The sequence below is a fragment of the Heterodontus francisci genome, chromosome 9, assembly GCF_036365525.1.
Source record: "Heterodontus francisci isolate sHetFra1 chromosome 9, sHetFra1.hap1, whole genome shotgun sequence".
In the NCBI taxonomy this organism is placed as follows: Eukaryota; Metazoa; Chordata; class Chondrichthyes; order Heterodontiformes; family Heterodontidae; genus Heterodontus; species Heterodontus francisci.
Genome location: NC_090379.1, coordinates 119,157,275 through 119,445,632, shown reverse-complemented (window position 1 = coordinate 119,445,632; position 288,358 = coordinate 119,157,275). Strand labels below are relative to the sequence as shown.

The 288,358-nt window shown below is 45.6% G+C and overlaps 1 protein-coding gene across 2 annotated transcripts; it reads right to left on the bottom strand.

Annotated features, from left to right (window-relative positions):
- Positions 1–132,817: 132,817 nt before the first annotated feature.
- Positions 132,818–264,340, bottom strand: LOC137374021 (RNA-binding protein 25-like). 2 transcript variants are annotated; one of them, XM_068039794.1, is made up of 19 exons: positions 264,233–264,340; positions 231,726–231,846; positions 230,487–230,536; positions 227,550–227,597; positions 219,878–220,060; positions 219,183–219,240; positions 211,445–211,605; positions 210,152–210,328; positions 195,286–195,369; positions 192,369–192,727; positions 191,721–191,835; positions 191,200–191,289; positions 182,302–182,375; positions 182,055–182,205; positions 177,378–177,696; positions 176,446–176,720; positions 167,363–167,461; positions 154,130–154,177; positions 132,818–133,797 (listed from the first exon to the last, which is right to left on the bottom strand). In XM_068039794.1, exons 2-19 carry the CDS (start codon positions 231,829–231,831, stop codon positions 133,705–133,707), a joined length of 2,490 nt encoding a protein of 829 aa, XP_067895895.1. In that variant the 5' UTR covers positions 231,832–231,846; positions 264,233–264,340; the 3' UTR covers positions 132,818–133,704. The 2 variants fall into 2 exon arrangements, with proteins under 2 accessions (XP_067895895.1, XP_067895896.1); XM_068039795.1 differs by having other exon boundaries at positions 219,878–220,048.
- Between the last annotated feature and the right edge of the window lie 24,018 nt (positions 264,341–288,358).

Here is a 288,358-nt window from a genome sequence, read left to right as displayed (position 1 = left end):
TGCGGGAGTGCTGCACTGTCTGATGGTCAGTACTGAGGGAGTGCTGCACTGTCCGATGGTCATTACTGCGGGAGAGCTGCACTGTCTGATGGTCATTACTGCGGGAGTGCTGCACTGTCCGATGGTCATTACTGAGGGAGTGCTGCACTGTCTGATGGTCATTACTGCGGGAGTGCTGCACTGTCCGATGGTCATTACTGAGGGAGTGCTGCACTGTCTGATGGTCATTACCGAGGGAGTGCTGCACTCTCCGATGGTCATTACTGCGGGAGTGCTGCACTGTCCGATGGTCATTAATGCGGGAGTGCTGCACTGTCCGATGGTCAGTACTGCGGGAGTGCTGCACTGTCTGATGGTCATTACTGCGGGAGTGCTGCACTGTCCGATGGTCAGTACTGCGGGAGTGCTGCACTGTCTGATGGTCATTACTGCGGGAGTGCTGCGCTGTCCGATGGTCAGTACTGAGGGAGAGCTGCACTGTCTGATGGTCATTACTGTGGGAGTGCTGCACCGTCTGATGGTCATTACTGCGGGAGAGCTGCACTGTCCGATGGTCATTAATGCGGGAGTGCTGCACTGTCTGATGGTCATTACTGAGGGAGTGCTGCACTGTCTGATGGTCATTACCGAAAAAGTGCAGCACTGTCCGATGGTCATTACTGCGGGAGTGCTGCACTGTCCGATGGTCAGTACTGCGGGAGTGCTGCACTGTCTGATGGTCATTACTGCGGGAGTGCTGCACTGTCCGATGGTCAGTACTGCGGGAGTGCTGCACTGTCTGATGGTCATTACTGCGGGAGTGCTGCACTGTCCGATGGTCAGTACTGAGGGAGAGCTGCACTGTCTGATGGTCATTACTGTGGGAGTGCTGCACTGTCTGATGGTCATTACTGCGGGAGTGCTGCACTGTCTGATGGTCATTACTGTGGGAGTCCTGCACTGTCCGATGGTCATTACTGTGGGAGTGCTGCACTGTCCGATGGTCATTACTGTGGGAGTGCTGCACTGTCCGATGGTCATTAATGCGGGAGTGCTGCACTGTCTGATGGGCATTAATGCGGGAGTGCTGCACTGTCCGATGGTCATTACTGAGGGAGTGCTGCACTGTCCGATGGTCATTAATGCGGGAGTGCTGCACTGTCCGATGGTCAGTACTGTGGGAGTGCTGCACTGTCCGATGGTCATTACTGTGGGAGTGCTGCACTGTCCGATGGTCATTAATGCGGGAGTGCTGCACTGTCCGATGGTCAGTACTGAGGGAGTGCTGCACTGTCTGATGGTCATTACTGTGGGAGTGCTGCACTGTCTGATGGTCATTACTGTGGGAGTGCTGCACTGTCCGATGGTCATTACTGTGGGAGTGCTGCACTGTCCGATGGTCATTACTGTGGGAGTGCTGCACTGTCCGATGGTCAGTACTGTGGGAGAGCTGCACTGTCTGATGGTCATTACTGCGGGAGTGCTGCACTGTCCGATGGTCAGTACTGTGGGAGAGCTGCACTGTCTGATGGTCATTACTGCGGGAGAGCTGCACTGTCTGATGGTCATTACTGTGGGAGTGCTGCACTGTCTGATGGTCATTACTGTGGGAGTGCTGCACTGTCCGATGGTCATTACTGTGGGAGAGCTGCACTGTCTGATGGTCATTACTGTGGGAGAGCTGCACTGTCTGATGGTCATTACTGCGGGAGAGCTGCACTGTCTGATGGTCATTAATGCGGGAGAGCTGCACTGTCTGATGGTCATTACTGCGGGAGAGCTGCACTGTCCGACAGTCAGTACTGAGGGAGTGCTGCACTGTCTGATGGTCATTACTGCGGGAGAGCTGCACTGTCTGATGGTCATTAATGCGGGAGAGCTGCACTGTCCGACGGTCAGTGCTGAGGGAGTGCTGCACTGTCTGATGGTCATTACTGAGGGAGTGCTGCACTGTCCGATGGTTATTACTGAGGGAGTGCTGCACTGTCTGATGGCCATTACTGCGGGAGAGCTGCACTGTCTGATGGTCATTAATGCGGGAGAGCTGCACTGTCCGACGGTCAGTACTGAGGGAGTGCTGCACTGTCTGATGGTCATTACTGCGGGAGAGCTGCACTGTCCGATGGTCAGTACTGCGGGAGTGCTGCACTGTCCGATGGTCATTACTGAGGGAGTGCTGCACTGTCTGATGGTCATTACCGAGGGAGTGCTGCACTGTCCGATGGTCATTACTGAGGGAGTGCTGCACTGTCCGATGGTCATTACCGAGGGAGTGCTGCACTGTCCGATGGTCATTACTGCGGGAGTGCTGCACTGTCCGATGGTCAGTACTGCGGGAGTGCTGCACTGTCTGATGGTCATTACTGCGGGAGTGCTGCACTGTCCGATGGTCAGTACTGAGGGAGTGCTGCACTGTCCGATGGTCATTACTGCGGGAGTGCTGCACTGTCCGATGGTCATTACCGAGGGAGTGCTGCACTGTCCGATGGTCATTACTGCGGGAGTGCTGCACTGTCCGATGGTCATTAATGCGGGAGTGCTGCACTGTCCGATGGTCATTACTGAGGGAGTGCTGCACTGTCTGATGGTCATTACCGAAAAAGTGCAGCACTGTCCGATGGTCATTACTGCGGGAGTGCTGCACTGTCCGATGGTCAGTACTGCGGGAGTGCTGCACTGTCTGATGGTCATTACTGCGGGAGTGCTGCACTGTCCGATGGTCAGTACTGCGGGAGTGCTGCACTGTCTGATGGTCATTACTGCGGGAGTGCTGCACTGTTCGATGGTCAGTACTGAGGGAGAGCTGCACTGTCTGATGGTCATTACTGCGGGAGTGCTGCACTGTCCACTGGTCATTACTGAGGGAGTGCTGCACTGTCTGATGGTCATTACCGAGGGAGTGCTGCACTGTCCGATGGTCATTACTGCGGGAGTGCTGCACTGTCCGATGGTCATTAATGCGGGAGTGCTGCACTGTCCGATGGTCATTACTGTGGGAGTGCTGCACTGTCCGATGGTCATTACTGCGGGAGTGCTGCACTGTCTGATGGTCATTACTGAGGGAGTGCTGCACTGTCTGATGGTCATTACCGAAAAAGTGCAGCACTGTCCGATGGTCATTACTGCGGGAGTGCTGCACTGTCCGATGGTCAGTACTGCGGGAGTGCTGCACTGTCTGATGGTCATTACTGCGGGAGTGCTGCACTGTCCGATGGTCAGTACTGCGGGAGTGCTGCACTGTCTGATGGTCATTACTGCGGGAGTGCTGCACTGTCCGATGGTCATTACCGAGGGAGAGCTGCACTGTCTGATGGTCATTACTGCGGGAGTGCTGCACTGTCCGATGGTCATTACCGAGGGAGTGCTGCACTGTCCGATGGTCATTACCGAGGGAGTGCTGCACTGTCCGATGTTCATTACTGAGGGAGTGCTGCACTGTCTGATGGTCATTACCGAGGGAGTGCTGCACTGTCCGATGGTCAGTACTGAGGGAGAGTTGCACAGTCTGATCGTCAGTACTGAGGGAGTGTTGCACAGTCTGATGGTCAGTACTGAGGGAGTGTTGCACAGTCTGATGGTCGGTACTGAGGGAGTGTTGCACAGTCTGATGGTCAGTACTGAGGGAGAGTTGCACAGTCTGATCGTCAGTACTGAGGGAGTGTTGCACAGTCTGATGGTCAGTACTGAGGGAGTGTTGCACAGTCTGATGGTCAGTACTGAGGGAGAGTTGCACAGTCTGATGGTCAGTACTGAGGGAGTGTTGCACAGTCTGATGGTCAGTACTGAGGGAGTGTTGCACAGTCTGATGGTCAGTACTGAGGGAGAGTTGCACAGTCTGATCGTCAGTACTGAGGGAGTGTTGCACAGTCTGATGGTCAGTACTGAGGGAGTGTTGCACAGTCTGATGGTCGGTACTGAGGGAGTGTTGCACAGTCTGATGGTCAGTACTGAGGGAGTGTTGCACAGTCTGATGGTCAGTACTGAGGGAGTGTTGCACAGTCTGATGGTCAGTACTGAGGGAGTGTTGCACAGTCTGATGGTCGGTACTGTGGGAGTGCTGCACTGTCCGATGGTCATTACTGAGGGAGTGCTGCACTGTCTGATGGTCATTAATGCGGGAGAGCTGCACTGTCCGATGGTCATTACTGTGGGAGTGCTGCACTGTCTGATGGTCATTACTGTGGGAGAGCTGCACTGTCTGATGGTCATTAATGCGGGAGAGCTGCACTGTCTGATGGTCATTACTGTGGGAGAGCTGCACTGTCTGATGGTCATTCATGCGGGAGAGCTGCACTGTCTGATGGTCATTACTGAGGGAGTGCTGCACTGTCCGACGGTCAGTACTGAGGGAGTGCTGCACTGTCTGATGGTCATTACTGAGGGAGTGCTGCACTGTCCGATGGTCAGTACTGCAGGAGTGCTGCACTGTCCGATGGTCATTACTGAGGGAGTGCTGCACTGTCTGATGGTCATTACCGAGGGAGTGCTGCACTGTCCGATGGTCATTACTGCGGGAGTGCTGCACTGTCCGATGGTCAGTACTGCGGGAGTGCTGCACTGTCTGATGGTCATTACTGCGGGAGTGCTGCACTATCTGATGGTCATTACTGCGGGAGTGCTGCACTGTCCGATGGTCTGTACTGAGGGAGTGCTGCACTGTCCGATGGTCATTACTGCGGGAGAGCTGCACTGTCTGATGGTCATTACTGCGGGAGTGCTGCACTGTCCGATGGTCATTACTGAGGGAGTGCTGCACTGTCTGATGGTCATTACTGCGGGAGTGCTGCACTGTCCGATGGTCATTACTGAGGGAGTGCTGCACTGTCTGATGGTCATTGCCGAGGGAGTGCTGCACTCTCCGATGGTCATTACTGCGGGAGTGCTGCACTGTCCGATGGTCATTAATGCGGGAGTGCTGCACTGTCCGATGGTCAGTACTGCGGGAGTGCTGCACTGTCTGATGGTCATTACTGCGGGAGTGCTGCACTGTCCGATGGTCAGTACTGCGGGAGTGCTGCACTGTCTGATGGTCATTACTGCGGGAGTGCTGCACTGTCCGATGGTCAGTACTGAGGGAGAGCTGCACTGTCCGATGGTCATTACTGTGGGAGTGCTGCACCGTCTGATGGTCATTACTGCGGGAGAGCTGCACTGTCCGATGGTCATTAATGCGGGAGTGCTGCACTGTCTGATGGTCATTACTGAGGGAGTGCTGCACTGTCTGATGGTCATTACCGAAAAAGTGCAGCACTGTCCGATGGTCATTACTGCGGGAGTGCTGCACTGTCCGATGGTCAGTACTGCGGGAGTGCTGCACTGTCTGATGGTCATTACTGCGGGAGTGCTGCACTGTCCGATGGTCAGTACTGCGGGAGTGCTGCACTGTCTGATGGTCATTACTGCGGGAGTGCTGCACTGTCCGATGGTCAGTACTGAGGGAGAGCTGCACTGTCTGATGGTCATTACTGTGGGAGTGCTGCACTGTCTGATGGTCATTACTGCGGGAGTGCTGCACTGTCTGATGGTCATTACTGTGGGAGTCCTGCACTGTCCGATGGTCATTACTGTGGGAGTGCTGCACTGTCCGATGGTCATTACTGTGGGAGTGCTGCACTGTCCGATGGTCATTAATGCGGGAGTGCTGCACTGTCTGATGGGCATTAATGCGGGAGTGCTGCACTGTCCGATGGTCATTACTGAGGGAGTGCTGCACTGTCCGATGGTCATTAATGCGGGAGTGCTGCACTGTCCGATGGTCAGTACTGTGGGAGTGCTGCACTGTCCGATGGTCATTACTGTGGGAGTGCTGCACTGTCCGATGGTCATTAATGCGGGAGTGCTGCACTGTCCGATGGTCAGTACTGAGGGAGTGCTGCACTGTCTGATGGTCATTACTGTGGGAGTGCTGCACTGTCTGATGGTCATTACTGTGGGAGTGCTGCACTGTCCGATGGTCATTACTGTGGGAGTGCTGCACTGTCCGATGGTCATTACTGTGGGAGTGCTGCACTGTCCGATGGTCAGTACTGTGGGAGAGCTGCACTGTCTGATGGTCATTACTGCGGGAGTGCTGCACTGTCCGATGGTCAGTACTGTGGGAGAGCTGCACTGTCTGATGGTCATTACTGCGGGAGAGCTGCACTGTCTGATGGTCATTACTGTGGGAGTGCTGCACTGTCTGATGGTCATTACTGTGGGAGTGCTGCACTGTCCGATGGTCATTACTGTGGGAGAGCTGCACTGTCTGATGGTCATTACTGTGGGAGAGCTGCACTGTCTGATGGTCATTACTGCGGGAGAGCTGCACTGTCTGATGGTCATTAATGCGGGAGAGCTGCACTGTCTGATGGTCATTACTGCGGGAGAGCTGCACTGTCCGACAGTCAGTACTGAGGGAGTGCTGCACTGTCTGATGGTCATTACTGCGGGAGAGCTGCACTGTCTGATGGTCATTAATGCGGGAGAGCTGCACTGTCCGACGGTCAGTGCTGAGGGAGTGCTGCACTGTCTGATGGTCATTACTGAGGGAGTGCTGCACTGTCCGATGGTTATTACTGAGGGAGTGCTGCACTGTCTGATGGTCATTACTGCGGGAGAGCTGCACTGTCTGATGGTCATTAATGCGGGAGAGCTGCACTGTCCGACGGTCAGTACTGAGGGAGTGCTGCACTGTCTGATGGTCATTACTGCGGGAGAGCTGCACTGTCTGATGGTCATTAATGCGGGAGAGCTGCACTGTCCGACGGTCAGTACTGAGGGAGTGCTGCACTGTCTGATGGTCATTACTGAGGGAGTGCTGCACTGTCCGATGGTCATTACTGAGGGAGTGCTGCACTGTCTGATGGTCATTACTGCGGGAGAGCTGCACTGTCTGATGGTCATTACTGTGGGAGTGCTGCACTGTCCGATGGTCATTACTGAGGGAGTGCTGCACTGTCTGATGGTCATTACCGAGGGAGTGCTGCACTGTCCGATGGTCATTACTGAGGGAGTGCTGCACTGTCCGATGGTCATTAATGCGGGAGTGCTGCACTGTCCGATGGTCATTACTGAGGGAGTGCTGCACTGTCTGATGGTCATTACCGAAAAAGTGCAGCACTGTCCGATGGTCATTACTGCGGGAGTGCTGCACTGTCCGATGGTCAGTACTGCGGGAGTGCTGCACTGTCTGATGGTCATTACTGTGGGAGAGCTGCACTGTCTGATGGTCATTACTGTGGGAGAGCTGCACTGTCTGATGGTCATTACTGCGGGAGAGCTGCACTGTCCGACAGTCAGTACTGAGGGAGTGCTGCACTGTCTGATGGTCATTACTGCGGGAGAGCTGCACTGTCTGATGGTCATTAATGCGGGAGAGCTGCACTGTCCGACGGTCAGTGCTGAGGGAGTGCTGCACTGTCTGATGGTCATTACTGAGGGAGTGCTGCACTGTCCGATGGTTATTACTGAGGGAGTGCTGCACTGTCTGATGGCCATTACTGCGGGAGAGCTGCACTGTCTGATGGTCATTAATGCGGGAGAGCTGCACTTTCCGACGGTCAGTACTGAGGGAGTGCTGCACTGTCTGATGGTCATTACTGCGGGAGAGCTGCACTGTCCGATGGTCAGTACTGCGGGAGTGCTGCACTGTCCGATGGTCATTACTGAGGGAGTGCTGCACTGTCTGATGGTCATTACCGAGGGAGTGCTGCACTGTCCGATGGTCATTACTGAGGGAGTGCTGCACTGTCCGATGGTCATTACCGAGGGAGTGCTGCACTGTCCGATGGTCATTACTGCGGGAGTGCTGCACTGTCCGATGGTCAGTACTGCGGGAGTGCTGCACTGTCTGATGGTCATTACTGCGGGAGTGCTGCACTGTCCGATGGTCAGTACTGAGGGAGAGCTGCACTGTCCGATGGTCATTACTGTGGGAGTGCTGCACCGTCTGATGGTCATTACTGCGGGAGTGCTGCACTGTCCGATGGTCATTAATGCGGGAGTGCTGCACTGTCTGATGGTCATTACTGAGGGAGTGCTGCACTGTCTGATGGTCATTACCGAAAAAGTGCAGCACTGTCCGATGGTCATTACTGCGGGAGTGCTGCACTGTCCGATGGTCAGTACTGCGGGAGTGCTGCACTGTCTGATGGTCATTACTGCGGGAGTGCTGCACTGTCCGATGGTCAGTACTGCGGGAGTGCTGCACTGTCTGATGGTCATTACTGCGGGAGTGCTGCACTGTCCGATGGTCAGTACTGAGGGAGAGCTGCACTGTCTGATGGTCATTACTGTGGGAGTGCTGCACTGTCTGATGGTCATTACTGCGGGAGTGCTGCACTGTCTGATGGTCATTACTGTGGGAGTCCTGCACTGTCCGATGGTCATTACTGTGGGAGTGCTGCACTGTCCGATGGTCATTACTGTGGGAGTGCTGCACTGTCCGATGGTCATTAATGCGGGAGTGCTGCACTGTCTGATGGGCATTAATGCGGGAGTGCTGCACTGTCCGATGGTCATTACTGAGGGAGTGCTGCACTGTCCGATGGTCATTAATGCGGGAGTGCTGCACTGTCCGATGGTCAGTACTGTGGGAGTGCTGCACTGTCCGATGGTCATTACTGTGGGAGTGCTGCACTGTCCGATGGTCATTAATGCGGGAGTGCTGCACTGTCCGATGGTCAGTACTGAGGGAGTGCTGCACTGTCTGATGGTCATTACTGTGGGAGTGCTGCACTGTCTGATGGTCATTACTGTGGGAGTGCTGCACTGTCCGATGGTCATTACTGTGGGAGTGCTGCACTGTCCGATGGTCATTACTGTGGGAGTGCTGCACTGTCCGATGGTCAGTACTGTGGGAGAGCTGCACTGTCTGATGGTCATTACTGCGGGAGTGCTGCACTGTCCGATGGTCAGTACTGTGGGAGAGCTGCACTGTCTGATGGTCATTACTGCGGGAGAGCTGCACTGTCTGATGGTCATTACTGTGGGAGTGCTGCACTGTCTGATGGTCATTACTGTGGGAGTGCTGCACTGTCCGATGGTCATTACTGTGGGAGAGCTGCACTGTCTGATGGTCATTACTGTGGGAGAGCTGCACTGTCTGATGGTCATTACTGCGGGAGAGCTGCACTGTCTGATGGTCATTAATGCGGGAGAGCTGCACTGTCTGATGGTCATTACTGCGGGAGAGCTGCACTGTCCGACAGTCAGTACTGAGGGAGTGCTGCACTGTCTGATGGTCATTACTGCGGGAGAGCTGCACTGTCTGATGGTCATTAATGCGGGAGAGCTGCACTGTCCGACGGTCAGTGCTGAGGGAGTGCTGCACTGTCTGATGGTCATTACTGAGGGAGTGCTGCACTGTCCGATGGTTATTACTGAGGGAGTGCTGCACTGTCTGATGGTCATTACTGCGGGAGAGCTGCACTGTCTGATGGTCATTAATGCGGGAGAGCTGCACTGTCCGACGGTCAGTACTGAGGGAGTGCTGCACTGTCTGATGGTCATTACTGCGGGAGAGCTGCACTGTCTGATGGTCATTAATGCGGGAGAGCTGCACTGTCCGACGGTCAGTACTGAGGGAGTGCTGCACTGTCTGATGGTCATTACTGAGGGAGTGCTGCACTGTCCGATGGTCATTACTGAGGGAGTGCTGCACTGTCTGATGGTCATTACTGCGGGAGAGCTGCACTGTCTGATGGTCATTACTGTGGGAGTGCTGCACTGTCCGATGGTCATTACTGAGGGAGTGCTGCACTGTCTGATGGTCATTACCGAGGGAGTGCTGCACTGTCCGATGGTCATTACTGAGGGAGTGCTGCACTGTCCGATGGTCATTAATGCGGGAGTGCTGCACTGTCCGATGGTCATTACTGAGGGAGTGCTGCACTGTCTGATGGTCATTACCGAAAAAGTGCAGCACTGTCCGATGGTCATTACTGCGGGAGTGCTGCACTGTCCGATGGTCAGTACTGCGGGAGTGCTGCACTGTCTGATGGTCATTACTGTGGGAGAGCTGCACTGTCTGATGGTCATTACTGTGGGAGAGCTGCACTGTCTGATGGTCATTACTGCGGGAGAGCTGCACTGTCCGACAGTCAGTACTGAGGGAGTGCTGCACTGTCTGATGGTCATTACTGCGGGAGAGCTGCACTGTCTGATGGTCATTAATGCGGGAGAGCTGCACTGTCCGACGGTCAGTGCTGAGGGAGTGCTGCACTGTCTGATGGTCATTACTGAGGGAGTGCTGCACTGTCCGATGGTTATTACTGAGGGAGTGCTGCACTGTCTGATGGCCATTACTGCGGGAGAGCTGCACTGTCTGATGGTCATTAATGCGGGAGAGCTGCACTTTCCGACGGTCAGTACTGAGGGAGTGCTGCACTGTCTGATGGTCATTACTGCGGGAGAGCTGCACTGTCCGATGGTCAGTACTGCGGGAGTGCTGCACTGTCCGATGGTCATTACTGAGGGAGTGCTGCACTGTCTGATGGTCATTACCGAGGGAGTGCTGCACTGTCCGATGGTCATTACTGAGGGAGTGCTGCACTGTCCGATGGTCATTACCGAGGGAGTGCTGCACTGTCCGATGGTCATTACTGCGGGAGTGCTGCACTGTCCGATGGTCAGTACTGCGGGAGTGCTGCACTGTCTGATGGTCATTACTGCGGGAGTGCTGCACTGTCCGATGGTCAGTACTGAGGGAGTGCTGCACTGTCCGATGGTCATTACTGCGGGAGTGCTGCACTGTCCGATGGTCATTACCGAGGGAGTGCTGCACTGTCCGATGGTCATTACTGCGGGAGTGCTGCACTGTCCGATGGTCATTAATGCGGGAGTGCTGCACTGTCCGATGGTCATTACTGAGGGAGTGCTGCACTGTCTGATGGTCATTACCGAAAAAGTGCAGCACTGTCCGATGGTCATTACTGCGGGAGTTCTGCACTGTCCGATGGTCAGTACTGCGGGAGTGCTGCACTGTCTGATGGTCATTACTGCGGGAGTGCTGCACTGTCCGATGGTCAGTACTGCGGGAGTGCTGCACTGTCTGATGGTCATTACTGCGGGAGTGCTGCACTGTTCGATGGTCAGTACTGAGGGAGAGCTGCACTGTCTGATGGTCATTACTGCGGGAGTGCTGCACTGTCCACTGGTCATTACTGAGGGAGTGCTGCACTGTCTGATGGTCATTACCGAGGGAGTGCTGCACTGTCCGATGGTCATTACTGCGGGAGTGCTGCACTGTCCGATGGTCATTACTGTGGGAGTGCTGCACTGTCCGATGGTCATTACTGCGGGAGTGCTGCACTGTCTGATGGTCATTACTGAGGGAGTGCTGCACTGTCTGATGGTCATTACCGAAAAAGTGCAGCACTGTCCGATGGTCATTACTGCGGGAGTGCTGCACTGTCCGATGGTCAGTACTGCGGGAGTGCTGCACTGTCTGATGGTCATTACTGCGGGAGTGCTGCACTGTCCGATGGTCAGTACTGCGGGAGTGCTGCACTGTCTGATGGTCATTACTGCGGGAGTGCTGCACTGTCCGATGGTCATTACCGAGGGACAGCTGCACTGTCTGATGGTCATTACTGCGGGAGTGCTGCACTGTCCGATGGTCATTACCGAGGGAGAGCTGCACTGTCTGATGGTCATTACTGAGGGAGTGCTGCACTGTCCGATGGACATTACCGAGGGAGTGCTGCACTGTCCGATGGACATTACCGAGGGAGTGTTGCACTGTCTGATGGTCATTACTGAGGGAGTGTTGCACTGTCTGATGGTCATTACTGAGGGAGTGTTGCACTGTCCGATGGTCATTACTGAGGGAGTGCTGCACTGTCTGATGGTCATTACCGAGGGAGTGCTGCACTGTCCGATGTTCATTACTGAGGGAGTGCTGCACTGTCTGATGGTCATTACCGAGGGAGTGCTGCACTGTCCGATGGTCAGTACTGAGGGAGAGTTGCACAGTCTGATCGTCAGTACTGAGGGAGTGTTGCACAGTCTGATGGTCAGTACTGAGGGAGTGTTGCACAGTCTGATGGTCGGTACTGAGGGAGTGTTGCACAGTCTGATGGTCAGTACTGAGGGAGAGTTGCACAGTCTGATCGTCAGTACTGAGGGAGTGTTGCACAGTCTGATGGTCAGTACTGAGGGAGTGTTGCACAGTCTGATGGTCAGTACTGAGGGAGAGTTGCACAGTCTGATGGTCAGTACTGAGGGAGTGTTGCACAGTCTGATGGTCAGTACTGAGGGAGTGTTGCACAGTCTGATCGTCAGTACTGAGGGAGTGTTGCACAGTCTGATGGTCAGTACTGAGGGAGTGTTGCACAGTCTGATGGTCGGTACTGAGGGAGTGTTGCACAGTCTGATGGTCAGTACTGAGGGAGTGTTGCACAGTCTGATGGTCAGTACTGAGGGAGTGTTGCACAGTCTGATGGTCAGTACTGAGGGAGTGTTGCACAGTCTGATGGTCGGTACTGTGGGAGTGCTGCACTGTCCGATGGTCATTACTGAGGGAGTGCTGCACTGTCTGATGGTCATTAATGCGGGAGAGCTGCACTGTCCGATGGTCATTACTGTGGGAGTGCTGCACTGTCTGATGGTCATTACTGTGGGAGAGCTGCACTGTCTGATGGTCATTAATGCGGGAGAGCTGCACTGTCTGATGGTCATTACTGTGGGAGAGCTGCACTGTCTGATGGTCATTCATGCGGGAGAGCTGCACTGTCTGATGGTCATTACTGCGGGAGTGCTGCACTGTCCGACGGTCAGTACTGAGGGAGTGCTGCACTGTCTGATGGTCATTACTGAGGGAGTGCTGCACTGTCCGATGGTCAGTACTGCAGGAGTGCTGCACTGTCCGATGGTCATTACTGAGGGAGTGCTGCACTGTCTGATGGTCATTACCGAGGGAGTGCTGCACTGTCCGATGGTCATTACTGCGGGAGTGCTGCACTGTCCGATGGTCAGTACTGCGGGAGTGCTGCACTGTCTGATGGTCATTACTGCGGGAGTGCTGCACTATCTGATGGTCATTACTGCGGGAGTGCTGCACTGTCCGATGGTCTGTACTGAGGGAGTGCTGCACTGTCCGATGGTCATTACTGCGGGAGAGCTGCACTGTCTGATGGTCATTACTGCGGGAGTGCTGCACTGTCCGATGGTCATTACTGAGGGAGTGCTGCACTGTCTGATGGTCATTACTGCGGGAGTGCTGCACTGTCCGATGGTCATTACTGAGGGAGTGCTGCACTGTCTGATGGTCATTACCGAGGGAGTGCTGCACTCTCCGATGGTCATTACTGCGGGAGTGCTGCACTGTCCGATGGTCATTAATGCGGGAGTGCTGCACTGTCCGATGGTCAGTACTGCGGGAGTGCTGCACTGTCTGATGGTCATTACTGCGGGAGTGCTGCACTGTCCGATGGTCAGTACTGCGGGAGTGCTGCACTGTCTGATGGTCATTACTGCGGGAGTGCTGCACTGTCCGATGGTCAGTACTGAGGGAGAGCTGCACTGTCTGATGGTCATTACTGTGGGAGTGCTGCACCGTCTGATGGTCATTACTGCGGGAGAGCTGCACTGTCCGATGGTCATTAATGCGGGAGTGCTGCACTGTCTGATGGTCATTACTGAGGGAGTGCTGCACTGTCTGATGGTCATTACCGAAAAAGTGCAGCACTGTCCGATGGTCATTACTGCGGGAGTGCTGCACTGTCCGATGGTCAGTACTGCGGGAGTGCTGCACTGTCTGATGGTCATTACTGCGGGAGTGCTGCACTGTCCGATGGTCAGTACTGCGGGAGTGCTGCACTGTCTGATGGTCATTACTGCGGGAGTGCTGCACTGTCCGATGGTCAGTACTGAGGGAGAGCTGCACTGTCTGATGGTCATTACTGTGGGAGTGCTGCACTGTCTGATGGTCATTACTGCGGGAGTGCTGCACTGTCTGATGGTCATTACTGTGGGAGTCCTGCACTGTCCGATGGTCATTACTGTGGGAGTGCTGCACTGTCCGATGGTCATTACTGTGGGAGTGCTGCACTGTCCGATGGTCATTAATGCGGGAGTGCTGCACTGTCTGATGGGCATTAATGCGGGAGTGCTGCACTGTCCGATGGTCATTACTGAGGGAGTGCTGCACTGTCCGATGGTCATTAATGCGGGAGTGCTGCACTGTCCGATGGTCAGTACTGTGGGAGTGCTGCACTGTCCGATGGTCATTACTGTGGGAGTGCTGCACTGTCCGATGGTCATTAATGCGGGAGTGCTGCACTGTCCGATGGTCAGTACTGAGGGAGTGCTGCACTGTCTGATGGTCATTACTGTGGGAGTGCTGCACTGTCTGATGGTCATTACTGTGGGAGTGCTGCACTGTCCGATGGTCATTACTGTGGGAGTGCTGCACTGTCCGATGGTCATTACTGTGGGAGTGCTGCACTGTCCGATGGTCAGTACTGTGGGAGAGCTGCACTGTCTGATGGTCATTACTGCGGGAGTGCTGCACTGTCCGATGGTCAGTACTGTGGGAGAGCTGCACTGTCTGATGGTCATTACTGCGGGAGAGCTGCACTGTCTGATGGTCATTACTGTGGGAGTGCTGCACTGTCTGATGGTCATTACTATGGGAGTGCTGCACTGTCCGATGGTCATTACTGTGGGAGAGCTGCACTGTCTGATGGTCATTACTGTGGGAGAGCTGCACTGTCTGATGGTCATTACTGCGGGAGAGCTGCACTGTCTGATGGTCATTAATGCGGGAGAGCTGCACTGTCTGATGGTCATTACTGCGGGAGAGCTGCACTGTCCGACAGTCAGTACTGAGGGAGTGCTGCACTGTCTGATGGTCATTACTGCGGGAGAGCTGCACTGTCTGATGGTCATTAATGCGGGAGAGCTGCACTGTCCGACGGTCAGTGCTGAGGGAGTGCTGCACTGTCTGATGGTCATTACTGAGGGAGTGCTGCACTGTCCGATGGTTATTACTGAGGGAGTGCTGCACTGTCTGATGGTCATTACTGCGGGAGAGCTGCACTGTCTGATGGTCATTAATGCGGGAGAGCTGCACTGTCCGACGGTCAGTACTGAGGGAGTGCTGCACTGTCTGATGGTCATTACTGCGGGAGAGCTGCACTGTCTGATGGTCATTAATGCGGGAGAGCTGCACTGTCCGACGGTCAGTACTGAGGGAGTGCTGCACTGTCTGATGGTCATTACTGAGGGAGTGCTGCACTGTCCGATGGTCATTACTGAGGGAGTGCTGCACTGTCTGATGGTCATTACTGCGGGAGAGCTGCACTGTCTGATGGTCATTACTGTGGGAGTGCTGCACTGTCCGATGGTCATTACTGAGGGAGTGCTGCACTGTCTGATGGTCATTACCGAGGGAGTGCTGCACTGTCCGATGGTCATTACTGCGGGAGTGCTGCACTGTCCGATGGTCATTAATGCGGGAGTGCTGCACTGTCCGATGGTCATTACTGAGGGAGTGCTGCACTGTCTGATGGTCATTACCGAAAAAGTGCAGCACTGTCCGATGGTCATTACTGCGGGAGTGCTGCACTGTCCGATGGTCAGTACTGCGGGAGTGCTGCACTGTCTGATGGTCATTACTGCGGGAGAGCTGCACTGTCCGATGGTCATTACTGTGGGAGTGCTGCACTGTCCAATGGTCATTACTGCGGGAGTGCTGCACTGTCCGATGGTCATTAATGCGGGAGTGCTGCACTGTCCGATGGTCATTACTGAGGGAGTGCTGCACTGTCTGATGGTCATTACCGAAAAAGTGCAGCACTGTCCGATGGTCATTACTGCGGGAGTGCTGCACTGTCCGATGGTCAGTACTGCGGGAGTGCTGCACTGTCTGATGGTCATTACTGCGGGAGTGCTGCACTGTCCGATGGTCAGTACTGCGGGAGTGCTGCACTGTCTGATGGTCATTACTGCGGGAGTGCTGCACTGTTCGATGGTCAGTACTGAGGGAGAGCTGCACTGTCTGATGGTCATTACTGCGGGAGTGCTGCACTGTCCACTGGTCATTACTGAGGGAGTGCTGCACTGTCTGATGGTCATTACCGAGGGAGTGCTGCACTGTCCGATGGTCATTACTGCGGGAGTGCTGCACTGTCCGATGGTCATTAATGCGGGAGTGCTGCACTGTCCGATGGTCATTACTGTGGGAGTGCTGCACTGTCCGATGGTCATTACTGCGGGAGTGCTGCACTGTCTGATGGTCATTACTGAGGGAGTGCTGCACTGTCTGATGGTCAATACCGAAAAAGTGCAGCACTGTCCGATGGTCATTACTGCGGGAGTGCTGCACTGTCCGATGGTCAGTACTGCGGGAGTGCTGCACTGTCTGATGGTCATTACTGCGGGAGTGCTGCACTGTCCGATGGTCAGTACTGCGGGAGTGCTGCACTGTCTGATGGTCATTACTGCGGGAGTGCTGCACTGTCCGATGGTCATTACCGAGGGAGAGCTGCACTGTCTGATGGTCATTACTGCGGGAGTGCTGCACTGTCCGATGGTCATTACCGAGGGAGAGCTGCACTGTCTGATGGTCATTACTGAGGGAGTGCTGCACTGTCCGATGGACATTACCGAGGGAGTGCTGCACTGTCCGATGGACATTACCGAGGGAGTGTTGCACTGTCTGATGGTCATTACTGAGGGAGTGTTGCACTGTCTGATGGTCATTACTGAGGGAGTGTTGCACTGTCCGATGGTCATTACTGAGGGAATGCTGCACTGTCTGATGGTCATTACCGAGGGAGTGCTGCACTGTCCGATGTTCATTACTGAGGGAGTGCTGCACTGTCTGATGGTCATTACCGAGGGAGTGCTGCACTGTCCGATGGTCAGTACTGAGGGAGAGTTGCACAGTCTGATCGTCAGTACTGAGGGAGTGTTGCACAGTCTGATGGTCAGTACTGAGGGAGTGTTGCACAGTCTGATGGTCGGTACTGAGGGAGTGTTGCACAGTCTGATGGTCAGTACTGAGGGAGAGTTGCACAGTCTGATCGTCAGTACTGAGGGAGTGTTGCACAGTCTGATGGTCAGTACTGAGGGAGTGTTGCACAGTCTGATGGTCAGTACTGAGGGAGAGTTGCACAGTCTGATGGTCAGTACTGAGGGAGTGTTGCACAGTCTGATGGTCAGTACTGAGGGAGTGTTGCACAGTCTGATGGTCAGTACTGAGGGAGAGTTGCACAGTCTGATCGTCAGTACTGAGGGAGTGTTGCACAGTCTGATGGTCAGTACTGAGGGAGTGTTGCACAGTCTGATGGTCGGTACTGTGGGAGTGCTGCACTGTCCGATGGTCATTACTGAGGGAGTGCTGCACTGTCTGATGGTCATTAATGCGGGAGAGCTGCACTGTCCGATGGTCATTACTGTGGGAGTGCTGCACTGTCTGATGGTCATTACTGTGGGAGAGCTGCACTGTCTGATGGTCATTAATGCGGGAGAGCTGCACTGTCTGATGGTCATTACTGTGGGAGAGCTGCACTGTCTGATGGTCATTCATGCGGGAGAGCTGCACTGTCTGATGGTCATTACTGAGGGAGTGCTGCACTGTCCGACGGTCAGTACTGAGGGAGTGCTGCACTGTCTGATGGTCATTACTGAGGGAGTGCTGCACTGTCCGATGGTCAGTACTGCAGGAGTGCTGCACTGTCCGATGGTCATTACTGAGGGAGTGCTGCACTGTCTGATGGTCATTACCGAGGGAGTGCTGCACTGTCCGATGGTCATTACTGCGGGAGTGCTGCACTGTCCGATGGTCAGTACTGCGGGAGTGCTGCACTGTCTGATGGTCATTACTGCGGGAGTGCTGCACTATCTGATGGTCATTACTGCGGGAGTGCTGCACTGTCCGATGGTCTGTACTGAGGGAGTGCTGCACTGTCCGATGGTCATTACTGCGGGAGAGCTGCACTGTCTGATGGTCATTACTGCGGGAGTGCTGCACTGTCCGATGGTCATTACTGAGGGAGTGCTGCACTGTCTGATGGTCATTACTGCGGGAGTGCTGCACTGTCCGATGGTCATTACTGAGGGAGTGCTGCACTGTCTGATGGTCATTACCGAGGGAGTGCTGCACTCTCCGATGGTCATTACTGCGGGAGTGCTGCACTGTCCGATGGTCATTAATGCGGGAGTGCTGCACTGTCCGATGGTCAGTACTGCGGGAGTGCTGCACTGTCTGATGGTCATTACTGCGGGAGTGCTGCACTGTCCGATGGTCAGTACTGCGGGAGTGCTGCACTGTCTGATGGTCATTACTGCGGGAGTGCTGCACTGTCCGATGGTCAGTACTGAGGGAGAGCTGCACTGTCTGATGGTCATTACTGTGGGAGTGCTGCACCGTCTGATGGTCATTACTGCGGGAGAGCTGCACTGTCCGATGGTCATTAATGCGGGAGTGCTGCACTGTCTGATGGTCATTACTGAGGGAGTGCTGCACTGTCTGATGGTCATTACCGAAAAAGTGCAGCACTGTCCGATGGTCATTACTGCGGGAGTGCTGCACTGTCCGATGGTCAGTACTGCGGGAGTGCTGCACTGTCTGATGGTCATTACTGCGGGAGTGCTGCACTGTCCGATGGTCAGTACTGCGGGAGTGCTGCACTGTCTGATGGTCATTACTGCGGGAGTGCTGCACTGTCCGATGGTCAGTACTGAGGGAGAGCTGCACTGTCTGATGGTCATTACTGTGGGAGTGCTGCACTGTCTGATGGTCATTACTGCGGGAGTGCTGCACTGTCTGATGGTCATTACTGTGGGAGTCCTGCACTGTCCGATGGTCATTACTGTGGGAGTGCTGCACTGTCCGATGGTCATTACTGTGGGAGTGCTGCACTGTCCGATGGTCATTAATGCGGGAGTGCTGCACTGTCTGATGGGCATTAATGCGGGAGTGCTGCACTGTCCGATGGTCATTACTGAGGGAGTGCTGCACTGTCCGATGGTCATTAATGCGGGAGTGCTGCACTGTCCGATGGTCAGTACTGTGGGAGTGCTGCACTGTCCGATGGTCATTACTGTGGGAGTGCTGCACTGTCCGATGGTCATTAATGCGGGAGTGCTGCACTGTCCGATGGTCAGTACTGAGGGAGTGCTGCACTGTCTGATGGTCATTACTGTGGGAGTGCTGCACTGTCTGATGGTCATTACTGTGGGAGTGCTGCACTGTCCGATGGTCATTACTGTGGGAGTGCTGCACTGTCCGATGGTCATTACTGTGGGAGTGCTGCACTGTCCGATGGTCAGTACTGTGGGAGAGCTGCACTGTCTGATGGTCATTACTGCGGGAGTGCTGCACTGTCCGATGGTCAGTACTGTGGGAGAGCTGCACTGTCTGATGGTCATTACTGCGGGAGAGCTGCACTGTCTGATGGTCATTACTGTGGGAGTGCTGCACTGTCTGATGGTCATTACTGTGGGAGTGCTGCACTGTCCGATGGTCATTACTGTGGGAGAGCTGCACTGTCTGATGGTCATTACTGTGGGAGAGCTGCACTGTCTGATGGTCATTACTGCGGGAGAGCTGCACTGTCTGATGGTCATTAATGCGGGAGAGCTGCACTGTCTGATGGTCATTACTGCGGGAGAGCTGCACTGTCCGACAGTCAGTACTGAGGGAGTGCTGCACTGTCTGATGGTCATTACTGCGGGAGAGCTGCACTGTCTGATGGTCATTAATGCGGGAGAGCTGCACTGTCCGACGGTCAGTGCTGAGGGAGTGCTGCACTGTCTGATGGTCATTACTGAGGGAGTGCTGCACTGTCCGATGGTTATTACTGAGGGAGTGCTGCACTGTCTGATGGTCATTACTGCGGGAGAGCTGCACTGTCTGATGGTCATTAATGCGGGAGAGCTGCACTGTCCGACGGTCAGTACTGAGGGAGTGCTGCACTGTCTGATGGTCATTACTGCGGGAGAGCTGCACTGTCTGATGGTCATTAATGCGGGAGAGCTGCACTGTCCGACGGTCAGTACTGAGGGAGTGCTGCACTGTCTGATGGTCATTACTGAGGGAGTGCTGCACTGTCCGATGGTCATTACTGAGGGAGTGCTGCACTGTCTGATGGTCATTACTGCGGGAGAGCTGCACTGTCTGATGGTCATTACTGTGGGAGTGCTGCACTGTCCGATGGTCATTACTGAGGGAGTGCTGCACTGTCTGATGGTCATTACCGAGGGAGTGCTGCACTGTCCGATGGTCATTACTGCGGGAGTGCTGCACTGTCCGATGGTCATTAATGCGGGAGTGCTGCACTGTCCGATGGTCATTACTGAGGGAGTGCTGCACTGTCTGATGGTCATTACCGAAAAAGTGCAGCACTGTCCGATGGTCATTACTGCGGGAGTGCTGCACTGTCCGATGGTCAGTACTGCGGGAGTGCTGCACTGTCTGATGGTCATTACTGCGGGAGAGCTGCACTGTCCGATGGTCATTACTGTGGGAGTGCTGCACTGTCCAATGGTCATTACTGCGGGAGTGCTGCACTGTCCGATGGTCATTAATGCGGGAGTGCTGCACTGTCCGATGGTCATTACTGAGGGAGTGCTGCACTGTCTGATGGTCATTACCGAAAAAGTGCAGCACTGTCCGATGGTCATTACTGCGGGAGTGCTGCACTGTCCGATGGTCAGTACTGCGGGAGTGCTGCACTGTCTGATGGTCATTACTGCGGGAGTGCTGCACTGTCCGATGGTCAGTACTGCGGGAGTGCTGCACTGTCTGATGGTCATTACTGCGGGAGTGCTGCACTGTTCGATGGTCAGTACTGAGGGAGAGCTGCACTGTCTGATGGTCATTACTGCCGGAGTGCTGCACTGTCCACTGGTCATTACTGAGGGAGTGCTGCACTGTCTGATGGTCATTACCGAGGGAGTACTGCACTGTCCGATGGTCATTACTGCGGGAGTGCTGCACTGTCCGATGGTCATTAATGCGGGAGTGCTGCACTGTCCGATGGTCATTACTGTGGGAGTGCTGCACTGTCCGATGGTCATTACTGCGGGAGTGCTGCACTGTCTGATGGTCATTACTGAGGGAGTGCTGCACTGTCTGATGGTCATTACCGAAAAAGTGCAGCACTGTCCGATGGTCATTACTGCGGGAGTGCTGCACTGTCCGATGGTCAGTACTGCGGGAGTGCTGCACTGTCTGATGGTCATTACTGCGGGAGTGCTGCACTGTCCGATGGTCAGTACTGCGGGAGTGCTGCACTGTCTGATGGTCATTACTGCGGGAGTGCTGCACTGTCCGATGGTCATTACCGCGGGAGAGCTGCACTGTCTGATGGTCATTACTGCGGGAGTGCTGCACTGTCCGATGGTCATTACCGAGGGAGAGCTGCACTGTCTGATGGTCATTACTGAGGGAGTGCTGCACTGTCCGATGGACATTACCGAGGGAGTGCTGCACTGTCCGATGGACATTACCGAGGGAGTGTTGCACTGTCTGATGGTCATTACTGAGGGAGTGTTGCACTGTCTGATGGTCATTACTGAGGGAGTGTTGCACTGTCCGATGGTCATTACTGAGGGAATGCTGCACTGTCTGATGGTCATTACCGAGGGAGTGCTGCACTGTCCGATGTTCATTACTGAGGGAGTGCTGCACTGTCTGATGGTCATTACCGAGGGAGTGCTGCACTGTCCGATGGTCAGTACTGAGGGAGAGTTGCACAGTCTGATCGTCAGTACTGAGGGAGTGTTGCACAGTCTGATGGTCAGTACTGAGGGATTGTTGCACAGTCTGATGGTCGGTACTGAGGGAGTGTTGCACAGTCTGATGGTCAGTACTGAGGGAGAGTTGCACAGTCTGATCGTCAGTACTGAGGGAGTGTTGCACAGTCTGATGGTCAGTACTGAGGGAGTGTTGCACAGTCTGATGGTCAGTACTGAGGGAGAGTTGCACAGTCTGATGGTCAGTACTGAGGGAGTGTTGCACAGTCTGATGGTCAGTACTGAGGGAGTGTTGCACAGTCTGATGGTCAGTACTGAGGGAGAGTTGCACAGTCTGATCGTCAGTACTGAGGGAGTGTTGCACAGTCTGATGGTCAGTACTGAGGGAGTGTTGCACAGTCTGATGGTCGGTACTGAGGGAGTGTTGCACAGTCTGATGGTCAGTACTGAGGGAGTGTTGCACAGTCTGATGGTCAGTACTGAGGGAGTGTTGCACAGTCTGATGGTCAGTACTGAGGGAGTGTTGCACAGTCTGATGGTCGTTACTGAGGGAGTGTTGCACAGTCTGATGGTCAGTACTGAGGGAGTGTTGCACAGTCTGATGGTCGGTACTGAGGGAGTGTTGCACAGTCTGATAGTCAGTACTGAGGGACTGTTGCACAGTCTGATAGTCAGTACTGAGGGAGTGTTGCACAGTCTGATAGTCAGTACTGAGGGAGTGTTGCACAGTATGATGGTCAGTACTGAGGGAGTGTTGCACAGTCTGATAGTCAGTACTGACGGAGTGTTGCACAGTCTGATGGTCGGTACTGAGGGAGTGTTGCACAGTCTGATAGTCAGTACTGAGGGAGTGTTGCACAGTCTGATAGTCAGTACTGAGGGAGTGTTGCACAGTATGATGGTCAGTACTGAGGGAGTGTTGCACAGTCTGATAGTCAGTACTGAGGGAGTGTTGCACAGTCTGATGGTCGGTACTGAGGGAGTGCTGCACTGTCTGATGGTCTGTACTGAGGGACTGTTGCACAGTATGATGGTCGGTACTGAGGGAGTGTTGCACAGTCTGATGGTCAGTACTGAGGGAGTGCTGCACAGTCTGATAGTCAGTACTGAGGGAGTGTTGCACAGTCTGATAGTCAGTACTGAGGGAGTGCTGCACTGTCCAATGGTCATTACTGAGGGAGTGCTGCACTGTCTGATGGTCATTACCGAGGGAGTGCTGCACTGTCCGATGGTCATTACTGAGGGAGTGCTGCACTGTCCGATGGTCATTACTGAGGGAGTGCTGCACTGTCCGATGGTCATTACTGCGGGAGTGCTGCACTGTCTGATGGTCATTACTGCGGGAGTGCTGCACTGTCCGATGGTCAGTACTGAGGGAGTGCTGCACTGTCTGATGGTCATTACTGCGGGAGTGCTGCACTGTCCGATGGTCAGTACTGCGGGAGTGCTGCACTGTCTGATGGTCATTACTGCGGGAGTGCTGCACTGTCCGATGGTCAGTACTGAGGGAGAGCTGCACTGTCTGATGGTCATTACTGTGGGAGTGCTGCACTGTCTGATGGTCATTACTGCGGGAGAGCTGCACTGTCCGATGGTCATTAATGCGGGAGTGCTGCACTGTCCGATGGTCATTACTGTGGGAGTGCTGCACTGTCCACTGGTCATTACTGAGGGAGTGCTGCACTGTCTGATGGTCATTACCGAGGGAGTGCTGCACTGTCCGATGGTCATTACTGCGGGAGAGCTGCACTGTCCGATGGTCATTAATGCGGGAGAGCTGCACTGTCCGATGGTCATTACTGAGGGAGTGCTGCACTGTCTGATGGTCATTACCGAAAAAGTGCAGCACTGTCCGATGGTCATTACTGCGGGAGTGCTGCACTGTCCGATGGTCAGTACTGCGGGAGTGCTGCACTGTCTGATGGTCATTACTGCGGGAGTGCTGCACTGTCCGATGGTCAGTACTGCGGGAGTGCTGCACTGTCTGATGGTCATTACTGCGGGAGTGCTGCACTGTCTGATGGTCATTACTGCGGGAGTGCTGCACTGTCTGATGGTCATTACTGTGGGATTGCTGCACTGTCTGATGGTCATTACTGCGGGAGAGCTGCACTGTCCGATGGTCATTAATGCGGGAGTGCTGCACTGTCCGATGGTCATTACTGTGGGAGTGCTGCACTGTCTGATGGTCATTACTGTGGGAGTGCTGCACTGTCCGATGGTCATTACTGTGGGAGTGCTGCACTGTCCGATGGTCATTACTGCGGGAGTGCTGCACTGTCCGATGGTCATTACTGAGGGAGTGCTGCACTGTCTGATGGTCATTACCGAGGGAGTGCTGCACTGTCCGATGGTCATTACTGAGGGAGTGCTGCACTGTCCGATGGTCATTACTGCGGGAGTGCTGCACTGTCCGATGGTCAGTACTGCGGGAGTGCTGCACTGTCTGATGGTCATTACTGCGGGAGTGCTGCACTGTCCGATGGTCAGTACTGAGGGAGTGCTGCACTGTCCGATGGTCATTACTGCGGGAGTGCTGCACTGTCCGATGGTCATTACTGAGGGAGTGCTGCACTGTCTGATGGTCATTACCGAGGGAGTGCTGCACTGTCCGATGGTCATTACTGCGGGAGTGCTGCACTGTCTGATGGTCATTACCGAGGGACTGCTGCACTGTCTGATGGTCATTACCGAAAAAGTGCAGCACTGTCCGATGGTCATTACTGCGGGAGTGCTGCACTGTCTGATGGTCATTACTGCGGGAGTGCTGCACTGTCTGATGGTCATTACCGAAAAAGTGCAGCACTGTCCGATGGTCATTACTGCGGGAGTGCTGCACTGTCTGATGGTCATTACTGCGGGAGTGCTGCACTGTCCGATGGTCAGTACTGCGGGAGTGCTGCACTGTCTGATGGTCATTACTGCGGGAGTGCTGCACTGTCCGATGGTCAGTACTGAGGGAGAGCTGCACTGTCTGATGGTCATTACTGTGGGAGTGCTGCACTGTCTGATGGTCATTACTGTGGGAGTGCTGCACTGTCTGATGGTCATTACCGAGGGAGTGCTGCACTGTCCGATGGTCATTACTGAGGGAGTGCTGCACTGTCTGATGGTCATTACCGAGGGAGTGCTGCACTGTCCGATGGTCATTACTGCGGGAGTGCTGCACTGTCCGATGGTCATTAATGCGGGAGTGCTGCACTGTCCGATGGTCATTACTGAGGGAGTGCTGCACTGTCCGATGGTCATTACTGCGGGAGTGCTGCACTGTCCGATGGTCAGTACTGCGGGAGTGCTGCACTGTCCGATGGTCATTACTGCGGGAGTGCTGCACTGTCCGATGGTCAGTACTGCGGGAGTGCTGCACTGTCTGATGGTCATTACTGCGGGAGTACTGCACTGTCCGATGGTCAGTACTGCGGGAGTGCTGCACTGTCTGATGGTCATTACCGAGGGAGTGCTGCACTGTCCGATGGTCATTACTGCGGGAGTGCTGCACTGTCCGATGGTCAGTACTGCGGGAGTGCTGCACTGTCTGATGGTCATTACCGAGGGAGTGCTGCACTGTCCGATGGTCATTACTGAGGGAGTGCTGCACTGTCTGATGGTCATTACCGAAAAAGTGCAGCACTGTCCGATGGTCATTACTGCGGGAGTGCTGCATTGTCTGATGGTCATTACCGAGGGAGTGCTGCACTGTCCGATGGTCATTACTGAGGGAGTGCTGCACTGTCCGATGGTCATTACTGCGGGAGTGCTGCATTGTCTGATGGTCATTACTGCGGGAGTGCTGCACTGTCCGATGGTCAGTACTGCGGGAGTGCTGCACTGTCTGATGGTCATTACTGCGGGAGTGCTGCACTCTCCGATGGTCATTACCGAGGGAGTGCTGCACTGTCTGATGGTCATTACTGCGGGAGTGCTGCACTCTCCGATGGTCATTACCGAGGGAGTGCTGCACTGTCCGATGGTCATTACTGAGGGAGTGCTGCACTGTCCGATGGACATTACCGAGGGAGTGCTGCACTGTCCGATGGACATTACCGAGGGAGTGTTGCACTGTCTGATGGTCATTACTGAGGGAGTGTTGCACTGTCTGATGGTCATTACTGAGGGAGTGTTGCACTGTCTGATGCTCATTACTGCGGGAGTGCTGCACTGTCCGATGGTCATTACTGAGGGAGTGCTGCACTGTCTGATGGTCATTACCGAGGGAGTGCTGCACTGTCCGATGGTCATTACTGAGGGAGTGCTGCACTGTCCGATGGTCAGTACTGAGGGAGAGTTGCACAGTCTGATCGTCAGTACTGAGGGAGTGTTGCACAGTCTGATAGTCAGTACTGAGGGAGTGTTGCACAGTCTGATGGTCGGTACTGAGGGAGTGTTGCACAGTCTGATAGTCAGTACTGAGGGAGTGTTGCACAGTCTGATAGTCAGTACTGAGGGAGTGTTGCACAGTCTGATGGTCAGTACTGAGGGTGTGTTGCACAGTCTGATGGTCAGTACTGAGGGAGTGTTGCACAGTCTGATGGTCGGTACTGAGGGAGTGTTGCACACTCTGATGGTCAGTACTGAGGGAGTGTTGCACAGTCTGATGGTCGGTACTGAGGGAGTGTTGCACAGTCTGATAGTCAGTACTGAGGGACTGTTGCACAGTCTGATAGTCAGTACTGAGGGAGTGTTGCACAGTCTGATGGTCAGTACTGAGGGAGTGTTGCACAGTCTGATGGTCGGTACTGAGGGAGTGTTGCACAGTCTGATAGTCAGTACTGAGGGAGTGTTGCACAGTCTGATAGTCAGTACTGAGGGAGTGTTGCACAGTATGATGGTCAGTACTGAGGGAGTGTTGCACAGTCTGATAGTCAGTACTGAGGGAGTGTTGCACAGTCTGATGGTCGGTACTGAGGGAGTGCTGCACTGTCTGATGGTCTGTACTGAGGGACTGTTGCACAGTATGATGGTCGGTACTGAGGGAGTGTTGCACAGTCTGATGGTCAGTACTGAGGGAGTGCTGCACAGTCTGATAGTCAGTACTGAGGGAGTGTTGCACAGTCTGATAGTCAGTACTGAGGGAGTGTTGCACAGTCTGATGGTCGGTACTGAGGGAGTGTTGCACAGTCTGATGATCAGTACTGAGGGAGTGCTGCACTGTCTGATGGTCTGTACTGAGGGACTGTTGCACAGTCTGATGGTCAGTACTGAGGGAGTGTTGCACTGTCTGATGGTCAGTACTGAGGGAGTGCTGCACAGTCTGATGGTCAGTACTGAGTGGCTGTTGCACTGTCAGAGGGTCAGTATTGAGGGAGTGCTGTACAGACAGAGGGTCAGTACTGAGGGAGTGCTGCACTGTCGGAGGGTCAGTATTGAGGGAGTGCAGTACAGACAGTGGGTCAGTACTGAGGGAGTGCTGCAGTGTCAGAGATTCAGTACTGAGCGGGTGTTGCACTGTCAGTGGGTCAGTACTGAGGGAGTATTGCACTGTCAGAGGGGTAGTACTGAGGAAGCACTGCACTGTTAGAGGGGTAGTACTGAGGGAGTGCTGCACTGTCAGAGGGGTAGTATTGAGGAAGCACTGCACTGTCAGAGGGGTAGTACTGAGGAAGCACTGCACTGTTAGAGGGGTAGTACTGAGGGAGTGCTGCACTGTCAGAGGGGTAGTATTGAGGAAGCACTGCACTGTCAGAGGGGTAGTACTGAGGAAGCACTGCACTGTCAGAGGGGTAGTACTGAGGAAGCACTGCACTGTTAGAGGGGTAGCACTGAGGGAGTGCTGCACTGTCAGCGGGGCTGTACTGAGGAAGCACTGCACTGTCAGAGGAGTTGTACTGAGGAAGCACTGCACTGTTAGAGGGGTAGTACTGAGGAAGCACTGCACTGTTAGAGGGGTAGCACTGAGGGAGTGCTGCACTGTCAGCGGGGCTGTACTGAGGAAGCACTGCACTGTCAGAGGGTTAGTTTTGAGAGAAACTGCACTGTCAGAGGGACAGAATCGTAGGAGTGCTGCATTCGGTGCTGGAATCCACAGTTTGCAAGGCCTGTGGAGGAGCATGTACAAGTTGTCTGAACAGATGATTTGTCGAATGTTGATAGGTGCCCTGACCCTGGTTTCAGAGGGTTTTTTTGAGACAAAACCTATCTGAAACCGAAACGAAAACTTCAGGTTTCTGGGGAAACATAAACAGGTTGGATCCATATTAAAAGACAGAGTCCTCCAATCTCAGATTACACAGGGATGGAGTGCAGCCAAGCTGAAGAAAGTGAAGCTTGTGTCAAGGAGCTAGCAATAGGCAGGTGTGAGTTGCTGCAGCTCTTTCTGTTAATTCAGGTAATACTGGTGGATCCATGACATCAAGACTGCCATGAGCATAGCTGAGGAGGTTCTGCAGAAGTGCATCATTTTGGTGAAGACCATACCTGTGGAGTTCGGGTTGAACAGGAACTGCTGTCGGATGAGAATCAGTGGCTGCATCTTGGAAGAAAGGAGCTGGAGATCTACCTGAGGAAGTTCAGAGCTCTGGAGAACTTTGTGCCTGTAATTGGTGCTATATATACTGAATGGACTGCCCAGTAAATTCATGAGCTCTATCTTTGTTGTATCTGATAGTTAATGTGTAATTTGTAATGTACATATATAAAAAGATTGTGATTTGTCGGTTAATTCATGTTAATTCTGTTGATTTTGGTTTGATTGTTAAAGTAAAAGTTATGAAAGTGAAATCTTTGCCATTTTGTTTTTTTAAAATTGGGCTCATTCAGTAAATTCAGCTCTTTTTGTTATCATAACAAAGTTGGGAGCTCGCCTGGGATTGATCCAAATTAGGGTATGAAACGGGTTCATTGGAATTTTCCAGAAATTAAATGAACACAATTTCACACTTACTTTGGCTGTGTTCAGTGGGGAATCAACATTTCATGCTCATGCCTTTGTGGAAAAAGAGGATTTGTCTCTTAGTGCCTTGCAACAGTGGACAACAGATAACTTGACGGCTGCAGCAGGGAACATTGGGACTAGGAAGGCCGACATGACTGAAGTAATGGCTTCTCATTTGAAGCTTGAGAAAGGAAAGGATGCTTCTGCTAGTGTTCAGTAGCACTAACCAAAATCGATTTAAAAGAGAGGATGAAGTTGGAAAGAGAAGAAAAAGAAAAAGAAAAAGAGAAAGGAAAGAAAATGATGTGAAAACTTGAATTAGAAAAAGAGAAATGAAAAAGTCCGTGAACATGCATGGGAGATGAAAGCTGAGGATGACCCAGAGGAAACTCCTGATAGTTTTGATTTGGCAAAGAATATTTACTTGATACCTAAATTTAGTGAAGAGGAAGTAAAAGTGCACTTGGTGTCATTTGAGAAAATTGTCATGAATCTGGAGTGGCATAAATCATCTTGGACAATACTCCTACAGAGGGTTTCATAGGGAAAGCTTTGAAAGTATATTCATCTCTTTCAGAAGATCACTCACAAGACCATGACAAAGTAAAGATTGCTGCTCGCAATGCCTATGAGTTGGTAGCACAGTCCTACAGGATGAATGCGTGGCTTGAGAGATGGTGCAGGAGGGAGGGGTTCAGATTTTTGGGACATTGGGACCGGTTCTGGGGGAGGTGGGACTATTACAAATTGGACGGTCTACACCTGGGCCGGACTGGAACCAATGTCCTTGGGGGTGCTTTTGCTAACGCTGTTGGGGAGGGTTTAAACTAATGTAGCAGGGGGATGGGAACCAAATGAGGTCAGTGGACAGTAAAGAGGTAGTAACTAAAGCCTGTAAGGAACTAGATAATGAAGTCAGCGTGACTAAGGGGAAGAGTAGGCAGGGAGCAGATGATGAACGCAAAGGGACTGGTGGTCTGAGGTGCATTTGTTTTAATGCAAGAAGTGTAGTAGGTAAGGCATATGAACTTAGGGCTTGGATTAGTACCTGGGAGTATGATGTTATTGCTATTACTGAGACTTGGTTGAGGGAAGGGCATGATTGGCAACTAAATATCCCAGGATATCGATGCTTCAGGCGGGATAGAGAGGGAGGTAAAAGGGATGGAGGAGTTGCATTACTAGTCAAAGAGGATATCACAGCTGTGCTGAAGGAGGGCACTATGGAGGACTCGAGCAGTGAGGCAATATGGGCAGAACTCAGAAATAGGAAGGGTGCGGTAACAATGTTGGGGCTGTACTACAGGCCTCCCAACAGCGAGCGTGAGATAGAGGTACAAATATGTAAACAGATTATGGAAAGATGTAGGAGCAACAGGGTGGTGGTGATAGGAGATTTTAATTTTCCCAACATTGACTGGGATTCACTTAGTGTTAGAGGTCTAGATGGAGCAGAATTTGTAAGGAGCTTCCAGGAGGGTTTTCTAGAGCAGTGTGTAAATAGTCCAACTCGGGAAGGGGCCATACTGGACCTGGTGTTGGGAAATGAGCCCGGCCAGGTGGTTGAAGTTTCAGCAGGGGACTACTTTGGGAATAGTGATCACAATTCCGTAAGTTTTAAAATACTCATGGACAAAGACGAGAGTGGTCCTAAAGGAAGAGTGCTAAATTGGGGGAAGGCCAACTATACCAAAATTCGGCAGGAGCTGGGGAATGTAGATTGGGAGCAGCTGTTTGAAGGTAAATCCACATTTGATATGTGGGAGGCTTTGAAAGAGAGGTTGATTAGCGTGCAGGAGAGACATGTTCCTGTGAAAATGAGGGATAGAAATGGCAAGATTAGGGAACCATGGATGACAGGTGAAATTGTGAGACTAGCTAAGAGGAAAAAGGAAGCATACATAAGGTCTAGGAGGCTGAAGAAAGACGAAGCTTTGAAAGAATATCGGGAATGTAGGACCAATCTGAAACGAGGAATTAAGAGGGCTAAAAGGGGTCATGAAATATCTTTAGCAAACAGGGTTAAGGAAAATCCCAAAGCCTTTTATTCATATATAAGGAGCAAGAGGGTAACTAGAGAAAGGATTGGCCCACTCAAGGACAAAGGAGGAAAGTTATGCGTGGAGTCAGAAAAAATGGGTGAGATTCTAAACGAGTACTTTGCATCGGTATTCACCGAGGAGAGGGACATGACGGATGTTAAGGTTAGGGACAGATGTTTGATTACTCTAGGTCAAGTCGGCATAAGGAGGGAGGAAGTGTTGGGTATTCTAAAAGGCATTAAGGTGGACAAGTCCCCAGGTCCGGATGGGATCTATCCCAGGTTACTGAGGGAAGCGAGAGAGGAAATAGCTAGGGCCTTAACAGATATCTTTGCAGCATCCTTAAACACGGGTGAGGTCCCGGAGGACTGGAGAATTGCTAATGTTGTCCCCTTGTTTAAGAAGGGTAGCAGGGAAAATCCAGGTAATTATAGACCGGTGAGCCTGACGTCAGTGGTAGGGAAGCTGCTGGAGAAGATACTGAGGGATAGGATCTATTCCCATTTGGAAGAAAATGGGCTTATCAGTGATAGGCAACATGGTTTTGTGCAGGGAAGGTCATGTCTTACCAACTTAATAGAATTCTTTGAGGAAGTGACAAAGTTGATTGATGAGGGAAGGGCTGTAGATGTCATATACATGGACTTCAGTAAGGCGTTTGATAAGGTTCCCCATGGTAGGCTGATGGAGAAAGTGAAGTCGCATGGGGTCCAGGGTGTACTAGCTAGATGGATAAAGAACTGGCTGGGCAACAGGAGACAGAGAGTAGCAGTGGAAGGAAATTTCTCAAAATGGAGACATGTGACCAGTGGTGTTCCACAGGGATCCGTGCTGGGACCACTGTTGTTTGTGATATACATAAATGATTTGGAGGAAAGTATAGGTGGTCTGATTAGCAAGTTTGCAGATGACACTAAGATTGGTGGAGTAGCAGATAGTGAAGGGGACTGTCAGAGAATACAGCAGAATATAGATAGATTGGAGAGTTGGGCAGAGAAATGGCAGATGGAGTTCAATCAGGGCAAATGCGAGGTGATGCATTTTGTAAGATCCAATTCAAGAGTGAACTATACAGTAAATGGAAAAGTCCTGGGGAAAATTGATGTGCAGAGAGATTTGGGTGTTCAGGTCCATTGTTCCCTGAAGGTGGCAACGCAGGTCAATAGAGTAGTCAAGAAGGCATACAGCATGCTTTCCTTCATCGGACGGGGTATTGAGTACAAGGGTTGGCAGGTCATGTTACAGTTGTATAAGACTTTGGTTCGGCCACATTTGGAATACTGCGTGCAGTTCTGCTCGCCACATTACCAAAAGGATGTAGATGCTTTGGAGAGGGTGCAGAGGAGGTTGCCTGGTATGGAGGGCACTAGCTATGAAGAGAGGATGAGTAGATTAGGATTATTTTCATTAGAAAGACGGAGGTTGAGGTGTACAAAATCATGAGAGGTATAGACAGGGTGGATAGCAAGAAGCTTTTTCCCAGAGTGGGGGATTCAATTACTAGGGGTCACGAGTTCAAAGTGAGAGGGGAAAAGTTTAGGGAGGATATGCGTGGAAAGTTCTTTACGCAGAGGGTGGTGGGTGCCTGGAACGCGTTGCCAGCGGAGGTGGTAGACGCGGGCATGATAGCGTCTTTTAAGATGTATCTAGACAGATACATGAATGGGCAGGAAGCAAAGAGATACAGACCCTTAGAAAATAGGCGACATGTTTAGATAGAGGATCTGGATCGGGCAGGCTTGGAGGGCCGAAGGGCCTGTTCCTGTGCTGTAATTTTCTTTGTTCTTTGACAGAAATACAGAAATTCAAAAAGGAATTTGTTAGAGAGAAGGAAATGGTGTTTGATAGGTCGTATAGACCTGTGAAGGTTGTACAAGTCTTTGAGAGCCTGAGGGAAGTAATTCTGATGGAGGAATTCAAGAATAATAATTCAGAAATAAGTTCTCACTTGGAAGAACATAAAGTTTGTAAAATAAAGGAAGCCACAGTAGTGGCAGATGATTATGAATTGAGTTACAAGGACAGTAGTCACAAGCCCCAATTTGGAAACTTCCAGAGAAATTGGAAAGATAGGAAATTTGATAATGAAAAGAGATCTGATTTGTTTGAGAAAGAATATGGATGGGGATATTAATGTTAGAGGTCCATAGCTAACAATGGTGAATTGTTTAGCAGATCCTCTTTGATTGAGGCACAATAGGCAGACCCCGATTTGAGAAGCTTGTCTCAGATTGAGTTTTTTTTTTAATTCATTCATGGGATGTGGGAGTTGCTGGCCAGGCCAGCATTTATTGCCCATCCCTAATTGCCCTTGAGAAGGTGGTGGTGATCTGCCTTCTTGAACCGCTGCAGTCCATGTGGGGTAGGTACACCAACAGCTTGTGTGCAAAAATGCTCTGCCACATTGTCTGCAGTCTGCTTGAACTCTGCAATCTTGTGATATGGAGATGACACTGGTCAAATTATTCTGTCTCTTATCTGGTTCCAACCAGTTTTGTCTATGCAGAAGCTTGAAGTTTTTAGTTTCATTTTTAAGTTAGGGACTGTCTCAAGAAAAAAAAACAAGCTTTGAAACCAGAGTCAGTCCAGCAAAGAGAATCGAAAAGTCATCTGTTCAGACAAAAGTTTTTTTTTTCCAAAATATACTTTATTCATAAAAATCTGTAAAAATTACATTGCCAAACAGTTTCAAACAGCACCAAAAAATACAAACATTGCAAGGGAGATCAGTTTCCTTCTATACTATCATGAGTTGCCTCACAACCCTTCCATTTCATTTGTCATGCCATTTACATTTTTACATTTTACAGCAAATGAAAATTTATCCGATACAGTTCGAGGGGTTTCCCATGGATCCAGCCCCTCAGTTCAGCTTGGTGGGGGGGACCTTACACTGTGGTCTTTCCCCATTGAGCCTTTGCTGCGGCTGCCTCAAGCATTCGTGCGTCCCTCAGCACGTAGTCCTGGACCTTGGAATGTGCCAGTCTGCAACATTCAGTGGTGGACAACTCTTTGCGCTGGAAGACCAGCAAGTTTCGGGCAGACCAAAGGGCGTCTTTCACCGAATTGATAGTCCTCCAGCAGCAGTTGATGTTTATCTCGGTGTGCGTCCCTGGGAACAGCCCGTAGAGCACAGACTCCTGTGTTACAGAGCTGCTTGGGATGAACCTCAACAAAAACCACTGCATCTCTTTCCACACCTGCTTTGCAAAGACACATTCCAGGAGGAGGTGGGCAACCATCTCATCCCCACCACAGCCACCACGGGGGCATTGGGCGGAGCGGGCGAGACTTCGGGCGTGCAGGAAGGATCTGACGGGGAGGGCTCTTCTCACCACCAGCCAAGCTACGTCTTGGTGCTTGTTTGAAAGTTCTGGTGATGAGGCATTCCGCCAAATGACTTTGACTGTCTGCTCGGGGAACCATCCAACAAGATCCCCCGTGTCCTTTTCCCGTAGGGCCTTGAGGACATTCCGTGCAGACCACTGCCTGATGGATCGGTGGTCAAATGTGTTTTCCCGCAGAAACTGCTCCACAAAGGATAGGTGGTACGGCATGGTCCAACTGCATGGAGCATTCCACGGCAATGTGACCAGGCCCATCCTTCGCAACACCGGGGACAGATAGAACCTCAGCACGTAGTGACACTTGGAGTTTGCATACTGGAGGTCTACACACAGCTTGATGCAGCCGCACACGAAGGTAGTCCTCAGGATGAGGGCCACGTTGGGTACATTTTTTCCACCCTTATCCAGAGGTTTGAACATTGTGTCCCTCCGGACCCGGTCCATTTTAGATCCCCAGATGAAGCGGAAAATGGCTCAGGTGACCGCCATGGTGCAGGAGTGGGGTATGGGCCAGACCTGCGCCACGTACAGCAACAACGTGAGCGCCTCGCACCTGATGACCAGGTTCTTACCCACAATGGAGAGAGATCGCTGCCCCCACATGCCCAACGTTTGTTGTACCTTGGCTACTCGCTCCTCCCAGGTTTTGGTGCATGCCCCGGCCCTTCCGAACCATATCCCCAGCACCTTCAGGTAGTCTGACCTGGCGGTGAAGGGGACAAAGGATCGGTCAGCCCAGTTCCCAAAGAACATGGCCTCGCTCTTGCCGTGGTTGACTTTGGTTCCCGAGGCCAGTTCGAACTGGTCGCAGATGCTCATCAGTCTGCGCACAGACAGCGGATCCGAGCAGAAGACGGCGATGTCATCCATGTACAGGGAGGTTTTAACCTGAGTGCCTCCGCTGCCTGGGATTGTCACCCCTCTTATGCTCGCATCCTTCCTAATAGACTCAGCAAAGCGTTCAATACAGCAAACAAACAAGACCGGGGAGAGAGGACAGCCCTGTCTGACTCCAGATTGGATCGGGAAACTTTCCGATTCCCACCCGTTGATTGAGACTGCGCTACTGATGTTTGTGTAGAGCAGTTTGATCCAATTGCAGATTCCCTCCACAAACCCCATTTTGGAAAGCACATCCATCATGTAGGTGTGTAATATCCTGTCAAAAGCCTTCTCCTGGTCCAGGCTGATGAGGCAGGTGTCCACCCTCCTGTCCCGTACGTAGGCGATCGTATCCCTGAGTAGCGCGAGACTATCAGAGATCTTCCTGCCGGGTACAGTACAGGTCTGATCGGGGTGGATCACCAACTGCAGAGCAGACTTGACCCGACTGGCTATGACTTTGGACAGAATCTTGTAGTCAGCATTAAACAGTGAGATGGGCCGCCAATTTCTGATTTCTGCCCTCTCCCCCTTCTGCTTGTAAATGAGGGTGATGATGCCTTTCCTCATGGATTCTGACATACTGCCGGCCAGGAGCATACTCTCGTATACTTCCAGCAGGTCCGGGCCGACCCAGTCCCACAGGGCCGAGTACAACTCGACCGGTAAGCCGTCGCTCCCGGGAGTTTTACTCATCTCGAAGGACTCGATGGCCTTTGTCAGCTCGTCCAGAGTTAGCGGCTTGTCCAGTCTCTCCCTCCTGCTGTCATCTAAGACCTCTGTGATAGATGACAGGAAGGACTGGGAGGCTCTGCTGTCTGTGGGCTTCGCGTCATACAGCCCAGCATAAAAGGATTTGCTGATCCTTAGTATGTCGGACTGCGAAGACATTACTGAGCCATCCTCTTCCTTCAGGCTGCTGATCACAGAGCTCTCTCTGTGTACCATTTGGAAGAAGTAACGCAAGCACGTCTCATCCTGCTCGATGGAGCGGACTCTGGACCGGAAGATGATCTTGAAGGCCTCCGTGGCACAGAGCGAGGCCTGCTGTCTCTTCACATCTTGGAGGTCCTCCTTGACCTCAACCCCCATTGACTGCAACCAGAGCAGATTTTGCATACTTTTCTGGAGTCGGGACATTTCCCTCTGTCTCTCTCTCGCCCTCTGAACACCTTTGTGGATGAAGAACCTCTTGATGTTCTCCTTGATCGCTTCCCACCAGTGAACTGGAGACTCAAAGAGGGGTTTCACGGTTCTCCAACCTTTGTAATCCCTTTTGAGTTCCTCAACGTTCTCTGGGGTCAGCAGTGTAGCATTGAGCTTCCACGTCCCTCTGCCAACCCGCTGGTCGTCCTGTAAGTGACAGTTGGCCAGTAAGAGGCAGTGGTCGGAGAAGAACACCAGCTTGACGCGGTGGATCTGACTGTGACAGCATGGGACACAAACAGGAAGTCAATCCTGGAACGGGCAGACCCGTCCGATCTTGACCATGTGTATCTGCGCTGCGCTCCGTCTGCAGGTTTGCTGAAGACGTCGTGCAGTTTGGCATCTTTAACTGTTTCTATTAGGAATCTGGACGTAGCGTCCAGTTTGCTGTCGTCACTGCCGGATCGTCCAGCCGCATCGATGATGCAGTTGAAGTCACCGCCTAGGATGACCGGCCTGGACGTCACCAGCAGCAGTGGGAGCTGCTGGAGGACGGTCAGCCGCTCGCTGCGTTGTACCGGGGTGTATACGTTGATCAACCGGAGCGGAGCGTTGTTGTACATCACGTCTGCTACGAGGAGGCGGCCGCCCACCACCACCTTAACTTCGGAGATGGTGAAGTTACCTCCCCGCAGCAGAATACCCAGGCCGGAGGAACGGCAATCATTACCCCCCGACCAGATCGATGGCCCGTGGGACCACCATCGCGACCACTGCCTGTAGGTGCTGAGGTGTGGTATTCCACACTCCTGCAGAAACAGTAGGTCGGCTTTGACCTTGGTGAGGTAATCCAAGGTTGAAACACATCACGTAGGAGATTTAATGCTACGGACATTAATGGAAGCAATCTTTACACCCATTTTTTTGAAGTTTGTTGTTGCTTCCCATACCACTTGTCCTTGCTAGTCCCAGTCCTTCGGGATGTTCCTGCAAACCCATCGTGTGAGCAAGCAGTTTCACATTAGTTGGGCTCAGAAACCCCTCCTGGTTTTTCATGCAGGGTTTGTTCCGCTGGGGTGACATCGGAGGGGTCTTGTAGACAGCAAGGATTGGGCTGTCCTCTGCTGCTTCCCTCTGTTCCTCCTCGAAAACATCACTGCTCCCGGCTTCCTGGAGCTGAGGTGCGCCAGACGTGTCTTTGCTCTCGGTGTCCCGGAGCTGAGACGCGTTGGCCATGTCGTTACGTGTGGCGCTTTGGGTTTGGGGCATGCCGGGCCCATCACAGCTTCCAGTTCCCGGGGGCTGGGGGGCTTTCTCGTCCATCTTCTTGGAGTTCTGCCGCCTCTTTTGAAGGGGCCGTTGTTCCAGCATTTCCCCGTCCAGTGAAGAGGCGCTGTTGTCGTCTGTCTCAGAAGGTAGCCTCCTCTTGCTACTGGTTTGGGTGGTGGCCTGGTCAGCTTTTGGATGTTTTTTCTTTGTGGTTTTCCTTTATACCACTTGCCACTGACCTGTTTGTCCATCTGCTGCCTCCTCCTGCTCAGACAAAAGTCTGCACATGCTCCTCCACTGGTCCTCCAACAAATTCCACCCCCCCGCCTTGGGTAAAAGAAAGCTTTACCACAGTAAAGTTCACTTTACAACAGTTTAGAAATACAGCAAGTTCTTAACATCATAAACATTTTAACCAACAGCTTATTTACATACCTTTCATATTCCACAATTATAACGTATCGTATTTAGAAAATCATAAGGACTCAACCAGTAACAAATCCCAAGGAAGTGTGACAATTAGCATTTGCATAAAATTATCATAACTCAGAACCTTCCTTCTCTCTTAAACCCCTTCTTTAAACTCTGGCCTTGCATCAGCAATTGCATTGTGTTTCCCTGCAGCATGCACAATGTTTAGTGGAACTGCCTACAACATCAAAGTCCAGTGAAACAGCCTGAGGTGCTTTGTTTGGTACCTTTCGAGGAACACAAGTGGGTTGTGGTCTGTCTAAACTAGTACTTCCCCCTAACTATTGGTTACATATACCTCAAATTGTTGAAGAGCCAGTGCAAGACTTAAAGCCTCTTTCTCAATGGCCGAGTACTTCCTTTGATGTTTATTAAGCTTCCCAGAGTAGTAGTTAATGGGCCGTTCCATACCAGCATTATACAAAACATAGAACATAGAAAAATAAAAGCAGGAGTAGGCCATTCGGCCCGTCGAGCCTGCACTGCTATTCAATACGATCATGGCTGATCATCCAAACTCTGTACACTATTCCCGTTTTCTCCCCGTATCCCTTGATCCCATTAGCCCTAAGAACTATATCTAACTCTTTCTTGAATATATTTAATGATTTGGCCTCAACTGCTTTCCGTGGTAGTGAATTCCACAGGTTCACCACTCTCTGGGTGAAGAAATTCCTCCTCATCTCAGTCCTAAATGGCTTACCCCTTATCCTTAGACTGTGACCCCTGGTCCTGGACTCCCCCGCCATCGGGAACATACTTCCTGCATCTAGTCTGTCCAGTCCTGTTAGAATTTTGTAGGTTTCTATGAGATCCCCTCTCATTCTTCTAAACTCGAATCAATACAAGCCTAATCGATCCAATCTCTCTCCATACGTCAGTCCCACCATCCCAGGAATCAGTCTGGTGAACCCTCGCTGCACTCCCTCCATAGCAAGAACATCCTTCCTCAGATAAGGAGACCAAAACTGCACACAATACTCCAGACGTGGTCTCACCAAGACCTTGTATAATTGCAGCAAGCCATCCTTGCTCTTGTACTCGAATCCTCTCGCTATGAAGGCCAACATACCATTTGCCTTCTTAACTGCCTGCTGCACCTACATGCTTACTTTCAGTGACTGGTGTACAAGGACACCCAGGCCTCGCTGCACCTCCCCCTTTTCCCAGTCTATCGCCATTCAGATAATAATCTGCCTTTTTGTTTTTGCCACCAAAATGGATAATCTCACATTTGTCCACATTATCCTGCATCTGCCATGTATTTGCCCACTCACTCAACCTGTCCAAATCACACTGGAGCTTCTCTGCATCCTCCTCACAGCTTCCACTCCCACCCAGCTTTGTATCGTCTGCAAACTTGGATATATTACCTTTAATTCCCGCATCCATATCATTAATGTATATCGTGAATAGCTGGGGTCCTAGTACTGATCCCTGCGGTGCCCCACTAGTCACTTCCTGTCATTCGGAAAAAGACCCGTTTATTCCTACTCTTTGCTTCCTGTCTGCCAACTAGTTCTCTATCCATGTCAGTACCTTACCCCCAATCCCATGTGCTTTAATTTTGCACTGTAATTTCTTATGTGGGAACTTATCGAAAGCCTTCTGAAAGTCCAAATACACCACATCCACTGGTTCTCCCTTATCTATTCTACTAGTTACATCATCAAAAAATTCCAGTAGATTTGTCAAGCATGATTTCCCTTTCGTAAATCCATGTTGACTTTGTCTGATCCTGTCATTGTTTTCCAAGTGCTCTGCTATTACATCTTTTATAATGGACTCTAGCATTTTCCCCACTACTGATGTCAGGCTAACCGGTCTATAATTCCGTTTTCTCTCTACCTCCTTTTTTAAATAGTGGGGTTACATTAGCTACGCTCCAATCTATTGGAACTGTTCCAGAGTCTATAGAATTTTGAAAAATGACCAGCAATGCATCTACTATTTCTAGGGCCACTTCCATAAGTACTCTGGGATGCATACCATCAGGCCCTGGGGATTTATCGGCCTTCAATCCCATCAATTTCCCCAACACCATTTCCTTACGAATACTGATTTCATACAGTTCCTCCTTCTCACTAGACCCTATGTTCCCCAACATTTCTGGGAGGTAATTTGTGTCCTCCTTTGTGAAAACAGAACCAAATTATGTATTTAATTGTTCTGCCATTTCTTTGTTCCCTATTATAAATTCCCCTGTTTCTGGCTGTAATGGACCCACATTTGTCTTCACTAATCTTTTTCTCTTCACATATCTAGAGAAGCTTTTACAGTCAGTTTTTATGTTCTCTGCAAGCTTACTCTCATACTCTATTTTCCCCTTAATCAATCCCTTTGTCCTCCTTTGCTGAATTATAAACTGCTCCCAATCCTCAGATTTACTGCTTGTTCTGGCCATTTTATATTTCTCCTCCTTGGATCTAATACTGTCCCTAATTTCTTTTGTAAACCCCGGTTGAGCCACCCTTCCTGTTTAATTTTTGAGCCAGACAGGAATGAACAATTGTTGTAATTCATCCATGTGCTCTTTAAATGCTAGCCATTGCCTATCCACTGTCAACCCTTTAAGTAACGTTCCCCAATCTATCATAGCCAACTTGCACCTCATACCTTCATAGTTTCCTTTAGTTAGATTATCTTGGAGCAGCACCATGCATACCCCTATGTCACTGGCATTGATAGCCACCCTGAATGACTTACTAAAATATGGGGTGGAAAGAACTGGTTCCTTTATCAAAATGGCCTTGAACTTCTCAAAAGCCATTCGGCATGAATCTGACCATTCGAATTTCACATTTTTCTTTAACAAATTTGTCAATGGGGTGACTACTGTGCTGCAATTAGGGACAAATTTCTTGTAGAACCCATGCATACCCAGAAATCATGACACTTCATTCTTTATCTTGGGTACAGAAATGTCTAATATCGCCTGAACCTTGGTCTCTCATGGGAACACTTGACCTTGAGCTATGATATATCCTAAGTAAGTGGCCTTGGCCTTAGCAAAGCAACTCTTTGCCATGTTTATGACAAGGTTAGCTTTGACCAGCCTGTCAAATAGAGTGCTCAAATGTCTGACATGATCACTCTAAGTCTTGCTGTACACCAAAATATCATCGATGTACACAACACAATTACTCAACCCGGCAATCACGTCGTTTGTTAATCTTTGAGATGCAGCTGGTGCATTTTCCATACCAAATGACATGACTTTACATTGAAACAGTGCCACAAAAGCAGAAATTTCTTTGGCTTGGTCAGTCAAGGGGACTTGCCAATATCCCTTTAGCAGATCAATCTTACAAACAAAGGCCAAGTTCCCCACCCTATTAATGCAATCCTCAGCCTTGGGATCAGATCGGAGTTTGTCTTAGTTACCACATTAACCTTTCGGTAATCAAGGCAGAATCTTTGAGAGCTGTTTGATTTTGGTACAAGAATGACAAGAGAACTCCAACTACTTTGACTGGATTCAATTATGTCATTATTTAACATGTGCTGAACCTCTTCTGACTTTGGCCAATTTACTGGGAATGAGGCTGTAGAGGTTTTGTTTAATTGCGTCAGCTTCCCTTAATCAACATCATGAAGAGCCAGAGAGGTACGACCTGGCTTACCTGCACATACTGATTTATATTCCCTCAATAGGTCAGCCTTGTCTTTCCTCAACTGCTCAAGGAGATGGTGTAGTACCTCATCTAGACCCTCTTAGCACCTCTGCATTCATCAGCTTCTCAGCAGGAGGCTCGATCTGGGAACTTTCAGTCTCAGACTCATCTTCTGGTTCATCATGTGCACGAGTATCGCCATCAATATTCCCTATCACCTGTGCTACATCTACTGGCTAACTATGCTTATGGTCATGGTACCTCATCAGCATATTCACACGACACAGCCCTTGACTCATTCGTCTGTCTGGGATACTAACTACATAGTTCACATCACTGAGTTTCCACTAGGTCCACTAAACCTAGCTTTCAATGGTTTTCCAGGAAAAGGCAGCAAGACAAGCCTTATCTCCAGCTTACAAACTACTTGCCTTAGCTGCTTTATCTGCTTGTGCTTTCATCACCTGCTCAGAAGCCTTGAGATGTTTCCTGGCCATTGTACAAGTGTTTGAGGAACTCTGACACATAATCTAAGAGGGTAGCTTCCTCCTCTTGTGCCAAAAATCTCTCCTTAATGAGCTTATGGGGCCCTCTAACCTCATGCCCATAAACCAATTCAACAGGGCTGAAACTATTAGACTCATATTGCATATCCCTAGCTGTGAATAACAAAAATGATATCCCTTTATTGCAATCCTGGGGATACTCAAATTGATAGGCCCTAATTGTACTCTTTAGGGTTTGCTGATACCTCTCCAAAGCATCTTGTAACTGCGGGTGATACGCAGGCATCTTGACCTGCTTCACTCCTAAATTACACACGACCTCCTGAAATACCCCTGACATGGAACTTGACCCTAGTCAGACTGCATTTCTTTTGGCAACCCATACGGAGTGGAAAACTGGACCAACCCCTCAATCGCAACTGTCGCTGTGATCTTCGTCAATGGTATTGCCTCTGGAAATCAAGTGGACAAATCCACGATGGTCAAGACCTACTGATGACCCAACTTAATCGTAGGTAAGGGTCCAACACAATCCACAAGAACCCTACTAAACGGTTTGTCAAATGCAGATATTGGTATTACTGAGGCTGGCTCAGTCGAAGGCTGTGGCTTCCCACCATCTGACATGTCTTACAGAAGTCAACCGCATCCCTGCGCAGCTTTAGCCAGTAAAAATGTATCATTACCCGAGCCTGTGCCTTCCAAATGGCCTGCTACTGGCATCTCATGGGCAATTCTCAAAATTTCCCTGCTGTAGCAAGGAAAGACAACAATTTGATGGACTACAGCCCAGTCCTCATCAGCAGCCCTCTGGGGAGGTCTCCATTTCCTCATCAAAATGTCATTCTTGACATAATAACCCTCAGAGACCTTTTCAGCCTCTGCCTCAGAACATGCCATCTGAGACAAGCTCCTCAAATCCGGGTCTGCCTGCTGTGCCTCAAGCAAAGATGATCTGCTGAACAATTCACCATTGTTAGCTTTGCAGCCTTTAACACCAACATCCCCATCCACATTCTTGAAAAGGTTTCAGTCAACCAAACATCCAAATTGTCCTCCACAATTAACTCCATCTCAACTTGTTTAACGCAATGAGCCTGGGTCCTCGTCACAACACAATCCGGGAAAATTCCAGGAAATTCTTCCTGCAAAACCTCAGTTTCAGCAGCCTTAGCTGGATTCTCTGAAAATACTTGAGATGTCACTACCTAATCCCCAGCCAAGCCATTTCCTAACAAAAAATCCACACCTTCAATAGTCAAACTAGGAACAGCACTGACAGTGACTAAGTGACATCTTAAATCAACCCTGTATAAGGGAACGGTAAATAATTTCCATCAATAGCCTGAATTAACACCTTCGCATTCAGCGAACTACTGGGGAAGAAATTCATGTCACCTGCCAACATCAGTGACTGTGCTGCCCCTGTATCTCTGAGGATAACAACTGACTTGCCTCTCTCATCAGACAAACATGGGGATACTTCACCCTCAAACAGAAAACTCCTATACTTTTCCGCAACCTAATTCAGTCTATCAGCGAATGTGGAACAAACTACCTGCTTGTGGTGAACATTATCCAGTAGGACAATATTTCCAGGGGGTATACCATGTATGGTACACATACACCGAGCTTGTTTTTCCACTTCCGACACTCAGCCTTCACGTCCTTTTTTATGACAAAAATAACATATCGATCCTCTCGAAACAAACTTGCCCTCCAGACTTTCCTTTTTACATACAAACATATGAATTAGGAGCAAGAGTAGGCCACTCGGCCCTTCGAGCCTGCTCTGCCATTCAATAAGTTCATGGCTGAACTAATTACTTTACATTTCCACCTACCCCCAATAACCTTTCACCCCCTTGCTTATCAAGATCTATCTACTTCTGCTTTAAAAATATTCCAAGTCTCTGCTTCCACTGCCTTTTGAGGAAGAGAATTCCAAAGACTCATGACCCTCGGAGAAAAACGTTTCTTCTCATCTCTGTCTTAAATGGGCGACCCCATATTTTTAAACAGTGACCCCCTAGTTCTAGATTCTCCCACAAGGGGAAACATCCTTTCCATATCCACCCTGTTAAGACCCCTCAGGATCTTATATGCTTCAATCAAGTCGCCTCTTACTATTCTAAATTCCAGCAGATACAAGCCTAGCCTGTCCAATCTTTCCTCATAAGACAGCCTGCCCACTCCAGGTATTAGTCTATTAAACCTTCTTTGTACTGCCTCCAACACATTTACATCCTTCCTTATGTAAGGAGATCAATACTGTGCACAGTACTCCAAATGTGGTCTCACCAATTCCCTGTATAGCTGAAGCATAACCTCCCTATTAGTGTATTCAATTCCCCTCACGATAAACAATAACATTCTGGTAGCTTTCCTAATTACATGTTGAACCTGCATACTAACCTTTTGTGATTCATGCACTAGGACACCCAGATCCCTCTGTATCTCAGAGCTCTGCAATCTCTCACCATTTAGATAATATGCTTCTTTTTTATTCTTCCTGCCAAAGTGGACAATTTCCCACTTTCCCACATTAGACTCCATTTGCCAGGTCTTTGCCCACTCACTTAACCTATCTATATGCTTATGTCCTCTTCACAAGTTACTTTCCTACCTATCTTTGTGTCATCAGGAAATTTAGCAACCATACCTTCGGTCCCTTCTTCTAAGTCATTTATATAAATTGCAAAAAGTTGAGGCCGCAGCACAGTTCCCTGTGACACACCACTCATTACATCTTGCCAACCAAAAAATGACCCATTTATGCCTAGTCTGTTTCCTGTTAGCTAACCAATCTTCTATCCATGCCAAAATGTTACCCCCTATACCATGAGCTTTTATTTTCTGCAATAACCTTTGATGTGGCACCTTATCAAATGCCTTCTGGAAATCTAAGTACAATACATCCACCAGTTCCCCTTTATCCACAGCACATGTAATTGCCTCAAAGAACTAACCTGAGGAGTGTCTGTGTCTTTACCTTTGTCATCTTTCTCAATAGAATCAGATCTCTTTTCATTATCAACTTCCTAACTCTTCAATTTCTCTGAAACTTTCCAAATAGGGGCCTGTGACGACTGCTCTTGTGAATCAATTCATAATCATCTGCTACTAATGCAGCTTCCTTTGTTTTACAAATTTTATTTTCCTCCAAGTGGGACCTTATTCCCAAAAGGACATTATTTTTTAATTCTTCCATCAGAATCACTTCCCTAAGGCTATCAAAGTCTTGTGCAACCTTCATCGATCTATACCACCTACCAAACACTATTTCCTTCTCTCTTGCAAATTCTACATATGTCTGGCCCCATTTCCTTTTTAAATTTCTGAATTTTTGTCACTTTGACAGGCTTTGAACTTTTCCTTTTTCAACAAAAATTCTAATTCAAGTTTGCCCTTTTCACTTTCTTGTTCTACTTCAATTTTATTAATTTCTCTTTCTCTAATTCTAACTCAGATTTGCACAGTTCTCATTCTTTTCTCTTTCTGATGCAATTTTGGACAGTTTTACTTGGGCACTAACAGAAACATTCTTTTCCCTCTTCAGTTTCAAGCAAGGAGTCAATTCTTGGATAATCTCTGCTTTCTTCACCCCTGGGCTTACACTAACCCCCACATGCTCTGCCTTAACAATCAAATCAACTTTTTTCAACTATTGCAATATACTGAGAGACAAATCTTCTCTCTTAACAAAGGTTTGAAAATGAATAGTATTTATGGTGATTTCTCACCAAATGCAGAAAAAGTGAATGTAAAATCTTCTTTGTTTAAATTCTGGGAAATTCCAGTGAACCCATTTCAGAGCCTAATTTGGATCAATTCCAGATGAGTCCTCAGTTTTGTTATGATCCCCATGGAGATCAACAAACAAAAAGAATTGAATGTTCTGGTGGACCTAATAAAAAGAAAAATGGACAAGACTTCACTTTTATAACTGTTACTCCAACAGTAAAACCAAAATGAACATCAGTTAACATGAAATAACAGGTAGCTCACAGTCAATATATATAGTTTACACATTACACATTATTTATCAGATGCAACAAAAGCAGATCTCATAGATTTACTGAGCAGTCCTCTCAGCAAAGATGACAAGGTTTCTCAAAACTATAAAGTTCTTCAGGTAGATTTCCAACTCCTGTCTTCCAAGATGCAGTTACCGATGTATTGTCTTCTCGACAATGTTTTGGTGTTGTCATCTTACGAACATTCTCAGTCCTGCTCACGACATGGTTCGACCAGTAACTCTTTAAGTCACCAAAAACAGCTGCTGGCACTCGTATTTGCCAATGGCCAGCTCCCAGAATCAGTCAGCTGCCTGCTTCAGCTCTGCAATCTCTGAAATCTGAGCATCCCTCTTGTCAAATGACATTTTGCTCATTTTATCTGGTTCCAACAGTTCTGTTTCTTCAGAACCTTGAAATTTTTAATTTCATTTTCAAGTCAGGGTCTGTCTCAAAAGACAACAAGCTTTGAACCCAGAGTCTGTGTACTTAACAGAATTCATCAAGTCACCTTTCAAAAAACAGTCTGTACACGCTCCTCCACTGGTCTCACACCACGGAATCCATCACAAAGGCAGAAGTGGGGATGTTCACTGATGATTACACAGTGTTCAGTACCATTCACAGCTGTTCAGATACTAAGGCAGTCCATGCCTGCATGTAGGAAGACCTGGACAACTTTCAAGCTTGGGCTGATAAGTGGCAAGTAACATTCGCGCCACACACATGCCAGACAATAACCATCTCCAATAAGACAGAATCTATCACCCCTTGACGTTCAACGGCATTACCACTGCTGAATCCCCGACCATCAACATCCTGGGGGTCTCTATTAACCAGAAACATAACTGGACTATCCATAAAATACTGTGGATGCAAGAGCAGGTCAAAAGCTGGGAATTCTGCACTGAGTAATCCACCTCCTGACCCCCCAAAGCCTGTCCACCATCTACAAGGCACATGTTGGGAGTGTGATGGAATACTCTCCAATTACCTGATGAGTGTAGCTCCAACAACACTCAAGATGCTCAACACCATCCAGTAAAAAGCAGGCTTCTTGATTGGCACCCCATCCACCAACTTAAATCCCATCCTTCCACCACTGGCACATAGTGGCAACAGTGTGTACCATCTACAAGAGGCACTGTAGCAACTCACCAAGACTCCTTCAACAGCACCTTCCAAACCTGCAACCTCTACTACCTAGAAGAACAAAGACAACAGAACATAAGAACATAATAACATAAGAACTAGGAGCAGGAGTAGGCAACTCAGCGCCTTGAGCCTGCTCTTCCATTCAATACAATCATGGCTGATCTCATCTTGGCCTCAACTCCACTTTCCTGCCCATTCTCCATAACCCTTCAACCCATTACTAATTAAACATCTGTCTATCTCCTCCTTAAATTTACGCAGACGCATGGGAACACCACCACCTGTAAGTTCCCCACAAAGTCACACACAATCCTAACTTGGAACTATATCACTGTCACTGGACCAAATTCCTGGAATGCCCTTCTGTTACAAACAGGCAGTTTTAATTTTTTTTTCTTCAGTTCAAATTTCCCTGTTTTTCCAACTACGTTGTCTGTAAATCGATTTGTGATTGAATTTCTTTCCCTCCCTTAAACCCTAATAATAAATGACTGCATCAGCAACACGGTTTTTAGAGTCATAGAGTTATACAGCACAGAAACAGGCCCTTCGGCCCATCATGTCAGTGCTGGCCATCAAGCACCGATCTATTCTAATCCCACTTTCCAGCACTTGGCCCATAGCCTTGTATGCTATGGCATTTCAAGTGCTCACCTAAATACTTCTTAAATGTTGCGAGGGTTCCTGCCTCTACCACCACTTCAGGCAGTGTGTTCCAGATTCCAACCACCCTCTGGTGAAAAAAATCTTTCCTCAAATTCCCTTTAATTTAATAAAAATGTAATTTAAAATTAAAATGAAGAAGTGGGGTTTATTAACACACTCTTAAACTCGGAAAGGGGTTTAACTTGGTCACGCAGGTTTACAAACATTCAGGGAAAGGATAAAGGCATAAAGACGGCAAGCACATTTATTAAATAGAAAGATAAACAATCAAGTATTTCAGTTAAAAGTAATGTCCATTAAATTAGCATAAAAAGTCCCGAAAAATTGGTGCCAAATAGGGGAGGAGATGTTGGAGATATCTCTTCTCTTAATAACTTCTTCCTCTTTGCACCCTCATATATAAATGGACGTCGATCTGGCAGTAGTCATCTTTTCCTTAGGTGGAGAGGAAGTTAACACAAGGCAGGTTTCCTTGTTATTTCTGCAGACTGTCTCTTTAATTTTCTTCCTGTTTGAAGTCTGTGGCTTCTTTCGGACTGTCTTAGAGAGAGAGCTGTCAGCAGACTGGCTTCTCTTTTAATTTTTTTCTTGTTGAAAAGCCCTTAAAGAAGTCAGTGCAGCTTGAAGACAGTCCTGCTTTTCGCAGAGAAGTCTCAGGGAAAAGTCCCCATAGCACACCGTAGCTGTGTAAAATCATACAGGCCTTGCCTTAAACTGTTCCAATGTCAAGTCCAGGCAGGGATAAGGGATCTCCTGGGTCCTAAAGCTAGACTGTTTTCAAGTGGCTGTCCCACCTGACCCCTCTCCTCCATTTTGACGATCAGAACACAGGAGTACAAACTTAAAACATACTGTATAAAATGGCTGTTGACATTAATACTCAGATGCACAACATAATTCACAAGGGGGTTCGCATCCATTCGTGACGCTGCCGAACAGCACTGTGGGTGTACCTACACCACACCGATTGCGGTTCGGAAAGGAGGCTCACTGCCACCTTCTCAAGGGCAATTAGGGATGGGCAATAAAGGCTGGCCTGGCCAGCGACACCCACATCCCATGAGCGAATGAAAACAAATCCAGTACATTATCTGAAGATAATCGATGGGACAATGTACAGGAGGTTTTACTCTCTATTCAACTAGTGCTGCACCTGCCCTGGTTTTATTCATTTACTCTGCATGTAATCTGTATTTTCTCTGCATTCGAATGTTTGGATTGTTTAATGGGCCAATGAAGAGTGTGCTTTACTCTCTATCTAATTTGTTTTGTACCGCGCTGGGAGTGTTTGATGCGACAGCGGAAAGGGAACCTTACTCCGTATCTAACCCATTTTTTTTTTTTTTTTTTTCCCGTTTTTTTTTTCACAAGGTGACCTTTATACCCCAGGCCCCTTTTATATTTTTCACATCGAGGGGGCCTTTATCCCTCAGGCCCCCTTTATGTACATTTTTACAGTTTTAAAATAACTTTATTAAAACAGATAAATAAACAAAAAACTCAAATTAAAATGCCATTCTCGGCGTCGATGATGCACTCCAGTCCCTGCGGTGCCCACCGGTCGCGGAAGGCCTCAAGCGTACCGGCGGACACCGCATGCTCCTTTTCCAGGGACACCCGGGCGCGAACGTAACCGCGGAAGAGGGGCAGGCAATCGGGGAGGACGGAACCCCCGACGGCCCGCAACCTGGACCTGTGAATTGCCACCTTGGCCAGGCCCAGGAGCAGACCGGCGAGAAGATCCTCCTCCTGGCCCGAGCCCCTCCGCACCGGGTGCCCAAAGATCAGGAGCGTGGGACTGAAGTGCAGCCAGAATTTGAGGAGCAGCCCCTTCAGATACTCAAATAGGGGCTGCAACCTCGCACACTCCGTATAAATGTGGAACACGGACTCGTCCAGGCCGCAGAAAGTACAGGTGGCCTGGGAGTCCGTGAACCTACTTAAAAGCCTATTGCACGGGACTGCTCTGTGCAGCACCCTCCACCCCAGGTCCCCGATGTAAAGGGGGAAGACTCCCGCGTAGAGAGACCTCCATCGGGGTTTCCCCTCGCCGCCAGATGGCAACGCGGACCGCCAGGGCGTGTCCGGCCGGCTGACGAGGGCGAGGAAGTGGAGAGTGTGCAGGAGCAGCCCGTACAGGAAACCCCTCCGCGCCGATTGGAATGGCACGGAGGGCATTTCCGAGAGGCGGCTCGGGTTGTGCGGGACCGGCTCCCGAGGAGGGTTTCGGGGCCTGGGTCCGATGAGCAGTTCCGGCCGAGCGGGGGTCAGCTCGGCTGGGATCGCTCTGCACTCCCGAGCCCCCTCGCCACCCGCAGTGAGGGGCGTCCCGGGGGTTCCGGCTACTCCTCCGCCCGCCGGACCGTCCCCGGAGTCGGCCGCCCGGACAGCCGAGGCGCTCTCCTCCGCCGGCGGGGGAGCGCCCTGACTGGAGGCGACCATGTTCCAGACTCGGAAAAGATCCCGGTAAAAGACAGGCAACTCCCTCAGAGAGGCGCGGCTAACGGACTCCACCGGGAGCTGCGTGTCGTCTTGAAGGCAGTGACACTGGCGGAAAAAATACGTCGCCAGCGCACACCATCTGGGAGGACGCTCGACGTACAGGTATCTCTGCAGGGTCCGAAGGCGGAGAGTCGCAGCCTGGGTGCGGACGCACACCAGCGACTGACCGCCCTCCTCGATCGGGAGACTCAGGACCGCGGCAGAGACCCAGTGTTTCCTCTTGCCCCAGAAGAAATCGACGAGTTTCTTCTGGATCTTGGTGGCAAATACAGGGGGCGGGGCCAAAGTGACCAACCGGTACCACAGCATGGAGGCCACCAGTTGGTTTATGACCAACGCTCGGCCCCTGTAGGAAAGCACTCGGAGCAGTCCTGTCCAGCGCCCCAGCCGAGCGGTGACTTTCGCCTCCAACTCCTGCCAGTTTGCCGGCCAGGCTTCCTCAGCGGGACTAAGGTGGACTCCCAGATAGAGGAGGTGCGTGGTGCTCCACGCAAAAGGTGTCATCTCCTCCGGCAGGGAGTCCACCCGCCACTGACCAACCAGGAGTCCGGAACATTTCTCCCAATTGATCCTCGCGGAGGACGCGGCAGAAAAGGTCTGCTGGCAGTCGCGCATCCTCCGCAAGTCAACGGGATCTGTGATTGCGAGGAGCACGTCGTCGGCGTAAGCCGAGAGGACGACCCGCATGGCCGGCTCGCGCAGAGCCAATCCCGTCAACCTCCTGCGAAGCAGGCACAGGAAGGGCTCCACGCAGATGGTATACAATTGGCCGGACATGGGGCACCCCTGACGCACTCCTCTCCCAAATCGAAGGGGCGCCGTCAAGGACCCGTTAACTTTGACTAGACACTCTGCGGCGGCGTATAAAAGTCGGACCCGGGACACAAAATGCGGCCCGAGTCCGAAAGCGCGCAGAGTCCCGAAAAGGTAATCGTGATCCACCCTGTCGAACGCCTTCTCCTGATCGAGGGAGAGAAAGGCGACCGACTGACCAGTCCTCTGGGAAAGATGGATCAGGTCCCGGACCAGGTGGATGTTGTCCTGGATGGACCGGCCCGGGACCGTGTAGGACTGGTCGGGGTGGATCATGTGGGCCAGCACGGAGCCCAGGCGGGTAGACATAGCCCGGGCAAAGATCTTATAATCCGTGCTGAGGAGGGAGACCGGACGCCAGTTTTTAAGCAGGCGGAGATCGCCCCTCTTCGGCAGCAGGACGATGACCGCCCTGCGCCACGAGAGGGGCATCTCCCCGGTCGCCAGGCTTTCCCCCAGGACCCGCGCGTAATCGTCCCCCAGGACGTCCCAGAACGCCCTGAGGAACTCCACGGTCAACCCATCCAGCCCTGGGGATTTGCCCCTCGAGAGCTGGTGGAGGGCGCCAGTCAGCTCCGCCAACGTGAGCGGAGCCTCCAATCCTTCGGCGCCCTCCGGGCTGACCTGCGGCAGGTCCTCCCACGAAACTCTGCGCGCATCCTCGCTGGACGGATCCGGAGAGAACAACGCACTGTAATACGTCTGGACCAGGAGGCCCATTCCCTCCGGATCCGTGATGGAGGATCCGTCGTCGGCCAGCAGCTCGACGAGCTGCTTACGGACCCCCCGCCATTTTTCCAGCGAGTAGAAGAAGGGTGAGGCGCGGTCCAAATCTTCCAGGATCTGGATCCGCGACCTCACGTACGCGCCTCGTGACCCTATGAGCTGCAGGTTCCTCAGCGCGCCCTTCTTCTCTTTGTACGCCTGCCACAGGGCCGGGTCCGCGACGGCATGACCGAGGCGGGATTCCAAGTCGAGCACCTCCCTCTCAAGGCGCCCGACCTCGGCTTCCCGCCTCTTGGTCGACCCCTTCGCGTACTCCTGACAGAAGACGCGGATGTGAGTCTTGCCCACATCCCACCATAGCCTCAAGGAGGGGAAGCCCCCCTGCTTCCTTCTCCAGTCGGCCCAGAATCGACAGAACGAGTCCCGAAATCGCACGTCCTCCAGCAGCCGGTTGTTAAAGTGCCAGTACGCAGACCCCGCCCGCGTGCGGAGCGGAGTGAACTCCGCCCACACCAGGCGGTGGTCCGAGCACGGCACCAGCCGCATGGAGGCCGCCGAGACACGGGAGACGTACGCCTGCGAAATGTAGAGGCGGTCGATTCGCGACCCCCCTCCTCCAGACCTCCACGTGAAGGCGCTGGAGTCGGGATGGAGATTCCGCCAGACGTCCACCAAGTTAAGGGAGCTGATCAGTCCCCTCAACTTCTCCACCGACGCTTGGCCGCGCTGGGGACCGGAGCGATCCCCCACCTCGAGGGTGCAGTTAAAATCCCCCCCGAGGATGATGCACTCGCCGCTATCGATGGAGCTCAAGAGAGCGGACACTTCTTCAAAGAAGCGCGCTTGCAAAGCGCCGGGCCTGGGCGCGTACACGTTCACAAAGTGGAGCGGCACGCTACCCAGGCGAACGGCGAGGTGGAGCAAGCGGCCCGGCACTAGCTCCTTGACCCCCAAGATCTCCGGCTGAAAAGTCGGGGCCAACAAGATAGCCACCCCACTAGAAATAGGGGTGAGGTGACTCATGTAGACCCCACCCTGCCACTCCAGGAGCCAGGTGGCTTCGTCTCCCGGAACGGTGTGGGTTTCCTGCAGAAAGCTCACCGCGTATCTCCCTTCCCTAAGGACTGAGAGATTGTGAAATCTGCGGTGAGCCCCTCTGCTGCCGTTGATGTTGAGGCTGGCTATGGTTATCTTCATGTCAAAGGTACTTAAAACCCGTCACCAACACCTCACTGTGAGGAGGGAGTGGAAGTGCACCTGGCCCTCCACTCCCCCAGCAACCCATTGAGGAACACATTAAAACGGCGCCTCTCAACCAGTTTCACGTCCGCGCGCTTGCCCGCTATCTTAAGGGCGGCACGGACGGACTGGATGATCAGCGCCAGATTCGACCAACGGTCGAGGGCCAGCTGAACTTTATTGCGGCAACCTCTGCAAGCCGCGAGGAAATCCCGGAGTTCCGCCGTGGGGATGAGAGGAGATTCGGTGGGAGGCACGAGGGACTCCACCACCTCACTGGCGATGGAATCAAGATCATCCTCCGTGCCCCGCACCGAATCCCCATCCTCCTCCGGGTCGTCACCGCCAGCGGCCGACACATCCACCACACACTGTGGGGCGGACGTCCCGGCCGCGCCAGCTGGTCCCGCCTCCGTCACGATCCCACCCCCAGGATCGATGGCGGAGGAGTCCTCTCTGGGTTCTATTGTGAAACTGGAGCCTGTAGGCACCAGCGGTTCAGGACCCCCCTCCACCTCCATCCCCAGGCCAATGACTGGTCCAGGGGAGACAGAAGTTCCGGACTCCAGGAAACCAGCCGGAGCCGAGACTGGAGGCGGCGAGAGGAGGCCATCTCCCGCTCCGCCAGCACCCACCGGCCCAGCAGATGGGGCAGCATTCTCAGTTATAACTGGGTCGGGTGTCTCCTGGTTGGTGGTGGACTCCGGCTGGGAGGCCCGACCCTCTGGGGCCTCGCCCTCCCCTTCATTCAGGACACCCGACCCAGTAGCAGTGGCGGAATGGGCGGTTTCCCCAGGCTCCCCCACCACAAGCAGGGCCCCACTTACTCCTTCAGGAGGGGCCTCACGTACCGGGGCCATCCCCTCCCCTCCATCCTGAGGAATAGGGAGCACCTGCCCGGACTTTGCAGCCTTGGTGGTGGCGGTAGGGGGCACCTGAGGACCAGAAACAGGAGGCAGCTCCCCTCCAACAGATGGGCCCTGCACCTCAGGGCCCTGTGTTATTTCTGTGGAGGGGTGCCTTCTCCTCTTTTTCGCACTTGGGCGCGGAGACTCAGAGACCTCCATGTCATCAGAGGCCTCCGCCTCCGCACCCTTTTTTCCTTTTTTAGTCACCCTGGGCCTGAGCCCAGCCCTGGGACAGGTGGATTCCATGGGAATGGGCTTTGGGCTGAGCTCAGGCTCGGGTTGAGTCAAAGTGTCCAGGGGACGCGCCTCACGATGTTTCTTTTTTCCCCGCGTCTTCCTTCCGCTCGGACGGACGCTCCCCTCCCCGCCAGAGGCTGTGAAAACCACAGCCTCCGGAACCGACTGAGCGGTGTCTGTTGGATGTGCGGGGGGAGTGGGAGGAGGTGCTGTGGAACCACTCTGGGCCGCCGAGGTGGAGCTGGCGGCCGGGAGGTTGGGGCAGTTCTTCCGAACATGCCCCACCCCCTTGCAGACGTGGCACCGCGCCCCGTCCGAGGTCCAAAAGACGCGGTAGGCCGTCCCCTGGAACTCCACATTAAATTGGCCCTCCGTGTCCTCCTCCCGCGCCAGCTGCATAAATAACTGGCGGCGGAAGGAGTAGACATGTTGGAGGCTGTGCTCCCGAAGACCAAGCCGGACTGGGGTGATCCCCGACCTCACCTCCCCCAGATGGTGCAGGTGGGGGAGGAGGAGCTCACTGGGAATGAAGGGTGGGACGTTGGACAACATTATCCGATGCGCAGTGGCCCCCAGAGGGTCCACTGGCAGGAAGGTCCCCCCCACAGTGAGCCCTTTACTCAGGGCCAGGGACACCGCCCGCTCGGTCTTCAAAAAGAACACAGCCTTCCCATACATCTTTGAGGCCGCAACAATGGCCGAGGGGCCGACAACCACGGCCATTGCCTTAACGCAGGCCTCAATAGACATGTTGGGGTGGGGATAGCTCTTCACCCCATGGCTGCATGTCAATAATTTAAAGGGTGACGGGGCCACGTGGGCAGCCACAGAAGCTGCAGCTGCGTAGGTAGTAGAGGGCCCCGCCACCGGTGATGAAGGGCTTGCCATGGGTCCAAGAGCTAAACCCACCCCAAATTGTGGACTTGCACACTAAATAACAGATTCACAGAAAAATTTGAAAAGACAAACAAACAACAGGTTAGTGGAGAGGCTGAGGTAATAGAGGAGAGGCAAAGGCAGGCTGGAAGGGATGACTTGCTTTCTGGAGGTGGTGCTCACAGTACACTTAAAACAGTCTTTGAAGTTGGTCTTCTGGTTGGGGGAGTCGTCTTCACCTGGGTCAGCTGAAGCTGCCCAGGCACTATCTATCCCCTTCCGTCTGTTTAGCTGGGCAGCTTCAGCTGACCCAGGCTTGGCAATTGGGGTGGGGAGGGAGCTTTCCTGTGTGCTTTTGCAGCAGCACAGATTCCTGTTGAATTGGCAGCCCCACCCCTTGTTGTTCCAGCCACTTGTTCCTCCCCCAACAGTCCAAAGTAAATTACTGGTGTTCAGCACCCACCTCCAGACAAAGCCTTGTTTCCAACAAAAAAAGAATGTCACTTTCTTCTCTTTTAAAGGTGATTGTTGTTGGAGTTTTCCTCTGCTTGTTTGTAGAAGCTCTCCCTTGCTCAGTGTAGCTCCTCTCTCCACCTCTGCAACCTCCAACTGCCACCAGCACTGTCAGCTGCACCTCGTTGATGCACTCAGGCTCCCAAATCAGTGGGCAGCCAACCCTGTGCTGTACCTGCCCTGGAAGTGTTTGAATGGATAGTGTAGAGGAAGCTTTACTCTAATTCTAACCCATGCTGTATCTGCACTGGTAGTGTTTAATGAGACAGTGTAGAGAGACTTTTCCTCTGTATCTAACCTGTGCTGTACCCACCCTCTGACTGTTTCATGGGACAGTGTATAAGGAGATTAACCCTGTATCAAACACATGCTGTTCCTGAACATGGAATTTTGGATAGTACATTGTATCACAGAATAATACAGCGCAGAAGAGGCCCTTCGGCCCATCGAGTCTGCACTGATGCATTAAAGACACCTGACCTGTCTACCTAATCCCATTTGCCAGCACTTGGCCCATAGCCTTGAATGTTATGACGTGCCAAGTGCTTTGGATTAGGATTAGCTTTACTCAGTATCACACGTTCACTGGATATAGCCTTGGTATATTTGATAGGGCAGTGCAGAGAGAGCTTAACTCTCTAACATCTAATGTTCTTGACTAGGGAATGTTTGATGGGACAGTGTAGAAGGAGCTTCACATTGTAGGTGAACTGTGTTGTATCTGTTGTCCTTGAAGTGTTTGATCTGATAATAGAGTGTAGAGTTGTCCAACATACGGCCCGTGGGCCAGGATCCGGCCCATGGCCGTTCCTCATCCTCGCCAGGGCTCCATGAGTGGAGATGGGAAATTTCTCTCATTCTTCCTGCACAGCGGCATTTTTAAAAACATCGTGCTGAGTTTCACAGATGCCAGGTGCTGAAGCAGGAACATGCTTCCCAACTTCAGACAGATTCGGGGTTTTCCAACTTTTTTTAAAAGCCCGCCAGAAAAACCCGAATCGATGTTTGTAAACACACTGACCAGCCACAAAGCTGTTGTGCTAAGCGCTCCAGCTCATTACAACTGTCGGGGGGGTGTGGGGGGAGAGGCGGAGAGAGAAAGAGAGGAGGGGTTGGGGGGACGTAGATAGAGAGAGAGGGTTGGTGGAGAGACAGTGGGGGGGTAGGGGGAGGAGAGAGAGGGAGAGACGGGGGTGCAGGGTGGAGAGAGAGAGAGAGAGAGAGAGAGATGGGGTGGGGGGCAGAGAGAGAGACAGAAACGGGAGTGGGGGATGGGGGGGGCAAACAGAGAGAGAGGGGAACAGACAGAGGGGGAAATAAAGTGGGGGGGAACAAAGGGAGAAAGGGGACAGAGAGAGGAGGCACAGTGAAAAGCGGAAACAAGAGGGGGGAACAGAGAAAGAAAGGGGACAGAGAGTGAGGGGTGGAACAAAGAGAGAGTGGAAACAAAGGGAGAGAGGAGACAGAGAGAGAGAGTGGGGGGGAAACAACGAGAGAGAGAGACTGGGTGAAACAGAGAGGGGGGATGAGAGTGAGAGGAGAAAACAGACAGCGGAAATGAAGAGGGGGGGAACAGAGAGAGAGGGGAAAACAGAGAGGGGGAAAACAGAGAGGGGAACAGAGGGAAAGGGAAGACAGAGAGAGAGGGGGACAGAGAGAGGGGGGGACAGAGAGAGGGGAACAACACAGACAGGGGGGAACACAGGGGGGAGAGAGAGAGAGACAGACAGACAGAGATAGATAGAGAGATCTCACTCCTGACAGATGGACATCTAGTAAGCATACTCTGCATCACATCATCAAGTGTGCAGGCAGAGATTGTTTACTTATGCAAGCAAAAATAATGCCAGGTATGTCACTAAATCAGTTTTCAATATAGTGACGAGAAAGTACGTCAATAAATTAGTCCTCTCATTTAAAGCTTCTTCACAAAAATGCACATTTGTTGTTGTTGTTTTTATTAATAAGATAAATTTTTAATGCCTTTATCCTTCAAAATTTGCTCATTGGCCCCCAGGCTGAGCAAAAATCGTAATGTGGCCCTTCGCCCAAAATGGTTGGACAACCCTTGTGTTGTGGGAGTATTACTCTGTGCCCAACCCTTGCTGTATCTGCCCTGGGAGTGTTTGATGGGACTCTATTTAACCCATGCTGGAACAAGCATTGGTATTTTTGATGACAGGGTGCAGAGTTTAAAGTGGAGTTGAGTTCTTTTTTTGATGGGGAATTTTTTTTAAAGTTATGTAAAGTGATGTATCTGAGAATGTTTTACTCCGTCCCCTTGGAGACAAGCAAAGAAATTAACCCCGCTGTTGTTTTTTCATTTGATCCACCACCCAATGTTTGCATTGCTGAGAGTAAAATTTATAGATTGGATGTTATTAAATTTTAAATTTCTAGATTGACAGATATCATTGGACAAATTAACCCATTGGGCTCAGGGGCAAAGCCACAATGGATTCTTTGTGTTTTTGCTTAAACAGGTGACGATGGTTTCCAAGGCCACATGAGAATTGATGACGCAGCAAGAGATCCAGCAGCTTTATAAATTTAACAACTTATCTGCAGACATCAAATGTCACAGCACAATCACAATTCAGACTAAAGGCTTCGCCTTTTCAAAAACTTCTGTTATTTGTTTCCTTCCGGGACAAAGTGCTGGAGAAGGAGAGATCGTTGAAAGCACTTCTGTCTTTAATGTAAAACACCATGCAGTACCACCAAGCCTGGGCATAAGAAATTGGAAACAATAAACAAAATTAAATTGATATGAGTGGTTATTTCAAGCACTCAAAAGGGGAATTTATTTGACATTTAAGGGGATAGTCAAAATTTCATTCGACAAAAAAAATGATGAAAAAGCAGTCTAGGTGGTTCCTAAGTATAAAAAAAGCAGAAAGTTTCTTTTGGGGAGAAATTGAATGGAACATTAACAAAACCCGTCAGTCCGAGCAACACTGTTATTTGAATTTGGAATAATTTGAGATGTTGAAAATCCAGTGTAATTTAGCAAGTTACTTTTAAGATAGAGACAAAACAGATAAACAAAATATGGTAATGCCTGAATCAACTGGGAATGTTTGATTTCTGTTTTAAAGAATTATGAATATTGAACTGTAAAGTTTCTCCAGGGCTCAAAATGAAATAGAATTATATTAATGGGAATTGGCAATTAGACCTGGCTGATGCAAGAGCAAGAAAAGGAATTTTGGGGATGAACAATGGTGACATTAGAATATAAACCGTAAAATTAATATTGTGTAGAATTTCCAAGAAGTCTAGAACTTTCCAGTGAAAGTCAGGAAAATCTAGATAAGACTGGTAATTTGATAGCTTTTTCTCTTGGAGATACTTGTATCCTTGCCTAAGAATTTTTTTTTTTTAAAGAGAGCTACATTTGATACCCAAGACATCAGAACCATGCAAGGGGAGGTAAGAAAAGATCTCAGACAGACCACCACCAACAACCCCCACCAGCTTTTTGATATTTTGATAAGATCACCTGAGAGTCGGGAATGTGAGGCATGGTTTGGGATACCGGTGTAAGTGTGCAGATGTGATTTGTTACATGTAAAACAACGAACATGCAAAATACATGGTGAAATGCACTGAAGAACGGGTCACGGACATGTTCACCTACTCGACAAATAGCATGGCATGAAATGGTTAATGTGGCTAGGAGAGTGAGACAACATTTTAAATTATCACATACTCCACAGAGAAAATGAGTTACAATAATCTGGATAAATTAAACACATTGGTAATGATCAGAGGGAGTAAAATTAAAGTTCAGAGAGACAGTTGAAGGGCTAGAAAAATAATATTTAGTAAGAACTATCCACAAGATGGATACAAGTAAAGAGAGAGCTGGAGAATCCTTTAAGTCTATGCATGATGGAAGTATTGTGATATTGCAATGAATGGAATATGATGCTTTTGTGACCAGTGTGATTGGGCTATGGATCTATGGATGTTGCCATCACAATTAGGTGGGATAGAATCAAGGAAGTGGAATGGTTGGGTATCGGTACAGCAGGTGGCACTGCAGCCTGGAATAGAAAAGACCATCACCTCACAGAAACACTTAGTAAGAACGGTGCGGAACAATGACTGTAGAATGCAGGAAATACAACGGCTAGGCGACCAACAGTGGATGTAATGTAGGCCAACACCCATGGCTCCAGTCTCTGTCCATGTTTATGATACTAATCAAGGCCATAGTATTAGTAGTAGGACTCTGAAGGCTTTGCTATTTGCTACTTGTGGGACAAGTGTGTGACAAAACACAAAGCTTAGAGCTCGAGCCTTTTCTCGAAAATAGTAAAATAATTAATGAGGGGTCGATAAGGAGATCTCCCCCTCAACCAGGGGAATGTAAGATTATTAGGTTACTAAAAGTTACTAACCAGCATACTAATTGTTAAAATCCAGCTATTATAAACTAACTAACTTATTATCATAAATTAACATTTAGCTTTATTAGAACCCTTCTCTGCAGTATGGTAACGTGGAAAAACTTACGGAAAAGGGCACAGTATGGGCAAGATGTCAAGGCAGAGGGATTCTGGGAGATTATGTCAAGTTTTAAAATGCTTACTTGCAGCAAAAGGGTGAGACCTTGAGAGGAGATAGTGAAAACAGCTTCTGTGTAGATTTGCCTTGTAATGAGATAAGGAACCTCGAAATGTAAAAGCATTGAGATAAAGTAATCAACACACTTGCGTAAATCCGAAAGGTTAGCAACCATCACAAAATGATCTGTAGTTGGTTAAGAAAGGCATCCTTTAATACAAGACCAATCACTGATTGGGAGAGGGGAGGGTTAACTGGAAAGCTGCCAGAATAAAAGGAGTCTTTGCCTATGACACTGTGCGGCAGAGAATCTTTGAACAACAACAAGCGACAAGAGAAACTAAGAGAGAGAAAGAGAGAGACCAACTGAAAAGCTTGAGGACCCAAAGCTGCAAAAGAAACTAGTCGTATGCTCTGTCCAGTCTCTAATACAGGTACTGTCTGTATTAAACTGTTAATTACTGCCTGAGTTCGTGACTATGGTTTATCTGAAAAGTTAAGCTTGTCTTTACCTTTATCTCAATAAAGTCGATTCACAACAAGCTGTTGTGCTGCCAAGTCTGTTCCCACCTTAGAAGGGGATATAAAACACCCCTATCTTATCAAATCTTACATCTGGCACCCCAGATGGGATTTGGCGCATTGTGAACGCTTTTTGGGAAAAAGGAAGGATCTCGAGTTCGAGAGACTGACCATCATGCGTCTTGGGAGGGAAAAGCCCTTTTGGGGAGTGTGGAGACCTTAAAGGACCCACCAGTGATCCAAAGGCACTTAAACAAGAATATATGAAGAGAATAAAGTTGTCTAAAGATGTTAAACAGGTCTTCAAGCAGAAATACAAGGAAATTATAGAGTTCATAGAATTATGTAGCTGGTGTGGAAGGGACGGTTTCAGATATCTGGACCATTGGGCTCTCTTCAGGGACAGATGGGACCTGTACAAAAAGGACGGGTTGCATCTAAACTGGAGGGGCACAAATATCCTGGCTGCAAGGTTTGCCAGCATCACTTGGGAGGGTTTAAACTAGTGTGGCAGGGGGGTGGGAACCAGAGCAGTAGGACAGCTAGTGAAATAAATGAGGAGGACATAGTAAATAAGGCCAGTAGGACTAAGAGGAAGAGCAGGCAGGGAGATGTTGCTGAGCACAGCGGGACTGGTGGTCTGAAGTGCATTTGTTTCAATGCGAGAAGTATAACAGGTAAGGCAGATGAACTTAGAGCTTGGATTAGTACTTGGAACTATGATGTTGTTGCCATTACAGAGACTTGGTTGAGGGAAGGGCAGGATTGGCAGCTCAATGTTCCAGGTTTTAGAAGCTTCAGGCGGGATAGAGGGGAATGTAAAAGGGGTGGAGGGTGGAGGAGTTGCATTACTGGTTAAGGAGAATATCACAGCTGTACTGCGGGAGGACACCTCAGAGAGGTCATGCAGCGAGGCAATATGGGTAGAGCTCAGGAATAGAAAGGGTGCAGTCACGATGTTGGGGGTTTACTACAGGCTTCCCAACAGCCAGCGGGAGATAGAAGAGCAGATATGTAGACAGATTTTGGAAAGATGTAAAGGTAACAGGGTTGTGGTGGTGGGTGATTTTAACTTCCCCTATATTGACTGGGACTCACTTAGTGCTAGGGGCTGAGATGGGGCAGAATTTGTGAGGAGCATCCAGGAGGGCTTCTTGAAACAGTATGTAGATAGTCCAACTAGGGATGGGGCCATTCTGGACCTGGTATTGGGGAATGAGCCCAGCCAGGTGGTCGAAGTTTCAGTGGGGGAGCATTTCGGGAGCAGTGACCATAATTCCATAAGTTTTAAGGTACTTGTGGATAAGGATAAGAGTAGTCCTTGGGTAAAGGTGCTAAATCGGGGGAAGGCTAATTATAACAATATTAGGCAGGAACTGAAGAATTTAGATTGGGGGCGGCTGTTTGAGGGTAAATCAACATCTGACATGTGGGAGTCTTTCAAACGTCAGCTGATTAGAATCTAGGACCAGCATGTTCCTGTGAGGAAGAAAAACAAGTTTGGCAAGTTTCAGGAAGCTTGGATAACGCGGGATATTGTGAGCCTAGTCAAAAAGAAGAAGGAAGCATTTGTAAGGGCTGGAAGGCTAGGAACAGACGAAGCACTTGAGAAATATAAAGACAGTAGGAAGGAACTTAAGCAAGGAGTCAGGAGGGCTAAAAGGGGTCATGAAAAGTCATTGGCAAACAGGATTAAGGAAAATGCCAAGGCTTTTTATACGTATATAAAAAGCAAGAGGGTAACCAGGGAAAGGGTTGGCCCACTCAAGGACAGAGATGGGAATCTATATGTGCAGCCAGAGGAAATGGGCGAGGTGCAAAATGAGTACTTTGCATCAATATTCACCAAGGAGAAGGACATGGTGGATGATGAGCCGAGGGAAGGGAGTGCAGATAGTCTCAGTCATCTCATTATCAAAAAGGAGGAGGTGTTGGAGGTCTTGCAAAGCATTAAGGTAGATAGGTCCCCAGGGCTTGATGGGATCTACCCTAGAATACTGAGGGAGGCAAGGGAAGTAATTGCTGGGGCCTTGAGAGAAATCTTTGCATCCTCATTGGCTACAGGTGAGGTCCCAGAGGACTGGAGAATAGCCAATGTTGTTCCTTTGTTTAAGAAGGGTAGCAAGGATAGTCCAGGAAATTATAGGCCGGTGAGCCTTACGTCAGTGGAAGGGAAACTATTAGAGAGGATTCGTCGGGACAGGATTTACTCCCATTTGGAAACAAACAAACTTATTAGCGAGAGACGGCATGGTTTTGTGAAGGGGAGGTCGTGTCTTACAAATTTGACTGAGTTTTTTGAGGAAGTGACAAAGATGATTGATGAAGGAAGGGCAGTGAATGTTATCTATATGGACTTTAGTAAAGCCTTTGACAAGGTCCCGCATGGAAGACTGGTACAAAAGGTGAAGTCACACGGGATAAGAGGTGAGCTGGCAAGATGGAGGACAGGGTGGAGTAATTGGGTGCATGGAGAAGCAGAGGAGAGTACACCGGGAGGACGGGTAGGGTTTCTGGGTACATGGAGGTGGCAGAGGAGGGGACTCAGGGTGAAGTAACCAGGTCTACATGGAGGAGCAGGGGAGATTACTCAGTGAGGACAGGGTGAGGTTATCGGGTCTACATGGAGGAGCAGGAGAGATTACTCAGTGAGGACAGGGTGAGGTTATCGGGTCTACATGGAGGAGCGAGGGAGATTACTCAGTGAGGACAGGGTGAGGTTATCGGGTCTGCATGGAGGAGCGAGGGAGATTACTCAGTGAGGACAGGGTGAGGTTATCGGGTCTACATGGAGGAGCGAGGGAGATTACTCAGTGGGGGACAGGGTGAGGTTATCGGGTCTACATGGAGGAGCGAGGGAGACTACTCATTGAGGACAGGGTGAGGTTATCGGGTCTACATGGAGGAGCGAGGGAGATTACTCAGTGAGGACAGGGTGAGGTTATCGGGTCTACATGGAGGAGCGAGGGAGATTACTCAGTGAGGACAGGGTGAGGTTATCGGGTCTACATGGAGGAGCGAGGGAGATTACTCAGTGAGGACAGGGTGAGGTTATCGGGTCGACATGGAGGAGCAGGAGAGATTACTCAGTGAGGACAGGGTGAGGTTATCGGGTCTACATGGAGGAGCAGGAGAGATTACTCAGTGAGGACAGGGTGAGGTTATCGGGTCTACATGGAGGAGCGAGGGAGATTACTCAGTGAGGACAGGGTGAGGTCATCGGGTCGACATGGAGGAGCGAGGGAGATTACTCAGTGAGGACAGAGTGAGGTCATCAGGTCGACATGGAGGAGCGAGGGAGATTACTCAGTGAGGACAGGGTGAGGTTATCGGGTCTACATGGAGGAGCGAGGGAGAATACTCAGTGAGGACAGGGTGAGGTTATTGGGTCTACATGGAGGAGCGAGGGAGATTACTCAGTGAGGACAGGGTGAGTTTATCGGGTCTACATGGAGGAGCGAGGGAGATTACTCAGTGAGGACAGGGTGAGGTTATCGGGTCTACATGGAGGAGCGAGGGAGATTACTCAGGGAGGAAATGGTGAGGTTATCGGGTCTACATGGAGGAGCAGGAGAGATTACTAAGGGAGGAAATGGTGAGGTTATCGGGTCTACATGGAGGAGCAGGAGAGATTACACAGTGAGGACAGGGTGAGGTTATCGGGTCTACATGTAGGAGCAGGAGAGATTACTCAGTGAGGAAATGGTGAGGTTATAGGGTCGACATGGAGGAGCGAGGGAGATTACTCAGTGAGGACAGGGTGAGGTTATCGGTTCTACATGTAGGAGCGAGGGAGATTACTCAGTGAGGACAGGGTGAGGTTATCGGGTCTACATGGAGGAGTGAGGGAGATTACTCAGTGAGGACAGGGTGAGGTTATCGGGTCTACATGGAGGAGCGAGGGAGATGACTCAGTGAGGACAGGGTGAGGTTATCGGGTCTACATGGAGGAGCAGGAGAGATTACTCAGTGAGGAAATGGTGAGGTTATAGGGTCGACATGGAGGAGCGAGGGAAATTACTCAGTGAGGACAGGGTGAGGTTATCGGTTCTACATGTAGGAGCAGGAGAGATTACTCAGTGAGGACAAGGTGAGGTTATCGGTTCTACATGGAGGAGCGAGGGAGATTACTCAGTGAGGACAGGGTGAGGTTATCGGGTCTACATGGAGGAGCGAGGGAGATTACTCAGTGAGGACAGGGTGAGGTTATCGGGTCTACATGGAGGAGCAGGGGAGATTACTCAGTGAGGACAGGGTGAGGTTATCGGGTCTACATGGAGGAGCGAGGGAGATTACTCAGTGAGGACAGGGTGAGGTTATCGGGTCTACATGGAGGAGCGAGGGAGATTACTCAGTGAGGACAGGGTGAGGTTATCGGGTCTACATGGAGGAGCGAGGGAGATTACTCAGTGAGGACAGGGTGAGGTTATCGGGTCTACATGGAGGACCGGGTATGATTACTCAGTGAGGACAGGGTGAGGTTATCGGGTCTACGTGGAGGAGCGAGGGAGATTACTCAGGGAGGAAATGGTGAGGTTATCGGGTCTTCATGGAGGAGCGAGGGAGATTACTCAGTGAGGACAGGGTGAGGTTATCGGGTCTACATGGAGGAGCAGGAGAGATTACTCAGTGAGGACAGGGTGAGGTTATCGGGTCTACATGGAGGAGCGAGGGAGATTACTCAGTGAGGACAGGGTGAGGTTATCGGGTCTACATGGAGGAGCGAGGGAGATTACTCAATGAGGACATGGTAAGGTTATCGGGTCTACATGGAGGAGCAGGAGAGATTACTCAGTGAGGACAGGGTGAGGTTATCGGGTCTACATGGAGGAGCGAGGGAGATTACTCAGTGAGGACAGGGTGAGGTTATCGGGTCTACATGGAGGAGCGAGGGAGATTACTCAGTGAGGACATGGTAAGGTTATCGGGTCTACATGGAGGAGCAGGAGAGATTACTCAGTGAGGACAGGGTGAGGTTATCGGGTGTACATGGAGGAGCAGGGGAGGGAGGAGGGGAGTGTCCAGGGTGTGTAGTGGCTGTTCTTGCTGCTGAAACTGGCAGAGGGCAGCTGCGGGGTTGTTGGGTGCATTTGAGTATTACAGTCAACAGATGGTCATGAAGGGCCTAAAGGGAGGGGTGAATGCTCTCAACGTCAGGGAGCTATGGGGCAAATTCAGGGTACTGGCTGGCACAGGGAATGGTCAGTCACAGGGGGTGAATGGATTCTGTAGGAGTGGGCAAGGTCAAGACTTCGGATTGGGCATTCAACAGCATCATAGGGAGGGGATGGGGACTCAGCAATAATATTCAGTTTGATTTCAGGAGGATCAAGGATCAGAGTGGACACTTTGATGGCAACCGGATTTGGAACAGAGGGGCAGGGATGACATGAATAAATTGAATGTCCCCCATTACTATGCACAGTGTCACATTCAATGGTAACGGAAGGAACAGTTAAACTTACATTGGGTGGGCCAAGAGAGATTGGTTCAGGTTGGAAGATGGCAGGAGGTGGTTGGAAAGCGGGGAGACTTGCCTTAAATTGCACAAGCACCATTTTCTCGAACAGTAATGCAAACCACATAGCTGCTCAAGGATTGCAAGGCGAGTCGGAGGAGATATATGATTGTGGGTAGGTTCTCAAACTGGCTGCATCTTTAAGGCCCAGAATAGAAGAGTGCACATTGCCTGGATGGTTCCGCTGACTGGCAGAAGGCAGCCGCATTGGAACATTCTGCTCATTTCATTATTTGCAAAGCTGAAGCGACATGGATGTCATCCCCCACTTTTTTCGAATACCAAAGGAAGTGAAGTACACAGAGCGACTATGGGATGGATCTATCCCCTCAACGCATGATGGCTGAACACCAGCAACAGGAAGATGAGGATGCTGCAACTGACAACATGCAAGAATGGCATTATGGAAGATGAATGCCGGCACATTACATCCTCAGGATAGGGAAAAATGATCTTGAAATGTCAGAGGAGCAATGTCAGAGACACATAAGGATGTATCATGAAATGATCACAGAAAAACTTATGATCTTGCAGTATGACCTGCAGCTGCTTGTGTTTTGTGCGACACCCATGTCACTTTCCCTCAAGGTTAATGCTGCACTCAGTTGATTGCGTACCAGCATCTTACAGGAATGAATGGCGACATATGTGGTGTATTCCAGTATGTGACATATAGTTGTATGAGAGAGGTGACCAATGCCCTATTTCTTTGTGTCAGTGAGGTCACCTGGAGACGAGGACAGCTTTGCAACACAGTCTATGGACTCTGCTGCCATCGCTGGTTTGCCTCGAGTGCAAGGGGTTATCGTCTGCACTCGTGGGGCCATTAGAGCTCCCTGGGAGATGACTGCATGTGTGAAGCACAAAGGCTTCCAATACTTGAACATTCAACTTTTAGAATGTTTCCAACAGATCTGTCATGACTCATACTGTTTGAAGAAAACACTGCAGCGTGAAGTTACTGAATTGAACACCTGGATCCATCATTCCAAGGGTTACCCCCTTGCTAAGTGGCTGATGACACCATTGCATCATCCCCAAAGCTGAGCTGAAGACAGATGTAAAGGTGCTCACATATCCACCAGAGCTATAATCAATAAGACCAGAGGCATTTTCAAAATGCCCTTGTGGTGCCTGCAGAGGTCTGGAGGGACTCCTCATGTAAAGCCAGAGAGGGTTTCATGAGTCATGGTTGTCTCCAGTGAATCACACAACCTGGCACTTAGACACAGCTACTTTCTGCAGGCGGAAGAACAGTTTTGCACCAATGAGGATTATAGAATAGAATCATAAAATCATAGAATGTTTAAGGCACAGAAAGAGGCCACTTGGCCCATCGTGTCTGTGCCGGCTGAAAAACGATCCGCCTATTGTAATCCCGCTTTCCAGCATTTGGTCCGTAGCCCTGCAGATTACGGCACTTGAGGTGCATATCCAGACTCCTTTTGAATGAGTTGAGGGTTTCTGCCTCAACTACCCTTTCAGGCAGTGAAGTCCAGATCCCCACCACCCTCTGGGTGAAAAAGGTATTTCCTCATCTCCCCTTTAATTTTTCTGCCAATCACTTTAAATCAATGGCCCCTCGTCACTGACCTCTCTGCTAAGGTGAATAGACCCTTCACCTCCACTCTATCCAGGCCCCTCAAAATTTTGTACATTTCAATCAGATCTCCCCTCAGTCTTCTCTGTTCCAAGGAGAACAACCCCAACCTATCCAATCTTTCCTCATAGCTGCATTTTTCCAGTCCTGGCAACATCCTCGTAAATCTCCTCTGTACCCTCTCCAGTGCAATTACATCCTTTCTGTAATGAGGTGACCAGAACAGCACACAGTACTCAAGTTGCGGCCTAACCAATGAGTTATACAGTTCCAGCATAACCTCCCTGCTCTTGTATTCTATACCTCGGCTAATAAAGGAAAGGATTCCATATGCCTTCTTAACCACCTTATCGACCTGTCCTGCTACCTTCAAGGATCTGTGGACATTCACTCCAAGGTCCCTCACTTCCTTTACACTTCTCAGTATTTTCCCATTTATCGTGTATTCCTTTATTTGAAAAGGGTGAGGAGGAGGAGGATAACAATGCAAATGATGCCATAACAGACGTAAGGGCAATGAAGAGACATGCAGTTGACATCAGGGAGCATCTCATATTTGCACTTCTCTGACAACAGTAACCCAATGTAAAAGTAATGTTGACAGGAGACATACATTGACATACATTGACATATATTCTCCAATTATGTTCACAAATGTCTGGGGTCTTAATAATTGCTGCAATCTAAAAGAAGGACTCTTCTGACAACATCACATAAACTTGCAGTGTCATAGAGTCATAGAGTTATACAGCACAGAAGCACGGTGTTTGTGCCAGCCATCAAGCACCTAATTATTCTAATCCCATTTTCCAGCATTTGACCCATAGCCTTGTATGCTATGGCATTTCAAGTGCTCATCTAAATACTTTTTAAATGTTGTGAGGGTTCCTGCCTCTACCACCTCTTCAGGCAGTGCATTCCAGATTCCAACCACCCTCTGGGTGAGAAAATGTTTCCTCAAATCCCCTCTAAACCTCCTGCACCTTCCCTTAAATCTATGCCCCCTGGTTCTTGACCACTCCGCTAAGGGAAAAAGTTTCTTCCTATCAAACCTATCAATGCCCTTAATAATTTTATATATCTCAATCAGGTCCCCCCTCAACCTTCTCTGCTCTAAGGAAAACAACCCTAGCCTTTTCAGTCTCTCTTCATAGCTGAAATGCTCCAGCCCAGGCAACATCCTGTTGAATCTCCTCTGCACCCTCTCCAGTGAAATCACATCCTTCCTATAGTGTGGTGCCCAGAACTGTACACAGTACTCCAGCTGTGGTCTAACTAGCGGTCCATACAGCTGGAGATGTTGTGAACAGCCTTTATGCTAGCCACTTCATTGAAAGCGACATGCACCTACGTTGAAAGTTTTTAATGCATCAAGGCATTAACCCGCATACATAGGAAGCTGCAACATTGCAGCACTTGGATGTGCCCAGCAGATATAATGCTCTGTGGGTGACGATTGAATGGGGAACACAAAAATGATGGAAAAGTAAGGTTGTGAACACAGGTCCACGAATGGAAGGCATGTTTTGTACTTTGAGCATTGACAAATATGCAGACTTGATACAACTATCACTGAGGACCGAAGGCTAACATCAAACTGATAAATAGACATTGGACACTTTCTGAAAGGCATTGCAAGCAATAATGCATTCTTGCCATGTGCCTCCAGTAAACATTTTCTTTTTCAAATGAAACTGTTACAGCCAGGTGAGAAAGAGGTCTAGGGTTCCCTTTCAGCCTTTATCTGATCTTACCGTAACAGGGTTTAATTTTAAACACACCATGTTTTGAGCTCCCCCTTAGTGAATCCCTGTTCACCACTTTCCAATTATAAAGCAAAGAAACCAGCACAAACAGGCTTTCTTAGGTTCAAAGAAGAAAAGTTGAAATTTATTCAACTTAAACTCTAATTCAGTTAAAGCTTACGGATACATGCCACACCCCACGCTAGCATGCATACCTGATACACACATGCAGATAGAGACAGAAAAGAGCAGAAGAAAAATAAAGTGGAAAGGTTTGAGGCAATATCTGAAGAGTTTTTGTTACGGTTCTTCCAGCTCTTGTAAGGTCCTTGATTGTAGGTAGATCTTGCTTTCTGTTGGGGCCCAGTATTCTTCTTAAACCTTGTTCGCTGTAGGAGACTTTTCTCTCTTGGGGTTCATGTGTCTTCAGTGGATTCCGAGCCTTGTGAGGAAGAGATGGGAGCAGACAGGAGAGAGATCTTCTCAGTCCAGGAGCAAACAGCTTTCTCCCCAAACAGTTTGTACAAATTCAAAAAACTCAGTTGCCCAGCAGGTTAGTCATGTGACTAACTGGTTTGACCATTTGTGTATTCGGCCATCTTAGCAGTCAACCTGGAATGCGAGCTCCCCCATCTTCAATGTCTGGTGATCAAAAGTCCATTGTGGGTTGAATGTCAGGGAATGGCTGCTTTGTTCTTCCAAACACTGTCTGTTAATATGCAAATGTCTTTTCCAGCCACCGATCTGTTTAACAAGTCTTCCCCTCACTCCAGTAACAGTTTAAAAACAATGTTCATGACAAAATTAATGTGCCTCATTCTTAGCAGGTGGGGGCCTAGATGACAAAACCAAGCAAATGATTTATGAGAGTGGATTAAAAATTAAAGTAAATAAATATGCACAGAAAATTGAGGAATTGAGAAAAATGTGCACAACATTTACAACACCTGTGCCATCTTCGTGCTCATAACTTTTGCAACTTATGTTTTCTATCACTACGTCCAGGTGCTACCCCGACATTGGCAGTTCAGGTGGAGGCAGTCTGCTCAATGCACTGCCCCATTGCTGTGGATGACCGTGGAGGGTGTCCTCTGGAGGGATGGGGCCTTGCTGGCTCCATCCTACTGGGGGTTTGCAGCACTGGTGCTCGAGTATCCACCATGTGCTCACTGCTGGAGGTAAGTGGGTCAATGTTGGGGAGAGGATGAGATGCAGCTTAATCTGGGGGTGTCCTGAGAGGAAAGTCTTGGGGCAGCTGGCACGTGCTACTCCTCCATCTTTGTGCACAATGGTACCTGTCTGTCTCCCTGAGGGGAAGGAGAAGCTATAGGGAAGTCCACATTCCTCAAAGAACAAAGAAAAGAAAATTACAGCACAGGAACAGGCCCTTCGGCCCTCCAAGCCTGCGCCGATCCAGATCCTCTATCTAAACATGTCGCCTATTTTCTAAGGGTCTGTATCTCTTTGCTTCCTGCCCATTCATGTATCTGTCTAGATACATCTTAAAAGACGCTATCGTGCCCGCATCTACCACCTCCGCTGGCAATGCGTTCCATGCACCCACCACCCTCTGCGTAAAGAACCTTCCACGCATATCCCCTCTAAACTTTTCCCCTCTCACTTTGAACTCGTGACCCCTAGTAATTGAATCCCCCACTCTGGGAAAAAGCTTCTTGCTATCCACCCTGTCTATACCTCTCATGATTTTGTACACCTCAATCAGGTCCCCCCTCAACCTCCGTCTTTCTAATGAAAATAATCCTAATCTACTCAACCTCCTTTCATAGCTAGCGCCCTCCATACCAGGCAACATCCTGGTGAACCTCCTCTGCACCCTCTCCAAAGCATCTACATCCTTGTGGTAATGTGGCGACCAGAACTGCACGCAGTATTCCAAATGAGGCCGAACCAAAGTCTTATACAACTGTAACATGACTTGCCAACCCTTGTACTCAATACCCCGTCCGATGAAGGAAAGCATGCCGTATGCCTTCTTGACCACTCTATTGACCTGCGTTGCCACCTTCAGGGAACAATGGACCTGAACACCCAAATCTTTGTACATCAATTTTCCCCAGGACTTTTCCATTTACTGTATAGTTCACTCTTGAATTGAATCTTACAAAATGCATCACCTCGCATTTGCCCTGATTGAACTCCATCTGCCATTTCTCTGCCCAACTCTCCAATCTATCTATATTCTGCTGTATTCTCTGACAGTCCCCTTCACTATCTGCTAATCCACCTATCTTAGTGTCGTCTGCAAACTTGCTAATCAGACCACCTATACTTTCCTCCAAATCATTTATGTATATCACAAACAACAGTGGTCCCAGCACGGATCCCTGTGGAATACCACTGGTCACATGTCTCCATTTTGAGAAACTCCCTTCCACTGCTACTCTCTGTCTCCTGTTGCCCAGCCAGTTCTTTATCCATCTAGCTAGTACACCCTGGACCACATGCGACTTCACTTTCTCCATCAACCTACCATGGGGAACCTTATCAAACGCCTTACTGAAGTCCATGTATATGACATCTACAGCCCTTCCCTCATCAATCAACTTTGTCACTTCCTCAAAGAATTCTATTAAGTTGGTAAGACATAACCTTCCCTGCACAAAACCATGTTGCCTATCACTGATAACAATAATAATAATAATCATTATTCCTTGTCCCACTCTCGCTTAGACGCTACTGCATGGAGCTCACAGCAACAACGATGGAAAGCAGGTCAGGTCACACATGACTTGAGTGCTCAACCAGACTTGCCACGGAGCCCACCAGACTCTCGACTGAGGAAGCCATATGCTCAAATACCTGGAACATATCAGAAATCATGGCTTGCGTGGACTCCTCCATGGCACACACAATGCCACGCATGACCTCTGGCATCTCCAACATATTTTCCACATGGCTTTGCTGCACATCCGGCAGACATCTCATAGCAACAAACAGAGGATCATCATGAGCAGGGGCCTGGTCTGCAGCAGTCCTCCAATTGTCAGGGGACCCGGCTGGCACATGCTCCCTCAGTCATGCTCCCTCAGGCAATGACCATCTCCAACAAGAGTGAATCTAACCATCTCCCCTTGGCATTTAACGGCATTACAATTCCTGAATTCCCCCACTATCAACATCCTGGGGGTTACCATTGACCAGAAACTGAACTGGACCAGCCACATAAATACTGTGGCTACAAGAGCAAGTCAGAGGCTGGGAATTCTGTGGCAAGTAACTCACCTCCTGACTCCCCAAAGCCTGGCCACCATCTACAAGGCACAAGTCAGGAGTGTGATGGAATACTCTCCATTTGCCCGGATGGGTGCAGCTCCAACAACATTCAAGAAGCTCAACATCATCCAGGACAAAGCAGCCCGCTTGATTAGCACCCCATTCACCACCTTCAACATTCACTTCCTCCACCACTGACGCACAGTGGCAGCAGTGTGTACCATCTACAAGATGCACTGCAGCAACTCACCAAGGCTCTTTCAACAACACCTTCCAAACCCGCGACCTCTACCACCTAGAAGGACAAGGGCAGCAGATGCGTGGGATCGTCACCACCTGCAAGTTCCCTTCCAAGCCACACACCATCCTGACTTGGAATTATATCGCCGTTCCTTCACTGTCGCTGGGTCAAAATCGTGGAACTCCCTTCCAAACAGCACTGTGGGTGTACCTACAGTGAGGACTGCAGCGGTTCAAGAAGGCAGCTCATCACCACCCTCTCAAGGGCAATTAGGGAGGGGCAATAAATGCTGGCCTGGCCAGTAATGCCCACATCCCACGAAACAAATAAAAAAAACTAACCTGTCCTGTAATACTTGTATGAATGTGTTTTCGGTGATTGATGGTCATGGGCTCAGTGTTAACAAGGAGGCAGAGCAATGCCTTCCTCCCCAATAATATGGCTCAGTTTATGTAATTAGCCCTTGATTCCCATTGAGTCCAAACATCTGTCGATCTCTGCCTTGAATATACTCAATGACTGAGTAGCCACAGCTGTCTGGGGTAGAGAATTCCAAAGATTCACAAACCCTCGAAGTGAAGAAATTTCTCCTCATCTCAGTCTGAACTCAAGATCACTTGTCAATCTTCTAAACTCCAGAAAATCCATCATCATAGGACAAAACTCTCACCCCAGGTATCAATCTCGTGAAGCTTCATTATACCCTCTGTAAGACAGGTATATCCTTCCTTAGGTTCGGAGAGTAAAACTGTGCACATTATTCCTGGTGTGGTTTCAACAAAGCCCTTTATAATTGCAGCATTTAAATTTTATTGTGCAAGTTTGTTAATTATTCAGCTATTTTGTTGCATTATTCCTTTGTATTAACTGTACTCTCAATTTGGATTTGACTGTAAATTTTGGATCTGTCCTTCTGTTTCCCCCGAGTCCTTATCAATGATGTAATTGGTAAATGACAGCGATCCCAGTGCTTGGGGAACATCATTGCTCACCTTCCACCAACCTGAGTAAGGAACTTTAACTACTACTCCCTGTTTTCTGTTTTTGTAACCAGCTCGCTGTCCATTCTGCTGTTTATCTCCAAACTCCACTTGCTCTGAGATGAGTCATGATTCTGTTTGTCGAAGGCCTTTAGAAAATAAACATATATTACATCTACTGTATTAGCCTTATCTAATCCTTCTGATATTATTCAAAAAGAATTCAATAAGGTTGGTCAAGTATGACTTTCTTTTTGGAATCTGCACTGACTACTCTTTATTATGTGTTTCTAGATGTTTTATTATTACTACATCTTGGAAGAAGGATTCCATTATCTTTCCTACCACTGATGTTATGCTAACTGGTTTATAGTTCTTTGGACTTCTTCTATCTTCTGTTTTAAATACAAGAATAACATTAGCTATCCGTCAGTCCTCTGACACGATTCCCTATTCTGATGATTATTAATGCAGAGATAATATTGACTCTGCTATCTCTTTTTTTAATCCTTTTTAGTACGTGTGGTTGCAATCCATCCAAAACCAGAGGTTTTATCCTTTCTTTGATCACTTTATCAAGTATCTTCTTCCTTTCTACCTTAAATGTTTCGAAGTTTTAGTTCAATTTATTCATTTATTTGACAGCTTAGTTCCTCCCCCCCACCAGAGATCTTGTTCACCCAAGCTGTCCTTAAACACAGTGGATGGGCTCTTGCCTGACAGACACCATGAGGCCATTGCCTGGCCAGTTTCCCTCCACTATCGTCTGCTGGTACATTACCAGGGCCCCATTTGGAATTAATTTGTTTCGTTTCACTGACTCACCATTCCCAGTGGAACTCTTCTCTTCCTCACCAGCACTTGTCAGGAAATGTAGATTCCTGATCCTGCTCCCTGTGCAGGGACCCTGTTGTAAAGTATAGGTGTAAACACTGGGATATTCCACACTCAAATGGTGTCACTATGGGAGCCTGTATGGATCCTAGCTATATTGCCTTTGTGTAGGATACGTGGACCAATTCTTTGTTCCAATCCTACTCAGGCCCCTCCTTCACATGACTTTCCGGCACTATGTTGACATGCTGGAGCGATTTCTTTCTTTCATCCTGAACTGGAAAATTTCAGCAACTTTGTTTCCAATTTCTACCTCTCCTACATCTTCACATGGTCTGTCTCTGACATGTCCCCTCCCTTCCTCAACTTCTGTACCTCCATTTCAGTGGATTGGCTGTCCGTCAATATCTACAATTAGCTCATCAACACCCACAACTACCTTGATTATACTTCCTCCCACCTGGCTTCCTGGAGAGACTCAGTTCCATTCTCCCAGTTTTTCCACCTCCGTTCCATCTGTTCTGACGATGCTACCTTCCACACCAGTGCTTCTGCAATATCTTCATTTTTCCTCAGCCGAAGATTCCCCTCCACTGCGGTTAACAGAGCCCCCGACCATTTGCATCCGATATCCTGTTTTATTGCCTTCACACCTTCTCCTCTCTGCCAGAACCACGTTAAGATTCCCCTTGACCTCACCTTCCACCCCACCAGTCTGCACAATCAAAACATCATCCTCCAACATTCTGCAACATTTCTACGTTCACCTCCAACCATATTTTCTGCCCTCCTCTGATTCCCCCATCCCCCCACTCATTGTGACACCCTGGTCTGTCCTCAATCATCCCCTTCCCTCGGCACCCTCCTATTCAAGCGCAGGAGGAGCAACCCTTGCTCTTTCACCTCCCTCCTTCCCAGTGTCCAAGGCCCCAAACACTCCTTCCGGGTGAAACAGAAATTTACATGTACATCTTCCAATTCAGTAACTGTATTCACTGCTCACGATGGAGTCTCCTGTACATTGGGAAAGGAGTAAATGCAGATTGGGTGATTGCTTTGCTGAACTCCTCCATTCAGTCTGCAAGCATGACCTTGAGCTTCTGGTCACTTGTCACTTTAATTCTACATCTTACTGTCAATCTGTCCTCTCTATCTTTGATCTCCTACTCTCGTCCACAGGAACAGCAGTGAATTTGTCAATTACATATTTTATTGTCAGTCAGACTCAATACTGAGATTAAACACTTGAGAGTATAACCATTGCTCCCATTTTCTGGGTCGGACTGTGGTGGTAATGGAGGATGGTTAGACCAGAGTCACTGGGAACTGAATTTCATCATCCCACTAGGGATGGGCAGGGAGGTAGGGGGCCATAAAATTATGAGGGAGGGCGGGGGATGGAGTGTGTGTCGCCTTCCCGACGCCATTCAATTTAGCCAAGGATGACCTTCCTGCCCAGAGGCCAATCGAGGCCCTTAAGTTGTCAATTAATGGCCACTTAAGGATCCCAATCCGCTTCTGCTGGTATTTTACCAGTGGCTGGTGGGAGGCCTGCCATGTGAGGACACCACCCAGGAAAACCATGTGGGCTGGTTGGTGTTGGCCCTCTTGATTGAGAAATCTGAGGCAAAGGCCGCCCCTGTGCCAACACTCACCCCTGCCCTCAACAAGCGCCATCCATACAGACTGGCCCCGGCAAGCCCACTCCCACTTATCTGCAGTCCGAGGCTCCAGCGCTGCTCCTGGTCGTGGGCCTCCTGCAGTTCCAGCAGTGGCCACTGCTCCTGTGGGCACTGTTTGGACTGTTGAGCTGCTGGCCCTCTGAAAGGCTGGCAGTTCTTGGAGACGGGATCCCCGTCCTTAAAGGGACAGGGACCGCAACGCAGCGCAGGTAATTGCCTGTGCATTATTAAATGCAGCAGTGGTTCCCTAAAAAAGCCGAGGCAGGGTCCCTCATCTTTCTGGCCCGGGGTCGGCAACATGTCTGAACACAGACACCAGTGTCGTAGTAATAAATTTTGAGGTCCATGGTTTCTATCCGGTCTGTCAATCCTCTGACTGACTTCGTTCAGGCTGCCCATGGCTCTGCTTTGATTGACAGCTGTCCTATTAATGTCAGGTGGAGGCTGGTGAGTTTCAGCTCTTCAGAAAAAGAATGGAGTTATGCCTTCTAGATAATGTGGTTGCAGATGCAGAAAAGCAAGCTATCAAAATTAAAATTGCAATAGGCAATGAAGGGCTTCGTAGGATAAACACCAATCCAAAAGAGCTCAACTCAAGAGGTGAGGTGAGAGTGACTGCCCTTAACATCAAGGCAGCATTTGACCGAATATGGCATCAAAGAGCCCTCGCAAAACTGAGGTCAATGGGAATCAGGGGGAAAACTCTCCACTGGCTGGAGTCATACCTAGCGCAAAGGAAGATGGTTGTGGTTGTTGGAGGTCAATCATCTGAGCTCCAGGACATCACTGCAGGAGTACCTCAGGGTAGTGTCCTAGGCTCAACCATCTTCAACTGATTCATCAATGACCTTCCTTCAATCATAAGGTCATAAGTGGGGATGTTCGCTGATGATTGCACAATGTTCAGCACCATTCGTGACTCCTCAGATACTGAATCAGTCCGTGTAGAAATGCAGCAAGATATGGACAATATCCAGGCTTGGGCTGATAAGTGGCAAGTAACATTCGCGCCACACAAGTGCCAGGCAATGACCATCTCCAACAAGAGAGAATCTAACCATCTCCCCTTGACATTCAACGGCATTACCATCGCTGAAACCCCCACTATCAACATCCGAGGGGTTACCATTGACCAGAAACTGAACTGGAGTAGCCATATAAATACCGTGACTACAAGAGCAGGTCAGAGGCTAGGAATCCTGAGGCGAGTAGCCCATCTCCTGACTCCCCGAAGCCTGTCCACCATCTACAAGGAACAAGTCAGGAGTGTGATTGAATACTCTCCACTTGCCTGGATGGGTGCAGCTCCAACAACGCTCAAGAAGCTCGACACCATCCAGGACAAAGCAGCCCGTTTGATTGGCATCCCATCTACAAACATTCACTCCCTCCACCACCGACGCACAGTGGCAGCAGTGTGTACCATCTACAAGATGCACTACAGCAACATGCCAAGGCTCCTTAGACAGCACCTTCCAAACCTGCGACCTCTACCAACTAGAAGGACAAGGGCAGCAAATGCATGGGAACACCACCACCTGCAAGTTCCCCTCCAAGTCACCCACCATCCTGTCTCGGAACTATATCGCCGTTCCTTCACTGTCGCTGGGTCAAAATTGTGGAACTCCCTTCCTAACAGCACTGTGGGTGTACCTACCTCATATGGACTGCAGCAGTTCAAGAAGGCAGCTCATCACCACCTTCTCAAGGGCAATTAGGGTTGGGCAATAAATGCTGGCATAGCCAGTGACGCCCACATCCCATGAATGATTTTTAAAAAAAACATTCTGAATGATCCTGCAAAGCTCTGGTTGACGCTGGAAGACCAGCTTAGAGTGAAGGTAAACATCAGAATCCATCATTTAGATCTTATGAGGTATAAGCAGGAAATGAATGAGAGCATTGACAAGTTGGTCAGTATAGGTGCAGAGGCAAAGGAAAGGATTGCGACTTCACAGATGCAGATCTCTCTGAGCGTGTCATGGAATTAGTCATCGCCCTCACACCAATTGAAGCATCCCAGAAGGATTTACTCGACAAGCCAAAGGGACATGAGTTAGATAGCGTGTTACAAGATGGACAACAGTATGAAGCCATTGTAGCAGGGAGACAATGCTTACAAGCCCTGGACTCTGGAACACACGCTGGTGTGATATCGAGAGCACCTAAGCAGAAGAGGATGTGTGGCACTTGTGGGGCCCTCCCATCAGCTGCATGTGCCCAGCTTATAGAGACATGTGCAAGGCCTGTGGTTTCAAAGGGCACTGGGCTAAGTTATGCAGGCAGTCCAGTAGTGAGGACAAAGGGAGAAACCAGAGCAGACAGTGCTTCAGCCATAGACGCGTGCCACCTAGAGGCAAAGGCAGGCGGGACTCATCACAACAGTGCCAGAAATATTGGCCTATCCATGAAAATGAGCAAAGACTAGAGCAGAGGAGAAAAGTCGGATGAGGATGTATACATGACAGACTGTGAGCAACTATTCCACACAATCAGTCTGGCTGAACAGGTTGACTCTGTAGCAAAGACAGAAGTACCACAACGCTGGAGATCATATGGAAATCATGGCCGGGGCTTAAAAAGCGACACGGGGCAAGCGGCAATACACTTCCACTGCAGACTTTCAAGGACACGTACAGGGAGAAATGGATGTCAATAATCCAGCTACTAGTGTGAAGCTCACCGCCTACAATAGCTCGACAATACACTGCTTAGACACCTTGACCTTGAATTGGAGATACAAAGGCTCCCCCCGGTCAGCACAAACATTTTATGTTGTGGATGTTTCGGGACCTGTAGTGGCAGAGTTGAAAGGTTTACCCCTGGCAGGGCAGAAACCATGATAAGTGGCTTTTGATCCTGGGGAGGCTTTGAGTAAAATGGTTATAACCAATCTTCGAGCTTCAGGCCAGGGTGTGCAGAACACCGTTCGGGTGGTGGTGAAGGACAAGGAAGGAGATGCACCGGTTGATCGCATCTTCTTCATCAAGAAAATCTTCATCGATTGCTGTGGATTCCAAGTTACGGACATCTTCTGCCTGCAGGATTTCCCCAGCAGTGGATATATCGACGTGACGTTCCGGAACGTGGCGGGATGCATCAAGTTCCTGAAGGTGTTCAAGGAGAAAGGAAACCGGGCGCCACTGTCCATCCTCAAAGCCAAGCCGCTCTTCACACTGCCGTCATAACGTGACCAGGTGGTGACAATTCACCTCTACAACCCCCATGTTCCTGTCGTGGATGTACTCACCTTCCTCGCCAGGTACGTCGAGGTGGCCGGCAACAGTACTGATGTCAAGGACCCATTTGGGATTTAGACCAGCAAGCGGCAGGTCAAGGCAACCTTGAAGGTTGATGCCAATGGAGCCATCATCCATCCTCCCTCCAGCTTCGCTATCAGGGGAAGTCGAGACTTCTTGGTCTACGCTGGGCAGCCCAGAGTTTGTCACACCTGTGGCAAATCTGGTCACATGGCAGCTAATTGCAGCACAGTCGTCTGCAAGAACTGCAAGAAGGAAGGCCATCAGACCAAGGACTGTAAGCAGAGTAAGTGCTGCAACCTGTGCGGTGAGGCAGGCCACCTCTACAAAACCTGCCCCAAACGCTGCCTCAGTTATGCTCAGGCGGCAAGGTCCAAGAAAAGGCCGGGAGAAGGAACGGTGAATGCCTCTGGTGCTGAGAAGGAGACAGGCAACCTTCTCCACAGTGAGGAAAGTCAATCTGAGAAGGAGAAGAAAGGGGAGGCAGCTGCAACCAGCGACCCAACACCTACCCTGCACCCGGAAACTCCTCCTCTACAGACAGAATCAATGGAGCAGGAGGCAGCAGATGGACAAACTGGTCAGTGGCAAGTGGTAAAAAGGAAAACCACAAAGAAAAAACCTCCAAAAGCAGAACAGGCCACCACCCAAACCAGTGGCAAGAGGAGGCTACCGTCTGAGACAGACTACAGCAGCTCCTCCTCATTGGACGGGGAAGGGCTGGAATGATGGCAGAGTCAATGAGGAGGCAGAACTCAAAGGAGCTGGAAGATAAAGCCCCCCAGCCCCCAGGCACTGGAAGCTGTGATGGGCCCGGCGTGCCCCAAACCCAAAGCGCCACACCGAACGACACGGCCAGCGCATCCCAGCTCCGGGACTCCGAGAGCAAAGACACGTCTGGCACACCTCAGCTCCGGGAAGCCGGGAGCAGTGATGTTTTCGAGGAGGAACAGAGGGGAACAGCAGAGGAAAACCCAATCCTTGCTGCCTACAAGACCCCCCCGATGTCACCCCAGCGGAACAAACCCTGCATGAAAAACCAGGAGGGGTTTCTGAGCCCAATGATCGTGAAACAGCTTGCGCACACGATGGGTATGCAGGAACATTCCGAAGGACTGGGACTAGCAAGGACAAATGGTATGGGAAGCAACAACTAACTTTAAAAAATGGGTATAAAGATTGCTTCGATTAACGTGCATAGCATTAAATCCACTACGCGATGTGTTTCAACCTTGGATTACCTCGCCAAGGTCAAAGTCAATCTGCTGGAATACCACACCTCAGCACCTACAGGCAGTGGTTGCCATGGTGGTCCCACGGGCCATCGATCTGGTCGGGGAGTAATGATTGCCGTTCCTCCGGCCTGGGTATTCTGCTGCGGGGAGGCGAATTAACCATCTCTGAAGTTAAGGTGGTGGTGGGCGGTCGCCTCCTCGTAGCAGACGTAATGTACAACAATGCTCCGCTCCGGTTGATCAATGTGTACGCCCCGGTCCAATGCAGTGAGCAGTTGACCGTCTTCCAGCAGCTCCCACTGCTGCTGGTGACGTCCAGGCCGGTCATCCTAGGCGGTGACTTCAACTGCATCATCGATGCGGCTGGATGATCCGGCAGTGACGACAGCAAACTGGACGCTACGTCCAGATTCCGAATAGAAACAGTTAAAGATGCCAAACTGCACGACGTCTTCAGCAAACCTGCAGACGGAGCGCAGCGCAGATACACATGGTCAAGATCGGACGGGTCTGTCCATTCCAGGATTGACTTCCTGTTTGTTTCCCATGCTGTCACGGTCAGATCCACCGCGTCAAGCCGGTGTTCTTCTCTGACCACTGCCTCTTACTGGCTGACTCATTGACACTTACAGGATGACCAGCTGGTTGGCAGGGGGATATGGAAGCTCAATGCTACACTGCTGACCCCAGAGAACGTTGGGGAACTCAAAAGGGATTACAAAGGTTGGAGAATCGTGAAACCCCTCTTTGAGTCTCCAGTTCACTGGTGGGAGGCGATCAAGGAGAACATCAAGAGATTCTTTATCTTCAAACGTTCAGAGGGTGAGAGAGAGACAGAGGGAAATGTCCCGACTCCAGAAAAGAAATGCAAAATCTGGTCCGGCTGCAGTCGATGGGGGTTGAGGTCAAGGAGGACCTCCAAGAGGTGAAGAGCCAGCAGGCCTCGCTCTTTGCCACGGAGACCTCCAAGATCATCTTCCGGTCCAGAGTCCGCTCCATCGAGCAGGATGAGACGTGCTCGCGTTACTTCTTCCAAAAGGTATACAGAGAGAGCTCTGTGATCAGCAGCCTGAAGGAAGAGGATGGCTCAGTAACGTCTTCGCAGTCTGACATACTAAGGATCAGCAAATCCTTTTATGCTGGGCTGTATGACATGAAGCCCACAGACAGCAGAGCCTCCCAGTCCTTCCTGTCATCTATCACAGAGGTCTTAGTTGACAGTATGAGGGAGAGACCGGACAAGCCGCTAACTCTGGACGAGCTGACAAAGGCAGTCAAGTCCTTCAAGACGAGTAAAACTCCCGGAAGCAACGGCTTACCGGTTAAGTTGTATTCGGCCCTGTGGGACTGGGTCGGCCCGGACCTGCTGGAAGTATACGAGAGTATGCTCCTGGCCGGCAGTATGTCTGAATCCATGAGGAAAGGCATCATCACCCTCATTTACAAGCGGAAGGGGGAGAGAGCAGAAATCAGAAATTGGCAGCCCATCTCACTGCTTAATGCTGACTACAAGATTCTGTCCAAAGTCATAGCCAGTCGAGTCAAGTCTGCTCTGCAGTTGGTGATTCACCCTGATCAGACCTGTACTGTACCTGGCAGGAAGATCTCTGATAGTCTCGCACTACTCAGGGATACGATCGCCTACGTACGGGATGGAGGGGTGGACACCTGCCTCATCAGCTTGGACCAGGAGAAGGCTTTTGACAGGATATCGCACACCTACATGATGGATGTGCTTTCCAAAATGGGGTTTGGGGAAGGAATCTGCAATTGGATCCAACTGCTCTACACAAACATCAGTAGCGCAGTCTCAATCAATGGGTGGGAATCAGAAAGTTTCCCGATCCAATCTGGAGTCAGACAGAGCTGTCCTCTCTCCCCTGTCTTGTCTATTTGCTGTATTGAACCCTTTGCTGAGTCCATTAGGAAGGATGCGAGCATAAGAGGGGTGACAATCCCAGGCAGCGGAGGCACTCAGGTTAAAACCTCCCTGTACATGGACGATGTCGCCGTCTTCTGCTCGGATCCGCTGTCCGTGCGCAGACTGATGAGCATCTGCGACCAGTTCGAACTGGCCTTGGGAGCCAAAGTTAACCACAGCAAGAGTGAGGCCATGTTCTTTGGGAACTGAGCTGACCGATCCTTTGTCCCCTTCACCGTCAGGTCAGATTACCTGAAGGTGCTGGGGATATGGTTCGGAAGGGCCGGGATGTGCACCAAAACCTGGAAGGAGCGAGTAGCCAGGGTACAACACAAGCTGAGCATGTGGGGGCAGCGATCTCTCTCCATTGTGGGTAAGAACCTGGTCATCTGGTGTGAGGCGCTCACGCTGTTGCTCTACGTGGCGCAGGTCTGGCCCATACCCCACTCCTGCGCTGTGGCAGTCACCCGAGCCATTTTCCACTTCATCTGGGGATCCAAAATGGACCGGGTCGGGAGGGACACGATGTTCAAACCTCTGGATAAGGGCGGAAAAAATGTACCCAACATCCCCCTCATCCTGATGACCACCTTTGTGTACGGCTGCATCAAGCTGCGCGTAGAGCCCCAGTACGCAAACACCAAGTGTCACTACGTGCTGAGGTTCTATCTGTCCCTGGTGTTGTGAAGGATGGGCCTGGTCACATTGCTGTGGAACACTCCATTCAGTTGGACCGTGCCGTACCACCTATCCTTCGTGGAAAAGTTTCTGCGGAAAAACACCTTTGACCACCAATCAATCAGGCAGTGGTCTGCACGGAATGTCCTCAAGGACCTATGGGAAAAGGAGATGGTGGATCCTGTCGGATGGTTCCCCAAGCAGACTGCCAAAGTCATTTGGCGGAATGCCTCATCACCAGAACTTTCAAACAAGCACCAAGATGTAGCTTGGCTGGTGGTGAGAAGGGCCCTCCTCGTCAGATCCTTCCTGCATGCCCAGAGTCTCGCCCCCTCCACACGTTGCCCTCGAGGTGGCTGCGGTGGGGAAGAGACAGTTGCCCACCTCCTTCTGGAATGTGTCTTTGCAAAGCAGGTGTGGAAACAGATGCAGTGGTTTTTATTTATTTATTTAGAGATACAGCACTGAAACAGGCCCTTCGGCCCACCAAGTCTGTGCCGACCATCAACCACCCATTTACACTAATCCTACATTAATCCCATATTCCTACCACACCCCCACAATTCCCCTACCACCTACCTATACTAGGGGCAATTTACAATGGCCAATTTACCTATCAACCTGCAAGTCTTTGGCTGTGGGAGGAAACCGGAGCACCCGGCGAAAACCCACGCGGTCACAGGGAGAACGTGCAAACTCCGCACAGGCAGTACCCAGAATTGAACCCGGTTCGCTGGAGCTGTGAGGCTGCAGTGCTAACCACTGCGCCACTGTGCCGCCCATTTTTGTCGAGGTTCATCCCAAGCAGCTCTGTAACACAGGAGTCTGTGCTCTACAGGCTGTTCCCTGGGACGCACACCGAGATAAACATCAACTGTGCTGGAGGACCATCAACTCGGTGAAAGACGCTCTTTGGTCTGCCTGAAACTTGCTGGTCTTCCAGCGCAAAGAGTTGTCCACGACCCAGTGTTGCAGACTGGCACATTCCAAGATCCAGGACTACGTGCTGAGGGACGCACTAAAGCTTGGGGCAGCTGCAGCAAAGGCTCAATGGGGAAAGACCACAGAGTAAGGTCCCCCCACCAAAATGAGCTGAGGGGCTGGAGCCATGGAAAACCCCTTGGGCTGTATCTGGAAAAGTTTTGTTTGCTATAAAATGTATATGGCATGAAAAATGAAATGGAAGGGTTGTGAGGCAACTCACTCCTGTATTGAAGGAAACTGATCTCCTTTGCACACTTTGTATTTTTTGAATTGGTGCAGTTTGGAACTGTTTTGTAATGTATTTTTTACAGATTTTCATGAATAAAGTATATTTTGGAATAAAAAAAGGTTTACCCTGTATCCTTAAACTGTGACCCCTGGTTCTGGACTTCCCCACCGTCGGGAACATCCTTCCTGCATCTACCCTGTCAAGTCCTGTTAGAATTTTATAGGTTTCTATGAGATCCCCCCTCACTCTTCTGAACTCCAGTGCATATAATCCTAACCGACTCAATCTCTCCTCATACGTCAGTCCCACCATCCCAGGAATCAGTCTGGTAAACCTTCACTGCACTCCCTCTGTAGCAGGAACATCCTTCCTCAGATAAGGAGACCAAAACTGCACACAATATTCCAGGTGTGGCCTCACCAAGGCCCTGTATAATTGCAGCAAGACATCCCTGCTCCTGTACTCGAATCCTCTCGCTATGAAGGCCAACACACCATTTGCCTTTTTGTACCGCCTGTTGGACCTGCATGCTTACCTTCAGCGACTGGTGTACGAGAACACCCAGGTCTTGCTGCATATTCCCCTCTCTCAGTTTATAGCTGTTCAGATAATAATCTGCCTTCCTGTTTTTGTGATGGTATCTCTGGTCCTTCACTGCCACTGCATACAATCGAGGTGACAACTGCTCTATGCAGGTCCCAAGTTGCCACTTGGGCTGACTCTTGTTGAGCATTCGTACCCTGACTGGCTCTCCAATGCTCAATCCTGGCAATGGTTCCTCAGTTTTGTCACAATCGCTTTCTGCGATTTCACCTTGATTTTGTCTGCCTGCTCTGCGGAATCAGAGGGCTCCTTCCCCACAGCCTCCATCTCGGGTGCCTGAGCAGACGACTGCCAGATCCTCTGCTCCCTCAACGCCTGTATGACTCGCCTCACCTTGCGACTGGCAAAGGCGTCTCGTTCCAGCCCCGGCGTCCGCTCCTGTAGGCCATCTCCTGGGTTTTCTCTTTTTGCACAACGAGGGTCCAAGCTTTAGACTTGCTTCTGCTGAGATGAGTGGCTTTTGCTTGCTGTTTATGATTTGAAACTCCAGATCTTCGTTCTGGTCATTGCGGTGGGCTCTCAGAGCAATTTCTCCTCTTGGCACTCGTATGGAGCCATCATATAACCTCCACTTTCCTTTTGAGGGTTTCATTTTTGGATCACTATGTTGATCCACTTCGCATAGGTCTGTGAAGGTCATGATGTTGCATAACACACCAGTGTCTATCTGGCACATTATGTTGATTTGTTATTCTCCTTCTGAAGTCATCATTCCAACAGTCACAAACCATTTATCACCAACTGACCGCTGTTGTATTTTGTGTCGTGGTTTGTCAGAATCTTCGGCTGATATCTCTCCAGTGGCCATCTGTACCTGCTTGTTGCCCTTCATTCCAGCCGAACACCTGTGTGCAAAATGATTGTGCTTCTTGCACTGCTCTCCCCACACTGGACATGCCTTTTTTTCCTAAGTGTGATGTCCTCTGCAGTATTTGCATCCTACCCTTTGTCCGTGATCTTTCTGCCCTTTCAGTCTGGAATGTCTATCTGAATAATGCAAGGCCTGGTCTGTTCTGCCATGAATATGCTCTCGCTGCTGATTTACAACCTCAGCGCCTCTGCACATGTCGATCGCTTTCCTGAGAGTCAGTTTCTCCTTTCTCTGCAGACATGCACTCACTGCACATCTCTTATGCTTAATATAAACCTGTCTTTAATTAGATCATCTTTCAGTTGTGCAAATTCACAGGATTCTGCGAGCTGTGTTAATGCAGTCACATATTGATCAATGGACTCTTTTTCACCTTGGGCCCTAATATTGAACACATACCATTCATAGGTTATGTTTACTTGGGGTTCAAAGCATGCCTTCAAGACTTTCAAAATTTCTGCTGTAATTTTTTGTTTGTTCTTCAGAGAGATTTAGGGTGGAATACACTTTGTAACAGTCTCTCCCCAAAGTGATAAAAGTGTAGTGACTCGCAGCTGCTCTGATTTGTTAATTAAATCTGCTGCAATTTCATAATTTTGCCATTGCAAGTGGAAAAACTGCCAGTTCTGTTTCATAGAAACATAGCAAATAGGAGCAGGAGTAGGCCATTTGGCCCTTCGAGCCTGCTTCGCCATTCATTATGATCATGGCTGATTATCAAAATCAGTAACCTGTTCCCGCTTTCGCCCCATATCCTTTGATCCCTTTTGCCCCAAGAGCTATATCTAACTCCCTCTTGAAAACATACAATGTTTTGGCCTCAACTGCTTTCTGTGGTAGCGAATTCCACAGGCTCACCACTCTCTGGGTGAAGAAATTTCTCCTCATCTCAGTCCTGAAAGGTTTACCCCGTATCCTTAGACCATGACCCCTAGTTCTGGACTTCCCCACCATCGGGAACATCCTTCCTGCATCTACCCTGTCAAGTCCTGTTAGAATTTTATAGGTCTCTATGAGATCCCCCCTCACTTTTCTGAACGCCAGCAAATATAATCCTAACTGACTCAATCTCTCCTCATACGTCAGTCCCGCCATCCCAGGAATCAGTCTGGTAAACCTTCGCTGCACTCCCTCTATAGCAAAAACATCCTTCCTCAGATAAGGAGACCAAAACTGCACACAGTATTCCAGGTGTGGCCTCACCAAGACCCTGTATAATTGCAGCAAGACATCCCTGCTCCTATACTTGAATCCTCTCACTATGAAGGCCAACATACCATTTGCCTTTTTTACTGCCTGTTGCACCTGCATGCTTACCTTCAGCGTGTACGAGTGTACGAGAACACTCAGTTCATCGTCTCTTTTTATAACCCTTCAGATAATAATCAGCCTTCCTGTTTTTGCTACCAAAGTGGATAACCTCACATTTATCCACATTATACTGCATCTACCATGCATTTGCCCACTCACTCAACTTGTCCAGATCATCCTGAAGCCTCTCTGCATCCTCCTCACAACTCGCCCTCCCACCCAGTTTTGTGTCATCTGCAAATTTGGACATATTACATTTAATTCCCTCATCTATATCATTAATGTATATTGTGAATAGCTGGGATCCTAGCACCAATCCCTGCGGTACCCCACTAGTCACTATTATTGTTATTATATTACTATCATTTCAACTGGCACAGGCTAAGGAAAATTTGCAGCCATTGTCTTACCCTGTGCTTTCAGCTGTATCTTTGTTCGTTTTCTGTGGCCTTTAGCAGTTTTTAGCAGTTGTGACCATTCCTGTGGCCTTTGTTCCACAGCCGTGCTTCTCAACAGTCTTTCACCACTCAGTCTCAGCTCCACTCTGACACTATGTTACAAGCTCACAGGACCAGTCTGGTGTATACTGAATCTTCATTGAAACGGCCTGTAATGGCTGCCCCCATTCAGAGTGCCTCATAGTAGAGATCACCTGACTATTGCAAGCCATGCGGCACATTGGTACAGTATTGCATTTCTATTGCAAACACTGCCTACTGGCAACCAATTACCATTCCATCATTCAAAGGCTCAGGGACACATCAAGTGCAGCAGTGGCCAGTACTGTAAATGCCATTTTCAGCCTTTTCGGTGCCCCAATGGAAATTGTACTGGACAACAGTCCACAGTACAGTGGAAAACCCTTCCAAGACATGTGCAACAAATGTTCTGTCAAGCAAATCACATCACATCATCTCCCCAGTACCCTCGCTCCAATGGATTGTCGGAGCACATGGTCAGAATAGTGAAATCTCTGATCAGGAAATGCACAGAAACTGGACAAGACATCCAGATTGTTATGTTACATCTTGGTACAACTCCGTCGGATTCCGAAATGCCGTCCCCAGCTGAAATTGTGTTCAGTCAGCCAGTGAGACCCACTCTCCCAAGCCATCACCTCACAAAGTCATCTTCAATCGTGGACCAACTGCAACAAAGACAGAACAGGATGAAGGACACTCATGATAAACGTGCTGATGCAGGACTACCTCCATTCCACATCAGTCAGAAAGTGAGAGTCATACACCCACAAGAACAAACGTGGATCCTGACAGAAATGTCGAACATTTGCAGGGAACCATGATCCTATGACGTGATGACATTGAATGGAACTACACTAAGTAGAAATAGGTCTCACCTTAGAGAACAGTCTGTCAGCTATATGCACTGGGCATTGCCTAGGCACGAAGGCATGCCCTTTGCCAATGAAGGGACGCCAGGTACCAAACCGAGCACACTGACAGCTGAAGACAGCAATTCCACACCCAAATCTCAGGCCGAGAAAACAGGCCGCTCAAAATCACACCCACATAGCTGTTACTAGGTTTGGTTGCGTAAGCTGCCAACCAGCATGTTTCCAAGAATACGAGATGTAGTTTGCAACTTAGAGAGTAGTCACTTTAAGACATGTTGCTACCAGTTGTAATGTTCCATGTTAATTAGTGTTTATCAGTTGCTTAGAAGTAAAGACTATTGTTTTGATAGCTAGAGGCGTTTAGTGTTACTAATGTAGGCATTGTATGAAGAGATATGAATTTGCAAATTATTTGTGCGAGAATACTATACTACTGGTGTGTAACATTAATTTCTACCCCATAAGATCCCACCTCTTTGTAAACATAGCAGTATTAAACTGAATTGATCCTTTATTCCAGGGAAGGGAAATGTTGTGATAGTGGAAGTAAGTAAAGCTATTTGAATACATGTTTAGTTTAGTTTAGTTTAGAGATACAGCACTGAAACAGGCCCTTCAGCCCACCGAGTCTGTGCCGACCATCAACCACCCATTTATACTAATCCTACACTAATCCCATATTCCTACCACATCCCCACCTGTCCCTATATTTCCCTACCACCTACCTATACTAGGGGCAATTTATAATGGCCAATTAACCTATCAACCTGCAGGTCTTTGGCATGTGGGAGGAAACCGGAGCACCCGGAGGAAACCCACGCAGACACAGGGAGAACTTGCAAACTCCACACAGGCAGTACCCAGAATTGAACCCGGGTCACTGGAGCTGTGAGGCTGCGGTGCTAATGACTGCACCACTGTACCGCCCTGACTAGAAGTGATGTAATCACCCACGTGTGATGCTATGATGCCCAGCTATGTGCACACATAAGAACAGTCTCTCAATAAAACACCAAGTATAACATCTACGCTGACTCTTCAACTGAGTTTGTATTAGAGATATAGAGTTATACAACACAGAAACAGGCTCTTCAGCCCATCGTGTCCGTGCCGGCCATCAAGCACCTATCTATTCTAATCCCATTTTCCAGCACTTGGCCCATAGCCTTGTATGCTTTGGCATTTTAAGTGCTCATCTAAATACTTCTTAAATGTTGTGAGGGTTCCTGCCTCTACCACCCCTTCAGGCAGTGTGCTCCAGATTCCAACCACCCTCTGGTGAAAAAATATTTTCCTCAAATCCCCTCTAAACCTCCTGCCCTTTACCTTAAATCTATGTCCCCTGGCTATTGACACCTCTGCTAAGGGAAAACGTTTCTTCCTATCTAACTTATCAATGCCCCTTATAATTTTGTATACCACAATCAGGTCCCCTCTCAGCCTTCTGAACTAAGCACAGATAATACAGTATGGTGGCAGGTTGAGAAAGTGGTTAATAAGGCAGATGGGTTCCTGGCCTTTATCAATAGAGGCATAGAGTACAAAAGCAAGGAAGTTAGAAAATACTGGTTTGGCCTCAACTGGAATATTGTGTCTAATTATGGGAACCACACTTTAGGAAGAATATGAAGGCTTTAGAGAGGGTGTAGAAAAGATTTATGAGACTGGTTCCAGGAATGAGGCACTTCAGTTACGAGAATCGATTGGCGAAGATGGGGGCTGTTTTCCTTAGAGAAGAGAAGGTTGAGAGGAGATTGGATAAAGGTGTTCAAAATCGTGAGGGGGCTGGACAAAGTAGATAGGGAGAAATTGTTCCTATTGGCAGAAGGGTTGAGAACCAGAAGACACCAATTTAAGTTGTATGGCAAAAAAACCAAAGGCAACATGAGGAAAAACATGTTTACGCAGTGAGTGGTGAAGATCTGGAATGTGCTGCCTAACTGTATGGTGGAGGTAGGGTCTTGGATAAACATCTGAAGAGAAAAAAATTGAAGGCTACAGGGAAATGGCACAGGAGTGGGACTAGACTGAGTTACTCCTGCAGACAGCTGGCACAGACATGAAGGACTGAATGGCCTCCTTCTGTGATGTAACCATTCTATGCTCTCTATGATTCACATCACATACAGCAGCACAATGCAAGTTACACATCGAGAGCAAACAACATGAACACAAATTTCAGAATTTACCCATATGGACTTTGAACTACATAGCAAATTCAGACAGACCATAACCACGTCCCTGCCCTATTAAATGATGCAATCCCTGTGTTTCTCAGTGAAATCAGTAATAATCCACAACACAGGAACCAGCGAAGAAATTATTTAGTTTTAGTTTTTAGTTTAGAGATACAGCACTGAAACAGGCCCTTCGGCCCACCGAGTCTGTGCCGACCATCAACCACCCATTTATACTAATCCTACACTAATCCCATATTCCTACCACATCCCCACCTGTCCCTATATTCCCCTACCACCTACCTATACTAGGGGCAATTTATAATGGCCAATTTACCTACCAACCTGCAAGTCTTTTGGCTTGTGGGAGGAAACCGGAGCACCCGGAGAAAACCCATGCAGACACAGGGAGAACTTGCAAACTCCACACAGGCAGTACCCAGAATTGAACCCGGGTCGCTGGAGCTGTGAGGCTGCGGTGCTAACCACTGCGCCACTGTGCGTTTTGGGGAAACGCTATTTAACTTCAAGCATTAACGCCCTGCAAGTTGTACAATGAATGTTACTGTTTATATAGCAGTATATATTTGCATTCAGCCCAGCATAGTTTAACTACTGAAAATTGAGACATGCTGTCGAAGCTTTTCGTCTTGCACTCATCAGGACAATACGTAAGAATAACCAATGTAAGGGAAAACAACAATTTATACTGCATGAGAAGAGAGTGCTGATTGGTTGGCAAGTGAACTCTGATTGGTAGAGGCGTTGCCATGAAGAATGCACTGGTTTACAGTGACTGGCAGTTAACTGCCAAGCTTTGTTTGAAATTTTAAACCAGGCAACTTGACTCTGATTGGTCAAGGCATTGCCCTGAGGAAAGCACCAGCGAATGGCTGTCACTTATTTTGTTCAGCTGAAACAGGTGCAATGTGTGTACATGTTCTTTCTGTCTGCAAAGAACAGGGCCCTGTGTATTAATACATGTAGCCTCCAGTACGCACAAATGCGTCACGCTGCGATCAATCTTAAATTGGTTGTCAGCGTTATTCTTATCACACTGCAGATTATTTAACAGTGGCGCAGTGGTTAGCACCGCAGCCTCACAGCTCCAGTGACCCGGGTTCAATTCTGGGTACTGCCTGTGTGGAGTTTGCAAGGTCTCCCTGTGTCTGCGTGGGTTTCCTCCGGGTGCTCCGGTTTCCTCCCACAGCCGAAAGATTTGCAGGTTGGTAGGTTAATTGGCCATTATAAATTGCCCCTAGTAGAGGTAGGTGGTAGGGAAATATAGGAACAGGTGGGGATGTGGTAGGAATATGGGATTAGTGTAGAATTAGTATAAATGGGTGGTTGATGGACGGCACAGACTCGGTGGGCCGAAGGGCCTGTTTCAGTGCTGTATCTCTAAACTAAACTAAACTAAACACAGGAGTAAAAGTACAAGTGGAGCCAATGTTGTGATACTTTGAGGAATGGCTGAACATGCGAGAGACCATGCACCAAGGATTTCTAATAATGCAATGCAGGTCTTGCATCCTGTAACTGCAGTGGGGCAGGAGCCCCTCCAGACAGATGCTCAGGAGGCAGTGGGAACAAGTAATGGCAGAGCTGAATGCCAGGAATGTTGCTCCAAGAGCAAGGATGCAGAAAGTAGTTTAACAATCTGACACAAGCTGTCAAGGTGACCGAGTGCATCTTCAAATGGCATATCCTACCAAATGCACCACTAACCTCGTCCATTGCTTGATTCACAACACCCACATCACCCACCTACCAACAATTTCTATATCAGTACTCAACCCTTCATTTCATATACTTTACCTCACCATCAGACACTTAGCATTATTGCCAGCCTTGCATCCACAACTCACAGCCAACACACACTGGCAGCTATTCAAGCATGACAAATGCATCAAACATATTACAGGACACTCACTCTCACACTTGCGTCTTTCTTGCAGGAAAACATGGTGCTTAAGAAGTAACAAGAAAGAACTGAAGATGGACAAGTGCTTTAATGCTCATGGAGGAGACACTGTTTTCAACAAGGGAAGGGGCACCGCTGAGGTCATAGAGACATTTACAGCACAGAAGGAGGCCATTTTACTCATAAAGTCCATACTGGCTCTCTGCAGAGCTATGCAGTCAGTCCCATTCCCCAGTTCGATCCCCATGGACACTGATGGGACTGGAGAGATCAATGATGAGGTTGTCTGCATATCTAATCAGAGGGTTAGATAGGGTGGATAGTGAGCGTCTTTTTCCTCGGATGGTGATGGCAAACACGAGGGGACATAGCTTCAAGTTGAGGGGTGATAGATATCGGACAGATGTGAGAGGTAGTTTCTTTACTCAGAGAGTAGTAAGGGCGTGGAACGCCCTGCCTGCAGCAGTAGTAGATTCGCCAACTTTAAGGGCATTTAAGTGGACATGGATGAAAATGGAATAGTGTAGGTCAGATGGTTTCACAGGTCGGCGCAACATCGAGGGCCGAAGGGCCTGTACTGCGCTGTAATGTTCTAAATTCTAAATTCTCTCATCACACAATCTCTTCTGATTCTCACACCGCAGAGGGTGGAATCATGCACTTCTTACTTTCTCCTCTTCCCTCAGCACAAACCCAATCCTTGTTGCTTTTTCATATCAGGCACCCAAAAACTGGGTTGCCCATGTTTCACAGCCATACAGCAAGGTGCTCAGAACACAGGCCTCATTAAACATCAGCTTGGTCCTAAAGGTCAGCTTGGTGTTATCCTATGTGCTTTTCGCGGGTAGCTGTTTTTCTTTGTGTGTCTGCATCAAGCGGCAGATTGTCTTTCGCCATGGGTCTAAGGTAGCAGAATTTGCTATCCACTTCCAGTGGGGTGTTATTTAGTGTGATCGGGGCGGAGATGCAACACCTTGTCCCTTGACCACAGTTTTCTTAAAGTTTATAGTCAAGGAGAACAAGCTACAGGCACGGGACAGACAGTCCATGAGTTTTTGTAGCTGAGGTGGGTAACAGTTTGGTATAAAAAGGACCAGTGTGTTACAGGCGGGTATATAAAGGGCAGGAGTGTAACAGGTGTTTATAAAGGCCAGGTAAGTAACTGGCGGGTACATAAAAGGCGACTGTGTAACAGGTGGGTATATAAAGGGCAGGTGTGTAACAGGTGGGTATATAAAGGGAATGTGTGTAACAGGAGGGGGAATAAAGGGGTGTAACACCATTATATAAAGGGTGAGTGTGTAACAGCCGGGTATATAAAAAGCAGGTGTGTAACAGGTGGGTATATAAAGTGTAGGTGTGTAAAAGTTGGTTATAAAACGTGTGGGTGTCTAACAGGCATGTGTATAAATTGTGGGTATGTAAAAGTTGAGTCTATAAAGTAGCTGTAAGTAATTCCCCGTCACTCTGGTAGTTTAGTATCCCTGTTTGTCACGTGTGAAACTAAGGTTCAATTCCCCAAGGTAGCTTTCTGCAAGGGCACCTGTTTGAAAAGTTTGTAGCTTTCTGCATTGAAAATTGGTTTTGAATTCCACATGGAGGCCATCATAGAGAACATGTGCTCAGCTCCACAGGCAGGTAGTCACATTAGAAAAAACTACCAACAGCAAACTTTTTACACTGTTGTATGAAAAGGAAGAATGTGCAGGGTTGCAGGGTAAAGGCGCGGGAGTGACGCTAGGTGAACTGAATAGGAGAGCAGGTGAAGACATGATGGGCCGAATGGCCTCCTTCTGCACTGTAACAATTCTGTGATTCCGTGACAAAGGGCGGTTAATAGGTGGGTATATAAAGTGTGAATGTGTAACAGGTGGGCATTGTGATGAAACCGCACTTCCCAAACTGAAACATATTAATTTCATTATATGGAACACTATTTGAATTTTTACTGGACATTGAACATAACCTGTTTAAAAAGACCACAGAGCTGAACAGCTGAAAAATGGCTGCACATTTGCATTCTGAGAGATAGTTGCATAGAGAGACAATGGGAGTGCTCCCTGGTTCAGTTAGCGAAATGGGTTTTGTCAATAGTGATGATCAAAGGACATTGAGAGTCATTGCCTGTGTAAGAGCCAGCACTCCACCCCCACCCCGAGTACGCTTTGAAGAATCAGCAACCCTCGCAGGCGATGCTGTTTCAAACAAAGAGCTGGTCACATGACTAACCTGCTACCCAACCTGAGAATTGATTGAATTGTGTCTCACAGTTTGGGCAGACTGCAATTGAACTTCAAGAAGAAAGAAACCCTCTCTCTCTGCCTCTCTCTCTACAGCAATGTTCCAGGGACCCACAGAATTAGCTTAAGAGGACTTCTTCAGCCTTCTGGTAGCAGCGAAACAAGTTGAAAGTGTGTGCTGAGCCCCGACGAGAACTGCAAGACTTAACTCCAATCAAGAACTTTACATCCAAACCAAAGACAGTAACTAAATTTCATTTACGACTCCAAATCCCCCCCGCCCCAACTTATTCTTTCTCCCTCTCTGTATCTATCTGTGTGTGTGCATTTATCACACATGCATGCTAGCATGGTTGCATTGCATATTTTTAGTAACTTTAACTGAGTTAGAGTGTTAAGGGTAATAAACTTACACCTTTCTTGTTTCAACCCAAGAAAGCCTGGCTGATTGGTTCATTTACAATTATAATTAGAGAGCAGTGAGCAAGGATGTACTGAGGTGAAGATAAAAACACTGTGTTTTAAAGGTTAAACCCTGTTATGGCCAAACCAGGAAAGGGGTGAGGGGGGAGCCTGAGACCCCTTCCTCACCCCGGTCATAACAGTATATAAAGGGAGGCTATGTAAGATGTGGGTATAAAAAGGGCAGGTGTGTAACAGGTGGGTTTATAAAGGCTGGGTATGTAACAGGTGATATATAAATGGTGAGTGTGTAACAAGCGGGTATATAAAGGGCACCCTGTGTAATGGGCGAGCAAAAAAGGGTGGAGTGGATGAGGTATAAAGTGCGGATGTGTAACAGGTGAGTATAACAGGCGTGTGTGTGTAACAAGCCGATATATGAAGTGTGGGTGTGTAACAGACAGGTAAATAAAGTGTGGGTGTGTAACAGGCAGGTATTTTAAGGTGGTTGAGTAACAGGTGTGTATATAACATGCCGGTGTGTAGCAGGTGGCATTTAAAGGGCAAGTGTGTAACAGGTGGGTATATAAAGGATGGCTGTGTAATGGGCAGGTAAATAAAGTGTGGGCGTGTAATAGGTGGGTTTATAAAATGTGAGTGTGCAACAGGCGGGTATTTTATGGGCGGGTGTGTAATAAGTGGGTATATAAAGGGTGGGTGTGTAATAGGCGATATAAAAAGGACAAGTGTGTAACAGGTTTGCAGATAATGGTCTGGATTTTATAAAGCTCATGAAGTCGGGCTCTGTGGTGAAGGGGTGCTGGACTCTGACACCACGGAGGATGACACCAGATGTCCCTGGCCTAATCCCCCTGACGCCGACGACGGTCCGTGGTGGCCCCACCACACACCCCCCCCCCGTCACTCAGAGACAGAAACAGCATTTCAATGTTTAAATTAATGAGGTGAATAAATTTCAATCAACTTACCCGCAATCGTCCAGACTTGCTGCAATCCTCAGTGCGGGCAGCCGGCACTCCCGTGCCTTCAATTGGGGAAAGCCAGCTTGACACTGGTGGGGAGGGGGGAGGAGTTAAGCTTTTCACTGTGGGTGGGGGCATGGAGTCAAATAAACGTAATGAGTGCAGGGGATGGTGGAAAGGGGTGAACATTCAAATTTGTACAGTCTGCGGGTGCTGGAGGGGATGCTCAGAATTCAAAGGTAAGTGGAGTAATGCATTCAAAGGGGAGGGAAGGGCATAAACACCTGATATAATTCTTATTTGGGGGGGGGGGGTTGGAAAGGGGTGTCACAATATTATTTGGTAAATTTTGGGGGGGTGCACTATAAAAATTCAAATATGCCTGTGGTCATCCCCCTCTCAAACAGATATACCTCTTTGGATACTGTTGGAGGGGTGACCTCCCAGGGGAAAGCAGCAACAGCCAGGTCTGTGGAACCACGGAGGGCTCTGCTGCACAGCAGGGCAGGATAAGGGGTGGAAGAGCTATAGTGATAGGGGATTCTATCGTAAGGGGTGCAGATAGGCGTTTCTGTGGCCACAAACGAGACTCCAGAATGGTATGTTGCCTCCCTGCTGCTAGGGTCAAGGATGTCTCAGAGCGGCTGCAGGACATTCTGAAAGGGGAGGGTGAGCAGCCAGAGGTCATGGTCCATATTGGTACTAACGACATAGGCAGGGAGATGAGGTCCTGCAAAGTGAATATAGGGAGTTAAAAAGCAGGACCTCGAGGGTTGTAATCTCAGGATTACTCCCTGTGCCACGTGCTAGTGAGGGTAGGAATAGGAGGATAAGGCAAATCAATGCATGGCTGAAGAGCTGGTGTAGGTGGGAGGGCTTCAGCTACTTGGATCATTGGGATCTCTTCTGGTGCAGAGGTGACCTGTACAAGAAGGACGGGATGCATCTAAACTGGAGGGGGACCAATATCCTTGCGGGGAGGTTTGCTAGTACTACTCGGGAGGGTTTAAACTAGTCTTGCAGTGGGGTTGGAACCCAAAGTAGTAATCTCTCAGATGAGATAGTTGAGGCAAATGTAGAGGTTAAAACAAGCAAGTCCAGTAGGCAGGCCGGGCAGGGGCAGGACAGGGAGCGTGGAAGGTCTGGTAGGCTAAACTGCATTTACTTTAATGCAAGAAGCCTCACAGGTAAGGCAGATGAACTCAGAGCATGGATCAGTACATGGGATTGTGATATTATAGCTATTACGGGAACGTGGTTGAGGGATGGGCAGGACTGGCAGCTCAATGTTCCGGGGTATCGATCCTTCCGGCGTGACAGAGGTGGAGGTAAGAGAGGAGGGGGAGTTGCACTATTGATTAGTAGGATATCACGGCAGTACTTAGAGAGGATATCCCGGGGGGAACGTCCAGCAAGGCCATATGGGTAGAACTTAGAAATAAGAAAGGGGTGATCACTTTGATGGGATTATACTATAGGCCCCCCAATAGTCAGAGGGAATTGGAGGAGCATATATGTAGGGAAATCACAGATAGGTGTAGGAATTATAGGGTTGTAATAGTAGGTGATTTTAACTTCCCTAATATTTACTGGGACTGCCTTAGTGCTAAGGGATCAGATGGGGAAGAATTTGTTAAGTGTGTCCAGGATAGTTTTCTGAAGCAGTATGTGGATGGCCCTACTAGAGAAGGGGCTACATTAGACCTCCTCTTAGGAAATGAGGTTGGGCAGGTGGTTGATGTGTCAGTGGGGGAGCACTTTGGGACCAGTGAGCATAACTCTATTAGCTTCAAGATAGTTATGGAAAAGGATAGGACAGGTCCTCAGGTTGAAGTCCTAAATTGGGGTAAGGCTAATTTCGATGGCATCAGACAGGAACTCTCAAAAGTTGAATGGGAGAGGCTGTTTACAGGTAAAGGGACGTCTGGCAAGTGGGAGGCTTTTAAATGTGAGATAAGAAGAGTTCAGGGCCGGCATGTTCCTGTTAGATGGAAGGGCAAGGCTGGCAAGTTTAGGGAACCTTGGTTGACGAGGGATATTAAAGGTCTGGTCAGGACAAAGAAGGAGGTCTATGTCAGGTATAGGCAGCTGGGATCGAGCGAGTCCCTCGAGGAGTATAGGGGATGTAGGACTACATTAAAGAAGGAAATTAGGAGGGCAAAAAGGGGCCATGAGATTTCCCTGGCAGATAAGATAAAGGAGAATCCTAAAAGATTCGAAAGCATATGAAGAGTAAAAGGGTAGCTAGGGAGAGAGTAGTTCCCCTTAAGGATCAGTGTGGTAATCCATGTGTGGAGCCACGGGAAATGGGCGAGGTCTTAAATGAATATTTCTCACCCGTATTTACCGTGGAGAAGGTCATGGAAGCTAGTGAGTTCAAGGGAGGAACACCGATATCCTGGAGCATATCAACATTACAAAGGAGGAGGTGTTGGAGGTTTTGAAGTGCATTAAGGTGGATAAATCCCCAGGGCCTGACCAGGTGTATCCTAGGAAGCTATGGGAAGCAAGGGAGGAGATTGCTGGGGCCCAGGCAGAGATTTTTGTATCATCGTTAGCCACGGGTGAGGTATCGGAAGACTGGAGGATAGCTAATGTTGTGCCTTTATTTAAGAAGGGCAGCAGGGATAAGCCAGGGAACGACAGGCCGGTGAGCCTTACATCAAGGGTGGGAAAGTTATTGGAAGGGATTCTGAAAGGCAGGATTTATATGTATTTGGAAAGGCATGGTCTGATTAGGGATAGTCAGCATGGCTTTGTGCGTGGGAAATCGTGTCTCACGAACTTGATTGAGTTTTTCAAGGAGGTGACCAAGAGGATTGACGAGGGCAGGGTGATGGACGTTGTCTACATGGACTTTAGCAAGGCCTTTGGCAAGGTCCCGCATGGAAGTCTGGTCCAGAAGTTTGGAACACATGGGATTCAGGGTGAGCTAGTCAATTGGATACAAAATTGGCTTGGTGATAGGAGGCAGAGGGTGGTAGTGGAGGGTTGTTTTTCAGATTGGAGGCCGGTGACCAGTGGTGTGCCGCAGGGATCGGTGCTGGGCCCTCTGTTGTTTGTCATATATATTAATGACTTGGATGTGAATGTAAGGGGCATGATTAGTAAGTTTACAGATGACACCAAAATTGGTGGTATAGTGGACAGTGAAGAAGGTTGTATAAGGTTACAACAGGATATAGATAAACTGGGAAAGTGGGCAAGGGATTGGCAAATGGAATTTAATGTAGACAAGTGTGAAGTGATGCATTTTGGGAAGTTAAACCAGGGCAGGACATATACAGTGAATGGCAGGGCCCTGGGGAGTGTTGTTGAGCAGAGAGACCTTGGGGTGCAAGTACATAGTTCCCTGAAAGTGGAAACACAGGTAGACAGGGTGGTGAAGTATGGCATGCTTGCCTTCATGGGCCGAGGCACTGAGTACAAGAGTTGGGACGTCATGTTACAGTTGTACATAACGTTGGTTAGGCTGCATTTGGAGTACTGTGTGCAGTTCTGGTCGCCGCACTGCAGGAAAGATGTGATTAAGCGAGAGAAGGTGTAAAAAAGATTCACAAGGATGTTGCCTGGTTTGGAGGGCTTGAGTTATAAAGAGAGATTGGATACGCTGGGTCTGTTTTCCCTGGTGCGAAGGAGGCTGAGAGGGGACATGATAGAGGTATATAAAATTATGAGAGGCATAGATAGGGCAGATAGCCAGAGTCTATTTCCCATGGCAGGGGTGACTAAAACTAGAGGGCATAGATTTAAGGTGAGAGGGAGGAGGTTTAAAGGGTATCAAAGGGGTAAATTTCTCACACAAAGAATAGTGGGTATCTGGAATGAGCTGCCAGAGGAGGTGGTGGAGGCAGGAACAGTAGCAACATTTAAGAGGCATCTGGACAGGTACTTGAATGAGCAAGACATAGAGGGATATGGGATTAATGCAGGCAGGTGGGATCAGTATAGATAGGCATTACGGTCGGCATGGACGCGGTGGGCCGAAGGGCCTGTTTTTATGCTGTACGACTCTATGCTGGCAGGGCTGGCTGCCCTTTAAAAACAGTGCCAGTGCCTAGGCAGTTGATGCCATTGCTGCGACGGACAGCCTGCATCCTCCACGTGACTGGGTGTGGGGGCGGTGGGGTGCAGTCTACCTCGGCCATTAAATGAGCCGTCACGGAGGAGATCGCGGTGGCTCTTCGCTGTGCAGCCCGTGTTTGTGGGTCATCATTTATTGAGCTCGCCGCTGAGAGCCGTTGTGGGCTCTTAAAATCCAGCCAAATGACTGGGTCTGTAACATGCATCTTTATAAAATCCAGGTGAGTAACAGGTGGGTGTATAACATCCAGGTTAGTACCAGGTGGGTATATAACATCCAGATTAGTAACAGGTGGGTATATAACATCCAGATTAGTAACAGGTGGGTAGAAAACGTCCAGATTAGTAACAGGTGGGTATATAACATCCAGATTAGTAACAGGTGGGTATATAACATCCAGATTAGTAACAGGTGGGTATATAACGTCCAGGTTAGTACCAGGTGGGTATATAACATCCAGATTAGTAACAGGTGGGTATATAACATCCAGATTAGTAACAGGTGGGTAGAAAACGTCCAGATTAGTAACAGGTCGGTATATAACATCCAGATTAGTAACAGGTGGGTATATAACATCCAGGTTAGTAACAGGTGGGTATATAACATCCAGGTTAGTAACAGGTGGGTATATAACATCCAGGTTAGTAACAGGTGGGTATATAACGTCCAGGTTAGTAACAGGTGGGTATATAACGTCCAGGTTAGTAACAGGTGGGTATATAACATCCAGATTAGTAACAGGTGGGTAGAAAACGTCCAGATTAGTAACAGGTGGGTATATAACATCCAGGTTAGTAACAGGTGGGTATATAACATCCAGATTAGTAACAGGTGGGTAGAAAACGTCCAGATTAGTAACAGGTGGGTATATAACATCCAGATTAGTAACAGGTGGGTATATAACATCCAGGTTAGTAACAGGTGGGTATATAACATCCAGGTTAGTAACAGGTGGGTATATAACGTCCAGGTTAGTAACAGGTGGGTAGAAAACGTCCAGGTTAGTAACAGGTGGGTAGAAAACGTCCAGGTTAGTGACAGGTGGGTATATAACATCCAGGTTAGTAACAGGTGGGTAGAAAACGTCCAGGTTAGTAACAGGTGGGTAGAAAACGTCCAGGTTAGTGACAGGTGGGTATATAACATCCAGGTTAGTAACAGGTGGGTGTATAACGTCCAGGTTAGTAACAGGTGGGTGTATAACATCCAGGTTAGTAACAGGTGGGTGTATAACATCCAGGTTAGTAACAGGTGGGTATATAAAGTCCAGGTTAGTAACAGGTGGCTGTATAACGTCCAGGTTAGTAACAGGTGGGTATATAAAGTCCAGGTTAGTAACAGGTGGGTATATAACGTCCAGGTTAGTAACAGGTGGGTATATAAAGTCCAGGTTAGTAACAGGTGGGTATATAACGTCCAGGTTAGTAACAGGTGGGTATATAACGTCCAGATTAGTAACAGGTGGGTATATAACGTCCAGGTTAGTAACAGGTGGGTATATAACGTCCAGCTTAGTAACAGGTGGGTATATAACGTCCAGATTAGTAACAGGTGGGTATATAACGTCCAGGTTACTAACAGGTGGGTATATAACGTCCAGGTTCGTAACAGGTGGGTATATAACGTCCAGGTTCGTAACAGGTGGGTATATAACGTCCAGGTTAGTAACAGGTGGGTATATAACGTCCAGATTAGTAACAGGTGGGTATATAACGTCCAGGTTAGTAACAGGTGGGTAAATAACGTCCAGGTTCGTAACAGGTGGGTGTATAACGTCCAGGTTCGTAACAGGTGGGTGTATAACGTCCAGGTTCGTAACAGGTGGGTATATAACGTCCAGGTTAGTAACAGGTGGGTGTATAACGTCCAGGTTAGTAACAGGTGGGTATATAACGTCCAGGTTCGTAACAGGTGGGTGTATAACGTCCAGGTTCGTAACAGGTGGGTATATAACGTCCATGTTATTAACAGGTGGGTGTATAATGTCCAGGTTAGTAACAGGTGGGTGTATAACGTCCAGGTTAGTAACAGGTGGGTATATAATGTCCAAGTTCGGAACAGGTGGGTGTATAACGTCCAGGTTAGTAACAGGTGGGTGTATAACGTCCAGGTTAGTAACAGGTGGGTGTATAACGTCCAGGTTAGTAACAGGTGTCTGTATAACGTCCAGGTTAGTAACAGGTGGGTATATAATGTCCAGGTTAGTAACAGGTGGGTATATAACATCCAGGTTAGTAACAGGTGGGTATATAATGTCCAGGTTAGTAACAGGTGGGTGTATAACGTCCAGGTTAGTAACAGGTGGGTATATAACATCCAGGTTATTAACAGGTGGGTATATAATGTCCAGGTTAGTAACAGGTGGGTGTATAACGTCCAGGTTAGTAACAGGTGGGTATATAACATCCAGATTAGTAACAGGTGGGTATATAACATCCAGATTAGTAACAGGTGGGTATATAACGTCCAGATTAGTAACAGGTGGGTATATAACGTCCAGATTAGTAACAGGTGGGTATATAACGTCCAGATTAGTAACAGGTGGGTATATAACGTCCAGATTAGTAACAGGTGGGTATATAACGTCCAGGTTAGTAACAGGTGGGTATATAACGTCCATGTTAGTAACAGGTGGGTATATAACGTCCAGATTAGTAACAGGTGGGTATATAACATCCAGGTTAGTAACAGGTGGGTATATAACGTCCAGATTAGTAACAGGTGGGTATATAACATCCAGATTAGTAACAGGTGGGTATATAACATCCAGGTTAGTAACAGGTGGGTATATAACGTCCAGATTAGTAACAGGTGGGTATATAACGTCCATGTTAGTAACAGGTGGGTATATAACGTCCAGATTAGTAACAGGTGGGTATATAACATCCAGGTTAGTAACAGGTGGGTATATAACGTCCAGATTAGTAACAGGTGGGTATATAACATCCAGATTAGTAACAGGTGGGTATATAACGTCCAGATTAGTAACAGGTGGGTATATAACATCCAGATTAGTAACAGGTGGGTATATAACATCCAGGTTAGTAACAGGTGGGTATATAACGTCCAGATTAGTAACAGGTGGGTATATAACGTCCAGATTAGTAACAGGTGGGTATATAACGTCCAGATTAGTAACAGGTGGGTATATAACATCCAGGTTAGTAACAGGTGGGTATATAAAGTCCAAGTTAGCAACAGGTGAGTGTATAACATCCAGGTTAGTAACAGGTGGGTATATAACGTCCATGTTAGTAACAGGTGGTTATATAACGTCCAGATTAGTAACAGGTGGGTATATAACATCCAGGTTAGTAACAGGTGGGTATATAACGTCCATGTTAGTAACAGGTGGGTATATAACGTCCATGTTAGTAACAGGTGGGTATATAACGTCCAGATTAGTAACAGGTGGGTATATAACATCCAGGTTAGTAACAGGTGGGTATATAACGTCCAGATTAGTAACAGGTGGGTATATAACATCCAGATTAGTAACAGGTGGGTATATAACATCCAGGTTAGTAACAGGTGGGTATATAACGTCCAGATTAGTAACAGGTGGGTATATAATGTCCATGTTAGTAACAGGTGGGTATATAACGTCCAGATTAGTAACAGGTGGGTATATAACGTCCAGATTAGTAACAGGTGGGTATATAACATCCAGATTAGTAACAGGTGGGTATATAACATCCAGGTTAGTAACAGGTGGGTATATAACGTCCAGATTAGTAACAGGTGGGTATATAACGTCCAGATTAGTAACAGGTGGGTATATAACATCCAGGTTAGTAACAGGTGGGTATATAACGTCCATGTTAGTAACAGGTGGGTATAAAACGTCCAGATTAGTAACAGGTGGGTATATAACATCCAGGTTAGTAACAGGTGGGTATATAAAGTCCAAGTTAGCAACAGGTGAGTGTATAACATCCAGGTTAGTAACAGGTGGGTATAAAACGTCCAGATTAGTAACAGGTGGGTATATAACGTCCAGATTAGTAACAGGTGGGTATATAACATCCAGGTTAGTAACAGGTGGGTATATAAAGTCCAAGTTAGCAACAGGTGAGTGTATAACATCCAGGTTAGTAACAGGTGGGTATATAACGTCCATGTTAGTAACAGGTGGGTATATAAAGTCCAAGTTAGCAACAGGTGAGTGTATAACATCCAGGTTAGTAACAGGTGGGTATAAAACGTCCAGATTAGTAACAGGTGGGTATATAAAGTCCAAGTTAGCAACAGGTGGGTATAAAACGTCCAGATTAGTAACAGGTGGGTATGCAACGTCCAGGTTAGTAACAGGTGGGTATATAAAGTCCAAGTTAGCAACAGGTGAGTGTATAACATCCAGGTTAGTAACAGGTGGGTATATAACGTCCATGTTAGTAACAGGTGGGTATATAAAGTCCAAGTTAGCAACAGGTGAGTGTATAACATCCAGGTTAGTAACAGGTGGGTATGTAACGTCCAGGTTAGTAACAGGTGAGTATATAACGTCCAGGTTAGTAACAGGTGGGTATGTAACGTCCATGTTAGTAACAGGTGAGTGTATAACGTCCAGGTTAGTAACAGGTGGGTATATAACGTCCAGGTTAGTAACAGGTGGGTATAAAACGTCCAGATTAGTAACAGGTGGGTGTATAACATCCAGGTTAGTAACAGGTGGGTAAATAACGTCCAGGTTAGTAACAGGTGAGTATATAACGTCCAGGTTAGTAACAGGTGGGTATGTAACGTCCATGTTAGTAACAGGTGGCTGTATAAAGTCCAGGTTAGTAACAGGTGGGTGTATAAAGTCCAGGTTAGAAACAGGTGGGTATGTAAAGTCCAGGTTAGAAACAGGTGGGTATATAAAGTCCACGTTAGTAACAGGTGGGTGTATAAAGTCCACGTTAGTAACAGGTGGGTGTATAAAGTCCAGGTTAGAAACAGGTGGGTATGTAAAGTCCAGGTTAGTAACAGGTGGGTATGTAAAGTCCAGGTTAGTAACAGGTGGGTGTATAAAGTCCAGGTTCGTAACAGGTGGGTGTATAAAGTCCAGGTTAGTAACAGGTGGGTATATAACGTCCAGGTTAGTAACAGGTGGGTGTATAACGTCCAGGTTAGTAACAGGTGGGTATATAACGTCCAGGTTAGTAACAGGTGGGTATATAACGTCCAGGTTAGTAACAGGTGGGTATATAACGTCCAGGTTAGTAACAGGTGGGTATATAACATCCAGGTTAGTAACAGGTGAGGGTATAACGTCCAGATTAGTGACAGGTGGGTATATAACGTCCAGGTTAGTAACAGGTGAGGGTATAACGTCCAGGTTAGTAACAGGTGGGTATATAACGTCCAGGTTAGTGACAGGTGTCTGTATAACGTCCAGGTTAGTAACAGGTGGGTATATAACGTCCAGGTTAGTAACAGGTGAGGGTATAACGTCCAGGTTAGTAACAGGTGAGGGTATAACGTCCAGGTTAGTAACAGGTGAGGGTATAACGTCCAGGTTAGTAACAGGTGGGTATATAACGTCCAGGTTAGTGACAGGTGGGTATATAACGTCCAGGTTAGTAACAGGTGTCTGTATAACGTCCAGGTTAGTAACAGGTGTGTGTATAACGTCCAGGTTAGTGACAGGTGGGTATATAACGTCCAGGTTAGTAACAGGTGAGGGTATAACGTCCAGGTTAGTAACAGGTGGGTATATAACGTCCAGGTTAGTGACAGGTGTCTGTATAACGTCCAGGTTAGTAACAGGTGGGTATATAACGTCCAGGTTAGTAACAGGTGAGGGTATAACGTCCAGGTTAGTAACAGGTGAGGGTATAACGTCCAGGTTAGTAACAGGTGAGGGTATAACGTCCAGGTTAGTAACAGGTGGGTATATAATGTCCAGGTTAGTAACAGGTGTGTGTATAATGTCCAGGTTAGTAACAGGTGGGTATATAAAGTCCAAGTTAGCAACAGGTGAGTGTATAACATCCAGGTTAGTAACAGGTGGGTATAAAACGTCCAGAGTAGTAACAGGTGGGTATATAACATCCAGATTAGTAACAGGTGGGTATATAACATCCAGGTTAGTAACAGGTGGGTATATAACGTCCAGATTAGTAACAGGTGGGTATATAACGTCCAGATTAGTAACAGGTGGGTATATAACGTCCAGATTAGTAACAGGTGGGTATATAACATCCAGGTTAGTAACAGGTGGGTATATAAAGTCCAAGTTAGCAACAGGTGAGTGTATAACATCCAGGTTAGTAACAGGTGGGTATATAACGTCCATGTTAGTAACAGGTGGGTATATAAAGTCCAAGTTAGCAACAGGTGAGTGTATAACATCCAGGTTAGTAACAGGTGGGTATAAAACGTCCAGATTAGTAACAGGTGGGTATATAAAGTCCAAGTTAGCAACAGGTGGGTATAAAACGTCCAGGTTAGTAACAGGTGGCTGTATAAAGTCCAAGTTAGCAACAGGTGAGTGTATAACATCCAGGTTAGTAACAGGTGGGTATGTAACGTCCAGGTTAGTAACAGGTGAGTATATAACGTCCAGGTTAGTAACAGGTGGGTATGTAACGTCCATGTTAGTAACAGGTGAGTGTATAACGTCCAGGTTAGTAACAGGTGGGTATATAACGTCCAGGTTAGTAACAGGTGGGTATAAAACGTCCAGATTAGTAACAGGTGGGTGTATAACATCCAGGTTAGTAACAGGTGGGTAAATAACATCCAGGTTAGTAACAGGTGGCTGTATAAAGTCCAGGTTAGTAACAGGTGGGTGTATAAAGTCCAGGTTAGAAACAGGTGGGTATGTAAAGTCCAGGTTAGAAACAGGTGGGTATATAAAGTCCACGTTAGTAACAGGTGGGTGTATAAAGTCCACGTTAGTAACAGGTGGGTGTATAAAGTCCAGGTTAGAAACAGGTGGGTATGTAAAGTCCAGGTTAGTAACAGGTGGGTATGTAAAGTCCAGGTTAGTAACAGGTGGGTGTATAAAGTCCAGGTTCGTAACAGGTGGGTGTATAAAGTCCAGGTTAGTAACAGGTGGGTATATAACGTCCAGGTTAGTAACAGGTGGGTGTATAACGTCCAGGTTAGTAACAGGTGGGTATATAACGTCCAGGTTAGTAACAGGTGGGTATATAACGTCCAGGTTAGTAACAGGTGGGTATATAACATCCAGGTTAGTAACAGGTGAGGGTATAACGTCCAGGTTAGTGACAGGTGGGTATATAACGTCCAGGTTAGTAACAGGTGAGGGTATAACGTCCAGGTTACTAACAGGTGGGTATATAACATCCAGGTTAGTGACAGGTGTCTGTATAACGTCCAGGTTAGTAACAGGTGGGTATATAACGTCCAGGTTAGTAACAGGTGAGGGTATAACGTCCAGGTTAGTAACAGGTGAGGGTATAACGTCCAGGTTAGTAACAGGTGGGTATATAACGTCCAGGTTAGTGACAGGTGGGTATATAACGTCCAGGTTAGTAACAGGTGTCTGTATAACGTCCAGGTTAGTAACAGGTGGGTGTATAATGTCCAGGTTAGTAACAGGTGGGTATATAACGTCCAGGTTAGTAACAGGTGGGTATATAACGTCCAGGTTAGTAACAGGTGGGTATATAACATCCAGGTTAGCAACAGGTGGGTATGCAACGTCCAGGTTAGTAACAGGTGAGTGTATAACATCCAGGTTAGTAACAGGTGGGTATATAACGTCCATGTTAGTAACAGGTGGGTATATAACGTCCAGATTAGTAACAGGTGGGTATATAACATCCAGGTTAGTAACAGGTGGGTATATAACGTCCAGATTAGTAACAGGTGGGTATATAACGTCCATGTTAGTAACAGGTGGGTATATAACGTCCAGATTAGTAACAGGTGGGTATATAACATCCAGGTTAGTAACAGGTGGGTATATAACGTCCAGATTAGTAACAGGTGGGTATATAACATCCAGATTAGTAACAGGTGGGTATATAACGTCCAGATTAGTAACAGGTGGGTATATAACATCCAGATTAGTAACAGGTGGGTATATAACATCCAGGTTAGTAACAGGTGGGTATATAACGTCCAGATTAGTAACAGGTGGGTATATAACGTCCAGATTAGTAACAGGTGGGTATATAACGTCCAGATTAGTAACAGGTGGGTATATAACATCCAGGTTAGTAACAGGTGGGTATATAAAGTCCAAGTTAGCAACAGGTGAGTGTATAACATCCAGGTTAGTAACAGGTGGGTATATAACGTCCATGTTAGTAACAGGTGGGTATAAAACGTCCAGATTAGTAACAGGTGGGTATATAACATCCAGGTTAGTAACAGGTGGGTATATAAAGTCCAAGTTAGCAACAGGTGAGTGTATAACATCCAGGTTAGTAACAGGTGGGTATAAAACGTCCAGATTAGTAACAGGTGGGTATATAACGTCCAGATTAGTAACAGGTGGGTATATAACATCCAGGTTAGTAACAGGTGGGTATATAAAGTCCAAGTTAGCAACAGGTGAGTGTATAACATCCAGGTTAGTAACAGGTGGGTATATAACGTCCATGTTAGTAACAGGTGGGTATATAAAGTCCAAGTTAGCAACAGGTGAGTGTATAACATCCAGGTTAGTAACAGGTGGGTATATAACATCCAGGTTAGTAACAGGTGGGTATAAAACGTCCAGATTAGTAACAGGTGGGTATATAACATCCAGGTTAGTAACAGGTGGGTATATAAAGTCCAAGTTAGCAACAGGTGAGTGTATAACATCCAGGTTAGTAACAGGTGGGTATATAACATCCAGGTTAGTAACAGGTGGGTATAAAACGTCCAGATTAGTAACAGGTGGGTATATAAAGTCCAAGTTAGCAACAGGTGGGTATAAAACGTCCAGATTAGTAACAGGTGGGTATGCAACGTCCAGGTTAGTAACAGGTGGCTGTATAAAGTCCAAGTTAGCAACAGGTGAGTGTATAACATCCAGGTTAGTAACAGGTGGGTATGTAACGTCCAGGTTAGTAACAGGTGAGTATATAACGTCCAGGTTAGTAACAGGTGGGTATGTAACGTCCATGTTAGTAACAGGTGAGTGTATAACGTCCAGGTTAGTAACAGGTGGGTATATAACGTCCAGGTTAGTAACAGGTGGGTATAAAACGTCCAGATTAGTAACAGGTGGGTGTATAACATCCAGGTTAATAACAGGTGGGTAAATAACATCCAGGTTAGTAACAGGTGGCTGTATAAAGTCCAGGTTAGTAACAGGTGGGTGTATAAAGTCCAGGTTAGAAACAGGTGGGTATGTAAAGTCCAGGTTAGAAACAGGTGGGTATATAAAGTCCACGTTAGTAACAGGTGGGTGTATAAAGTCCACGTTAGTAACAGGTGGGTGTATAAAGTCCAGGTTAGAAACAGGTGGGTATGTAAAGTCCAGGTTAGTAACAGGTGGGTATGTAAAGTCCAGGTTAGTAACAGGTGGGTGTATAAAGTCCAGGTTCGTAACAGGTGGGTGTATAAAGTCCAGGTTAGTAACAGGTGGGTATATAACGTCCAGGTTAGTAACAGGTGGGTATATAATGTCCAGGTTAGTAACAGGTGTGTGTATAATGTCCAGGTTAGTAACAGGTGGGTATATAACGTCCAGGTTAGTAACAGGTGGGTATATAACATCCAGGTTAGTAACAGGTGGGTATATAACGTCCAGATTAGTAACAGGTGGGTATATAACGTCCAGATTAGTAACAGGTGGGTATATAACATCCAGGTTAGTAACAGGTGGGTATATAAAGTCCAAGTTAGCAACAGGTGAGTGTATAACATCCAGGTTAGTAACAGGTGGGTATATAACGTCCATGTTAGTAACAGGTGGGTATATAAAGTCCAAGTTAGCAACAGGTGAGTGTATAACATCCAGGTTAGTAACAGGTGGGTATATAACGTCCATGTTAGTAACAGGTGGGTATATAAAGTCCAATTTAGCAACAGGTGAGTGTATAACATCCAGGTTAGTAACAGGTGGGTATAAAACGTCCAGATTATTAACAGGTGGGTATATAAAGTCCAAGTTAGCAACAGGTGGGTATGCAACGTCCAGGTTAGTAACAGGTGGGTATATAACGTCCATGTTAGTAACAGGTGGGTATATAAAGTCCAAGTTAGCAACAGGTGAGTGTATAACATCCAGGTTAGTAACAGGTGGGTATATAACGTCCATGTTAGTAACAGGTGGGTATAAAACGTCCAGATTAGTAACAGGTGGGTATGCAACGTCCAGGTTAGTAACAGGTGGCTGTATAAAGTCCAAGTCAGCAACAGGTGAGTGTATAACATCCAGGTTAGTAACAGGTGGGTATGTAACGTCCAGGTTAGTAACAGGTGGGTATGTAACGTCCATGTTAGTAACAGGTGAGTGTATAACGTCCAGGTTAGTAACAGGTGGGTATGTAACGTCCATGTTACTAACAGGTGAGTGTATAACGTCCAGGTTAGTAACAGGTGGGTATATAACGTCCAGGTTAGTAACAGGTGGGTATAAAACGTCCAGATTAGTAACAGGTGGGTGTATAACGTCCAGGTTAGTAACAGGTGGGTGTATAAAGTCCAGGTTAGAAACAGGTGGGTATGTAAAGTCCAGGTTAGAAACAGGTGGGTATGTAAAGTCCAGGTTAGTAACAGGTGGGTGTATAAAGTCCAGGTTAGTAGCAGGTGGGTGTATAACGTCCAGGTTAGTAACAGGTGGGTATATAACGTCCAGGTTAGTAACAGGTGGGTATAAAACGTCCAGATTAGTAACAGGTGGGTGTATAACATCCAGGTTAGTAACAGGTGGGTATATAACATCCAGGTTAGTAACAGGTGGGTGTATAAAGTCCAAGTTAGAAACAGGTGGGTGTATAAAGTCCAGGTTAGAAACAGGTGGGTATGTAAAGTCCAGGTTAGTAACAGGTGGGTGTATAAAGTCCAGGTTAGTAACAGGTGGGTGTATAACGTCCAGGTTAGTAACAGGTGGGTGTATAACGTCCAGGTTAGTAACAGGTGGGTATATAACGTCCAGGTTAGTAACAGGTGGGTATATAACGTCCAGGTTAGAAACAGGTGGGTGTATAACGTCCAGGTTAGTAACAGGTGGGTATATAACGTCCAGGTTAGTAACAGGTGGGTATATAACATCCAGGTTAGTAACAGGTGAGGGTATAACGTCCAGGTTAGTAACAGGTGGGTATATAACATCCAGGTTAGTAACAGGTGAGGGTATAACGTCCAGGTTAGTGACAGGTGGGTATATAACGTCCAGGTTAGTAACAGGTGAGGGTATAACGTCCAGGTTAGTAACAGGTGGGTATATAACGTCCAGGTTAGTAACAGGTGAGGGTATAACGTCCAGGTTAGTAACAGGTGGGTATATAACGTCCAGGTTAGTGACAGGTGGGTATATAACGTCCAGGTTAGTAACAGGTGAGGGTATAACGTCCAGGTTAGTAACAGGTGTCTGTATAACATCCAGGTTAGTAACAGGTGGGTATATAACATCCAGGTTAGTAACAGGTGAGGGTATAACGTCCAGGTTAGTAACAGGTGAGGGTATAACGTCCAGGTTAGTAACAGGTGGGTATATAATGTCCAGGTTAGTAACAGGTGTCTGTATAACATCCAGGTTAGTAACAGGTGGGTATATAACGTCCAGGTTAGTGACAGGTGTCTGTATAACGTCCAGGTTAGTAACAGGTGGGTATATAACGTCCAGGTTAGTAACAGGTGTCTGTATAACATCCAGGTTAGTAACAGGTGGGTGTATAACATCCAGGTTAGTAACAGGTGAGGGTATAACGTCCAGGTTAGTAACAGGTGGATATATAACGTCCAGGTTAGTGACAGGTGGGTATATAACGTCCAGGTTAGTAACAGGTGTCTGTATAACGTCCAGGTTAGTAACAGGTGTGTGTATAATGTCCAGGTTAGTAACAGGTGGGTATATAATGTCCAGGTTAGTAACAGGTGTGTGTATAACGTCCAGGTTAGTAACAGGTGGGTATATAACGTCCAGGTTAGTAACAGGTGGGTATATAACATCCAGGTTAGTAACAGGTGGGTATATAACGTCCAGATTAGTAACAGGTGGGTATATAACGTCCAGATTAGTAACAGGTGGGTATATAACGTCCAGGTTAGTAACAGGTGGGTATATAACGTCCAGGTTAGTAACAGGTGAGGGTATAACGTCCAGGTTAGTAACAGGTGGGTATATAACATCCAGGTTAGTAACAGGTGAGGGTATAACGTCCAGTTTAGTGACAGGTGGGTATATAACGTCCAGGTTAGTAACAGGTGAGGGTATAACGTCCAGGTTAGTAACAGGTGGGTATATAACGTCCAGGTTTGTGACAGGTGTCTGTATAACGTCCAGGTTAGTAACAGGTGGGTATATAACGTCCAGGTTAGTAACAGGTGTCTGTATAACATCCAGGTTAGTAACAGGTGGGTATATAACGTCCAGGTTAGTGACAGGTGTCTGTATAACGTCCAGGTTAGTAACAGGTGGGTATATAACGTCCAGGTTAGTAACAGGTGTCTGTATAACATCCAGGTTAGTAACAGGTGGGTGTATAACATCCAGGTTAGTAACAGGTGAGGGTATAACGTCCAGGTTAGTAACAGGTGGGTATATAACGTCCAGGTTAGTAACAGGTGGGTATATAACGTCCAGGTTAGTAACAGGTGTCTGTATAACGTCCAGGTTAGTAACAGGTGTGTGTATAATGTCCAGGTTAGTAACAGGTGGGTATATAATGTCCAGGTTAGTAACAGGTGTGTGTATAACGTCCAGGTTAGTAACAGGTGGGTATATAATGTCCAGGTTAGTAACAGGTGGGTATATAACGTCCAGGTTAGTAACAGGTGGGTGTATAACGTCCAGGTTAGTAACAGGTGGGTATATAACGTCCAGGTTAGTAACAGGTGGGTATATAACATCCAGGTTAGTAACAGGTGGGTATATAACGTCCAGATTAGTAACAGGTGGGTATATAACGTCCAGGTTAGTAACAGGTGGGTATATAACGTCCAGGTTAGTAACAGGTGAGGGTATAACGTCCAGGTTAGTAACAGGTGGGTATATAACATCCAGGTTAGTAACAGGTGAGGGTATAACGTCCAGTTTAGTGACAGGTGGGTATATAACGTCCAGGTTAGTAACAGGTGTCTGTATAACGTCCAGGTTAGTAACAGGTGTCTGTATAACGTCCAGGTTAGTAACAGGTGGGTGTATAACATCCAGGTTAGTAACAGGTGAGGGTATAACGTCCAGGTTAGTAACAGGTGAGGGTATAACGTCCAGGTTAGTAACAGGTGAGGGTATAACGTCCAGGTTAGTAACAGGTGTGTGTATAATGTCCAGGTTAGTAACAGGTGGGTATATAACGTCCAGGTTAGTAACAGGTGGGTATATAATGTCCAGGTTAGTAACAGGTGGGTATATAATGTCCAGGTTAGTAACAGGTGTGTGTATAATGTCCAGGTTAGTAACAGGTGTGTGTATAATGTCCAGGTTAGTAACAGGTGGGCATATAACGTCCAGGTTAGTAACAGGTGGGTATATAATGTCCAGGTTAGTAACAGGTGTGTGTATAATGTCCAGGTTAGTAACAGGTGTGTGTATAACGTCCAGGTTAGTAACAGGTGGGTATATAACGTCCAGGTTAGTAACAGGTGGGTATATAATATCCAGGTTAGTAACAGGTTTGTGTATAATGTCCAGGTTAGTAACAGGTGGGTATATAACGTCCAGGTTAGTAACAGGTGGGTATATAATGTCCAGGTTAGTAACAGGTGGGTATATAACGTCCAGGTTAGTAACAGGTGGGTATATAATATCCAGGTTAGTAACAGGTGAGTGTATAACGTCCAGGTTTGTAACAGGTGGGTATATAATGTCCAGGTTAGTAACAGGTGGGTATATAACGTCCAGGTTAGTAACAGGTGGGTATATAATGTCCAGGTTAGTAACAGGTGGGTATATAATGTCCAGGTTAGTAACAGGTGTGTGTATAATGTCCAGGTTAGTAACAGGTGTGTGTATAATGTCCAGGTTAGTAACAGGTGGGCATATAACGTCCAGGTTAGTAACAGGTGGGTATATAACGTCCAGGTTAGTAACAGGTGGGTATATAATGTCCAGGTTAGTAACAGGTGTGTGTATAATGTCCAGGTTAGTAACAGGTGTGTGTATAATGTCCAGGTTAGTAACAGGTGGGCATATAACGTCCAGGTTAGTAACAGGTGGGTATATAATGTCCAGGTTAGTAACAGGTGTGTGTATAACGTCCAGGTTAGTAACAGGTGGGTATATAACGTCCAGGTTAGTAACAGGTGGGTATATAATATCCAGGTTAGTAACAGGTTTGTGTATAATGTCCAGGTTAGTAACAGGTGGGTATATAACGTCCAGGTTAGTAACAGGTGGGTATATAACGTCCAGGTTAGTAACAGGTGTGTGTATAACGTCCAGGTTAGTAACAGGTGTGTGTATAACGTCCAGGTTCGTAACAGGTGTGTGTATAACGTCCAGGTTCATAACAGGTGTGTGTATAACGTCCAGGTTAGTAACAGGTGTGTGTATAACGTCCAGGTTAGTAACAGGTGGGTATATAATGTCCAGGTTAGTAACAGGTGTGTGTATAACGTCCAGGTTAGTAACAGGTGGGTATATAATGTCCAGGTTAGTAACAGGTGGGTATATAATGTCCAGGTTAGTAACAGGTGAGTGTATAAAGTCCAGGTTAGTAACAGGTGAGTGTATAAAGTCCAGGTCCGTAACAGGTGGGTGTAGGCAGGGGTGTAATTGGCGAGTATTTAATGGGCACGTGTGTCACAGGGGGTTGTATAAAGGGCGAGTGTTTAACAGGCTGGTATATAAAATGTGGGTGTTTAAAAGTTGGGTATGTAAACTTCGAAGTAATTGCAAGTAGTTCTTGTTAGTATCGCTGCCTGTCACATGGGAAGCTGGTGTTGTATTCCCTGAAGGGCGAAGTGCTTTCTGCAAGGGCACCTGTTTGAAAAGGTTGTAGCTTTTAGCATTGAAAATTGGTTTTGATTTCCACAGGGAGACCATCATAAAGGACATGTGCTCAGCTCCGCAAGCAGGTGACCACTTTAAAAACACTACCAACTGCAAACTTTTCAGACTGTTATATGAAAATGAAGAATGTGCAGGGTTCCAAAGAGAAGGTGCGTGGGTGGCACGAGGTGAAATGCTCATTAGTAGAGTGGGTGCAGACACGATGGGCCGAATGGCCTCCTTCTGCGCTGTAATAATTCTGTGATTGTGTGATAAAGGCCGGTTAATAGGTGGGTATATAAAGCGCAGATATGTAATGGGTGGGTATTTAAATGGCCGGTATGTTACAGGCAGGTATATGAAGGGTGGGTATGTAACAGGTTGGTAGGTTACAGGTGGGTATATAAAGGGCGGGTGTGTAACAGGTGGGTCTATAAAGGGTGGGTGCGTAACAGGTGGGTCTATAAAGGGTGGGTGTGTAACAATTGGGTAGGTAAAGGTGGGTATATTACAGGCAGGTATATAAAGGGCAGGTGTGTAACAGGTGGGTCTATAAAGGGTGGGTGTGTACAATTGGGTAGGTAAAGGTGTGTCTGTTACAGGCGGGTCTATAAAGGGAGGGTGTGTAACAGGTGAGTATATAAAGGGTGGGTGTGGAACAGGTGGGTAAATAAGGGGCAGGTGTGTAAAGGGTGGGTGTGTAACAGGCAGGGATATGAAGGGTGGGTGTGTTACAGGTGGGTATATAAAGGGCGGGTGTGTAAAAGTTGGTTATTTAAAGGGTGGGTGTGTAACAGGTGGGTATATAAAGGGCAGGTGTGTAACTGAAGGGTATATAAAGTGCAGGTGTGTAAAGGGTGGGTGTGTAACAGGCAGGTATTTGAAGGGTGGGTGTGTTACAGGCGGGTATATAAAGGGCAGGTGTGTAACTGGAGGGTATATAAAGTGCAGGTGTGTAAAGGTTGATTATTTAAAGGGTGGGTGTGTAACAGGTGGGTATATAAAGGGCAGGTGTGTAACTGGAGGGTATATAAAGTGCACGTGTGTAAAAGTTGGTTATTTAAAGGGTGGGTGTGTAACAGGCAGGTATATGAAGGGTGGGTGTGTTACAGGCAGGTATATGAAGGGTGGATGTGTAACAGGCAGGTATATGAAGGGTGGATGTGTAACAGGCAGGTATATGAAGGGTGGATGTGCAACAGGCAGGTATATGAAGGGTGGGTGTGTAACAGGCAGGCAGATGAAGGGTGGGTGTGTAATGCCGGGTAAATAAATGGTGGAATTGTAAGAAGCTGGTAGATAAAGGGCGGATGTGTAACATGCGTGTACAGACAAGGCGGATGTGTACCAGTTGGTTATAAAAAGGGTGGATGTTTACAGGTGGGTGTATAAAGTTTGGGTGTAACCTGTAGATAAATAATGGGTGGATGTGTAACAGGGGGGTATATAAAGTGTGGATAGGTAATAGGCAGGTGTATAATATGTGGTGTGTAACAGGCGGGTATAAAAAGGGCCGGAATGAGGCAGGCGGGTATATAAAGTGGTGTGTAGCAGGCAGGTATATGAAGGGCGGGTGAGTAACAGACATGTGTATGTTGTGTGGGTGTGTAACAGGCAGGTATATAAAGGCCTGGTGTCTAACAGGCATGTATATAAAGGGCAGGAGTGTAACAGGCCAGAATATAAAGTGTGAGAGTGTAACAGGCGGGTAAATTAAGTGTGGGTGTGTAACAGGCAGGTAAATAAAGGGTGGGTGTGTAACATGTGGGTAAATAATGGGTGGGTGTGCAACAGATGGATGTAGAAAGTGTGGGTATATACCAGATTTGTTTATAAAGGGCGGGTGTGTAGCAGTCGTGTATATAAATGGTGGGTTTGTAACTGGCAGGTATATAAATGTTAGGTGTGTAACAGGCAGGCAAATAACGTGTGGGTGTGTAACAGGTGGTTATATAAAGTACGGGTGTGCAACAGGAGGGTAAATAAAGTGCGGGTGTGTAACAGGTGGGTATATAAAGTGCGGGTGAGTAACAGGAGGGTAAATAAAGTGTGGGTGTGTAACTGGTGGGTAAATAAAGTGCGGGTGTGCAATAGGTGGGTATATAAAGTGCGGGTGTGCAATAGGTGGGTATATAAAGTGTGGGTGTGTAACAGGAGGGTATACAAAGTGTGGGTGTGTAACTGGTGGGTAAATAAAGTGCGGGTGTGCATAGGTGGGTATATAAAGTGTGGGTGTGTAACAGGAGGGTATACAAAGTGTGGGTGTGTAACTGGTGGGTAAATAAAATGCGGGTGTGCATAGGTGGGTATATAAAGTGCGGGTGTGTAACAGGAGGGTATATAAAGTGCGGGTGTGTAACAGGAGGGTATATAAAGTGCAAGTGTGCAATAGGTGGGTATATAAAGTGTGGGTGTGTAACAGGAGGGTATATAAAGTGTGGGTGTGTAACTGGTGGGTAAACAAAGTGCGGGTGTGCAATAGGTGGGTATATAAATTGTGGGTGTGTAACAGGAGGGTATATAAAGTTCGGGTGTGTAACAGGTGGGTAAATAAAGTGCAGGTGTGTAACACGTGGGTAAATAAAGTGCAGGTGAGTAACAGGTGAGTATATAAAATGCGGGTGTGTAACAGGTGGGTAAATAAAGTGCGGGTGAGTAACAGGTGAGTATATAAAGTGCGGGTAACAGCTGAGTATATAAAGTGCGAGTGTGTAACTGGCAGGTAGATTACAGGGCGAGTGTGTAGCAGCTGGATCTATAATGGGCTGGTGTGTAACAGGTGGTATATAAAGGACGACTGTCTAATGGGTGGATAAATAAATTGTGGGATTGTAAGAAGCTGGTATAGAAAGGGTGGATGTGTGACAGGCGGGTATATAAAATGCAGGTGTGTAACAGGTTGGTATTTCAAGGGTTGGTGTGTATCAGGCAGGTATATAACGTGCGGATGTGTAGCTGGCGGGTATTTTATGGGCGGGTGTGTAACAGGTAGGTTTATAAAGTGTGGGTGTGTCACAGGTGGGAATATAAAGGGAAGCTGTGTCACAGGTGGGTAAATAAAGTGCAGGGGAGTAACAGGCGGGTAAATAACGGGCGGGTGTGTAACTGGTGGATACAAAAACGGGAGGTGGGTAACAGGCATGTATATACTGTTTGGTGTGTAACAGGTGCATATATGAATTGCAGGTGTGTAATAGGCTGATATATAAAGTCCAGGTTTGTAACAGGTGGGTATATAAAGAGTGGGTGTGTAACATGCAGGTATAGACAGGGGGGATGTGTAAAAGGTGGGTGATAACATGCTGGTGTGCATCAGGCAAGTATAAAAAGTGTGGGTGTTTAATAGTTGGTTTATAAAGTATAAAGTGATTGCAAGTAGTTCCTCGTTAGTATCGCTGCCTGTCACATGGGAAGCTGGTGTTGTATTCTCTGAAGGGCGAAGTGCTTTCTGCAAGGGCACCTGTTTGAAAAGGTTGTAGCTTTTAGCATTGAAAATGGCTTTTGATTTCCACAGGGAGACCATCATAAAGAACATGAAATGCTGGAAATACTCAGCAGGTCTGGCAGCATCTATGGAGAGAGAAGCAGCGTTAACGTTTCAGGTCAGTGACCCTTCTTCAGAACTGACAAATATTAGAAATGTAAAAGCTTTTAAGCAAGTAAAGCGGGGGTGGGGCAAGAGATAACAAAAGAGGTGTTGATAGGACAAGGTCAAAGAGAATAACAGACCAGAAGGTCATGGGACAAAGGTGAACAGTATGTTAATGGTGTGCTGAAAGACAAAGTGTTAGTAAAGAGAGGGTGTGAATGACTGTAAAGCACAAAGCACTCCAAGCACAAACATTGAAATTTTTTTTTAAAAACAGAAACAGTGGGTAGGCACAGTAGAAACAAACTAAACACACTAAAAAACCTAATATAAAATAACCAAAGAAAAAAGAAAAAAAAAACTAAGCCCCTTCATGCTCTGAAATGATTGAACTCAATGTTCAGTCTGGCAGGCTGTCATGTGCCTAATTGGTAAATGAGATGCTGTTCCTCGAGCTTGCGTTGATGTTCACTGCAACACTGCAGCAATCCCAAGACAGAGATGTGAGCATGAGAGCGGGGGTGGGGGCGGTCGGGTGCGTTTGTTGAAATGGCCAAAAACCGGAAGCTCAGGGTCATGCTTACGGACTGAGTAGAAATGTTCTGCAAAGCGGTCACCCAGTCTGCGCTTGGTCTCCCCAATGTAGAGGAGACCACACTGTGAGCAGCGAATACAGTATACTACATTGAAAGAAGTACAAGTAAATCGCTGCTTCACCTGAAAGGAGTGTTTGGGGCCTGGGATAGTGAGGAGAGAGGAGGTAAATGGGCAGGAATTACATCTCCTGCGATTGCAGGGGAAGGTGCCATGAGACGGGGACGAGGTTTGGGGGTAATGGAGGAGTGGACCAGGGTGTCACGGAGGGAACGATCCCTTCAGAATGCTGACAGAGAGGGGAGGGGAGGGGAAGATGCGTTTGATAGTGGCATCATGCTGGATGTGGCGGAGGATGATCCTTTGGATGTGGGGACTGATGGGGTGGAAAGTGAGGACAAGGGGAACCCTGTCGCGGTTCTGGGAGGGAGGGGAAGGGGTGAGGGTAGAGGTGCAGGAAATGGGCCCGGTCAACCACAGTGGTGGAATCCTCGGTTGAGGAAGAAGGAAGACATATCAGAAGCGCTGTCATGGAAGGTAGCATCATCAGAGCAGATGATTCAGAGACGGAGAAACTAGGAGAATGGAATGGAATCCTTACAGGAGGCAGGGTGTGAAGAAGTGTAGTCGAGGTAGCTGTGGGAGTCAGTGGGCTTATAATGGATATTAGTAGACCGCCAATCCCCAGAGATGGAGACAGAGAAGTCGAGGAAGGGGAGGGAAGTGTCAGAGATGGACCATGTGAAAGTGAGAGAAGGGTGGAAATTAGAAACAAAGTTGATAAAGTTTTCTAGTTCCGGGCGGGAGCAGGAAACTTTGCGTAACAGCTCCGCTCAGTCCATAAGCATGACCCCGAGCTTCTGGTTGCTGTTCCGGTTAGGTTTTTTAGTGTGTTTAGTTTGTTTCTACCAGCGCCTACCCACTGTTTCTGTTTTTAAAAGTTTTTTCAATGTTTGTGCTTGGAGTGCTTTGTGCTTTACAGTCAATTCACACCCTCTCTTTACAAACACTTTGTCTTTCAGCACACCATTAACATACTGTTTGCCTTTATTCCATGATCATCTGGTCAGTTATTCTCTGTGACCTTGTCCTATCAACACCTTCTCTTTTGTTATCTCTTGCCCCACCCCCGCTTTACTTGCTTAAAATCTTTTACATTTCTAATATTTGTCAGTTCTGAAGAAGGATCACTGACCTGAAACGTTAACTCTGCTTCTCTCTCCACAGATGCTGCCCGACCTGCTGAGTATTTCCAGCATTTCTTGTTTTTATTTCAAATTTCCAGCATCTGCAGTATTTTGCTTTTATCATCATTTCGAACATGTGCTCAGCTCCGCAGGCAGGTGACCACTTTAGAAAACCAATCAACAGCAAACTTTTTAGACAGTTGTATGAAAAGGAAGAATATGCAGGGTTACGGGGAGAAGGCACGGGAATGGCGTTAGGTGAAATGCTCAATAGGAGAGTGGGTTAGACATGATGGGCTGAATGGCCTTCTTCTGCGCGGTAACAATTAGAATTTCTGTGATTCAGTGAGAAAGGACGGTTAATAAGTGGGTATTTAAGTGCGGATGTGTAACAGGTGGGTACATAAAGTGCGGGTCTGTGACAGGTGGGTATATCAGGTGCAGGTGTGTAACAGGTGGGTATATAAAGGCCAGGTGTGTAACAGCCAGGCATTTAAATGCCGGGTGTCTAACAGGCAGGCAAATAAATTGTGGGTGTGTAACAGTTGGTTTCAAAAGGGCAGGAGTGTAACATGAGAGTATATAAAGGGCAGGTGTGTAACCGGATGGGTATAAAGTGTGGTTGTGTAACAGGCGGGTATATAAAGGGTGGGTATGTAACAGGAATTATTTATACAGATGTGTAACGAGCGGGTATATAAAGGGAAGGTATGTAATCATCAGGGATATATAGGGCAGGTATGCAATTGGTGGGTATTAAAATGTTGGGTGTTTAGCAGATGGGTACAGACGGGTGAGTAACAGGTGGGTATATATCGGGCAGGAGTGTAACAGACGGGTATCTAAAGGTCAGGTGTGCAACAGGTGTGTATATAAATGGCAGATGTGTAACAGGGGATTATATTAAGGCAGGTGTGTAACAGGCAGGTATATAAAGTGCAGGTGTTTAGTAGGCGGGTATATAAAGGGTGGGTATGTGACATATGGCTGTATAAAGGACGGGTGTGTAACATGCAGGTATATAAATTGCAGTTGTGTAACCGGTAGGTATATAAAGGGTGGGTGTAAAACAATCGGGTATACAATATACGGGATGGTTTTCTGGACCAATAGCTTGAGGAACCAACTAGAGAACAGGCCATCCTAGACTGGGTATTGTATAATGAGAGAGGAATAATTGACAATCTGGTAATGCAAGACCCCTTGGGGATGAGTGACCATAATATGATAGAATTCTTCATCAAGATGGAGAGTGACGAAGTTGATTCTGAGACTAGGGTCCTGAAAGGAAACTACAAAGGTATGAGGCACGAGTGGACCATGATGGATTGGGAAACGTTACTTAAAGAGAAGATGGTGGATAGGCAAAGGCAAACATTTAAAGAGCGCATGGATGAACTGCAACAATTGTTTATTCCTGTCTGGCACAAAAGTAAAACGGGAAAGGAAGCCAAACCATGGCTTACAAGGGAAATTAGAGATAACATTAGATCCAAGGAAGAGGCATATAAATTCACCAGAAAAAACAACAGACCTGAGGATTGGGAGCAGTTTAGAATTCAGCTAAGGACCAAGGGATTGATTAAGAAGGGGAAAATAGAGTACGAGAGCAAGCTTGCGGGGAACATAAAAACTAACTGTAAAAGTTTCTATCGATATGTGAAGAGAAAAAGATTGGTGAAGACAAATGTAGGTCCCTTACAGTCAGAAACAAGGGAATTTATTATGGAGAACAAAGAAACGGCTGACCAACTAAAAGCATACTTTGGTTCATGTCTTCACAAAGGAGGACACAAATATCATACCAGAAATGTTGGGGAACACAGGGCTTAGTGAGAGAGAGGAACTGAAAGAAATCAGTATTAGTAGAGAAATGGTGTTGGGGAAATTGATGGGATTGAAGGCCGATAAATCCCCAGGGCCTGATGGTATGCATCCCAGAGTACTTAAGGAAGTGGTCCTAGAAACAGTGGATGTATTAGTGGTCACTTCCAAGATTCTAGACTCTGGAACAGTTCCTACAAATTGGAGGGTAGCTAATGTAACCCCACTATTTAAAAAGGGAGGTAGAGGGAAAGCAGGGAATTACAGACCAGCCAGTCTGACATCGGTAGTGGGGAAATTTCTAGAGTCCATTATCAAAGATTTTATAGCAGAGCACTTGGAGAACAGTGGTAGAATCGGGCAGAGTCAGCATGGATTTACGAAAGGGAAATCATGCTTGACAAATCTACTAGAATTCTTCGAAGATGTAACTAGTAGAGTTGATGAGGGGGAGTCAGTGGATGTGGTTTATATGGACTTTCAGAAGGCTTTCGACAAAGTCCCACATAAGAGATTAGCATGTAAAATTAAAGCACATGGGATTGGGGGTAGTGTATTGCCATGGATAGAAAATTGGTTGGCAGACAGGAAACAAAGAATAAGGATAAATGGGTCTTTTTCTGAGTGGCAGGCAGTGACTAGTGGGGTACCGCAGGGATCGGTGCTAGGACCCCAGCTATTCACAATATATATTAATGATTTAGATGAGGGAACTAAATGTAATATCTCCAAATTTGCAGATGACACAAAACTGGGTGGGAGGGTGAGTTGTGAGGGGGATGCAGAGAGGCTTCAGGGTGATTTGGACAAGTTGAGTGAGTGGGCAAATGCATGGCAGATGCAGGATAATGTGGATAAATGTGAGGTTATCCACTGTGGTAGCAAAAACGGGAAGGCAGATTATTATCTGAATGGCCATAAACTGAGAGAGGGGAATATGCATCAAGACCTGGATGTTCTCGTACACCAGTCGCTGAAGGTAAATATGCAGGTGCAACAGGCGGCAAAAAAGGCAAATGGTATGTTGGCCTTCATAGCAAGTGGATTCGAGTACAGGAGCAGGGATGTTTTGCTGCAATTATACAGGTGAGGCACACCTGGAATATTGTGTGCAGTTTTGGTCTCCTTATCTGAGGAAGGATGTTCTTGCTATAGAGGAAGTGCAGCGAAGGTTTACCAGACTGATTCCTGGGGTGGCAGGACTGACGTATGAGGAGAGATTGAGTCAGTTAGGATTATATTCGCTGGAGTTCAGAAGAGTGAGGGGGGATCTCATAGAAACCTATAAAATTCTAACAGGACTTGACAGGATAGATGCAGGAAGGATGTTCCCAATGGTGGGGGAGTCCAGAACCAGGGGTCATAGTCTAAGGATACGGGGTAAACCTTTCAGGACTGAGATGAGGAGAAATTTCTTCACCCAGAGAGTGGTGAGCCTGTGGAATTCTCTACCACAGAAAGCAGTTGAGGCCAAAACATTGTATGTTTTCAAGAAGGAGTTAGATATAGCTCTTGGGTCTAAAGGGATCAAAAGGTATGGTACGAAAGTGGGAACAGGTTACTGAGTTGGATGATCAGCCATGATCATAATGAATGGCAGAGCAGGCACGAAGGGCCGAATGGCCTACTCCTACTTTCTATGTTTCTATAAAGGTCGGGTGTGTAATTGGCAGGCAAATAAAGTGTGCGTGTGTAAGAGTTGGTTATAAAAAGAGGAGGAGTGTAACAGGCAGGTATATAAAGGCATTTAAAGGGTGGGTGTGCAACAGGTGGGTATAAAGGCCTGGTATGCGGCAGGCGAGTCTATAAAGTGTGGGTGTGTAACAGGCGGGTGTATAAAGGGCGGGTGTGTAACAGTCAGTATGTAAAGGTCAGGTGTGTAACAGGCAGGCAAATAAAGTGTGCGTATGTTACAGTTGGTTATAAAAAAGACAGGAGTGTAACAGGTAGGTATATAAAGGGCAGCTGTGTAACAGGTGGGTATAAAGGACGGGTGTACGACTGCCGGGTCTATGAAGTGTAGGTGTGTAATAGCGGTTTAATAACAGATGGGTGTGTAACAGGTAGGTATATATAGGGCGGGAATGTAAAAGATGGGTATATAAAGGGCAAGTGTGTAATAGGTGGGTTTAAAGGGCGTGTGTGTAACAGGCCAGTATATAGTATGTGGATTTGTAACAGGCGGTAAATAAAGTGTGGGTGTGTAACAGGCAGATAAATAATGGGTGGGTGTGTAGCAGGCAGATTATATAAAGTGATGGTGTTTAGTATGGGGGTAGATAAAGGGTGGGTATGTGGCAGGTGGATTTATAAAGGGCGGGTGTGTAACATGCGGGTATAGACAGGGCATGTGTGTAACAAATGGCTATATAACATGTTGGTGTGTAGCAGGCGGGCATTTAAAGTGCAGGTGGGTATAAAAAGGGAAGGTGTGTAACTGGCGGCTATACGAAGTGCAGGTGTGTAACAGGCAAGTACATAAAGGTCAGGTGCGTAACAGGCAGGCAAATAAAGCATGTGCATGTAAGAAATAAAAACAGTAAGTGCTGGCAATACTCAGCAGGTCAGGCAGCATCTGTGGAGAGAGAAGCAGAGTTAATGTTTCAGGTCAGTGACCCTTCATCAGAACTTCCAGCATCTGCAGTATTTTGCTTTTATTTTTCTGTGCATGTGTACGAATTGGTTATCACAAGGGCAGGAGTGTAACAGGTGGATAAATAATGGGTGGGTGTGTAACAGGTAGATATATAGTGTGTGGGTGTGTAACAGATGGGTACATAAATTGCAGGTGTGTAACAGATGTGTATATAAAGCGCGGGTGTGTAACAGGCGGTTATATAAAGGACGGGTATGTAATAGGTGGATATATAAAGCGCGGGTGTGTAACAGTTGTGTATATAAAGTGCAGGAATGTAACAGGTGGGTATATAATGGGCAGGTATGTAACAGGCAGGTATATAACTGTAGGTATGTAACAAGCGGTATGTAAAATGCGGGTGTGTAACTAGTGGGTATATAAAGGGTGGGTGTGTAACAGGAATTTTCAGCAGGCAATTGGGTGTTCATTTAAAGAGGACTAATTTAAATGGTTATGATGCAAATGCTGTGAGGTTGGGACTAAGTTGGACAGCACTTTTGAACAGCCAGAGCTGGTGATGGGTTGAAAGGTCTGCCTCTGCGCTGCAAGATTCTACAGGTATTATAAATAAATTACATTAGCTTGAACTAGTATTTCCAGACAGCCATGTCATCTCGCAGACAGTTGTTAGGCCTGCAGAAATAAGAGGTGTGCCTTCTGGTAAGACTGGTTGAATAGGGGAATTAATATAAGCAGTAGAAACTCAGGCAACTGTAGCAATTCCAATCGCAGGTTAAAGTCAGACAATTGAAGTGTTGTCCTGGAAAGACAAGTTCCAACTATGGCAGAGTGGAAAAGTATTGGTCAGAGAAACCTCGAAAAGGCAAGATTAATGTCTGTACCACACAACTGGACAAAACTGGTTTTCGTCATTCTCACAGTGCTCTGATAGAATCAGATTCTGCCACTAAAAGTGTATTATCGCAAATGGACGAAAATGAGCAACTCTTGTAGCCTGCAGGCAAATTAAACCAAACAAACTTAAACTCAAGGTTCATGTAAGCTTACCTGCATGCAAGTCTGTGGAGCTGTATCACTTGTGTTCTGACATTCTGAATTATTGAAGTTATTCTCAAACCTATTCATTGATGATGAATAAGGTAGAAGCTAAAATCTGACATGAGCCACTGATGTCAGAATGCAGTTTTGTTGTTGTTCCCAACAGAAAATGTACTCAAGGCATCTTAATTCAGTCCTTTAAACAATACAAGACTGAACAGCAAATTCCCATTCAGAAAACCCCAATTAAAACAGCTTTTAATCAAGGCCTGGAAGATATGAGAATAGGATTTACAGGACCTGAGACTATTTATTCAGTTATTCATTGAAAGAAGCAATTTATTCCTCACAAGGAAGAGTGGAGACAAAGTCAAGTAAACTTCACTATCTTAACTGAAACCACAAACATATATACATGAAACATATAAGATCCCGAGGGGTCTTGACAGGGTGGATGTGGAAAGGATGTTTCCCCTTGTGGGAGAATCTAGAACTAGGGGTCACTGTTTAAAAATAAGGGGTTGCCTATTGCCCATTTTATGGGGAGAATTTTTTTCTCTCAGAGGGTCATGTGTCTTTGGAATTCTCTTCCTGAAAAGGTGGTGGAAGCAGAGTCTTTGAATATTTTTAAGGCAGAGGTAGGTAGGTTCTTGATAAGCAAGAGGGTGGAACGTTATAGGGGGTAGATGGAAATGTGGAGTAACCAGTTCAGCCATGAACGTATTGAATGGCAGAGCAGGCTCAAAGGGCCGAATGGCCTACTCCTGCTCCTAATTCGTATGTTCGTAAAGATTTGCTAATCACTCAAAGATTAGAATAAAAGTAATGAATTTATCATTAAAGTGAAGTAACCCTGAACAACATATCTTGGCAGAAAGCAGGCTTTGCTCTGAAATAGATACAGGGCTCTGATGTGGGCAAGTTCCTCATCTTCCATTCTTCCTTGACCCCAAGTTTTGCAGGTGTTGGTTCTTTCAGGTTAGTTTCACAGATACTGGCCACTCTCTGCAATCTCAATGATCATTGTTCACGTATGGATAAAACAGCATACATTAGCACAAGAGTTATTCAAGGGCCTCAGAGCAAGCCTGACCCTATCCTCATAATCACACTTGCAGACCAGCGAATTTCCTTACAGTTTCTGACACACGTACTGTGCTGGAACGGCACAGCTAACTTTCTGTGCAAGGTAAGTTGGGAGCAAACCATTTCCAATTGACCTGCACATTTAAACAGCTTCTGCAGCTTGCCTGTGATCTTACTGCTAAATCATCACTGTTCTCAACTGACGATGCCAAAGTGGCGAAGGACTTCAGAGTGTCATGTAGTTGGACAGCTGCTGTGCTGGGGTAAGTTAGACAGTTTAGTGAGGAGCAACAGGTGTCAGGGTCAATGGTTCAAGGCAGAAGCGAGTTCCTGAAACTGGAGTTTTTTTTTTAAACTTCAGATTTCTGAAGGGGTGGTTCCTCTGCCTAGACACCTGCAATTGTTTAACCACTGCTTCTTGCAGGGTTGGAAGACTGGCATTTTTCCTGACCTCCCATTCCCAAATTCACCTTTCGGCTTTCAGAAGCAGCTATGACACCCTTCTGCAACCTGAAAGCCAAAGATCATAGGTGGTGGTTGGCTGCCAATGCTCCACAGAAGACTCATGGGACTGCAATAGCATGACAGTTTGGGGACACAACATTTCTTTGGTACAGTGATGAGCAGCTGCAGGCCTGGCATGTGCTGTGACTGCTGGGTAGCCAGGTCCTCAACTTCCACAGGAAAGGAGGGTAGAAGATAGAAATGGGTGGTATTAACCTCATTGTAATGGCGACAGAGAAGGTGGAAGGTTCTGGCTGGGTGATACCTGTAACAGGAGTGAGAGGTTTAAGCTGAGGCTACCCTTCTGGTGGTCTGCTGATGACTGCTTTGGGTGTGAATGTATCCTGCAAGATAGCAAATGGGAGTAATGCTAGTAGTTAAGTTCAAGTGGCATGTGAGCAGTGAAGTAAGAGGCAAGAGGTTGTTAAAGTTGGGGAAAGGGTTTTCAGGTTGTAATTATCACTGAGAGGGGGACTAGGTTGCCATTGTGCAAGATGCAAAGTTGAAGCCCCCTTAACGAGAGCACTCTGATGGGTTAGTTGTGCAAACATTGCTTTAAGAGGTTGAGGATGTGCTCCAAGTAGAAAAGGGAAGTAAGGAGGTGAATCCTTTGACAGTACTGTTAAGTATTCCAAGGGGTGAGTGAGTTGGCAGTCAGTGCCAGCTCCCTCCAGATGGTACAGAATTGTTACAGCACAGGAGGCCATTCGGCCTATCGTGTCTGCACTGGCTCTGAGTGAGCAATTCACTGAGTGCATTCCCTCACCACCTCCGCATAACCCTGTACGTTCTTCCTTTTCAAGCAATTATCTAATTCCCTTTTGAATGCCTCAATTGAACCTGCCTCCACTGAACTCTGTGTATTCCAGATCCTAACCACTCGCTGCGTGAAGCTTTTCCTCATGTCGCCTTTGCTTCTTTTACCAATTACCTTAAATCTGTACCCTCTCGTTCTTGATCCTTTCATGAGTGGGAACAATTTCTCCCTATCTACTCTGTCCAGACTCATGATTTTGAATCTTTACCAAATCTCCTCTCAGCCTTCTCTTCTCCAAGGATATCAGTGCCAACTTCTGCAATATATTTTCATAACTGAAGTTCTTCATCCCTGGAACCATTCTCATGAATCTTTTCTGCACCCTCTCCAATGCCTTCACATCTTTCCTTAAATGCAGCACCCAGAACTGGAAACAATACTCCAGCTGAGGCTGACCGTGTCTTACACAAGTTCAACATAAGCTCCTTGCTCTTGTACTCTATGCCCCTATTAAAGCCCAAGATACAGTATGCTTTACTAACTGCTCTCTCAGCCTGTCCGGCCACCTTCAATGACTTATGCACAGATACACCCAGGTCCCTCTGCTCCTGTACCCCCTTTAGAGTTACACCCTTTATTTTATATTTCTTCCTAACAAAATGATTCACTTCACATTTCTCCGCATTGAACTTCATCTGTCACTTGTCCACCCATTCCACCAGCTTGTCTATGTCCTTTTGAAGTTCTACACTATCCTCTTCACAGTTCACAATGCTTTCAAGTTTCCTATCAGCCAGAAATTTTGAAATTGTGCCCTGTACACCAAGGTCTAGGTGCTTAACATATATCAGGAACAGCAAGTGTCCCAACACCAACCTTGAGGAAAGCCACTACAAACCTTCCTCCAGCCCAAAAATATCCATTAACCACTACACTCTGTTACAAATCACTCAGCCAATTTTGTATCCATGATGCTGCAGTCCCTTTTATTCCATGAGCTACAACTTTGCTCACACATCTGTTGTGTGGCACTATATGAAATGTCTTTTGGAAGCCCACTGTTATGAAAACATGGTATGCTGAATGATCATTTTAATTCATCAGTTTGAAACCTCCATAAACTGTTAAAAGGAAAGCTGGAATCCTAAATTCAACTTTTAGAAAGACAGCAGCTAAAATGGCCACAACTTGCATTGCAATACCTCACATTCAAAGGTATCAAGGTAGAGACACATGTCTAAACAGCCCTCATCCAGAACTATGGCTTGACCAATTGAATGAATTATCTGGCATCGCCTTCGTTAGCAAAGACATTCAAAGCCATCTTGGAACATTCACACGAGTGGAGATGAACCTCCAGGGGATAAACACTGAAACAATAAGACCTGAGAGAGATTGGGATTCTTAGACTTAGATCTCATTAAAGTCAAAAAGAGAATATGCTGTGACAATTTGTGCATCTCTGTGAACCAACTTGGACTTTCTTTTGAACGCAATAGACAAGCTTTGAGAGCTAATCAGTGTTTTACCATTTATATGCCTATAAAAGACTACGGGATTCCCTTTTATGATAGCTGCCAGTCTCTTTTCATACTCTCTCTTTGCTTCTTTTATTTGCTTTTTCACTTCCCCTCTGAACCTTCAATATTCAGCCTTGTTCTCAACAGTATTTTCTACCTAGCATTTGTCATAAGCGCACTTTTTCTTCTTTATCTTTGTCTCTATCTCTTTTGTCATCCAGAAAGCTCTGGATTTGTTTGCCCTACCTTTTAAGAGAATATACCTTGCCTGTGCCTGAACTATCTCTTCCTTGAAAGTAGCCCATTGCTCAGCTACCATTTTTCCTGCCAACCTTTGATTCCAATTTATTTGGCCCAGATGCATTCTTACCCCATTCAAGTCAGCTCCCCCAGTTAATTATTCTTACTCCAGATTGTTCTATGTCCTTTTCCACAGCCAATCTATACCTTATGATACAATGATCACTGTCTCCTAAATGTTCTCCTACTGACAAGTACAAGTAATAATTCTGGGTGAACTGGTGGCAGCGACAATCAGATGTCTGTGACTGCTATCAATGCCCTCTGGGAGATCTGAGGGAGTGAAGCTTTGTGTTCATGTTCTCTGGCATGGTACCATTTCCTGGGCACAGATGGTTGGCAGTAGACATTATTCCAAAGAGCACATTTAAAGAGTTGTCTCTCGGTTTGTCCCCGGGTCCACTGAAGAGTCTCGGTTGAAATGTTTTTTTGAAGACTACACAGAAGTGTGCACGCAGCCCAGTTACTTATAACCATTTTACATGGATTTTACACCAATGTGACCCAGGAAATTTGTCTCTCTGCACACTATCAGGAAATGTGCTTTTAAAAAAAGTGTTGCAAGTCATTTTTCACCCCAGAAAACTCTAGACCGATATGCACAAGTGGAGCGTCTCCTGACAACGCAAAGCAATCGCCGACATCATCAGCGCGCCCGACCATTTGCCAGAATGGGTCTGCACACGTCAACGTCACCACGTAATGACGTCCAAGTGCTGCTTCACCCCTCAATGGCCACGATCGCAGCGTGCATCCCCTCCAACAGCACCCCGTTCCCTCCTCCCACTGCTTCTCTAAATGGCGAGGCAGGAAGCGAGCTGCAGGATGCAGCAACGAGAAGGCGTGTGCGGGAGGGAATGGGGAAGAAAAGCGGCCATCTCGGGAGGGAGTGGGAAACTGAATGCCATGACTGAGGCGACGATTGCGGGAAAGAGCGGGAAACTTAATGCGGTAATTGAGGCAGCGATCACAGGAGGGAGCAGGACAGAAGCAGTGATTGAGGCAGCACAAATGGGATCCATCTCCACCCATGATTTTACACTACTCAGTGGCTCAGCCTAGGCTGTAAGAAACAGCAAGCAGAAATCCTGCTTCCAGCTGCTATTAGTGTGGTGACTTCCACAGTCAAATGCCTTGATAACACTATGTTCACACATGAGCACGATGAAAGATCTGCTACACTAAGGGATACATATCCTACCATCTTGAGAAAGAAAATTATAAATAACAATCCCAAAAGCTTCTTTGAAAAAAAGTTTGAATAGCAGCTCGCTTTCTAAAGAAACCTAGGTGAAGTGCCAATAGTCATTTTGCAAGTCTGCTCAAAATAGGGAGAAACCAAATAAAATCAATTAATGATTAGGTGATTTTAAAAGTCTGCAAACTGTTGGAAAAGCACTTGGGAATAAAGCCCACAAAATCAACCAAAGTTTCTGCCCTCCCATTTCTCGACCCTGCACCCAACATCATCCAACTGGTCAAAAACCTGGAACTCCCTCCCTAACACCAGTGTGGGTGTACCCACACCAAGTGGACTGCAGCTTTTCAAGGTGGCAGCTCACCACCACCTTCTCAAGGGAAATTAGGGATGGGCAACAAATGCTGGCCTCGCCAGAGACACTCACATCCCCTGAACCAAAAAAAAATGGCCTGGAGGAAATATGAAAAAGGATTGATTTTAAAAGCATTATATTATATTGTATACAAACGTTACAGTGCTATTCCTGCATGTAATGCTCAACCGGTGTTAATGTAAAATTAACTTCATTTCTTTATTGAAAATGTTAGCAATCGTCTATTTATGCAGACTATAGTTCTATTTCTAGCAATCTGAACTGCTCCTTGTTCTCGAACTGTGACTTGGTGTCTGCAGTCAAGTTGTGAGTTTCAAACTTAGTTTTAAAAAACTGGAAGGAATACCAAATGTACTTCATAGTGTGTCAAGGACTCGGTAGAACACTGGTTCTATAACAAATAATCTCATCAGATTTTGGAGTCCCACAGACCTCCCATGTAGGTTGCTCAATATATCATACTGAAGACTTTCTAAAATAAAGCCTCCTAACCATTCCAGATTAAAATAAACAGTCTCTAGATACAGTAACCCAAGATCAAAAAGACCCATTAAAGAGATAGCATTCCTTTTAATGGGCCTACATAGGTTGTATTTTCAAGTTAACCATATCAAGCTTACATATTACAGCTTAAAACACATTACACCCTTTACAAACAAAGGTCATTGTAGTTTATTAAAACTTCACCCCAAAGTAATTGTACGAGGCTGACAAAAAGAAACAGCTTGCTCCTTGTATTCTCATCACAAGTAATTTTGGCTATATAAAAAAATTGGTAAATGTAAAATGTTACGAAGGTTTGATTTCAAAACACATTTTAAATTAAACCTATGTTGGCAACTAAAGGGGATACAGATCTCTTTAAAAAGTCAACTAAGACATTCTCAAACCTTTTTATTTATTTCAAAGCCACTTAAACCCTATTCTGTTACCTGCTGGAAATGCAAACATTTTAAATGCAACATTTAAAATATTTTCATAATGTTGATGAGAAAACATTCTTTGCATCTTCCAAAGTTTTTCTCTCTCAAAATTACTAGTTTCAAAACAATAAATGTATAAACATCTTATTTCTAAACCTGCTCCTCCATATCACAGGAACAACCTGGATATTAAGTGCAAATACCTTGCATCAATACAGCACAAGCTTCCATAGATGAAACACTGACATTATGAACAGAAATCAGTGTGTTGGTGATGAAAATACACAGCAGAAGCGTTCAATTTATAAAAAATAACCAGTCATTTATCTCAGTGAAATGAAGAGGGATGATTTAGAGGTATGACAAACCAAAGGGGAGGGATAGGACTTCACATTATCTCTAAAATAAAAAATACAAGCTTCACAAGTGCCTCTGAAGACAGATGAAAGTTACAATTTTGAAGAATGGAAGAAATGTTTCCAAAAGACAGATTCCTATGCATGTGAATTACAATCTATTTAACAAGTCCTATCTTTTTAGCTTCCGTTTCATATATTAATAACCTCCACATCTTCACTATGAAGACTTCGGCTTCTTCATCCAGTACCTGCAGGAAGAAATAATATTTAGTTTCATTTAATCTAAAGTAGTGTGACATTTCTTTTTGTTTCAGCCCTCCAATGTTCTGGTTTTCTCTCCTCTCCAGGCACTTACTCAGCCTGGGGTAGATTTCTAATGCCATTGCCCGCTCTTTAGCACTTCGTTCTAATGACCTCTCATCATGAGAGATTCTGGACGATGAATGTCGCTAAGTATTTATGATTTGAAAGACTTCACAGCTGTGCTGTACCTGGTCCACTTATACACAGAGCAGGAGTCACTGGGTAGTGACAAGCAAGAACCCTGGCTATATTTAACAAGGGATGCACGGTCACTAAAGCATCCCCAACAACATCCTTATGATGATCAATTATATCACTATAGACCAGGGACTGTATCTCAGACCTTCCAGGTTATCATGCTCTTTTAGGTAACCAGTTTAAATAAATATTTGTCAGATTGCAGCTGAAGTTTTTCTTTAAAATATACTGTATAATGGAACAGTACAGTGTTCCTTACAATACCATCTTAGAAGGTTTTAAAAAATATATGTAAATTTGTGATTTAAACAATGGAATGAGTAACACTGCAGGAATCTCGAGACAGGATGACACGAGGCTAGTTTCATGTTAGCCTTGAACGATGCACCAAAAAGTGAAGATTGAATCGGGGACTGCAACAATACCCGAAGCAGTATTTCACCACAGTTCAGCATGTAATCAACTTGAAACAACTGGACTGCCAGTTCCCACCCACAGTATGTTCAGTATGTTCCTTCCCACAACACAGTGAAGTCGCTACAATCTGTTCATAAATCCCATTGAATGTGTCCACCAATGATCAAGTGGTTATGTGAAATAACATGTATCCCCTGATAATAAATATCTCCCAGATTTCCATGTTACATACTGTTCAGATGCACTTCACCATCAACCATTAATGATTAATTCAATGGTGTATACTAATTGTATATTAACTATTTAATTGTATGCAGGTGATGGGCATTAACTGAAACTGTGATTGTTGGGTTAGGAGGTGCATGCTTGTAATCTGTTTCTCTGTAAATAAATGCTTGTAGAAGTGTGTAAAGATTGCCTCCAGTTCAATCCTTCACCACCTGGCTTTTTGGAGTATGCAACTGTGTACACTAGTGTGTACGTACATATGCCACACTGGGTCCTGCTCATGTTGCACTACCCTTGTAATGGACTGAAATGCCAACGGAGTAATAATCCTGTTTAAATGACTCAATTATAGATAAAAATATTACCACTAACTAGCTCTGGAGATTTTAATACAAGAAAAGCAATGTTGTGTGGCATTCGAAAAAATTCATGTGCTGAAATTCCCACGTAATTTCATTGTTTGTGGGCTTGCTGTTCACACTGGCATTTTAAGCAGTAGGATAAATGTTTACCAAAATTTTCAGATAGACTGTAACTTGACAAATTTCAAATTATGAAGTGGTGCCTGAGAGTAGAAGAATATTCCGGCCTTAAGCTGGGAATCCCTCCCGCCATGCTAATTTCCCCATCCTACCACCATTACAGAAGGTACATAGAATTTACAGTACCGAAGCAGACCACTCAGCCCAACTGGTCAATGCTGGTGAATATGCAGCACATGAGCCTCATCTGAACCCTAGGTCATCTAATCCAAATAACATATCTTCTATTCCTCTCTCCCTCATGTTTTTAACTAGTTTCTCCTTAAATGCATCTATACTATTCACTTCAACTACCTCTCCTGGTAGCAAGTTCCACATTCTAATCAATCGCTGGGTAAAACATTTCTGTCAGCCATGGCTCAGTGGTAGCACTCTCGCCTGAGTCAAGGTTCCATTTCAAGTCCCATTCTAGGATTCAGCACAAAAATCAAGGCCAACACTCCAGCACAGTATCGAGGGGGTGCTGCACTGTTGGACGTGCCATCTTTCGGATCAAACGCTGAACTGAGGCCATGTTTGCCCTCTCAGGTGGATGTAAAAGGTCCCAAGACACTGTTTTGTAAAAGAGCAGGGGCGTTACCTCTGGTTTCCTGGCCAATATTTATCCCTCAATCAGCGACACAAAAACAGATCATCTGGTCATTATTACATTGCTCTTTGTGGGAGCTTACTGTGTAGACATTAGCTGCAGTGCTTCCTACATTATAACAGTAATTATACTTCAAAAGTGATTTCATTGGCTGTAAAGCACTTTGAGTCATCCAGTGGTCGTGAAAGGCGCCATATAAATGCAAGTCTTTCTTTTCTTCGAATTCCATATTGGATTTATTAGTGACTAGCTTATATTTATGGCCCCTATATATTGCTTGAAGAAAAAGCTTCAAACTCAAATAAAGGTATATGAAGGCATCATTGTTAAAGCACCCAAATTCTCTGTGGCATTGTGCAAACAGGCAACGAGGTAGGATAGGGGCTTGGGCCCCTGATCACATAGCACTGCAAGGAGTGGCAAGTTTGCCGTGACTCTGTACCTAGCTTTGTCAAGTTCAGCCACTCCAACTATGTCAGGCCAGTTGATGACCAGAAGCCAGGGCTTGACGGAGAAAGACAATCAACATGCCGTGGTGCTGAATAATTCTGCAAGAGGTCAATAAGGCAGCATCAAACATCCAAGACTGATCCTTATCTGCGACTGAAGCATGGATTCACTTGCCGAGGTAATCTCTTATATGGTATGCTTCAAACTGCAGCGAGGCAAGTGCTTGGAGCAGGCCTGCTGACTGGGTACTCGTCTACTTCGTCATCTGTAGCTAATGGAGTGCTACACGGCACAATACATCAAAAAATGGGAGGAGGGGCCAGGTTTAATTCCTATGTTTAATTCCTACATTTCAGTCACACAGCAGAACCTGTTTCTGGTTTTCATATAGTTCATTTTAAGCTTTAGTTAAAGGTGATTTTTTTATTGGAGAATTACCATCAATAAACCTATCACCCCCACTCTAATATTACAATAGAAAAACCAAGGTGCCAATTATTATTTTAAAACACTAAGTACTTTTAATCATACATCAGCTGCTGAACCATATTTCTGGTAGCGAGAGATATAATCCTTTGGTTCCAAGCCAAAGGAGGCACTATTTGGAGGGGTGAGGTCAGAGATATGTTTTAAGGAAGCTTTTATAGGGAGGAACAGGAGACGACAAAGTGGAGGGATTTGCAGAGGTAATTCCAAGCAGAGCTCCGAGGCAACTGAAGGAATGGCCAACAGTGGAACAAAGGGAGTTGGGGATGCAGAGACCAGACGAAAGGAAAGCTCAGGGTGGCAGAAGGCACTCAGTGACAGGAGATAGAGAAGGAAGATGAAGAAGTTTTTAAATTTTGAAGGGCTGGGGGACCAGGAGTCAATGTAGGTCATCCAGGACATGAATGAGGGTGACAGAGATGGGGCGCCAGATAGAATACAGGCAGCAGTTTTGGATAAGCTGAAGTTTGTGGAAGGTGGGAGAGCATTGGAGCAGTCCGGCATAAGTTGATAAAGGCTTGAGTAAGGATTTCAGCAGCTTTAGACCAAGGTGGGGACAGGGGCAAGCATAGGATTTAGGATTGGAAGCTCCACATAGGATGCTGAAGTTGCAAACAGCCCGGTTTAGACCAAGATAATGGCTGCAGTGCAGAATGGAATCCGTGACAAGAATACCAAGTTTGTGCCAGGAGCCAAAGACAACGGCTTTAGTCTATCCAATACTTGGATGAAATTGCAGCTCATCCTAGATTGAATGCTGCAACATTATCATCTGATAATAGAGGCAGTGGAGTAGCCAAGAGCAGTGGTGGAAAGGTAGAGCTGGTTGGCAACATGTATCTTCAAGATTGGCCCTGTGTCTGCACATCACCTCAGAATTATTACAGTACAGGAGGAGGCCAGTCGGCCCTACGTGTCTGCACTAGTTCGCCGAAAGAGCAATTCACCTAGTGCCATTCCTCCGCCTTCTCTCCGCAACCCTGCACATTTAGATTTTTTTTCCAGATTTAGAGATACAGCACTGAAACAGGCCCTTCGGCCCACCGAGTCTGTGCCGACCATTAACCACACATTTATACTAATCCTACACTCAGTATAAATTGCCCCTAGTATAGGTAGGTGGTAGGGAAATATAGGGACAGGTGGGGATGTGGCAGGAATATGGGCTTAGTGTAGGATTAGTATAAATGGGTGGTTGATGGTCAGCAGACTCGGTGGGCCTGTTTCAGTGCTGTATCTCTAAACTAAACTAATCCCATATCCCTACCACATCTTCACCTGTCCTTATATTCCCCTACCACCTACCTATACTAGGGGCAATTTATAATGGCCAATTTACCTATCAACCTGCAAGTCTTTTGGCTGTGGGAGGAAACCGGAGCACCCGGAGGAAACCCACGCAGACACAGGGAGAACTTGCAAACTCCACACATTCTTCCTTTTCATACAACAGTCTAATTCCCTTTTGAATGCTTCAATTGAACCTGCCTCCACCACACTCTCGGACAGCGCTTTCCAGACCTTAACTCGCTGCGTGAAGAGGTTTTTCCTCATGTCGCTTTTGCTTCTTACCCATTACGTTAAATCTGTACCCTCTCAATCCTTTCACGAGTGGGAAGTTTCTTCCGATTGTCAGGCAAATCCCACCTGCCAAGACTGAGGCACACATTATTTTGCCACATGAACATGGAAGTGGGAGCTAAATAGTTCCCAATCAAGAAGAGCAAATCAATATAGGTTTTCTTGTGGTTGTGAGAGATTGTACACCAACATGTCTGCAACTGAAGCAAGTACTCTCCAAGCCAGGGTGAAGTAACTTGGGATAAGTTAAAAGCACTGTCTATGGAAGAGTTGAGAAAAATGCCTGAGCAGTGTGGGATCACTGTACGTGGCAAGGCTAGGAAGTGTGAACTCCTGAGGTTAATGGCCCACCATTGTTCCCTTGAATCTGTAGTAGTAGAACCAGGCTTCGAAGCAGAATCCGACAGGGTAGTGGTAGCAAAGATACAACTGGAACAGAGGAAACTTGAATTAGAGGAAAGAGAAAAAGAGAGAGGCGAGAGAGGGGAGAAGGAACGAGAGAGGGGAGAAGGAACGAGAGAGGGGAGAAGGAACGAGAGAGGGGAGAAGGAACGAGAGAGGGGAGAAGGAACGAGAGAGGGGAGAAGGAACGAGAGAGGGGAGAAGGAACGAGAGAGGGGAGAAGGAACGAGAGAGGGGAGAAGGAACGAGAGAGGGGAGAAGGAACGAGAGAGGGGAGAAGGAACGAGAGAGGGGAGAAGGAACGAGAGAGGGGAGAAGGAACGAGAGAGGGGAGAAGGAACGAGAGAGGGGAGAAGGAACGAGAGAGGGGAGAAGGAACGAGAGAGGGGAGAAGGAACGAGAGAGGGGAGAAGGAACGAGAGAGGGGAGAAGGAACGAGAGAGGGGAGAAGGAACGAGAGAGGGGAGAAGGAACGAGAGAGGGGAGAAGGAACGAGAGAGGGGAGAAGGAACGAGAGAGGGGAGAAGGAACGAGAGAGGGGAGAAGGAACGAGAGAGGGGAGAAGGAACGAGAGAGGGGAGAAGGAACGAGAGAGGGGAGAAGGAACGAGAGAGGGGAGAAGGAACGAGAGAGGGGAGAAGGAACGAGAGAGGGGAGAAGGAACGAGAGAGGGGAGAAGGAACGAGAGAGGGGAGAAGGAACGAGAGAGGGGAGAAGGAACGAGAGAGGGGAGAAGGAACGAGAGAGGGGAGAAGGAACGAGAGAGGGGAGAAGGAACGAGAGAGGGGAGAAGGAACGAGAGAGGGGAGAAGGAACGAGAGAGGGGAGAAGGAACGAGAGAGGGGAGAAGGAACGAGAGAGGGGAGAAGGAACGAGAGAGGGGAGAAGGAACGAGAGAGGGGAGAAGGAACGAGAGAGGGGAGAAGGAACGAGAGAGGGGAGAAGGAACGAGAGAGGGGAGAAGGAACGAGAGAGGGGAGAAGGAACGAGAGAGGGGAGAAGGAACGAGAGAGGGGAGAAGGAACGAGAGAGGGGAGAAGGAACGAGAGACGGGAGAAGGAACGAGAGACAGGAGAAGGAACGAGAGACAGGAGAAGGAACGAGAGACAGGAGAAGGAACGAGAGACAGGAGAAGGAACGAGAGACAGGAGAAGGAACGAGAGACAGGAGAAGGAACGAGAGACAGGAGAAGGAACGAGAGAGAGCGAGAGACAGACAGGCAGACAAAGGAAACTCCAGAAAGAGTTACAGCGGTTTGAGTTAACTTGGGGGCGACAGAGTAACCCTAGTGAAAGCATGGCCAATATGAAGGATCAGAATTCAGGCTTGGGTATAAGATTGCTAAAACTCGCCCAATTGATTCCAAAGTTCAATGAGGAAGATGTGGAAGCGTTTTTTGTGTCTTTCGAGAAATTGACACGGTAGCTAAAATGGCCAGCTGAGATCTGGTCTCTTTTACTGCAAAGCAAACTAACTGGAAAAGCCCATGAGGTCTATTCCTCACTGCCAGATGAGAGTTCATCAAACTATGAACCAACCAAAAATGCTACCCTCGGGGCATATGAATTAGTACCCGAAGCCTGCCGCCAGAAGTTTAGAACCCTCAAAAACAAGCCAATCAAATCTACCTGGAGTTTGAAAGAAGTAAGCAGCTGGCTTTTGATCAGTGGCTGAGGGCTTTAAAAATACAGTTCAGCTATGAGACTCTCAGAGAGGTAATCCTGTTAGAGGAATTTAAAATCTCTCTCCCGTTCTCAATAAAAACTCATGTCGAGGAGCAGCGAGTTCAGGAAGCCCGGCAAGCAGCCCTTCTGGCTTATGAATTTTCTTTAATCCATAATTCGGCTTCCCAGGGGAGAACCTTTCCTGATCACCCCCACAAATCCAAAAAGGACAAAGGGTGGGAAGGTGATAGAAGCCCAGACAGTCCTGGAAGAGAATGGAAAGCAGGAGAAAACAGGGGGCCCTCCTTCAGCCAAAAAGGCAGGTGCTGTGAGCAACAGTGAGACCCGGAGACCTGTGTGCTTCCACTGTAACAAGGCAGGGCATTTAAAAGCTGACTGCTGCAAATTAAAGGGAAAACCGGTAAGGTTAATCAGGGCACATACGCTCAGTGAAGACTAGGTCATAGAGTCATACAGCATAGAAACAGGCCCTTCGGCCCACCGCGTCCTTGCCGACCATAATGCCTATCTATACTAATCCCACCTGTCTGCATTAATTCCATATTCCTTTATGCCTTGCTCACTCGAGTACCTGTCCTGATGCCTCTTAAATGTTGCTATTGTTCCTGCCTCCACCACCTCCTCAGGCAGCTCATTCCAGATACCCACTATTCTTTGTATGAAAAATTTACCCCTTTGATCCCCTTTAAACCTCCTCCCTCTCACCTTCAATCTATGCCCTCTAGTTTTAGTCACCCCTACCATGGGAAACAGACTCTGGCTATCTACCCTATCTATGCCTCTCATAATTTTATATACCTCTATCATGTCCCCTCTCAGCCTCCTTCGCTCCAGGGAAAACACAGACCCAGTCTATCCAATCTCTCTTTATAACTCAAGCCCTCCAAACCAGGCAACAGCCTTGTGAATCTTTTCTGCACCCTCTCTAGCTTAACCACATCTTTCCTGTAGTGCGGTGACCAGAACTGCACAGATTACTCCAAGTGCGGCCTAACCAACATTATGTACAACTGTAACATGACGTCCCAACTCTTGTACTCAATGCCTCGGCCCATGAAGGCAAGCATGCCATACGCTTCTTCACCACCCTGTCTACCTGTGCTGCAACTTTCAGGGAACTATGTACTTGCACCCCAAGGTCTCTCTGCTCAACAACACTCCCCAGGGCCCTGCCCTGGGTCTGAGGTCTGAATGGAAAACATGGAACAGGCTGCGGCTTTGACTGCAGTAAGGGTGCAACCCAGGAAGCTTCCTACAGCAAGTGCAGGAAAAGTTAATAGGATTCCTGAAGGTTATCAGGGTTTTGTGTCTGAAGGGAAATTAACCCCATATCCCTCGAGTGGGGCAAGCAAGCCCATAATGATTCTCAGGGACACAGGAGCCACCAGATCCCTTTTACTGAGAAAAGGCCTAACCTCTCCCCCAGAGAGTGCAGTGAACACCAGAATGGTGGTGAATGGTATTGGAGGGCAGTGTATGTCTGTACCTGTACACCGGGTGCACCTGGAGTGCAACCTAGTTTCGGGATTGGTGACTGTAGGGATTGTCCCTAGTTTGCCTGTGGACGGAGTTGACCTGCTCCTAGGTAATGATCTGGCAGGGGTGAAGGTGGCAGCCCCCCCATTGGTGAAAGAAAGACCACAGGAGGTCACAGAGACAGGGCTGTGGCAGGAGACGGTCTCCTGCAGAGTCCCTAAATGTGTAGTGGGTCAGGCCATGATCAAACCAGCTCCGCAGGGATACTGCATTGGCACTGCAGGCAAAAACCATGAGGTCTGCCTGTCCAAGACTTTCTTTGGAAAGTTTGGAGACCCAGGGAATTAATTAAATGGATTTTCCCTAGGTGAGACTTGGTGCACCAACCCAGTATTGTGAGTGTTAGCACAGGCTGCCCAGTCTGAAAGTGAAGCAGTGGGTGTACCTGATTGCTACTTTTTAAAGAATGAGGTACTGATGAGGAAATGGAGTTCTCCTCACAGACCTGAGGGCCAGGAGTGGACAGTAGTTAATCAGTTAGTGGTGCCACAGAGGTACCGGGGAGAAATATTAAGAAGGGCCCACCAGACTACAGTAGCTGTACATGCCGGTATATGAAAGACCAAAGCCCGCATAAGACAGCAGTTTGACTGGCCAAAGCTCCACCAGGATGTGGTGGAATACTGCAGGAATTGCCACATGTGCTAGGTTGAGGGGAAACCCCAACCTACAGTGAAACCTGCAACCCTATGTCCTGTACTGGTGTTAGGAGGTCCCTCCAGCAGAGGGCTGGTATCCCCACTGAGAACAAAAGGGGGCAGGCAGACAGACACACGGCTGGCAAAAATTTAGTAAGAGAAGGGGAAAAAGTGATCCAGAGGGCAGGTTAAAGGAAGTCCGAGAAGAATCCCGGATGAAAACCCCTACCGCCTGGTCAACCAACCCTGAAAAATGTGAAACATCCTCCGACGTAAATGCAGATTCTAAAAGCACCCCACCAGAGTTGCTAACAGCATTTACAGGAACCTGCAGAGACAAAGAGACACCTCTAGGGGGCAGAGAACCCGTGAGGGTGATGCCTCACCTAGTTGAAGGGTCACTGGAAAATGCAGTTAAGTCAGCACAAATACCTGAAGGTAGGAGTGTCCCAGAGAACAAAGGGGAGAGTAACAGACATTCCTCTCCCACAGTCAGAGGAAAAGGGAATCACCTTTAATCCCTGAGGCCAAAAGTCTTTGCATGAATCAAGATAGACGCCCCCCGCCACTAACTCTCCTGGAGAAAAGGAAAAGAGAATAAAGCAGCTCTGCCCCCCCACCCCAGAACAGACCATCTTAATGAGCTTCAAGACAGGTCAATGAATGGCAACGAGTGAGAGAAATGCATGGTTTCTTTCTGTATCTTATATTTCTCAAACTCTGAAAAGAAATGCGCCATTTTCTTCAAATCGCATTTCAATCCCCTGGGTGTGAAGGTGTCAGGCAAACCCCACCTGCCAAGACTGAGGAACCCATTATTTTGCCACATGAACACTAAAATTTTTAAAATTGCAATCTCTGACTGGAAGGACATTTGTATAGTACCAGACAACATGGAAACAAAGGGAGCCAGTCCCTGTTCCTCCAATACACAGAAGTGGTCAGACCAGTTTTGGTCACATGACTGACTGGCTGTTGCAGAGTTTTTGAACTCCCAAACAAAGGAACTGCCAGGCAGAACACCATGTGCTCATGGATTGAAGATCTCCTCTGCCTGTCTGCTTCATCTCTTCCCACAGAACTGAATCTTGTGAAAACACATGAAACTCAAAGAGAGGAAGGTTTCCTACGTGAACAAGGTTAAGACAACGCCTGGGCCCCTACGAAGCGCAAGACCATATCTTCAATCAAGGACTACAGCGAGCTCGAGAAACAGTAACAAGATATTGCCTCCAATGGTTCTACTTATCTTTTCTTCTGCTCTCTTCTATTCCTATCCGCATGTTTATATCGCGTGTGCATACTAGCGTGAGCACATCATATATCCATAAGCGTGAACCATATCAGAGTTTAAGTTTAAGATTTTAATAAATTTCCTCTTTCTGCTTTAAACCAAAGAAAGCCTGTGTGTGCTCAGTTCTTTGCCTTACAATTGGAAACTGTGAACGAGGATTCACAAAAAGGGGAGTTCAAAACAGTGTGTTTAAAATTAAACCCTGTTACAATAAGACCGTGTAGATAGCCAAAGACCCCTAGACACATTGCTCACCTGGTCGTAACACTATCTACTCTGTCCAGACTCCTTATGATTTTGAGTACCTCTCAGCCTTCTCTTCTCCAAGGAAAACAGTCCTAACTTCTCCAAATATCTTCATAACTGAGTTTCCTCAACCCTGGAACCATTCCCATGAATCTTTTGTGCACTCTCTAGAATGCCCTCATATCTTTCCTAAAGAGTGGTACCCAGAAATGGACGAAATACTCCAGCTGAAGCCGATCTTGTGTCTTATACAAGTTCAACATAACTTCCTTGCTCTTGTACTCTATGCCCCTATTAATAAAGCCCAGCATACTGTATGCTTTATTAACTGCTCTCTCAACCTGTCCTGTCACCTTCAATGACTTAAGCACATATACACTCAGATCCCTCTGCTCCTGCACCCCCTTTAAAATTGTACTCTTTATTTTATATTGTCTCTCCGTGTTCTTCCTACCAAAATGAATCACTTCACATTTCTCTGCATTGAACTTCAGCTGCCACCTGTCAGCCCATTCCACCAACTTGTCTATGTAGTTTTGAAGTTCTACACTATCCTCTTCACAGCTCGCAATGCTTCCAGGTTTCCTATCATTGTGCTCTGTACACCATGGTCTGGGTCATTCATATACATCAGGAAAAGCAAGGATCCCTGGGGAACTCCACTATAAAACCTCCTCCATCCCGAAAAACATCCATTAACCACTACTCTTGGTTTCTGGTCACTCAGCCAATTCCATATCAATATTGCTACCTCCCTTTTATTCCACGAGCTATAACTTTGCTCACAAGTCTGTTGTGTGGCACTGTATCAAATGCCCTTTGAAAGACCATGTATACCACATCAACAGCATCGCGCTCATCAACCCACTCTTATTAACACTTCGTGCATTCACATTCAGCCTGATTTAGACTTTATTACTTTCTCCCTTACTCTGACCCCACCTAATAAGTTACTCTACTCTAGTGCTATCTATCTCTCTCAGTATTCTGTGCACCTTGGTATTTCCTCCTGGTTCCCACACCCCTGCCAAGTTAGTTTTAAACCCTCCCCAACAGCACTAGCAAATTGCCCTGCAAGGAAAAGTTTGGCCCAGTTCTGTTCAGGTGCAACCCTTTCAGCCTGTACAAGTTCCACCTTCTCCAGAATTGGTCCCAGTGTCCCAGGAATCTAAAACCCTCCCTCCTGCACCATCTTTCCAGCCATGCATTCATCTGCATTATCCTCCTATTTCTATACTCACTTGTGCATGGTACTGGCAGTAAATCTGGAGATTACTACTTTTGAGGTCCTGCTTGTTAATTTCTCGCCTAGCTCACTAAACTTTTTTTTGCAGGACCACATCCCTCTTCCGACCCATGTCATTGATACCAATGTGGACCATGACTGCTGGCTGCTCACCCTCCCCGCTCAGGCTGCTCTACATCCGTTTAGTAATATCCTTGACACTGGCACCAGGGAGGCAATATACCATCCTGGATTCACATCTGTGGCCACAGAAACGCCTGTCTGTTCTCCTATCGAATCTCCTATTACTATCACTCTTCTAGTTTTTCATGTGCCCCCCTGTGCAACTGAGCCACCTACGGTGCCATGGCCTTGGCTCTAGGTGCACTCCCCAGATGAAGCATCAATTTCCTCAGTATTCAGAACTGAATACCTGTTGGAGAATGAAACGCATTTAGGGGTCTCCTGAACAACCTGCCTATTTCTTCTCGACTGTCTGGCCGTCACCCTTTCCCTCTTTCCCTGCATACTCTTAAGCTGCAGGGTGACCACATCTATAAACGTGCTATGCACAAAGCTCTCAACTTCTCGGATGCACTACAGTGACGCTAGCTGCTGCTCAAGCTCCTGCAATGGAAGACACTGCCTGCACATAATCGCAACATGTAGATAAGGAACAGGAGGTAACCAAGGTAACCTTGGGAGGCTAGAGGGGCAATGGGACAGATAAGACATCGCTGGAGGTCCTTCAGCTACAACTGGGAAGGTAAGAGTGGAACTAAGAGATGGCAGTCTCACTGAGCCAGACAATGGAGAAAAATGCTGGAAATGCTCAGCAGATTAGGCAACAACAGAGAAACAGAGCTAACAAGATTCAGGTAAGATCATCAACCTGAAACGTTAACTCCGTTCCGCTTTTCACAGATGCTACCTGACATGCTGATTATTTCCCGCAATTGCTGTTTATAATTTAGATTTCCAGCATCCACATTATTTTGTCTTTGTAATGGAGGAGATATGTTGGGGAAGGGCAGTGTGGTCGATTGTGTCAACAGCTGCAGACAGGTCAAGGTGAGATTGTGCACTTTGGTAACTGTCACCTTCATTTGTGACTTGGTTAGGTACGATGGGAGGAGAGAAAACCGCTTTAGAGATTCAAATTGGGTTGCAGAGATCAATAACCCGGGGCATAAAGTAATTAGTGGAGAGATTAGAGGGGATCTGAGGAGTTATTTCCTTTCCCAGAAGCTACATAGGAAAAAGGAGTAGGCCATTTGGCCTCTCGAGCCTGCTCCGCCATTCAACCAGATCATGGCCAATCGTCTACCTCAAAGCCATTTTCCCGCACTATCCCCAAATTCCTTGATATCTAGAGACCTACTGATCTCTGTCTTGAATATACTCAATGACTGAGCCTCCACAGCCCTCTAAGGTAGAGAATTCCAAAGATTCACCACCCTCAGTGAAGAAATTCCACGTCTCAGTCCTAAATGGCCTACCTCTTATTCGGAGACTATGTCCCCTGGTTCTAGACACCAGCCAGGGGAAACATCCTTCCTACATTAGCTCTGTAAGATTTTTGTACACTTTAATAAGATCACCTCTCATTCTTCTAAACTCTAGATAATATAGGCCCAGTCTCCTCAATGGACAATCCACCATTCCAGGGATCAGTCTGGCAAACTTTTGTTGCACTTCCTCTATGGCAAGTATATCCTTCCTTAGCTAAGGAAACCAAAACTGTACACAACACTCCAGGTGCAGTCGCACCAAAGCTCTGTACAATTGCAGCAAGACGTCTTTACTCCTGTACTCAAATTCTCTTGCAATAAAGGCTACTTACCATTTGCCTTCCTAATTGCTTGCTGCGCCTTCATGATAGCTTTCACTGACTTATGAACAAGGTCACCTTGGACTTCCCAATCTCTCACCATTTAAGAAATTTCTGTTTTTCCTACCCTACCAAAGTGACTAACTGCACATTTTTCCACATTATATTCCATCTGCCATGTTCTTGCCCACTCACTTAGTCTGTCAAAATCCCCTTGAAGTCTCTTTGCATCCTCTTCACAACTCACATTTCCACCTAGTTTTGTGTCATCAGCAAATTTGGAAATATTACATTTGGTCCCCATGTCCAAATCATTGATTGTGAATAGCTGGGGCCCAAGCACTGATCCTTGCAGTACCCCAATAGTCACGCAGCCTGGTAACCTGAGAATGATCCATTTATTCCTACTCTCTGTTTTCTGTCCAGTAATCAATTCTCAATCCATAGCAATATATTACCCCACAACCCATATGCGCTAATTTTGCTTACAAATCTCCCGTGTGGCCATCTGAAAATCCCAATTCACCACATCTGCTGGTTCTGCTAGTTACATCCTCAGAAAAATCCAACAGGTTTGTCAAACATGATTTCCCTTTCAATAAATCCATGTTGACTCTGCCCAATCACACCATTATTTTCTAAAAGTCCAGTTATCACATCCTTTAATAAAAGATCCTAGCATTTTTCCTACTATTGATGTCAGACTGACAGGTCTGAAGTTCTCCGTTTTCTCTCTCCCTCCTTTCTTAAATAGTGGGGTTACATTTGCTACCTTCCTATCTTCAGGAACCTTTCCAGAATCTACAGAATTTTCAAAGATGACCACCAACACATCCACTATTTCTACAGCAACCTCTTTCAACACTCTGGGGTGCAGATCATCAGGTCCAGGGGAATTATCAAGTTTCAGTCCCATTAATTTCTCCAGTATGATTGTTTTACTATTATTAATTTCTTTCAGTTCCTGCTAGTCCTTTGGTCTCTAGTATTCCTGGGAGGTTTTTTGTATCTTCCTCCATAAAGACATCACACAAAGTATTTGTTTAGTTTCTCTGTCATTTCCTCATTTTCCATTATAAATTATCTAGTCTTTGCCTGTAGTGGGCCTACATTTGTCTTTGCTAATCTTTTCCTTTTTACATATCCATAGAAGCTTGGTGGGGGTCTGGAACTCATTGCCTGAAAGGGTGGCAGAGCAAGAAAATCTCCACATTTAAAATACACTCGGATATGCAGTTGAGGCGCCGCAACCGACAGGGATATGGACCAGGAGCAGCGAGGTCGAATTAGGCTAGATTGCTCATCAGCCAGCATGGACACAATGGGCCAAATGGCCACCTTCTGTGCCGTAAATCTCTCTACGTTCCTGCGAAAGATCGGCATGGATTTCAGCAGCAACACATTCAACGACTTAACAGGAAAAGTAAGTTTGGAGATTGGGTGGTAGTAACAGTGGAATCAAGGATGAATTATTGAACAGGATAATGGTTTTAAAAGCAAGGTGGACAGTAACTCTGCAGAGGATTTTTTTTTTACAATGTCATCTAACACATTGCCAGGAAGAGAATTTGGCTTGCCAGCAGTTTTACTGAAAATAGAGTGAAGGAACTAAGAGCAGAAAAGATGAACTTGGAAAAGGCACAAGGGGTTATGCAAAAGACAGAGAGAGGTGGTGTTGTGCTGATAATAAGGGATGGGATCAGTACTATAGTAAGGGAGGATCTCAGATCAGAAGAATAAAATGTGGAACATGTTTGGGTGGAGCGAAGAAACAGCAAGGGGCAGCAAACATTGGTAGCAGTTGTTTATAGGCCACCAAACAGCAATAGTAGTATGGGGGATGGTATTAATCAGGAGATTAGAGAAGCATGTAGCATGGGTAATACAATACTCATGGGTGACTTCAATCTGCACATAGACTGGGTAAATCTAATGAGCAATAATGCTGTGGAGGACGAGTTTCTCGAGTGTGTTCGTGATGGCTTTCTAGAGCAGTATGTTGAGGAACCGACTAGAGAGCAGGCTATTTTAGATCTAGTATTATGTAATGAGGAAGTGTTAATTAATAATCTTATTTCAAAAGATCCTTTAGGGATGAGTGACCATAATATGATAGAATTTTACATTATGCTTGAAAGTGAGGTATTTCAATCTGAAGCCAGAGTGTTGGAGCCATAGAGTTATACAGCACAGAAACAGGCCTTCGGCCCATCGTGTCTGTGCCAGCCATCAACTATTCTAGTCCCATTTTCCAGTACTTGGCCCGTAGCCTTGCATATTATGGCATTTCAAGTGCTCATCTAAATACTTGTTAAATGTTGTGAGGGTTCCTGCCTCTACCACTACTTCAGGCAGTGTATTCCAGATTCCAACCACCTTCTGGGTGAAAATATTTTTCCTCAAATCCCCTCTAAACCTCCTGCCCCTTACCTTAAATCTATGCCTCCTAGTTATTGACCCCTCCGCTAAGGGAAAAAGTCTCTTCCTATCTAACCCATCAATGCCCCTCATAATTTTGTATACCTCAATCAAGTCCCCCCTCAGCCTTCTCTGTTCGAAGGAAAGCAACCCTAGCCTTTTCGGTCTCTCTTCATAGCTGAAATGCTCCAGCCCACGCAACATCCTGGTGAATCTCCTCTGCACCCTCTCCAGTGAAATCACATCCTTCCTATAGTGTGGTGCCCAGAACTGTACACAGTACTCCAGCTGTGGCCTAACTAGCAGTTTATACAGCTCCATCATAACCTCCCTGCTCTTGGATTCTAGGCCTTGGCTAATAAAGGCAAGTATCCCATATGCCTTCCTAACCACCTTATCTACCTGTGCTGCTGCCTTCAGTGATCTATGGACAAGTACACCAAGGTCTCTCTGACCCTCTGTACTTCCTAGGGTCCTACATTCCATTGTATATTCTCTTGCCTTGGCAATCCTCCCAAAATGCATCACCTCACACTTCTCAGGATTAAATTCCATTTGCCACAGCTCCGCCTATCTTACCAGCCCAGCTATATCGTCCTGTAATCTAAGGCTTTCCTCCTCACTATTTACGACACCACCAATTTTCGTGTCATCTGCGAACTTACTTATCATGCCTTCTATATTCATGTCTAAATCATTATTGTACACTACAAACAGCAAGGGTCCCAGCACCAATCCCTGTGGTCACAGGCTTCCACTCGCAAAAACAACCCTCGACCATTACCCTCTGTTTCCTGCCACTAAGCCAATTTTGAATCCAATTTGCCAAATTGCCCTGGATCCCATGGGCTCTTACCTTCTTAACCAATCTCCCATGCGCGACCTTATCAAAAGCCTTACTGAAGTCCATGTAGACTACATCAACTGCTTTACCCTCATCCACACATCTGGTCACCTCCTCAAAAAATTCAATCAAGTTAGTTAGACATGATCTCCCCCTGACAAAGCCATGCTGACTATCCCTGATTAATCCCTGCATCACCAAGTAGAGATTAATCCTGTCCCTTAGAATTTTTTCCAGTAGTTTCCCAACCACTGATGTTAGACTCACTGGCCTGTAATTACCTGGTTTATCCCTGCTACCCTTCTTGAATAATGGTACCACATTCGCTGTCCTCCAGTCCTCTGGTACCTCTCCCGTGGCCAGAGAGGATCTGAAAATTTGTGTCAGAGCCCCTGCTATCTCCTCCCTTGCCTCACACAACAGCCTGGGACACATCTCATCTAGGCCTGGGGATTTATCCACTTTTAAGCCCGCTAAAGCATTTAATACTTCCTCCCTTTCAATGTTAATATGTTCAAGTATATCACAATCCTCCTCCCTGATCTCTACACCTACATCGTCGCTCTCCACAGTGAAAACAGATGAAAAGTAATCATTTAAAACCTCACTTATGTCCTCCGGCTCCACACACAGATTGCCACTTTGGTCCCTAATGGGCCCTACTCTTTCCCTGGTTATCCTCTTGCCCTTAATATACTTATAAAACGCCTTAGGATTTTCCTTTACATTGACCGCCAATGTTTTTTCAAGTCCCCTCTTCGCTCTCCTAATTACTTTTTTAAGTACCCCCCTACACTTTCTATACTCCTCTAGGGCCTCCGCTGTTTTCAGTGCTCCGAACCTGCCATAAGCCTTCTTTTTTTTTCCCCCTGATCCAATACTCTATATCCCTTGACATCCAGGGTTCCCTGGACTTGATGGTCCTACCCTTCACCTTAATGGGTACATGTTGGCTCTGAACTCTCATTATTTCCTCTTTGAATGCCTCCCACTGGCCTGATGTAGACTTTCCTACAAGTAGCTACTCCAAGTCCACTTTGGCCAGATTCTGTTTTATCAAATTGAAATCGGCTAAATTTGAAGAAAGAAATTATGACGGTATGAGGGGCAAATTGGCTGAGGTGGATTGGGAAAATACATTAAAAGGTATGACAGTACGTAGGCAATAATTAGTCTTTAAAGAAATATTACATAGTTTACAGCATCTATACATTCCTTCAAGGCACAAAAGCCCCAAAAGTAAAGACAGTCAATTGTGGATAACAAAGGAAGTTAAGGATTGTATAAGATTAAAAGAAAAGGCTTATAAGGTTGACAGAAATAGTAGTAAACCGGAGGATTGGGAGGATTTTAGAATACAGCAAAGGAGGACCAAGAAACTGATAAAAGGAGAATAGAATATGCATGTAAGCTAGCAAAAAACATAAAAATGGATTGTTAAAGTTTCTATATGTACTTAAAAAGGAAATGTTTGGCATAGACAAATGTGGGTCAATTACTGGCAGAGTCAGGAGAATTTATAATGGGGAACAGAGAGATGGCAGAGAAGCTGAATGATTACTTTGTGTTTGTCTTCACTGAGGAAGATATAAGAAATCTCCCAGAATTAGAGATCCAAGGGATTAGGGGGAATGAGGAATTGAAGGAAATTAGTATTAGTAAGAAGGTTGTACTGGAGAAATTAATGGGGCTGAAGGTTTTTAAGTCCCAGGACCTAATATTCCACATCCCAGAGTGTTGAAAGAGGTATCTATGGAGATAGTGGGTGAATTGGTGATCATGTTCCAAAATTCTATAGATTCTGGAACAGTTCCTGCAGACTGGAAGGTAGCATATGTCACCCCACTATTTAAGAGGGCGGGAGAGAGAAAACAGGGAATTACAGATCTGTTCGCCTTATACCAGTCATTGGGAAAATGCTAGAATCTATTCGAAAGGATATGATAAATGGACACTTGGATAACAATGATCTGATTGGGCAGAGTCAACACGGATTTATGAGTTGCAGATCATGTTTGACAAATCTATTGGAGTTTTTTTGAGGATGTTACTAACAGAATTGATAAAGGGGAGTTGGTGGACGTGGTATACTTGGATTTTCAGAAGGCTTTTGATAAAGTCCCGCACAGGAGGTTGGTTAGCAAAATTAAAGTACATGGGATAGGAGGTAATATACTGGCATGGATTAAGAATTAGTTAACAGGCAGAAAGCAGAGAGTAGGAATAAATGGGTCACTCTCGCATTCGCAGACTGCAACTAGTGGGATACTACAGGGATCAGTGCTTGGGCCCCAGCTGTTCACAATATATATCAATGATTTGGATGTGGGGACCAAATGTAATATTTCCAAGTTCGCGGATGACACAAAACTAGGTGGGAATGTGTGTTGTGAGGAAGATGCAAAGTGGCTTCAAGGGGATTTGGACAGACTTAGTGAGTGGGCAAAAGTGTGGCAGATGGAATATAATGTGAGGTTATCCACTTTGGTAGGAGGAATAGATATGCAGTGTATTTCTTAAATGGTAAGAGATCAGAAAGTGTAAATGTACAAAGGGACCTGGGAGTCCTTGTTAATAAGTCACTGAAAGTTAACATGCAGGTGCAGCAAGCAACTAAGGTGGCAAATGGTGTGTTCACCTTCATTGCAAGAGGGAAGAGTACAAAAGTAGTGAAGTCTTGCTTCAATTGTATAGAACCTTGGTTAGACCACACCTGGAGTACTGTGTGCAGTTTTAGTCCCCTTACCTTAGGAAGGATATTGTTGTCATAGAGGGAGTGCAACTAAGGTTCACCAGACTTGTTCCCAGGATGGCGGAACTGTCCTATGAAGAGAGATGGGGGAAACTGGGCCTGTATTCTTGAGAGTTTCGAAGAATGAGAGGTGATCTCATTGAAACATACAAAATACTTAAAGGGATAGACAGGGTAGATGCAGGTAAGCTGTTTCCCCTGGTTGGGGAGTCTAGAACCAGGGGAAACAATTTCAAAATAAGGGGGGAGCCACTTAGGACAGAGATGAGGAGAAATTTTTTTACTCAGAGGGTTGTGAATATTTGGAATTCTCTACCCCAGAGGGCTGTGGAAGCTCAGTCATTGAGTATGTTTAAAACAGAGACTGACAGATTTCTAAACACCAATGATATAAAGGAATATGAGGATAGTGTGGGAAAAAAGCATTGAAGTGGATGATCAATCATGATAGTATTGAATGGCAGGGCAGGCTCGATGGGCTGAACGGCCTACTCCTGCATCTATGTTCCTATGAGAGGGGCAGGTTAAGAGCTATGAAGAAAAGCGGTTACGTCATCTTTAGAAGACACAAAAAATAGGGGTGATGATAAATGTTTGGCTCAAAGCTACATTTTAAACTGGAATTTTGCTTCTAAAGCGATGTATTGTCTTAAGAGGGACAAACTCTTTTCCCTTCCTCCCCGCCACCCGTACCCCACAACCCCCCCACTTCCCACATTGCCCAGACCAAGTGGCTTGCCTTCACGAGCACAATGAATAAAGCTTGCTTCCAGGTTATGCTGCTCTTTAAGTGCTCACCATATCAGAGATTTGCCACCTCAGGCAACATGTTCCCAAATAAGCTGATCTTGTAGAGTGCAGTGTAAATTATTGGAGTACAAAATCTCGGAAAAAAGATAGCAAAAAAAGACTTACCATGGCTACGTCATCTAAAATGCTCTGTGGTGAACTGTGTGCCATGACCTGTAGAAGTAAATTAGTTGTCACTAAACGTTTTTTATAATTACATCAAAATTTTTAAGAGTGTATTTGTAGAGCACACATTCACTGCTCAGCTAATATCCCAAAAACTCCTACTGCTGAGTTTTCAGTGCAGCCTTGATATAGTATGCATGAAATCAGCAAATAATTAAACAAAGTGAGGGGAGAGGAAATGGAGCAAGTATCCTCAGATCTAATTCAGAAGTTGGTGGTTTGCCCACCCCTTAATTTCACAGTTTTAATAACACAGGTAGAGTTGATTTTGTCTGGCAATACTGATGAACTTTCAAATTAACTTACTGTTACCATTTAAAATGTCAAGTATCACAAATCATGATCTTACGACCTTTAATTCAGATGGCAGATGAACCATAGAACCATAGAAAAGTTACGGCATAGAAAAAGGCCATTCAGCCATTGTGTCTGTGCCGGCTGAAAAAAACTAGTCACCCAATCTAATCCCACTTTCCAGCACCTGGTCCATAGCCTTGCCGGTTACAGCACTTCAGGTGAAGGTCCAGGTCGCTTTTAAATGAGTTCAGGGTTTCTGCCTCCACCACCTATCCGGGCAGTGAATTCCAGACACCCCACCACCCTCTGGGTGAAAATGTTGTTCCCTTACGTCCCCTCTAATCCTTCGACATTGAATCTGTGCCCCCTGGTAATTGACCTCTCTGCTAGGGGAAACAGGTCCTTCCTGTCTACTCTACCTAGGCCCCTCATAATTTTGTACACCTCAATTAAGTCACCCCTCAGCCTCCTCTGTTCTAAGGAAAACAACCCTATCCGATCCAATCTTTCCTCATCGCTGCAACTTTCAAGCCCTGGCAACATTCTTGTACTCTCTCCAAAGCAATTATGTCCTTCCTGTAATGTGGTGACTAGAACTGTACACAATACTCCAGCTATGGCCTAACCAACGTTTTATACAGTTCCAGCATTATATCACTGCTTTCGTATTCTATACCTTGGCCAATAAAGGAAAGCATTCCATTTGCCTTGCTCACCACTTTATCTACCCGTCCTTCAGGGACCTGTGAACATGCACTACAAGGTCTCTCACTACTTCTACCCCTCTCAATATCCTCCAGTTTATGGTGTATTCTCTTGCTTTGTTTGCCCTCCCCAACTGCATTACCTCACTTCTCTGGATTGAATTCCATTTACCACTTTTCCACCCACTCAACCAAACCACTGATATCATTCTGGAGTCGACAGCTATCCTCTTCACTATCAACTGCACAGCCAATTTTGGTGTCATCTGCAAATTTTCCAATCATGCCTCCCATATTTAAGCTCAAATCATTAATATATACCACAAAAAGCAAGGGATCCAACACTGAGCCCTGTGGAACGCCACTGGAAACAGCTTTCCACTCGTAAAAACATCTGTCGACCATTACCCTTTGTTACCTGTCACTGAGCCAATTTTGGATCCAACTTGCCACATTCCCCTGTATCCCATGGGATTTTACTTTTCTGACCAGTCTGCCATGTGGGACCTTGTCAAATGCCTTAAGATCCATGAAGACAACATCCACTGCAATACCCTAATCAATCCTCAAAAAACTCAATCAAGTTAATAAGACACGACCTTCCCGTAACAAATCCATACTGACTATCACTGATTGATCCGTCCCTAAGTGACAGTTTATCCTATCTCGCAGAATTGATTCTAATAATTTGCCCAACACAGAGGTCAGACTGACCAGCTTATAATTATTTGGTCTATCCCTCACACTCTTTAAACAATGGTACAACATTTGCAGACCTCCAATGCTCTGGTACCTCTGGTAAGAATTTGAAGATGACGCTCAGTGCATCCGCTATTTCCTCCCTGCTTCCTTTAACAACCTGAGATGCAATCCATCCAGCCCTGGTGATTTATCCACTTTCAAGGATGTCAGACCCTCCAGTACTTCCCCTCTCATTATGCTTATCGTATCTAATATTTCACATTCCTCCTATTTAACTACAAAGTCTGCATCATCCCTTTCCTTTGTGAAGACAGAGACAAAGTACTCATTAAGAACCAGGCCCACATCTTCTGCATCCCTGCATAAGTTAGCTTGGACATCTCTGATAGGCCCTACCCTTTCCTTACTTATCCTCTTGCTCTTAATGGGGGGGGGATCACAATTGAATGGTTCATTTTTGAAGAAACTTCTTCTGTTAAAAAGAGCTCCAATTAATCAAATATTTCACTATCAGCCCATTGATTCCCACAGCTACCTTGACTACACTTGCTCACACCCTACTTCCTGTAAGGACTATTTCCATTCTCCCAGTTTCTGTTTCATCTGTTTGGATGGCGCCACTTCCATACCAGCGCTTCTGATATGCTTTCATTTTTCCTCAACCAAGGATTACTCCCCATCGTGGTTAACAGGGTCCTTGACTATGCCGTTCTATTTCACACTTTTGCTCGAACCCCTTCCCCTCCTTCCCAGAATCACAACAGGGTTTCCCTTGCCCTCACTTTACACCCCACCAGCCTCCGCATTCGATGGATGATCTTCCGCCACCTCCAGCATGATGCCACCACCACATATTCCCTTTCAGCATTTCGAAGGGACCGTTCCTTCCGCGACACCCTGGTCCACTCCTAAGTCAATTCCAACAGCTAACAGCTACCCGCACACCCACCTCCACCCCCCAAACGGAACCTTTCCATACAAGTGCAGGAGATGCAACACCTGCCCTTTTACCTCTTCACCTCACCCCCGGGACCCAAGACACCCCCTCCCTCCCAAAGGACCACTCCAGCCTCACCAGGGAAGGACCGATCCGCCTGGTGAGGCATGCCCCTACTTACTTTCCCTCCTCAACCTATGGCGTTGGCTTGGCTGCAGTCCCAGCAGTGGCCACCACTCCCTATGGTGCTGCTGGGACTAAGAGCTGCTGGTCCGGTGATTGGCCGGCAGCTCACTGAGGCGGGACCTCCTCCCTCAAGTGGGTGGAAGTCCCGCCTCGGGACAATTAAAGCCCGGGGATCCGTAAAATACGGGACAGATACCCAGGCTCGGCAGAAGCGGGCTCGCCACCGACTTTCACATCGGAGTCCGGCAACCGCCCATCCACCATACAATTCTGGCCGTGCTCTCTTCTACATTGCAGAGAGCAAACGCAGACTAGATGACTGCTTTGCGGAGCACCTCCCATTTAGTTTGCAAGTGTGATCCCAAGCTTCCAGTCACCTGTCATTTGAATTCTTCACATTGCTTCCAATCTGATCTTTCTGTCCTTGGTCCCCAACAATGTTCCAATGAAGCTCAATGCAAGCTCAAAGAACAGCACCTCATCTTTCGACTGGGTACATGACAGCCTTCTTGACTCAACATCGAGTTCAATAATTTTAGATCATAACTTCACCCTATACACCCCCAATTTTGTTTCATGTTTCTTCTTTTCTCTCTTATTTTCTTTACTTTGTGTTCGATGGCAGCTATCCTGTCATTCACACCTTTATTTTATTTGTTTGTGGGATGTGGGCGTCGCTGGCGAGGTCAGCATTTATTACCTTTGAACTGAGTGGCTTGCCCGGCCATTTCAGAGGGCATTTAAGATTGCTGTGGGTCTGGAGTCACTTGTAAGCCAGACCAGTTAAGGATGGCAGATTTCCTTCCCTAAAAGGACATTAGTGATCCAGATGGGTTTTTACAACAATTGACAATGGTTTCATGGTCACCATTAGACTAACTCTTAGTTTCAGATTTTTTAATTGAATTCAAATTACACCATCTGCCATGGTGGGATTCGAACCCGTGTCCCCAGAGCATTACTAGTCCAGTGGCATTAACACTACGCCACTGCCTCTCCTAAATACATCTTTTGTTTCTTTACTTGTCCCATTACCACTGCCTTTGGACATGCACCATGAAACCCTTTGTCATTTAATCTCTCCTGCCCTCCACCCTTTCACAGTCCTTCCCTTTTGTTCTTCTTCCCACCCTCCCCCTTTCACTTGGTCAAAACCTATTACATTTCTAACTTTCCCCAATTCTGAGGGAAAGTCACAAACCTCAAACGCTTGTTTCTCTGTCTCCACAGATGCTGTCAGACCTGCTGAGTATTTCCAGCATTTTATTATTTCAGATTTCCAGCATCTGCAGTATTTTGCACTTGTCTAATTAATCGAAGCCTGATAATGTTGAACTCACGGTATTATGATATTCTGCTAGTAAACCATGAGTACTACTTCAAACTCGAGCGCTCAGGTTCAAATCTTATCCTAAACTGAAACTGAATTCTGCCCGCCAGGTTTAAGCACTTAGGTAGAGCATTTCCCATGGGGTGAAAAGCATCTCTTCCACCGGTCAACTCTAAGACCAACAGCTATGAAGGGTCCAGTGTCTCACTGCATGGCCGACTGTAGAATAGGAATATAGGAACAGGAGTTGGCCAGTTAGCCCCTCAGGCCTGTCCCTGAGATGACGGCTCATTTGTGACCTAACTCCATGCACCTGCCATTGCCCTATGTCCCTTGATACTTTTGGTGAACAAAAATCTATCAATCTCAGACTTAAATTTAACAATTGATCTAACAACTGTCATTCGTGAAACAGAGTTCCAAAGGTTTACCACACTTTGTGTTTCCTAATTACGCTGCTGAAAGGTCTGGCTGTAATTTTCAGACTATGCCCCTTGTCCTAGACTCCCCAACCAGTGGAAACAGTTTCTATCTAGCCTATCTGTTCTCCATAATATATTGAATACTTGATCAACTCAACCCTTAATCTTTTAAATTCTAGGGAATGTAATCCTAGTTGGTGTAATCTCTCTTTGTAATTTAACTCTGAATACGCTGCACTCCCTCCAAGCTCAATATCTCTTTCCCCAAGTACGGTGACCAGAACTGCTCACAATACCCCAGGTGTGGTTTAACCTGTGATTTGTATACTTGCAGCATAACTTCTATTCCCTTGGATTCTAGTCTTCTCGATAGAAAGGTCAGCATTCCATTTGCCTTTTTGATTATTTCCTGTACCTATTTAGGACATTTTAATGATCTCAGTACCTGGACCCCCAAATCTCTTTGCACTTGCACTGTTCCTAATAATTGAGAAAGTACTTGTCTACATTGAAATCCATTTGCCACAGTTTTGCCCTTTCACTTGATCTATCAATATCTCTATGTAATTTTATGCTCTCTCAATGGTGAAAAGCTAGAAGCAGCAAAGGTGGATCAAGTGTCAGTGGGGGAACATTTAGGGGACAGTGATTTAGGGGACATCATAAGATTTAGACTGGCGACAGAAAAGGACAAAGAGCAATCCAGAGGAAAAATAAATTGGGGTGGGCCAATTTCAATGGGGGTGGGGGGCGGAAGAGGAGAGAGAAGATATGCCCCAGGTAAACTGGAATCAAAGATTGGTACGCTGAACTGTAACAGAACAATGGGCTACCTTGAAAGAAATGGTTTGGGTACAGCCAAAGTACATTCCCAGGAGGTAGAAAGGTCGATCAACCAAATCCAGAGCTTCCTGGATGATGTAAGAGATAGAGAGGAAGGTGAAGCTGAAAAAGGGTGCCTGTGACAGATGTCAGGCGGATAATAGAATTGAGAATGAGAGTGAGACGGCAGAGTTTAAAAGAGCAGCGGCAGCGAGGAGGAGTGAGACTGAGTGAGACCGGCACATTTTAAAAGTGCAGCGGGAAGCAGCAAGACTGAGTGAGACCGGCAGAGTTTAAAAGAGCAGCGGCAGCGAGGAGGAGTGAGACTGAGTGAGACCGGCACATTTTAAAAGTGCAGCGGGAAGCAGCAAGACTGAGCAAGACCGGCAGAGTTTAAAAGTGCAGCAGCAGCGCGCCAGAGTTTTGGGAAAAAAAAGCCAACAGTGACGTCACAGGAGAGCTGCAAGGTGATTGGTTGGTGAGTCACTGCTGTTCGGGAATAGCTCTAAATAGCTGGTAGTATCTCAGGTAAGAAATGTTTATTTCAAATATAGTTAGTGTTTTTTTTTTATAGGTAGTTCTGTAGCAACGACGACCAGGGAAGAACAGCCCGAGAGTAACTGATATTATTGGACATTAAGATCTTCCAGAAGGTTTAATTTAATTTAAAGGGTTAATTCACACAGGAGAACTCACAGCCGTGGTGTGCTTCTCGTGCTCCATGTCGGAAGCCGGGAACATTTCCAGTGCCCGGGACCAGCATGTGTGCAGGAAACGTATCCAGCTGCAGCTCCTGGGAGCCCGAGTTTCGGAGCCGGAGCAGCAGCTGGGGACGCTGTGGAGCATTCACGAGGCGGAGTATTATGGATAGCACGTAAAGAGAGGTGGTCACACCGCAGGCTCAGACCCCAAAGGCAGGAGGGAAATGGGTGACCACCGGGCAGAGCAAGAAGACTAGATAGGCAGTTCAGGAATCTCCTGTGGCTATTCCCCTGCAAAACAGGTATACTGCTTTGGATACTGTGGGGGGGGGGGGAATGGCCTCTCAGGGGAAAGCAGCAACAGCCCAATTCGTTGCACCACGGTTGGCTCTGCTGCACAGGAGAGGAGTAAAAAGTGCGGGAATGCAATCGTTATAGGGGATTCAATTGTAAGGGGAATAGATAGGTGTTTCTGTGGCCGCAAAAGAGACTGCAGGATGGCATGTTGCCTCCCTGGTGCTAGGGTCAAGGATGTCTCAGAGCGGTAACAGGACATTCTGAAGGGGGAGGGTGAACAGCCAGTAGCCGTGGTACACATTGGTACAAACGACATAGGTGAAAAAAAAAGGATGAGGTCCAAAAAGCAGAATATAGGGAGCTAGGAAGTAAGTTGAAAAGTAGGACCCCAAAGGTAGTGATCTCAGGATTACTACCAGCGCCACATGCTAGTCAGAGTAGAAATAGCAGGATACATCGGATGAATACGTGGCTGAAGAGATGGTGTGACAGGTTACACCTGGGCAGGAACAGGATTGATGTCCTAGGGGGAGTATTTTCTAGCGTGGTTGGGGAGGGTTTAAACTCAAATGGCAGGGGGATGGGAACCTTTGCAAGGAGTCGGGGGGGAGGGGATCAAAAACAACAAAAGACAGTAAGGGGAATAAGAAAAGTGATAGGCAGAGAAATCACGGGCCAGAATCAAACAGGGCACAGTGAAAAATAGTGGGAAGAGGACAAGTAATGTTAGAAAGACAAGCCTGAAAGCTTTGTGCCTTAACGGAGCATTTGCAATAAGTTGGATGAATTAATCGCGCAAATAGATGTAAACGGGTATGATTTAGTCAGGATTACGGAGACATGGCTGCAAGGTGACCAGGGATGGGAAATGAACATCCAGGGATATTCACTATTTAGGAAGGACAGACTAAAAGCAAAAGGTGGTGGAGTTGCATTGCTGGTTAAAGAGGAAATTAGCGTAATAGTGAGGAAAGATATTAGCTCTGACGATGTAGAATCTGTATGGGTAGAGCTGAGAAACACAAAGGAACAAATAACTTTAGTGGAGGTTGTATATAGACCCCCAAACTGTAGTGGTGATGTTGGGAACAGCATTAAACAGGAAATTAGAGATGCATGCGATAAAGGAACATCTGTAATTATGAGCGAATTTAACCTGCATATAGATTGGGCAAATCAAATTAGTCACAATACCGTTGAGGAGGAATTCTTGGAGTGTATACGGGATGGTTTTCTGGACCAACAGGTTGAGGAACCAATTAGAGAACAGGTCAACCTAGACTGGGTATTGTGTAATGAGGGGAATAATTGACAATCTATGGTGCGAAACCCCTTGGGGACGAGCAACCATACTATGATAGACTCCATCTTGATGAAGAATTCTGACGTAGTTGATTCTGAGGCGAGGGTCCTGAATCTCAGGAAAGGAAACTACGAAGGTATGAGCTGCGAGTTGGCCATGACGGATTGGGAAACGTTACTTAAAGGGATGACGGTGGAAAGGCAACGGCCAACATTTAAAGAGTGCCTGGATGAACTGCAACAATTGTTCATCCCTGTCTGGCGCAAAAGTAAAACGGGAAAGGTAGCCAAACTATGGCTTACAAGGGAAATTAGAGATAGCATTAGATAAAAGGAAGAGGCCTATAAATCTGCCAGAAAAAACAACAGACCTGAGGATTGGGAGCAGTTTAGAATTCAGCAAAGGAGGACTAAGGGATTGATTAAGAAGGGGAAAATAGAGTACGAGAGCAAGCTTGCGGGGAACATAAAAACTGACTGTAAAAGTTTCTATAGGTATGTGAAAAGAAAAGGATTGGTGAAGACAAATTTAGGTCCCTGACAGTCAGAAACAGGGGAATTTATTATGGGGAACAAAGAAATGGCTGACCAACTAAATGCATACTTTGGTTCATGACTTCACAAAGGAGGACACAAATATCATACCAGAAATGTTGGGGAACACAGGGCTTAGTGAGAGAGAGGAACTGAAAGAAATCAGTATTAGTAGAGAAATGGTGTTGGGGAAATTGATGGGATTGAAGGCCGATAAATCCCCAGGGCCTGATGGTATGCATCCCACAGTACTTATGGAAGTGGCCCTAGAAATAGTGGATGCATTGGTGGTCACTTCCAAGATTCTAGACTCTGGAACAGTTCCTACAGTTTGCAGCGTAGCTAATGTAACCCCACTATTTAAAAAGGGAGGTAGAGAGAAAGCAGGGAATTATAGACCAGTCAGTCTGACATCGGTAGTGGGGAAAATTCTAGAGTCCATTATCAAAGATTTTATAGCAGAGCACTTGGAGAACAGTGGTAGAATCAGGCAGAGTCAGCATGGATTTACGAAAGGGAAATCATGCTTGACAAATCTACTAGAATTCTTCGAGGATGTAACTGGCAGAGTTGATGAGGGGGAGCCAGTGGATGTGGTTTATTTGGACTTTCAGAAGGCTTTCGACAAAATCCCACATAAGAGATTAGCGCGTAAAGTTAAAGCGCATGGGATTGGGGCTGGTGGATTGCAAGGGATAGAAAATTGGTTGGCGGACAGGAAACAAAGAGTAGAGATAAATGGGTCTTTTTCCGAATGGCAGGTAGTGACTAGTGGGGTACCACAGAGATCAGTGCTAGGACCCCAGCTATTCATAATACATATTAATGATTTAGATGAGGGAACGAAATGTAATATCTGCAAATCTGCAGATGGCACAAAACTGGGTGGGAGGGCGAGTTGTGAGGAGGATGCAGAGAGGCAAGTTGAGTGAGTGGGCTAATGCATGGCAGATCCGGTATAATGTGGATAAATGTGAGGTTATCCACTGTGGTAGTAAAAACAGGAAGGCAGATTATCTGAACGGCTATAAACTGAGAGAGGGGAATATGCAGTGAGACCTGGGTGTTCTCGTACACCAGTCGCTGAAGGTAAGCATGCAGGTGCAACAGGCGGTAAAAAAGGCAAATGGTATGTTGGCCTTCATAGCGAGAGGATTCGAGTAAAGGAGCAGGAATGTCTTGCTGCAATTATACAGGGCCTTGGTGAGGCCACACCTGGAATATTGTGTGCAGTTTTGGACTCCTTATCTGAGGAAGGATGTTCTTGCTATAGAGGGAGTGCAGCGAAGGTTTACCAGACTGATTCCTGGGATGGCGGGACTGACGTATGAGGTGAGATTGAGTTGGTTAGGATTATATTCGCTGGAGTTCAGAAGAGTGAGGGGGGGATCTCATAGAAACCTATAAAATTCTAATAGGACTTGGCAGGGTAAATGCAAGAAGGATGTTCCCAATGGTGGGGGAGTCCAGAACCAGGGGTCATAGTCTAAGGATACAGGGTAAACCTTTCAGGGCTGGGATGAGGAGAAATTTCTTCACCTAGAGAGTGGTGAGCCTGTGGAATTCACTACCACAGAAAGCAGTTGAGGCCAAAACACTATGTTTTCAAGAAGGAGTTAGATATAGCTCTTGGGTCTGAAGGGATCAAAGGGCGAAAGCGGGAACAGGCTACTGAGTTTGGATGATCAGCCATGATCATAATGAATGGCGGAGCAGGCTCGAAGGGCCAAATGGCCTACTCCTGCTCCTATTTTCTGTGTTTCTACGTTTCTATGTTTCGATGAGAACTGGACTGAATATATATAGAAAGTTCAGAGAAGTGGTGAAAAAAGAAATGAGAAGCAAAGAGACAGTATGAGAAGAGACTGGCAATTAAAAGGGAATCCAAAAGTCTTCTACACGCAAATAGTAAAAGGGTGGTAAACGGAGGAGCAGTGCTGATTAGGGACCAAAAAGGGGATTTACGCTAGGAGGCTGAAGACATAACAGAAATACGAAATGACTACTTTGCATCTGTCTTTAGCTAGGAAAAAGTTGATGCCCAGGTAGGTCATAGTGAAAGAGGAAGTAATTGAGATAGTGGATAAACTAAACATTGATGAAGAGTAGGTATTAGAAAGGCTGGCTGCACTCATAGTTGATAAGTCACGGATCAGGTGCAGCCAGGATACTGTGTAAAGTAAGGAAGGAAATTGCAGAGGCACTAACCACTATCTTCCAATCCTTAGGTACAGGGGTGATGCCAGAAGACTGCAGAATATTAAACATTAAGTCTTTGTTTAAAAAAGGGTATACGGATAAGCCCAGCAACTACAAGTCAGTCAGTTTAACCTTTGTAATTAGAAAGCTTTTAGAAACAATCATCTGAGACAAAATTAAGAGTCAAATGTGAATAGTAAACAGAAGAACACAAGAAGTAGGAGCAGCATGGCCCATTGAGCCTGCTCCACCATTCAATACGATGTCAGGGGATAACAGAATTGAGAACTGGGCTGAATATAGAAAGTTCAGAGAAGTGAAAAAAGAAATGAGAAGCAAAGAGAGAGTATGATCTGATCTTCGGCTTCAACTCCACTTTCCCGCCCTCTGAATTAAGGAAAGCCAGCATGGATTTAGGGCAAATTGTGGTTAGCTAATTTAATTGCTTTTTTGAATGAAGTAACAGAGGGTTGATGAGGTGTACAGGGACTTCCAAAAGGTGCTTGATGAGGTGCCACATACAGGCTTGTTATCGAAGTTGAAGTCCACAGAATATAAGTGACAGTGGCAGCATGGATATGAAGTTGGCTGAGAGACAGGAAACAGAGTCGTGGTGAACAGTTGTTTTTCCGGATTGAAAGAAACAAAAAAGTGGGGCTCCCCAGGGGTCGGCACTAGGACCACTGCTTTTCTTGATCTATATCAATGACGTAGACATGGGTGTGCTGGGCACCATTTCAAAATTTGCAAATGAGACAAATCTTGGAAGTTTTGTGAACTGTAAAGAGGATAGTGATGGACTTCAAGAGGACAGACTGGTTGGTGGAATGGGCGGACACGTGGCAGATGAAATTTAATGCAGAGAAGTTAGTTTAAGCTCTCCCCAAAAGCACTAGCAAACCACCCTGCGAGCACATTGCTCTTGCCTCTGTTGAGGTGAGACCCATCCAGCCTGTGTAAGTCCCACCCCTCCCAGAACCGGTCCCAATGTCCCATGAATCTAAAACCCACCCCCCCCACACCACACATATCTCCAGCCACACATTAATCTGCTCTGTCCTCCCAACTCTATACTCATTAACGTGTGGCACTGGGAATAATCTGGAGATTACTACCTTTGAGGTCCTGCTTGCTGGTCTCCTTCCACTCAATTTTCTAACCAGATCAATAATTTGTCTTCAATTCATGCCCTTCGACTTCAGCCATCAGTCTCTTAGGACAGAATTTATCAAATATAATCAAGGATAGGGTGACTGAACACCTAGAAAAATTTCAGTTAATCAGGGACAGCCAGCATGGATTCATGATGGGAAGGTCATGCCTGACAAATCTCATTGAATTTTTTGAAGAGGTGACTAAGGTAGTGGCAGGGGAATGTCTATGGATGTTATTTATATGGATTTCCAGAAGGCATTTGATAAAGTCCCACATAAGAGACTGTTAACTAAGGTAGAAGCCCATAGATTGAGGGCAAATTATTGACATGGTTAGGAAGTTGGTTGAGTGGTTGGTGACAGAGAGTGGGGATAATGGGTAAGTACTCCGATTGGCAGGATGTGACTAGTGGTGTCTCGCAGGGAACTGTGTTGGGGCCTCAATTATTCACGTTATTCATTAATGACTTGGATGATGGCATAGTAAGTCATATATTTGTTGATGATACAAAGTTAGGCGGCATTGTAGACAGTCTAGATGATAGCATAAAATTGCAATGAGATATTGACAGACTAGGTGAGTGGGCAAAGCTGTGGCTGATGGATTTCAATGTGGGCAAGTGTGAGATTATCCATATTGGACCAAAAAAGAATAGAGCAGGGTACTTTCTAAATAGGAAGAGGTTAAGTACAGTGGATGTCCAAAGAGACTTGGGGTTCAGGTGCATAGATATTTAAAATGCCACGAGCAAGTGCAGAAAATAATCAAAAAGGCTAATGGAATGCTAGCCTTTATATCTATAGGATTGGAGTATAAAGACACAGAGGTTATGCTGCAGCTGGTTAGACTCCACTTGGAGTACTGTAAGCAGCTCTGGGCACCACACCTTAGGAAGGATATATTGGCCTTGGAGGGAGTGCAACGTAGGTTTACAAGAATGATACCTGGACAACAGGGGTTAAGTTACGAGGAGAGATTACACAAATTAGGCCTGTTTTCGCTAGAATTTAGAAGGTTAAGGGGTGATCTGATCAAAGTCTTCAAGATATTAACAGGAAAAGACAGGCTAAATAAAGATAAACTATCTCCACTGGTTGGAGATTCTAAAGCTAGGGGGCATAGTCTAAAAATTAGAACCAGACCGTTCAGGAGAGATGTTAGGAAGCACTTCTTCACGCAAAGGGCGATAGAGGTTTGGAACTCTCTCCCACAAACAGCAGTTGAAGCTAGAACAGTTGTTAATTTTAAATCTGAAATAGATTTTTGTTAAGCAAAGATATTAAGGGATATGGGCCAAAGGCAGGTATATGGAGTTAGGCCGCGGATCAGCCATGATCTCATTGAATGGCGGGACAGGCTCGAGGGACTGAATAGCCTACTCCTGTTCCTATCTTCCTATGTTCCTATAAATGCCTTCTGGAAGCCCATATAAATAACATCTGTAGACTTTTCCCTGTCCACTACTTTTGTCACCCCTTCAGAAAACTCCATCTGGCTCAAAAAATTTAATCAGGTTTGCCAGGCATATCAGCAATGGTCGAGATTAACACCAACACATTTTCTTTAAAACCTTAAAATCACTAACCTTTGAACAAACAAAGTCAACTAGTGTTGCTTCTTCTTCACCAATGTATTCTATTATTTTTTTATTGATCCAAGGTCTAATGCGTCGGTCCATCAAGTTCTGTTAAATGAAAAAAAGTCAGAAGATACAATCAAATTCATGTTACGCAATTGAAATCCAGAAACATGACAATTGCAGCTCAATAATTACGACATCCCCTAATGCAATCAATTCACCCAATATAGAAGTGTAGGAGTGGAGTTTGTAACCACAAATCACCACATGGTGACTTCTCAATTATGGCAGGGCTCCAAGGGCAGAGGAGAAAACATACACAACTCAACATCTGGGATTAACTGGAAGCATTTTTAACAAGCCAGCATTTCAAATGCGTCAGAACAGCTCTCCAGCCCTACCTCTCAGTCAAATAATTACATCTGAGAACTTTAAGAGGATCAATGCTGTACTCAACCTTCTAATTTTAATAAAGAACAATCAGCATTTAGCTTCTTGCAGTTTTTTAACTGAATGCTACAAAGGAAAATATTTTCAAGCAGGATGATTTTCCTCTGGCGGCACCAGTCACCCCAGATCTTGCTATGAACCAGCTGACTGGAATTATATAGAAGCCAAGGAAGTGCATTTTTCATTTATTTTCTTCTTCCATTGGCATTTTTTTTTAAAAATCACTACATAATTATGTTTTTAATAAAACTGCTCATGAGACTTCTCAATTATAAAAAACCTTGTTGACAGATTTTAGCCATTGAAAGCGACACTTGTCTGGTGACAAACGGCTGTTTACATTTACACCAAAGCAGCAGGCAGTTGCTGAGCGAGAGGAAAATACCCACTTTTTTCCCATTCGTGTTCCAGTTGTGGGAGTCACTGGCAGGGCCAGCATTATTGTCCATGCCGAATTTCCCAGAAGGTGCTTTTTGACTGCCTTCCTGAACTGCTGCAGTCTAATTCTTCACAGCAATTTGATACAACTGCATGGTTTTCTAGGCCAGAGGGCAGGTATAAAACCACGTCCATTATAAAACTGAGTTTACTTTGGAGTGAAATCAAAAATAATGAACTAGATATTTTAACAGAAGTAGGTTGAAGCCTGAAATTCCCCTTAAGAGTAAAAGCTTAACTCAGTTTCTTTCAATAACCTTCAAAGCTGTTGTCATAGAATACATGGAGAGCCAGGAAACTTTATCATGGAAAAAAAATCTCAAAATTTAACCATCAAAAAAGCAAGCTCCCAGATTCTTGTATCAGTCCTCCATCAGAAGACAATGGCTCAAACTAGGGTGTAATTCAACACTGACAGGAGCACTCTGGTGCTTAATGCCAAAAGGCAAATCAACTGGCTGAGAATTAAATCCGACAAGGATCCCTTAGTGAGTTGTACTTCATAGAACGCATAGCACAGAAACAGGCCATTTAGCCCAACTTGTCCATACTTCTGTTTATGCTCCACATCAGCCTCCTCCCATCCTACCCTGTAAGCAGTAGTACCATATTGATAGGAGCAGATTAAGGAGGACTATGAGGAATACAAAGACAGGTTTAGAATGCATGTACGTAAATACACAAATTGCGGTGAATAAGGTTGGAGAGCTACAAGCACAATAGGAATATGATGAGGCTCAGTAACAGAAAAGTGGGTTAAAATAGTGAGGGCTGGAGGTTTAATATTCAACGATACCAAGTGTTCAGAAAAGATAGGGAAGGGAAAAAAAGGGAGGTGGGGTGGCAGTACTGATAGGGAAGACACTGGTTTTAGAAAGAAAGGATTCCTTGAGGGGGGCAAGAACAGAATCCATATGGTTGAAGTTCAGAAGCAAAAGCAGTTTGATCGCGCAACTGGAGGTATTCTATAGGTCTCAAAATAGAGAGGCAGGGAGAGAGAGAAGTAAATCTGCAGGGAAATCACAGAGATGTGCAAGAACTACAGTGGTGATATTGGGCACTTTAATTACCCAAGTATTGATTGGGATAATGTCAGTGTAAAGGGAAAGGAAGGGGAAGAATTTCTGAAATTAGTTCAGGAGAACTTCCTTCACCAGTATGTTCTCGGTCTAACTAGGAAGGACACATTGCTGGATCTGGTGCTGGGGAATGAAGCGAGCCAAGTGGATCAAGTATCTGTCAGCAAACATATGCCAAGAGTGAGCATAAGGTTTAGACTAGCAAAGGAGAAATGCAAAGAACAATCTAAAGTAGAACTTCTAAATTGGAAGAGGGCTAACTTGAATGGTACAGGAGGGACTCTAGCCAGGGAACCAAAGGAAAAATGGTAACAGAACAATTTGTAATCTTTAAGGGGGAGATGTTTGACGTACAGGCTAGGTACATTCCAACTGACTCAAAATGTAAGGGAGCTAAAGCCAAGGCTCCTTAGATGACGAGGGAGATAGAGAATATGATGGAACAAAAAAAATGGTGTATGACGCATGTCAAGTGAATTCTTCAAGCAAAGACCAGGCCAAATACAATCAGTTGAGAGGGGAAGTGAAAAGAAAAGTATGACTGGCAAAGAGAGAACAGAATGCCTGTTAACATAAAAGGGGACCCAAAAATCTTCTCCTGGCATGTAAATAGCAAGTGGGTAATAAGAGGCGGGGTGGGTCCTATTAAGGAAAAAGAGGGTGATGTATACTTAGAGGCGCAGGATAGAATAGTTAATATGTATTTTGTATCAGTGTTTACGACAGAAGAGGATGCCGACAAAGTATCGGTAGAAGTAATGGTTGTGGTGAAAATTAATAGGCAGGATGTATAGCAAGGCTGGCTATGCTTAAAGTGGATAAGTAGCCCAGTCCACATGGAGTGCACCCCAGGTTGCTAAAGGATGTGTGAGTGAAGATAGCAGAGGGGCTTGCCATAATCTTCCAATCTTCCCAAGAAACAGGGAAAGGTGTCAGAGGAGTGGAAAGTGGCAAAGATTCTTGTTCAAGAAAGGGTGTAAAGACATTCCTAGTAGCTACAGGCCAGTCAGTTTATCAGTGGTATGTAAGGTTTCAGAAACAATAATCAGGAAAAAAAAAATCAACAAGCATTTGGAGAGGTTTGAGTTCATTAAGGAGAACCAGCCTGGATTTACATTGACTAATGTAATTTGAGGAAGTTAACGGAGAAGGTTGATTAAGGGAATGCTGTCTATATGGACTTGAGCAAAGAATTTGACAAAGTAGCATATAAAAGGTTGGTTAGCAAAATTGAGACTCATGGAATAGGAGGAGCAGTGTCAGTTTGGATAAAACATTGGTTCAAGGACAGAAAACAGCAAGTTGTAGTAAATGCTTGTTTTTCAGACTGAAGGATGGTATACATTGGTGGCCCCCAAAGGTCAGAGCTAGGACCACTGCTTTTTTGCTTATTTATAATAGATGATTTGGGTGTAGCAAACAGTGAGAATGATACCAATTAACTGCAACAAAACACAGAAAAGCTAGCAGAATGGGCAGGTAAATGGCAAATGGAAGTTAACAGAGAAATGTGAGGTGATGCATTTTGGCAGAAGGGATAGGGAGAGGAAACATAGACTTAACAGCACAGTTCCAAACAGTGCGCAGGGAGAGGGGGTCTTGGGGGTTCATTTGCATAGATCCTTGAAGGTGGTAGGACACATTGAGAGTAATTAGTGAAGCATATGGAATCTTCAGTTTCATAAACAGAGATAGTGAGTACAAAAAACAGGGAAGTTACGCTGAACTTTATAACGCTCTGGTTAGACCCCAACTGGAGTACTGCGTCCAGTTCTGGTCAGCACACTTTAGGCAGGATGTGAGGGTCCTTCAGGGTGCAGAGCAGATTTACCAGAATGGTTCCAGGGTTGAGGGATTTTAGCTACAAGGTTAGGTTGGAGAAGCTGAGGTTGTTCTCCCTGGAGTCAAGGAAATTGAAGGGAGATCTGATAAAGGTGTGCAGATTACAGCAGGTTTAAATAAAGAAAAGCTGCACCAATTAGCTGATGGTACAAGGACTAGGGGACACAAGATTCAAGAGAAGCAGGAGGAATGCGAGTAAGAACTTTTTTTATGCAGCAAGTAGTAATGATCTGGAAAACTCAGCCGACAAGGTTGATGGAAGCGGAGACAATAAATAATTTCAGAAGGAAATTGGATAGGCACTTGCAGGGCGACAGGGATAGAGCAGGGGAATGGGACTGACTGGAGCACACTCGATGTAACCCCATTATTTAAGAAAGGAGGGAAAGAAAAACCAGGGAACTACAGATGGACTCAAAGAAGGGCAGGACTGGGTGTTAAATATTCCTGGATACAAGGAAGGATAGGAAAGGGAAAAAAAGGGCGAGCAGTGGTGGTATTGATTAAGGAGAGAATGGCTGTGCTGGAGAAAAAAGATTTCCCAAAGGGGTAAGGACAAAATCTATTTGGCTGGAGGTAAGGAACAAAAAATGTGCGGTTACATTGCTCGGTGTTGTCTATAGGCCCACCAGCTAGTGGGAAGGATGTTGAGGAACAAAGTTTCAAAGAAATTACAGAGAGGTGCAAAAATTAGAGGAGAGTTATAATGGGAGACTTTAATTATCCAAACATAGACTGAGATAATAGTGTAAAGGGCAGTGAGGGGCAAGAGTTCCTAGAGTGTGCGCAGGAAAGTTTTCTACAACAATATGTTGCTAGTCCAACAAGAAAGGAGGCACTGCTAGATCTGGTTTTTAGGAATGAGGTGGGCCAAGTGGATCAAGTATCAGTAGGAGAGCTTTGTATCATAAGGTTTAGGCTGACTATGGAAAAGGACAAAGAGCAATCCAGGGTAAAAATAATTAACTGGGGGAAAGCCAACTTCAAAGGGGTAAGAATGGAGCTGGGGCAAATAAATTGGAGTCAAAATCTGGCAGGAAAATCGATAGATGAACAATGGGCTACCTTCAAAGAAGAGATAGTTCGGGTACAGTCAAGCTATGTTCCCTCAAAGAAAAGTAGGGCAAACAAATCCAGAGCACTTTGGATGACAAAAGATGTAGAGATGAAGATAAAGAAGAAAAAGTGTGTTTATGACAAATGCCAGGTAGAAAATACTATTGAGAACCAGGCTGAATATAGAAGAACCAAAGGGAAAGTGAAAAAGCAAATAAGAGAAGCCAAGAGAGAGCATGAAGAGAGACTGGCAGCTAGCATTAAAGGAAATTCCCAAGTTTTCTATAGGCATATAAATAGTCAAAAGGTTGGTAAAAGGAGGAGTGGGACCGATTAGGGACCAGAAAGAGGATTTACACATGGAGGCTGAGGTATTAAATAAATACTTTGCATCCGTCTTTACCAAGGAAGAAGATGCAATCCAGGCAATGTTGAAAGAGGATGTACGTCAGAGACTAGAGTGGTTTAAAATTGATAAAGAGGAAGTAAAGACAGTGGAAGCGTTCTTTGAATATTTTTTAAGGCAGAGGTAGATAGATTCTTGATAAGCAAGGGGTGAAAGGTTATTGGGGTAGGCAGGAATGTGGAGTTGAGGTTACAATCAGATCAGCAATGATCTTGCTGAATGGCGGAGCAGGCTCGTGGGGTCGAGTGGCCTACTCCTGCTCCTAAGACGTATGTTCGAGGATGGAACTAGCAGAATAGATAAGGGGGAACCAGTCAATGTGGTATATTTAGATTTTCAGAAAGCTTTTGATAAGGAACCACACAAGAGGTTAGTAAACAAAATTAGAGCACATGGGATTGGGGGAATATACTGGCATGGATCGAGAACTGGTTAATGGACAGAAAACAGTAGGAATAAATGGGTAATTTTCGGATTGACGGGCTGTGACTAGTGGGTTACGGCAAGCATCAGTGCTTGGGCCCCAGCTGTTCACAGTCTAGATCAATGATTTGGATGTGGGGATTAAATGCAATATTTTCAAGTTTGAAAATGACAAAACTAAGTGGAAGTGAGAGTTGTGAAGAGGCTGCAAAGAAGCTCCAAGGGGATTTGGAGAGGCTAAGTGAGTGGGCAAAAATTTGGCAGATGGAACACAATGCGGAGAAATGTGAGGTTATCCACTTTGGTGGGAAAAACAAAGAGTATTTCTTAAATGGCGAGAGGCTGGGAAGTGTTAAATTTCAAAGGGACTTGGGTGTCCTTGTTCATGAGTCACTGAAAGCTAACATGCAGGTACAGCAAGCAATTAAGAAGGCAAATGGTATATTGGCCTTCATTAAAAGAGGATTTGAGGAGAGGAGTAAAGATGTCTTACTGCAATTATATAGAGCCTTGCTGAGACCGCACCTGGAGTATTGTGCGCAGTTTTGGTCTCCTTACTGAAGGAAAGATTTTGTCATAGAGGGAGTGCAACCAAGGTTCACCAAACTAATTCCTAGGATGGCGGGATTGTCATATGAGGAAAGATTAAATAGACTGGATCTTTAGTCTCTGGAGTTTAGAAAAATGAGGTGTGATCTCATTCAAACATACAAAAATCCTTACAGGGCTTGACAGGGTAGAGGCAGGAAGGATGTTTCCCCTGGCTGGGGAGTCCAGAATCATGGGACACAGTCTCAGAATAAGGGGCAGGCCATTTAGGACTGAGATGAGGAGGAATTTCTTCACTCAGAGGGTGGTGAATCTTTGGAATTCTCTGTCCCAGAGGGCTGCGGAGACTCAGAGATTGAAAATGTTCAAGACGAAGATCGATAGATTTCTACATATTAAAAATATCAAGGATTATGAGAATAGTGCAGGAAAATAGTGTTGAAGTAGATCAGCCATGATCTCATTGAATGGCACAGCAGGCTCGAAGGGCTGAATGGCCTAATCCTGCTCCTATTTCTATTTCTTATATGATGGGCCAAATGGCCTCCTGTTGCGCCATAATTACAATCCCTTTCTCCCACATGTATGTATCTAGTGTTCCCTTAGGCGCATCGATGATATTTACCTCATCTCATCCATGTGGTAGCGAGTTCTACATTCTAACCACTCTCTGGATAAGGAAGTTTTCAATGAATTCTTTACTTAATTGACCAGATAAATTAGATTTATACATTTAGCTCTACCTTTCCTCTAGTTTCACTGCCCATGTTATCAGTCCAACATCCACCCCTGGATGGGCTGCAATTTCCTTCAATGAAATACTGCGAAAATCAAAGCCATCTTTAGATTTTAGATTAGATTAGATTAGAGATACAGCACTGAAACAGGCCTTTCGGCCCGAGTCTGTGCCGACCATCAACCACCCATTTATACTAATCCTACACTAATCCCATATTCCTACCAAACATCCCCACCTGTCCCTATATTTCCCTACCACCTACCTATACTAGTGACAATTTATAATGGTCAATTTACCTATCAACCTGCAAGTCTTTTGGCTTGTGGGAGGAAACCGGAGCACCCGGAGAAAACCCACGCAGACACAGGGAGAACTTGCAAACTCCACACAGGCAGTACCCAGAATCGAACCCGGGTCCCTGCAGCCGTGAGGCTGCAGTGCTAACCACTGCGCCACTGTGTCGCCCTCTCGTCATCCCCTGCCACAAGCTCCATACTTGAAGCAGACTGTTTTCAACCTTGGTGTCCTATTTGACCCTCAGCTGAACTTCCAAACATCTATGCTATCTCAACCATCACCGACTTATATCTCTCTGAACACCTGCATCCGCCACTGAAATCCACTGTCTCCTCCAGATTTGACTATTCCAATACTCAGCTGGCTGAGCTTCCTCTACAAACAGCACAGCCAAAAACTCTTCTGCTTGCATCCTATCTCACTGCTGGCTGCATTCAAGTCCTGCTCAGCCGTCACCTCTGTGGTCACTGACATACACTGACTCCTATTCCACCAACGCAGAGAAGATAAAATCTTCATCTTGGTGTTTAAAACCCTTCATGTTGTTGTGACCCCATCTCTGCAACCTTCTCCAGCCCGACAACCACCAAGAAATCTGCTCTGCCAACAATGGTCTTTTGTAGACCCCATGCTTCTTTTGCCCCATGATTACACCCATGCCTTTCGCTGCCAAGACCCCACGCTCTAGAATTCATTCCCTAAATCTCTAGTCTTCTCAACAACTTCTCTTTGACCAAGCTTTATAGTTATTTCTCCAAATATCTTTTCTCTGACTTGTTTATATTTGTCCGATTTGGCTTCTGAGAAGCACCTTGAAATAGTTTTAAACAAGTTATGTAAAAGCAAGTTGTTCTTAATTATGTGATCCAATAACTCTGCACCTCTCCAAATCATAACAGAATTTGAAATAAATTTCGGCCACACAACTGCAAAAAACTTAGTTGAAAATGCAGTTTAGTCAATATAGAACTTATTCATTTTAAAATCCATTTTAAAGGCTTCATCTTCAACTAGGTAACCAGTGTACAGATCTCCCACACTGACAGTCAGCCAAAAGCTGGCAGTTCAGGTTGTTATTTAACCCTCCATTCTTCAAGATGTTAACTCCTTATTCAGACAGGAATCCACAGGATCTGGCTGTCCTCTCTTTAAAAGTGGCCATTATTAACTTACTATCCTCAGCAGCCACACTCAACCCTGTCCTCATCCAGCATCCACAAATACATACTTTCAATAAAGGTCACCTTTGCAACCAGAAGTGGAAGTCTTGACCGATATGCCCTGATCTAACCCAGTCGGCCCTGATGACAACTGCAGTATCCCAACAGCTGAAATCAGTGAACTCAGCTGGACCAGGATTGCACTTGGGAACTTCTTATCTACATTGCTAAACTATTAATTGGATAAACTCACTGATCCAGAGAAGTCTGTTTCATCCTCCCAGCCAACATTTACACGGATGTCTCAACAACCTGGTTGAGAATAGGAATTCAATTTGGGAATCGTGGGATCAAACCAGTACCCCAATAAGGTACAACACAGTCACCTAGTAGCATTGCACCACTTTCACACTCAAGACCTAAACTGCACAATTTATTGAACATAAATACAGTCGTGGCACTGTGAATCACTGTGGCAAACAAACAGAACCAATTGTTAAATGACTGCTGACTCTATTTTTACATCACTGATGTCAAAACAGTACAACCTGTGCTTCTCTTCACAAGCAATCCCCAGGGGTTTTGGGAAATAGGTTACCACCATGCTGACCCGGTTACAAGCCCTCACAAATAAAAGTAGAGAAGCGTACCGTGTCCACAATAGACCAGTCAAGAGGATATGCAAAGAGTTCTGGTTTAGCTGTTGGAATTTTCTCAATCAGATTTTTTATGTGTTTTCGTTTTTCTTCAGTATTTACATTTCCTTTAGAGGCACCCTTTTCGTCCTCTGAATAATCCAATGGGACAAGTTTCCGCTTACGAGGAACTTCATCGCTATCTTCATCATCAAACTTATTGAAAACGCTATCAACTGGAAGTTTCTTTCTTTTGACTGAAATTGTCTGACTTGGACTACTAGAACCACCTAAATGAGAAAAAGGAAAAATAAGGTTCTGATTCATTAATCAATTCAGTGCTGATTGGGACCATTGTATCTTAGCATAAAATACAGAAGTTAAATTTTGTGTTCAACATTGATGATTTGAACATAGGCAGTCTGCCACCAGCCTGTGGTGGACATGTTACAAGGACAATTTGTGTTTGTACCTTCCTGCACATCAAGGTTCGGGACATCAAGCTGAAAAGTGGAAGAATTTTCCACTATGAGGACTTTGTCTCAGGAATCAATCCCTCATTCCCTACTTTAAGCACATCGCAGTGAGAAGCTTCCTCCACCCTTCACTACACTTCAGCAGCACCCCCAAGACATACATTTTCATTTACCATACCAACCATTCTTGTGGTTTTTAAGCAAGAATGCTATTTTTAGTGCCAGCTCTCCACCATGAGCTCATGGCCACCAGTAACTGGTCCAAGATTTCCCAAACTCATTTTACACAGCACCCTTCAGCCAGCAGACAGGACATTTTCAACTTATTCATCTGTGCTGGACTTGAATCCAAATCCCAAAAGTGAAAGAATATTGTGCTACTTGGTATGTTATGAATGAGAAAAGGCAATTTCATGAAAAACAACTAATTATCAGCAAGTTAACATATTGCGTTAACATATAATGCCTTACCCAATTTGAGGCTAAGCCCTATTTTAGGCCGCTGCTCCTCTTGCTGTTGATCTGGAGAGTTCTCATGTGGAATGATAATGCCACAGGGAGACTCATCTGCTGGAGTATTGGGTGTAGCATTTCCACTTGCTGATGAAACAGAGGGGACAGAACAAATAGGACGCAAGGTGGGTTTAAGGCAAGGTTTCTGCTCTGGCTCTTCCTCCTCTTCATCTCGTCGTTCCTCTTTCTCTGGCTTCTCCTCCTCCTCCTCCTCCTCTTCTGATTCTGGCTCCTGTTTGATTGGCTGCTGCCGCCGCCTCTCTGCTTCCTGCTCCATCTGTTCACAATAAGATGATAATATGCAACAAGCCAGACCCACGAGCATCAAGTCCACTCCCCCCACAGACTACACACAACCTACCTTATCATGGAACCGAATCTCCTGATGGGGCGGGTGACGGAGTAACATGTCTTAACTCCGTAACATCATTCAGCTAACATCACCAACCGGGGACTTTTCTGACTGTGTGTCGAGGCTAGATTGAACAGACTCACTCAGCCATCAGAATAATCGAAATTCTGTCAACCACCCTGCCATGATCTACTGTCAATGGTCCAGAGATGGTGTGAGGGGGAGGGTTTTAGATTCCTGGGACACTGGGACCGGTTCTGGGAGAGGGGGGACCAGTACAAACTGGACGAATTACACCTGGGCAGGACTGGGACTGATGTCCTAGGGGAAGTATTTGCTAGAGTGGTTGGGGAGGGTTTAAACTAAAAATGGCAGGGGGGCTGGGAACCTTTGCAAAAAGTCAGAGGAGGGGGGATCAAAGACAAGAAGAAAAGACAGTAAGGGGAATAAGAAAAGTGATAGGCAGAGAAATCAAGGGCCAGAATCAAACAGGGCCACAGTGAAAAACAGTGGGAAGGGTACAAGTAATATTAAAAAGACAAGCCTTAAGGCTTCGTGCCTTAACGCGCGGAACATTCACAATGAAGCGGATGAATTAATCGCGCAAATAGATGTAAACAGGTATGATATAGTCGGGATTACGGAGACATGGCTGCAAGGTGACCAGGGATGGGAAATAAACACCCGGGGTATTCAGTATTTAGGAAGGACAGACAAAAAGCAAACGGCGGTGGAGTTGCATTGCTGATTAAAGAGCAAATTAACGCAATAGTGAGGAAGGATATTAGCTCTGACGATGTGGAATCTGTATGGGCAGAGCTGAGAAACAGTAAGGGACAAAAAATGTTTTTGGGGGTTGTATATAGACCTCCAAACTGTAGTGGTGATGTTGGGAATGGCATTAAACAGGAAATTAGAGACGCATGCGATAAAGGAACATCTGTAATTATGGGTGAATTTAATCTGCATATAGATTGGGCAAATCAAATTAGTCACAATACCCTAGAGGAGGAATTCCTGGAGTGTTTATGGTATGGTTTTCTGGACCAATACATTGAGGAACCATCCAACCATAGAGAACAGGCCATCCAAGATTGGGTATTGTGTAATGAGAGGGGAATAATTAACAATCTAGTTGTGAGAGACCCCTTGGGGATGAGTGACCATAATATGATAGAATTCTTCATCAAGATGGAGAGTGATATAGTTGATTCTGAGACTAGGGTCCTGAATCTTAGTAAAGGAAACTACCAAGGTATGAGGCGCGAGTTGGCCATGACGGATTGGGAAACGTTACTTAAAGGGATGACAGTGGATAGGCAATGGCAAACATTTAAAGAGCGCCTGGATGAACTGCAACAATTGTTTATCCCTGTCTGGCGCAAAAGTAAAACGGGGAAGGTAGCCAAACCATGGCTTACAAGGGAAATTAGAGATAGCATTAGATCCAAGGAAAAGGCATATAAACTTGCCAGGAAAAACAACAGACCTGAGGATTGGGAGCAGTTTATAATTCAGCAAAGGAGAACCAAGGGATTGATTAAGAAGGGGAGAATAGAGTACGAGAGCAAGCTTACAGGGAACATAAAAACTGACTGTAAAAGTTTCTATAGATATGTGAAGAGAAAAAGATTGGTGAAGACAAATGTAGGTCCCTTACAGTCAGAAACAGGGGAATTTATTATGGGGAACAAAGAAATGGCTGACCAACTAAATGCATACTTTGGTTCAGTCTTCACAAAGGAGGACACAAATATCATACGAGAAATGTTGGGGAACACAGGGCTTAGTGAGAGAGAGGAACTGAAGGAAATCAGTATTAGTAGAGAAACAGTGTTGGGGAAATTGATGGGATTGAAGGCTGATAAATCCCCAGGGCCTGATGGTATGCATCCCAGAGCACTTAAGGAAGTGGCCCTAGAAATAGTGGATGTATTGGTGGTCACTTCCAAGATTCTATAGACTCTGGAACAGTTCCTACAAATTGGAGGGTAGCTAATGTAACCCCACTATTTAAAAAAGGAGGTAGAGAGAGAGCAGGGAATTATAGACCAGTCAGCCTGACGTTGGTAGTGGGGAAAATTCTAGAGTCCATTATCAAAGATTTTATAGCAAAACACTTAGAGAACAGTGGTAGAATCAGGCAGAGTCAGCATGGATTTACAAAAGGGAAATCATGCTTGATAAATCTACTAGAATTCTTCGAGGATGTAACTAGTAGAGTTGATGAGGGGGAGCCAGTGGATATGGTTTATTTGGACTTTCAGAAGGCTTTCGACAAAGTCCCACATAAGAGATTAGCGTGTAAAATTAAAGCGCATGGGATTGGGGGTAGTGTATTGCCATGGATAGAAAATTGGTTGGCAGACAGGAAACAAAGTCGGGATAAATGGGTCTTTTTCCAAATGGCAGGCAGTGACTAGTGGGGTACCGCAGGGATCGGTGCTAGGACCCAAGCTATTCACAATATATATTCATGATTTAGAAGAGGGAACTAAATGCAATATCTCCAAATTTGCAGATGACACAAAACTGGGTGGGAGGATGAGTTGTGAGGAGGATGCAGAGTGATTTGGACAAGTTGAGTGAGTGGGCTAATGCATGGCAGATGCAGTATAATGTGAATAAATGTGAGGTTATCCACTTCGTTAGCAAAAACAGGAAGGCAGTTTCTCGTACACCAGTCGCTGAAGGCAAGCATGCAGGTCCAACAGGCTGTAAAAAAGGCAAATGGTATGTTGGCCTTCATAGAGAGAGGATTCGAGTACAGGAGCAGGGATGTCTTGCTGCAACTATACAGGGCCTTGGTGAGGCCACACCTGGAATATTGTGTGCAGTTTTGGTCTCCTTATCTGAGGAAGGATGTTCTTGCTATAGAGGGAGTGCAGCAAAGGTTTACCAGACTGATTCCTGGGGTGGCAGGACTGACGTATGGGGAGAGGTTGAGTCGGTTAGGATTATATTCGCTGGAGTTCAGAAGAGTGAGGGGGGATCTCATGGAAACCTATAAAATTGTAACAGGAATTGACAGGATAAATGCAGGAAGGATGTGCCCAATGGTGGGGGAGTCCAGAACCAGGGGTCATCATCTCAGAATATGGGGTAAACCTTTCAGGACTGAGATGAGGAGAAATTTCTTCACCCAGAGAGTGGTGAGCCTGTGGAATTTGCTACCACAGAAAGCAGTTGAGGCCAAAACATTGTATGTTTTCAAGAAGAAGTTAGATATAGCTCTTGGGGCGAAAGGGATAAAAGGGTATGGGGTGAAAGTGGGAACAGGTAACTGAGTTGGATGGTCAGCCATGATCATAATGAATGGCAGAGCAGGCTCGAAGGGCCAAATGGCCTACTCCTGCTCCTATTTTCTATGTTTAGTTTAGTTTTAGTTTAGAGATACAGCACTGAAACTAAATTCATGCCTTGCCGTGGTGACCTCTTAGACCAATGTGCTATACCATGGGCTTTCCCAGAAAGGTTACAGCAGTACAGGAACTGTGGCTCATATAGAAATTAATCACATCTATGGACACCTGTCTTCTTCCCAGCTAGCCATTTAATCTTTGTTCCAATAAGTAATTAAACACATCTGACTTGTCTTATCAGGAGTCTGTTCGACATTTCCATTAGGAAGCAAAATATTTCTTTCATTGGGGTCTGTTCATTTGAATTCTACTTCTGTACCAAGTTAATTAAGCTTAGTTACATCTAAATTACGCTCCCACCTCCCTTAGCATTGTAATAAGTTACAGATTCAATGGATGGACAGAAATTTCCCCAGGTTTGAATAAAAGACTTCACGGATATTAGCAAGTTCACAGATTTTTAGGGGCTTCTAATTGGTAGGTTAAATACAGTAGAGTTAGAGTGCTTTGGTTGGCTCTTCACTTATGGAAGGGGTGATAAGGTGGAGGTCTATCATTCTAATGTATCCCTTTCTCAGATGAAACTTTAGATAGATCAATATATGACAAATCTAAAAGTTGACTTCAATTCTTAAAATAATTGATTGGCCAATTGGAAGAACTTAATCGACAAATATTGCCTCCAGCTATCTATTTCTATAAGAGAACGACAACAGTAAATAACCTGTTTGTTCTATGTTGTCAGCTGAAAAAAAACTTAGCTTTCCAATCAATATCACAAGTTATGAAATGCTATGACTGCTTTACAGTTTTACATCTTACCCAATTAAAATGCTTTCTTCACAATATTTGTAACTAAAAGTTACACATCCAGAACCACACATTCAATTTGGAAGTGACTGATATTCAGCTGTGATTTACCCTCTGTAGCTCTGCATCTGGGTCAGGATGCCCTTCTGCCAGTAAACGCTGTCGAATCTCCTCATGCTCCTCCTTCTCTCGTTTGCGATCTCTTTCATCTGCTTCTATTTCTTTTTCTCGATCCCTTAAGCGCTTCTGCAAAGCACTCCCTCTAAAATTAAACAAGGAAACAATTTCATGTAATGCAAACACAAGACGACAAACCTCGCCTGGTATTGCAGTCGGGTTTGAGAAACACTAGATTCACCTGTAATACTTTGGATCATCTCTGTCATCGTCATAATCTTCCAAAAACTCTTTCAGTCTTTTTGCTTCTTTTGCCTGCGAAGGATAGCATTGTATTTAAGTTACAAGTTATTTTATAGCCAAAAGACTTGCCATTAATGGATTTTCTTATGTCTTCAATGTTTAGCGAGTTAAACCAAATCTCTAATTCCAAAAAAAGTTGCATTTAGTTTCCTCCTCCATCCTCGCACTGCACTCAGTATTGTTACTAAAAGGCAGTGGGATGGTGTGCTCCCTACCCTGTGTTACAGGCACCTAAAGCCAGATACAAGTAGTGCAAGATCGGCCGAGATTGATTCGTCCTAGCTTCTCATTCCCAGTACTTCCACCTCAGCACCGTGGCTGAGGCAAAGGAATCTCCTTGTGGAGAATCATAGGATGGTTACACTGCACAGAAGGCGGCCATTCGGCCCATTGTGTCTGTGTCGGCTCTTTGCAAGAACAACTCACTGAGTTCCACTCCCCTGCCCTTTTCCCATAGCCCTGCAAATCTTTTCTCTTCAGATAATCATACAATTTCCTTTTGAAAGCCATGATTGATCCTGCCTCCACCACACTCAGGCAGTGCATTCCAGATCCTAACCACTTCTGCATACAACAGTTTTTTCTCACGTCATCTCTGGTTCTTTTGCCAATTATTTTAAATCAGTGTCCGTTGGTTCGACCATTCACCAATGGTCTCTATCTACTCTGTCCAGACCCTTCATGACAGGAACGCGTTAATAACATCACTGCTGAGATTAGCAAACTCAATACAGATGAGGAATCAAACATGCAAGCTTCCTTTCTGTATGGTTTAGTTCCATATTGATAAGCACACATAACAAAGTTAATGATTGTTTTCAATGGGGCTGTTGCAGAGTGATCAAAAACAGCTGTTAAATTGTTGAATTTCTATTTATTTTCAAAGATTCTACCTAACAGAAATCACAAGTTTAATATGCACAATACCACAATCACCTCTTAGACTGCAATCATTGTTAATACTGCAGATCTGAGTGATTCACCTGTTAAGTCAGAGTTCGCAATATCTTAACAGTCTCTTCACCTTGCTGTTGCTGTTTGTGTGTCGCTTGTGCTGCTTCTATCTCTCTTACTCTTGCTTTGTGGTTCTCTGTCTTTAACTCTTGGTTTTGATTTTGTCTCTACACTGCTGTCTGCTTTATTTCCTTTTCGGTACGATAAGTGCTGTATGATGTGTAAGGGAGCTGCTCAGGGTTGAAATCGGTATTTTCTGCTGTTAGGTGGAGGCATAATCCAACTATTTTCCATCCCTTCACTCACCCTTACTGCACACGCACTCTCAATCCCAACACATCTTCTATATTTTCAACTTCACAAATCCTCCTCACCTTCCAAACAGACCAGAGCTCCTTGCAACCCTTAAAGCATATCAAGAACTGCTATCTCATCCTGTGATTCCGATGAAAGGTCACTGCCCTGAAACATTAACTCTGTTTCTCCCTCCACAGATGATGCCTGGCTTGCTGAGTATTTCCAGCATTTTCTGTTTTTATTCCTTACTTGTTCTACTCACTGAAGGTAGGTAGACACAGACCATCTCCTGCTCACAGAGCCTTTCATTCCTCATCCCCTCAATTGAGCCCCAACTGTTTATATTAACTTCAACTATGCTCCCCATCTGGCCCACTTTCGGGCACCAATTGCACACTTTTTCTAAACCGGTGTTGGTACACTCTTTGATGGAAGATGAACATCATGCTGAGGAAGAAGATAACGGCGGGAGCACAGCAGAGATCTAAAAAGCGCACCAAAGGGTCAGAGGCCAGAGAGACAGCCACGGCCACAGAGCGGAGATTTAAAAAGCACGCCAAAGGGTCGGAGGCCGGAGAGAGGGTTGCGGGCACAGAGCGGAGATTTAAAAAGCAGAAAGGGTCGAAGGCCAGAGAGTGAGTGGCAGGAGCAGAGCAGAGATTTAAAAAGCGCACCAAAGGGTTGGAGGCCACAGAGAGTAGCAGGAGCAGAGAGGGAGGAAAAAAACATCGAAACGTGACATCAGAAAGACGTCACAATCATCAGAGAGAGCAGGGAAACAGAAAGCCAGCCGTGGTGAGTATGCTGGCAAGCTTCTACCTTAATCGAAATCCTTAAAATTGAAATAAGACTTGATCAATTCATTAGTATATGAACTAAAAACTAGGGCGGATTTTATAATTTATCATACAGAGAGAGAGACACACCAGCAGGAAGTATATTGATTCAAATTAGGACCTGGGAAATTAAAAATATTCAATTGGGTAGTGTTACAAACACAGAGTAGGACTAGAGGTATTAACTGAAATTGATAGATTGAACAGTTTACTAATTAGATTGTTATAAAAGGGACTGAGTGCAGCTTGAACAGAGTGCTGGGAAGTCGGTGAGATGAGGGCTTTGGTTCTTACTCTACTACAGGGGAAGAAGCTAGCTGTTTGGTGAATATCTGGTAAGTGGTTATGGTCCATTCTATTCCCAAGGTTTAAAATAGTACAGGAACTGGTAAGGTTAATCATATATATCTATCAAAAAAAGTAAAATAATTGAATAAAATAATAAAATAATTAAAACACATTAAGGATGACAGGGCAGGTGATGTGTCACAGCTGTAGCATGTGGGAGCTCCAAGATTCCAGAGAGATCTGCAGTGTTTGCAGCTTGAGGAGCTTCGGCTCAGAGTCATTGATCTGGAGGCCGAGCTACAGACACTGCGATGCATAAGGGAAGGGAAAGTTACCTTGACACTTTGTATCAGAAGGCTGTCACACCCCTTAGGATAAGGCCTTCTGATTTGGTCAGTGGTCAATGACAGGAGAGTGTGGCTGCAGCTGAGGCAGGTAAGGGAACCCAGAGGGCAGGCGTGCAGGAGCCTCAGCCTTTGTGATTGTCCAACAGGTTTGAGGTTGTTTCAGCTTATTTGGTTGAAAGTGGGGGCTGCAGGTTGGATGAGGAATCTGACCATGGCACTGTGGTGCAGGAAGCAATTCAAGTGGGGGAAACAAAAAGGAATGTAGTGCGAGCAGAGGACAGTATAGTGAAGGGGATTGACACTGTTCTCTGCAGAAAAGAGCGAGAGTCCAGAAGGCTGTGTTGCCTGCCCGGTGCCAGGGTTCAGGACATCTGCTCAGGACTGGAGAGGAACCTACAATGGGAGGGGGAAGAGCCAGTCATAGTGATCCATATAGGTACCAAAGACAGGCAGGACAAGGAAGGAGGCTCTGTATAGTCCGTATGAGGAACTAGGCACCAAATTAAGCAGAACCTCAAAAGCTAATAATCTCTGGATTACTACCTGAGTCACGTGCAAATTGGCATGCAGCAAATAAGATTAGAGAAATGAATGCATGGCTCAAAGACTGGTGTGGTAGAAGTGGGATCCCGTTTGTGGGGCACTGGCACCAGTACTGGGGAAGGTGGGGGCTGTACCACTGGGATGCTCTACACCTGAACCATGCTGGGGCTGGTGTTCTAGGGAAGTAGAGAAGGTCTTAAACTCAACAGTGGGGGCAAGGGATCAAATTTGGGAAGATGTGGTCTATCAAAGTGTAAAGACAAGGCAAGAAAGAAAGGTATTAATGTGGGAAATGATAAACAGACTGTGACAGGAAGGGATAGAGGGTACAAATCTAAGAGAAAATCAACAGATAAGACTAGAGGTTACAAAAGAAATAAAAGGACAAAACTAAAGGCTCTGTATCTGAATGCACGTAGCATTCGGAACAAAACAGATGAACTGAGAGCACAAATAGAAATAAATAAGTATAATCTGAAAACCATTAGAGACATGGCTGCAGGATGACATATATGGGGACCTGAATATTGAAGGGTACATGGCATGTCGGAAGGACAGGAAGCTAGGAAAAGGTGGCGGGGTAGCTCTGTTAATTAATGATGGTATTAGAGCAATAGAGAGGAATGACCTTATTTCAGGAAACCAGAATGTTAAAGCGGTTTGGGTAGAGATGAGAATTGATCAACATAAGTCACCCATGGGAGTGGTGTACGGGCCCCTAGCAGTAACTACACGGCAGGACAGAGTATAAAGGAAGAAATAATGGGTGCTTGTCAGAAAGGTATGGCGATAATCAAAGGGAATTTTAATCTACAAATAAATTGGAAAAATCAGATGGGCAAAGGTAGCCTAGAGTTCATGGAATGTTTTCTGGATAGTTTCTTGGAACAGCACGTTCTGCAGCCAGAGAGCAGGTTATACTAGACCTGGTATTGTGCAACGAAGTAGAATTAGTTAATGTCCTCACAGTGAAGGCGACCCTAGGTAGCAGTGAGCCTATGACTGAATTTTAAATTCAGTCTGAGGAAGTGAAGAATGGGTCCAAGACTAATATTTTAAACTTAAACAAGGGCAATTATGAGGGCATTAAAGCAGAGCTAGCTGAAGTGAACTGGAAAATTAGGTCAACAGAGATGCATTGGCAGATATTTAAGGGGATATTTCAGAATACACAGATTAGATAAATCCCAACGAGAAAGAAAAATTTCAAGGGGAGGACCCACCATCCATGGTGAACTAAGAAAGTTAAAGACAGTATAAAACTGAAAGAAAATGCATATAATTGTGCAAAGATGGGTGGCAGGTCAGAAGATTGGACAGAATATTAAAAAAAGCAAAGAATGACTAAGGAGGGAAAAATACGAGTACGAGAGAAAGCTAGTTAGAAATATAAAAACAGATAGCAAGAGTTTCTATAGTTATTAAAAAGTTAACAAACTGAGCGTTGGTCCTATAGAAAGTAAGCCTGGAGAATTAATAAAGGAAAATAAGGAGACAGCATATAAATTGAACAGGTATTTTGCATCCTTCTTCACTATAGAGGATATAAAAGTAGCATCCCAGAAATAGCTATAAATGAAGAAATGGAAGGGCGGGAGGAACTCAAGAAAATGACACCACACAAGTGGTACTGAGTAAATTGTTGGAGCTGTGGGCTGACAAATCCCTGAGTCTTGATGGACTTCATCCTAGGGTCCTGAAAGCAGCATTCAAAAGGGGAGATTCAAGGGGTTCAGAGTAAACATGTTCTCACAAAGAAAAGGGTGAGACAGCCAAATCTAGAGTTCCATGGATGTCCAGGAGCCGAAGGGTGAGATAAGGCAGAAAAGGAAAGCTTATGTCCGACACTGAGAACTCAATACTACAGGAAGCCAAGAGGAGTATAGAAAGTGGAGGGGTGAAATCAAAAAGGAAATTAGGAAAGCAAAGAATGAATACTGGCAAGCAAAATCAAGGTGAACCCAAAGTTGTTTTATCGATACATTAAGACTAAGAGGATAACTAAAGAAAGAGTAAGGCCCATAAAAGACCAAAAAGGTAACCTACGTGTAGGGGGCGGAAGATGTTGGTATGGTTCTTAATGAATACTTTGCGTCTGTCGTCACAAGAGGGGGACGATGCAGATATTGCAGTTAAGGAGGAGAAGCGTGAAGTATTGGATGTGATAAACATAGGGAGAGCGGAAGTATTAATGGGACTAGCATACTTGAAAGTTGATAAATCACCAAGGCCAGATGAAATGTACCCTAGGCTGTTAGAAGCAGCAAGAGGGGAAATAGCAGAGGGTCTGACCATCATTTTCCAGTCCTCACTGGATACAGGTGTGGTGCCGAAGGATTGGAGAACTGCTAACGTTGTACCTATGTTTAAAAAGGGAGCAAAGGGTAGACTAAATAATTACAGGCCAGTCAGTCTTACCTCAGTAGTGGGCAAATTATTGGAATCTATTCTGAGAGAGGATAAACTGTCACTTAGAAAGGCATAGGTTAATCAAGGATAGTCAGCACAGGCTTGTTAAGGGAAGATCGTTTGCCCAATTTGATTGAATTTTTTGAAGTAACAAGGAAGATAGATGAAGGTAGTGCAGTTGATGTGGTTGACATGGATTTTGGCAAGGCTAACAAGGTCCCACATGGCAGACTGGTTAAAAAAATAAAATCCCACGGGATCCAGGGAAATGCAGCAAGGTAGATACAAAATTGGCTCAGTGGCAGGAAACAAAGGGTAATTGTTGATGGCTGTTTTAGCGACTGGAGGGCTGTTTCCAGTCACATTCCGCAGGGCTCAGGACTGGGTCCCCTGCTTTTTGTGGTATATATTAACTATTTGGACGTAAATGTAGGGGGCATGATCAAGAAGTTTGCAGGCGTCACAAAAATTGGCCGTGTGGTAGACAGCAAGGAAGACAGCTGCAGGCAGATATTGATGGTCTGGTCTGATGGGCAGAAAAGTGGCAAATGGAATTCAACCGGAAGTGTGAGGTGATGCATTTGAGGAGGTCAAACAAGGCAAAGGAATAAAAACAAGAAATGCTGGAATCACTCAGCAGGTCTGGCAGCATGCTGCCAGACCTGCTGAGTGATTCCAGCATTTCTTGTTTTTATTTCAGATTTCCAGCATCCGCAGTATTTTGCTTTTATTAAGGCAAAGGAATACATGGTTAATGGGAAAATACTGACAAGTGTAGAGGAAGTAATGGACCTTGGAGTGAATGTCCACAGATCCCTGAAGATAGAAGGACAGGTCGATCAGGTGGTTAAGACGACATATGGAATCCTTTCCTTTATTAGCCGAGGTATAGAATACAAGAGCAGGGAGGTTATGCTGGAACTGTATAACTCATTGGTTAGGCCCCAACTTGAGTACTATGTGCAGTTCTGGTCACCTCATTACAGAAAGGATGTAATTGCACTGGAGAGGGTACAGAGGAGATTTACGAGGATGTTGCCAGAACAGGAAAAATGCAATGTGAGGAAAGATTGGACAGGCTGGGGTTGTTCCCCTCAGAACAGAGAAGACTGAGGGGAGATTTGATTGAAATGTACAAAATTGTGAGGGGCCTGGATAGAGTGGAGGTGAAGGGTCTATTCACCTTAGCAGAGAGGTCAGTGATGAGGGGGCATAGATTTAAAGTGATCGGTCGAAAAATTAGAGGGGAGATGAGGAAAACCTTTTTCACCCAGAGGGTGGTGGGCGTCTAGAACTCACTGCCTGAAAGGGTAGTTGAGGCAGAGACCCTCAACTCATTCAAAAGGAGTCTGGATATACACCTTAAGTGCCGTAATCTGCAGGGCTACAGACCAAATGCTGGAAGGTAGAATTAGAATAGGTGAATCATTTTCCGGCCGGCACAAACACGATGGAACAATTGGCCTCTTTCTGTGCCTTATAATTTCTAAGATTCTATGATTCCAAGTGCCTAGTGAGATAGTTGATGCTTTGGTTTTAATTTTTCAAAATTCTCTAGATTCGGGAAAGGTTCCATTAGATTAGGAAACAGCGAATGTAACTTCTTTATTCAAAAAGGGAAGGAGACAGAAAACAGGAACTACAAGCTTAGCATCTGTTTTCGGGAAATTGTTAGAAGCTATTATTAAAAACGTTATAGCAGGACACGGCAAGGTCAACATGGTTTTGTGAAAGGGAAATCATGTTTAACCAATTTATTGGAGTTCTTAGAAGTAACTTGCTGTGGATAAAGGGGAACTGGTGGATGTATTGTACTTAGATTTCCAGAAGTCATTTGATAAAATGCCACATCTAAGGTTATGGCAGAAAATAAAAGCTCACGGTGTAGGGAGTAACATATTGGCATGGAAAGAGGATTGGCTGGCGAACAGGGAACAGAGGGTAGGCATAAATGGTCATTTTCTGGTTGGTAAGATGTAACGAGTGGTATGCTGCAGGGATCGGTGTTGCGGCCTCAACTTTTTACAATTGATATAAATGACTTGGATGAAGGGACCAAAGGTACGGTTGCTAAATTTGCTGATGACACAAAGATAGGAAGTAAAGCAAGCTGTGAAGAGGACATAGGAGGCTACAAAGGGATATAGGTAGGTTAAGTGAGTGGGCAAAGATCTGGCAAATGGAGTATAATGTGGCAAAATGTGAAATTGTCCATTTTGACAGGAAGAATAAAAAAGCATTTTATCTAAATGGTGCGAGATTGCAGAGCTCTGAGACGCAGAGAGATCTGGGGTCCGAGTGCAGGTGCAGCAAGTAATTAGGAAAGCTAACAGAATATTATTGTTTATTGCAAGGGGAATTGAATACAAAAATAGGGAGGTTATGCTTCAGATATACAGGCCATTGGTGAGCCCATATCTGGAATACTGTGTATAATCTTGGTCTCCATATTTAAGTAAGGATGTAAATGCATTGGAAGCAGTTCAGAGAAGGTTTACTAGACTAATACCTGGAATATGCAGGTTGCCTTCTGAGGAAAGGCTGGACAGGATAAGCTTATATCAGCTGGAGTTCAGAAGAGTAAGAGGCGACTTGATTGAAACATATAAGATCCTAAGGGGTCCTGACAGGGTGGATGTGGAAAGGATGTTTTCCTTTGTGGGAGAATCTAGAACTAGGGGTCAGTATTTAAAAACAAGGAGTCGCGCATTTAATACAGAGATGAGGAGAAACTTTTTCTCTGAGGGTCATGAGTCTTTGAAACACTCTTCCTCAAAAGACAGTAGAAGCAAAGTCTTTACATATTTTTAAGACAGAGGTAGATAGATTCCTGATAAGCAAGGGGGTGAAAGGTTATCAGGTGTAGGCGGGAATGTGGAGTTGAGGTTATAGCCAGATCAGCCACGAAATTACTGAATGGCGGAGCAGGCTCAAGGGGTTGAGTGGCCAACTCCTGCTCATAATTCGTATGTTAGATTGAAATCACAAGCAGACACAGCGGTGAGGTCACGTTTTGTAATAAAATTAATGAAGTCGGGAAAGTAAAGCAAATTATAAATAGAATAAAATTGTTGGGAATGTTGACATTCTTTGGCATTGTGGAGGGAGAACCTGGGGTTTTGGCATAACTGTGGTTCACATCCTCTATTACACCACACTTACCATTTCTCTTCTTCTTTCTTCCTCCCTTTCAGCTTCCTTTTCATAGTCTCTTGCCTTCTTCCGTTCCCTTATCTCCCAATTTTTAAGACGCTGAATCAAAAGGCCGAAAATTAATAAATGAAGCAGTTTGAAATTCAAATGCATGAGAAGCAGAAACAGATCACACAAACATTGGTAGGTAAGTGCGCTGTGAATGCAATGCAGCATCGGAATAACCATGACAACATTATTCTGCCTTTTAAATCTTGAAATAAAATTTGATTGTCAAGGTTTCTTTTTCAAAAAACTATCTGACCTTTTGCGCGACTTATGTTCTGTTCTGAGAACAGAGGATGTCTTCAACTTTGGACACATGTAAGAGGACCAACCGTTCCCAAAATCAGATACAGCACAACCAAAGTAAGTCTGCATCTACTCTAACCAAGCACATCTTCCCCAACTCCAAACCCAAAAAATCATTACTGTAGTAGTGTTGATTCTGAATTCCCACAAAAGCCTTCCTTTGGTCTCATAATACTTACCTCTTGGTAAGCATTCTCCTTCTCACGGAGCTTTCTTTCAAGTTTCCGGCGCTCATACATTTCTTCCTCATCTTCCTCCCGGTCCCTTTTCTTCTCTTTTTCTCGGCTTTTTTCTCTGAAAATGTCAATGAAACACAAGCACATAAACTGATTTTAATATGATTCTCTTTTCAGCCCACAGTAACGGAACTGGGCCCTTGCAACAGCCCTCGTGATCAAATAACCTGACATGCTCAATGCAGGAAACAGTAAAAGAAGTCAACGATAAAGTTTGGAAGGAATAGCCAAAATATCCAGGAATTATTCTTCCTGCCGACTCCATCCTCAGTGAGTTTATGCTGACTACTTGCTTTAATGACTTGTTTTAATGTCGGCAGCACATAAGTAACTGCACTATAGCAAACTCTGATTTTCTCCAATTTTACTTTCAAAATCTATTAGCAAATTCCTGAAGAAAATTCACGAGCTTTTATAGCAACCACTTGGAGAAGGTTCTGGAGGATGACTGGTGCCCATGGCACCATACCTTAACATGGAGACAACACTTTGAGGAGAAATGAGGAAAGGAAGATAACTGCAAGAGACATAAAACAAATTAAAACCTATAAAAAGATAATAAAATACTTTCCCAAAATACGGAGTGCAAACCTGGATCTACTACGATCCTTGCTTCTTTCCCGGTCCCGGCTTCTTTCTCTATCTTTCTCCCGTTCTCGGTCCCTTTCTCGGTCTCGATCCCTTTCCTTGTCCTTTGTTCTTTCACGATCACGGTCACGGTCACGATCTCGATCTCGATCTCTATCTCGTTCTCTCTCACGTTCACGCTCACGTTCCCTCTCCCTCTCGCGTTCACGTTCGCGTTCCCGTTCCCGCTCCTTTTCTTTTTCACGTTCCTTCTCTCGCTCACGCCTTTCTCTTTCTCGTTCGCGTTCTTTTTCTCTGTCTCTTCTTTCTTTTTCAACTTCTTGCCTTTCTTTTTCCCTCCTCCCCTTTTCTTCTTCTAGTTTCTAAAAATTAACAAACAATTCTTACCCATTAGAGGCAATATTTAAATATTACAATGCTTTAAAGAATAGTGTACGAATCATATATTTATCGCGCATAAAAAGCATACGTTGCCACAGAACCTGCCAACTATATAGGAAGGCATTATACAGTTTAGATCATTTAAAGTACTGGTAAAGCATTCAAATTTTAATCAAAACTTTACTCTCCAGAATTCCTACAAGAAAATGAAAATATCAATAGACTACAATCCATCCTTGGAAGTGATTTGACTTACAGTGGTCTGCTAGGACTTGGACGGTCAAGACTGGATTAACATTGCCTATAAGCTAAATGTCTGGGAAGAGCAAGTAAATTGTTCACAAGTAATAGAACGACCAAGTTGTCAGCACCCGCAGATGCTAACACATTAGAAAAAGCAACTTTTACATATTATGTTACATATAGCACATCATCCCTATTTCACAGTTAATCATAGTAGATTAAAAAACTGACAATATACAACAATTCAAAAGTATTAAACAATCATAAACACAGGTTCTTACCTCAAGGCTCTTGTTGTCGATCGGTCACCAATGACTCTCAAATCGGCAAACAATAGTGAAAAGAAAGCTTTTACAACACATCAATTTATCCAACCAGCACGAGGCAACACAAAAACATGAATAAAATCACCACCCACTGCTGGATATACTGATGTAACCGCCATAATTAATGTTGAAAGAGATGCAGAAGTATGTTTTAAAGGTCCCAAAATGAATTAAGTCCAGAAGCACAACCTGGCCTAAGAATTGCTTCTTCGAAGTATTCAGATATAAAGGATTAGGGTAAATATTTATGCTGTCAATTTTCAACTCTGATCACCCTAAATTGTTAAACTACTGATACATTAACTTAAACAGTGCTACCTATACACAAAATACAAACATGCTGAAATATTTTGATAAAGGCAACACAAAATTACAAAAAAGGGTCATTTCTACATTTGAAGGGCATTCAATTAAAGTGTAACAAAGTATTACGATTTATATGAACTTACCTCTGCATTTTCCTAAATGCTAATATTTTGGTGAGAAGTGAAAAAAATTCTTCTACATACTTACAAAAGTCTGAAATCCCTCTTAGCTGAGCACATTTTACTGGGATAAACTCAACAAGTACAAAGAAATATTAAAAGGCAGGCCTCAAGCTCTAGCTCCCCATACCTTTGAATACTTTAATTCCTCAAGTTTTCATTCCTTCAATTTTCATTTAAACTATTGAAAAGAAATCACCATTAACTTAGCTACTGTTTGATAATTTGTGTTTTACACTGTAAAACAAAGGTACTTCAACATTAATGTGGCTTCTCAAACTATGTTACTGTAGTTTTAAAAGGAATGGGTTTAAATGGAAACATTTAAAACATGTAAGATTGTGTGACACAATAAAGGCAAAACAATAGCAAAGGAAAGAGGAGAAGGAGAAGAGAAGCGTATTGGGTCTTACCTCATATTCTTCAGACTCATCAGTGCTCTAAATGGACACCCCCTGTTAAACTGAACATCTGACAGCAACAGTCTGAAAGACTGCAGCAATTACATTACAATATAAAAGAATCAAAACATGCAAAGGTTTACTGTGCAAGTATTAAAGAATCCCAATATTCAAAATGATTGCATTAAACCGCCAAGTACGGAAATAACGAGATTGTTCAAGATCACGACAACAACTAGACTTTAAAGACCAACCAGTTGCACCTTTGCATATTTCTCTAAGGGGGCATCCATGAATTTTATAAAAAAGAAACTGAAGCTCATACTTACATCCTATCCATGCATTTTCACAAGTTCTGAGTTCATCTTGCTTTAGTCACCATATGATCTCTATCATAATGGTGGGGGTCAATGAATAGATTAGCTTTAAGGGCATGTACATTATTCCATGCATGTTATATGGTACCTGTTTTGGATTCCCCCTGCCCTAGCTTCTTCAATACTCAAAAATATGCCTAGAATTCAAAAGTACTACATAACACCACTTACTTTTCCACTAGCCAACAGCTCTAGGGCAGGGCTCTAAACTTTGTTCTCCCCTCTCAAATTTGTGTTTAATTAAAAATTTCTAGATTTGGTTCCTATACTATTAAGTTGGGTTACGAAACGCACTACAAGCAATACTAAGTTGACAATGCATTTAAAGGTATAAATATCCACTGGTCTATCAACTGATATTCAGACTGGTTTTAGAATACTGAATTCTGATGACTAAATAAAACATTAAAAATGTACCCCCCCTACAATTCATTAATAAGTACTTCTGAGAAAATCAGATTATACGCGCAAAATACGGTATGGATTAATTTACTTTCTGCTGCCTTGTCATTCTATCTTAAAATGGGCCTAATATAGCATCCATTTATATCTTAAAGGTTGGAAGGGTAAATTTCTGACTACCTCAATTTTACAAAGAAAAACTAATGCAGCAAATATTTTAAAGAACTATCAGCTTTCTAAAAAAAAGTGAAAGTGTGTGTAGTTCTCGTGCTCATAATTGTAGAAATAGTGAATTTTGGTACTACCTTGTGAGTATCTCTGAATTTGCTAATTTCTCGAGAAATTAGGTCTCGTTTGTCCTCTTCCATTTCCATTGCACTTATGTCATCCTAGAGAAAAAAAACACAGTAGTTACCAAAATATACCATTTTTAAATGCAACTTGTCCTTCGTTATGACAGTGACACACTTAGAATAAAAATGGAGTTGGCTCCAAATACACAGAATCTATAAGGAGAAAGATTATGTTGATATTTTGGGGTAGAGATTCCTTACCAGATCTGAAAAGGGAAGACAAGTATAGGTAAAGATCCTGGGTCAAGAATATAAAGATAGACTTGCATTTTATATGGCACCTTTCATTACCTTGGGATGTTGCCAAGTGCTTTACAATTAATGAACTACTTCTGAAGTACAGTCACTGTTGCAATGGAGGAAATATGGAAGTAATTTGCATACAGCAAGGTCCCACAAACAGCAATGAAATAAATGACCAAATAATCCAGTTTTCCTTTTTTTGGGTACCGGTTGAGGGATACATGTGGGCCAGGAGAACTCCCTATGTTCATCTTAAAATACTGCCTTGTGGTCTTTTGCATCTACCAGAGAGGACAGATGGGGCCTTGGTTTAACGTCTCATCCAAAAGACTCCCTCAGTAATGCACTGAAGTGTCACCCTATTTAAGGTGCAAAAACCTCTGGAGTGGGATTGGTACCAAGAGATAATAATCGACACAAACAGACTGAACAGCTTTTCCCTTTCAAGAAGTGCTGGGTCTCTAATCGTTTCTTCCTACACCATACCTAAATCCCATTCAAGTCAGTAATTTAAACAGACTTTCACCAATCTAGTACCATGTTCACTGACTATCTCTAGAGTGGGGAGACCAAACCTAGGCCGGGTTATGACTTGAAGGACTAGCTCAATCATGCCCACATGATGCTGACTGTGCTCAGCTGTCTTTGGCATGCTACACAAATATCACCAAGATCAATAAAAATTGTCGCACGTTGCCCTCCTTGGAATGCCTTGATCTAAACATGGTGATCTCAGATCTGAACTCTATCAATTTCCTAATAGTTTCTCAATGTTACATCATTTTGCTCCCTACTTTGGACTGGTTTTACTTGCCTTTAGCATTTTTCACAACCTGACTTCAATGACTCTTATCTATCGTCCATCCATCACTTTCACCTCCTCCAGCTTTTAAAAACAGAAATAATCCATTCACAGACGATTTACCATTACTAACGAATCTTAGGATCTATCCACAAATGAGGTAATAACACTTAGTCTTCACGCCTAAATCACAGCAAAATCAGTGACTTTTAATTGCAAACATATTGCTGGGTTGGCCAGCTGACACAGCAGCTTGGACAGTCGTGGCATTAAAAGTGGCTTGCCCAGTTTCAGTTCCCAAAACATTAAACTATTAATTTCAGTTTTTAGATATGAATGAAACAACATACTTTCAGCAACTGTATTTCACATTCGAGCAGTTTCAGCTTTCCTTTCAGTCATACACTGCTATCACAGCAAAAATCACGTTTAATTTCCTGCCACCACCCTTATTTTGTCCAAAGATCAAATGAAAGCTTTTTTTAAATAAAGTGTCTTATTCTTAAACCTTTCCCATTTCCACAGTGGCCAATTCACAGGTGGTTTACAAAACGAATTATGGCCTGCAGGTCAGTTGGTCTAAAATAATTCAAGCTTTTTAAATGTATCTTTAATGTTGTGTGGCATTCGGAAATGAGCTCAGCAATCATCTAACCCTCCATATGCATCTTTGCCTTATTAATTCCCAACTCTAAGCCTGCATCATAAGGAGTTAATTAGGCATTTATTATCTTGCTCTTTCCATTTCCAATCACTGCGTCCTGACTAATGGCAGATGTAGGACTGAGCCTCTCTGGTCTCTTTCAGCATGTTTTTATAATTGGACAATGAGGCACAGGAAAGTAGCACAGCTCTGCATCCATATTTTACCTCACTGAGGCAAAGCCGCGATATCAATACAGCAGCTCCAACAAGACTTCAGGATGAAGCACAAGGAAAAACATTGAACTGTCACCACAGCAGCAACATGGTCATTTCAAAAACACATGCCACGAGGCTGTAATAAGGAAGCAGACTGGAGATTCAAACAGCACCAAGAAATCAGAGGCTGTAATCAAGTAATGGGAGCAGAGATTCAAACAGCGCCAGGAGATCGGAGGCTGTGATAATGTAACGGGAGCAGAATGGAGATTCAAACAGCGCCAGGAGATCGGAGGCTGTGATAATGTAACGGGAGCAGAATAGAGATTCAAACAGTGCCAGGAGATCAAAGAATGTGATAATGTAACGGGAGCAGACTGGAAATTCAAACAGTGCCAGGAGATCAAAGAATGTGATAATGTAACGGGAGCAGACTGGAAATTCAAACAGTGTCAGGAGATCAGAGGCTGTGATAATATAACAGGAGCAGACTGGAGATTTGAATAGTGCCAGGAGATCAGAGGCTGTGATAAAGGATCAGAAGCCAAATGAAACAGGAGAAAACCAAAAGTGATGTCAAAGTGACATCACAATAAACAGAGGAAGCAGCAGCAAAACACAAGTATATAGGTCCAGTACCTATATATCACTTTTAGTGTGTTTCGCATTTTTAGCATCTAATCAATTAATTTATGAATTGGAAAGCCCGGAGGTAAGGGAGAGCAAACATCAGGAAGAAAGGTAAAAACACCTAAAATGATGTCTGCACAAGGAAAGAAGCTGATTGGTGAGTAGCTGGTAAGTGGTTTTTTTTTATATAAAAGCAAAATACTGCGGATGCTGGAAATCTGAAACAAAAACAAGAAATGCTGGATTCACTCAGCAGGTCTGGCAGCATCTGTGGAAAGAGAAGCAGAGAGTTCCGAAGAAGGGTCACTGACCCGAAACGTTAACTCTGCTTCTCTTTCCACAGATGCTGCCAGACCTGCTGAGTGAATCCAGCATTTCTTGTTTTGGTTTTTTTTATAGCCTTGTCTATTTATGTTAAATTAGTTAATAGTTCAATAAATAGAGACATGGCAAGGTACCTCAGTCCTGTGGAATGCACATCCTGTGCCATGTGGGAACTCCAGGATGCTTCCCATGTCCTGAATAACAGGACATGTAGTCAGCTGGAGGTGCTCGAACTCTGGGTTTGGGAGTTTGAGCAGCATCTGGGGGTCATTACAGTGCATCTGCATGACAGAGTTTCATGGATAGCACGCTTCAGGAGGTGGTCACCCCAGAGCTTAAGAGTGAGCAGGCAGAGAAGAACTGGGTGACCGCCAGGGAAGACTACAAGCAGATAGCCTCATGAAAGCATTTCGCTGTCTAACCAATATTCAATTCTACATACTGGTGACTACAATGGTTTCTCTGCAAGGTGCAGCTGGAGCCAAGTACATAGCACCACGGGTGGCTCAGGTGTACGGGGGGCAAGGAGGAAGGTTAGAAAAGCAATAATGATAGGGGATTCTTGAGTTAGGGGAACCGACAGGTATTTCTGCAGCTGCAGATGTGATTCCAGGACAGTATGTTGCCTCCCTCATGCTGGGGTCAAGAATGTCATCGAGGGGATGCAGAAGATTGATGAGGGAGCAACAGGTTGTGGTCCATATTTGTACCAATGACATAGGCAGAAGAGGGATGAGGTCTTGCAGGCACATTTTAGGAAGCTAGCAGAGAGATTAATAAGCAAGACCTCAAAGGTAGTAATCTTCGGATTGCTCCTAGTACAGAAATAGGAGGATAGCACAAATGGCTGGAGAGATGGTGCAGGAGGGAGGGCTTTAGATTCATAGGACATTGGGACTAGTCCTGGAGGAGGTGGGACCTCTACAGGCCGGATAGGTTGCATCTCAGAGCCGGGTCAAATATTCTTGCGGGCTAGTTTGCTAGTACTATTGGCGAGGATTTAAACAAATTTGGCAGCGAGATGGGAACCAGGATGTAGCGTGAGAAAGGAGAAACAAGATGCACAAAGGATTGGGTGAGACAGATAACACTACAGTAAAAAATAGTAAGGTATTAGGTGGGGACAGACTAAGAGGAAATGCAACAAGGTCTAAATTAGGTTTATTGTGCATGTATGTAAATGCACAAAGCGTGGAAAATAAGGTGGGAATATGATGTGGCAATAACAGAGAGCTGGCTCAAAAAAAGGACTGGAGTACTAAATATTCCTGGATTCAAGGTGTTCAGGAAAGCTAGGGAAGAAAGGAGGAGTAGCCATAATGATTAAGGAGAATATTACAGTGCTGGAGAGAAAGATTAATCAGGGAAAAATATCAACAGACACTTGGCGAGGCAGATCGTGCTTGATTAATCTAATTGAATTTTTTGATGAAATAACAGAGAAGACTGATGATGGGAATGCAATGAAATTGTCAATATGGATTTTTAAAAAACATCTGACGATTACCAGATACAAGGCTGGTTAACAAAATTGAGACACCTGCTCTGGGGAATGCAGACAAAGCCAAGTTGATGACAACTTGGGTTGCTCAGCTGTACGCGGGCAGGGCGGGGAATGGAAGGGAGAAGGAAGGTTAGAAAAGCAATAGTAATAAAGAATTCAATAGCTGAAGGAACAGATCAGCGTTTTGCAGCTGCAGAAAATAACTCCAGATGGTAGGGTCAAGTATGTGACTGAGCAGTTGCAGAACATTCTGGGGGGAGAGTCAGAGGTCATGGTCCATATCAGTACCAATAACTTAGGTAGAAAAAGGGTCATGCAGGTAAATTTTAGGAAGCTAGGAAAGAGATTAACAAGCAGAACCTCAAAGGTAGTAATCTCCGGATTACTTCTGGTGTCTTGCATGAGTGAGTATAGAAATAGAAGGATAATGCAGATGAATGTATGGCTGTTAAGATGGTGCAGGAGGGAGGGCTTTAGATACATTGGGACTGGTTCTGGAGGAGGTGGGACCTACACAGGCTGGATGGGTTGCACCTCAACAGGCCCAGGACCAATATCATCATGGTGGGATTTGCTAGTGTTGTTGGGCATGGAAACTGGAGCCTAGATTTAGAAGGAAGAAAAGCAAAGCTGGAAATGGAAGGCTTAAAATTAGTAACAAGTGTGGAAGGCAGAGGAAACAAAGGTTAGAAAATAAACAAAGTTGTTTGGCAGTTTTTAATGGCATATACTTCAATGCAAGGAGTCTAATGAATAAGGCAGATGAGCTGAAGGCACAGATTCGACACCCGGAAGTATATCATAGCTATTACTGAAATATGACAAAGAGGAGCAGGAATGGCAGCTTAACATTCCTGGTTATGGGGTTTTCGGATAGGATGGAGGGGGAATAAAAAAGTCGGGGGTGGGGGGGGGGGGGGAGAGAGGGGTTATAATATTGATTGAAGGAACAATTATAGTTATGAGGAGGGATGATATGCTAGAAGGATCATCAAATGAGAACATATGGGTTGACCTATAGAAAAAAAAAGGAAACCTACTGCTGGGAGTGTACTATAGGCTGCACCCCCCACCGCCCCCGCGCCACCCAAACCCCAAAACAGTCAGAGGAAGACAGAAGAGCAATTATGTAAGTAATTTGCTGAGAAGTACAGAAACAATACCGGAATAATGGTAGAGGATTTCAACTGTTTCAATGAACGTTGCAGGCCTCCGCACTAAAGTGTTGTTGCCATTGACAAGTTTATGAACGCAGTTCCAGTCTTTAGCTGTTTCTCGAACCCTCCCTTCAGTGTTGGGAGTGAGTGCAAGGACCTGGTCAGAGCAGCTTCTTCCTCCTCTGAAGCCCAACTGCTTGTTTGGAGGGTGGATTCTGAAACCAATTTTATCTGGTAAAGGATGAGCCTTTTGACCATTTTGTAGACCGTTGGAATGAAGGGTGAAGGGCTGGCAGCTTTTGGGATCCTGAGTTGGTTTCTCCAACTTTGGACTGTTAGGTTGAACTTGTATAAGACATTAGTTCAACCTCAGCTGGGGTTCTGCGTCCAGTTCTGAGTGCTGCACTTTAGAAAAGATGAGCGAGCATGGAGTTTTTTTTTTAATTCGTTTGTGGAATGTGGGCATCACATTTATTGCCCATCCCCAATTTCCCTTGAGAGTGCAGGAAAGATTCACAAGAATGGTTCCAGAGATGAGGAACTTCAGTTGTGAAGAAAGGTTGGAGAGTTGGGATTGTTTTCCTCAGAGAAGGCTGAGAGGTGATCTGATAGAGGTATTCAAAATCATGAGTCTGAACAAAGTAGATAGGGAGAAACTGTTCTCAATCCTTTCACGAGTGGGAACGAAAAGGCATGGTTTTCAAATAATTGTCAAGAGAAGAAAAAGCAACATGAGAAAAAACATTTTCCACACTGCGAGTGGTTAAGGTTTGGAATGCTCTGCCTGAGAGTGTGGTGCAGGCTGGTTCAATCGAGGCATTCACAAAGGAATTAGACTGTTATCTGAAAAGGAAGAATACAAAGGGTTACGGGGGGGAAGGCGGCCAAATGGCATTAAGTGAATTGCTCATTCGGAGAGCCAGTGCAGACACCATGTACCGAAAGGTCTCCTTCTGTGCTGTAATAATTTTATGATTCTGAGGATTGCAATGACAGTGGAATGGCGCCAGACTTCCAGGATTATCCCAGCGTCAAGGATGTTGGAGGCATGTTTGGCAAGACGTATCTGTCCATCTTGAATTCTAGGTAGATGTCTTTGATCCTGGTGATCTTTCCAGACTGAGTGGCTATCAGCATGTGCTCACCTTTCCATTGATGAAGGCATATGAAAAGGTGGGGTGAGGAGCCACCTTTTGCAGAGTGCGCTTAAGCAGCTTTATCATTCTGCGTTTCTTTTCAGTGGTAGCTGTCGGCTTTGAGCTAGTAAATGGCAGATCACATTGTGACCTGCACTGACTTTTGGAACCTCGTGATGGGGTAGTAAGGCAGTGCCAAACCATCGAAGCAAGTTCCTGTTCGGAAATGAGAATTTCAGGTATTTAGTGGTTTATCCCCCATCACATTAATCTGCCTTTATCTAGGAAATCAACAAGTGCTCTTGCTGCATCTGGGTCCTGAGTGACATTAAACTCTGCTAGTAACCTCTCATTCACCTAGGATGAACATGGCAGAAAGTCTTTCCTCTAGCTGCACGGATTACTTCCAATTTCAGCAGTTCAGCAAAGGGGTTGGTGTTATCTGGGGACAGCAGTATTCCCTGTATCCTCGACAATGGGAGAAACTATTCTATTGGTTAGGAAGTCTAGGACTAGGTGGCATCGTCAAAAGAGTTAGAGCCAGAACTGTCAGGAGTGAAATTAGTAAACACTACTTCACAGAAAGAATGGCAAAAATTTGGAACTCTCTTCCGCTAATGGCAACTGATGCTAGATCAATTATTAATTTTAAATCTGAGAGTGACAGAATTTTGTTAGTTAAAGGATTAAGAGGTTTGGGGGTAAAGGCCTGCAGTTAGGTAGATCAGCTGTGATCTGATCGAATGGCAGAACAGGCTCGAGGGATTAAACGACCTCCTCCTATTCCTATGTTAATGTCCATGAAGGTAGGCCATGAAGCCTTAGGAAAGTTGCATGTTGGTGTCAAGACTGAGACGGCTGTCAACACCTCGATCCCGACAAGCACAATACAGGATTGGTGTTGTGGGTGGCAATAGTTCTGAAGGATCTTCCAGGAGCAGGTGAGCGGCCATCCTTTGCTGTCAATCAGTTGTGAAACACAGGTGCAGTATTTCTTCCACCAGCAGGTAGAGAAAAAGGTGCCTGGCTATCTGGCATCATAGGCAAGATGGATATTAGAGACTCGTGCCACATCATCTAGACATTCACCTGCTCAGTCTACTTTGTGAAGCTCCAGATGTAGTGATGCCTGTTGAAACCTCCGATGTAGTTGGCTGAGTGGTTTACAGTTGGTCGGGTGATGGTTGGCCATGTCTCAATCAGCAGCTTGTAAACATATGCAACAATCAGCTTCCTCACTCTGATTGTAATCTGGAATGGTGAGCTGCCTCCCAGCGGGAGTTCTTCAGCTTCGGTAATCAGACTGGCCCAGACATCTGTGGCCATATCATCTTTCGTATGGTATCGGCACACTATTAATGGATCGGCATCCATTGTGGGTTAGGTTCAGGTAGTTGGGTTTCTTAGAGGGCAAGAATATCAACCTTTATGTTCCAAGTTCTACTGATAAGATCTCACACTTTGCTCTATACAGACCGTCAATGGTGAGTTGATAAATGCAGATGCTGTACCATAATCTTGGTCGATTGGTCCTGAAAGGGACCTTGATTTGCCATGTTCGATGCTTTCATGTTTTTCAGACCAGGAGGCACTCGACCTTCTTCTTGATATCAGCTGGCAAGTTCTCAATGAACTAGCACATACAGGGAGACCATGTGTAGGATGTCATCAACTCCCGGAAGCACGTCTATGCCAGTGACATAGCACTGTTGATGCAGGCATCAATGATGGAAGAAGTAAACAGGACGCTCACCAGCACCACGGACCTACTGAAATGCTACTTCCGAATAGGGCACTTCCGCCCCAATCCAGAGGAGACGGCCACATCAGAGTTTCGTCTGAACAATAACTCGCCAGTAAAGAACTCAATGTTTCCTTCTGCAGAAGGAAACTTAGCTATGACCCCCACCCAAAAAACCTGGGTGACACCCTGGGCAGGACTCGCATGCATCGGCTTCATCTCATCAATATTCGCCAAAAAGTAAAAACCAGGATGCACCTGGTCTGGAAACTTGCTGCCGAGCACTGCCAGAACACTGCGCATTGCAACAATGGCCCTAGTCTACTCTGTTGCAGAATACTGCTCTGCCTCACGGTCCTGCAGCCACCACATAAAGATTGTGGAAGTGCAGTTAAATGCTGCCATGAAGACAGTGTCAGGGATGCTCAAGTCCACGCTGACTGAGCGGCTCCTGGTTCTGTCCAACATTGCCCACATGTCATTCACCGTGAAAGTTAGAAATGCAGGAGACAATTTGTGCAAAGCAAGCTCCAGGTGGGATGGAAAAAGCCATGATCAGCAGTGACCTTCCCATTCATGAAGGCTTGAAAAAACTACCAAGAAAGCACTTAAAATCATGTCAGCCATTCTGGTGAACAGCAACAAATATTCATCCAGTTGGTATGAGCTCATTATCCAGATAGATGGTACCTTGGGATGAATAGAGCATCATCACTGATCCAACAGCAATGTTCCCTGGCTTCAACCTCCCTCGAAGACAGTGAAAGATGAGGGTGACCTGAAGTATGATTGTGGCCATGAGTGCCAGACCATGGAACACATCAGATCAACCTACTCATTGAAATCTGTTGTGGAAAACATGCCGTTTCTCCACTCAACATGTCAGGAGGCCATCGAACAGATAGCCAAACTAGACATAGCACCATTAGCTTTTCCCATTATACGAAACTAGCAGCAGTACTGCCCTAACATAAAAGAAAAGACTAGTATTTCTATAGCATCTTTCACAACTATGACATCCCAAACGCTTTACATCCAATGAAGTAATTTTCAAACATAGTTGCTGTTGTAATATAAGAAATACTGCAGCTAATTTGTGCACAGCAACGCGATAATGACCAGATAATCTGCTAATCCAATGTTGATAGAGGGATAAATATTGGCCAGGACACCAGGGATAACTCACCTGCTCTTATATGAAATATAAGATGGAGCCTCAGTTTAGCATCTCATCCAAAAGACGGCGTCTCTGACAATCCAGCATTTCAACAGTCCTGCATTGGAGTGTCAACCTTAAATTTTGTTGTGCTCAAGTCTTGGAGTGGAACATGAATCCACAACCTTCTGGCTCAGAGACGACAGTGATATCAACTGAGTCACCGCTGACACACTGAGAAAGAATCAATGTAAAACGCATAGAGGGTGCAGAATTCTTAAAATGCATTCAGAGCTCTTTCAGTCAATACGTAGCAAGCCCAACAAGAGAAGGGGCAGTTCTGGACTTAGCTTTAGGGAATGAAGCTGGGCAGTGGAAGGGGTATCAGTGAGAAAGCATTTTGGTGGGAGTGATCATAATTCATTTAGATTTAGCATAGTTATGGAAAAGGACAAATTATAGACCAAGAGTAAAATTTTAATTGGGGAAAGGGCAATTTTATTAAGCGAAGATTTGATTTAGCAATAGTGGACTGGAAACAGCTACTTGAAGGTAAATCAGTGTCAGAGCAGGAGGCATTCAAAGAGGAGATGAAGAGGACTCAGAACAAGGGTGCTCCAGCAAAGAAAAAGGGTGGAACTCCCAAATCTAAACCCCCACCCCCAATATCAAAGAGCATAACGGGCAGGATAAGGCAGAAATGGGAAGCTTATGTCAGATACTGAGAGCTCAATACTGCAGAAAGCCTGGAGCAGTATGAAAAGTGCAGGGGTGAAATTAAAAAGGAAGTTAGGAAAGCAAAGACAGAGCATGAAAAAATGCTGGCAAATAAAATCAAGGAAAACCTTACTATAAACACGTGTGTGTGGAGGTGGAAGGCTCCATGGTTCTCAATTAAAACTTTGCGTCAGTCTTCACACAAAAAAGGGGAGGATGATGCAGACATTGTAACTAAGGAGGAGGGGTGTGAAATATTGGATTGTATAAACATATTGAGAAAGGAAATATTAAGGGATTATGTATCTTCGGATAAATCACCAGGCCCGGATGGAATGTATCCCTGGATGTTAGCAGAAGCAAGAAACAACGAAGGCTCTGACAATCTTTTTCCAATCCTTTCTGGCTACAAGCATGGTGCCAGAGGATTGCTAATGTTGTACCATTCTTTAAAAAGGGAGAACAGGATAGATCAAGTAATTATAGGCCAGTCAGCCTAACCTCAGTGGATGGCATATTATTGGAAAATATTCTCAAGGACAATATGAATTGTCACTAAGAAAGGTACAATTAATCAATGGCAGTCAGCATGGATTTGTTTAGGGGAGGTCATGTCTGATTAACAACTGAATTTTTTGAGAAGATAACAAGAAGGGTGTTTGATGTAGTCCATGGATTTTAGCAAGGCTTTTGACAAGGTTCCACATGACAGGCTGGTCAGAAAATCCAAGGGAAAATAGCAGGTTGGATCCAACAGAGGCAGGAAACAAAGGGTAATGGTTAATGACTTCTTTTTTGTGACTGGAAGCTGTTTCCAGTGGGATTCTGCAGGAATCAGTACAAGGTGCCTTGCTTTTTGTGATATATATCCACGATTTAGGTTTAAATATAGTTAAAAATGAGGTGTCAACCTGGTGAAGCTACGACACAGGACTACGTGCATGCCAAACAGCGAAAGCAGCATGCAGTAGACAAAGCTAAGCGATCCCACAACCAATGGATCAGATCGAAGCTCTGCCGTCCTGCTACATCCAGCCTTGAATGGTGGTGGACAATTAAATAACTAACTGGAGAAGGAGGCTCACAAATGTCCCTATCCTCAATGATGGGGGAGCCCAGCATGTCAGTACAAAAGAAAAGGCTGAAGCATTTGGGACCATCTTCAGCTAGAAGTGCCGAGTGGATGATCCATCCCGGCCTCCTCCTGAGGCTCCCAGCATCACAGATCAATACGATTCTCTCCACATGATACCAAAAAACGCCTGAAGGTACTGGATACAGCAAAGGCTATCGGTCCTGGCTTAGTGCTGAACACTTGTGCTCCAGAACTAACAGCGCCCCTACAACATTGGCATCTACCCAACAATGTGGAAAATTGCCCAGGTATGTCCTGTCAACAGAAAACAGGACAAATCCAATCCGGCAAATTTCTGCCCCATCAGTCTACTCTCAATCATCAGCAAAATGATGGAAGGTGTCGTCGACAGTGCTATCAAGCGCCACTATCAAACACTCAGTCTGGGATCTGCCAGGGCCACTCAGCTCCTGACCTCATTACAGCCTTGGTCCAAACATGGACAAAAGAGCTGAACTCAAGAGGTGAGGCAAGAGTGATTGCCCTCGATATCCAGGCAGCATTTGACAGAGTGTGGCATCAAGGAGCCCCAGCCAAATTGAAGTCAATAGGAATTGAGGGTAAAACTCTTCACTGGTTGGAGTCATACCTAGTACAAAGGAAGATGGTTGTGGTTGTTGGAGGCCAATCATCTCAGGCCCAGGACACTGCTGCAGGAGCTCTTCAGGTTAGTGTCCATGGCCCAACCATCTTCAGCTGCTTCATCAGACATTCCCTCCATATGATCAGAAGCGGGATGTTCGCTAATGACTGCACAATGTTCAGCACCATTTGATACTGTCCATAGGCAGCAAGACTTGGACAATATCTAGGCTTGGGCTGATAAGTGGCAGGTAACATTCGCGCCACACAAGTGCCAAGCAATGACCATCTCCAACAAGAGAGAAACTAACCATCTCCCCTTGACATTCAATAGCATTACCATCGCTGAATCCCCCACTATTAACATCCTCGGGTAACCATTGACCAGAAACTGAACTGGAGTAGCCATATAAATACCGTGGCTACAAGAGCAGGTCAGAGGCTAGGAATTCTGCAGCGAGTAACTCACCTCCTGACTCCCCAAAGCCTGTCCATCATCTGCAAGGCATAAGTCAGGAGTGTGATGGAATACTCTCCACTTGCCTGGATGGGTGCAGCTCCAACACCACTCAGGAAGCTCGACCATCCAGGACAAAGCAGCACAGTGGCGCAGTGGTTAGCACCGCAGCCTCACAGCTCCAGGGACCCGGGTTCGATTCCGGGTACTGCCTGTGTGGAGTTTGCAAGTTCTCCCTGTGTCTGCGTGGGTTTTCTCCGGGTGCTCCGGTTTCCTCCCACAAGCCAAAAGACTTGCAGGTTGATAGGTAAATTGGCCATTATAAATTGTCACTAGTATAGGTAGGTGGTAGGGAAATATAGGGACAGGTGGGGATGTTTGGTAGGAATATGGGATTAGTGTAGGATTAGTATAAATGGGTGGTTGATGTTCGGCACAGACTCGGTGGGCCGAAGGGCCTGTTTCAGTGCTGTATCTCTAATCTAATCTAAAAGCAGCCTGCTTGATTGGCACTCTCCAAATCATATCCAATCCTGATTTGGAAATATATTGCTGTTCCTTCACTGTCACTGGATCAAAATCCTGGAACACCCTCCCTGTGGGCGCACCCGCACCAGATGGACTTCAGCGGTCCAAGGCAGCAGCTAACCACCACCTTTTCAAGGACAATTAGGGATGGACAACAAATGGGAAGCTCATGTGCAAGCTCAAGTGTATTGCCAGAGACACCCCCATCCCATGAATAGAATAAAAATAAATAAATAAATATGGGGGCACAATTCAAGTTTGCAGATGGTACAAAGATTGGCCTTTTGTTATTCTTTCATGGGATATGAGCGTCACTGGAAAGGCCTGCATTTATTGCCCATCCCAAACTGCCCTTGAGAAGATGGGCTTAGATGTTTAACATCCAACAACTACAATCATCTTCCTTTGTACGAGGTCTGACTCCAACCAGTTTTTCGCCCCCGATTCCCAATGACTTCAATTTTGCTAAGGCTCCTTGATGTCACACTTGTTCAAATGCTGCCTTGATGTCAAAGACAGTCACTCTCACCTCACATACTGAGGAAGAAAGCTATACTGCAGGAAGATATCAATGGATTGGTCACGTGGGCAAAAAAGTGGCAAAAGGAATTCAATTCGGAGAAGTGAGAGGTAATGCCTCTGGGTGGAGAAAACAAGGCAAGGGAATACACAAGTAAACGGTAGGATATTGAAAAGTGTCAAGGAACAGAGGGATCTTGGAGTGCATGTCCACAGATCTCTAAAGATAGAACAGGTAGATAAAGTGTTTAAGGAGGCATATGGGATACTTTCTTTTATTAGCTGAGGCAAAGAATATTAAGAGCAGGGAGGTTATGCTCGAACTGTATAAAGCATTAGTTAGTCCACAGCTAGAGTACGTGTACTCACTGCATTACAGGAAGGATGTGATCATACTAGAGATGGTACAGAGGAGATTTGTAAGGATATTGCACCACTGGAGAATTTTAGTTATGAGGGAAGATGGAATCGGCTGGGGTTGCTTTCTTCGGAATAGAGAAGGCTTAGGGAGATTTAATTGAAGTGTATAAAATTATAAGAAGCAGGATAGAGTGGATAAGAAGGGCCTATTTCCTGCAGCAAAGAAGTCAATACCAAGCAGCATATATTTAATGTAATGATAGAAATATTAGAGGGGAATATTTTCACAAAGAAACATAGAAAATAGGAGGAGTAGGCCATTCGGCCCTTCAAACCTGCTCCACCATTCATTATGATTATGGCTGATCATCCAATTCTGTTCCCACTTTCACCCCATATCCTTTGATCCCTTTAGACCCAACAGCTACACCTAACTCCTTCTTGAAAACATACAATGTTTTGGCCTCAACTGCTTTCTGGTAGCAAATTCCACAGGCTCACCACTTTCTGGGTGAAGAAATTTCTCCTCATCTCAGTCCTGAAAGGTTTACTCCGTATCCTAAGACTATGACCCCTGGTTCTGGACTCCCCCACCTTCAGGAACATCCTTCCTGCATCTATCCTGTCAAGTCCTGTTAGAATTTTATAGGTTTCTATGAGATCCCCCCTCACTCTTCTGAACTCCAGCGAATATAATCCTAACCGACTCAATCTCTCCAGTTTCACCCAGAGGGTGGTGGGGATCTTGAACTCTCTGCCTGAAAGACTGGCAGAGGTAGAAACCTTCATCACATTTAAAAAGCACTTTAAATGTGCACTTGAACAGCATTAACCTACAGGGCTACTGACAAAGAGCTGGAAAGTGGGATTAGGCTGGATAGTTTATTTACGGTCGACGCAGACATGGTGGGTCAAGTAGACCCCTTCTGTGCTGTAGATTTATATGATAATAATACAAATAAATACCTCCTCTTTCTTTTCCTTTTTCTTCTTTCTAGGATGTGCATCTTGATCTTGAGAAGGTGCATTGAGTTCACTGGAGTACTCTCTTATTAGCCCTTCTATGGCTCCTTTCACAATCTGATCTCTCCTCTTGGTTTCTTCATCTACAACATCGTCGGATGAATCCTCTGTTTTCGTTTCCTTCAGGATACGAGAAGAATCATAATTATATCCACCATTAATGAATCCACACAAAACCAAACAGCTTTCAGCTGTGCTGCTCCCAGATGAAACAAATGTCTCTTTCCCATTCTTGGTTTATTCTTCACAGTGCAAATACGCAGAATTATATTTCAAGAGGCAGGAGTTTGTCTTTATTATTTTATAAATCATCCATGAGATCATGCAACCATAAGCTCTATCTCCGGATTTGGAAATTGGTAAGATTTTGCATTGAGTTTGGCCCACTTTGCCTTCAAGGCCCATCAATTCATATGGGAAGTTCACGTGCAACATACTACATAAGTTCTTCCCTTAACTATTTATTTCTGTTAGGCAATTCTCTCCCCGACCATCTTATTTTAAATTCCTGTCGTGGAGTACAGTCCAATGGTCATGGGGGTGAAGTGGTATTGTCTGACACCTTGCCCAAGTAACCATTCATGGGTGTAAATCTTAAAAGGCATGGGAAAAGTAGGCTGTTCTACAACAAAAAGCATCACAGCATAACCATGACATTTGAAATCTGCATACATCTACTGATGCGGAATGGTATTTTAGTTTTGTTCCTGCGAAGTGCTGCCCCACCACGACCACTGGGACAGCACTTGACAGAATCAGAACTGTAATTTATAAAGATATATGCCCTCTCTGAAGCTCCAAATCTAAGAGCTGGACAGTATTCTTCCTCCCTGCTGAACTCCACTCAAAGTAAAACAAGTTTTATTTTAGTTTCTTGAACATAATTACACGAGTTTAGCTAAGGGATTTGAACTCTGACCCCCGAAACCAGGTTTCAAGTCTATTTTGCAATGATTTCTTTTATTTTATAAATAATGCTCAATTTACTTTTTTTTCATCTTCCAAGCTTCTTTCCCTAATAATATCTTATCTGCTGTCACTCGTAAAAGATGCCATAACTTCCTATAGCTATAAAAAAAATCAGCAAAACAAATCTTCAGAACTAGGCTTGTTACACTTCAAATGATTAGTAAGCATTAAGTAAGAACTACAAGTCAGCTTTTACATTTCACTTTAACTGTGTATAGGTTTTTGAAAATATAAAACTTCTCAGATGCTTATAGAAATGCAACTTACTCCATTGACTCCTTTCTTTTTGGCCTTCCACTCATCCAGCTGGGCTTTGGTCTTCGCATCTACTTTTACAAGCAGTTTCTTGTCTCCCACTTGAAGCTCATGCAATAACCTTAAAGCACGTAGTGTGGATTCAGGTTCTTTGTACTCACAAAAACCAAATGCTACCAAAACAAAAAGACATGTTTACACAAATTACATATGACAACATCAGACAGATTTTTGGGCTCTCAGGAAATCAAGGGATATGGAGAGCAGGCAGTAAAGTGGAGTTGAAGCCGAAGATCAGCCATGATCGTACTGAATGGCGGAGCAGGCTCGACCGGCCGTATGGTCTCTACCTGCTCCTATGTCTTGTGTTCTCATTTCTTACTTGGATTGTAAAACTGCAATAATTTCAGTACCCTATCATGTATCTGCTATAGGTGTCTATCAAAAAAAGAGTCTGAAGCCAGACAGGGATGAAAAGGTAGACATCACCTTTTTGCGAAATGTATATTTTTTGAAAAAAAGGTCCAGTAGAGTATACGGGACACATTATCCCATATGGATGCTGAATGGCTGGACTTCATCTCTTCAGAAATGAAGCATAGGGAATTAAATCTTAAATAAATGATTTCAATTACTACAATCAGCTCATTTCAGACTCCATTTACACTTACGTTAAAACCTTGGTAGGCCCTGTTTGCACAATACTTGACATTCTTCCTTTCCATTCACCCAGCAACAATCAATAGTTGTTTTAAAATTCATGGAACTTTTTTTTGTTCCTTCTCTTCTAATGACTCCCTAGTCTGAAGGAAGAGGGAAACCTCTCATGGGTGAATCAGATTGGCAAAGGCAGCCTGTAAAATGAGTTCAGAGTGTGTATTCGGGACAATTTCTTACAGTACGTTCTGGTGCCAACCAGGGAGCAGGCTATTCTAGACCTGGTAATGTGCAATGAGATAGGATTAATGATCTCATAGTAAAGGAGCCTCTCGGCAACTGTTCAGTTTCACAGCAAAAAGTGTGGGTCTAAGACTAGTGTTTTAAATAAAGGCAATTACAAGGGTATGAAGATAGAATTTGCCAAAGTGAATTGGGAAATTAGGTTAAAAGATAGGACAGCAGAGAAGCAGTGGCAGACATTTAAGGAGATACTTCATAACTGTCAGCATAGATATATTCCAGTGAGAAAGAAAGACTCTAGGAAAAGGATGCACCCACTGTGGCTAACTAAGGAAGTTAAAGATAGCATCAAATTAGAAAAAAAAAAGCATATAATTCTCAGAAGATTTGTGTTAGATCAGAAGATTGGATAGATTTTAAAAACTAGCAAAGAATGACTAAAAAAGAGGGAAAATTAGAGCATGAAGGAAGCGAGCTAAAAACAGATAGAAAAGTTTCTACAAGTATTTAAAGGAGGAAAAGAGTAATTCAAATGAGTACTGATCCTCCAGAGTCTGGGGAATCAATAATGCGCCACAAGGAATTTGCAGAAGTGATGAACAGGTATTTTATTTGTCTTCACTGCAGAAGACAAAACAAAATCCCAAAGATACTTGAAAAACAAGAGGTAAAAGGGAGGGAAGAAATTAAAACTGGAAAACTATTTCAGCTAAAGGCTGACAAGTCCCCAGGACCTGATGGCCTGCATCTGAGGGACATAAAAGAGGTCACTGCAGAGATCGTAGATGCATTAGTTGCGATCTTCCAAAATTCCTTCGATTCCGGAAAGGTCCCAGCAGATTAGAAAATAGCTAACGTAACACCTCTCTATTCAAGTAAGGAGGGAGACAGAAAGGAGGAACCTATAGGCCAGTCAGCCTAACATCTTTTGCAGGGAAAAAACTTGAATCCATCATTGAGGAGGTTATAGCAAGACATTTAGAAAATCATAATGCAATCAGGCAGAGTCAACATAGTTCGTGAAAGGGAAAGTGTTTGACTAATTTATTAGAGTTCTTTGAGGAAGTAACAAACAACATGGATAAAGGGGAACTTCTTGATGTGGCGTTTTTGGATTTCCAAAAGGGATTTAATAAGGTGCCACACCAAAGGTTACTACACAAAATAGGAGTTCATGATGTAGAGGGTAACATAGTACCATGGAGAGAGGATTGGTTAGCTAACAGGAAGCAGAGATTAGGGATAATTGGGTAATTTTTGGGTTGGCAGGATGTGACTAGTGGAATGCCACAGGAATCAGTGCTGCGGCCTCAACTATTTACAATCTATATAAATGACTTGGATGAACAGACCGAATGTATGGTAGCTAAATTTGCAGATAATACAAAGATTGATAGGAAAGTAAGTTGTCAAGAGGAGATAAAGAATTTACAACGGGATATAGATAGGTTAAATGAGTGTGAAAAAGTTTGGCAGATGGAAGAATGTGGGGAAAATGTGAACTTGTCCACAATGGCAGGAAGAGAAAAGCAGTTTATTATTTAAACTCAGAGAATGCAGAACTCTGAGATACAGAGGGACTTGGGTGTCTTGGTACATGATTCACAAAATGTTAGTGTGCAGATATAGCAAGTGATTAGGAAGGCAAATGGAATTTTGTCATTTATTGCAAAGGGAATAGCAGATGGGAAGTTGTGCTACAGCTGTACAGCCTTAGTGAGACCACATCTGGAGTAGTGTACAGTTTTGGTCTCCTTACTTAAGAAAGGATAAAACTGCACTTGAAGCAGTTCAGAGTAGGTTCACTCGACTGATTCCTCAGATGAATGGGTTATCTAATGAGGAAAGGTTGAACAGATTAGGCCTATATCCACTGGAGTTTAGAAGAATGAGGTGATCTTTTGAAACATATGACACCCTGTGGGGACTTGACAGGGTGGCTGCTGGAAGGATGTTTCCACTTATGATCGAGACTAGAAATAGGGGACACAGTTTAAAAATGAGGGGTCTCCCAGTTAAGACGGAGATGAGGAGAAATTTTTCTCCCAGAGGGTTGTTAGTCTGTGGAATTCGCTTCCTCAGAGAGCAGTGCAGGCTGAGTCATTGAATATATTCAAGGCTGAGTTAAGATAGATTCTTGATAGACAAGGGAGTCAAGTGTTATGTGGGACAAACAGGAAAGTGGAGTTGAGGCCACATTCAGATCAACCATGACCTTATCAAATGGTAGAGCAGGCTCGAAGGGCCGAATGGCCTTCTCCTGCTCCTAATTCGTATCTTTGCACTGTTACGACCAGGTGAGAAATGTGCCTAGGGGTCTGTTACTATCTTCACCTGGTCTTACTGGAACAGGGTTTAATTTTAAACAGTGTGTTTTGAGCTCCCTTTTTGTGAATCCTTGTTCACAGTTTACCAATTATAAGACAAAGAGACCAATGCACACAGGCTTTCTCAGATTTAAAGAAGAAAGATGAAATATTAAAACTTAAACTCTCATACGGGTCACGCCGACGGATATATGACGCGCCCACGCTAGCATGCATACGCGATATCACATGCAGATAGAGACAGAAAAGAGAAGAGGAAAAGATAGTAGAGAGCGGTTTGAGGCAACATCTTGTTATGGTGCTTCAAGCTCATTGTAGTCCTTTTGTTAGTAGTCCTGCTTTTCGTTGGGACCCAGTAGTCTTCTTAAAATCCTGTTCACGTAGGAAACCTCTCTCTCTTTGAATTTCACATGTTTTCACAAGAGTCAGTTCCGTGGGAAGGAGATGGAAGCAGGCAGACAGGAGAGGCTGTAATTCTTATTTCAGTTCTAGGAGAGATCTTTACTCCATGAGCACACGGCTTTGTCCGTCTTCAAAATCCTTTGTTCGAAGTTCAAATTCTCTGGAACAGCCAGTTAGTCACATGACTAAAACTGGTCTGACCACTTCTGTGTATTGGGGAAGCAACTACTGGATCTCCATTGCTTCAAGACCGTCTGTTACCATGCAAAAATGTCTTTCCAGTCAGGGGCTTGCACTTTTAAGTTTTGATGCTGATGTGGCGAAATGATGTGTGCCCCAGTCTTGGCAGGTGGGGGGGGGTTTGCTTGACAATACGTATGTTCGTATGCTCCAAGCCATCTATCTGCCAGTGCCAGTTGAGCAGATCGTGATGAACTTACTTACACAACACCTTATAAAGTATATCCTCAGGATGCTCCAGACATTTCACAACAGATTACTTTTCTTCACCCCCCACCACCCACCCCCCCCACCCCCACCCATCCCCCAAGTCCAGTCTTTATTATCTCTGCAAACAGAGCAGATGCAAGAACTACAGAGTCGTGACAATGCGGCACTTCAATTATCCTAATACAGACTGAGCTAGGAATGCCTGTAACATGTACATCAGAAATTTCTTGATCAGTATGTTTCCAACCAAATGAGGAAGAAAGCAGTGCTGAAGTTAGTTCTGGGAATGAAGTGGGGCAAGTGGAGTACGTTTAAGTGGGGTATTTTTTGCTGAACAGTGATCACAATATCATTGGGTTTAGGATGGTTATGGAAAAGGACAAGGTACAAATAAGCAGAAAAATACTTAACTGGAGGAGGGATAACTTCAGGGAGTGGAAAGGGGATCTGGCCCAGGTGGAATGCAATCGAAAACTGGTAGGAAAAAGAGTAACTGAAGAATGGGAGGTCTTCAAAGAAAGATGGTTCGGGTACAGAATAAGCAGATTCCTATGAGGGCGGGGGAAAAGGAAAGGCATTCAAAGCTGGAGCTCCCTGGATAACTGAAGATATAAAGGTTAAAATGAGGCAAAGGCTTATGACAATTGTAATGTTTATAATTCAGTAGAGAACCAAGTTGAATATAGAAAGTACAGAGATCTTAAAAAGGGCAAAGAGAGTATGGGAACAGATTAGCAGCTAATATAAAACGGGACCCAAAATGATTGTATAAACACAACCAGTAAAACAGTACTCAAAGGAAGGGTGGGGCCCATTAAGAGAACACAGTTTGGGTACTAAATGAGTACTTGACATCTGTCTTCACGACAGAAGAGGATGCTGCCAATCACTCAGAAAGGAGGAGGTAATAGAGTAAATAGATGGAAAAGAAATAGATAACGAGGAAGTACTTCAATGGTAGGCTGCGATCCATGTAGAAAAGTCATTTAGTTCAGATGGGATATGTCCTAGGTTACCAGAGGACTGGAGGATTGCAAATGTTACACCTGCTTAAAAAAAAGGGAGCATAATCAACCTGGCAATTATAGGCCAGTCAGCCTAACATTGATGGTGGGAAACCTTTAAAGACAATCATTCAGGACAAAATTAATTGGCATTTGGAAAAATATGGAGTAATGAAAGTCAACACGGATTTGTTAAAGGCAAATTGCGTTTGACTAACTTGATCAAGTTCTTTGATGAAGTAAGAGAGGGTTGATGAGGATAGTGCAGTTAAGGCTGTGTCTTTCAAAAGGTGTTGGACAAAGTATCATGTAATAGGCTCATAGGATTAAAAGAACAGTGGGAGCATGGATACAAAATTGGCTGAAACAGAAAGCAGAGAGTAGTGGTGAACAGTTTTTTTCAGACTGGAGTGAAGTATGTGGTGGTGTAACCCCAGGATATTAAGACCACTGCTATTTTTGATACAGATTTATGACCTGGACTTGGGCATTCAGTGTATAATTTTGAAGTTTGCAAATGACATGAAACTTACGGAGGACCGTAACAGACTACAGGAGGACAGATGAATTGTGCAGATGGCAGATAGAATTTAACAAAGAAGTGCAAAGTGATATAATTTAGTAGGCAGAATGAAGAGGCAAAATTAATTAAATGGTACAAAGATGTTCAGAATCATGAAAAGTTTTGCTGGAACAAATAAGGATAAGAGTTTACAGAGGCAGAAGGGTCAGAAACCAGAGGACACAGATTTACAGTGATTGGCAAAAGAACCAGAGGTGAAAGGAGGACATTTTATTTTAATGCAGTGAGTTGCTGTGCCCTGGAATGCACAGGTGGGAGAACCAATTTCAAAGAACAAAGAACAAAGATAATTACAGCACAGGAACAGGCCCTTCGGCCCTCCAAGCCTGCGCCGATCCAGATCCTCTCTCTAAACATGTCGCCTATTTTCTAAGGTTCTGTATCTCTTTTCTTCCTGCCCATTCATGTATCTGTCGAGATACATCTTAAAAGACTCCATCGTGCCCGCATCTACCACCTCCGCTGGCAATGCGTTCCAGGTGCCCACCACCCTCTGCGTAAAGAACTTTCCACGCATATCCCCCCTAAACTTTTCCCCTTTCACTTTGAACTCGTGTCCTCTAGTAATTGAAACCCCCACTCTGGGAAAAAGCCTCTTGCTATCCACCCTGTCTATACCTCTCATGATTTTGTACACCTCAATCAGGTCCCCCCTCAACCTCCGTCTTTCTAATGAAAATAATCCTAATCTGCTCAACCTCTCTTCATAGCTAGCGCCCTCCATACCAGGCAACATCCTGGTGAACCTCCTCTGCACCCTCTCCAAAGCATCCACATCCTTTTGATAATGTGGCGACCAGAACTGTACGCAGTATTCCAAATGTGGCCGAACCAAAGTCCTATACAACTGTAACATGACCTGCCAACTCTTGTACTCAATGCCCCGTCCGATGAAGGAAAGCATGCCGTATGCCTTCTTGACCACTCTATTTACCTGCGTTGCCACCTTCAGGGAACAGTGGACCTGAACACCCAAATCTCTCTGGACATCAATTTTCCCCAGGACTTTTCCATTTACTGTATAGTTCACTCTTGAATTGGATCTTCCAAAATGCATCACCTCGCATTTGCCCTGATTGAACTCCATCTGCCATTTCTCTGCCCAACTCTCCAATCTATCTATATTCTGCTGTATTCTCTGACAGTCCCCTTCACTATCTGCTACTCCACCAATCTTAGTGTCGTCTGCAAATTTGCTAATTTCAATTGCTACATTCAAAAGGGAATTGGATAAATACTTTAAGGTATAAAATTTACAGGCTACAGATCAAGAGCAGGGGAGTGGGATTAATTGGCTAGGTCTGCCAAAGAGCCAGCACAGGTACGATGTGTTGAACGGCCTCATTTTGTGCCATATCATTCCACGACTCTACAACTCGGACGGCAACATTTGGGTATTTGAGATTAACTGTGCATCTGCCACTCGCCTGAAGTTACTGTACCATTTGTGCACAAAGAATGGCAAGGCCCATTAGCCTCACTGTTATTTTGAGGGGAAAATCTAGGACAAACCGTTTTAATAGCATTAGTCGAGGGAGAAATGTTGGTCACCAGGAAAACTCTCACTCTTCCCCGAAAAACACATCTACCCGAGCAGACAAAAGGTTAAACATCTCAGCTGAAACAGTGCACCTTCAACAATGCAGTACTTTCCTGAACTACCAGCTGAGAATAAGGTGGTTTAAACCCTCAACCTTTTGGCTCAAAGCTGAGTGCTAAAACGACTCAAGCAAACCCAATATTGCAGTGCGGGATCACCAGAGTAGTCCAAATGATTTTCTCTTCTGGGAAGAACCCAGTGCACGCTCAACAACTTTCAACACCTCGACAGAGAGAAAAAAACAATGCACGGGAAATTGGCTGTGGGAAGCACCATGTCCTACCTACCATTTATGACATGAATATTTTGGAACAACTGATTAAGCACTTCAATAACCCAAGTACTGTTTCAAAAATTACAAGAGATTCCTGTGGAAAACATGTAACAATTTACTTACAAACAGACTCAAGCAACAGCTCAATTGGTGAAGTCTGACAACCAACTGATTGTGCAACTCAGAATTATAAGTGCAAACTATAAATACCTTGCAACTTTCCTGAAGCTCCTTGGACTCTCTTCCAGCTTAGAACCAAGCCACATTTCTGCAAATTGGAAAGGATTATTTCAACATGCTTTACAAAATAAATTTCAGCTCATACACTATCGCCTGCAAAACAGACATCATTGGAAAGTTTACTTGCAAACACGAAAATATTAAAAGATATGTAATTAAAAGATAAATGTTGACCAATTTAAATTCAAAATTTTTATGCTCATTTTGGTAAATCTAAACATTAGTTGCTACCCATCAGTAACCAAACGTTTGTGTAATTCGCCTAATCTACACATTGCAAACTGGGCATTAAAATTGTTTTAATAATCTGGGGTTCAGAGGCACCTATGTCAGTTTAGTACCACCTGCAATAACACGACCTGTACTTGAAAGCGAGTATATACATACACAGGATCGGGGTTGGGGGGCAGCAAGGAAAAGGAAAGGTGAACAGTATTAGACTCTGCTGCCATGCCCCTATGGTTAAATAGCCCGCCACAGTAAATGTCTGACCTCATACATAAAGAAAGGCCACTTGGGTAAGGGCCCAGGTGACTGCCTGTGTTCACTGCGTGATACGCCAGCATGAGCCAACTCATGGGGTAGAAAATTGTAAAAATAAAAATGAATCTTTTGTGTGAACAACTGTGCTCCATACATTACAGAAGTGCAAAATACAAACTTACTGCAAGTAACTGCCTGATTAACATATCAGAAGCTTTCTCAGATATGTTGCCAACGAAAACTGTTGTAGTAGGGCCACTGTTTTCATCATTATCACGGTTTCTCTGACTAGAATGGTCCTTCCTTGGTCCAATATGCTTTCCAAGCATAGGTACAGAGGTTGGGACCAATACCTGTGTGAAACACTGGAATGTTTGAATCCATTATTCAAGAAATAAGCAAATTGAAGAATTCCTTATGTATAAAGTGGTAATATTGGTTACAGAGCATATCAGGAATAAAGGATGCTAGTTGTATAAACTTATTGATATCACAAAGTCCGAGTGTGACTATATTCCTGTACAAATTTCAATATTATAATTTCAATAAATATAATCAATTTGTTTAGGTTTAAATTTAGAAACCATACTAAATCATACAGAATACTGCAAATAACCAAGATTAGAAAAAGTGAATCTAAAGTTGAGAAGACTGTTAGAGCAGAATGTTAATTTGACAACTTTGTTACAAGAATCAGAGTCTATGAATCTAATGTTTTTAATTTAAAAATGCCATGAAATACAGTTGTGCTAAAGTGGTTACTTTTGATTGGCTTGGATCCGCCAATCACACTAAGTCCCTCTCCTTAGCATGAGACCCAATGCTGCTGTTTCCCCCTGTCTAACCAACCATGTGTGGATGCTGCTGTTTCTCCTCACCTACCCGTAGCTGCAAAGATAAGCAGGAAAACAAGCTAAGAAGGTAAGAAAGGAATGAAGAAAAGCACAAAGTGAAAAACAGTAAAAGAGGAAAGATACACAGAAGTGGAGAGCGAGTGACAAAGGCAAAAAGGAAACGGAGAAAGTAAAAGGGAAAGAAGTACAGGAAGGGAGAGAAACATAAGCAAAGGAAGTGATGAGCAGCATAACCATAAGTAAAGGAATGGGGAGATACATAGAGGCACCAAGGGGTGTGAGAGAAAAATAGGAGAGAAGGGAGAGAGGGAGCAGCAGTTAGGAGTGAGGAAAGAAGAAACAGGCAAAGGAGAGAGGAGGAACACATGGGAGAGAGAAGAGATGGGCAGCACACTTGATAAAGTGAAGGGGATAAATTAAAGTGAAGTTCAGCATTCAAATGATTGAGGACACTACAGATGGAATAGACTGTGGAATGCAAATATTACTTATTTGAGGTTTCAGAAGGCTAATTATATAGTTCTGCTTCAAGGATTACTAATTAAGCTGAAAATTCAACAAGTTCAGGATAGAGTACAGTTCTGGATACAAATTTGAACCATGGGAAAGTACCAATGCCAGATGTTTTGGTGGATTAGTGGAAATGCCTTGAGCAGAATAAAATTAGCATGGAGTCTCAAAACAGGAGATAGGAGTAAGTGGATTCCATCACTGCTGACGTCTTAATGTGGTGAAGCTATTAAACAATTTTATATTTTCCAACATTTTGTAAGCTTAACAATTAAACACAATTCTACTGAGGTTATGCCAAGACTTTAATGCATGAGCTGAATCACTGAGTGGAATGTACAGTTCACCATTCTAAAAATTGCAAAAATTGAAGCTGCAAAGAGAAACAAGATCATTTCAAATGAAAAGGGAATGAGCTATAAGCAAAGGTTAAAAAAGCTTCATCTCTATACCCACATTCAAAAATATAAAATAGTAAATGCCTTAGTTAGATAAGGTGAGTTCTGAATACTATGAATTTAGACAATAGTAAGACTAGTGCTACAAAGTATATCGTGGTGAAAATTAGGTCAGAAGGAACCTCACACAGAGTGTGATAATCTGCCAAGTATTGTACAGAAAGAAGGAATGCTGGAAATACTCAGCAGGTCTGGCAGCATCTGTGGAGAGAGAAGCAGAGTTAATGTTTACGTTAACTCTGCTTCTCTCTCCACAGATGTTGCCAGACCTGCTGAGTATTTCCAGCATTTCTTGTTTTTATTTCAGATTTCCAGCATCTGCAGTATTTTGCTTTTATTGTACAGAAAGACTTAGATGCGAGAGTGGAACAGCTCAATGAGTGGGTAAAGGAGACAGAAGCAGATTCAATAAAAGAGATATAATTAAAGATAGTTTAGTTCCAACAAAACAAGCTGTCCATAATTTCCACATTTGGCATTTTTACCATATCTAATCCACAATTATTGCCAAAATTCACCAGGATAAAGTCACATCCCAAATTATGTCTCAACTTTTTCCATCATGTCAGAACATAGGAATTTAAGAATGTACCAATCGTTCTTCAATGGAAACTGAACAACTTGTCAAAGAACTCAAGTATTTTGTAATGTTAAGGACATTCGCTCCCAATTGCCACTGAGCAACTGATACAGTTACCCTCAATTACCCATTAACAAACAATAACACTGCCTTATAAATGCAAGATTTAGAATGCAGTTTCAGTTTCAATGTAATTTCCTAACATCAAATTGTAACTTTAAGGTAATAGAAACCCAACCAAGATATGATTTCCTTGCTAAAATGGTTCAGTACTAACAAACACGTTATAGTGTGGCATTGCTAACTATGAATGGGTAAGTGTCATGTGGAGCTCTCTTGATGGTTTAGGTGGGAGGCAGCAAGGGTGTTGCAATTGGATTCAGAATCATTGGAAGCAAAGTTGATGAATTTCCACTCTTTCCACATCTTCAGTAGGTCCATCTCTGTCTCTTCCCGTCAACCAATATCCACTATAAGCCCACTATCTCCCACAGCTACCTCAACTGCACTTCCTCCCACCCCATTTCCTTTAAGGACTCTATTCCATTCTCCCAGTTTCTCTCTTTGTCATGTGATCTGACGATGCAATCTTCCACACCAGCACTTCCGACGTGCCCTCCTTTTTCCTTAACCGAGGATTCACCCCCCCCCCCCACCATGGCTGACAGGGCTCTCAACTGTGTCTGTTGTTTTCCCACATTTCTGCCCTCACCCTTTCCCCTCCTTCTCAGAACAGTAGGGTTCTCCTCGTCTTCACCTTCCACCCCATCAGTCTTTGCATTCAAAACCTGTCATTTCTGCATGATGCCAATACCAAACATACCTTCCCTTCCCCTTTCAGAATTCTGAAGGCACCACTCCCTCTGCAACACCTGGTCCACTCCTTAATCACCTGCAACACCCCTTCCCACTGCGCTTTCCTGTGCAAGCAAGACCAGCCTTTTTACCTCCTCCCTTCTCACTGCCCAGGACCCCAAACCCTCCTTCCAGGTGAAACAGCGATTTACTTGTACTTTTTTCAATTTAGTATACTGTATTTGCTACTCACAATGTGGTCTCCTCCACACTGGGGAGACCAAACACAGATTGGATGATCGCTTTCAAGACCTCCATTCAGTACACAAGCGTGACCTCGAGTTTCCCGATTGCCTGTCATTTTAATTTTCTGTCCCACTCCCACTCGGACGCTCAGTCTCCTACACTGTTCCAATGTGAGCTCGAGGAACAGCACCTCATCTTTCAACTAGGCACTTTATAGTTTTCTGGACTCAACATTAAGTTCAATAATTTTAGATCATAACATCTTGCCCCCATTTTCTCAGAAAGCTATTCCCATTTACACCTCCTCTACACCCATCTTTTGTTTCTTTACTTGTCCCATTACCATCGCCTTTTGCCTTGCACCATCATCCCTTTTGTCATTTAATCTCTCCTGTCTTCCACCCTATTACACCTCTTCCCTTTTATTATTCCACCCTTCCCTTTCCACACCTCTGTACTTGCTTAAAACCTGTTGCACCTCTAACTTTTTCCAATTTTGATGAAACGTCATTGACCTGAAATATTAACTGTTTCTCCCCACAGATGCTGCCAGACTTACTGAATATTTCCAGCATTTCTGTTTTAAAAAAGAACAAAGATAATTACAGCACAGGAACAGGCCCTTCGGCCCTCCAAGCCTGCGCCGATCCAGATCCTCTCTCTAAACATGTCGCCTATTTTCTAAGCTTCTGTATCTCTTTTCTTCCTGCCCATTCATGTATCTATCTAGATACATCTTAAAAGACTCCATCGTGCCCGCATCTACCACCTCCGCTGGCAATGCGTTCCAGGTGCCCACCACCCTCTGCGTAAAGAACTTTCCACGCATATCCCCCCTAAACTTTTCCCCTTTCACTTTGAACTCGTGTCCTCTAGTAATTGAAACCCCCACTCTGGGAAAAAGCTTCTTGCTATCCACCCTGTCTATACCTCTCATGATTTTGTACACCTCAATCAGGTCCCCCCTCAACCTCCGTCTTTCTAATGAAAATAATCCTAATCTACTCAACCTCTCTTCATAGCTAGCGCCCTCCATACCAGGCAACATCCTGGTGAACCTCCTCTGCACCCTTTCCAAAGCATCCACATCCTTTTGATAATGTGGCGACCAGAACTGTACGCAGTATTCCAAATGTGGCCGAACCAAAGTCCTATACAACTGTAACATGACCTGCCAACTCTTGTACTCAATGCCCCGTCCGATGAAGGAAAGCATGCCGTATGCCTTCTTGACCACTCTATTTACCTGCGTTGCCACCTTCAGGGAACAGTGGACCTGAACACCCAAATCCCTCTGGACATCAATTTTCCCCAGGACTTTTCCATTTACTGTATAGTTCACTCTTGAATTGGATCTTCCAAAATGCATCACCTCGCATTTGCCCTGATTGAACTCCATCTGCCATTTCTCTGCCCAACTCTCCAATCTATCTATATTCTGCTGTATTCTCTGACAGTCCCCTTCACTATCTGCTACTCCACCAATCTTAGTGTCGTCTGCAAATTTGCTAATCAGTCCACCTATACTTTCCTCCAAATCATTAATGTATATCACAAACAACAGTGGTCCCAGCACGGATCCCTGTGGAACACCACTGGTCACACGTCTCCATTTTGAGAAACTCCCTTCTACTGCTACTCTCTGTCTCCTGTTGCCCAGCCAGTTCTTTATCCATCTAGCTAGTACACCCTGGACCCCATGCGACTTCACTTTCTCCATCAGCCTGCCATGGGGAACCTTATCAAACGCCTTACTGAAGTCCATGTATATGACATCGACAGCCCTTCCGTCATCAATCAACTTTGTCACTTCCTCAAAGAATTCTATTAAGTTGGTTAGACATGACCTTCCCTGCACAAAACCATGTTGCCTATCACTGATGAGCCCATTTTCTTCCAAATGGGAATAGATCCTATCCCTCAGTATCTTCTCCAGCAGCTTCCCTACCACTGACGTCAGGCTCACCGGTCTATAATTACCTGGATTATCCCTGCTACCCTTCTTAAACAAGGGGACAACATTAGCAATTCTCCAGTCCTCCGGGACCTCACCCGTGTTTAAGGATGCTGCAAAGATATCTGTTAAGGCCCCAGCTATTTCCTCTCTCGCTTCCCTCAGTAACCTGGGATAGATCCCATCCGGACCTGGGGACTTGTCCACCTTAATGCCCTTTAGAATACCCAACACTTCCTCCCTCCTTATGCCGACTTGACCTAGAGTAATCAAACATCTGTTCCTAACCTCAACATCCGTCATGTCCCTCTCCTCGGTGAATACCGATGCAAAGTACTCGTTTAGAATCTCACCCATTTTCTCTGAGTCCAAGCATAACATTCCTCCTTTGTCCTTGAGTGGGCCAATCCTTTCTCTAGTTACCCTCTTGCTCCTTATATATGAATAAAAGGCTTTGGGATTTTCCTTAACCCTGTTTGCTAAAGATATTTCATGACCCCTTTTAGCCCTCTTAATTCCTCGTTTCAGATTGGTCCTACATTCCCGATATTCTTTCAAAGCTTCGTCTTTCATCAGCCGCCTAGACCTTATGTATGCTTCCTTTTTCCTCTTAGCTAGTCTCACAATTTCACCTGTCATCCATGGTTCCCTAATCTTGCCATTTCTATCCCTCATTTTCACAGGAACATGTCTCTCCTGCACGCTAATCAACCTCTCTTTAAAAGCCTCCCACATATCACATGTGGATTTACCTTCAAACAGCTGCTCCCAATCTACATTTCCCAGCTCCTGCCGAATTGTTGGCCTTCCCCCAATTTAGCACTCTTCCTTTCGGACCACTCTCGTCTTTGTCCATGAGTATTTTAAAGCTTACGGAATTGTGATCACTATTCCCAAAGTAGTCCCCTACTGAAACTTCAACAACCTGACCGGGCTCATTCCCCAACACCAGGTCCAGTATGGCCCCTTCCCGAGTTGGACTATTTACATACTGCTCTAGAAAACCCTCCTGGATGCTCCTTACAAATTCTGCTCCATCTGGACCTCTAACACTAAGCGAATCCCAGACAATGTTGGGAAAATTAAAATCTCCTATCACCACCACCCTGTTGCTCCTACATCTTTCCATAATCTGTTTACATATTTGTACCTCTATCTCACGCTCGCTGTTGGGAGGCCTGTAGTACAGCCCCAACATTGTTACCGCATCCTTCCTATTTCTGAGTTCTGTCCATATTGCCTCACTGCTCGAGTCCTCCATAGTGCCCTCCTTCAGCACAGCTGTGATATCCTCTTTGACCAGTAATGCAACTCCTCCACCCCTTTTACCTCCCTCTCTATCCCGCCTGAAGCATCGATATCCTGGGATATTTAGTTGCCAATCATGCCCTTCCCTCAACCAAGTCTCAGTAATAGCAATAACATCATACTCCCAGGTACTAATCCAAGCCCTAAGTTCATCTGCCTTACCAACTACACTTCTTGCATTAAAGCAAATGCACCTCAGACCACCAGTCCCTTTATATTCATCATCTGCTCCCTGCCTGCTCTTCCCCTTAGTCACACTGACAATATTATCTAGTTTCTTTACAGGCTTTTGTTACTACCTCCTCACTGTCAAACTGACCTCAATTGGTTCCCATCCCCCTGCCACATTAGTTTAAACCCTCCCCAACAGCGTTAGCAAATTCATTTCAGATTTCCTGCATCAGCAGTATTTTGCTTTTAATTTAGTTGTGATGCTCTCCATAATGGAGTAGCCTTCAAACACTGTCCAAGCATTCATGTTAAGCATGGTCAAAGAACTGGATGGCTGTCAGTATCGATGCAATATAACTCAACAGGGGGTCAATACCACAGCTATAAAATTCCTGAAAAAGTATCTGATTCTTAGAATTCTTAAAATCTCAGTTGCACTTTGATTTAGTTAACTTCTAAATGATTTTACCTGATTACAAAACACCACACATGCTTTAAAAATATGGCATTATTATGATTCTTCTATGTCCCACATCTTGAAACATAGTATTCTCTCGAAACTCAGAACACCGAAACAGGCCATTTGGCCCAACCATTGCGTGTTGGTGTTTATCCCCTTGCCCTGTTGTCATATCTGTTAATTCCCATTTCCTTCAACCACCTACCAAGCTTAAATGTTAACATGGTCTCTGCTTCAATCACACTAACTCCAGTAATGCACGTATATCGGAGGAGTCCATTTGTTTTTGGCGTTTAACTATGTGTTTGGTGTGATGTGAGTCAATGCCTGTAACTCAACACTCAAGACTCTCCAAGTTCAGCAAGGGTGCTTGGGGATTGCACTAAAGAAAAAAAAAAGTGGTGCTTGGGAACATTGGTGGGGGGGGGGGGGGGAACAAAGAGGGAAGGAACTGCTTTCATACAATTCTTAATGATCAGTTATAGACTGCCATTGGCAGTAGTCCCAGAACTGGTTACCTGTTTGCCCTCTGTTGGGCAACGGTTCATGGTGTACAGCATGGAGACCTGGAAAGGTGGAGGGAGACAACAACAGTAGTAAATACAACACATCTTACAGAAACATGGGCTTAAGTTCTTGTCACACATGGAAGACAGTTTTACAAATGGCACTTCTACTCTAAACTGATCCTAGACTGTTATGATTCTGGTGTTCACGCACTTATATATTAAGCAATGTGCCAAGCAATAGTTCCAGATAACCCCCTCTGAATTTGGAACCATTTTAAGATGGTTATGATTGGAAATCAGAGCTTTTAATGGTGGCTTATTTTGAAGCGAACATCCTTAACAAAGTTCAAATTACAACTTTTAAACATCTGGCTTGGAGAGCTGCGCTCATTTTAACTTCATTCTTTGTACAATTTCAAAAATACCTATTTTCTGAAGATCACATTTTCACCCATTTAAATTTATACTACCCAATTTTAGTGGAAAGTCTTAACATAACAAAACAGGAGGAGTAGACGATAAAGCTCCTTGAACCTGCACTGCCATTCATGAAGATCATAGCTGATCTTCACCTCAAGTTCCCCATATCCCTTGATTGCCTTCTTGCCCAATATCTTTAAAATATTCATCGACTGAAAATCCACAGCCCTCAGGTGTCACTGAGTGAAGAAATTACTCCTCATCTCAGTCGGTAGTAGTGGTGTTGGCCCCTTATCCTGAAATTATAACCACGAGTTCTAGACTCTCCAGCCAGGGGAAACAGTGTTTCAGCATCTTCTCTGTCAAACCAATTCAGAATTTCATTCATTTTATACACATCTCATTCTTCTAAACTCCAGAGAATATAGGCCCATTCTACTCGATCTCTCCTCACATCCCAAGATGTTGTTTTTGCCTCAAGATGTTATATTGCTAATGGAAAATGCAAAGGATTAGACTGTTTTGCACTGGTAAAATAATTCCTGAAACAAAGATTCAGTGAAATTGTGTTTTTACTGATTAAAGGATTATCACTTGGATTTAGTCTATTATATTTACACAGTGGTATTAATATTTATTTTAGTTTGATATTAACAGTCAAATTTCCTTTATCCAATCCTTTAAAAATCAATCATCCTCAGCTGTTGCACGAGTTTTCAGTTTAGACTAAAACTAAGCAATTTTTATCCCAACCAGGAGGTAGCAGATCTGACCCTCACTCTATGCTGAATGAGCCATACTCATTCAGAACAGTATCATCACTTCAGTGCTCTGGGTGAAGGAAGGGGAACACTGACCAGGGTTTCCAAATCCCTGTTGTAGCTGCATTTAAGCATCTCTTGATGACATAATTGAGTTGTGGCCCAGGAGCTCACCAACACATGAATAATGGCCACCTTGGCAGCATGAAGCAGCAATGCAGCAAGGATTCCATGCTTTCAGAAGAGGCAAGAAAATGGTTGCAAAAAGAAAAACAATTATTAACGAGCATTGAAAAAGATAATGTTACCCTTAGATTAGGATTGCTCATTTAATTTCTACATCTGGTTCAGACTGAAATTCTCAATAAGTATTCTGTTATGTTCTTCGAAATGAAAGACTTTGAAGTTTTTTCCTTAGTTTCTGTGATTGAGAGTCCAGATGGCATTATAGGGAACCAAAACACTCCCCAAATACCTTGCTTCTATAATTTTATGTTTTTACTTAAACCATCAAGTTTCAAGATGAACATTTTGAAATACAAGTCAATAACCATTAACTGATTTGCAGCAATTATTTGTAATCTTATCAGTTGGCATTCTGCAGTTTAAAATATGAAAACAGAATTCATGAAGATCTTGTTTGCCATCTACTAAACATGTTTCGTGCTGGCAAAGCTGGGAAAATTTTATTTAAGATAGAATGGTCTCATTTTAATGGGAGTGATGGAAAAGTTGGCCTTTATCTCAAGGGGGCTGGAATACAAAAAGTTACTTTACCAGTACTCTGGTTAGACCGCATCTTGAGTACTGCATTTAGTTCTGAGCTCCACACCTCAGGAAAGCCTTAGAAGGAATGCAGCATTGATTCCCCAGAACAATACCAGAAATTAGAATTAATTTATGAAGAAAGGGTGCTTAGACAAAGCTTGTATTCTCTTGAATATGTCAGGGGTGATCTAATTAAGGTGTTTAAAATGACAAAGGAATTTAACAGGGTAAATAAAGAGAAACCATTTCCTCTGGTGGAACAGTGCAGAACAAGGGGCATAACTTTAAAATTAGCACTGGGCCATTTCGGGATGATGTCAGGAAGCACTTCTCCACATACAGGTAGTCTGGAACTCTACTCCTCACCTCCCAAAAAAAGTTGTTGAGGCTGAGGGTGAATTGAAAATTGAAAAATACTACCAGATTTTTGTTGGGTAAAGGTATTAATATGGGGATAGTGCAGGAACGTGACATTGAGGTAAATGATCAGCCATTATCTAATTGAATGGCAGAGCAGGCTCGACAGGCTGAATGGCCTACTCCTGCTCCTCTGTTCCTAAAGGTTCTGGAAACAAAGCGAGGAGCTGCAGTTAAGATACAGATCAACTGTTCTCTAACTGAATGGCGTGAGAGCCTCAAGGGGCTAAATGGCCCATTCTCCTGTATTAGCCAGCATTATAGATGCAACATCTGATTTCTAAGAACCACTTATTGCAGGCGAAAAACTCTTCACAACCTGTTCGCAGTAGGAAGACAAAGTAATTAAAAATTCAAATTTGTGCAAGGAACTTGAGTGTTGAGTGTCAAATACAATTAGTCTTCACTTGAAACATTTCTTCCACCTACATCATTTGAAAACATCAAGCCAGCTAGTATTGTACTCAATTAACTTAAATTCTACTGACTAATTTCATTTACTTCTGCAATTTGGTCTCTGGTATCATTACAAGCTATCAACCTTTAAATGAAGCTGAACTATAATATTCACCATACTTACAGTTGTGGCAGGTGTCATTATTCCCATCGGTACAGGAATCACAGGTGCCCCTAAAAACATTAAATACAATTTTGAAAAGTCAAGTAGATCATCGCTCCAACCTAATTGCCTTCCCTCTCTCAATGAAACTGCTCCTTCATTCTAGATTATGGTTGTACTGCCAGCCCAACAGGACTTTGCCCAAGTGGCCAATAATTGTCAGCACGGTACCTCATGCTATCATGTCCCACACAATATTGCATCTATAGTGGTAAGGACCACTGGATAGATATCAGGAATAAGAATCTTCAGCTAATTTTTTTCAACCCCTTCCTAGCTTCAAGATGTTGAGGTCAGTGATAGTTGTTGTATTCCCATCCAGGCTAAGATCAGCTAACCCAGCACACATTGTGGATTGAGGCTGGAGCCCTTTTGATGTCTGTAGCTCAGTACCATACCACAAAGGACAAAATTGGAGGTGCGGCAAACAGCGAGGATATGAACCCTAACTGACAGATAGGCTGGCGGAGTGGGCAGAAATGTGGTAGATGGAATTTAATACTGACAAATATGAGGTGATGCATTTTGGCAAAATGAATAGGGAGAGGCAATATATACTTAATGGCACAGGTCTAAAGAGTGTGCAGGAACATAGGGACCTGGAGATACATGTGCATCGATCTCTGAAGGTGGAAGGGCATATTGAGAGAGTGGTTAGTAAAGCATATGGGATCTTGGGATTCATAAATAGAGGCAGAGTACAAAAGCAGGGAAGTTATGCTGAACCGTTATAAAGCTCTGGTTATGTCCCAATTACAGTATTGTCTCCAGTTCTGGTCATCACACTTTAGGAAGGATGTGAGGGTCCTTGAGGCCTCAGACGCCTGCCAGCCAAGGGTAAAATACCCACGGCAGCGGGCAGAGGCCCTTAACTGCCAGTTAATTGGCCATTTTAGGGCCTCGTTTGGCCAGGGGCAGGCAGGCCAGCCTTCGATGGAAAATTGGATGGTCATTTGAAGGAAATAAACTTGCAGGGCTACTGAGATTGAGAGGGAGAATGGGACTGAATGGATAGGTCCGTGGAGAGCTGGCATGGACTTTATGGTCCGAATGGCCTCCTATGCCACAAATGACTATGTAATCACCAGGCTACAGAGACACTCACACATAATTTATACCTATAAATAAACTTGTTCAGAAAAATATTTAAAACACATGGTAGTTTTATACAGCTTTGAAAATAATATCCAATTTACATACCAGGTGGCACAGATGGAGGAAAGCCTGCAAACTGTGGAGGAGGAATACCCGGTGGCAATGGAGGTATCCCTAAAGGAGGGCGATTCATGTGCGGTGGAAATGACATTTCTTCAACACGAACCTGCAAAAAAACAACACTGGTTACATAGGAACAGAAGTAAGCCATTCGGCCCTTCGAGCCTGGTCCATTATCAGATAAGATGGTGGCCGATCGGACTTTGGTCTCAACTCCACTTTCCTGTCTGCCCCCATAACCCTGGGCTTCCTTGACAATCAAAAATTGATCTAACTCAGCCTTGAATAAATTCAATGACCCAGCCTCCACTGTTTTCTGGGGAAGAGAGTTCTACAGACCAACGATCCTCAGAGAAAAATTTCTCATCTCTGTCTTAAAAGGGAGACCTCTTATTTTTAAACTGTGTTCCCTAGCTCTAGTCTCTCCCACAAGAGGAAACATCCTCCTGGTATCCACTCTATCAAGTCCCCTCAGGATCTTATATATTTCAATAAGATCACCTCACATTCTTCTAAACTCCAATGGGTACAGGCCCAACCTGTTCAACCTTTCCTCTTAACACAAGTCCTTCAGCCCAGGAATGAGTTGAGTGAACCTTCTCTGAACTGCCTCGAATGCAATTATATCATTTTTCAAATAAGGAGACCAAAACTGTACACAGTACGCCAGATGTGGTCTCAACAAGTTCCTGTATGACTGCAGTAAAACTTCCCTACTTTTAATCTCGATTCCCCATGCAATAAATGCCAACATTCCATTTGCCTTCCTAATCACTTGCTGTACCTGCATACTAACCTTTTGTGATTCATGTACCAGGACACCCAGATCCCTTTGTACCATCAAGTTCTGCAATCTCTGCATACTGTTTTTCTATTCTTCCTGCCAAAGTTCACATTTTCCCCACATTATACTTCATCTGTCAGATGTTTGCATACTCACTTAACCTATCTATATCCCGTTGTAGACTCTTTACCTGCTCTTGACAACTTACTTCCCAAACTATCTTGGTGTCATCTGTAAATTTAACTACCATTCGGTCCCTTCATCCAAGTCATGTCTCGAGACTGAACTGAGGTTCAGCACTGATCCGAGGTTCAGCACTGATCCCTGTGTCACTCCACTTGTTATAGCTTGCCAACCCGAAAAAGACCCATTAATCCCTACTCTGTTCCCTGTTAGCTAACCAGTCCTTTATCCATGCCAGTATGTTACCCCCTACACTCTTTTCTTGTGTAGTAACCTTTGATGCGGCACCTTATCAAATGCCTTTTTGAAATCCAAGTACACCACATCTACAGGTTCCTGTTTATTCACCTTGCTTGCTACCTCCTCAAAGAACTCAAATTAGTTAAACACGATTTCCCTTTCACAAAACTACATTGACTTTGCCAAGTATCCTGCTATAACCTTAATAATGGATTCTAGCAATTTCCCTATGACAGATGTTAGGCTAAATAGCCTACAGTTTCCTGCTTTCCTGAATAAAGGTGTTACATTTGCAATTTTCCAATTTGCTGTGTTGGCCAGGGGCTGCAAGAAATACAGAATCTGTTACACACTGTTGGATTGTTTGTGAACTATAGTAACCTGAGCTCAGACACTGGCCTGTGCTGCTAAAAACCAGTTTGAACTAATTAATTTATGCGATAAGACAAAGGAGAGATCACAGGAATAGAGCCTTATCTGGACACGGTGTGATACCGGGGTCTTTGGGACTGGGCCAATAAGGAGAAGATACAAACGAGGTGAGCAGGCCTAAACCAACCGGAAAGAGATAGCACAGTTTTGAAGAGATGAGAAAGAGAATAAGTATAGAGAATCTCAGGCATAGAGCCAGTGAGAAACTCCGGAGACCAACCATCGCGGAAGTGGAAGACCCTGCGTGAGCAATGCGGCGACAACGCAAAAGAGAGAGAGAACGGAACGCCTGGCCAGTGTCAGCTCTCCCCTTTTTCAGGTATTATCCTTTGTTTTCTGTGACTAGGTCAGGGAAAGGTCAGAGGAACCTAGTGGGTGTGCTTATCAATTCTAGCTAGCTTTGTTATTAACTGTATAACCCAGTTTGAGTTGCATGCTTTTGGCTAACCAAGTGGATAAGCCTTATTCTTACATTGTACAACAACGTGAATAAAGTAAATTTGATAGTTAAAGAAAGGACTGAGTTTCCTCCTCTTTGTACTAAGCCATTAACCGTAGCCGGTGGATTAGGTGGTCGGTGGCTCTCCTGTAACCCCGATATCCCAAACACCCAGCCTGAGCCTGAATTAAGAGAACCTAGTCCCACATGACAGCCAGGATCAAGTGGGTGAAGGGAATGAAGGGGCCAAGGGGGAGTTGACTTCACGCCACGGTTTACAGCTGGGACCCTTCCAGAATCAAAAGAATTTTGGAATATTATAATCAATGCTTCTAATATCTCCGCAGCCACTTCTTTTAAGACCCAAGGATGCAAGCCATCAGGTCCTGGGGACTTGTCAGCCTTTCGCTCCAATAGTTTTCCCAATACCTGGTGATTGTTTTAAGTTTCTCCCTCCCTTTCACCTCTTGATTTTCAAGCATCTTTGGGAAGTTTTCAAAATCTTTTAGTGATGACAGACAAAATATACCTGCTCAACGCTTCCGCCATTTCCTTGTTTTCCATTATTAATTCCCCAGACTCACTAACTAAAGGACCAACACTCGCTTCAGTTACTCTTTTCCTTTTTAAATACTTGTATAAACTCTTACTGATTTATATTTCTAGCTAGCTTTCTCTCATACTCTAATTTCTCACTATTATTTTTTAGTCATCATTTAGTCCACATTTTCAAGCTTTTTTTACAATAATTTATTAGGATGCTGGGGTGTATTTGCAAAACAATTCATTCAAACAAAGAACACCATTGTACAAGACTTTGGTTAGGCCCAGTTCTGCACTCCCTATATGGCAGCCAATATTGAGGCTTTGGAAAGAGTGCAGAAGGGCTTCAAGATTAATTCCCAGTTTAAAACATCCTAGTTGTCCAGACAGGCTCAAAGAACCTGGACTCTACACTTGAGAAAAACACAGACTATGGGGTGATTTGACCAAAGTTTATAAGATGATGAAAGGATTCAACTGTGTTTGTGTATATCAAGTGTTTTAATTGGATGGGTTAGTGAAGGCCAAAGGTCACTCTTACAAGGGCAGACCTAGGGTAGATTTTGGGAGGAGGTTCTTTCCCCAGAGAATAATGGGCATGTTCTACAGGCTGCCGGCTCGTGTGCTGGTTGTCAATTCGCTGAAGCTGCTTCTGGCTGGGGAGAAGATAAGCTTTTACAATAGGTAGGTACCTGGTACGTTGATCTGGGCCAGGGTGATTACCTGGACTACTTATTAGTACCGAAGGGGACAGAGAGCAAATTTCCAGATTTTATTCAGCAAAGCAGCAAGGTTTTTCACTTGTGAAATCAAAACAGTAGGGAGCTGTGTGGGGCGCAGGTCTATCCTTGGCCTAGTGCTGCCATCCTTTGCCTTTTCTCCCCCAAATCCTTTCTTCTACTGTTCAAGTTCCCTTGATTCTAACAGTGGGTGCAAACTAACTATTAAACAGCCTGTTAGTTTAAACCCCATCCCCCGACCTTACATTCAGAATCCTGGAAAAGACTTGGATCTGGATTTTCTTTCAAATTTGGCTTCAAATTCCTAACTTCCCTGTACATCAAGACAACATTTGTGCTCTGGAGTACACTGGCTGGACCGTAAGGCCCAACTTCTATCTCTGATCTGCTGCTTTTTTGCAATATTCAATGTAACCTTGATCAATTTATAGCCCTTCCCCCACAATTGCTGTGACTGAGACTTCAATCGCCTGTGCAGCCTGTGGCTGACCACTGGTTATACTGGTTTTTCAGCTTCAGTCTGTTCTTGGCCAGAAACTGGGCTGAGCCAGAGAACAAACCTTTGCTACTTCTGGATTTTATCGTGTTGTCCAACTTTGCCGTCATCTTTCTGATCCTGTAACTTACAAGTACCCCTCCTGCACTCTCATTCCCATGAAAATACCTCGATCAGTGCAGCCTCCAGCAGTGTTCCTTCAATTACCTCCTGGACTTCATTCATTACACCTGTCCCTGAAATTGGACAACAGCCCTTTGATGCTGCATGCTGACTCCACCTTACTTCTTGATTATTGTCCCTCGATAGACATCCGATCTTAATTCTGGACTCCTTTCTATTATTTCCTAACTATTTGCTATTTACTATCAGGTTTTACCGTATCCTAATTTTGATGTAACTTGAACTTGCCCTGTGTCCATTCATGTGTGCATTTTGGCTGGCGCTCTAGACTAGAGCCCTTCGCTCTATTTCCACTTTTTTCTTTTTTTAAATCTCTTTTCTCTTTACTCCTCCTAGACACCTCTCTTCTATCGTCATGCCTGCTTTCAGTTCTCCACTCTCAGGTACTCTGCCCTCCCAATTCCCTACCCCAACCTTTCAGTAGTCCTCGATCTTCCTGCTCTCTTGCCACTGTCCCAGGCTTGAACTCCCTCTTAGATAAGCCTGCTTCCCTCTGTGCCTCTCTGGGCATCCTCCAATGGGCTCATCGAGGCACTTGTAATTGGCTCATTACAAGCAGTAACCCCAATTGCCCCATTCCACTCTCTTGTCAACCTTCCCATCCAGTGCATCCTCTGAGGGCTAATCTTGCCTATCTCCTTCCCATCCAACTAATCCCTCCCACTGCTGAGCCTGTGGACCCTGCCAGATCACCTTGAACCTCTCCAGTGCAGATCACCTCACACCGCTCCCCAGTACACATCTCCCTCCAGAATGTCCATTCACTTGCTAACAAAGATGTAGATGATGCACTGACATAGTCTTAACAGAAACCTGTCTGAGGGGTGATGACACTTTTCCCCTCAATGAAACCTCCCTGCCTGGCTATATCTTCCATCACGTATCCTGTCAAGACTGTCGTGGTGGCGGTATGGCGTTTATCACCAAATCTTACCTTGGCCTGACCCCCTACTCTTTTGGCACACTTTCATCCTTTGCACATCTCACCTTGTTCCACCCCTCTCACCTCTTAAAACTATCGTCTCTACCACCCATCCACCCGAGATATCTTCACTGCATTCCCTTCTTAGCCTCTGCTCTGAACGACATCGCATCTTCGGTGATTTTAAACTATATCTCAACTCATCATGTTCTCTCCTCTGATTTCACTGCCCACTTAGCATCCCTCAATCTCTCCATCCATGTAAACTCCCCAAACCATATCCACAGCCACCACCTAGACCCTGCCCTCTCACGTGGTCTTGCGACTCCCAACATATCATAGGTGAGGACATCGCTCATCACTTCCTTGTATCACTCTCCATCCACATTCCCCTTCCACATCCCAACCGTACCTCCTTCTATCTCCACCACCAGAAACAACTATTCTCCAATTCACTTACACTGTACTTGCATAATTCCAACTATCTAGCCTTTGGCCCTCCATTTACCACAACATTTCTGCAGATACTAATTTGCTCAACTGAACCATCACCTCCACCTTTGATGCCCTGGTCCTCAACAAAGCAATTACTCTCACTCACCCTCGTCATTTCCCTGATACAGCCCTCATCTCCGCTCCCTTAAGTCCAAGGAATGCAGACTGGAACGGAAATGGCGGACAACTAGTTTAGCCATTCACCACATCCTGGAATGCAAAGAAAACCCTCAGCTTCTTCTCCCTACGGCAAACCATCTTCGTAAAACCCTCTACCCTGTCACCTTAACCCTCATTTCCAATAATAAGTGTGAGGAACTCATGGTCTTTTTTTAAGGCTGTGTTTGCTGACAATGCAACCACTAGGAAGCTTTGTACTAGCACATGCGCAAATGCAGCCTCATCAACTGAAACATTACTGTCTGCGATGTTGCAATTGCCATGATTACAGATAGTGCTGCTCAACTTATCACAGAAAAACAACTTCAACCCATGGTAGCACAATGGACATGTTTGATACTCAGAACATTGCACTGTTTAAAGTCTCATCAGAAGGACAGCACCTCTAACAGTGCTGCACACCCTCCGTAATTCTGAGAGATTTCAGCGCAATCCCGCTCTCTGGCTGCTCACACCCCCCCCCCACCACTCACCAATCCTGCTCTCCCGCCGCTCACCACCACCACCGCCCCCCCCACCCCAAAATCCCACTTTGCTTCTTCGGGCGGAGCAAGTGGCCGAGAGGAGGGAGGTGGCCCGCAGCCTAGAGCTAGCGTCTGCATGGATTGGGTTGGCGGCGGGGGGGGGGCCATGTGCCAGTTAGTCCTGACAAGGCAAGACGTAGGCTGCTCATGCACAGCATCTCAGAGTGCAGGAGACTGTTTGCGCATGTGCACAGCTTGGAGCTTGGCCGCTGCGTTGTCAGGACATTGTGTTTTTTAATTCACTAAGAACTGGGTTCTGATGAAAGGTCACAGATCTGAAACGTTAACTCTGTTTCTCTCTCCACAGATGCAGTCAGGTCTGTTGAGTACTTTTATTTCAATTTCCAGCATCTACAATATTTTGCTAAAGATATCCCCCTGCCCGAGCCTTGAACTTAAATCTTTCTCTAGATTTTCTCCAATCGCCCCTCATGCCCTCTGCAAGCTCATCTTGCCCATGAGAGCCACCTCCGTCTCTCTCAATCCTAATCCCACTCAACTGCTGACCACCCAGTTTCCCCTCCTGGTCCACATATTTGCTGATATCGTTAACTATCGTCTCTCCAGGTGTTGTCCCTCCCTCCTTTAAATCTGCATCATCACCCCTCTCCTCAAAACATCAACCCTTGCCCTACTGTCCTTGCAAACTACCAGCCCATCTCCAACCTTCCTTTCCCATCCAAGTCCTTGAACACGTTGTCACCACCCTATTTCTCATCTCCATGCTGCCCCTTGCTGATATCACCCAAAAGGAGAGTGTTAAGTTTTCACATGTATGCTGACAACACCCAGTTCTACCTCACCATCACCACTCTCGACTCCTCCACTGTTGCAAAATTATCAGAATGCTTATCGACATCCATGAATGAAAGAGCAGAAATTTTCTCCAGTTAAATATTGAGAAGACTGCAGTCATTGTTTTCAGTTCCCACTCCAAACTCCATTCCCTAGCTACTGACTTCCATCCATTTCCCTGGCAACTGTCTGAGACTAAACCAAAGATGTTGTTATATTTGACCCCGAGATGAGCTTCTAACCACATATTTGCACCATCACTAAAACCACCTATTTCCCCCTTTAACATCGCCTGAATTCATCCCTGTTCAGCTCATCTGCTATTGAAACCCTCATTCATGTCTTTGTTATCTATAGTCTTGACTATTCCAACACATTCCTGACTGGTCTCCCATATTCTACCCTCCGTAAACTTGAGGTCATCTAAATCTCTGCTGCCCTGTACTTTCTCGTACCAAGCCCTGTTCACCTATTACCCCTGTGCTTGCTGACCTACACTGGCTCCTGGTCACGCAATGCCTCAACTTTCAAATTCTCATCACTTTTTTCAAATACCCCCCATGACTTCACCTCTCCCTACCTCTGTAATCTCTTCCAGTCCCACAACTCTCTGTGTTATCTGCCTTCATCGCATTCTGGCCTCGAGCATCTGATTTTAATTGGTCTATCACTGGCGGCTGTGCCTTCAGCTACTGTGGCCCTAAGCTCTGGAGTTTCCTCCCTAAACCTCTCCGCCTCTCTCTTTTCCTTTAAGATGATCCTTAAAACCTACCTCTTTGACCAAGACCAAATCTGCCCTAAATTAAAAGCAAAATATAACGGATGCTGGAAATCTGAAATAAAAACAAGAAATGCTGGAAATACTCAGCAGGTCTGGCAGCATCTGTGGAGAGAGAAGCAGAGTTAACGTTTCAGGTCAGTGACCCTTCTTTAGAACTGGCAAATATTAGAAATGTAAAAGGTTATAAGCAAGTGGGGGTGGGGCAAGAGATAACAGAGGAGAAGGTGTAGATAAGACAAGATCACAGAATAGCTGATCAGAAGGTCATTAGATTAGAGATACAGCACTGAAACAAGCCCTTCAGCCCACCGAGTCTGTGCCGAACATCAACCACCCATTTATACTAATCCTACACTAATCCCCTATTCCTACCAAACATCCCCACCTGTCCCTATATTTCCCTACCACCTACCTATACTAGTGACAATTTATAATGGCCAATTTACCTATCAACCTGCAAGTCTTTTGGCTTGTGGGAGGAAACCGGAGCAAAGATACGTTAATGGTATGTTGAAAGACAAAGCATTAGTACAGAAAGGGTGTTAACGGACTGAAAATTGAACAGCCGCAAGTACAAACATGCAAAAAACAGTGGGTAAGCAAACTGAACAAACTCCAGGTGTGGAATGTACATATTATGGTGCACTAGGTATCGCAACTATATGGGACAAACTGGAAGGTCTTGTAGATCCTTTTCTGCATGTTATTTTTCATATGTTCAGAACTTAGAATGGAGTGGATGAGTGGATCAGTGGAAAATGCCTGATTATGGGTTCAAAGTAAACTTAGCTGAAGCAGAAATAGTTATTAGTTGGCAGCACCATTTGAAGATCTACTTTTGGGTTGCAGCCAGCCACACAAGAATGGCATGGTACAAGCCAGCACCACTAGCACATATATTAGAGCAAGGACAGATACTGTTGGGGAATGGAGGCTTTGAGATTTGTCAATCATGTCTGAGGATTCCGACAATCTTGTATCTCTGCTTCCGTCCCAGCTGTGTGCAAGGTTATTCTAATCCTTGTTTTGCTTCCCCTCAATAACCTCTACATTCAGTCCTATTGTCTTTGCATTTCTAGTCAATTTTCTATGTCATGTCGGCGGCATAGGAGGTACTTACCTTTATTAGCCAAGGCACAGAATAAAACAGCTGGGAGGGAATTCTGGAACTGTGCAAAACACTATTTGGACCACAGCTGGAGTACTGTGTGCAGTTCTGGTCACCACGCTATAGGGTAAGTGGTAGGAGGTTAAGAGGGAATTCAAAGGGAAATATTTTCACCCAGAGGGTGGTGGAGATCTGACACTAACTGCCTGAAAATGTGGTAGAGGCAGAAACCCTCATAACATTTAAAAATACTTGGATATGTACTTAAGTGCCGTAACCTACAAGGCTACAGACCAAGAGCTGAAAAGTGAGATTAGGCTGGATGACTACTTGTTGGCCGGCATGGACACGATTGGCCGAATGGCCTCTTTCCATGTTATAAATTTCTATGATTCTATGAACAAGTTCTCTCGAACTGTCTTTTGACTTGGGCTTCGCATCCCTCAGGCCTAAGCAATCAGAAGATTTGCCTTTTGCAAGGGCGAATGGAACATATGCAAGATAATGTTTTTCTTTCAAAATTAAACATCATCAGCAATAACACATTCAGCTAAATGCACTTTTGGAAGTTACAGAACACAAATGTATAATCAGCCATCATTTTTTCTCTCACTCCAATACACAGCCTGCGCTTTAAAAAAAATAAACGATAGCTGGATAATGCTTTTGAAAATTGTCACCTAGCTTTTTTTCCCAAATAATTTTTTAAAACGTGCAGAAACTGCTACAAGCTAGAGAAAGATATTCAATCAGTAGAGCTGACAAAGTGATACTAAGGCATCTTGAGAAATAAGAAATTCAAAAGCAGAATCTCAGTTCCCAAATACCTATTTGGAAGGGAAGCTGTTTGAGAGAGGACAAAATAAAATACAGAAATGGCACAAAATAGATGACCTCAAAAATAAAAACATGACTGACTGCAAACTCACGTTCACACAATTCGAAGTCAATCATCATCGGCACAGCTCTGGACAAAGGTGCTAGCCCAGGCTTTTAGCTGGCTCTATGGCCTTCAATTAAAATTAATAAAGCCAATGATAGAGCACAAAAAAGACAATTTAGTGTATGGATAAACGTTGTCAAGTCATTCTGAAATCATGGAAAATTTACTACACAAACATAGGCCATTCGGTTCATTGTGTCCGTGCCAGTCGACGAAAAGTTACCAAGCCTAATCCCACCTTCCTACACTAGGTCCGCAGCCCTGCAGGTCACAGCTCTTCAACTAGATAGCCAAGTAATTTTTAAATGTGGCGAGAGTTGCTGCCTCTACTACTCTTTCAGGCAGAGAGTTCCAGGTCCCTACCCTCTGGGTGAAAAAATGTCTGCTCATCTCCCCTCTAATCCTTCCACCAATTACTTTAAATCTATGGCCCTTGGTTTTTGACCCCTCTGCTAAAGTAAATAGGTCATCCATATCCAATCTATCTCGGCCCTCTCATAATTTTATACACCTCAATGAAGTCACCCCTCAGCCTCCTATGTGCCAAGGAAAACAACCCCAGCCTATCCAATCTTTCTTGACATCTACGTGTTGGCAACATCCACGTAAATCTCCTCTGCAGCCTCTCCAGTGCAATCACATCTTTCCTGTAATGTGGTGACCAGACTGCGTGCAGTGCTCAAGCTATGGTCTAACTAATGTTGTATATAGTTCTGGCATAACCTCCTCCCTCTTACATTCTATGCCTCAGCTAATAAAGGAAAGCAGGCCATATGCATTCTTAACCACCTTATCAACCTGTCCAGGGCTATCTTTAAGGACCTCCGGACACGCACTCCAAGGCCTCTCTGTTCCTCCACATTACTCAGTATCCTCCCATTTATTGTGTAATTCCTTGCCTTGTTGCACCTCCCAAAATGCATTACCTCACACTTCTCCACACTGAATTCCATTTTACATTTCCCTGCCCAACTGACCAGACCATCTACGTCTTCCTGCAGTCTAAAGCTTTCAACCTTTGCTTCCAGCCGCTAAGTCAATTTTAAATCCAATTTACTACTTTGTCTTGGATCCCATGTGTTTTTACTCTTTTGACTGGCCTTGCTAAAAATCCATGTAGACCACATCCACCACACTGCCCTCATCAACCCTACTGGTCACCGTCTCAAAAAACTCAATCAAGTTAGTCGGGCATGACCTTGCCTTAACAAATCCCTGATGACTGTTCTTGATCAATCTAGGCCTTTCTAAATGAAGGTTTATACTGTCCCTCAGAATTGAGTCCAATAAGTTGCCCACTACTGAAGTTAAACGAACTGACTTACAATTACACAGATTACCCCTTCCTCCCTTTTTAAACAACGATACGTTGACAGTCCTCCAATTTTGGCACCACTCTTGTAGCCAGGGAGGATTGAAATTTGATGGTCATATGGAAAATAAAAGTTTAAAAAAAATTGAAGTTAAATTTGAACATTGGAACTCTCAGTTCGGGAGAACAAATGACACGATAAAACAAATTCAGAAAGCAGTTTGAACAATTTGTGGTATAAAGATGAAGTGCCAGTTGCTGGTTAAATTATGCAATTACAAGCTGTTGAATTTACAGATACTTTCAATCACAAATGTGGGTATTGCAATTTGTAGAATGGAAAAAAACCTGAAAAAATGTGAGTGTGACAATTGGGTAAAGGCATTCAAAATTCTGATCACAGAAACATAGAACCATCACAGAAACATAGAACCATCACAGAAACATAGAACCATCACAGCACAGAAGGAGGGCATTCGGGCCGTCGTGTCCGTGCTGTCTCTGCAATAGCAACTTAGCTAGTCCCACTCCCCCACCGTTTCCCCACAGCCCTGCAAATTCCCTCTCTTCAGGAACTTACCCAATTCCCTTTTGAAATCTACATTTGAATCTGACTTCACCATTCTCAGGCAGTACATTCCAGATCCTAACCACTCGCTGTGTAAAATTTCTCAAGTTGCCATTGGTTCTTTTGCCATTCACCTGTGACAGTGTCCTCGGGTTCTCAACCCTTCCAACAATGACAACAGTTTCTATCTACCTACTCTGTCCAGACCCTCATGCTTTTGAACACCTCTATCAAATCTCCTCTCAACCTTCTCTCCTCGAAGGAGAACAGCCCCAGCTTCTCCCATCTATCCATTTAACTTGGGTTTTAATATCGTAAATAGGGAACAGCTATAGTCGGTGAGTCAGTAACTGCATGGAGGTAATCGGAGGGGTTATTAGGACATGCAATGTTTTATTAGAAACAGGACTAGAAGCAGAATCCATTGTACAACATTTACAAAAGAGTCATACAGACAGAAACAGGCCTTTCAGCCTACCATGCCCATGCCAGCCATCAAGCACCTATCTATTCTAATCCCATTTTCTAGTACTTGGCCCATAGCCTTGTATGCTATGGCATTTCAAGTGCTCATCTAAATACTTCTTAAATGCTGTGAGGGTTCCTGCCTCTACCACCAGGCAGTGTTCCAGATTCCAACTAAATTTTCCTCAAATCCCCTCTAAACCTCCTGCCCTTACCTTACATCTATACCCCCTGGTTATTGACACCTCCGCTAAGGGAAAAAGTTTCTTCCTATCTACCCTATCTATGCCCCTCATAATTTTGTATCCCTCAATCAGATGCAGAGATTTATGAGAATGGTACCAGGGATGAGGGACTTCAGTTATGTGGTGAGACTGGAGAAGCTCGGATTGTTCTCCTTAGAACAGAGAAAGTTATGGAGAGATGTAATAAAGTCTTCAAAATTGTGAAGGATCTTAATAGAGTAAATAGGGAGAAACAGTTTCCAGTAGCAGGAGGGTCAGTAACCAGAGGACACAGATTAAGATGATTGGCAAAAGAATCAAGGGGAGATAACGAAAGTTTTTTTTTAAACCAAGTTATGATCTGGAATGCACTGACTGAAAGGGTGATGGAAGCTGCTTCAAAAGCAAGATTCGAAAGGGAACTGAAGGGCAAAAATATGCAGGTCTATGGGCAAAGAGTGGGGAAGTGCAAGTAACTGGATAACGCTTTCAAAGATTCAGCACAGAATGGATCGTTCAACCTCTTTCTGTGCAGTAGGCTTTTATAAAGAAGTGAAAAAGAACAATTTAAAAGGGTATGGTTTAATTTATATAGAACCTTGGCTAGACCACACTTATAAAGTATTGTGCACAGTTCCCACCTCTATATTACAACAAGAATATGCAAGCATTGGAGAAAGTGCAAAAAAGATTTATAGTCATGATGCCAAATCTGAGAAAGTCCAACTATCAGGAAAGACTGAACAGGCTGGGGCTCTAGCAAAGACAAGGCTGAGGGGTGACCTAGTAAAGGTCTAAGATTATGAAGGGATCTGATACAGTAGACAGAGACGATGTTTCCAGCTGTGGGAGTTCAAAACTGCAGGCTATGAATATAAGATAGTCACTGATAAATCTAATAAAGAATCCAGCAGAAACTTCAGGTGGAACTTACTACCACATGTAAGGGTTGAGGTGAATAGCGTTTAAGGGGAAGCTACATAAATACACAAGGGAGAAAGGAATAGAAGGATATGTTAATAGGGCGACATGAAGTAAATATAGAGTGGGAGGATGCTCCTGTGAAGCTAGATTGGGTGTGTTGTGCTGCAAATTAGATTAGATTAGAGATACAGCACTGAAACAGGCCCTTCGGCCCACCGAGTCTGTGCCGAACATCAACCACCCATTTATACTAATCCTACACTAATCCCATATTCCTACCAAACATCCCCACCTGTCCCTATATTTCCCTACCACCTACCTATACTAGTGACAATTTATAATGGCCAATTTACCTATCAACCTGCAAGTCTTTTGGCTTGTGGGAGGAAACCGGAGCACCCGGAGAAAACCCACGCAGACACAGGGAGAACTTGCAAACTCCACACAGGCAGTACCCGGAATCGAACCCGGGTCCCTGGAGCTGTGAGGCTGCGGTGCTAACCACTGCGCCACTGTGCCGCCCACACAAATTATGTGTGATAGGTCAAACAAATCATGGTATAAAATTCTATGATACAAAAGAAGCATACTTTCCCAACAAGCTATCAATTAAAGCACAATACAATAAATCAAAAATGTTACAATATAGGCAGAAGTGTTCAAAATATTCATCAAAAAAATTACTTTAGCCCATGAATCCTTCCTTATTTCAACGAAACACAAGCCTCCTGTGTAACAAGGTTTTGTAGCAATCCTTTAAAATTCACTACATGAAAGATACAATAACTTATATCTATATAATGGTTTTACCAGCCCAGGGTGCTTCACAGACATCAAGGCAAAGAATGAAAAAATGAGACATTAGGACAGCTGATGAAAAACTTAGACAAAGAGGTAGCTTTTAAGCTGTATCTTAAAGGAAGAGAAAGGTGATGAGGCAGAGGGGATTAGGGAAGGAATTCTAGACAGTTGGAGGCACAGTGGCCAATGGTGGGGTGAAGGGAATGGAGAATGGACAAGATTCCAGAATTGTTGAACCTAGTGTTCTCATAGGTTTGTACGAGGAGAAGGTTACAGAGATAGAGAGGGGTGAGGCCATGGAGGGATTTGAATGCAAGAATGAGAATTTTAAATCTGAGATGTTGGTATTCCAAGAACCATTGCAGGTCAACGAGCACATGGGTATTGGGTTAATAGGATACGGCACGAGTTAGAATATGGGCAGCAGAGCTTTGGATGAGCTCATGTTTATGGAGGATTGGACTTGGGGTGCCAGCCAGGCCAGCAATGCAATAGTAGAGGCTGGCGATAACAAAAAGCATGGACAAGGGTTTCAACAGCAGATGGGCTGCGACAGATGACATTCCGGAGGTGACTGTAGGTGGCCTTCGTGATGGAGACAATATGGGTTTGGAAGCTCAACTCAGGGGCAAACATGAAGGCAAGCTTTCTTCAGCCTGAGATGGTGGCCAGGGAAGGGGATGGAATCAATGGCAAAGGTCCATGGGTACCAACGACATAAGCAGGTCAAGGCAAGAGGTTCTGCATAGTCAGTCTGAGGAACTCGGCACCAAATTAAGCAGAACCTCAAAGGTAATAAGCTCTGGATTATCTGAGCCACTTCCAATTGGCATAGGGCAAATAAGATTCGAGAAATTAATGCATGGCTCAGAGACTGGTGTTGTAGAAGTGGGTCTGGTTCATGGGGCACTACACTGGGGAAAGTGATGGCTGTACCATTGGGACAGTCTACACCTGAAACGTGCTGGGGCCAGTGCTCTAGCGAGCTGCATAACTAGGGAAGTAGAGAGGGTTTTAAACTGAATAGTGGGGGCAAGGGATCAAATTTGGGAAGATATGGTAAATCAAGGAGTAGAGACAAGGCAAGAGAGAAAAGTATTAAAATGGGAAATGATAGACTGTGACAGGAATGGACAGAACGTACAAATCTAAGAGTAAATCAACAGATAAGGCTAGAGGTTACAAAAGAAATAAAAGGACAAAACTAAAGGCTCTGTATCTGAATGCACGTACCATTCAAAACAAAACAGATGAACTGAGAGCACAAATAGAAATAAATAAGTACGATCTGATAGCCATTACAGAGACATAGCTGCAGGATGACATAGACTGGGACCTGAATATTGCAGGGTACATGGCATTTAGGAAGGACAGGAAGCTGGGAAAAAGTGGAGGGGTAGCTCTGTTAATTAACGATGGTATTAGCGCAATAGAGACCTAAATACAGGAAACCAGGATGTAGAAGCTGTTTGGGTAGAGATGAGAAATCATAAAGGCAAGAAGTCACTTGTGGGAATGGTATACAGGCCACCTAACATTAACCATACTGTCGGACAGGGTATAAAGGAAGAAATAATGGCAGCTTATCAGAAAGGTACAGCGATAATTGTGGGGGATTTTAACGTACATATAGATTGGAAAAATCAGATGGGCAGAGGTAGCCTACATGAGGAGTACATAGAATATTTTCGGGATAATTTCTTCAAATAGTACGTTCTGGAGCCAACCAGAGAGCAGGCTATACTCGACCTGGCATTGTGTAGCGAGATAAGATTAATAGTTAAGGCGCCCTTAGGTAGCAGCGATCATAATATGATTGAATTTTACATTCAGTTTGAGGAAAAGTGGGTCCAAGACAAGTATTTTAAAACTTAAATAAGGGCAATTATGAAGGCATGAAAGCAGAGCAAGCTAAAGTGAACCGGCAAAGTAGGTTAAGGGATAGGTCAACAGAGATGCAGTGGCAGACATTTAAGGGGATATTTCAGATTACACAGATTAGATACATTTCAACGAGAAAGAAAAATTCCAAGGGTGGGACCCGCGGTTAACTAAAACAGTTAAAGATAATAACAAACGTAAAGAAAAAGCATATAATTGTGCAAAGATGGGAGGCAGGTCAGAAGATTGGACAGAATATTAAAAAACAGCAAAGAATGACTAAAAGATTGATAAGCAGGGTAAAATTAGGGTACGAGAGAAAGCGAGCTAGAAATATAAAGACATACAGTAAGAGTTTGCACAGATATTTAAAAAAGAAAAGAGTTAACAAAGTGAGCGTTGGTCCTATAGAAAGTGAGTCTGGGGAATTAATAATGGATGATAAGGAGATGGCAAATGAATTGAACAGGTATTTTGCATCAGTCTTCAATATTGAGGATACAAGTAACATCCCAGTAAGACAGGAAATGGAAGGGAGGAACTCAAGAAAATTATAATCACCAGGGAAGTGGTACTGAACAAATTGTTGGAGCTGCGGGCTGACAATCCCCCGGGTCCTGATGGACTTCAACCTAATCTGTTAAAAGAAGTGGCAAGTGAGAAAGTTGATGCATTAGCTTTAATTCTCCAAATTCTAGATTCGGGGAAGGTTCCGTTAGATTGGAAAATAGCTCCTTTATTCAAAAAGGGAGGGAGACAGAAAGCAGGAAACTACAGGCCAGTTAGCTTAACATCTGTCAAAGGGAAAATGTTAGAAGCCATTATTACAGACGTTATAGCAGAGCATTTAGAAAAATTCAAGGTAATCAGGCAGAGTCAACATGGCTTTGTGAAAGGAAAATCATGTTTATCCAATTTATTGGAGTTCTTTGAGGGAGTTACATGTGCTGTGGATAAAGGAGAACCAGAGGATGTATTGTTTTTAGATTTTCATAAGGTGCCCCATCAAAGGTTATTGCAGAAAATAAAAGTTCATGGCGTCGGGGCCAACATATTGGCATGGATAGAAGATTGGCTCGCGAACAGAATAGAGAGAGTAGGCATAAATGGGTCATTTGCTGGTTGGCAAGTAATGCATGGTGTGCCACAGAGATCTGTGCTGGGGCCTCAACTTTTTGCAATTTATATAAATGACTTAGAAGGCGGCACCGAAAGTATGGTTGCTAAATTTGCTGACGACACAAAGATAGGTAGGAAAGTAACTTGTGAAGGGCACATAAGGGGGCTACAAAGGGTACTCATAGGTTAAATGAGTGGGCAAAGACCTGGCAAATGGAGTATAATGTGGGAAAGTGTGTAATTGTCCAGTTTGGCAGGAAGAATAAAAAAGCATATTATCTAAATGGAGAGAGGGCTCTGAGATGCGGAGGGATCTGGGTGTTCTGGTGCATGAATCGCAAAAGGTTAGTATGCAGGTACAAAACAAATTAAGAAAGCTAATAGAATGTTATTGTTTATAGCAAGGGGAATTGAATACTAACGTAGGGACGTTATGCTTCAGTTATACAGGGCATTGGAGACCCCAAATCTGGAGTACTGTGTACAGTACTGGTGTCCTTATTTAAGGAAGGATGTAAATGTGTTGGAGGCAGTACAGAGAAGGTTTACTAGACTAATACCTGGAATGGACGGGCTGTCTTACGAGGAAAGATTGGATAGGCTAGGCTAGTATCCACTGGAATTTAGGACAGTAAGAGGTGATTTGATTGAAATATACAAGATCCTGAGGGGTCTTAACAGGGTGGATGTGGAAAGGATGTTTCCCCTTGTGGGAGAATGTAGAACTAGGGGTCACTGTTTAAAAATAAGGGGTCGCCCATTTAAGACAGAGATGAGCAGAAATTTTTTCTCTCAGAGGGTCATGAGTTTTCGGAATTCTCTTCCCCAAAAGACGATGGAAGCAGTCTTTGAATATTTTTAAGGCAGAGGTAGATAGATTCTTGATAAGCAACAGGGTGAAAGGTTATCAGGGGTAGGTGAAAATGTGGAGTAATCAGTTCAGCGATGAAGTTACTGAATGGCGGAGCAGGCTCGAGGGGCCAACTCCTGCTTCTAATTCGTATGTTCGTATGGCAGGTTCCTAACATGGTGGCTTTAGTCTTGCCAAAATTTAACTGGAGGAAATTTTTACTCATCCAGTACAAGATGTCAGACGAGCAACCTGACAACAGAGAGGGATCAAGCGAGGTGGTGGTGAGATAGTCAGTTCCAAGTTTTACTTAGTTACAATCAATATACTACTTTTCCACTGTGATCAGCATACTGTTTTACCACAACACCTCTTATCATGATGGATAAATGCTGGATTTATTATATTTTTTTATTTAGAGATACAGCACTGAAACAGGCCCTTCAGCCGACCGAGTCTGTGCCGACCATCAACCACCCATTTATACTAATCCTACATTAATCCCATCACCCTCTCACATCCCCACCTTCCCCCACCACCTACCTATACTGGGGGCAACTTATAATGGCCAATTTACCTATCAACCTGCAAGTCTTTGGCTGTGGGAGGAAACCGGAGCACCTGGCGAAAACACACGCGGTCACAGGGAGAACTTGCAAACTCCACACAGGCAGTATCCAGAATCTAACCCGGGTCGCTGGAGCTGTGAGGCTGTGGTGCTAACCACTGCGCCACTCTGACAGAAAAAAAAAAGTTGAGGAAGAATACTGTTCCCTATATTATGCATTAGTATAAGTTTCATGTACAAAACGTACTTTTTCCAGGCAATTTATCAGTCACATGATGCTGATAACCTTGGGCCTGTATCAGATTGACTTGAAATCCCACTCTTCTATCCACATAATGCAGAGCAACATTTAGCAAGTGTAACATCAGAAGCAATGAAGATAAACAGGCTGTACAAGGTTGGCATTTTCTGCTGGCTGAAAAATTCAATTTAAAAACAAACAGAACTAGGAGCGGGCTCTCCCAATTGATTTTTGTGGTCATAAGCCATGGTGACCAGAAGTGCCAGGTGCAGTTCTTGGCTATGGAGTTAGCTATCGAGCAACTAGAGCTACAATTAGCCTACATGGTTCTGGACTGGGAAAGCAGAAATGGAGAAAAAGAACATGGAATCATGTCGAAGCAAAAGTCAACAATTCCAGTTCCAGAGTAGAAAAAATTAGCAAAAAAACATTGCAAATGGATTCAGAACCATTTCTAATCATGTGCACTTGCCTTTTTTTGTCGATTCGGAGACAAATTGGACAATTAGCCTACATGGTTCTGGACTGGGAAAGCAGAAATGGAGAAAAAGAACATGGAATCATGTCGAAGCAAAAGTCAACAATTCCAGTTCCAGAGTAGAAAAAATTAGCAAAAAAACATTGCAAATGGATTCAGAACCATTTCTAATCATGTGCACTTGCCTTTTTTTGTCGATTCGGAGACAAATTGAAACAGGTGTTTCAGGTTTGATGTTGCTTGCTACTAGGAGTATGGAAGAAATGTACTGAGCTGCCAATGGTCAAAGCAAATTGCTATACTCTAACATATCCAAACTTTAACAGGAGAGTTCTCGGCTTAGAAGAGAGTTTAAGAGTTTGGAGCAGCAGTGTACAAAGCTGCATCAAAGATATTGTATGCATACTTTTTGAAGACAACACAGTGTAGTGCAACTGCGCATGTTATTGCTCTAAATTGGACATTTGCCTCAAACACCAACTACTCAGACGCTCTAACAATGTGAAGACGACTGACAGCTCAGTCACCCATTATTGACATTCCACAGGGGATAATTTTGCTATAGCTACATGTGACCCTCAAGCCCGAGCAATCCAACCTTTGCAAATCAAACCTAATCAAAAAGGCTGATGGAATGTTATCCTTTACCTTAAAGAAGCTGGAATACAAAAATGGGGAGGTTGTGCAGAGCCTTGGTCAGACCCCACCGAGAGTACTGCATTCAGTTTCGGGCACATTATCTCAGGCAGACACAATGGTCTTAGAGGAGGTGCAGCGCAGATCAACCGGAATGATACCATGGTTTAAAGGCCTGAAAGAGGGATGATCTACTTGGTGTTTAAAGTCATAGAGGATTCAATAGGGTAGATACAGTGAAACTATTACCTCTGGTGGGGGAATCCAGAACTAGGGGGCACAATCTCTGCCAATTAAGGGCTCCAGTGTTTTATTGACCTGTTTTTCTTTAGAGCTGGTAAAACTTTTGGACTGTAAGCACATGCTTTATTTGAAAATTGATCAGTTTCCCGTCTCTTCCATTTCTCAGCATTTCCATAGGCCTCCCGTTATATTAGTTATTCAGATGGCCTTTACATTGTCCGTGTCTGCATGGCCATTCTCCATTACCTGACTGAAACAATCTGCTACATTATCCAATAATTATTCCACTTCCTTAACTAAGAGCAGCCAATTCAGCATACAGAAGTGAAACCTGGAACCTTTTGGCTTGTGAGCCTTTCTACAACAGGCAGCACTTTTATCCACTATTGCAGGGGTCGGCAACCTGAAACTCCGAAGCCACATGCAGCTTATTAAGGGCTTGTCCGACTCCTGACCTTGATTGAGCAGAACCATATATATCAATTTTTAGAAAATAGTTATCGAAATGTGTTTCTAATTAAAAAATATCAGATATCTATAAACCTCCTTGGCGATGGACATTTTAACATAACAGCTAGAACTTGCGAAATGTTTAATCACAAAAATATGAAATTCTATTGAAAATTTGCTTGGATCAAAAGTCATAAGTTACGGGGCACTGTTCTGCCAAACAAAATGACGTCATGCGCCACTGCATTAATGACTTACCTATAACTCATTAGCTGGTCACGTAAGTCACTCGCAGGCATTGATGGTAATTAAATTTTTTCTTGAGAAAATGTTAACTTTTTTGCAAAAAACCTTCAAAATGTTGATAATCAAATACCCTCTTTCATTCATACTAATACATATATATTTTTATGAGTATCAGTAAAAAAAAGTGCTGCAGAGAAATCCATAAATGTATCTGGGTTGACATTTAAGTAACAGCATTGCAGCTCTTAGGATATTGCATTTTTGACTAAACTTTAAAAATGGCCCTTCTTGTTATTGGCGATTGTGGGCCACTAAGTGACCTTTGTTTGATTCATGTGTCCTGTTCATCAGATTATCAAATATGCTGCACTGAGTCATCTGAATGAACCAAGGATGACATACAAATCGTCTACATCATAGAGGACCTATTTACACCTCCTGAGACCAGCCCACCTGATGCCTTTGCCAGGGATCACTGCTACCCGGTAAACCGTGATCTTAGCCTCCCTCGGGTTTGAGATCCTGATCGTCAGTCTGTCAAAGGCTGAGCTGGCAGATTGGAAGTCACAACGAAGCTCGTCGCCAATGTCTGCCTTCGCCAAGAGGAGGCTCTTAAGATATGGAAAATGGTCCACATTTTCCAGGATCTTGCCACCGATCTTGACTCAATTACTTCAATGATCGCCTGGTCAGCCTCCAACCATCATAAACTTCAGCTCATTCAAAACTCTGCTACCTGTCTCACAACCTCACACTTGTCCTTCACAGATTATGGCAGATTCAAAGGGCTGAAAACAGCCTAGAGGAGGATAGGAAGTGTGGGGGGTACTTGAAAAAGGTAATTAGGAGAGCAAAGAGGGCGCATGAAAAAACACTGGCGGGCAAGATAAAGGAAAATCCTACGGCATTTTCTAAATATATTAAGGGTAAGAGGATAACCAGGGGAAGAGTAGGACCCATCAGGGACCAAAGTGGCAATCTGCGTTTGGAGCCGAAGGACGTAGGTGAGGTTTTAAATGATTACTTTTCATCAGTGTTCACTATGGAGAAGGACGATGTATATGTAGAGATCAGGGAGGGGGATTGTGATATACTTGAATAAATTAGCATTAAAAGAGAAGAGGTATTAGCTGTTTTAGCGGCCTTAGAAGTGAATAAATCCCCAGGCCCAGGTCAGATGTATCCCAGGCTGTTATGTGAGGCAAGGGAGGAGATTGCAGGGGCTCTGACACAAATTTTCAAATCCTCTCTGGCCACAGCAGGTGCCAGAGGACTGGAGAACAGCAAATATGGTATCACTATTCAAGAAGGGTGGAAGAGATAAACCAGGTAATTAGAGGCCAGTGAGTCTAACATCAGTGGTAGGGAAACTACTGGAAAAAATTCTGAGGGACAGGATTAATCTCCACTTGGAGAGGCAGAGATTAATCAAGGATAGTCAGCATAGCTTTGTCAGGGGGAGATCATGTCTAACAAATTTGACTGAATTTTTCGAGGATGTGACTAGGTGTGTAGATGAGGGTAAGGCAGTTGATGTAGTCTACATGGATTTCAGTAAGGCTTTTGATAAGTTCCCACATGGGAATTTAGTCAAGAAGTTAAGAGCCCATGGGATCCAGGGCAATTTGAGAAATTGGATCCAAAATTGGCTTAGTGGCAGGAGGCAGAGGGTGATGATCGAGGGCTGTTTTTGCAAATGGAAGCCTGTGACCAGTGGTGTATCGCAGGGATTGGTGCTGGGACCCTTGCTGTTCGTAGTGTACGTTAATGATTCAGACATGAATATAAGAAGTATGATCAGGAGGTTCGCAGATGACATGAAAATTGGTGGTGTCGTAAACAGTGAGGAGGAAAGCCTTTTACAGGATGAAAAAGATGGGCTGGTAAAATGGGCGGAGCAGTGGCAAATGGAATTTAATCCTGAGATGTGTGAAGTGATGTATTTTGGGAGGACTAACAAGGCAAGGGAATATACAATGGATGGGAGGACCCTAGGAAGTACAGAGGGATCTTGGTGTACTTGTCCATAGATCATGGAAGGCAGCAGCACAGGTAGATAAGGTGGTTAGGAAGGCATATGGGATACTTGCCTTTAATAGCCGAGGCACAGAATATAAGAGCATGGCAGTTATGATGAAACTGTACAAAATGCTAGTTAGACCACAGCTGGAGTACTGTGTACAGTTCTGGGCACCACACTATAGGAAGGATGTGATTGCACTGGAGAGGGTGCAGAGGAGATTCACCAGGATGCTGCCTGGGCTGGAGCATTTCAGCTATGAAGAGAGACTGGATAGGCTAGGGTTGTTTTTCTTAGAGCAAAGAAGGCTGAGGGGGGACCTGATTGAGGTATACAAAATTATGAGGGGCATAGATAGGAAGAAACCTTTTCCCTTAGCGGAGATGCCAAAAACCAGGGGGTACAGATTTAAGCTAAGGGACAGGAGGTTTAGAGGGGATTTAAGGGGAAAAAAATTTCACCCAGAGGGTGTTTGGAATCTGGAACACACTGCCTAAAGGGGTGGTAGAGGCAGAAACCCTCACAACATTTAAGAAGTATTTAGATGAGCACTTGAAACGCCATAGCATACAAGGATAAAAGCCCAAGTGCTGGAAAATGGGATTAGAATAGATAGGTGCTTGATGGCCAGCACTGACATGATGGTTTTATGACAGTTTACTTGCTACCTTCTTTTTAGGCAGTCCCTCAGGTTCGAGGATGACTTGCTTCCACTCTAGTTTGATGGGTTCTGAGATGGCTGATAGAGTCGCCAGATCATGCATTGGACTTGTCATACGAGGGGCAGGTGGTGCTTGAAGGATCAGGTCGATTAGTTTGGAAGTTGGTGCGTTCCCTCCAATGTCTTGACTTTGCCTCCAATGTCTTGACTTTGACTCCGCAAGTTCCCAAAGTCCCTTGAGGCATATGATGCCTTCCTGAATGAGCTTTCTCCATCTAGGATGGTCACAAGCCAGGGACTCCCATGAGTCGATGGTGATGTTTGATCTCTTCAGGGATGCTTTGAGGACATCTCTAAAGTGCTCCTGCTGTCCTCCTGGGAGTCTTCTGCTACGATCGAATTCTGAGTAGAACAACTGCTTTGGGAGTCTGGTGTCAGACATACGAATGACATGACCCGCCCAACGGAGCTGGTTCAGGGTAATTAGCGATGTTGGGTAGGTTTGCTTGGGAGAGGAAGCTGCTGATGGACCGCCTTCCTTGTCACCAGATTTGGAGAATCTGAGGAAGGCACCTCTGGTGGTACTTCAGTACTTTGAGGTGCCTGCTGTAGGTTGTCCAAGTCTCCGAAGTTTATAGGAGCGCAAAGATCACTGCTGCCCGGTAATCTATGATCTTAGTCACGGGTTTGAGATCCTGATCTTGAAACACTCTCTTCCTCAGTCTGCCAAAGGCTGAGCTGGCACACTGGAGGCGATGGTGAACCTTGTCGTCCATGTCTGCCTTTGCTGGGGGGAGGCTCCTAAGATATGGAAAATGGTCCACATTTTCCAGGATCTCGCCACTGATCTTGACTGGCAGGTGGGGGGGGGGAGGGGGGTTGTGCTGTGGGAGCTGGTTGGAAGCGGACCTTTGTTTTCGGAGTGTTTAGCGAAAGACCCATTTTCTCATCTGCTTTGGATCAGTCAACAATGATTGGAGCTCAGTTTCAGAGTGAGCGCACACACAAGTATCATCTACATACTGAAGCTCGACGACTGAGGCTGAAGTGACTTTGGTTTTAGATTGAAGTAGCATAGGTTAACTGTTTCCCATTTGTTCTATAGGTTATCTCCATGCCTGCGGGTAGTTTGCTAGAGGTGAGGTGCAGCATTACAGCGAGGAAAATGGAGAAGAGGGTTGGTGCGATGACACAGCCTTGCTTGACCCCGATCTTGACAGAGGTTCTGTGGTGGTTCCAATGGTGAGGATCACAACTTGCATGTCGTCGTGGAGTAGACGAAGGATGGTGACAAACTTCTGAAGGCAACCAAATTTGAGCAGGATGCTCCATAAGCCTTGTTACCACCACCAGTCTTCAGCCACCGAGTTCCCACTCTCTAATTCCCTCTCAAAACACTTCCACCTTATTCACATCTGCCTTCTTTGATCACCCATCTTAACCTGTGATCATTCACCTCATGCTTCAGTGCCATGTGACCACTTTCTACATTAAATGAAGTGTCACTGACCTGAAACGTTAACTCTGCTTCTCTCTCCACAGATGCTGCCAGACCTGAGTATTTCCAGCATTTCTCGTTTTCATTTGAGATTTCCAGCATCTGCAGTATTTTGCTTTTATTTATTATAGGTATGTAAATACAACCTGCTCTGGCTCTATTTGCTTGAAGTACAACTTCAATTCTGGACAAGAAAACAGAAAGTCAATTTGAGCTGGAGCTAACTTGCCAGATATTTTCTGATCAAGATGCTACAGAAGTTTCTTGTTTGTTATAGTTTAAGTGAGTTTTAATGCAGAAGAATGGGAATATAAGTTTTTAGTACTGGGTCTAATTCCAATCCTTTGTTCATTTGGTGTACCTACTCAGATATCTGCTGAAAGTGTTTAAGCTAGAGAAGGTCCTGGTTATCAGGCAGAGCTTTATGACTTAAGCACATATGCCATTCCAATCAATAACTTTGAGAAGCACACTTGAAAATATTTTACCTTCTTCTGCCCTTTCTTGATTTGGTTAAATCAATGAATCTCAAGAAAATGGCACACTTTGGATGGCTTTTCAGCTAAAAAAAAACTCAAGAGAAAGAATAGAGGAGCTCATCGGATGGCTTTACAAATTTAGCAACTGAGTCACAGTTTCAGAACACCCCAAATTTGATTCCAGTCCACACTTCACTATCTCATCTTACACAGAATAGTAGCAGTATGACAAGTTTACAATGGATTCAGGTCAGGAAGGAGAAATTCCCCGACACTTCCCAGTCCTGATTGCTAACCAGCAATTCCAATAGACATTAGAGATAGCAAAAGGAAAGCCATGACTAGATTCATCCATCATGCTCCTTGCAGTTGACTGGCCTGTCCCCATTCACACATGAAAATTAGTCACTTGGGCAAGATAATAGATATATATGTACACACCCAGCAGCAACTTGTTGCCTTTACTGTGCAGTACAGGAAATTAAAGTGCAAGGAAAAAATTGGAGACCTCAGGGAAATAGGCACCTGGGTTTTGAACCTAATGTCAGAAAGAGATCTGATCATTTCCCACCGTCCTAAAGTCAGAATTGTGCTGTTTGGACCTGACATGGAACTGTTGAGTATTTCATCTACCAACATATTCACCTTCTTTAATTTAAACTTCACCAATGGAGATATTTAGCTACTTGCATAGGATACAGGGCCCTACAGCACAAAGCACCCATTTCTGATACAGCCATAATGTACTGAACTCGACAGGCAACTCACCAAGCTTTCTTCAACAGACCTCCTGAACTCTCAACCTCGGCCACCTAGGACAAGGGCAGTAGGTGCATGGGAACACCACCACCTGCAACTTCCCTCCAAGTTACACACCATCCTGACTTGGACATATATCGCTGTTGCTCAATCACTGCTGGGTCATAATCCTGGATCTCCCTACGGAACATCATTGTGGGTGTACCTTCACCACACAAACTGCAGTGGTACAAGGTGGCAGCTCACCACCTCCTTCTCAAGGACAATTAGCAATGGGCAATAAATGCTGGTCTTGTCAATGATGCACACATCCTATGAACGAATGCATTTTTAAAAATCTATCACTATCAAACTCCTATGCAACAAAAAAGCATGTGAAGTAATTTTCATTTGCACTACTCAACAGAAGACCTCCAAGCCTCTATCTCAGACATGCTGCATGTGGCAGACATAAAAATTTCCCTTTTCTATTTTGAGAAACACCTTTTCAAATTGGCTCCAAGTATTATCTGATGTCATCAGAACCTTTCAAAGGCTAGTTGGTTCTCCTCCCTCCTTGAATGTTCAGCTGGAGAAGGCTGAGCTACACAAAGGCAGTCTTAGATTTGATCACACGTCTAAGGACTGTCAAAGGAACATAACTGGCCTCAACTGCTTTAGGTTCGGGAAGGGAAGAAAATAATTAGTATGGGTATCTACTCTCAGTTGCCATTCAGTAGTAAGAACAAAAGGAGAGCCGAGAGGGGTGTTCAAATTTGTATGGGATTCTGATAAAATAACTGGTGGGGGGGGGGGGCAACTGTCTCCACTGATTAGTAATAAGCAGAGGACACAACTTAAGATATCACCAAAAGAACAAAGGCAGCGATTCAGATTATCTTTATTCAGATGGCTGTCAGGACATAGAACACCCATCAGAAGTTGTTGTAGAAGCAAAATCCAGTATAGCTTTTAAAAAAGGCGGATAAAATATTTTTGAAGAAAAAATTAAAAGAATGGTTTCAAGTGGATCATTGTTTCCCAGTCAGCAGAGATGCAATGGACTAAATCATGTGCTGTTATCAAAATAGAGGTCGACCATCCAGCCCCTGCAGCCAATTAGAACATGGCTGAACTGTACCTCAACTCTATTTACCTACCTTTGCTCCACATCCCTTCGTACCCTTGCCAAACAACTATCTACAGCTACCTCAGTCTTGAAAGCTTCAATTGACACCAGCTTTTTTGGAGGAAGAGTGTTCCAGATTTCCACTACCATTTGAGTGAAAAAGGGCTTCTTGATTTCACTCTGTTTTCTTGATTCCCTCACCAGAGAAAATAGTTTGCATTTTTGTATATCCCCTCTAACATTTTAAACACCTTGATTAGATCACATCACAAACTTAATATTTCCTCTGGAATTCTCTCCAAGAGCTGCTCCACCTCTTTACCTTTCTCCTCCTTTAAGACACAAAACAACATTTTTAGTCACTTAATATCTCCTTATGTGGCTCGCTGTTTAATAATGTCCCTGTTAAGCGCCTTGGGACATTTTACAACATTAAAAGCGTTTTATAAATGAAAACTGCTGTTGTAAATGCAAGGAAATACAAGCCAACTTTATGTACCTTGTCCTCGTAATTTAACCCCCTAACAGAGAACTCCAAATGGGGTCTGACTAAGGCTCAGTACAAGCGAAGGGCAGCTTGCTCCCTTCCAGTCCCCTTGAGATAAAGTTCCATACGTTTTGTTGATTGCTTTTGGTACCTGTCCCCTGACTTTCCATGTGATTTGGAAGCCCAAGACCAATTTGCTCCTCTACATACCCTACTTTGTCACCATTTCAAAAATACTCTGATTTATCTTTCTTAGCTCCAAAGTGGATGACATCACACTTGCGCACACTGAACCCCATTTGCTAGTTTGGCCCAATTAATCGGTCTATGTTCTTGTTCCTTTGCAACATTCTGCTCCCATCTGCACACTATTTACTGCCCCTCAACCCCAAGCTTGGATTTTTTTCTAATTCTTTGATGGGATGTGGGCATCGCAAGGCCAGCATTTCTTGCCCAACTCTAATTGCCCTTGACAACTGACTGGCTTGCTAAGCCATTTCAGAGAGCAGTTAAGAATCAACCACATTTCTGTGGGTTTGGAGTCACGTGTAGGCCGGACCAGGTAAGGACAGCAGATTTCTTTCACCAAAAGACATTAGTGAACCAGGTGAGTTTTTACAATTGATGATAGTTTCATGGCACCATTACTGAGACTAGCTTTCAATTCCAGACTGTTTTTAATTAATTGAATTCACATTAAACCAGCTGCCATGGTGGGATTATATATACAATTCCTTCATCCAAATCATTAAACATGGTGAAAAGTTCAAATTCTTGGGGAACATGACTTGTCATGCCCTGCCAAACAGAATACATTCCGTTTGTCCCCACTCCTTATCTCCTACCTCCTAACCATTTTTTTTAATTTATTCATGGGATGTGGGCGTCACTGGCTAGGCCAGCATTTATTGCCCACCCCTAATTGCCCTTGAGAAGGTGGTGGTGAGCTGCCTTCTTGAACCGCTACAGTCCATGTGAGGTAGGTACACCCACAGTGCTGTTAGGAAGGGAGTTCCAGGATTTTGACCCAACGACAGTGAAGGAACGGCAATATGGTTACAAGTCAGGATGGTGTGTGACTTGGAGGGGAACTTGCAGGTGGTGGTGTTCCCATGCATCTGCTGCTCGTCCTTCGAGGTGGTAGAGGTCACGGGTTTGGAAGGTGCTGTCTAAGGAGCCTCGGTGCGTTGCTGCAGTGCATCTTGTAGATGGTACACACTGCTGCCACTGTGCGTCGGTGGTAGAGGGAGTAAATGTTTGTGCATGGTGTGCCAATCAAGCGGGCTGCTTTGTTCTGGATGGTGTCGAGCTTCTTGAGTGTTGTTGGAGCTGCACCCATCCAGGCAAGTGGAGAGTATTCCATCACACTCCTGACTTGTGCCTTGTAGATGGTGGACAGGCTTTGGGGAGTCAGGAGGTGGGTTACTCGCCGCAGGATTCCTAGCCTCTGACCTGCTCTTGTAGCCACGGTATTTATATGGCGACTCCAGATCAGTTTCTGGTCAATGGTAGCCCGTAGGATGTTGATAGTGGGGGATTCAGCAATGGTAATGCAATCGAATGTCAAGGGGACATGGTTAGATTCTCTCTTGTTGGAGATGGTCTTTGCCTGGCACTTGTGTGGCGCAAATGTTACTTGCCACTTATCAGCCCAAGCCTGGATATTGTCCAGGTCTTTTTGCATTTCTACACGGACTGCTTCAGTATCTGAGGAGTCGCGAATGGTGCTGAACATTGTGCAATCATCAGCGAACATCCCCACTTTTGACCTTATGATAGAAGGAAGGTCATTGATGAAGCAGCTGAAGATGGTTGGGCCTAGGACACTACCCCAATGAACTCCTGCATGATGTCCTGGAGCTCAGATGATTGACCTCCAACAACCACTGCCATCTTCCTTTGCGCTAGGTATGACTCCAACCAATTCCAACCACATCAAAAGGTTACCTCCAATTATGTGCTGATAATCTCTTGTGTGAAATCTGACCAAGTGCCTTCTGGAAGTTCATATAGATAATTTACAAAGACATTCACTTGTCTACCTTATTAATGACCTCAAATTTCAATGAGGTCCAACAGAATCACTCACTTTTAACACAGCCATATTGCCTCTCAGAATGGCTCATATATGTTCAAGTGCTCAGTCATTTTATCCTTAATGACATGTGCTACTAGCTTCCCCACAACTGACATCAAAATGGCATTGGCAATTTTTCAGTCGAACGGTATAATTTCCGAACCAGGAGAGCTTTGAGCGGTCACTAATTCTTCTGCAATTTCACCACCTACTTCTTTTAATACCCTGGGGTGGAAACCATCAGGTTGTGAAGAACTATTTATCCAAAGTTTTTTTCCCATTTCTATTTCGTTACTAATACTGAATCCAATAAGATTCACCCTTGTTCCATGTTCAACTTCCCTATCATTGGTATTTTACTATCTTCCTCTACTATGAACACAAAAACAATGTAATTGTTTCATAAATCTGCCATTATATTGTTATATATTACCATATCATCTGTACCTGTCTTTAATGGGCCCATATCTCCCTTACTCAATATGTATAAAAAAGGTTATCAACAATATTATTGCCATGTTTTGTTTCTGCATCGCCTTTTGAACACTTAATATTTCCTTTGCGTTCTTTTCTATGTCTTCTGTAATTTTTGCGCGCCCTTTTCTTTTCTATATTTCACCCAGCCTGCTGGATTACCGTTTTTCTGACATTTATTTAAGTCACTTCCTTTAGTTTTATAGTCTTACCCCACATATCGATCATGGTTGCTTGACTGTACAAGTGGAATTTTTAGTCTTTAGACGAATGTGTTGGTATTGTACTAAATACTTGTCTGAATACCTCCTACTATTTTTCTGCAGGTTTACCTGCCCAGTTTAATATGTTTAGTGTACACCTCATTCCAATGAGTCAACCATAAGGTTAAAACATTTGTGTGTGTGAGATCTTTACCCTTCTCAAACTTTAAAAACACTCTAAAATAAAAGCAAAATACTGCGGATGCTGGAAATCTGAAATAAAAACAAGAAATGCTGGAACCAGTTCCGAAGAAGGGTCACTGACCCGAAACGTTAACTCTGCTTCTCTTTTCACAGATGCTGCCAGACCTGCTGAGTGGTTCCAGCATTTCTTGTTTTTATTTTAAAAACACTATCATGTTATTTTGTGATTCTATGTGCATGTTGTGTCGATGAGGTCAGGAATGCGATCTGCTGTGATACCCCTGGTGGTTGAATCATACCCCAGCAAGAAATGAATGCTTTCAAGAGAGCAGTAAATTGGTAAGAGCAAATAATGAGACACCATTCAAAACATCAAAGGAGATCCTTTGAGAGGTGCTGATATCCATGATTCTATTAAAGATCAACAGTAGAATTCTCAAAATAAATCCTAACCTTACTTCTGTATAGAAGTTACTTACAGTTACTTAACTGTGTTGGAACTTCATTTCTTTAAAAATATACTCCTGGGCACCATTCAACATTAAAAAAGCACTGTACATCTCCCTGTAACAATTTACAAATCAAACTTTGCTCCTACATACTTCCACCCAAGCTAATTATTACCCTTTCAGTTATGTCACAATCCTTCTATCATGTTTTTCATAATGCTTTCAAATATGATGGGCAAATTAACCAAAAAATTAACAGTAATTCAATCTCAACGTTTTGCTGACACACAAACACCTATGAAATGCCACTCGTGGGGTTGGTTACACCACCTGAATCCCTGAATGGGGAGAACATACCCAGTTTTCCTTTGATATATACAACAGATAGGGACTTAATTGCAATGGCCACCATTTTGTGCTAAAACTTTTCTTCCAATTCTATAATTTTACAGTAATGTAAACTGTCGTGTTTGATACAATGTACTGTATTTTGATAAGATTGGACATGTGTGCCTCAAATCACACTTTGCCTTTTCTTAAAGATTTAATTTGTTATATAATACTAAGACCCAAACAGTGACATAATGGTTGAGTTAAACGAGGTTACATTATAAAAATGCTAAGTTGGGTGTAATTTGATTCAGTGAACCTCTCAGGTCTGTGCCGGTGACACTCAACAAAATGGCGAAAATAGTCTCCCCGAGGAAAAAAAACAAAACTCTGAGATGCTTTCGGAAGCTAATGGAGAATACAAGCAGATGAGAAGCAGATGAGAAGCAGCTAGTGATGGCGATGGGAGAATATTTCCGTGTTTTCACAGCACGGCAATGTGAAACAATCATGGGGAAGCTGGAAAGCAGGGAACCTCGCCACTACCACCATGGTTATCACAACAAACAGCAGCATTTACCCCAGATCACCACTCAACCACCACCCCCGCCCAGCCGCCACCATCCGCTTCTGACTCATGGAGGCCTGAGGAGCAGCAGCCAGCAATAGGACAGTTCACAGCGGCGGGGAGGTCGGCCCAGACCCTGGATTAGGCCTAGGATCAGGCCCACCAACAGTACCGGTCCCAGCCCAGGCCCACTCCCAGGCCCGGCCATTTCCTCTCCTCCACACGGAGCGGCAGCGACACTCTGGGCCCGGGCCCAGGCCCAGGCCGAGCCCGCTCCGAGTTAATGTTAAAGCCGGCGGTGAGGCCGACCTCGAAACGATAACAGCAGACCGACTGAGCCGGCCCCTAGTCCCGCGTCCACATTCCCCCAGCGGTACTCACCGAGCCGGATGGCCCCTGTACCCGGTCACTGCCTCTTAGACTCAATACAGCTCCTCGGCGACACCACCTCGCTCCCGGAACAACAGCGCCAGCTACAACCGTGCCCGCGCACGCCGCTCTCCCGTCTCATTGCCGTGCCCGCGCACGCCGCTCCCACGTCTCATTGCCGTGCCCGCGCACGCCGCTCCACCGTCTCATTTGCCGTGCCCGCGCACGCCGCTCCACCGTCTCATTTGCCGTGCCCGCGCACGCCGCTCCACCGTCTTATTTGCCGTGCCCGCGCACTCTGTTTCACGCCATGATTGCGCCTGCTTCACCCCCTCGCCCCATGCCCTGCCTGCACACTGCTTCACCCCCTCGCCCCATGCCCTGCCTGCACACTGCTTCACCCCCTGCACCATGCCCTGCCTGCACACTGCTTCACCCCCCATGCCCTGCCTGCACACTGCTTCACCCCCCGCCCCATGCCCTGCCTGCACACTGCTTCACCCCCCGCCCCATGCCCTGCCTGCACACTGCTTCACCCCCCGCCCCATGCCCTGCCTGCACACTGCTTCACCCCCCGCCCCATGCCCTGCCTGCACACTGCTTCACCCCCCGCCCCATGCCCTGCCTGCACACTGCTTCACCCCCCGCCCCATGCCCTGCCTGCCCACTGCTTCACCCCCTGCCCCATGCCCTGCCTGCCCACTGCTTCACCCCCTGCCTGCCTCACGTCGTGCCCGGACACGACTTCACCTGAAGCCATACCCAGATACTGCTTCACTCACCGCCCCACCACCACCACCCTCCCCCACCGCCCCCCCCTCCCCCCCCCACCACGCAGTGCCCGGACACTGTTTCATGCGCCCGCCTCACGCCATGCCTGGACACTGCTTTATCCCCCTGCCTCACACCGTGCACGGACACTTCTTCCCCCCCCTCCCACCTCATACCATGGCTGTGCCTGCTTCACCCCTCGCCTCACACTGTGCCCTCACACTGCTTCACCCACCACCATCACATGTGAACGCCTGCGCACATAACTTTCTGGCATTGCAGGGCAGTGGAGCTCACCCACCCAGTGTGAACATCACCCCCGACCCACACTGGCTCAGCTTCCCATTGACATTCCCATCAGAAACCTCAGTTCAGCCAAACCTCTTCCGCCCATGTCTTAACTCACACCAAGTCCCATTCACCTCTCACCCCTGGGCTTGCTGACCTGCATTGGATTCGAGTCAAGAAACATCTGGATTTTAAAATTCTTAGCCTTGCTTTCAAATCCCTCCATTGCCTTGCTGCTCCCTATCTACGTAATCTCCTCCAGCCCCATAACCCGACGAGATGTCCGCCCTCTTCTAATTCTAGCCTCTTAAGTATCCCTGATTTTAATCACTCCAGCATTGGTGGCCGTGCCTTCAGCTGTCTGGGTCCTAAGCTCTGGAATTCCCTCTACACCTCTTCACTTCACTTTCCTCCTTCAAACCAACCTACTAAAGGACTTTAGATTGTAGTGGGTAGTGTTTGGAGCAGAATAAGACCCCTAGTGTAATTAGTATTTTTTAAAGGGAGTAACTAAATTAATTTAAAGGTAAGTCATGGCAGGAGAGCTCAGCCCCGTGGTATGCTCCTCCTGCGCTATGTGGGAAATCAGGGATGCTACCAGTGTCCCTGACAACCATGTGTGCAGGAAGTGTATCCATCTGCAGCTACTGACTACCCGCATTACGGAGCTAGAGCTGCGGGTGGATTCACTGTGGAGCATCCGTGATGCTGAGGATGTCGTGGATAGCACGTTTAGTGAGGTGGTCACACCGCAGGTAATGGCAGCACAGACAGAAAAGGGATGGGTGATCACCAGGCGGAGTAGTAGGCGCAGGCAGGTAGTGCAGGAGTCCCCTGTGGCCATCCCCCTCTCAAACAGATATACCGCTTTGGATACTGTTGATGGGGGGGAGGACCCCCCAGGGGAAAGCAGCAACAGCCAGGTCCGTGGCACCAAGGATGGCTCTGCTACACAGCAGGGGAGAAAAAGGAGTGGAAGAGCGTTAGTGATAGGGGGTTCTATCGTAAGGGGTGCAAATAGCCATTTCTGTGGCTGCAAACATGACTCCAGGATGGTATGTGCCTCCCTGGTGCTAGGGTCAAGGATGTCTCGGAGCGGCTGCAGGACATTCTGAAGGGGGAGGGGGAGCAGCCAGAAGTCATGGTACACATTGGTACCAAAGACATAGGTAGAAATAGGGATGAGATCCCGCAACAAGAATTTAGGGAGCTCGGTAGCAGATTAAAAAGCAGGACCTCAAAGGTTATGATCTCTGGATTACTCCCTGTGCCACGTGCTAGCGAGTATAGGAATAGGAGGACAGAGCAGATGAATGCATGGCTGAGGAGATGGTGCAGGAGGGAGGGCTTTAGTTTCTTGGATCACTGGTCTGTTTCTGGCAAAGGTGGGACCTGTACAAGTTGGACGGGTTGCACCTGAACCGGAATGGGACAAGCATCCTTGCTGGGAGATTTGCTAGTTCTGTTGGGGGTGGGGCGGGGGTTGGGGTGGATGGGATACAGAGTGGAGGTACAGTAGGGGGTAATATAGACAGAAAGTGAGTCTGCCTGGAAGGCAGAGCAAATATAGACCTGTTAAGGCACAAGGGAAAAATGCAAGGTTGGATTGCATCTATTTCAATGCAAGGAGTCTTACTAGTAAGGCAGATGAATTGAGGGTATTGATTAGCACATGGGATTATGATATTATTACGATCACAGAGACATGGTTGAGCGGGGGACAGGACTGGCAGCTCAATATACCAGGGTACAGAATCTTCAGGCGCAACAGGGGAGGGGATAAAAGAGGAGGTGGCATTGCACTGTTGATCAAGGAGTCAATTACTGCAGTAAGGAGGGATGACATCTTAGAAGGTTCCTCAAATGAGACCATTTGGGTAGAACTTAAAAGCAAAAAGGAGGCAATCACTTGGCTGGGTGTCTACTATAGGCCTCCAAACAGTCAGGAAGAGATAGAGGAGCAGATATGTAGGCAAATCTCAGAGAGGTGTAAAAATAATAGGGTAATAATAGTAGGGGATTTCAACTTCCCCAGTATTAACTGGGATAGTCTTAGTGCAGAAGGCCTAAAAGGGGCAGAATTCTTAAAATGCATACAGGAGAGCTTTTTGAGCCAGTATGTAGAAAGTCCTACAAGGGAGGGGCAGTACTGGACCTAATCCGAGGGAATGAAGCCGGTCAAGTGGTAGAAGTATCAGTGGGGGATCATATCGGGGATAGTGACCATAACTCTGTAAGATTTAAGGTAGTTATGGAAAAGGACAAAGATGGACCAGAAATAAATGTACTGAATTGGGGGAAGGCCGATTTCAATATGATAAAACAGAATCAGGCCAAAAGTGGACTGGGAGCAGCTACTTGTAGGAAAGTCTAACATCACATCAGTGGAAGTCATTCAAAGAGGAAATAGTGAGGGTTCAGAGCCAACATGTACCCGTTAAGGTGAAGGGTAGGACTAACAAGTCCAGGGAACCCTGGATGTCAAGGGATATAGAGGATTGGATCAGGAAAAAAAAGGAGGCTTACAGCAGATCCCAAGCGCTGAAAACAGTGGAGGCACTAGAGGAGTATAGAAAGTGTAGGGTGGCACTTAAAAAAGGAATTAGGAGAACGAAGAAGAGGCATGATAAAACACTGGCAGGCAAGATAAAGGAAAATCCCAAAGCGTTTTATAAGTGTATTAAGGGTAAGAGGATAACCAGGGAAAGAGTAGGGTCCATTCTGGACCAACGTGGCAATCTGTGTGTGGAGCCAGAGGACATAGGTGAGGTTTTAAATGATTACTTTTCATCGGTGTTCACTATGGAGAAGGATGATGTAGGTGTAGAGATCAGGAAGGGGGATTGTGATATACTTGAACATATTAGCATTGAAAGGGAGGAAATATTAGCTGTTTTAGCAGACTTAAAAGTGGATAAAACCTCGGGCTCAGATGAGATGTATCCCAGGCTGTTATGTGAGGCAAGGGAGGGGCTTTGACACAAATTTTCAAATCCTCTCTGGCCACAGCAGAGGTACCAGAGGACTGGAGGACAGCGAATGTGGTACCATTATTCAAGAAGGGTAGTAGGGATAAACCAGGTAATTACAGGCCGATGAGTCTAACATCAGTGGGAGGGAAAATATTGGAAAAAATTCTGAGGGACTTGGAGTCCACTTGGAGAGGCAGGGATTAATCAGGGATAGTCAGCATGGCTTTGTCAGGGGGAGATCGTGTCTAACTAACTCGATTGAATTTTTCGAGGCAATGACCAGATGTGTAGATGAGGATAAAGCAGTAGATGTAGTATACATGGATTTCAGTAAGGCTTTTGATAAGGTCCCGCATGGGAGATTGGTTAAGAAGGTAAGAGCCCATGGGATCCAGGGCAATTTGGCAAATTGGATCCAAAATTGGCTTAGTGGCAGGAGGCAGAGGGTAATGGTCGAGGGTTGTTTTTGCGATTGGAAGCCTGTGACCAGTGGTGTACCACTGGGACCCATGCTGTTTGTAGTGTATGTTAATGATTTAGACGTGAATATAGGAGGTATGATCAGTAAATTCGCAGACGACACGAAAATTGGTGGTGTTGTAAACAGTGAGGAGGAAATCCTTAGATTACAGGGAGATATATATGGGCTAGTAAGATGGGCGGAGCAGTGGCAAATGGAATTTAATCCTGAAAAGTGTGAGGTAATGCATTTTGGGAGGACTAACAAGGCAAGGGAATACACAATGGATGGTAGGACCCTAGGAAGTACAGAAAGTCAAAGGGACCTTGGTGTACTAGTCCATAGATCACTGAAGGCAGCAGCACAGGTAGATAAGGTGGTTAGGAAGGTATATGGGATACTTGCCTTTATTAGCCGAGGCATAGAATATAAGAGCAGGGAGGTTATGATGGAGCTGTATAAAACGCTAGTTAGGCCACAGCTGGAGTACTGTGTACAGTTCTGGTCACCACATTATAAGAAGGATGTGATTTCACTGGAGAGGGTGCAGAGGAGATTCACCAGGATGTTGCCTGGGCTGGAGCATTTCAGCTATGAAGAGAGATTGAAAAGGCTAGGGTTGTTTTCCTTGGAGCAGAGAAGGCTGAGGGGGGACATGATTGAGGTGTACAAGATTGAGGGGCATTGATAGGTTTGATAGGAGGAAACTTTTTCCCTTAGCGGAGGGGTCAAGAACCAGGGGGTATAGATTTAAGGTAAGGGGCAGGAAGTTTAGGGGAGATTTGAGGAATCATTTTTTCACCCAGAGGGTGGTTGGAATCTGGAACACACTGCCTGAAGAGGTGGTGGAGGCAGGAACCCTCACAACATTTAAGAAGTATTTTGATGAGCACGTGAAACGCCGTAGCATACAAGGCTACGGGCCAAGTGCAGGAATATAGGATTAAAATAGTTGGGTGCTGTATGGTCGGCACAGACACGATGGGCCGAAGGGTCTGTTTCTGTGCTGTATAACTCAATGACTCAATGACTGTACTGTAGAGACACAGGTGCACATCTTTCTAAATATCTTGTTAAAAACCTTTTAATGGCACACATTTCCTGCCAGTACAAAATTGTAGTCCTGTTGCCACAGTTTAATCAACTATTCCCATTAGAAAATCTTAGGTCACATTTAGAACATGTAATCTCTGATTTCACATTCTGGGCATTGGGCCCCTAAATCATTCAAAAGCATTCTGAGTTTCTTCATGGAAATGGCATTTCTGATGTCCAAAATAAAATATTAAACAAAGTAAAAATAATTACCTGTTTCAAAATAATATCATCGAAAGAAAGATCTTGCATTATCTTGCACCAGGGCAGCTAGTTGAATTTAAATTCAATTAATTAATTAATGAAAATCTGCAATTGAAAGCTCGTCTCAGTAATAGTGAGCTTGAAACTATCATCGATTGTCATAAAAACCCATCTGGTTCACTAATGTCCTTTAGGAAAGATTGGACAGGCTGGGGTTGTTCTCCTTGGAACAGAGAAGGCTGAGGGGAGATCTGACTGAAATGTACAAAATTGTGAGGGGCTTGGATAGAGTGGAGGTGAAGGGTCTATTCACCTTAGCAGAGAGGTCAGTGATGAAGGGGCATAGATTTAAAGTGATTGGTAGAAAAATTAGAGGGGAGATGAGGAAAAACTTTTTCGCCCAGAGGGTGTTGGGTGTCTGGAACTCACTGCCTGAGAGGGTAGTTGAGGCAGAGACCCTCAACTCATTCAAAAGGAGTGTGGATATGCCGTAATCTGCAGGGCTACGGACCAAACGCTGGAAGTTGGGATTAGAATAGGTGGATCATTTTTCGTCCGGCAAGGACATGATGGGCCAAATGGCCTCTTTCTGTGCCTTAAACTTTCTATGATTCTATGAACACACAAGCCCTGGTTGTCCACAGCCAACCCTTGGGTCGACTCATGCCACTCTTGCACCAACAGTGGGTCACCAACAATGGATGGAAACTTACATAAGCCAAATCCAATATATATTACAAAAGTCATCTCACACTAGCAGAGAGTCTTTAGCTTTCCCTTCATCTGTGAGGCCTAAGTGCATTTAGGGCTTTACTGCAATTCTTTTATGAGTGCTCCTACGTGATGCTTCCTTTTCGCTGCTAGCTGCGGTGTAGACAGGCTGAGGAACTTGTCGCCCCGTGGCCTGGGATGACCTTGGTAGCTGTCCTCTGGCTGCCTAAGACCTAGAGGGCCCCAGTATGCTGAGGAGCTGCTCCATGGGTGCAGCAGCCTCCTCTGTCGTCACGGCAACTTGATGTCATTGGCAGAGGGGCTGAGGAGCCGATTTCCACTCTAGGAGTACCCTGAGAGGAGCCTCCAGAAGCAGAAGGCAAACGCTCTTCCTCCCTTGTCAGGCACACTTGGACCTCCCTGCTGACCTGAGAGGAACGAAGACCTAGTGGAGACTCAAGGTGCCTCATCCCTTTCTCGCCTTGCCACTGCTGGATAGACTCATGGACAATGCAGGTTTGCGTGCATCTCCAGCATCCACTGACTGGCCGACTGGATGTGGCTCTCCATCAGAGTCGCCAATCTCTCAATGGAGGAGGCCATGCACTTAGACAAGAACCATTCATGGCCTAGATGGAGTCTTGCACTGTCTGAGCCAGGGTGTGCGTATCCTCTGGAATCTCCACCAGATCTTCACACACATCACGCTGGGTATCCAGCATCTGCTGCCTCACGGATGACTCCAAAGGCACAGTCTTCAGCCTGCGGCTTAGCATGGGCCTGACCTCCCAAGCTCCTCCGAATGTCAGTGGCCTCAGCTGTCACAGCCTCCGAAGGCTGGTCAGTTGCATGTGTGCTGCTCTCACCAGGTTGTGACCCTGATTCTTCTTGCAAACGTATACCCACTAAGGTGAAAGTATCTGCGCTGGTCGAGGATGTGAGGGTATGTGGTGATCCTGTGCCCTCTGAGGCCTCTCCACGTCCTCAGAGGTGGACGACTATCCCTCAGAGACAGCAGCTCTGTGTTCTTGTGCTTGACCTGCAAGAGAGAACAGAACGATCAGCACTCCTTGCCTCTCCAGACAGGACCCCACAGAGTTGCCTGCATCTCACATTGATGTCTGTACATTGGAGGACACTGGAACACCATCCCTCATGCTCTCCTGAGGCTTCCCTCGTGCTTGCTGATAAGGCGACTCACCCTCCTACGACTGCATTCTGGCCTCACCATCTGTGATGGAGCAGCCACCATGAGAACCTGCCAGCTGCAGAGCCTCCTCCTCCATGGGTGTCAATATGGCGATCACTGGGAGTCTGCCACCGGTCCGGGCCCTCTCATTTGCATTCTGGACCCTTTTTTCCTGCGGGAACACGGAAGAAGAATATCTGCTGCTGCACTAGAGCAAACACAATGCCTAATCACCTTTTGCATGCTTGCTGCTGTGGCAGGGGCCAATGACATGCATGTGCCATTAGAACTCTCTTGAGCCACCCGGCAAGGGTTGGCAGTGCGAGGTTCACTCCCCAAGACAGAGCTACAGCCATTCCTTACAGAGGAGATGCTGCAGCCTCCACCCATTGCCACCAACATGGTGGGCTCTCCTTCCCAACCATCCGCGTCCTCACACTTAGCCTTCTGCTGCCCCCCTCCCAAAGGGCACCGAGTGGGGTACTTAATTTTGCGGAGCAGAGGAGGTCATTGATGTGCTTGCGGCACTGCAGCCAGGTTCTCCGGATGACTGCACGGTTGCTGACCTCTGCGATCTCCATCCAGGGTTGCTTGGTTAGGTGGGGAGGTCTCCTCCTTCTGTCCCTAGAAAAGTGAACCTCCCATCTTGCTTGAGTAGCCTGGAGGAGAACATGCAGGGAGGCATCACTAATCTGTGGGGCCACCCGGGGTCTTCCTTCTGCTTCAATATCTCTTCCTGTGGCTTGGTGTGATACTTTGTTTTATATTACCCTGTGAAGCACCTTGGATGATTTATTACACTTAAAGGCGCTATATAAATATAAATTGTTATTGTTGTTGCTGCAAGATGGGTCCTGCACTAGTGTTATTGAAAGGACTACATGCTGATTCCAACTCTATACTAACCTCCAAGATAGGTGCAGTGCCAGTATCTGAGCTGGTGGCTGCAACTGATTTAGTGATCAGGCCTCTTCAGCAGTGCTGTGCTGTTGCTGTCTCTCCTCCTCCTGCGTCTACAGTGCCCGGGCAGGTGGCAGTTCTTGGGTGTCTGAAAGCAGGAACTCAGAAGGGGAAGGCCAATGTGAGGGAAGGGGGATGGGGTGGGAAGCAGGAGGATCATGGTTACAGAATCAGCGGTTTGCTCATCACGCTGGATAGCAGGATGACGGTGCACTGGGAGTTCAGGAGGGGCATTAGCCAGGACCATACCGACATTCTCAATATCCTCAGTGATGCTGGATGCTGCAGGTTGTGTCGTAGCAAGCCCCATTGTGCGGACAACCATCTTCTCAGTAGGGCGTAGGAGATGCAGGTATCCTTGTCCCTTGCCGTTTCTGCTTTGCTCCCTTCTATGGTCGGCTACCTTGTCCTGCAAGAGAGAAGGAAGAATATGTGGCACTGTGGTAGGGTGATGTGCATGTCATAGCTGAATAGCTGCAGGCATGTGGAGGCAGCAAGAGGTGGAGTATGTTAGTAGTGAATCCTGAGTGCCATGGAGTAGTACTGGGTGAGTGATGAGGGTGTGGTGCAGCTAGCAGTGTGACAGTTTGGGGGGCAGTAGGTAGGAGATGTCTTCTGAAGATACATTCACTGATCTTACCTACCATTTGAGATCATTAGACCTCTTGTGGCACTGCTGCCAGGTCCTCGGGTCCAGACTCCGGGAATTAATCTCACTGGCCCTCTGCTCCCACTCCCTTCTGAGATGGTGCTTGAGGGTCTCCTGCCTCGTGGAACCATGGCATGTCTCCTCCTGCCTATCTCCACCACTAATGCCTCCAGCACCCCATCCTACAACTCTCTCTCTGTCCTGCACTTGATCATTATTTCAATTTCAGCAATATTGTTCAGTACAGCTTCCCTTTAAGAGGGACAACCTGTGTTAGTTGTATATTAATTGAGTACTTAATTGTATTCATGTGGTGGGCATGAACTGAAGATTCACTAGTGCTCCAATAAAAAAAAGCAGACTGAAACTGTGGTGGTTGGGTTTGATGCACATTCATCATGCATATCTCTGTAAATAAAAGCGGCACAATGGCGCAGTGGTTAGCACCGCAGCCTCACAGCTCCAGGGACCCGGGTTCGATTCCGGGTACTGCCTATGTGGAGTTTGCAAGTTCTCCCTGTGTCTGCGTGGGTTTCCTCCGGGTGCTCCGGTTTCCTCCCACAGCCAAAAGACTTGCAGGTTGATAGGTAAATTGGCCATTAGAAATTGCCCCTAGTATAGGTAGGTGGTAGCGGAATATATAGGGACAGGTGGGGATGTGGTAGGAATATGGGATTAGTGTAGGATTAGTATAAATGGGTGGTTAATGGTTGGCACAGACTTGGTGGGCCGAAGGGCCTGTTTCAGTGAGCTGTATCTCTAAATCTAAATCTAAAATCTAAAAATAAAGTGTTTAAGGATTGGGCTCGAGTTCTACCCTTCACTGCTTGGTTTTCTGGAGTAAAACAGCATGCCTTTAAGAAGAGCAGGCTGGCTGCAGCACACGGGTTGTGAACAATATGATTGGGCTTCCTTGCTGAGTGCTTAGGCAGTCGATAGTGTTAAGAAGACAGCAGCACGGGACCCACTTGACCAGACCCTATAATCATTCAGATGAGGTAGCTGCACCAAATTTGGATGCTGCCCACCTCAATCTGAATGGGCACAGGCACATTGTGAATCGTGACTGTCCTGCCCAGAAATCAGGGTAATCCAATTTCTAGTCCCTTATGTCTTGTTGACATGCTTTTGTCATACTGTTATTATGCTGACTTTTCTATAATAATGTTTCACTTGAAAAGTACATTTGGTGTTGACTCCCTGATATTGGTATTTCTACTAAGTCACGTGCTGCATTGAAAATTGCGGTGTCACTGTTTCCTGTGGGATAGCCAATGTAAAAATGTTCCAACGTTCTGTTTCCCTTTAATGACTAGGGGTGAAGCTGTACAAGGGATTCCATTGTTAATCCTAAACCTTACCTCTTGCTGCTGGCAGCACATGTTGCACTGTTGTATTATCTTTCCTCCACACATCTCTTCAATGCTTTCTGAAAGTTTGCTTTTGTCACTTTTTTTTCTCAGTAACTGACATTTCTAATTTTGAAAATAAGGTTTTAAGCAACATAGAAAAGTTTCATATTAGAGATGGTGATGCAGGGGTTTAGCTGAGTAGGGTCTTTAACTGTTCCTTGTTGTACTTCATCAACTTTTTCAAAACAAAAATTGCACATTTAGCCAGTGTCAAGCTACATTGTGAATGAAGCCTTTCTACTGCCTCTGTTCAGACTGTCAGTACCATGCTAACTTTTGTCTTTCTTCTCTTTTGTTCCAGTGCTCCTCAGCAATATGATCGTGCAGAAGATGCCTTGGGCAGGACAATCCTCCTGAGAATACAACATCATGTGTTTCAGCCTCCTAAGTATTAACATGGAGACAGGCACACTGGTTAACTGAGATGGAGTGCTCTGCATTGGGCTAAGTTCCCAGCATGGAAGAGCTGGAGTAGATTGTGGTGGCATCACAACCCAGGAGAGAGTTCACTGAAGGATGAGGTCATCTGCCAGCTCTGCAGAGCAGGCAGGGATGTGAATTTCAGTGCCCAGCTTTGATAAGAAAACTGCTTGCTTCACACAAGCAGTTATACAAGGGACATGAAGGCCTGTCAAAGACTGGTTGGAGGAGTCTGTTTCCAACTTGTCAGTGCCCTCTCGCAAGGCATCAGCAGTTTATGGAGCATGTGGTCACCTCCAGGGATACTTCAGCCAAACCCTTACAACAGGAGTCTGTGTTACTGGCCTTTCTAGTTTTGAAGGAAGCTCAAACAATTGTCATGCAGACATGTTGTGCCCCACTGTTGCTCCAACTTGGAAAGGTGTAATTTATCTCCTACAGATGGGTCTCCAGTAGATCAGTGAGAATGATGAGCCATAGGCTCATGGGAGCGGCATCTGTTGCTCTCTCTCAGGATGTCAGCATGTCTGTTGCTTCACCACCTCCTCAATCAATACTCTCACTGATAGCACAGCAAGTTGTATGTCTGAATTACAGCATGTGGGTGTTTATGGACAGAGAGACTGGCCCAAGCAAACATGTCTGTAGTAGATGTCTCTATCTGAAATCCCCACAGCTCAGAGTCATTGAGCTGGAGGGCGAGTTGGAGACACTCTGACACATAAGGAAGGGAGAGGAATATTGGGACAGGTTGCTCCGGACCTCATAGACAGGTGCAGGATCAGAACAGGCTGGTGTGATCCATAGTCTGCAACTAAACCATGCTGGGACTAGTGTTCTAGCGAGCTGCATAACTAGGGAAGTAGAGAGGGTTTTAAACTAAATAGTGGGGGCAAGGGATCAGATTTGGGAAGATGTGCTAAATCAAAGAGTAGAGACAAGGCAAGAGAGAAAAGTATTAATATGGGAAATGATAAACAGACCATGACAGGAAGGGACAGAGAGTACAAATCTAAGAGTAAATCAACAGATAAGGCTAGAGGTTACAAAAATAATAAAAGGGCAAAACTGAAGGCTCTGTATCAAGAAAGAGTTAGATATAGTTCTTAGGGCGAATGGGATCAAGGGATACGGGGAGAAAGCGGGAACAGGGTACTGAGTTTGGATGATCAGCCATGATCGTATTGAATGGCGCAGCAGGCTCGAAGGGCTGAATGGCCTACTCCTGCTCCTATTTTTCTCTGTTTCTATCTGAATGCACGTAGCATTTGAAACAAAACAGATGAACTGATAGCGCAAATAGAAATAAATAAGTACGATCTGATAGCAATTACAGAGACATGGCTGCAGGAATAACATAGACTGGGACCTGATTTTGAAGGGTACATGACATTTAGCAAGGACAGGAAGCTAGGAAAAGGTGGAGGGATGGCTCTGTTAATTGATGATGGTATTAGCACAATGGGATGACCTAAGTTCAGGAAACCAGGATGTAGAAGCGGTTTGGGTAGAGATAAGAAATGATAAAGGCAAGAAGTCACTTGTGGGAGTGGTTTACAGGCCCCCTAACAGTAACCACATGGTCGGACGGGGTATAAAGGAAGAAATAATGGGAGTTTGTCAGAAAGGTACGGTGATAATCATGGGGGATTTTAATCTACATATAGACTGAAAAAATCAGATGGGCAAAGGTAGCCTAGATGAGGAGCTCATAGAATATTTTCAGGATAGTTTCTTAGAACAGCACATTCTGGAGCCAACCAGAGAGGAGGCTATACTAGATCTGGTATTGTGCAACAAATATAGGAGTAAAGATGTCTTACTGCAATTATATCGAGCCTTGGTGAGACCGCACCTGGAGTATTGTATGTAATTTTGGTCTCCTTACCTAAGGAAAGATATACTTGCCATAGAGGGAGTGCAATGAAGGTTCACCAAACTAATTCCTGGGATGGAGGGATTGTCCTATGAGGAAAGATTAAATAGACAGTGTCTTTATTCTCTAGAGTTTAGGTGATCTCATTCAAACATACAAAATTCTCACAGGATTCAACAAGGAAGGATGTTTCCCCTGGCTGGGGAGCCCAGAACTGGGGACACAGTCTCAGAATAAGGGGCAGGCCATTTAGGACTGAGTTGAGAAGGAATTTCTTCACCCAGAGAGTGGTGAATCTTTAGAATTCTCTGCCCCACAGGCCGCGGAGGCTCAGTCGTTGAGTATGTTCAAGATTGAGATTGATTGGAAAATGATGGTCAGTCCTTCCGCTATTTCCTTCCTGGCTTCTTTTAACAATCTGGGGTACATTTCATCTGGCTTTGGTGATTTATCTACTTTCAAGGATGCTAATCTCCTTAATACTTCCTCTGTCCCTATGTTTATCACAGCCAATATTTCATACTCCTCCTCCTTAACTACAGTGTTCTACATTTCTACATATTAAAAACATCAAGGGTTATGGGGATAGCGCAGGAAAATTGTGCTGAAGTAGAAGATCAGCCATGATCTCACTGAATGTTGGAGCTGGCTCGAAGGGCTGAATGGCCTACTCCTGCTCCGATTTCTTGTGTCCTTGTGTCCGTCACTTTCTCTACACCTCTCAGTATCCTCCATTTATTGTGTATTCCTTTGCCTTGTTTGACCTTGTTTGACCTCTCCAACTTCTCCAAGTTGTATTCCATTTTCCATTTTTCTGCCCACCTGACCTGTCTGCTGATATGTCCCTGCAGTCTACAGCTATTCTCCTTGCTAACAGCCACGCAGCCAATTTTTGTAACAAAAACATGAAATGCTGGAAATACTCAGCAGGTCTGGCAGCATTTGTGGAGAGAGAAGCAGAGTTAACGTTTCAGGTCAGTGACCCTTCATCAGAACGGGCAAATATTAGAAATGTAAAAGGTTTTAAGCAAGTAAAGCAGGGGAGGGGCAAGAGATAACCTGTGATTGCAGGGGAAGGTGCCATGGGAAGGGGATGAGGTGGTGGGGTTAATGGAGGAGTAGACCAGGGTGTCGCGGAGGGAATGATCCCTTTGGAATGCTGACGGGAGGGAAGGGGAAGATGCGTTTGGTAGTGGCATCATGCTGGAGGTGGCGGAAATGGCAGAGGATGATCCTTTGCTGGTGGGGTGGAAAGTGAGTACAAGAGGAACCCTGTTGCGGTTCTGGGAGGGAGGGGAAGGGGAAGGGGTGAGGGTAGAGGTGCGGGAAATGGGCCGGACCCGGTTGAGGGCCCTGTCAACAACAGTGGGGGGAATCCTCGGTTGAGGAAAAAGTAAGACATATCAGAAGCGCTGTCGTGGAAGGTTGCATAATCAGAGCAGATGCGTCTGAGATGGAGTCCTTATAGGAGGCAGGATGTGAAGAAGTGTAGTTGTGATAGCTGTGGGAGTCGGTGGGCTTATAATAAATATTAAGAGACAGCCTATCCCCAGAGATGGAGACAGAGAAGTCGAGGAAGGGGAGGGAAGTGTCGCAGATGGATTTTTGTGTTGTCTGCAAACTTCTTAATCATTTCCCCTACATTTATGTCCAAATCGTTAATATATACCACAGAAAGCAGGGGACCCAATACTGAGCCCTGCAGAACGCCACTGGAAACAGCCCCCCAGTGGCAAAAACAGCCGAAAACAATTTCCCTTTGTTTCCTGCCACTGAGCCAATTTTGTATCCACCTTGCTACATTCCCCTGGATCCCATTATTTTATTAACCAGTCTGCCATGTGGGACCTTGTCAAAAGCCTTGCTAAAAATCCATGTAGATCACATCAACTGCACTACCCTCATCAATTTTCTCTGTTACTTCCTCAAAAAATTCAATCAAGTTAATCAGACACGACCTTCCCTGAACAGATTCATATTAACTATCCTTGATTAATCAGTGCCTTTCTACATGACAGTTTATCCTGTCTCTCAGAATTGTTTCCAATAATTTGCCCACCAGTGAGTTGAGACTGACTGGCCTGTAATTATTCAGTCTATCCCTCAGTCCCTTTTTAAATAAAGGTACAACGTTAGCAGACCTCCAATCCTCCAGCACCACAACCGTATCTGATGAGGATTGGAAAATGATGGTCAGACCTTCTGTTATTTACTCCCTGGCTTCTTTTAACAACCTAGGATACATTTCATTTGGCGCTAGTGATTTATCCACATTCAAGGATGCTAATCTGCTTAATACTTCCTCTCTCCCAATGTTTATCACAGCCAATATGTCATACTGCTCCTCCTTAAAGACAATGTCTGCATCGTCCCCCTCTTTTGTGAAGACAGATGCAAAATATTCATTAAGAACCATACCCATATCTTCTGCCTTCTCACATAGGTTACCTTTTTGGTCTTCTATGGACCCTACTCTTTTCTTAGTTATCCTTTTACTCTTAATGTATTGATAAAACATCGTCACTCGGCAAGCCTCTTTAAACAGCGTTCAAATCACACGCAGCTTCCACAGTGCGGACTGTGACACCGACCACTCCCTGGTGTGCAGCAAGGTTAGATTCAAACCAAAGAAGCTGCATCACTCCAAGCAGAAGGGCCGCCTGCGCATCAACACTAGCAGAATTTCTCATCCACAGCTGTTACATAAGTTTCTAAATTCATTTGAAAAAGCCCTTCATAACACTCCTGCAGGGGATGCAGAGACCAAGTGGGCCCTCATCAGAGACGCGATCTATGACTCAGCAATGACCACCAATGGCAAACGTGTGAAGCAGAATGCAGACTGGTTTCAATCTCACTTTGAAGAGCTGGAACCTGTCATAGCTGCTAAACGCACTGCACTGTTGAACTACAAGAAAGCCCCCAGCGAGTTAACATCCGTAGCACTTAAAGTAGCCAGAAGCGCTGCACAAAGAGCAGCCAGGCGCTGCGAAAATGATGACTGGCAACACCTATGCAGTCATATTCAGCTGGCCTCAGACACCGGAAACATCAGAGGAATGTATGATGACATTAAGAGAGGTTTTGGCCAACCATCAGGAAGATCGCGCCCCTCAAATCTAAATTAGGGGACACAATCACTGACCAACGCAAACAAATGGACCGCTGGGTGGAACACTACCTAGAACTGTACTCCAGGGAACATGTTGTCACTGAGACCGCCCTCAATGCAGCCCAGTCTCTGCCAGTCATGTATGAGCTGGACGTACAGCCAACAAAATCGGAACTCAGTGATGCCATTGATTCTCTAGCCAGCGGAAAAGCCCCTGGGAAGGATGGCATTACCCCTGAAATAATCAAAAGTGCCAAACCTGCTATACTCTCAGCACTCCATGAACTGCTTTGCCTGTACTGGGATGAGGGAGCAGTTCCACAAGACATGCGCGATGCCAATATCATCACCCTCTATAAAAACAAAGGTGACCGTGGTGACTGCAACAACTACCGTGGAATCTCCCTGCTCAGCATAGTGGGGAAAGTCTTTGCTCGAGTCGTTTTAAACAGACTCCAGAAGCTGGCTGAGCGTGTCTACCCTGAGGCACAGTGTGGCTTTCGAGCAGAGAGATCCACCATTGACATGCTGTTCTCCCTTCGCCAGCTACAGGAGAAATGCTGCGAACAACAGATGCCCCTCTACATTGCTTTCATAGATCTCGCCAAAGCCTTTGACCTCGTCAGCAGATGTGGTCTCTTCAGACTACTAGAAAAGATCGGATGTCCACCAAAGCTACTAAGTATCATCACCTCATTCCGTGACAATATGAAAGGCACAATTCAGCATAGCGGTGCCTCATCCTGAGTGGCGTGAAACAGGGCTGTGTTCTCACACCTACACTGTTTGGGATCATCTTCTCCCTGCTGCTCTCATGCATTCAAGTCTTCAGAAGAAGGAATTTTCCTCCACACAAGATCAGATGGCAGATTGTTCAACCTTGCCCGTCTAAGAGCGAAGACCAAAGTACGGAAAGTCCTCATCAGGGAACTCCTCTTTGCTGACGATGCTGCATTAACATCCCACACAGAACAGTGTCTGCAGAGACTCATCGACAGGATTGCGGCTGCCTGCAACGAATTTGGCCTAACCATCAGCCTCAAGAAAACGAACATCATGGGACAGGACGTCAGAAATGCTCCATCCATCAATATCGGCGACCATGCTCTGGAAGTGGTTCAAGAGTTCACCTACCTAGGCTTAACTATCACCAGTAACCTGTCTCTCGATGCAGAAATCAACAAGCGCATGGGAAAGGCGTCTGCTGCTATGTCCAGACTGGCCAAGAGGGAAAATGGCGCACTGACACGGCACACAAAAGTCCGAGTGTATCAAGCCTGTGTCCTCAGTACCTTGCTCTACGGCAGCGAGGCCTGGACAACGTATGTCAGCCAAGAGCGCCGTCTCAATTCATTCCATCTTCACTGCCTCCGGAGAATCCTTGGCATCAGGTGCCTCTTATCTCCAATGCAGAAGTCCTCGAGGCAGCCAACATCCCCAGCATATACACCCTACTGAGCCAGCGGCGCTTGAGATGGCTTGGCCACGTGAGCTGGAATGCTCTCCACTTGCCTGGATGGGTGCAGCTCCAACAACACTCAAAAAGCTCAACACCATCCAGGCAAAGCAGCCTGATTGATCGGCACCTCACCCACCACCTTAAACATTCATTCCCTCCACCACTGGCATACAGCAGCAGCAGTGTGTACCATATGCAAGATGCACTGCAGCAACTCTCCAAGCCTCCTTTGATAGCACCTTCCAAAGCTGCGATGTCTACCACCAAGAAGGACAAAGGCAGCAGACACACCACCATTTGTAATTTCTCCTCCAAGTCACACATCTTCCTGACTTGAACCTGTATTGCCATTCCTGCACTGTCATGGATGAGTTAGATGAAGAACTTTCATCACTGGAGCTCGAGAAGGTCATTGACTACCTAGCAAACAGAAGGGCACCCGGCAAGGACGGAATCCATTTGAACTACGCAAGTACAGAACATTCCATCTATGACCACACCGTCTTCTCTGCTGGAGAGTAGGCTGTGTCCACAGGAGATGAGTGATGCAAAAGTCATTACAGTATACAAAAACAAAGATGAAAGAGGAGATTGCAACAACTACAGGGGCATCTCACTAAATGCCTGCTAGCCGAGCCAAACCCGACAGGACCCAACGACATGTGTCGGGTTCGGGTCGGGTCAGGCCCATCTCCCGGATCTGACTTTCGGGCTCGAGCCAGGTTGGGCCAAGTCCAGGTCGGGCTCGGGTTGGGTCGGGCCAGACACACATGGTAAGTGCTCTGCTGGTAAGTATTCAATTGTATTCAATTGTCCGCAAAAGAGACTCCAGGATGGTATGTTGCCTCCCTGGTGCTAGGGTCAAGGATGTCTTAGAGCGGTTACAGGACATTCTGAAGGGGGAGGGTGAACAGCCAATGGTCGTGGTACACATTGGTACAAATGACGTAGGTAAAAAAGGATGCGGTCCTAAAAGCAGAATATAGAGAGTTAGGAAGTAAGAATATGAGAGCAGGGAGGTTATGCTGGAACTGTATAAATCATTGGTTAGGCTACAACTTGAGTACTGTGTGCAGTTCTGGTCACCTCATTTGTTACCACCAGGTGAGCAATGTCTAGGGGTCTTTTGCTATTTTTACCTGGTCTTATTGTAACAGGGTTTAATTTTTAAACACACTGTGTTTTGAGCTCCCCCTTTGTGTGAATCCTTGTTCACAGTTTCCAATTAGAAGGCAAAAAACTGAGCACAAACAGGCTTTCTTTGCTTTAAAGCGGAAAGATGAAATTTATTAAACCTTAAACTTCTACTCTAATACGGTTCATGCTTACGTATATGACATGCTCCCGCTAGCAGGCACACACAATATAAACATGCAAAATAGGGACAGAAAAGAGCAGAATAAAAGATAAGTAGAACCGTTTGAGGCAATATCTTGTTGCTGTTTCTTGAGCTCACTGTAGTCCTTGATTGACAATATAGTCTTGCGTTTTGTTGAGGCCCAGTAATCTTCTTAAAACTTTGTTCACATGGAAAACCTTGAGTTTCATGTGTTTTCACAAGATTCAGTTCTGTGGGAAGAGATGAAGGCAGGAAGACAGGAGACAGGTAGGTAGAGGAGATCTTCTCAGTCCATGAGCACATGGCGCTTTGCCCTCAAATCTCTTTGTTGGGAGTTCAAATTCAAAAACTTCCAAGTTGCCCAGCAGGTTAGTCATGTGACTAGCTCCTTATATGGAATAGTCTCTTTACATCCCTTGTTGGAGGTTCAAATTTCTCTGCAACAGCCCATTAGCCATGTGACTAAAACTGGTCTGACCATTTTTTTGTATTGGGGAAGCAGCTGCTGGATCCCCATTGTTTCAACATTGTCTGTTACCATGGAAATGTCTTTCCGGTTAGGGCTTGCAATTTTAAGTTTTAATGGACATGTGGCGAAATAATGTGTGCCTCAGTCTTGGCAGGTGGGGTTTGCCTGACACTTCCACACCCAGGGGAATGAAATGCGATTTGAAGAAAATGGCACATTTCATTACAGTGTTTGAGAGAAATCACAGAATCACAGAATAATACAGAGCAGAAGAGGCCCTTCGGCCCATCGAGTCTGCACCAATGCATTAAAGACACCTGACCTGTCTACCTAATCCCATTTGCCAGCACTTGGCCCATAACCTTGAATGTTATGACGTGCCAAGTGCTCATCCAGGTACTTTTTAAAGGATGTGAGGCAACCCGCCTCTACCACCCTCCCAGGCAGGGCATTCCAGACCGTCACCACCCTCTGGGTAAAAAAGTTCTTCCTCAAATCCCCCATAAACCTCCTGTCCCTCACCTGAAACTTGTGCCCCCTCGTAACTGACCCTTCAACTAAGGGGAACAGCTGCTCCCTATCCACCCTGTCCATGCCCCTCATAATCTTGTACACTTCGATCAGGTCACCCCTCAGTCTTCTCTGCTCCAGCGAAAACAACCCAAGCCTATCCAACCTCTCTTCATAGCTTAAATGTTCCATCCCAGGCACCAGCCTGGTGAATCGCCTCTGCAACCCCTCCAGTGCAATCACATCCTTCCTATAATGTGGCGACCAGAATTGCACGCAGTACTCCAGCTGTGGCCTTACCAAAGTTCTGTACAACTCCAACATGACCTCCCTGCTTTTGTAATCTATGCCTCGATTGATAAAGGCAAGTGTCCCATATGCCTTTTTCACCACCCGACTAACCTGCCCTTCTGCCTTCAGAGATCGATGGACAAACACGCCAAGGTCCCTTTGTTCCTCGGAACTTCCCAGTGTCAGGCCATTCATTGAATACTTCCATGTCACATTTCTCCTTCCAAAGTGTATCACCTCACACTTTTAAGGGTTAAATTCCATCTGCCATTTTTCTGCCCATTTGACCATCCCGTCTATATCTTCCTGTAACCCAAGACACTCAACCTCACTGTTAACCACTCGGCCAATCTTTGTGCCATCCGCAAACTTACTGATCCTACCCCCCACATAGTCAACTATGTCATTTATATAAATGACAAGCAATAGGGGACCCAGCACAGATCCCTGTGGTACGCCACTGGACACTGGCTTCCAGTCATTAAAACAGCCGTCTGTCATCACTCTCTGTCTCCGACAGCTAAGCCAATTTTGAATCCACCTTATCAATTTACCCTGTATCCAATGTGCATTTGCTTTCTTGATAAGTCTCCCATGTGGGACCTTGTCAAAGGCTTTGCTGAAATCCATGTAAAATACATCAACTGCACTACCCTCATGTAAACCGTGGTGCGGAGTTTTGTTAGGCATGACCTCCCTCTGACAAAGCCATGCTGACTATTCCTAATCAAATTTTGCCTCTCCAAGTGGAGATAGATTCTCTCCTTCAGAATTTGCTCCAATAGTTTCCCTACCACTGACGTGAGACTCACTGGTCTGTAGTTCCCTGGCTTATCTCTACAACCTTTTTTAAATAGTGGGACCACATTAGATGTTGTCCAGTCCTCTGGCACCTCTCCCGTGGCCAGAGAGGAATTACAAATTAGGGTCAGAGCCCCTGCAATCTCCACCCTCACCTCCCACAGCATCCTGGGACACAAATCGTCCGGACCTGGAGATCAGTCTACTTTTAAGCCTGCCAAAACCTCCAATACCTTGTCACTCCCTGTGACAATTTGCTCAAGAACCTCACAGTCTCTCTCTCCAAGTTCCATATCTACATCCTCATTCTCTTGGGTGAAGACAGATGTGAAGTATTCATTCAACACCATACCAATGCCCTCTGGCTCCACCCACAGATTTCCCCCTTGGTCCCTAATGGGTCCTACTCTTTCCCTGGTTATCCTCTTCCCATTGATTTACTTATAGAATATCTTGGGATTTTCCCTACTTTTACCAGCCAGAGCTTTCTCATATCCCCTCTTTGCTCTCCTAATTGCTTTCTTAAGCTCCATCCTACACTTTCTGTACTCCACTAATGCTTCTGTTGATTTGCTGTCCTTGTATTTGCTAAAAGCCTCTCTTTTCCTTCTCATCATCCGAAACCTTTTTTTGCAACTTGTCTATTTCTTTCTCCAAAACAAGCTTAAATTGTACCATGTTGTGGTCACTATCACCAAAATGCTCCCCCACCAACACACCAACCACCTGTCCGGCTTCATTCCCCAGAATTAGGTCCAGCACTGCACCCTCCCTTGTTGGATCCTCTACATATTGAGCTAAAAAGTTCTCCTGTATACATTTTAAGAACTCCACTCCATCCCTTAACACGATGACTATCCCAATTAATGTTGGGAAAGTTGAAATCACCTAATATAATTACCCGATTATTATTTTTACACACCTGTGCAAATTGCGCACATATTTGCTCCTCAATTTCCCATTGACTATCTGGGGGTCTGTAATAAACACCTAGCAATGTGGCTGTCCCTTTTTTATTCCTAAACTCTACCCATAAATCTTCATTTGATGCCCCCTCCAAGATATCATCTCTCCTTACTGCAGTAACTGACTCCTTAACTAATATTGCAATGCCCCCTCCTCTTTTACCCCCTCCTCTGTCTCACCTGAAGATTCTATAGCCCGGGATATTGAGCTGGCAATCCTGCCCCTCCCTCAACCATGTCTCCGTGATTGCTACTATATCACAATTCCACGTGTCAATCATTGCCCTTAACTCATCCCTTTTACCTGTAATACTCCTGGCATTAAAGTAGAGGCCATCCATCCTAGTCTTACACCCTTGAAACTTACTTCCGCTGTATTCCCTCTGACTTGTTTGCTTTCCTATGTTTAGCTGTGTCCCTATTCTGCTAGGAGTCTGCGTCCCCTCCCCCTGCCAAATTAGTTTAAACTCCTCCCAACAGCACTAGCAAACCCGCCAGCAAGGATGTTAGTCCCCCTCTGGTTCAGATGTGGACACTCCCTCCGGTACAGGTTTCACCTTCCCCAGAAACGGTCCCAGTGGTCTAGGAATCTAAAACCCTCTCTCCTGCACCAACTCTTAAGCCACGCATTCATCTGTGCTATTCTCCTATTTCTATACACGCTAGCACGTGGCACTAGGAGTAATCCAGGGATCACAACCTGAGAGGTCATACGTTTTAGTCTACTGCCTAACTCCCTGAATTCTTGATGCAAGACCTCATCCCTCTTTCTACCTATGTCATTGGTACCAACATGTACCATAACCTCTGCCTTATCACCTTCCCCCTTCAGGATGCCCTCCAGCCGTTCAGTGACATCCCGGACCCTGGCACCAGGGGGGCAACACACCATCCTGGAATCATGTTAACGGCCACAGTAGCACCTATCTGTTCCCCTGACTATAGAATCCCCTATTACTATTGCTGTTCCTCTCTTTCCCCCTCCCTGTGCAGACAGGCCGCTTGTGGTGCCAGAAGCTTGGCTCTGTCTGCACTCCCTGGAGGAACCAGCCTCATCAGCCTCCAAAATGGAATACCGATTTGCAAGCGGGACCCCAGGGGACTCCTGAACTACCTACCTGATTCTCTTGGACTGCCTGGTGGTCACCCATTCCCTTCCTTCCTCAAGCCCCTTCAGCTGCGGTGTGACCACCTCTCTATACGTGCTATCCACGATGCTCTCAGACTCGCGGATGCTCCTCAGTGTTTCCAGCCAAGAAATATAAGGTACAGAAAGAAAACTGTGCATTTCTCTCATTCATTTCCATTCATTCACCAGTCTTGAAGCACATTAAAACTGGTCCGTTCTGGGGGGGCCAGGGCTGCTTTAATTTCCCCCTTTTTTATCAAGAGGGTTAGTAGGGGTGTGTATCCAGCCCGAACTCCCTGATTCATGCAAAGACTTTTGGCTTCAATGGTTGGGTGGTTCCCTTTCCTCTGACTGTGGGGGAGGAGTCTCTGTTACTCTCCCCTTTGTTCTCTGGGACACTCCTACCTGTAGGTATTTGTGCAGACGTAACTGCAATCTCCTGTGACACTTCGACTAGCTGAGGCATCACCCTCACAGTTTCTCTGCCCCCTAGAGGTCTCTCTTTGTCTCTGCAGGTTCCTGTAAATGCTGTTAGCAACTCTGGTGGGGTGCGTCTAGAGTCTGTATTTACATAACAGGATGTGGGGTCTAACCTTTCACATTTTTCTGGGTTAGTTGACCGGACGGTAAGAGTTTTCATCCGGGATTCTTCCCAGACTTCCTTTAACCTGCCCTCTGGGTTACTTTTCCCCCTTCTCCTGCTAAACTTTTGCCAGCCTGTCCCCTTTTGTTCTCGGTGGGGGTCCCTTACAGTTCACCAGCCCTCTGCTGGAAGGTCCTCCAAGCTCTGGTGCAGGTTTCACTGTAGGTTGGGGTTTCCCCTCAACCTGACACATGTGGCAACTCCTGCAGTACTCCACCACATCTTTGTGGAGTTTTGGCCAGTCAAACTGCTGTCTTATGCAGGCTTTGGTCTTTCGTATACCGGCATGTACAGCCACTGTAGTCTCGTGGGTCCTTCTTAATATTTCTCCCCGGTACCTCTGTGGCACCACTAACTGATGAACTACTGTCCACTCCTGACCCTCAGGTCTGCGAGGAGAACTCCATTTTCTC

What these genes read in the sequence shown, in the direction of transcription:
- LOC137374021 (XM_068039794.1), bottom strand. Translation starts at nt 231,831, where the DNA reads ATGTCATTTCCACCGCACATGAATCGCCCTCCTTTAGGGATACCTCCA. An exon ending in TCCTCCATCTGTGCCACCTG is followed by an intron (nt 230,537 to 231,725) that starts GTATGTAAATTG and finishes TAATGTTTTTAG; the next exon opens with GGGCACCTGTGATTCCTGTA. An exon ending in AAGAAAGAAGAAGAGAAATG is followed by an intron (nt 182,376 to 191,199) that starts GTAAGTGTGGTG and finishes TATCCTTCGCAG; the next exon opens with GCAAAAGAAGCAAAAAGACT.